Source organism: Stenella coeruleoalba (genome assembly GCF_951394435.1).
Source record: "Stenella coeruleoalba genome assembly, chromosome: 14".
In the NCBI taxonomy this organism is placed as follows: Eukaryota; Metazoa; Chordata; class Mammalia; order Artiodactyla; family Delphinidae; genus Stenella; species Stenella coeruleoalba.
The window spans coordinates 59,711,766-60,000,123 of record NC_137160.1 but is presented as its reverse complement, the minus strand read 5'-3'; the positions used below and the strand labels follow the sequence as shown (position 1 = coordinate 60,000,123).

Here is a 288,358-nt window from a genome sequence, read left to right as displayed (position 1 = left end):
TTAAAGACAAACAAGTGTTATATAAATCATGTATAGTCTCAGAAATATGGAAACTAACCCAAATGTTTTTCAGGTTCACCTGATGTAGGATAGTCTTCAGTAAATAAAAGCTAGTTTTAAGTTTGTTGGTTTAATTAAAACAGGCATGTCTTTAGAGTTATCGGCATGAACTATAATATTAATACTTTTACTCTACCTAGGTTTATGAAAAATCAAATAAGCTTATGTTATCTCTGTTACAGAATTTGTCAGCAAGAAGGATAACTTAAGATGATTAGCTGTTTAATGTCTCATGAAATTTTCATGACTAAACATTAATGTTAAGAACAAGTGAATTAAATAGATGTAATATAAAAATTTATAAACTTTTCAATAATAATTATACTTTACTTTATGGTATATCCACTTAAAAACAGTTTCCAAAATCTTTTTTGTAACTTGAAACCTTAAAGTTAACTTATCTCTGTATAAATGATGGATATTCATTGAATATCTAGGTCATTTCCAAATAAGATAAAATACTGAAACATTAATTACTGAACAAATGTTGATCTACTTTTGGCTTCCTTTTTATAGAGGAACTAAAGATATTTGGGTCTATTAGCAAACAAGTTTTGTGCCACGTTGGGAAATTTAATGAGGATATGTGCTTCTAGAAATTAGAAAATGTATTTATAAACTTGCCAATCAACAGAATGGTAATGTAACAGTCCACAACTACTTACTTCTTAGTGTTCACTAGGAATTAAGGATTCTAAGGGTTAAGAATTCTAATCACTATAAGTCATTAAAACTACTCAGAAATAATATGGGTGAAAGGAAACTGTATGAAACGTAGTAAGGCAAGTAAAATGATTACTTCAGAATGAGAAAGGAAAAAATCCTAGGACAAAGCCTGAATGGAGAGCAGAAAGCTGTAGAATGTTTGTGGGAAAGGCATCTTGGGAAAGGAATTTTAGATGTCATCAAGCTGGCTATGTGTTTTTTTCAGTTTTTTTCTTAATGTCTTTTTGTTTTGGGGGTTTGTTTTGGATTTTTTTTTTATTCAAACAAAAAGTCACAAAAATTATAATCATCCTCATCAGTACACTCAGTCCCATGTAATTTCTTTTTTCATCTTGATCTTTTGTTGGCACTTTTATGAATTCATCAGTTTTCCATTAGAGTTCTGAAAATGCTTATTCAGTCAGTTCAGCAGTATAGTCAGTTACCAGAAACCTGTACTTGTCAGAGTCTTTTCCATGAATTCCTTGAAGATGAAACCCTTTTATAGGAACATTTTTGCAAAAGCATCAGAGTACACCCAGAACTGTCTGTAAATGACAAAAGACTTGAAAAATGACCACGGTTGAAGATTTGATGAAAGTTCATAATAATGCAATTGACAAGGAAATTGTTATTTCTGAGATATACATTTTAAAGTAATAACTAGAATTATGACTTACAACATTATACCAGAACATATAAGATTTTTAGAAATTTCATGTAATGTCTGAAACATTTATATTAACATATTTCCATACAAATAACCCAAAGAAAGTTTAGTATTAGTTGTTTTGTTTTTTTAAACTGCAGGTCCTTATTAGTCATCAATTTTATACCCATCAGTGTATACATGTCAATCCCAATCGCCCAATTCAGCACACCACCATCCCCACCCCACCGCGGTTTTCCCCCCTTTGGTGTCCATACGTTTGTCCTCTACATCTGGGTCTCAACTTCTGCCCTGCAAACCGGTTCATCTGTACCATTTTTCTAGGTTCCACATACATGCATTAATATACAATATTTGTTTTTCTCTTTCTGACTTACTTCACTCTGTATGACAGTCTTTAGAGCCATCCGTGTCTCAACAAATGACTCAACTTTGTTCCTTTTTATGGATGAGTAATATTCCATTGTATATATGTACCACAATTTCTTTATCCATTTGTCTGTCGATGGGCATTTAGGTTGCTTCCATGACCTGGCTATTGTAAATAGTGTTGCAATGAACATTGGGGTGCATGTGTCTTTTTGAATTAATGGTTTTCTCTGGGTATATGCCCAGTAGTGGGATTGCTGGATCATATGGTAATTCTAGTTTTAGTTTTTTAAGGAACCTCCATACTGTTCTCCACAGTGGCTGTATCAATTTACATTCCCACCAACAGTGCAAGAGGGTTCCCTTTTCTCCACACCCTCTCCAGCATTTGTTGTTTGTAGATTTTCTGATGATGCCCATTCTAACTGGTGTGAGGTGATACCTCGTTGTAGTTTTGATTTGCATTTCTCTAATAATTAGTGATGTTGAGCAGGTTTTCATGTGCTTCTTGGCCATCTGTATGTCTTCTTTGGAGAAATGTCTGTTTAGCTCTTCTGCCCATTTTTGGATTGGGTTGTCTGTTTCTTTAATATTGAGCTGCATGAGCTGTTTATATATTTTGGAGATTAATCCTTTGTCCATTGATTCGTTTGCAAATGTTTTCTCCCATTCTGAGGGTTGTCTTTTTGTCTTGTTTATGGTTTCCTTTGCTGTGCAAAAGCTTCTAAGTTTCATTAGGTCCCATTTGTTTACTTTTGTTTTTATTTCCATTACCCTAGGAGGTGGGTCAAAAAAGATCTTGCTGTGATTTATGTCAAAGAGTGTTCTCCCTATGTTTTCCTCTAAGAGTTTTATAGTGTCTGGTCTTAACACTTAACGTCTCTAATCCATTTTGAGTTTATTTTTGTGTATGGTGTTAGGGAGTGTTCTAATTTCATTCTTTTACATGTAGCTGTCCAGTTTTCCCAGAACCACTTACTGTAGAGGCTGTCTTTTCTCTATTGTATACTCTTCCTTCCTTTATCAAAGATAAGATGACCATATGTGCGTGGGTTTATCTCTGGGCTTTCTATCTTGTTCCACTGATCTATGTTTCTGTTTTTGTGCCAGTACCATATTGTCTTGATTACTGTAGCTTTGTAGTATCGTCTGAAGTCAGGAAGTCTGATTCCTCCAGCTCTGTTTTTTTCCTTCAAGACTGCTTTGGCTATTCGGGGTCTTTTGTGTCTCCATACAAATTCTAAGATTTTTTGTTCTAGTTCTGTAAAGAATGCCATTGGTAATTTGATAGGGATTGCATTGAATCTGTAGATTGCTTTGGGTAGTATAGTCATTTTCACAATATTGATTCTTCCAATCGAAGAACATGGTTTATCTCTCCATCTGTTGGTATCATCTTTAATTTCTTTCATCAGTGTCTTATAGTTTTCTGCATACAGGTCTTTTGTCTCCCTAGGTAGGTTTTTTCCTAGGTATTTTATTCTTTCTGTTGCAATGGTAAATGTGAGTGTTTCCTTAATTTCTCTTTCAGATTTTTAATCATTAGTGTATAGGAATGCAAAATATTTCTGTGCATTAATTTTGTGTCCTGCTACTTTACCAAATTCATTGATTAGCTCTAGTAGTTTTCTGGTGGCATTTTAGGATTTTCTATGTATAGTATGATGTCATCTGCAAACAGTGACAGTTTTACTTCTTTTCCAATTTGTATTCCTTTTATTTCTTTTTCTTCTCTGATTGCCGTGGCTAGGACTTCCAAAACTATGTTGAATAATAGTGGTGAGAGCAGACATCCTTGTCTCGTTGCTGATCTTAGAGGAAATGCTTTCAGTTTTTCACCATTGAGAATGATGTTTGCTGTGGGTTTGTCTTATATGGCCTTTATTATGTTTAGGTATGTTTCCTCTATGCCCACTTTCTAGAGAGTTTTTATCATAAATGGATGTTGAATTTTGTCAAAAGCTTTTTCTGCATCTTTTGAGATGATCATATGGTTTTTATTCTTCAGTTTGTTAATATGGTGTATCACATTGATTGATTTGTGTATAGTGAAGAATCCTTGCATCCCTGGGATAAATCCCACTTGATCATGGTGTATGATCCTTTTAATGTGTTGTTGGATTCTGTCTGCTAGTATTTTGTTGAGGATTTTTGCATCTATATTCATCAGTGATGAATTTTCTTTTTTTGTAGTATCTTTGTAATTTTATTTTTTTGTAGTATCTTTGTAATTTTCTTTTTTTGTAGTATCTTTGTCTGGTTTTGGTATCAGGGTGATGGTGGCCTCATAGAATGAGTTTGGGAGTGTTCCTTCCTCCACAATTTTGTGGAAGAGTTTGAGAAGGATGGTGTTAGATCTTCTCTAAATGTTTGATAGAATTCACCTGCAAAGCCATCAGGTCCTGGGCTTTTGTTTGTTGGAAGATTTTTAATCACAGTTTCAATTACATTACTTGTGATTGGTCTGTTCATATTTTCTGTTTCTTCCTGGTTCAGTCTTGGAAGGTTATACCTTGCTAAGAATTTGTCCATTTCTTCCAGGTTGTCCATTTTATTGGCATAGAGTTGGTTGTAGTCGTCTCTTAGGATGCTTTGTGTTTCTGTGGTGTCTGTTGTAATTTCTCCTTTTTCATTTGTAATTTTATTGATTTGAGTCCTCTTCCTCTTTTTCTTGATGAGTCTGGCTAATGGTTTATCAATTTTGTTTATCTTCTCAGAGAACCAGCTTTTAGTTTTATTGATCTTTGCAACTGTTTTCTTTGTTTCTATTTCATTTATTTCTTCTCTGGTCTTTATGATTTCTTTCCTTCTGCTAACTTTGGGTTTTGTTTGTTCTTCTTTGTCTAGTTCCTTTAGGTGTAAGGTTAGATTGAGATTTTTCTTGTTTCTTGAGGTAGGCTTGTATAGCTATAAATTTCCCTCTTAGAACTGCTTTTGCTGCATCCCATAGGTTTTGGATAGTCATGTTTTTGTTGTCATTTGTCTCTAGGTATTTTTCGATTTCCTCTTTGACTTCTTCAGTGATCTCTTGGTTATTTAGTAACGTATTGTTTAGCCTCCATGTGTTTGTGTTTTTTATGTTTTTTTCCCTGTAATTCATTTCTATTCTCACAGTGTTGTGGTCAGAAAAGATGTTTGATATGATTTCGATTTTCTTAAATTTACTGAGGCTTGATTTGTGACCCAAGATGTGATCTGTCCTGAAGAATGTTCCATGTGCACTTGAGAAGAAAGTGTAATCTGCTGTTTTTGGATGGAATGTCCTATAAATATCAATTAAATCTATCTGGTCTATTGTGTCATTTAAAGCTTCTGTTTCCTTATTTATTTTCATTTTGGGTGATCTGTCCATTGGTGTTAAGTGAGGTGTTAAAGTCCCCCACTATTACTGTGTTACTGTCAATTTCCTCTTTTATAGCTGTTAGCAGTTGCCTTATTTATTGAGGTGTTCCTATGTTGGTTGCATATATATAATTGTTAAATCTTCTTCTTGGATTGATTCCTTGATCATTATGTAGTGTCCTTCCTTGTCTCTTGTAACATTATTTTATTTACTTATTTACTTATTTATTTATTTTGTGGTATGCAGGCCTCTCACCGCCATTGGCCTCTCCCGTTGCGGAGCACAGGCTCCGGACACGCAGGCTCAGCAGCCATGGCTCACGGGCCCAGCCGCTCTGCAGCATGTGGGATCTTCCCGGACGGGGCCACAAACCCATCTCCCCTGCATTGGCAGGCAGACTCTCAACCACTGTGCCACCAGGGAGGCCCCATTCTTTATTTTAAAGTCTATTCTATCTGATATGAGTATTGCTACTGCAGCTTTCTTTTGATTTCCATTTGCATGGAATATCTTTTTCCATCCCCTCCCTTTCATTCTGTATGTGTCCCTAGGTCTGAAGTGGGTCTCTTGTAGACAGCATATATATGGGTCTTGTTTTTATATCTATTCAGCAAGCCTGTGTCTTTTGGTTGGAGCATTTAATCCATTCACGTTTAAGGTAATTATCGATACATATGTTCCTGTGACCACTTTCTTAATTGTTCTGGGTTTGTTTTTGTACGTCCTTTTCTTCTCTTGTGTTTCCCACTTAGAGAAGTTCCTTTAGCGTTTGTTGTAGAGCTGGTTTGGTGGTGCTGAATTCTCTTAGCTTTTGCTTGTCTGTAAAGCTTTTGATTTCTCTGTCAAATCTGAATGAGATCCTTGCTGGGTAGAGTAATCTTGGTTTGGTTGTAGCTTCTTCCCTTTCATCACTTTAAGTATATCATGCCACTCCCTTCTGGCTTGTAGAGTTTCTGCTGAGAAATCAGCTGTTAACCTTATGGGAGTTCCCTTGTATGTTACTTTTCATTTTTCCCTTGCTGCTTTCAGTAATTTTTGTCTTTAATTTTTGCCAATTTGATTACTATGTGTCTCGGCGTGTTTCTCCTTGGGTTTATCCTGTATGGAACACACTGCGCTTCCTGGACTTGGGTGGCTATTTCCTTTCCCATGTTAGAGAAGTTTTTGACTATAATCTCTTCAAATACTTTCTCTGGTCCTTTCTCTCTCTCTTGTCCTTCTCGGACCCCTGTAATGTGAGTGTTACTGCATTTAATGTTGTCCCAGAGGTCTCTTAGGCTGTCTTCATTTCTTTTCATTCTTTTTTCTTTATTCTGTTCCACAGCAGTCAATTCCACCATTCTGTCTTGCAGGTCACTTATCTGTTCTTCTGCCTCAGTTGTTCTGCTATTGATTCCTTCTAGTGTAGTTTTCATTTCAGTTATTGTATTGTTCATCTGTTTGTTTGTTCTTTAATTCTTCTAGGTCTTTGTTAAACATTTCTTGCATCTTCTCAATCTTTGCCTCCAGTCTTTTTCCGAGGTCCTGGATCATTTCACTGTCATTATTCTGAATTCTTTTTCTGGAAGGCAGCCTATCTCCACTTCATTTAGTTGTTTTTCTGGGGTTGTATCTTGTTCCTTCATCTGGTACATAGCCCTCTGCCTTTTCATCTTGTCTATCTTTCTGTGAATGTGTTTTCTTCCCCATAGGCTGCAGGATTTGGCTGTGTTTTTTAAAAAATAAGTTTTATCATCAAGCTACACAAGTGCAAAATTAGAATTTGATTTTTCCCTCTGTTAAAAAGACAAAGTTGTCTTCGATTATTGGTGTGCTCTTTAAAGAACTAGTTGTTTTTTGTGGGTTTTTTTGCGGTACGCGGGACTCTCACCACTGCGGCCCCTCCCATTGCGGAGCACAGGCTCCGGACGCGCAGGCTCAGCGGCCATGGCTCACGGGCCCAGCTGCTCGGCGGCATGTGGGATCCTCCCAGACCGGGGCACGAACCCACATGCCCTGCATCGGCAGGCGGACTCTCAACCACTGCGCCACCAGGGAAGCCCTGTTGTTTGTTTTACCTTTTAATTAACCTGCCTGGACAGCAAAAATTTTGTGCGTTACCAAAATAACTGACTCTGCTTCATGTTGTCTTTATCAGGTCTTTTCTTACTTAACAAAACCCAGTCTTCTCAACATAAGGAGCACTAGCTTTTGTTTACCTTCTCTATTTGCATTTAATATCTGGTACTGTCACTTTGATGCATTATTATATCATAATGATTTGTGATCCTATTTAATCAAATGTTTGATATTTTGACATTCTCTTAAAATCAAATTACTAAATAAGAGTCTTTTTGACCTCATAGTAAACTTTGAGGTTTCCCAGAGGGCTCCTGGAAAATCTCAAAGGATTTGCCTCTCACCTTGTGAAACATAGATATTAGATTACATTTTTAAGTCTTCCGTCATTTACAGACAGTTACTGTTTTACTCAGACGCTTTTGCAAAACTGAGACTCACAGAAAGGACCCTATCGAGGACTCTTGACCACTTACACTGCTGCCAAATTACAAGGTGTTGAACCTTGAGCATTTCACAGCTGAAAAAGACTCTGCCGGGCATCTGGGCCCCTGCAAACGCTGGAGACCTCAAATCAAACCGACCGGGAAGAGGAGCAGCTGACATCAAGGTAGGATGCTTCTTCCCAAGATGTCAGATCAAGAGGATTGAGAACCTTTCTTTCCACATTTCTTTCCATTCCTCCTTCCCTCCCTGGCCATCCTTTTCCTAACTCCTACCCCATGAAGGCCTTTCTGATTCTTTTGTTCACCTTTTGCTTTGCTCTGGCCTGGAAAGAGAATGCCATTGTCTCAGGCCATCGCCAAGGTGGGTGGTAAGACCTCCAAGTAACTGCTGGACTTGCCAAGAGGCTGATGATCAGGTAGTTCTGTCCATCACAAACTTTGCCCTGATTCCCAAAGTGACAGTTTCTATGGAAGAAACTCAGCCTTCTCTCTATCATATCAGGACCCTGGGTCCACTTCCCCACCTCTGGTTAGCAACCCCAAACCCAGAGAATATTGCATCCAGGCTAAAGAAGGGACACGAGACAAGGGTAACCAGAAGAAAACCACCTGTGCAGCCTGCAGATCCTGAAATTTTACTGGCCTCCCTGGCTGTCACCTTTCCACTCCTGAGCCACAGACTCAAGCCAAAATTACCAGAAGGCATTCATGATTCAAAATTCACTTCCCTCAGCAAATCTCCACTTTCCTGGCTAGGAGAAAGTGCAAGTGAGGCTATGATCAGGGACCTCTCCTTAACTCTCCAGGATACTGCAGAATCTGCTGCTAAAGCAAGAGCTGCCCAGCAAAAAATCCCCAGACTCTCTGGCCAAAGTTGTTCTTGATAATAGGATAGCTCGTGGTCACGTTTTAGCTGAGCAATGAGGTTATCTGTGCTGTGGCCAACACCACCTGCTGCACCTGGATTGACACTTCTGGGGACGTGGAAATTCAGCTCCGTAAGATCACTGCACAAGCCACATGGCTTAAGAGAATGATTCCTTCAATAGGCTCTTTCTTTGACTTACTTGACTTTGACTGCTTAGGGCCTTGGCGACCCCAGACATGGGACGATCCTGCTTGGATAATCATAGTAGGCACCCTGGTGCACTGGATTCTCTCAAAAGCGTTCAATGCATGTTTGCAGCCGCTAACCACCGAGCAAATGATCTCCCTAAGACTGGAACATCAGAAAAGAACAAAAAGAACAACCAGCTTAAAGAATGTGAGCCCACACGGACTCAGCAAAAGCTGTGAGAGCTCCAGAGCAGTAGCTGGGAGCAGGGCCAATGCCTGAAATCTTGATCACAATTCTCAGGCTGAGAGTCTGATTAAAAGGGGATAATTGTTAAAAGACAAAACAGTGGGCCCAAAATGGAGTCCCCTAAACCAACAGCCCCCAACGTTTGTGGCACCAGGGACCAGTTTCATGGAAGACAATTCTTCCATGGGGGTGGGGGGGCAGCAGTTTGGGGATGATTCAAAAACATTACATTTCTATTATTACATTGTAAAATATAATGAAATAATTAATTATACAACTCACCATAATGCAGAATCAGTGGGAGCCCTGAGCTTGTTTTCACTTGCCACTCACTGATAGGGTTTCAATATGAGTCTGCAAGCAATTGATTATGCTCTCTGTGCAGTCAAACCTCTCTGCTAACGATAATCTATATTTGCAGCTGCTCCCCAGACCTAGCATCACTGCCTCAGCTCTACCTCAGATCATCAGGCATTAGATTCTCATAAGGAGCCGCACCCTAGATCCCTCGCATGTGCAGTTCACGGTAGGGTTCACGCTCCTATGAGAATCTAATGCCACTGCTGATCTGACAGAAGGTGGAGCTCAGGAGGTAATGCGAGTGATAGGGAGTGGCTGTAAATACAGATGAAGCTTCGCTTGTCCACCGCTCATCTCCTGCTGTGCATCCCAGTTCCTAGGTCTGTGGCCCGGGGTTGGGGACCCCTGCCCTAAACGAAGCCCCCACGTCACCAAACTGAGACTAAATCATACTTTTCACTTCCCCAGAACTGGAACCTGAAACTGTCAACCGGGAGGCGCGTGATCAGCACCAGGACAGTGATCTGCCTGACCCCTGCAGTCCCCTACAGGAAAGTGACCTGGCCGTGACCAACCTTTCTGCCAAATCAGGCCAGCTGACCTGTGCATCGGCTGGAAGGACGGAGCTCACCTCCCACCGGAACCAGGGCATTGCTCACAGAAGCAGCTGCAGATCCAGGCCAGCTCAGCACGAGCCAGTGTGGAGGAGGAGGAGTCGTCCTGATGGCGGCAAAGCCTGCTGACCAGCAAGTGGGCGTTGACTCTGCTGAGGTGAGGGATGCAATGTGAGTTGACACACAAGGTTCTCTGCGCTCCTGGACCTTGAATGAAATCAAACCAACTCCTTGCCAGCTACAGGGCACTCAGTTATTTCAAAGAAAGAACAGCTACGAAAAACGGAATTTTTTTTCCTCAAATGGCTGTTGAATTTATTTGCTTGATCAATAATGGTCCTGGCAAAAATTAGTTAACCAACACTGAGACAACTGTGATGAAATACTAATTTTAAAAATTCATGACACTGTGATAGAAATTAGAGTTTAAACACAAAAGAATCCCTTCAGTATTGCCAGCAAATATAAAATGAATGTAACATGACCGACAGGACGGCAAGAAGGCTTTTATACACTTATATTTGACACCTGACCGTATTTTCAGTCACCGTAATATCTTCTCTCCAGATTTAAAAAAATAGTATGCTGATTTCTATAACAAAGCTTTTTTCGTACAAAAATCAAATAATGGCCAACAAGTCACAACAGTGCAATAGGTAGAGAATAAAAAACAGCATTAAACAGGTGCTGAAAATAAATACTAACCAGGAGGAGAGGACAGAGCCCTCGGGGGCAGGGGGTGTTTCCATCACCTTGAGTGTGTGGGGTTTGTCTTCACAGCCGTGAGAGCTGACAACCTCGTGGAGCCACGTATTCGGACACAGCAGGACTGGACCGAGTGCCTACGAGCCGGCCTCCCAGACACCTCGGGTTGCCAGAGACGTGGTGGGGTCAGGACTACGGCTGACTCCAGAGGAAAGCCATTTCCTATCGCTCAGCCTGGTCAACTGGGCACCCAGCAGCAGTTCACCCGGCCCCTGTGGACACTGACATCTGAAATCTTGTGTAAGAGCATAGCTACCCATCCATATGGCTTTTTCAGGCAAAGAGATGCTTACATTCTAGCCCAAGCAGCAACCCACGACGTTCTGTTCTAGTGGCAGGTTGGAGAAACAAATCCTCTGTGTGGATGCCCCGGGTCCAGGCAGCCGCTCCCACGACCCAGCGACAAGCATCTGCTGATCCCAGGCAGCAGGAGCCGGGTGGCTGTGGTGACCCTGGCCGGCAGGCAGGCTCCGGAGCAGCTGTGTCTGCAGCTGCACAGGCTGCTGTGGTGACTTGGGCCCGGGGTGTGGGGCAGGGAAGGTCACCCCCGTGAGAGCCACTCAGGCCAGTCGGGAAATGTGAGGCGGCTCCCAGGACAGAATCTGCACCACGGAGGCGTGAAGGCACAGGCGAGAATGGCGGGCAGCAGAGACCCTGGAAGGGGACACGGCGCGGGCAGGAGTGAGGCTGCCTTGTTTGGTTCCCCCTTGAACGAGAGAAAAATCCTGATTCTGCCGTAATAAAAAGGAAAGAAAGACGATTTTTGGTTTAAAAAGAAGCCACTCAAGGGTTAAAATAGTTACTTTAACAAAGGAAATTAATCTTCAAAGAAGCTGACACTAGCTGGAAACTCATCTGTGCCCGACAAGCCCGCACCGCGTGCCGCTCTGTCCTCGTGTCACCTGCGGTGAGCACCGCCCGCGTGGAGGAGGCATCTTTACAGTGGGGACAGTGGAGGCGGCGCTGACGGGGCTCCAGGCCACTGCTCCGGACGGGCGGGTGGCGCTCAGATGGGCGTTTCCTTCCTGTCCCTGCCGGGCGAAGGCCGAGGCTGCTCTTTGCCGCTCGGGGGCGGCTCCCTGGCGATGGGCTCGGGCTCAGCCTGGGGCTCAGGCCGGGTGCGCTGCAGCTGGAGCAGGCGGAGCTGCACCCGCAGCTCGATGATGGCCTCACGCTCCTCGTGAATCGCCTGGTTCAGGTGGTTGTTCTTGATCTTGAGGGACAGGGACAACAGTGCTCACATCAGCAAGAAGGCTGCGGACAACAACTCCCGCTGACCACAGAAACCTGGCGCCACACCGGAGCTACCCGCCCTCAGTCCATGAAGTCCAGGTGACGCCCTGCCCCACAGACCTCCCTCCTCCAGCAGGGGCGGCTGCTCAGCCCTGCTCGCTCGGCGCCCTTCCCGGGTCCCATCCCTTCCTTTCCTGCCCACTCCGAACGGCCCTGTGCCGACCTGGTGGGCGGCCAGATGGGGCGGGGGCCCTTGTTCAGACCAGGGGGCTGTTCCCTTCATTGCAGCAGCCTGACCTACAGCCCGAGCGCTGAAGTTCTGGAGGACCGTTTTCCTACTCAGCATGTTCGTATGCTCTGTAAAATGCTGAGCAGGACGAGGTGCTGCCAGCTGGCCCGTCTCCCACGGCCCCCTGGCCTCGGCCCGCGGCTCTGGGGAGAGGACTCCCGAGCTGGGATCCGGCGTGCAGGTCTGTCCTGGCACCTGCCTGAGGGAGGGGAAGCCGCCCACAGCCCTCGGTCTCCTCTGTGAGGAGGGGAGGGCGAGAAGGGAGACTGGTCAGCGTGCTGCCGGCTCCCCACACTGTGTATGCCCTGCACGCTCCCGGTGGGACGCCCCCCAAAGTCCCCCTCCTCGGCCTGCCCGTCGGTTACCGACGGCAAGCAGAACACGTCTGCCGGGAGCCCCGCGCTTGCCATGACTTCAGTGCAGCCTTGGGTCCCCCGCGCCCACCTCCAGCTCCTCGTTCTGCCGCTGCAGGTCCTGCAGGATGAGCTGCAGCTCGTCCTCGTCCTCGCTCTCGCTCTCGCTCTCTGATGAGTACTCCTCGGTCTCGCTGCGGCCGTGCTGCTGGCGGCTGCGCGGGGGCGGGGACAGGGCGGGAAGCGCGTTACCGGCCAGCAGAGACAGGCCCGTCGTCTGCCTCTAGACTGACCAGCTTTCCATGGCTGCACTCGATACTGCACCGTCCTTAAGACTTAATAAAGAAGAAACTGAAGGGTCACTCTGACGCCTCCACACGGAAGGCTGAGCGCTGGCCACCTGTGCTCGCGCCGCAGTCGGCATCCCTGGAAACCAGCCCGCGGCTCTCCCTCACCTCTGGATCTCGGCGATCTCCGCTCGGAGGCGTTCCATCTCTTCTTTCTCCGAGGCGATCTGTCGGCGCAGGAACTGCTCCATGGCCAGGAGCTCCTCCTGTTCAGTCAGGATCTCATTCTCCTAAATAATGACCACTGGTGAACACCTTGAAGAGTCTGAGTCTAGGAAATGTCACTCTTTTGGGGTCTCCTGTCACCCTGAATTGTTTCACCCCATACACTAACACACAAGTTATGGGAAAGCTTGTTGTACTGCACACCCAAAAAATACCCCATTTCCCTAATGTCAAGAAAAGGCTTCTTTGAGAAAAGGTAGACTAAGTTGTTTGGGAGGAATGACTAGATTTTTCTCAAGACATAAAACGCCACTTAGGAATCCTTCTTTTGCAAAGGCTCTGCATGCTGCCAGCACACTGGGCACAAAGCAAAGTTCAAGTGACTCCGTGTGTTTTTGCTTCCCAGTCCTTTCTGAATGCCTTCCCACTGAGAAATCTATTTTAGGGCCACAGTGGGCTTTGACAGTGTCACTAGGAAAGAAGGACCCAGGAGATGAGAAGCTGGTATCAGCATCACCTGAAAGTAGATCTAGTGATGGAAAGATGTTCACAGAAGGAATTTTTCCTCACCACAAGCCACCATCTTCCTCAACCCACATCCCCAGAGATAATATTTAAAAAACAGTAAATATTCTCCTTTAACAGAATACGCATTTCTAAAACTGATTAGCTCACCTAAGGGGATATAAATCCCTATCTGCCCAAGATCTAGCTAGCCCTTTCAACCTACTGAAAAGAACCAAAGCAGACAAAACTTAGGAGGTAACAGAGATGGAAAGCTACAGAAATTAGCTGGAGGCAGCAAAGGTCTACAGCATTTTTTCCCAAACTAACAGGTAGCGAGAGGATAAGAACCTGTGATCAAATGTGAAAGACGCTAGGGTCAAATTCTAAAGTCAACTACCCAAAGCCTCCCATGTGCATAAAGACTCTCTCGGAGATGTGATATCCATATTCCCCGGGTGTTTCCAAATGCAGAGAGGCTCATCCTTTACCTCAGTGCACTTAGGAAAGCTACTGTTCCAAGAAATAACAGACTGAAAACTCTGAAATAAAGACATATTTGGGACTTGATTCTCTCTTCAGGGGAGAAGAGTTATACGTCCCTGGTAGGCAAAACAATGTATTTTCAGAAGTGACAAAAAAGGATTGAAACTTGTAGGGCTTTAGGTATCCCACATACGTGAGTTTCTGGGAGCACTGACTATGCTGTCAGAGCCTAAAACTTCATTCCTTTCTGGTTAAACTCTGGGAATTTCCAGAACAGAATAAGGTTGAGTGAGAAATTCAGAAAGAAAAGAGCTCATCTTTAGCTCTCTGCCTGGAAATACAGTAGAAACTCAAGAGCTCTTTGCCAAATTGATTAATGAATAATCGAACAATTCATCTCCAACAACTGACTTTCACCGGCAAAGAATAAAATATCTAAAAGGTGTTATTAGCAACGACTATCAGCTAAAATCTGTTACATTTCAAGGATCTCAAACTTTGTGACATCAGGAAGAACAAATTTAAAATACTGAAGTCCAATCTCATTAATATGGAACAACTAGACTAATTTGTAAATTAGAGGAAATACCTATAACTCAAGACCTGTGTGTGAGTGAAATGAGATGAAATAAAACAGCTAGAACAGTCTCCAGTAAGAAGCAATCGCTCAGTACAAAAGGTAGTTTCTTCCTCCAGCTGAACATTTACGCAAACACTACATAAAGGTAGGGCCAAATAAATACAACAAGTAAGCCCCTCTAAAACCTCTAAATCTTCTCATAAGTTTGGTTAAAAGATTCATACCTCTGTAGTTGAGCTTCTCAAATTATAATATAAAATGACCATCAGCAGTCTGGCAACACAGTCCTGAACCACCAATGGGTCAACGAAGAAATCAAGTATTATCTTGAGACAAATGCAAATGGAAGCACAACATACCAAAACTTAAGGGATGCAGAAAAAGCAGTTTGAAGAGGGAAGTTTATAGTGCCAAATGCCTACACTAAGAAAAAAGATTTCAAACAGTGTATACCTCAAGGAACTAGAGAAAGAACAAACTAAACCTAAAATTAGCAAAAAGAAGAAAATACTAAAATCAGAGCAAAAATAAATGAAATGGAGAAGAGAAAAGCAATACCAAAGGTCAATGAAATGAAGAATTGGTTTTTTAAAAGATAAGCAAAATTGACAAACCTTTACCTAGATTTAGAGGGGACTTAAATAAAATTATAAATGAAAGGGAAAACATTACAGCTGATACCACAGAAATACAAAGAATTATAAGATACTACTATGATGCCAACAAACTAGATAACCTAGAAAAAATGGGTAAGTTTTTTTTGTTGTTGTTGTTGTTTTGAGTCCCTCTATTTGCCATTTCTTCCTGGGTAAGTTCTTAGAGGCATTAAAACCCACCAAGACTGAATCATGAAGAAATAGAAAATCTGAACAGACCAATAACGAGTAAAAAGATTGACCCAGTAGTCAAAAACCTCCCAACCAAGAAAAGAGCAGAACCAGATAGCTTCATGGGTGAATTCTACCAAACATTTAAAGAAGAATTAACACCAATCCTTCTCAAGCTCTTCTGGACAATTGAAGAGGGAGGAACATTCCCAAACACATTTTACGAGGCCAGCATCACCCTCGTGCCAGAGCCAGATTACACCACAAGAAAAGAAAGAGGCCACTATCCCTGATGCACACACATGCAAAAGTCCTCAAAAAACATGCTAACAAACCAAATTCAACAATACATTTAAAAGATCATACACCACGATCAGGTGGGATTTATCTCTGGGATACAAGGATGGTTCAACATAACACAAACCAATAATGTGATATACCACATTAACAAAATGAGGGATAAAAATAGTATTGTCACAAAAGATTCAAAAAAGCATTTGACAAGATTCAACATCCTTTCATAATAAAAACTCAACAAAGTGAGTACAGAAGGAACATACACAGTGACATGATATGCTCATATGACAGGCCCACAGATAACATTATACCCCAGTGAAAGGCTGAAAGCATTTCTTCTAAGATCAGAAAAAAGACAAGATGCCCATTCTGTTCAATATAGTACTGAAGTCTTAGCCAGAGTAATTAAACAAGACATAAAAGGTATCCAAACTGTAAAGAATTAAAATTGACTGTCTGCAGATGACATGATCTTATACACAGAAAACCATAAAGATTCCACCAAATAAGTGTCAGAACTAATAAATTTAATAAAGTTGCAGAATACAAAATCAACATACAAATATCAGTTGCATTTCTATATGCTAACAACCATCTCAAAAAGAAATTAAGAAAACAATTCCATTTACAATAGCATTAAAAAAAGGCAATAAATTTAGATATCCCACGTTCATGGATTGGAGGAAATAATGTTAAAATTTCCGTACTACCAAAGTGATCTACAGATTCATTGGAATCTCTATCAAAATTCCAATGGAGTTTCTCACAGAAATAGAAAAAACAATCCTATAATTCATACAGAACCACAAAAGACTGTAATAAATAGCCAGAGCAATCTCTCTCTCTCTCTCCCTTTTTTTTTGCCAAAGCAATTAAACGAGATGAACAAAGTTGGAGGCATCATTCTACAATCAAAACAGTGTGGTACTGGCATAAAAAAACAGACGTATACACCAATGGAGCAGAACCGAGTCCAGAAATAAATCCACACATTTGTGGTCAATTGATCTTTGACAACGATGCTACTACACAATGGAGAAAGGACAGGCTCTTTAATAAATGGTGTTGAGAAACTGGTTTTCCGCATGCAAAAGAGTGAAAACGAATCCTTACCTTATCTCACTCCATACACAGTAATCACCTCAAAATGGAGTAAAGACTTAAATATAAGACCTGAAACCATAAAACTATTAGAAGAAAACATAGGGAGAAAGTTTCTTGGCATTGAGTCTGAGCAATAATTTTTTAGATATGACCCCAAAAGCACAAATATACAATAGACAAATGGGACTGCATCAAACTGAAAAGCTTCCACATAGCAAAGGCAACAAAGGAGTGAAGAGACAACCTATGGAATGAGAGAAAATATTTGCAAACCCTACATCTGATAAGGAGTTTACATATATATAAAGAACTCAAACAACTCAATAGTAAGAAAATAAACAACCCAATTAAAAAATGGGCAAAGGACCTAAATAAACATTTCTCAAAAGAAGACATACAAATGGCCAGATATATGAAAAAATGCCCAGTGTCACTGATCATCAGGGAAAAGCAAATCAAAACCACAATGAGATAACACCTTCCACCTGTCAGAATGGCTTTTATCAAAAAACAAAAGATAACAAGTGCTGGCGAGGATGTGGAGCAAGGAAACCCTTGTGCTGTTTTAGTGGGAAGGTAAATTGATGCAGCCACTATGGAAAACAGTATGGAGGTTCCTCCAAAATTACAAAATAGAACTATCACATGATCTAGCAATCCCACTTCTGGATATATACCCAAAGTAAATGAAAACAGGATATTGAAGAAATATCTGCACCCCCATGTTCACTGCATTATTCACAATAGTCAAAATATGAAAACTACCAAATGGTCAATGGATCAATGAATAAAGATGTGAGATATATATATATATTTATAATACACATGTATACACACACACACATATATATATATAAACATATATAAAAAACATAGGGACTTCCCTGGTGGTCCAGTGGTTAAGAATCCATCTCGTAATGTTGGGGATGCCAGTTCGATCCCTGGTTGGGGAATTAAGATCCCACATGCCACAGGGCAACTAAGCCCACGCGCCATAACTAGAGAGAAGCCCGTGCACGCACTGCAACGAAGCGAAGAGCCCAAGTGCCGCAATGAAAAATCCCGCGTGCCACAACTAAGACCCGACACAGCCAAAAAAACAAATAAATATTTAAAAAATAAAACACGTAAACACATATACACACACCATGAATATTAATCAGACATAAGAAGGCAATCCTGCCATTTAATACAGCATAGATCAACCTGGAGGACATTAGGCTAAGTGAAATAAGCCAGACAGAAAAAGACAAATACTGTACGATCTCACTCATTTGTGGAATCTAAGAAAAAGTCGAGTTCATAGAAGCAGAGAGTCGAACAGTGGTTACCAGGGGCTGGAGGGTGGGGAAAATAGGGAGGTATTGGTCAAAAAATACCAAGTTGCACTTAATGTTGAATGACTAAGTCTAGAGATCTAATAATGATGATGATAGTTAATGATACTGTACTGAATACTGGAAATATACTACGAGAGCAGACTTCAGGTGCTCTCATCACAAAAGAAAGGTAACTGTGTGAAAGGATAATGTTAATTAGCTTGATTGCAGTAATCATTTCACTATGTAGAGGTGTATCAAATCATCATGTTGTACACCTTAAATATACACAGTTTTTATTTTTAAAAAAAGAATCTTACAAAATAAAAAGTTTAGCTTACCTGGGCAAGAAGAATATTTATGACTTCCTCATTTTCATTCATTTCTTCTTTGGAAACATCCTCTTTTGAAAGACTGGCTATCTCTTGTGCAATCTTGGTTTCACACTCCTGTCAAGTGAGAGAAATGAAAAGCACTGGTCAGCCTACTGTTAACACATTCAACAAATTCACACCATCACCAGTCCAGAAGTTTCCTTCTCACCTCCTAGAACTGAAAAAATAAGAGTGACACAGTCAGCTGAACCATCTGGACATATGGGCATCTGCTAACTGGGCTTTGAAAATAATGTGTGGATCTCAGTTTGTGGCTGCACTGGAAGAAAAATGTTCAATTTTAATGTGCTCACCATTTCCAGAACGCTCCCACATAAATTACCTTCTGTAATACTTTCTTTTCTTTGGAGGGGGTTGATTTTAAGCATACAGTTCAACTGGTTTTGACGACTGTATACAGTCAAGTAACCACCGTCACAATCACGACACTGAACATCTCCATCACCACCAAGTGCCCTTGGGCTCTTCCACCATATGCTGCCCCTGGCAACCACTAACCTGCTTTCCACTGCTCTGGTTTTGTCTTTTCTTATGTTTCATATAAACTGAATTAATCAGTAAGTAGTCTTTTTTATCTGGCACATTGCTAATTTTGATTCGTCTATTTTGTCGTTTGTATCAGTAGTTTACTGAGTAATATTCCATGATGTGAATGTACCCCAATTTGTTCATCCATTCACCAGCTGATGGACATTTCAGTCCTTTCTAGTTTTGAGCAATTTTAACAAGACCTGTTATGAACACTGTGTATTTGCTTTGTGTGGGTATATGCCTTCTTCTGTTAGATAAATACCTAGAAGTGGGATTGCTGGGTCAGATGGTAACCTCATGCTTAACTTTAAAAGAAAATTCCAACTGTTTTCCAAAATGATTGAACCAAGAGCAATACAGGAGAGTTCCAGCTGCTCCACATTCTTGTCAACACTTGGTATTTTTAATTTTAGTCATTCTGGTTGGTGTGTAGTAGTATCTCGTGATTTTAAGTTGTATTTCCTTAATGACTAATGATGTTCAGCATCTTCACATGTGCTTATTTACCATCCATATATAATCTTCAGTAAAGTGCCTGTTCAAATTTTTGCCTTTTTAGAATTGACTTGTTATTGTAACAAATGTACCACTCTGGCAGGAGATGCTGATAATGAGGGAGGCTAAGCATGAGGGGGGAAGGGGTATATGGGAATTCTCTGTACCTTTCCCTCAATTCTGCTATGAACCTAAAACTGTTCTAAAAAAATAAAGTTTAAAAAAAATTGGTTTGTCTTGAGAGTTTTTTATACATACTAGTTCAAGTCCTTTATCAAGTGTGTTTTTTGCAACTATTCGGTCAGTCTCTGGCTTGCATATTCATCTTCTTAGTATCTTTTGAAGAGCACGTTTTGATGAAATGTAATTTACCAAATTTTTATTTCATAGTTCAAGGACCTTGTGTCCTATTTAAGAAATCACTCAAACAGCTCATACAACTCAGTAACAAAAAAACAAAAAACCCAATCAAAAATGGGCAGAAGGGCTTCACTGGTGGCGCAGTGGTTGAGAGTCCGCCTGCCGATGCAGGGAACATGGGTTCGTGCCCCGGTCCGGGAAGATTCCACATGTTGCGGAGCGGCTAGGCCCGTGAGCCATGGCCGCTGAGCCTGTGCGTCCGGAGCCTGTGCTCTGCAACGGGAGAGGCCACAACAGTGAGAGGCCCGCGTACCGCAAAAGAAAAAATAATGGGCAGAAAACCTAAATAGACATTTCTCCAAGGAAAAAATACAGATGGCCAACAGGCACATGAAAAGATGAAATCATCATCACTAATTATTAGAGAAATGCAAATTAAAACTACAATGAGGTACCACCTCACGCTGGTCAGAATGGCCATCATTAAAAATCTTACAAATAATAAATGTTGGAGAAGGTGTAGAGAGAAGGGAACCCCCCTACACTGTTGGTGGGAATGTAAATTGGTGCAGGTTCCTCAAAACACTGAAAAATAGAGTTGCCATAATGATCCAGTAATCCCACTCCTGGGCAATATCCAGATAAAACTATAATTCGAAAAGATACACCACTATGTTCACAGCAGCACTATGCACAATAGCCAAGACATGGAAACTACCTAAATGTCCATCAACAGATGGATAAAGATGATGTGGTATATATATAAAGGAATATTACTCAGCCATAAAAAAAGCCATTTGCAGCTACATGGATAGACCTAGAGATTATCATACTAAGTGAAGTAAACTAGAAAGAGAAAGACAAATACCATATATATCACTTAGATGTGGAATCTAAAACATGACTCAAACTTATCTACGAAACTGAAACAGACTCACAGACATAAAGAACAGACTTGTGGTTGCCAAGGGGGAGAGGGGTAGGAGAGGGATGATGGATTAGGAGTTTGGGATTAGCCGATGCAAACTAGTATATATATAGGATGGATAAACAACAGGGTCCTACTGTATAGCACAGGGAACTATATTCAATATCCTGTGAAAAACCATATGGAAAAGAATATGAAAAAGAATATATATACTTATAACTGAGGTACTTTGCTGTACAGCAGAAATTAACATAACACTGTAAATCAACCATACTGCAATAAAATTAAAAAAAAAAAAAATCACTGCCTAAGCCAAAGTCAGTAAGATTCTTCTCCTCTGTTTACTTCTGGAAGTTTTTTTAGGTCTTAGTGTATGATTCATTTGGAGCTAATTTTTGTATATGTTGTGTGGAAAGAAGGAAAAAGTCAGCTTCTTCTTTTTTTTTTTGCATATAAATATCCAATTGTTCCAGCACCATTTGTTGAAAAGAAAAAACTTCCCTAGTCAATTGTCTTAGCATCTTTGTTGAAAATTAACTGCCCATACATGTATTGGTCTATTTCTGGACTTTCTTTTCTATGTATCTATCCTTATCCAATACAGACTGTCTTGATTACTATAGCTTTACAGTCTTAGTATCAGGTAGTGTGAGCCCTCCAATGTTGTCCTTTTTCAAAACTGTTTAGGCTATTCTAGGTCATCTGTATTTCCACACAGATTTTAGAAGAGCTTGTTAATTTCTACCAAAATCACCTGTTTAGATTTTGATTGGAATTGAACCCACAGATCAATCTGTAAAAACCTAACATCTTAACAATATTGAAATATAAATATATTTTTAATTTATGTCTATTTTTTTTAGGTTCACTATCCAATAGTTCATTGCGAATATACAGAAATACAACAGACTTGTACATCTGATCCTGTATGCTACAATGTCGCTAAAGTCATTCGATTTTGTACAGACTCCTTAGGATTTTATATAGAGACAATCACATCATCTACGTATAATAAAGACTGATTTCTCTCCAATCCATATGCCTTTTTTTCTTGTTTTAGTGCACTGGCTAGAACGACCTCCAGTACAATGTTGAATAGAAGTGGTAAAAGCAGAAAGCCTTGCTTGTATACCCAATCTTAGAGGAAAGCATTCAGACTTTCACCATTAAGCACAATGTAAATCAGAGGTTTTTTCTGTTAAGTGCCCTTTATCGGGCTGAAAGGCAGTGACTGCGAGTTTCTGTCATGAGTTAAGTGTCAAATTCTGCCAAATGCTTTCTCTGCATCTACTGACATGATATTGTGCTTTCTTTTTCTTTTTTTTTCTTTTTTTTTTGTGGTATGCGGGCCTCTCACCACTGCGGCCTCTCCCGTCGCAGAGCAACAGGCTCCGGACGCGCAGGCCCAGCGGCCATGGCCCACGGGCACAGCCGCTCCGCGGCACGTGGGATCCCCCCGGACCGGGGCACGAACCCGTGTTCCCTGCATCGGCAGGCGGACTCCCAACCACTGCGCCACCAGGGAAGCCCTACTTTCTTATTTTTAGTCTGTTAATATAATGAGTTATATTACTTCTATCTTTAAAAGTCATTTATTCCTCAAAGTTGAAATCAACTTGATGGAACCTTTGGAGCACTTTGTGAATTAATAAGCAGACACGAAAAGACAGCATCAAGAAACTGGCAAAGTAGAGGTAATCCATCCCTTTCTATATTGGCTCTGGTTTGCTATGTCACAATTCCTTTATCCAAGAGAGATGCAGGAACAAGAGAAAGGAAGCCGAGCCCACGTGACCCTCCCTGTCCTGGGTCAGAGACCCTTCATTAAAGGCTGATGGGCAATGCCACATGGTGGACAGTGACCACAGGAGGACTGGTTGGTCTGTCACTAAAACCTGATTCCAGGCCGAATCATGAAGGGAATAATTAATCAAAAACAGGCACTGGAAGCAAAAGATAGATAATCTGGCAAGTGGGGAAAAAGGAAGAAAAATACACAGAGGGTGTCTGCTAGTCCTAGAGTGCAGGTGTAGAAACTCCATCACAGCTTCCTTCCTGACAAAGCTATCCCCACGTAAGTGCAAACTGCTGCCCTCGAAGCAACATGGGTTGTCTTGTCTTTTAGCAAAACCACAACTGCGACCCACCATGGACCATGCTGTCCCACTCGGACAAATGCTAACTCATGTTCCTTGGAAGTGGTCTTTGGACCCTGGCATTGAATCTGCACGTGGGTTGTAAGAGGGTCCAGAGATTTGGGACCTCAGCCTTGGCGTGGCCGGAAACTCAGAGTCCCAGCGCCAAGCAACACACACTAAACTAGAGGGAGACCAACAGTCTGGCTCACGAACCCCAAGCTCATCATGAGGCACACGCCTCCCTGCCTGTTACCAGGTAAAGAAAGCCCCTCTTGATCTTCGGTACCTCCATGTGTTTCTGACTCAAAGCCCTCAAACTCCCCTGCAGTCTTTGAAACATATCACCATCTGACTGCTTCTCACGCCTGGAAAACTGTTTACAGGTACAACCAAGCAAGAAATGACAAAACATCTTTTCGCCAAATAGTCTGTTTAATTAAAAAACTCAACTTTCTAAATTAAATGAAGCATTTCCCTCATACCAAGCTGAAGGATCAATAATCCAGCACTAGAAACATGTGAACAAATCTCCCATCAGGGAACTTCCCCTCAAAAGGTATTTACACTGGGTTGGCCAAAAAGGTCGTTCAGCTTTTTTTTTTTAAACAAAAACCCGAACGAACTTTTCAGCCAACCCAATATAAATTGGGTTGTACTTTAAAAAAATAACTTAAAATGGTATATAAAAGATTCCAGTGCACTCTTTTTACATTTCATTATAAACATGATGTGCCAAAATAATAAATTTACTCACTTGTCTTTTAGCTTCTCTCAGTTTTCTTTTGAGGGCTGTCAAAATTCTTTGTACTTCCCATAATCTTTCCTCTTTAGATAAATCCTTTATCCCACCCTGCAGATCTCGATGTAAACAGTTCAAAAGAAACTCCTAGAAAGTAACACACCACACACTGTATAGGATTCCATGTTTTGTCATTTTAAAATAAAACCACATGCAATTTCTAAAAATGCAGAATCTACTTTTCAATTATCATTAAAAAAATGACATAATGCATGAATTGTTTTTTCAAGGTTATGACTGAAAAATCATCTTTATTTTTTCTGCCTGAGCATTGGGTTCTAATCCATCAATTTACAATGGTTCCCAGTAGTCAATTCACATCCCTTTCCCCAGCACATCAACTACTAAGAAATGGGAGCTCAGAGCAGACAAAAGGGAAGAAAGGCAAGCAGGGATTTGATAACTTGTATGCAAACAAAAGATGTAATAATTATCAAATATAAGTAAACGCCTTAGCCTTGAATTTCTTACTGAGCTTGCCAAACACACACAACCAAATGGCACTGTTTCAGTAGCACAGTGGGAAAACAAAGGATTTGGGGTCAAATCCTGGCTCTTCAGCTTAGTAACCAGGTGACATAGCATAAGTTATTTAACTTCTCCAAATTTCATTATTCTTATCTGTAAAATAAGGCCAATAAAGCAGCCTTGTCCAGATAAGCTAACATTTTTGGACTGCTTACAACATACCTGGCACCATGGTGAACATCTTTAACGCATTATTTCATTTAAGGTAATCTTCACATCAAACCTAGGAGAGGACTCATTTTTAAATGCAATCCCCAAGGCTTAAGGAGGTTAAGTAACATGCCTAATTAGGAGCAGAGCAAGAATTTAAAGCCAGGTCTTTTGATTTCCAAACATGTGCTCTGTCCACTATGATGTTCTGCCTTAACTGGCATGAAATAGTGCCAGATGGGAAGTTCTGGCTTCAGTGTGCCATGAAGAGTGTGCCTGACACAGCTCCAGACACACAGGAAGTGTTCATGGAACAGGAGGCCATCGTTCTCAGCACTGCAGTCTCCCATGGGGTCAGAGCGAGGGCTGGCTCTGGAGGCTGGGAGGGGGGCTGCACACACCTGTCTTCTGATCTCCTCCTTGATGCTCTCCTGGGTCTCGGGCAGTGTGGGCATCGTGGCCATGTTAGACCATCGCAGAGGTTTCGTCACTTGCTTCAGTGTCACATTTCCGAAGAGCTCTTGCACGTGTGTGAAAAACACATATAGGACACGATTGCTAATCTAAAAACAAAAGAAAAGATTTGCAAGAAAAATATTAAAATTATCATTTCATTTCATTTGTGTCTGTTGCCTAAGTGCATCCTCAGTAGTGACTAGACATGTTTTGCTAATCAGTGGCCAATTTAAAGAAGAGAATGAGAAAGTATGAGTTAAGTCATGGACTCAGCACTATGAGGAATTGTGGGGAAAAAGCCAAGAAATGGATGCAGAGGCCGATGATCATCAATCTGTTCTGTTTTAGCACCATAACATTAACTGATTTTTTAAATCTTATGTTCTTTATTTTCAAGTTACTGTGATACATTTTAACACATGCAACTGGATCTACTAAGGAACAAAGGAGCCTGCAGCTGCAGAGCTGGGCTGAGTGTGGTAGCCCCTGCTCCAGAGACGAATGCTTCTGGGCAGACTCCAGAGCCCGTGTTTAAATAGATGCTCCAATGCTAAGAGACCAGGACGTTACGCTGGCTAAAAAGTTAATACAAGAAATTATTTCCTACCTAAAACTTATTCTGACAACACACCTGAATCTTCTGTGACACCAACATCCCTACTACAGTTATATTAAGTAACAATGTAATATTTACCAAATTCTGAAAACTTGACTAATATGAAATTTGAGAAACATGTTGCTTCCAAAATATAATCAACGAGCAATGAAGGAATCTTCAGTGAAAGAAAATACACTCTTACATGTAACAGTGTGTTATAACAGTGACCAATAATAACCTGGTATATTGGCTAAAAAGCTTAAAATAAAAACTATAACCCCATCTCATGTTTTGCCCTTTGTTCTTGGCCTGACTGAAATATCAGTAACTCCAATTAAAGGAAAACACATGCTCTACGCAAGCACCAAGTGAGCAGCAGAAAACGAAGGCCAGGAATTTATGTTGTAAAGAGACACCAACTAACACACCACCCACCTCTCTGAAATGCCTCCTCAGATTAAGATTCTGTAAAATACTCTATATACACCTCTTCATGAAGTCCTCAGGTCAAATCCCTGACCAAATGAATAACGTTAGGGCCCCTTGAGCCTGAGTCTGTATGTGTGTGTGATATGACTAAGCAGTAATGCTATTTGAGGAAGTAACTGAAATCCTTAAAACACTGCAGATGAACTGTAACTGCAGGTACCTCGGGCTCCTCTTCCACTAAGGACAGATCACTGTCATCAGGAACTGCTTACAAACCACACCAAAGACTGGACAATATTCAAATTTCACAGCTGCAGCTAAAAGGCCGACATGCTCATTACCTTACATGCCAACACTGTCCACACTGTGAAATAAAAAGGCCAACATTCAGGCTAACCCCTTACCCACCGTCCCTGGTTCACTGCTTGGTATGTGACTCAGCAACAGGAAACCCTCCCTACATCCCCAGGGCCGGCCGTGTACCTGGACAGTCGGGCTGAGCACTATAGAAATGTTCTGGATGTTCATTTTTGTTTCCAGCTCCTTGGCAATAACGTGGTCCATGTGCATGATCAGCCAGGAGATCAGCAGACGGTTACACTCGGGCAGCTCCTCCAGCAGGCGCTGGAACTCCTGCACCTTCTCGCCCTCTGAGCTCCGCCCACAAGCCTCTTCAAAGCGGGGCAGCAGCTCCTTGGTCAGCAGGTTCTCGGGCAGGTCCCGCAGGTATTGCTTCAGCAAACTGGCCACAGTGTTAGGCTCATACTCTTCCAAGTTTGGAGACTCCTCTCTGTCATAGGCTGCTTTCAGTTCATCCACCTTGGATTTAATTCCTTAGAACATTCGAATTCAAAAGAGAAAGAAAGTATCAAGAAAAAAAAAAAAAATCCAACGCACAGCTTTCTTCCCCACTGTGCCTACCCCTGGGGGAGATCAGAGAAGGGCCATCCTGACCATATGAAGTGTTAATCTGCACACGGTTCATACAATTCCTCCATTAAAGCAGATAAAAGACTACACTTAGAGGACGAATAACCAAAAGCTAAATGATAATGGACAAACTCAATACTCAAAACAAAAGGCATAGTAACCACAGAAACATCAAGCAAATATGCCAATCGATTCAGGGAAAAAAACTTGTTTTTTATTTAAAGATAGGTAGGTAAAAATTCAGGCAAAAATTAAACTACAATCTAAGCATATGCCTTGTTCTACATGAGCGGCCAACTGCTTTTCCTAACTAGTCACAAGACTGACAACATAAAAATACAACTCAGTACATACAAGCACGTTGCAAAAAGTTGTGGGTGACTACTCTTTTATAAGTAAAAATTGTATCATAAATGCAAAAGGTGAGTTCACTATCTAAACAAACTCTTTGAAAATTATTCATTACATAATACCCATCTAATTTCTAAGTTTAAGTTCTTTACATGTTTTCTTAATCTGAAACAGGGTTACAATAAAAGAAAAGTGAAATTTTGGGTTACTAAAATCGAATTGTTTTGCTTTTCTTACTGGACAGAAACACACACAAATGTTTTTCAGACACTAAGTATTTTAGATTTTTAGTCCAATGTGCATTTCAGTGACATAATTCAGTGACACTGATTGCTCATGAGAACACAAGGTAGCTTTCTGTTGTTTTCGATACTTAAAACTTTAGGCCAAGATGTGGTACTATACACAACAGAATACTATTCAGCTATAAAAAAGAATGAAATCCTGCCATTTGCAATAGCATGGATGGACCTAGAGGGTGTTACGCTACGTGAAATAAGTCAGAAAAAGACAAAATACTTCATATGTGGAATCTAAACAAGTAAAACAAACTATACTTTGAATATAACAAAAAAGAAACAGACTCACAGATATAGAGGACAAACTAGTGGTTACCAGAGGGGAAAGGGGAGGGGTGAGGGGCAAGTGAGGGGTAGGGGATTAAGAGGTACAAACTACCATGTATAAAATAAATAAGCTACAAGGATATATTGTACAGCACAGGGAATATAGCCAATATTTTACAACTATAAATGGAGTATAACCTTTAAAAATATTGAATCACTATGTTGTATCCCTGAAAGTTATATAATTTTGTACATCAACTATACTTCAATTTAAAAAAAACTTTAGGCCAATTACTGGAAACAAGCCACAAACTAAGGCTGACAGATTGTAACGGTAAACACAAACACTCGAGAGTCACCTAGTCTGAGCAGCATTTTACAATCAATAGTGCTTACATCTGGGCTCTGACATTCCTTATGTGAAAACCACTTAATGCCATCACAATAAATCAGTAACTTAATCTAGCACTGACAAAATGAAATCAACAACTCCAAACAGGAAAATAATAATATGAATCTTATTTTTGTGTAATCTTTATTTTGAGGCAGAAAAGTTAGAAAATAATTCCTTTTTTTTTTTACTGAGTAAAACATGGTGTGTGATAATTTTCATTGAAATTCTTGACCAAAACCTCCTCTCTCTCTCACATACATTTTATAGATTTGTAATTTTCCCCCAACAGCGCCTGCCCAGAAAATTGCACAAGTGAAAAGTGCACAAATTTCCAGGTACAGAAAGAGCATATGCAAAATCATAGATTAGCTTTAAAACTGGAACTTATATATGGATAAGTGAGAATCAAGAGTTCTCCACCAGAAAATAATACTGTTAGCATTCAAAAAGAAAAGTCACAGCCATAAACTCTGTAGTCCAGAGTGCTGAATGCAGCATTCTGCCAGAGCTTCAAAAATAAATACAGGGGCTTCCCTGGTGGCGCAGTGGTTGAGAGTCTGCCTGCCAATGCGGGGGACACGGGTTCGTGCCCCAGTCTGGGAGGATCCCACATGCCGCGAAGCGGCTGGGCCCGTGAGCCATGGCCGCTGAGCCTGCGCGTCCGGAGCCTGTGCTCCGCAACGGGAGAGGCCACAACAGTGAGAGGGCCGCGTACCGCAAAAAAAAAAAAAAAAAAAATTGATCAAAGCAGAAGCTTGGCCTCCAAGGAGCCAACAACCAGGGGAGCAGCTCAGTTTGAACACTCTGACACGTGAATTCAGAGAAGGAGTCCCACACCTCCGACTCCAAAAGAATGCAAACATCAAAAATAGGTCAAAGACAAAAGAATCCTTTGAACAAAGCTGTAGGAACTCTTCAGAGAAACTTTCACCTAAAACAAAATTTCTTCACACCTATCAAAATCACGTGAGAGAAGCAACTATGTTAGTACTGTGTAGATCTTTAAAAATCCATCATAAATTTTTCTTAAAAGGCAAGTTTCAAATTCATTTAAATGTGTTTATTTTTATGTAACTAAGGACTTATAAATTCAAATTCAGTGCCTAATTCATTTATCTTATTTTCTATAAAATAGTAGCATTTTAGCCAAAACACTCTTAAATGATAACATGTTATCTGTGGGATTATGTAAAGGTCTCCCCAGTTATCAAACATGCTGGCCCTTTCTTAACAAAGCTTAAATATCAAATCCACCCTCTGGAAATGTGCATGAACCAATTAAATGGAAAAAGTAAATCTAGTCTCTTTATTCTAAATGTGTATGATTTAACTCATCATGAAATACGCATGAGCAACAGTGAATATTATAGCCTCAAGGTCCAGGACCAAGACACTGAACCACAGGAACGTGATGACAACAGCACGGATGCCACACAGGTCAGGACTTGCATCCTACACCAACACAAAGCCACCCTGCTCTGTAAGAAATAGAGTCTTCTACTTTAGACAGCATGCATTTTCCTTGATTTTAGACACCCAATATGAATTACTTTCCTGCCAGTATGAAATGTAAGTTTTCATACACACGGAATGTAGAGAAATGGAACCTCAACTTCACTAATGCACATAAGAGCCGCGCCTGGACACAGAGGTATCCACATCTAAACATTTTAGTAAGAACCTAAACATTTAGCAAGAACACTGTGCATCCCTCAGCTGAACTCAGGAAATACTTAAACGACTGTCAGTAACTGTGTCTTGTGGCCAAGAAGCGTCCTGAACCCAGATGTCCTTCCTCCCTGCTGACCACCCTCCAACGCCCAGCCTCACGGAGGCACCCAGGTGAGGGGCACCACACACACACACACACACACACACACAATGAATGAATGAGGTTTAGGACCCGTGTCACAATTTTCCTCACAAGTGAGTATTTGTTCCCTTCCTTTGAAAAGTGGAAGTGAAGCTAACCTTTAAAAACCAGTACATGTGGCGCGAGCCCCATACCTGACACTCTGTAGATGCCTTCACACTTCATGCCATGCTTCTCCACATAATCCACACACTCCCGGAAGACGGCCGGCAGCCGAACGCCGTCGTACATCATGGTCCTCTCCACTGCATCAGCCAGAGGAATCCCAAAGATGGGTTTGAGATTCGGGACATCTATCTGAGGCACCTCTGGCTCCTGAATTGGCTTCTTCTTTTTCTTCTTTTCCTTCCACTGTTTAACCACGTCAGCTGCTGTCAAGTCTTTTGACTTTTTCTCTTTATGTTTTTCCTCTTTGTGTTTTTCTTCTTTATGTTTTTCCTCTTTGGGTTTCTCTTTTATTTTAAAATCCTTCTCTTTCTTTTTAGAAAAGCTGGGCTTCTTGAAAACATGGATCCCCTTGGACCTCTTCATTTTGGAAGGACTTTCGGCTTCATCTCCAGAGCTATCTTCCTGAAAGGCGGCATAGCCTTCAGCTGCCAAAGAAATGCAGGGAGCATGAGTCAGATGTCTGCTGAATGTCAAACTGTCCATTTTCAATGTCTGAAAACAAGACAAAGAAGTGCCACCTGGCCCTAGCTACCTAGCTTTTCACCCCATGGCCAAGCCCTCCTGGTACTCTCAGCAATTCATTCAATGGCTTCCCAGCTAAAATGAGGCGTTGCCGTGACGTCTCCTGACCACAAGAGGGCGACGAGCAGAGAGCCAGTTACCCTTGAAACTGGTTTTATTTTATACACACGTGCAATTGGAATTTCTGCAAACCAAATTATTATAAATAATCATTTATTATCTTAATTTATGTATTATCTACACAGAGGGCTAATGGAGAGAATCCCTATATAATGCACAGCATTCTCTCATCAGCTGAATAAGGCCCTCTAACTTACACTCTACTTAGCTTAGGTTTCTTCATATTTGGTTCCTATAATGTGAAGCAATCTCCAATCATGACACGAAATGCACTACTGTTCAGACGCTCCCGTCATCCCCATCACACTTTGCTCTCCTGTCTCCAGCTGTTAAGTTCTTTCTGCAGATGGCAGCTGGGACTGAAGCCTCATCTGGGGAGAACAGAACCAGGAAACTCCCTAATCTCGGGATGGTGGCCACTTCCCTGCGTCAGAAGCCCTGGTTTCACACTGATAACTGCTTAGTATCAATATTAGAGTTATCCTAGTTTGGTTTCACTGTTCTTTTTTATTTTAACATCTAAAACTCTCCTTTTCTTTAGCCAACTACCTCACAAGCTATTTTATAACAAAAATTAAAGGTATTGCATACATTTCCCTCTAATTAAAGTACCAATACCACAAACCCCACACCAACCAGAATGGCAGAAGTCTTAAGGGCATAATACCATGACAGAAAGCAACTGGAGTTCTCAGACACCACTGGTGGGAATGTCAACTGGTACAAGCACTCTGGAAATTGTTTTGCAGGATCTACAGATACTGAAATGAGCATGGCCTGTGAGCAATTCCACTCCCAGGCACACACACAACAGAAATGCATAAACTTGGACAATGAGGTTCAGAGAAGCACGATTCATAACACACACTGAAGACAACTCAAATGACCAATAACAGTAGAATGGAAAAATAAATTCTAGTATATTAGTGCAAAATCCAGCAATAGAAATGAACAAATTACTGCCATATGGAATAACACAGATGAATCTAACAAACATAACACTGGGCAAAAGAAACTACCCACAAAAGGAAATCTACTTGCATGTACAAAAGTCCAAAATCAGGCAGTGTCCAGATGTGCTGGGCGTCCCCCCTGAAGGGGCAACAGGCAATTTCTAGGATGCTGATGATGCTCTATTTCCAGAGCCTTGTAATTAGCACAGGTGTATCCGTTTGTGATAATTCATCAAGTTGTACACAATTTGTGCATTCTATCCAAATGTTATGCTTCAAATACAAATTAACTTAAAAATACCGTGAAACTAAAATCACACTTACTTAAAATAACTCACCTGATTTGCTTTTAACATGCTAAAAAGCTATGTCTAAATGATTCATCCTTACAGAACAGGAATCATAAATGGAACGCATGGTGGCATTTGCTTAAGAAACCAAATACATACTTTTTTCACCATGTACCCCAACTGGCCTACACAACCTCGCCAAGAGAGTAAGACTGTATAAGGACAAAATTTCAATATTTACTTTTCATACTTTTATTTAAAATTTAAGAAACCTCCACCAGAAAACTTCACCATTTCTGGAAATTCAGTATTTTTATTTGTGAGAATAACACCCTAAAATACAAAAACTGAGATGCAGAAAAATAAAGAAAATATAAAACAAGAGTCTTTGGATATATTTCTACAAGATAGCAGGTACACATAATTAGAGTAGAAATTTATCTAAACTTTAGCTACAGCACAGAGAAAATGGCACTTACTCCTTTTTTCCTTTTTCTTAAATTTTCCTTTTTTCTTCCCATGGTCCTTCTCATCATCAGACACTATATCGGGAGGCTCATGGAGGCTGTCATGGGGAGGCGAGGGCTCGCCCGTGCGGTACAATCCAGGAAACTTAGTGGGGCTGATCTCCTCAGAGCTGGGGGTGCGGGTGAGCCCACTGCCATGCTCCACCCTGCGGTGCTCACCCGGGCTGCTGGTGGGGGGCAGGAAGCACTCGGTCATGCTGCCTCCTTGACGACAGTGAGGAGGGCGTCTGTTACCTGCCCATCACCCCTGCAGAGGGAGAGAGCACATCACAGTCACCCAACGACCACCAAGACATAAGGGCGCCAGACACACACACAAAACAGCAACTAATCTTGCATTTACAAATCAAAAATATTTTTCTTCACAACCCCCCTTTAAAAATAGTTGTTCATTTTGCCATCTCAAGTTACATTCGCGCACCACACATTTCGGTTCTCAAAGAGTTAGTTGAAAGCACTGGATCTTCAAGTGTGAAAAAAATGAACCAAATGAAAGTGGGTTCTCAAAGTAGGACACAGAGTTTCCTCTAAAAAAGAACCCACCATTGTAATGGGCTTCATTTTGGATTGCTATCCAACATAAAATCCTAATTTTTTTTAAGTTATGGCCAAACAACCATGAATAATAAATTAAGAAGACTGTTAATATAACTACACATGAATAGTTCAGTATCAAAATTTATAAACCAATTAAAGTTATATATACAGATCATTAGCCATAGCTCTATACTGCACTGGACAATTCACATGTGGATAACAGCTATTTTATCTTGGACTGGAATTATGTTGAAAGAAACAATGGAACCCTCATTTGCTCAGTCCTAAAATACACACACACTAGTTTCGCTAGAATGGACACTACAAAGAAATGCGGATAAACAACAAGGTCCTACTGTACAGCGCAGGAAACTGTATTCAACATCCTGCGATAAACCATAATGGAAAAGCATACGAAAAAGAATGTATATATATGTATAACTGAGTCACTTTGCTCTACAGCAGAAATTAACACAACATTGTAAATCAACTACACTTCAATAAAAAATAAATTTAAAAAAAGAATAAAAAAACCCAAAGGACAAATGTAAGAAAAGTTCAAGATTTGTTTGCATTTTTTTCTTCATTAGACAGATGGTACACAGTACTGTGTTTAAAAGTTACTTGGATTAGTTCTTATTCCTCTTTAATGCCTTCATGATATTAATTTGAAAAACTATTAGAATCACTTGTTTCTCTTTGCACTCACTTCTAAGGTGATTTTGCAATTTTAAAAATCCACAAACACAAGTGATAAGACTGCTATTTCTGACCATAAACAAAGACAAACAAATGTGTAAAAAGATGTGTAAATTATGAGAGCTAATTTCTCTAAAAAGCAAAGAGTTCTCACAAATCAATGAAAATCTCAACAAATCAAGACACCTACACAAAGAATGTGAAGCAGTTTATAGAAAAATGACTAATATCCACATGAAAATAATGTTCAAGTACAATTACAATTTTAAAAACAAAATAAGTTACCATTTTTCTAACAGCAGACTGGCAAAGAACAAAAAAGGTGATTAATACCAAGTGTTGGTAAGGATGTGATCAAACATTTGGGAGAATATCCACTGATGGCTGAAGTGTAAACCAGCACCATCTTTTTTGAAAACCAATTTGGCAATATCTATCAAAATTTTATTTTTTAATATATTTATTTATTTATTTTTGGCTGTGCTGGGTCTTCGTTGCTGCGTGCGGGCTTTCTCTAGTTGTGGCGAGTGGGGGCTACTCTTTGTTGTGGTGTGTGGGTTTCTCATTGCGGTGGCTTCTCTTGTTGCAGAGCATGGGCTCTACGTGCGTGGGCTCAGTCGTTGTGGCTCGTGGGCTCTAGAGTGTTGTGGCGCACGGGCTTAGTTGCTCCGCGGCATGTGGGATCTTCCCAGACCAGGGCTCGAACCCGTGTCCCCTGAATTGGCAGGTGGATTCTTAACCACTGCGCCACCACGGAAGTCCCTATCAAAATTTTAAATGTGCTCTCTTTGATCCAAGAATTCCTCTTTTTAGGAACCTATCCTTCAGATATACTTTTACAAGAATTCAATGATGTGTACATGAAAATACGCATTTTAGCACTGTGACAGCACAAACAACATAATCTAAATGGCTATCAATGGAAGATCAGTTAAATTATGATTGATCCAAATAATGGAATATAAACTCACACAACATGCAACTTCTGAAATAGTTAAAAACTGTTAACTCTTGGAAGTTGTAAAAGGGGGGGGAGAGAAAGATTTCTTTATTTTATCCTTTCTACATATTTTGAGCCTTACCATGCCCATCTATTACTTGTATTACTATTATTGGGGTTTTTTTTAAACGAACAGGCCACTTTTTTTAGTCTCATAAAAATTGTGTTTTTGACAATATTTAATAGTGTGGGGAAAGCAATTTTATTTATAGCACAATATCAATTTTTAAATAAACATATGCAAAAAACTGTAAGAACAAGGGAACTTTAAAAATAATTATCTGTGAATTATAAGATTATAAGTGATCTTTTTACTCTTCTGCATTTCATAAGTTTTATACCCAGTATACATTACTGCTTGTCTAGTCAGGAAAAACATTAAACAGGAAAAATTCCATCAAAGGAGCTGTAAGCATCACTGTAATTTTTTAGGTTTTCTTCATAGGCCCTGACTGGCTTTTTTTTTTTTTTTTTTTTTTTTTTGCAGTACGCGGGCCTCTCACTGTTGTGGCCTCTCCCGTTGCGGAGCACAGGCTCCAGACGCGCAGGCTCAGCGGCCATGGTTCACGGGCCCAGCCGCTCCACGGCACGTGGGATCCTCCCGGACCGGGGCACGAACCCGTGTCCCCTGCATCGGCAGGCGGACTCCCAACCACTGCGCCACCAGGGAAGTCCTATTATTTTTCAAAAGTACATTTCTATTCTTCCCTTAATTGAAGGGATGGTTTTGACCAGCCCAGGTTTGAGAGTTTAAAGAGAGCCAAGATCCCACCAGCCTATCAGTTACACATCACAGGTGAGGAAACTGAGGTCCAAAGACCCGGGAAGCCAAAGCACAGGTGCGGGGAAGGAGCATAGCTCGACACAGACAGACCACTGACGGGCATCCTGTCCCCACGGACCCATGTCATACGCCTCCCTGCATGCTGTCTTCCTCACGCCCTGGAACCCAGCCCTCCTTCCAGGATCTTTGTAGGGCCAATTCATACTCATCTTTTAACATTAAGCCTGCAGATGGGCACAAGGAATCTTTCTGGAGTGATGAAAACGGTCTAGATTTGACTGTGGTGATGGTTACAAACCGTAAATTGACATTTTAAGTGGGTGAATCTTATGGTATGTAAATTATACCTAAAAAAAATGTTTTAAAAAAAGGATCAAGTACCAGCCACACTTTCTCCAGGAATCCCCCCTCATGCCCACCCCACCCAGTCTAAGCCATGCCCCCTTCCTGTGCCCGCAGAATGCGCGGAGCACACCTCCAGCGCTGCACATGCCTTGCTGGGCTTTAATGACCTGTGAGCACAGGGCCGTCTTGCCCAATAATTCGCGAGTCCTAGCATTTCACACAGCACAGGCTGCACAGGAAGTAGTCAGATGTTTGTTTACTTAACAATCTAATTAGTCTCTTCTATGTTCTCAACAGGCTGTGTCGGCTAATGACACAAAGATGAGAAGAAATGAACCAGCCCTTAGCCTCAACTTTTAATTACAGAAATAAAGAAAGGAAACCCACATTTTATTTGAGTTCCTGTGGCTTCAGGAACTTTCATATACATTAACTAACCTTATATGTCCTGTGAGAAAACTGTTTTTCCATGTTTACAAACTGCAGAACTAAGGCTCAGAGAAGTGAAGTAACTTACCCTATGCCACACAGCAAGAGATAAAACTGGGATCTGCTTGACTCGAAACACACATTCTTTCCAGTAACCTGCCCTCTACACACACACACACACACAAGAGGGCACACATGCCAGGAGGAGCAGGGCATTACAGACACAAGCAGAAATGTGGGGCTTGTTATGAGAACGGCAAGAAGACAAGTTGGACGGGAGCAGTTTCACGAAGAAGCAACACAAAAGACACTGAAAGACAAGGTGGCTCTGAACTGAGAGCCAACTGGAGCCAAGCTGAGGGGCTCAGGCACCACACATGGGTCATCACCAAGTCCAAGGCCAGGAAGTGACAACACTGGGGCTAAGAGGAATGAGGGCAGGACCGCGAACAACAGAATGCCAGGCGGGTTTGGACCATTCCCTGCTCTGTGCTGCTACAGCAGCTGGTGACTTACAGTTCAGTCTCCACACTGAACTGACAAAGAAGAGAGTTTTGTTCATGACGCACTGAACAGATTATCTTGCAAAAACTACTCCAGAGAAATAGCTGTTGACCTGACTCAGCCACAGTTGGGAGGAACAGAAGGGGAGCGGCTATCTGCACACAGGAAGGAGTGAGGCCCGAATAGAGGGCGATTTCAGAGGAAAGAACACACTGGCGCTGGGACTGTTCTGAGCACTGGAGAGCCACAGCGAGCCTGAACCTCGCTGAATAAGAGGGCAGAAGAGGGAGGCCTCGAATGGTCCACAGTAAATTTCAGCATAAATAGCCAAAGGAAAGAAAATAAAACAAATTAAAAAATTAGGAATTCCTACTCCTGAGGCAAAAGGAGAAATGATGTAAATTTGTAAACATTTAAGAAAGAATACGTATCCCTATTCCTCCTGGTGAACACAGCTAAGAGAAGACAACAGACTGACAGGTAGAGCAAGAAGGCAGACAGGCTAGGGACCTCGGGATCCGAGGACCAACACTGGTCCCTGAGTTTTCTTTTTGTCTCTACGTCTCAGACTTAGAGCAAAAGAAGCCAGACAGACGGGCGGGCTCAGATAAAAACAACAACAGAAGCCTGCCCTCTCCAGCTGAACGACCAGAAAGGGACAGCTCTGCCAGACAGAAAACTTTCAGATAATAGTGGTCTACTCCAGCCAAACACCACAGAAAAGTAATCAGGACAGCATGGCACTGGAGCAAGGACAGACAGACAGGTTAGAAGAACAAAACAGAAAATTCACAGGGACTCACATGTACACAGTCAACTGGTTGTCAACAAAGGTTCTAAAGGAATTCGGGGGGAAAGGAAAGTCTTCAACAAGTGGCATGGATAACCATGTGGGGAAGAGAGGTGGTGAGCTCCTCCATCACATCACCCACAAAGTGTAATTCATGATAAATCACAGACACGAGAACTTAACTGCTTAAAAACTGTAGAACTTCTAAAATAAAACATTTTTTTGAGACCTTGGGAGAAGAATATCCCAGACAGGACCAGAAAGCATTAACTATAAAGTTAAAAATTGACAAAGTAGACTTTTTAACAGAAGCAAACACTTCTGCTCATCAAAAGACACTATGGGGCTTCCCTGGTGGCGCAGTGGTTGAGAGTCCGCCTGCCGATGCAGGGGACACGGGTTCGTGCCCCGGTCTGGGAGGACCCCGCATGCTGCGGAGCGGCTGGGCCCGTGAGCCATGGCCGCTGGGCCTGCGCGTCCGGAGCCTGTGCTCCACAACGGGAGAGGCCACAACAGTGAGAGGCCCGCGTACCGCAAAAAAAAAAAAAAAACACTATGAAGAAAATGAATAGTCAAGGCAAAGACGTTGAGAACAATTTACTGTGTGTATGTGTGTGTCCGTCTGTGTGTACGCGCCTCACGAAAGACTAACACCCAGAATATATAAAGAACTCCTACAATTCAACAATAAACAGACAATCCAAAACAAAAATGGGCAAAAGAGTTGAGCAAACAATTTACAAAGGAAAATATATGACTGGTCAATAAGCCCACAAAAAAGCTCCACATCACTAAACATCAAAGAAATGGAAATTAAAACCACAATGAGCTATCAACAGACACCATCTAGAAGGGCTAAGATTCAAACAGAACTACAATTCCTAACATTGGTGAGGATGTGGGGCACTGGAAAGTTAAATATATTGCTGGTGGGAATGTACCATTTAACCACTTTGGAAAAGCATCAATATTTGGCAGCATCTTTTACAGTTGAACCCCTACCATATGACCCAGCAATTCCACTCCTAAGCATTTACCCAAGAGAAATGGAAACATATGTTCATGCACAGACATGATCCAAGTAACTTTATTCATACCAGATAAAAACTAGAAACACCTGCATTTCCAGTAACACTGGATAAACAAACTGTAATATGTTCACACAATGGGATATTAGCGTTTTTTAAAATGAACTACTCATACATAGAAGAGAACATATGAACTTCAAAAGACAGCACACCAGACACGCTAGATTACATAAGGTGCGACTATTTATAGGAAGTTCTGGAACGGGCAAACTCACCTCTGTCAAAAGAATCGAGGCATGTGGTTGTGGGGATGTGGGGGAGAGGCAGGGACTGAGCACGAAGGAGCACGAGAGAACTTTCTGGTTTGATGGCTACGTTCTGTCTCTTGACAGGCATGTGGGCTACATACACGTATACATCTGTTGAAACTTCTTCTATTGAAACACCACTCTTACATTAGCTTCAGGTGTACCAGGGCTTAGACATTTACATCCGTTTGGAAATGAGGACCCTGGTAAGTCTCGTGACCACCTGTCCCCAAAGTCATTTCAATACTATTGACCATATTCCTTATGCTGCATGTTACATCCCTGGAGGTTTTTGTTTTTTTTTTTAATAACAGGGGGTTTGTACCTCTTAATATCCCTTTCACCTATTTCAACCCTCCACCTCCCTCCCTTCTGGCAACCACCCATTTGTTCTCTGTATCTATGAGTCTATTTTCATTTTGTTTTGCTTGTCTTGTTTTTTAGATTCCACATACAAGTGAGATCATACGGTATCTTTCTCTGTCTGACTTATTTCACTTAGCATAATGCCCTCTAGATCCACCCAAGCCGTCACAAAAAAACATTAAACTGTGCATATCACTGAAAATAAATTAATAACATCAATAAAATCCCTCAGATGGGGGGAAAAAAAGCTATGGAAGCTATATAGAGATGATCATGAGCCATTAAAAAATATGAACTCTCCTTCTCAAACGTTGCTACTCCCACCTTTACCTTCAGCATCCCACCTCCCCCCACACCCAAAATCACTACAACAGGAATGTCTACTTCCAGTCTTTCTCAACTGAAAGCCTGTGGCTGGTACCTGTGCGAAATCTCTCTCCAGAGAAAACTGAAGATATAAAAGGTTACTTCTGCAATATCTAACAAAAACTATTAAAAGTATACAGCAAAAACCATACATCTGGAATTTTACTGTAGAACCCCCCAAAATTATAACGTTGAAATGAAATTTTTCACATAAAAAGAACAGTTATGACAGTTATAACTGAGGTAAAGCCAAAAAAAAAAGTGTCATAAAACTAGACTCAAACTTAATAATTGCTTAAAAACATCCACTCCTCCAAAGAACTAGGATATGCATTGTTCTTAAAATAGTCTTTTCTGCTCATGCACCACTATTAATCAGCACACATAATAATAATCACTCACCCATGCAAAGGGACAAAACAATATAAGTAGGAAAGACAGATTGCTAAATTAAAGTCTCCTGAAATGAGCTTTTGAGAATAACTCCAATGATTTATTAAACTTGATAATTCAACACAGAAAAAGGCCTCGTCCAGAAAACCCATAGCTTGCTTAACTAGCTCACAAGTTAAGCAAATCCAGTATTTATAAACTTTCTTTATTAAATACCAGGCTGTAAGTCACTGGAAGCAGCTTTTCCTCATTTTTACGGTTTTTAAAAATAATCTGTAAATTAAGTCTCTAACCCAAATCTCTACAAGGGAATCCAAACACTGATTCATTAGTACCTCACATACTGAATACTAACCAGCATTAACCTACCATCTGGGAATGTCCAACTTTGTAAGCAGTATTTGCACGCCCAGTACGTTCTTATTCTTCAAATTTTCTCAGAATTAAAGGACAAGAGTGTCCAGATCACAAGGGACCGCCCCACACCATACATGAAGAGACCCACGCCAAAGCACATCATGAGGTTTTGGGGTACAGAGGACAGAAGGATGATCCTGAAAGACTCCTGCAGGCAGGGAAGAGGGCAAGCAACTTACATACAAAGGATCACGATCAACTTGTCAACAAGAACACTGGAAACTTAAAGACAATAAAGGAATATCTTCAAACCTCTGACAAGACAGCTAGTTCCAAGAACCATTCAAGTGCACAGGTAGAATAAAGACGTTCCAGACACACAGTGGCAAGGACTGTACTACCCCCGTACACTTGTTCAAGAATCCTGATGCCCTGAAATGAGACCCTGATGGGCAGCAAGGAACCCCATGAAAAGCAGGCCTGTGATCAGCTAGTGACACAGTCCCTGTGACCCAGGGGAAGAAGGACTCCAAGGACAAAGGGAGTCACAGACATCTGACTGCGGAAAAGAAGAGTAAGACCTGGTAAAGAACCGCTGGAGCTTTTGGAATATATCTGTCATGAGAACAGAGTAAAAAGCAAATAAAAATAAGAGATAACCATTAACTCTAAGAAAAAGGAAAAGGTAGATGAGAAAATGAAATTGTAGTCTACTGCCTGGCTCAGGGTTACACAGTATTTGTGTGATCATCACCATGAAAACGATGGGTGCTGACAGAATCAAACACCGTGCAGGGCAGGATGATGCTGGGGGGCTGGGGGCAGGGGGCCCGGCGAAGGTCTGAGACACCCAAATCCTCATCTACCCTAACACCTAGGTTAACACAAGACATCCAAAACTGCTATCTTCAAAAACAGCAGCTTAAGGATATTATTTAGATAAAGGAAATAAACACCAAAAAAAAATAGCTGAAAGGAAAAAACTAAGACCGAGAGGGGTGCAGGAGCGAGGCGGGGAATAGTGCAAGTCTTTAAACTGGGCTGGGGGTCCCCAAGACCACCCGCAGGGTCGGCAATTCTCTAGATGGACTCACATAAGTCAGCACACAGTCATGCTCACGGCTGCGATTTATTACAGAGAAAGAACACAAAGCAAAAAAACAAAGGAAAAGGCACAAGGAACCAGGCACACGCTCCCAGGAGTCCCCGGGCAGTGGAGTCACAGGGACACGTGTGAAGCACCGTGTGCTGGGCAGCTCCTCACTCACAGCCTGAGGTCCCCGTGGAGCCCGGTCACACTGGTGTTCTCCGCCGGACGGGTACCGAAATCCCAGACTGCCAGAAAGACGGCAGGTGTTCCGCGTAAACCACACTGTTTTACAAACCACTGAGGCCCAGTAAGCTGCTCTTCTCATTTAGAGACAGTTTTATATGCTCTAGGGAACAGGTATACAAAGAGAAATCCCCATCAAGGGATTTTTCTTAAAACATGAATATTACTGTCCAAGAAAAAAATGTTAAGTTTATAAACTGAGGTGAGACAAATAATCCTTCAGACGAGGCAGATAAGGTTTAGAGGGTTTCCTATCATTCACGGTGAAATCCTCGCCATGCAAATATGTGCGAGGTTTATGGCGTGTGCCCCGTGATGCAGACCAGTATACACAGTTACAGGACTGAGTAATTTCTCATGCACACTCCCACAGACCAACTGTCAGCCCATTAGGCTGTTACATAATTAGTCCTTTCAAATCTTCCAGCATTTGCTTAGGTCTATACTTCAGTAGAGATTTTACTCTTGGGTTACTGTTTCTTTTCTGTACTCTCCTTATAGATCATCAAATTTAATCTTTATTTTAGTTTCTCCCCTACCCCCAGGGGCTTATCCAAACAAATAAACTTTCAATTAGCACCTCACATGCCACTCACAGAAATTCACTGAATGACATAGTGATTTAATGTTTTCCACTCAACATTCTCAGTGTCACTGATTAAAACAATATGCCTGAGATAAGATATGTGTGTAAAATCAGTTTAAAAGATGTGAAATTCCGAAGTTCATCATAATGAATACGAACGTATGAATGTCTTTTTAAGGCTGACAATAACTTTTACATGACTGATAAGAAAACAGAAAAATTCACAAGTTATTTTAGGACACTGATATAATGCAAAATGTAAAAATCAATGTCCAGATGAAACAGAAATCTAAAGGGCACAGATTATGTCCATTATTTAAGTGAACGTTCAAACTCTGAGGATCAGAATGCCAGGTGCTGGAAAATGAGCAGCCAAAACATACAGGATCTAGCAGCCAGAAATAATCCCACCTTCTGCCTGGGATGAAAGGCTGCAGAGGACACAATCCAGTTCTACATACAGCTCTCCAAATCAAAGAGTATGTATATGTATTAAGTATGGGGAGAAAAGTCCACATTGCCTTTACACAAAATCAAAGGTACTATCATCAGCAGTCACTCTAATTCAGAGGACAAAAAAAAAGTTTTCTTATAAAAAAAACAATAAATATCATTTGGTATTATCAGTAAAACAGCACATTTTTAAAGTAATGATATATCCTTTGGCTGGGGGGGAGGGTGGTGTCTTTCCTGCCACATTTCATAATCACAAAATCTATTCTCAAGTAAATAGTAAATTAGAAGTTAACTTGGGGCCGGGGGAGACCAACAAACGTTATTTAATAATTTTTAAAATGCACACCATTGGTTACAACAGAAACTGGGTAAAAGTATCTAGTCCATGGTTCCCAGTGTGCGGAGGCACCCAGAGCACTGTAAGCAAACTCATCCTGGCCACGGGGAGCTTACATTTGAAGGAAACAGAGCGGTATTCAACATCTGCCAGACACTGTACAAACTACCAGCTAAAAGAAGTTCAGTTTCAACATTAGACTGTGCACATTCCTTTCAACAGCATACCTCTGTGAAGCTGGGTTTTCTGGGGTAGCTATGATTTAAAGAAAAAAAAAATGGGGGACTTCCTTGGTGGCGCAGTGGTTAAGAATCCACGGGTTCGAGCCCTGGTCTGGGAAGATCCCCACATGCCACAAAGCAACTAAGCCCGTGCACCACAACTACTGAGCCTGCACTCTAAAGCCCAAGGGCCACAACTACTGAGCCCGTGTGCCACAATTACTGAAGCCCACGCGCCTAGAGCCTGTGCTCTGCAACGAGAAGCCACCGCAATGAGAAGCCCACGCACCACAACAAAGAGTAGCCCCCGCTTACCACAACTAGAGAAAGCCCACATGCAGCAACGAAGACACAATGCAGCCAAAAATAAATAAATAAATTTATTTTTTTAAAAAATCAACATGGAACAAGAAATAAGGGGTGGTGCTGTCCAATCTGATTGCAAAGTATTATAAGCTGTGTGGTGTCCAATAGGCACACACAGACCACTAATTTTAGTTATTTAAGAGTGAAATAATTTATTTTCTCTTTCAGCTATCGTGTACTATTTTTTCAAATGGTTACTAAATTGCCAAGCCATAAATACGAATTTAGTTGTGTGGGCCTAACAACATAATTCAGCATACTATTAAGCATTTCCATTAGGCTGACACCAGGTCTAAGAACAAGATATGTATAAGATGAGGCTGAAATATCGTGTCACAAAAGAAAGACGTTATGAAAGATGCTTGGAATCAAGACAAAAGGACTCAGAAGTCAACTAGAAGAAGCTTCCACTGGCCAAAGATGGGACTATATTAGTGCCAATAAAATTAATAACTGCCATGAAATAAAGTATCAAGTATATTTAAATCCATGAGTTCATAATGATACTCAAAAATAAAATTCAGGCTTCCCTGGTGGCACAGTGGTTGAGAGTCCGCCTGCCGATGCAGGGGACACGGGTTCGTGCCCCAGTCTGGGAAGATCCCACATGCTGCGGAGCGGCTGGGCCTGTGAGCCATGGCCGCTGAGCCTGCGCGTCCGGAGCCTGTGCTCCGCAACGGGAGATGCCACAACAGTGAGAGGCCCACTTACCACAAAAAAAAAAAACTAAAATAAAATAAAATAAAATTCATTGGTCACTTTGGAGGATGCTAGAGAACCATGTAATTATTTGGAATAACTGGTAAATGGGGGGGGAAGCATTTATTTTATCCTGAATCTGCTATACAAAGTGTTGTTCAGTGAAGTTTCTTTCTATCAAAATCTTCCATCTAATAAAGAAAGAAATAAAAGACTGTCACCACTTAATAAGCAATTTAAAAATAGATACTGGCAATGATCAATGACTGCTAATAACACAGACAAAAAAGAGAGAAAATCACACCAGCCTCGCAAAAATAAACTAATGAAAACTTAATCTGATTAAGCCTCAAAATCTGGGGATATGCAATTTAGTTTCTTTAGTTAATACCAAAGAAAAAGAGAGGGGAAGGAGGAAGAGTGGGGGGATGAACTTAAAACTTAAGAGACTTAAGACCAAAAATGAGAAGACAAGCCACAGACTGTGAGAAAATATTTGTAAAAGATATACCTGATACAGGACTATTACCCAAAATGCACAAAGAACTCTTATAACTCAACAATAAGAAAACAAGCTAATTGAAGACACCTCACCAAAAAAAGATATACAAATGACAAATACACATATGAAAAGATGCTCCATATCATATATCACTGGGGAATTACAAACTAAAACAACAATGAACGTGACTAAAATAAATCTAGATTTTTAAAAAATTGTTAAAAAAAATTTTTTTGTAACTATGTGTGGTGACAGATGTTAACTAGGCTTATTGTGGTGATCATTTCACAATATATACAAATATCAAATAATTATGTTGCACACCTGAAACTAATATAATGTTACATGTCAATTATACCTCAAATTTTTTAAAAAATGACCTTAAGAAAGAAATAAGATACCACTATAGATCTACTGGAATGGCCAAAATTCAAAACGCTGACAACAGCAAGCACTGGCGAGGATGTGGCGCAACAGGAACTCTTATCAGTGCTGGTGGGAATGCAGAACGGTGCAGTCACTTAGGAAGACAGTTTGGCAGTTTCTTACAAAACTAAATATACTCCTTCCATACAATTCAGCAATCATGTCCTTGGTATTTGCCCAAGGAGTTGAGAACTTATGTCCTTACAAAAACCTGCACATGGATGTTGACAGCAGCTAACTTACAGAAGTATGTTTATTCATAACTGCCAAAACTTGGAAGCAACCGAGATGTCCTTTGGTAGGTAAATGGATAAATAAATAAAACTGTGCTAGAAGCCAAACAATGGAATATTATTCCGCACTAAAAAGAAATGAGCTCTCGAGCCATGAAAAGACATGGAGGAAACTTAAATGCCTATCACTAAGTAAAAGAAGCCAGTCTGAAAAGACTCCATAACAGATGATTCCAATTGCATGACATTCTGGAAAAAGCAAAACTATGGAGAGAACAAAAACATCAATGGTTGCTAAGGGGTGGGGGAGGAGGGGGAGAGAAGGATGAACAGGCAGAGCACAGAAGATTTTTAGGGCAGTGAAAATACTGTATGATACCACAGTGATGGATACATGTTGTTATAAATCTGTCCAAACCCATAGAGTGTACACCAAGAGTGAACTGTAATGTAAACTATGGCCTTTGGGTGGCAATGCATGTCAATGTCAGGTCCTCACTTGTAACAAACGTCCCATCTGGTGGGGGATGCTGATAACGGGAGAGGCTGTGCACGTGTGAGGCTGGGGGCATATGGGAAATCTCTGTACCTTCCTCTTAATTTTGCTGTGACCCCAAAACTGCTCTAAAAAAATAAAGTCTGAATTTAAAAAAAAAGTAACCTGAGGAAGCAAAATCTGATGTCATAATATGCTCATTTTCTTAAAATGCTAAGTTTAGTTGAAAAATGTAGCATGGTATCTGCTGCTTTTTAATTGCTTGTTACCATTCTAGGGGGATAACAAAATGGACTTCAGTGAGCTTTTTCTTCATTTTTATATTCACACTTTCTTCTCCCATAGTTTTCCACAGAAAGTCAAAGTTCTTTTTTTTTTTTTGGCCATGCCACGCGGCTTGCGAGTCTCAGTTCCCCCACCAGGGACTGAACCCGGGCCATGGCAGTGAGAGCCTGGAATCCTAACCACTAGGCCACCAGGAAACTCCCTAGAAAGTCAAAGTTCTTGATTCGCTATTTCTACTTTGGAAGGAACAACTGAAAATTGCTAACATCTTAAAATTACAGCTTCAATTTATGAGTTTTCCTTTAAAAGCTTTCTTCCCAGTGGGGGGGGGGAGGGGAGCTTTCTTCCCTCATCTCCCTCTCCCTCCTTTTTCTCAAGAGTAGTTACTTATCCAAATATATTTATCTAAAGGCACCTATCACTGGCAGGTTGGCGAAAGAGCTTATTCATAAAAAGATTAAGGAGAAAGTCCCAATCACACAAAAACACTGTTTTTATAACTGAAAAACATACCTCATTTTTAAACAATGGCAATGGCATGCACTTTTATTCTCAACCTGTCACAATATCTGGCTTTCAATTTGTAGTGCTTTTGAATTAATTTAACCTTCAATTGAGAATGAAGGGTCATGCTTCATTACATCAAGGTATCAGCTCTGAAGCAATTCCAAATGAGTTCTACTAGCATTTTTGTTTTTAGTTACCTTTTAGGCAAAAGCTTCATATTTAAATATCTGTACAACGTTTCAAGGTGATCAGTTTGAAGTTTGAAGGGCTTCACTCAAACTGATCAAATGTAAAGAAACAGGCCTAGTGCCTGGTAGATAGTAAGCACTCAACAAATAAATGCCTTGTTCCACAATTTACATCATGACTGTTTAGAAGAGAATGTATACATGTTTACACATTCTTTGCCTGTATGTGTATAAAACACCTCTGGAAGAATATACAAGAAAATATTAAGGTGTGGTCTCTTCAGTGGTATCTTTAATGGCTGAGGAAAACACAATCATATTATTTCCATCTCACCCAGGCCCCCATTCCTCAGTAAAGAAACTGGGAGATACCCTGATGGAGAGAGAATACAGTAAACAGGAAGTAATACAGCACAGTCGTAGGCTTGAGTAAGTACCATCACCCTTCATAAGCTGGGCTTCCTTATCTGTAAATACTGACATCTACCTGGCATGGCACTGCCAAGACTAAACAAAATGGTATTCCTGGTACTCAGTAAGTAGCAATAATAATTATTAATCAATATTTAACTTTGCTATTAACTATACAAAACATTATAAAAATATCTGGACAAAACTTGAGATTTTATAAACTATATCCTCCCCCACCCCATAAAAGTGTGAAAAAGGAAGAGTTTTACTGCTTTTTCCTTCCTTGACCCCCATTTTAAAAGACCTTCGCAAAATCGTAAGCACATTTTAAAAAACACCATAAACAAATGTAAGAAGCCAAGAAGAAACTTAGAGAAAAAATACTGGCACTAGACATGACAAATAGTTTTCAAAATTAATTTTTAAAAAAGAAAAACGGTTGAGGATTTGAACATGAAGCACACAAATACTTTTAAAATGAAAAAACAGGGAATTTAAAAGATGCTCTTTTTTACCCACCAATTTTCTAAAGATGAACAAGTTTGATACCCAACAATGGGAGGGTGTGAAGAAAGAGACACGTTCACACGCTACTGGTAAAAGTGTAAACTGTTACATTTAGAAGGACAATTTAGCAACACCTACCAAAAATTAATATTCTGACCTAGCAATTCACTGTTAAAACCTTAGCTCCCCTTCCCTGGTGGCGCAGTGGTTGAGAGTCTGCCTGCCAGTGCAGGGGACACAGGTTCGAGCCCTGGTCTGGGAGGATGCCACATGCTGCAGAGCAACTGGGCCCGTGAGCCACAACTACTGAGCCTGTGCTCCGCAACAAGAGAGGCCGCGACAGTGAGAGGCCGGCGCACCGCGATGAAGAGTGGCCCCCGCTCGCCGCAACTAAAGAAAACCCTCACACAGAAACGAAGACCCAACACAGCCAAAAATAAATAAATAAATAAAATTTTTTAAAAAAACCTTAGCCCCCAAATACACAAAAGTAAGCAAAGCACTGATTATGATAGCCAAAAAACCTTTATTATGTTACATCTCTACAAGCACCTCAAAGTCCTTAGGAAAAAAGCAAAGAACACAGAAAGAGAAAATACTAACCCAACTATATGCTGTCCACAAAAAATTCACTTGAACTATAGTGACAGAGGCAGCCTAAAAATAAATGGAGTACTAAATAAACAGATGGAGTTATGTAAAACGACAGCTTAAGAACTCCAAAAGTTCACCCCTCCATAAAAGCACCTAAACTTGGTCAGAATCAACTTTTTCACAACACTGGAAACTAAGCAAAAGCTTGCAGCAATCCAGGGAGCACTTATTCAAGAAAAACAGCTGAATCTTCCTTAAGAACATAGAACTTTGTGGTATTTAACTTTCTCTAGTCCTATCCTGGGCTTCCCAGATCAGTGGCACCCTTGAAACTAACAGCCCACATTCTCAGCACTGGTTCAGCAGAACAAACCTCATTTGCAAACAAACTGAAATTATTATTCCAGGCTCCCTGGAAGACCTACCTGCTGAAAAGGCTTGCTTTATCTCACCTAAATGCTGCTAACTCAGAACCACCACCACCACCACCACCACCACCCCCGGGGTAAGGCCACTAGGGGGCTGGCAGAGGTTTTAGCTGCTACCACCTGAAGCATCAGGTAACAGCTGGGGCAAACACTAGGACCAAAACCTTGAGAGGTGTTTTGGGGAACAAGGACCTTGAAAAGCTTCAACAAATTCCTGGAAATCTAGGAGAAACGTGTGCGCGCAGGGCTATGTACATGCTCAGGAGTTTTGCCAGACGAAGAATTCTTGGTTAGCAGTTTTTTCCTTTCAATACCTTGACTATGTTATCCCACTGCCTTCTGGCTTCTACCGTTTCTCATGAGAGGGCAGCTGATAATGATATTGAGAATCCCCTGTATGTGATGAGTCATTTCTCTCTTGCTACTTTGAAAATTCTCTCCTTGTCTTTGTCCTTAAACTAGTTGATGTGTCTCCGGTGGATCTCACTGAGTTTATCCTACCTGAGAAAGCCCTCCACCCTCACCTCTGGATGACCTTGACCTCTGTACAAACAGGAAATGAAAGCTAAGACAGAGTTGTAACGTGGTTGAGTACTGAAGGTACACCCCCAAGAGATGCACAGCACCCCTCTGAAAATATCGGGAGATGTTTTTGGTACTAAATGTTTAAGGAAATCTCTGTCCAATCATTAGCTGAAGCCTCTGTTCTGTTAGCTTACTGGTCAGCTAACGACTGGTCATTAGCTGCCAAAAGAATAAAACAGGAATAAATGTAACGAAGGAGGTGAAAGAGGCATACACTGCTAACTACAAAACACTGCTGAGAGAAATTAAAGTAGACCTAAATAAACCCCTTTTTAACAGATTGAAAGATTCAGTATCATTAAGACAACAATGTATTGCTGTAACTCAAAGTGATCTATAGATTCACGGCAAAATTTCAACAGCCTTTTTTGCAGAAATGGAAATCTGATCCTCAGTTTAATATGGAATTGCAACAGGCCCTGAATAGCCACAAAAAAATAACGAAGGAGAACAAAGTTAGAAGACTCATACTTCCTGATTTCAAAAGGTACTACAAAACTAGCATAACCAAAGCAACGTGGTACTGGCATTAGGATAAATATATTGACCTATACAGTCGATCTGAAGAGTCTAGAAATAAACCCAAACATCTACGGTCCATTGATTTTCAACAAGGGTGTCAAGACTATTCAATGGGGAAAGAATGGTCACTTCAACAGATGGGAATGGGATAATTAGATTTCCACACACAAAAAATGGACCCAATCTCAGACCATATACAAAAATTCACTCAAAATGAATCAACATCGAAATATAAGAACTAAAACCTAAACTAAGGTTTTAGAACTAAGAACTAAATATAAGAATAAAACTCCTAGAAGAAAGCATAGTGTAAATCTGCAAGCCCTTGGATCTGGCAATGGATTCTTAGATATGATAACAAAATCATGAGTAACAAAAAAAATAAATTGTACTTCATCAAAATTTAAAACCTTTGCCTTGGGCATTAACAAGAAAGTAAAAAGACTACCCAGAGAATGGAAGAAAGTATTTGCATATCATATATACTGATAAGGGTCCAGCATCCAGGATATGTAAAGGAACATTTACAACTCAACAACAAGAAGATGAACAACAAATGTTAAAATAGGCAAAGGACTTGAATAACTATTTCTCCAAAGAAGATATACAAATGGCCAATAAGCACATGAAAAGATATTCAACACCATCAGCCACCAGGGAAACTCAGATCAAACCCACAATGAGATACCAATTCACACCTACCAGTATAGCTAAAATTTTAAAAACCAGAAAATAACAAGTGTTGGTGAGGATATGGAGAAATCAGAGTCCTTACTCTGGACAGTGAAATGGTGCAGCTGCTTTGGGAAACAGTTTGGCAGTTCCTCATACTGTTCAATATAAAAGTCACCACATGACCCGGCAATTCTACTCCTCGGTATATACCCAGGAACAATGAAAACATATTTCTACACGAAAACTTGCACATTCACACTAGGAATATTCATAATAGCCACAAAGTAAATAACAACTTAAATGTTCATCAATGGATGAACAGATAAACAAAATGTGGTATGACCAAGACAGTGGAATATTACTCAGCAATAAAAAGGCATGGAGTACTGACACCTGCTACAATATAGACGGACCTTGAAAACATGATGCTGAGTAAAGAAAGTCGGTCACAAATGATTACATACATGATTCCATGTACATGAAATGTCCAGAATAGGCAAAACCACAGAAACAGAAAGTAGATAACTGGTTGCTAGTGAGTGGAAGCAGGGGGAATGGTGAATGGCTGACAATGAAGAAGAGGGGTAATGAAAAGGTTCTAAAACTGATCGTAGAGGTGGTTGCACAACTCTGAACACACGAAAAACCACTGAATTGTTGTGCACTTTAAAAGGATCAATTTTATGTTATATGAATATCTCAATAAAGCTGTTATAAGAAAAGCAGGCTCAAGTCTTTGCCAAGTTAAAACTCCCTTCTTAACCCTTTATTACCCTCTGCTAACACTTCTTTCTATTCTTCCCTTCACAGCTAAGATTTGTTTATTCTTGAAATAACCTACATTTGCTTTCTCCACTCTCTGACCTCCCATTAACTCAACTCAAACTTAGCTCCCTCCCCAAATGGTAGCATTAAGTAGGATGCTAAGAAACTGCTCTCACTTAGTTATCAAATTCAACAGACTCCTAAAAATCCATGTTTCACTCGAGTTCTCAAAGCATTTGAAATACAGCTTCCTTTATTCTTATTTTTTCTGGAGAGGCAGTTGTGAAGTATAGCTTCCTTTTGAAATGATCCCATTTGGGCTTCTACAACATCTCCTCATGATTTCTCAGCGTTTCTCAACACATAGGAATTTCCCTTTCCAGTTCTTCTCTCTGGCTTCAAATGCTATTGCCCTCCATCGCCTATTTCCAGGACCATTCTCCATCAGTAAACTCTTCCTATGCCGTGTTACCTAAATCAAAGGCTTCAGGAACCACCTATAAGATAGCTTGATGACTCTCCTATCAAGACCTTTCTCTTGTGCTCCAAACCCACACACAAGCACTTCTACCTGGATGTTTTACAGATAACTCCTATGCAGTGTATCCAAAAGCTAAAATACTGTTCCTCCCCAGATTTGCTCCTCTTCCTGAATTCCCTGTCTCAGCATACTTTACCGTTTGTTGTCTATTCAATCACCTAAGTTAAAATCCAAGTCATCTTATCCTACTATTTCTCTCTCACTCCCCAAATCCAAGTGTCACTGAACTCTATTAATTCGGCCTCCTAAATATTTGTGCTATTAACTTATTCCTCTGCATCTCCACTGATTCTACCTTAGTTTAGGCCCTTACCTGTCACCTCAATTATTACAAAAACTCCTCACCAGTCTTCCTGCATCCTCCTTGTTGTCCCTCCATCCCTTCTGAAATCTATACTCTACAATAACCAGCATGGTCTTTCTAAAATGAAAACCTTATCATGACTCTTTCCTGGTGAAAATCCATAAGCTCTCTTATTATCTAAAGGAAAAGCCCTCGAGAATCCTCAGAATAGCACAAAGTACTTGAGGACTGATCTGTGCACCCTTATCGTATGCTACTTACCCTGTAAGCCCAATCCTACAGCTGCAGAGAACAACTTCCCGTTCTTGCGATGCTCTCTCTCCTCCTGTCCAACTTTCCCTTGGCCTTCCTTTCCTTTCCCAAGATTTCTGCCTCAGTCATGCCTAAACCTTCTTCGGGTTCAAGGACATAAAGTATAAAGCACCTAATACAATGCTTGACACACAGCAAGGAGTTACAATGGGTTGAGAGGCTTAGACCTCTTCTTCATCCTGTCTCAGTGACTCTTGTCTGCTTCGAGGTTAGGCTGACTTACATCACCTGTCTACAAGACTACTCCTAATTTGGTCTCTGCCTACGTCCCCAGTTTCACATCTTGCCACCACCCTCGGCCCTCATCAGCCGCACCTGCAGATCCTACAACTCACTCTGTTCGGACTCCCGCGCTCTTCTCACACTGCTCCTCCCGCCTAAATGCCCATCCTTTCTAAGCCTGTATACTCACTGCTCTCATCCTCTCCCATACGCTTTTCCTGACCACTGCCCCTTGCTCAGTCTCTCCTCCTCTTCCCTCAAGACACAGACCACTGCCTCCTTTGAACACCCACTGCACTCTCCGTCCTTCCTCCGCTCAAAGCAACCTTAAAAACATATTGTACTTGCGGAAGTTCAAGTAAGTGAGAAAGTCTTACCACCCTGAAGGCAGGGGCACTGCCTCATGCATCTGTAAGTCTCCACAGTACCTGCTGCACAGAAATTACACTAAATGACCTGCATTTTCCCTTTTTCCCTCTACATATACTAACCTAAGTTCCTATCAGACATTTTCGTTCAAAAAAGAAAGAACATACTTTTGCGTTACATTCTGGGCCCAACCTCTCCTTGCCAAGCAAACACCTGTACAAATTAAAGTTAATATGCACTTTCTGATACCACTTCTGTTTTTTCTAAAGTAGGGGAGAAATGGTCCCTGGAAGATCTAAAATGAGAAATACTATTTTAAAGAGACAGTAAATTATGTCGCATAGCTTCAAGATACTCTGTTTAAAAGAATTATTTCCCAACGGTCACTGTTAAACTAGCCCACCTCGCTTACATCTATGGGTCACTTTGAAAAGTGGAAACCCTTCTACTAACTTCCTTCCTACCTCTACTACTTGCCAATACAGTTTACAGCAATCACTCATTCTCAGGAAGATACTCAGAAAGGAATTATCAAGTCACCAAGATAATTCGGAAGGCAGAAAGTGAAGTTACCTTTCTCATTCCCAGACCCACTTATTCATTTAGAAGCGCTGCCTCCGTGGCCAGCAAACCACAGGTGGGCCTGTTCCTCATCATCGCTACTTGAATATTCTGTGAACTACCGCCCAGCATGATGGACTGCCACCCAAAGTACTGCAGCGCGGGGACAAGCCCGCTCCACCCAACTTGAGTGAAAGCTCTCCTAATGAGGCTCGTCGGTGTGTTAACTCAGCGTCCAAACGACGGTATTTGCACCTGCACGTTCAAAACTCGAGTTAACATTTTAATTATTTTCAAGCATTCGATCAGGCCTTAGAGGAAAGATGCTCTGCTTGCTCAAGACGGAGGCTCTGGAGTCATGAATCCCCAAACCTGAAGCAGCATAAGGACTTCAGGTAAGGCTGAGGTGTGGGATATCTGGCGAAACCTGTTTCACTCTCACAACGATAAACACACACACACACGCACCCAGCTGACCTCCATAAGAGCCTTTGGGCGCCAGCCCGCTTGACAAGGAGTTGTGAAAAGAATTCCCAACTCGGCTCTGCCGATGCCCTCGCAGCACCCAGGAGCCCTGCCGCTTCCACGAGCCCTCCCTCCTCACCGGGCGCGCACCGGAGACCCGTCAGCATCCCGGCCGCGATTATGTAAAAGACCGAGTCCCTCTCCCCCGTCCGAGGCCCGGGCCCCGGGTAGGGCCCGGCTCCCCACCCTCCCCGCCCAGACCCAAGAGCCGCGACCAGCGAGCAGGAGAAACGGGCAGGGCGGGCCGGAGCCGTGGACAAGCCGCCAGAACCAGCCGCCCCCGGCAGCCACGCCCCCGCCCAGCCGCCCCGCGAGAGCCCGGCCCCGCAACCGCCTGACAGACGCCACGAGAAGGCGCGCGGACGGCTTCGGACAGCGGGGCCCCGCCGCGACCCCCACCCGCCCCGCCGCCCGCCACTGACCTGCGCCGCCGCCTCGCGACCGCCCGCCGCCGCGGCCGCCTTCTGCGCTGCGCCCCCGGCCGGCCTCGGGCGCCCCATTCCCACCCCGCCCCAGCCTCCGCCTGTTTACAATGATTGGGACAGAACCGGGCGAGCCGGCCCAGAGCGCACGCGCACTCCCTCCTCCCGCTGCACCCTGCTTCCCGGGTCCTCCTCTCGGCGCTGACGGCCGGGGCCGTCCAGGGCCGGCGCCCTGTGCCCCCGCGCGGGGCATGCTGGGATGGGTAGTCCTCGGAAACCCAGCGCCCAGTCCGCAGGCGGCCCTCCGCCGGGAGCCGCACTACAACACCCAGGAAGCATGGCGCCTGCCCGGCCGAGGGGCCAACTGGGGAGACCCGGGAGCGCGCGAGAGAACGCGCCGCGCCAGAGCTCCGCCGGCGCCTGCGCAGTTTCTGGGGGCCGGGAGGACGCGCGCTTACCCGCGCGAGCTCCGCGAGGACCGTTGGGGGCAGAGGCGGTCGAGGTCCGGAGAAGGGCAGACGTAGTCCTGTCCACGCTTCGGGCAGCCTGTTCCCCAGCTACGGAGGCGCAGACCTTCTGCACCGCGGGCTTCAGCCCTAACCAGTTAAACCGGCCCGGAGGCCGGCCCAGCCGCCGCTGGGTGGGGCTCTCCGTGGCCCGGGCTGGGAGGGGAGTCTGGCTTGGGGTGGGGACTTTTGCTGGGGGCTTGGATGCAGGAAGCGCCGTGGGCTTCCGAGGAGAAACTTGTCTAGAACTCTGTATCGGGACTGGCCTCAGCGTTCCTAAAATGGGTGTCGACGAGGACCTCCCTTGGTCCTTGCGGCGCAGCGGGGTCCCCACCATGTACCGAGGAGGTCCTGAATCAGAGCCGCCCTCTGCACGGTCAGCTTGCAGACAGAATTGGATCTAGAGGAAGATGGAAATGACCGCATTTCCTCCGGAAATCCTTCACAAAGGCTTCAAGAATTGTCCTGCTAATGCATGGCTGGAAATCAGGGATCTTTTTACGTGTCTTGTCTCATAAAGTTTGGCAGTTTTATTAGGGGGATGATAAGACTGGGGATGGATGGGCCTTCCCAATCACTTCCATTCCTGCGTGCGATACTCTCTTTACAACTTCATTACATGTTTAGACTGACCTCTACTCCATCCTGCCCAGTTCCTCCCAAAGCAGCCTGCCTCCAGTCTGACAATAGATCTCTCCCTTGTACCCTGCATTTCTTACTCGGTCAAGTTCAGCCCCCTCTGCCTGACATTCAAGAAGAGCCCATAATTAGGTACCAAGATGGTCTGTGTGTGGTAGCCATTGTTTTCTGACTTTTTGAAAAGTTTTCTTATTGCCCCTCTGGCAACAGAACGGTGTCCTCTGACCACTGGGATGGGCATGTTACCTTGCCAGGTACAATACCCTGCCTCTGGCAACAATGATTGGGCCAAGGGATGGGCACTGACCCATGTTGGGCACTATTGAGCCCTTGCTGGAAATTGCTACATGGACACAGAAAAGGGAGAGAAGATAGCGTTTTACTGTGGTAACTGCTGATGGCCATGTTATTCACAACGTAAAGAGGGCTTTCTGCAGCAGCAATGAATGAGGCCAAAACGGGAGTGTGGGGTTGGGGAAAGGAGGGGGAGAGAATCCGGGAGTTGGCAGCATGAAGACTGGCTTCAGCCTCAGAGGCCATGGTTTGTATAGCTCTTTTAAAGTGCTTTGAGGATGTGAACCTAGCTGGGTAAGCCAATGCAATTATTTATTATTTAGGGCTAATTTGTGTTGCCTAACACAAATTTGTTGGTTGCCTCCTGAGGTTCATTCCTCCCATTTAAGCTATGCAGCATAATCGTTCCCTCTGGTGGCTGAGCCTTTCCGGGATGGTCCTGTAACCCAATCAGAACCAATGAGACCCACCGAGACTTGGGTTGGGCCTTCTAGTAAACTGCAGCATCCTTGCTCTTCTGGTATGGTGTAAATTTATGAGGTCTGGAAAGGTGGCAACTGTTTTGCTCCTACAAGAAGAAAGCCTGAACAGACAGGGTTTAGGAGAAAGGCACCAAAAGAGGCTGAAGACGAAGTCAGTACTGTCAAATGTGCACTAAGAAGAAGAACCTTGCGTTTGTTGCATCATTAGAGCTGCACTGTCAAACCTCACCTGTCTGACCTGTCCTGTAGACGATCCTATAGACTGTTTAGAATTGTGAGCCATAAATTTCCTGTATTGTTTAAATAAGTTTTATTGGGGGGTTTTCTGTATCTCAAAATTCTAAAAGTCATAACTAATTCAGTTGGATTTCTTTTACTAAATGTTGAAAGGTCCTGACTAATACAGGTTCCTACTTAAAGAGAAACTGTGGAAAAGACTTTCAGCGCTGGTTATATGACACAGTCAACAATTCCTCTGCACACAAAGATAGTATAAATAAAATTGGACAAAATTGTCAAACACAACCGATTGTTTCAGGGCATTGGAAGTCAAACACAATTTGAGAAACATCTATTCTTGAAAACTGCTAAAAATTCTAGTAGGAACTGTAGATGTCTGTGAACTTCTCGCCTGAGGCTGCTTCTTTCCTGCCCTGTTGCCCCAGAACTATAGTTTTACTAGTGTAGTTTTAACTAGTGTAGGTGGGGCTAGCCAAGAAAACGAGTAGCTTTGCTGCTGGAGGGGGTGGACTTGATTTGTGGTGGGAGGTCAAACACCATGGCTTTGACAGCTGAAGGGAATATTATAATAGTGCATCTGCTATGGAAGACAGCATGGTGGTTCCTCAAAATATTAAACACAGAATTACCATTTGCTCCAGCAATTCCCCTTCTGAGTATATACTCAACTGAAATCAGAGACTCAGAGATATTTGTACATCCATGTTTATAGCAGCATTATTTGCAATAGCCTAAAGGTGGAAGCAACCCAAGTATCCATTGATGGATGATTGGGTAAATAAAACGTACTATATACATACAATGGAATATTATATAGCCTTTTAAAAGAAAGAATTTCTAACACATGTAAAACAAATCATGAGAATAGAAAGGAGAAAATGACAGTTGCAATTGGAGATTTAAAATTCCTCTTAGCAATTGATAGAACAAGACAAAGTCAACAAGGGTATAGAAAACCTGAATTACACTAGCAACCAACTTGAAATATTTGACAACTATAGAAAACCATCCAACAACATCAGAATACACATTCTTTTCAAGCACAAATGAAACATTGTCCAGAATAGATCATATGGTAGGCCACAAAACAAGTGTCTGAAAATTTTAAAAGGATTGAGAACATACAAAATATGTCTCCTACAATGGAATTAAATTAGACATCAACGACAGAAAGAAATCTGAGAAATTCCCAAATATTTGGAAATTAACACATTTTTAAATAACCGATGGGCCAAAGAAGAAATCCCAGGGAAAATTAGAAAATATCTAAAACTGAATGAAAAGAAAAATGTCAGATTTAAGGGAGGCAGCTAAAGCCGTGCTTAGAAGGAAATTAATGTCATTTTAAAAACTTACACTAGAAGGAAGACAATCTAAACTTCCAACTTACATTCCCACAAAAGCTTGCTCAAGAAAGTAGCAAAAGAGGAGTGAATCAAACCTAAATTAAGTAGAAGTAAGGAAATAGTGACGATCAGAATAGAAATCAATGAGTTAAAAAAAAAGAAAAGAGAGGGACTTTCCTGGTGGCACAGGGGTTAAGAATCCACCTGCCAGTGCAGGGTACACAGGTTTGAGCCCTGCTCCAGGAAGATCCCACATGCTGCAGAGCAACTAAGCCCATGTGCCACAACTACTGAGCCTCAATATTAAAGAAACAAGCAACCCAATCCAAAAATGGGCAGAAGACCTAAACAGACATTTCTCCAAAGAAGATATACAGGTTGCCAACAAACACATGAAAAGATGCTCAACAGCACTAATCATTAGAGAAATGCAAGTCAAAACTACAATGAGGTATCACCTCACACCAGTCAGAATGGCCATCATCAAAAAATCTACAAACAGTAAATGCTGGAGAGGGTGTGGAGAAAAGGGAACCCTCCTACACCATTGGTGGGAATGTAAATTGGTGCAGCCACTATAGAAAACAGTATGGAGGTTCCTTAAAAAACTAAAAGTAGAGTTGCCATATGATCTACCAATCCCACTCCTGGGCATACATCTAGACAAAACTATAATTCAAAAAGATACATGCACCCCTATTTCACAGCAGCACTATTTACAATAGCCAAGACATGGAAACAACCTAAATGTCCATCAACAGATGAATGGATAAAGAAGATGTGGTGTATATATACAGTGGAATACTACTCAGCCATAAAAAAGAATGAAATAATGCCATTTGCAGCTACATGAATGGACTTAGAGATTATCATACTAAGTAAATCAGAAGGTCAAATACTGGGACTTCCCTGGTGGCGCAGTGGTTAAGAATCCGCCTGCCAATGCAGGTGACACGGATTCAAGCCCTGGTCCAGGAAGATCCCACATGCCACGGAGCAACTAAGCTTGTGCACCACAACTACTGAGCCTGTGCTCTAGAGCCTGCAAGCCACAACTACTGAGCCTGCGCACCACAACTACTGAAGCCCGCATGCCTAGAGCCTGTGCTCCGCAACAAGAGAAGCCACCGCAATGAGAAGCTCAAGCACCGCAACTAAGAGTAGACCCCGCTCACTGCAACTATCTTCTAACAGACTGAATCCCTGCAACCCTCAGTTGGGAAGCGCTGCCCTGCGGCAATGAATCTGGTTTGTTAAGTCGCTGCTGTGACGTCATCCAGGACTCAGCCAGGAGTGGGAGGTGCTCTAGAATTTTCAGGTCTCCCTCTTCCTCCAGTCAGTTCCTCCATCTCAGACTCCATGGGCTGAGCCATTCACGTGGGTCCTTTGTTACCCCCACGTGGGTGAGAATCTGGAAATACAATTTTACAATTTAAAAATGACATCGGTATTTTTTGTCAATCGAACTACACTTGGTGAAATCCCTTCTGCACTAACTTGAGGAAGAATCAGACCTCGAGTCCGCATTTCCGGCTCATGGGTCTCCCCTGGTGTCTCAGCAGTTGTTAGAGCGATGAAAGCTGAGGTGCGGGGGTGGGGGGATGGGGGGATAGGGGGAGCGGGCAGAGCTGCCCCGGAGAAGCTCCAAGCCAGAGGCAGGACCTCAGATGCACATCCGCTCCGGCCCTGCCTGACCCCACCCACATTTGTCGTGTTGTCCATTTTAGTAACTTACACCAGCTAACTAGGAAGGAGATTCTGTGCCGTTCTTATGAAAAACAAACCACCAGTTAGCATTACATTTGAGGTTGTTTGAAAGTTCTGTGAAAGAAAAGCCCAACCGTGATCTTGGGACAATTAATTTTAAGACACGTGATTTCAAAGGCTATAATTATATTTCAAGAATATTGCTGATCACCAACATTTGAAATATGCTTTTGCTCCCCCTTTCACAAAGATCATTTTGACATGTTTGCATCTGGGAATTTCTTTCTTGGCAACACTTGTAAAAGCATTGAACTGGGTAAAACTGACATTCTAAACATTCTAAGTCTGTCCTTGATTCTTTCAGAAAAGAGAATAAGGAATAAAAGGGAAGGGAAGGCCATTTAACATCATTAAAACGTCGTCAAAGGTTTGACAGGCTTGTGCTATGGAAAACCTAAAACAAAACGGAAGTAGTTTCAAAAGGATGAATTTGGGGATTTTCCATAACTTTCCCCACCTCCTTTGCAGAGATGTAGAAGCTGAGGCCAAGTGATATTAGGGGACCCCGTCCAACCCCAGGACACAGCCTGGTTAATAGCAATGCTCCTTCTGGACAGGTCACCACACATCCAGTCCAGGTAGGAGGCCCCACCAGTCTCTCTGCAGATCATTTTCATCACCTGCCTCCTAATTCTAAATCATCACCATTTAGATCATCACTATCATCTAAATCAGCAGCAGCAGCAGCAACAGAAAGAGCACAAACAGCCACCTTCTAATTTTAAAAGTATGTTTGTTGGGCTTCCCTGGTGGCACAGTGGTTGAGAATCCACCTGCCAATGCAGTGGACATTGGTTTGATCCCTGGTCCGGGAAGATCCCACATGCCGTGGAGCAACTAAGCCCGTGAGCTACGACTATGGAGACTGCGCTGTAGAACCCATGAGCCACAACTACTGAGCCTGCGTGCCACAACTACTGAAGGCATGCGCCTAGAGCCCATGCTCCGCAACAAGAGAAGCCACCACGAGAATCCCACGCAACACGAGAGTAGCCCCCATTCACTGCAACTAGAGAAAGCCCGCACGCAGCAATGAAGACCCAACTCAGCCAAAAATAAATAAATAAAATAAATTTATAAAAATAAATAAATAAAAGTATGTTTGTTAAAAAGAGTGAGACGGCTCTACATATGCTGACATGGAATACTGTAATGTATTCAGTGCAAAAAGCAAGCCACAGAGAAGTAAATTCAATATGAGTCCATTCTTTTTTTAAAAAAGATGTGTGTGTATATGCATGGTTTAAAAAAAATAAATGGAATCTCACACACACAAATGTCAGCTTATAAAAACAACAGGCCCAAAATGGAGTCACTTATGCTAAGCCCCATGTCACCAAACCAAGACATAACTTAATTAAAGGATTGACTCTCCCAGGAATGGAATCTTAATATATAAATAGACACTATACATTGCATGTTTACTCCTATTTTCAAAAAGAAAAAGTGAATAAAAATGATTTAAAAAAATCAGGGGGGCTTCCCTGGTGGCGCAGTGGTTGAGAGTCCGCCTGCCGATGCAGGGGATACGGGTTCATGCCCCGGTCCGGGAAGATCCCACATGCCGCGGAGCGGCTGGGCCCGTGAGCCATGGCCGCTGAGCCTGCGCGTCCGGAGCCTGTGCTCCGCAACGGGAGAGGCCACAACAGTTAGAGGCCCACGTACCGCAAAAAAAAAAAAAAAAAATCAGGGGACTTCCCTGGTGGCGCAGTGGTTAAGAATCCGCCTGCCAATGCAGTGGACACAGGTTCGAGCCCTGGTCCAGGAAGATCCCACAAGCCATGGAGCAACTAAGCCCGTGCGTCACAACTACTTAGCCTGCGCTCGAGAGCCCGTGCTCCGCAACCAGAAGCCACCACAATGAGAAGCCAGTGCACTGCAACGAAGAGTAGCCCCTGCTCGCTGCAGCTAGAGAAAGCCCGCGCGCAGCAACAAAGACCCAACACAGCCAAAAATAAATAAATAAATAGATAGCTAGTGGGAAGCAGCCGCACAGCACAGGGAGATTAGCTCGGTGCTTTGTGACCACCTAGAGGGGTGGGATAGGGAGGGTGGGAGGGAAGGAGACGCAAGAGGGAAGAGATATGGGAGCGTATGTATATGTATGGCTGATTCACTTTGTTGTGGAGCAGAGACTAACACACCATTGTAGGGCAACTGTGCTCCAATGTAGATGTTAAAAAAAAAATAATAATAATGACCTATATGGGAAAAGAATCTGAAAAAGAGTGGATATATGTATATGTATAACTGATTCACTTTGCTGTACACCTGAAACTAACACAACATTATTAATCAACTATACTCCAATAAAAATAAAAATAAATAAATTTATTTTTAAAAAAATCAGGAATGGCTTAGGTAGGTGGGTGACCTGCCTTGTAGACCCCTGCCATCTGTCACCTAAGGGAAAGTGATCAACCCACTTTCGCACCATGGATAACCTCCTTGTCCTGCTCCCTTCTGCCTCGAAAAGTCTCTCATTTTTTACAGCTCCTCGGAACTCCTTTGTATCTGCTAGATTCAGGAATCGTTGAATAAAGCCAACAGATCTTTCAAATTTACTCAAATGCACTTTGGTTTTTAACCAAATCCACAGAGGACTTCGTGGAGGGTGCCTTCCTCCCTCCCTCCATCCAGGGGAGCTCAGGCCCCATGCTGCCCTCCACTCTGTGAGGTCCTCCCTGAGCCCCCAAGGCTGCCCTGGGGCTGCCATGGAGCCGCCTGCAGGCCCAGTGAGGGGGGCCCCTGGGGATCTCCCCAGCCCACCACCCATGGGGGGTGTAGGATGGACACAATCAGAGGAGGAAGTTAGACACAAATTCCCCTGAATTTGAAAAGGCTGATCCCAATGAGGGGGCTGTTCTCTGGGAGGACCATAGGTGCCCCCAACTTCGTCTAAGGGGACACCCCTCAGATGCTCCTCACCTGCCCCAAAGTTTCCATCTTCCGGCCCCTCCACTAGAACCGCATCCCCATTGCCTGCCTTCTCTGAACTGCCCCTCCACTGCTCAGCAGGGCTGAGGTCCCCCTTCTCTTCCTGAGGGTCTACCGGACCCCTTTCCTTTGTAAAATCGCACCTCCTTCTCCACTCTGGGAAGTGCTCCAGAATCAAATTCTTTTGGGTTTTGTGATCTTGGTGAGTGAGGAGGGGGAAGGCAGGACCAGTCTTCCTAGGAGTGGAGGGGGTACTGGGGGGTCCTGTCTGTCAAATGTACAAATACTCTGAGAGACTCGGGATGTAAGGGAGGGAGTGGGAGGGGGTAAGAGCGTGCGAAGGGCTTTAACTTTTCACTCCGTGTGTTTCCATATTGTTGCTTTTTTTTTTAAACAACGAACATGAATTCATGTTTCACTTGCGTAATTACAAAGATGAAACAGAGGGGCTTCCCTGGTGGCGCAGTGGTTGAGAGTCCACCTGCCGATGCAGGGGATACGGGTTCGTGCCCCGGTCCGGGAAGATCCCACATGCCGCGGAGCGGCTGGGCCCGTGAGCCATGGCCGCTGAGCCTGCGCGTCCGGAGCCTGTGCTCCGCAATGGAAGAGGCCACAACAGTGAGAGGCCTGCATACCAGAAAAAAAAAAAAAAAAAGATGAAACAGAGGTTCAGCCTGTCCTCGACAGTGTGCCCTGCTGATCCTCAGGCATTGATTTTTCCAAGTTTGAGGAAAAAACTTTTAAGTTTTAGGTAGCACCGAGAGACTGTACACATTTTATCAAATCTAATTCTGTCACCACTTGAGCATTTTCAAGACTGCAGTGATACTTGGTCTTAAGGAAGGGTTTCCCATAGAACATCAAACAAGGGCTCAATCGGAGCTTGCTTTTAAGGGGCTGATCTGACCCTCAGCAGAGCAGCTGGTCAGTCCGTATCCCAAGTTATGTTGGTTTCTTGGTCCACTTTGGTGACTATCTTTTTCAAGGTATGATCCATTGCTGCAGTCTTTCCTGTAGACTGAGGTCTCCAGGAAGCATGAGCTTCCACTGATTTCCGAGGGCCCGAGACACGCCTTGAGTCACCTTGGCTTTGAAAGCTCCTCTGCTGTCACTTTGAATTGAAAGAGGCAACCCAAAACAAGGGGTCATTTCTCTGAGTAAGGCCTTTGTTCCCTAGGAAGGTTTCTCTGTCCTGCGTGGAGAAGCTTCACCCCATCCTGTGAAGGTATCACAAACACCAGCAAATATCTACAATGTCCCCCGGCCCCTGGTATAACAGTGAAGTCTATTTACCAATCGTCTCCTGGTTCTGTCTCTCAGGTTTGCACCTCTTTTATCATCGGGGGTGGCCCGGTTTTAAGATTGTTTCTGGTGCAGATCAGGCAATTTTGTGTTACCTTTTGGATGGTCCTTTGCATTTGTGGAGCAATAATAAACTTGCACAGCTCATGAGCGGTTGCATTCCTCCCATGTTGGGTTCCTTGATGCAGACCCCTAGTAATTCTTTCCCTTAAATGCTTGGGCCTCTGTGGTTGTTCGGTACTGATGACCATCTAAATCTCATGAAGTTAGAGTCAGCATGAAACCCCCCTGCGTCTGCTCTCTCTGGATGCTAAGCCTTAAACAGGGAGAGGTCCACACCTGAGATGAGTGCTAGGGCCTGAGGATCTGGGTTTTGGGTTCTGGCCGCCTGTTTTGCGGCCTGATAGTTACATAGTAAAGGAAATAATTTGGCTGTTCAGTCTTTTGGTGGCCCCGGCAATGTCCTGTGGCTATTCTTCCCACACTGTAACAGAGTCTAGTAAGGCCAGTATCCCCTCTGTGTGTTTAGTTTCTTTCCTTCCTGATGTTAGTAGACCTCTCTTTCCATCTGGCCCCATGTGCATGCACGACAGAGAATGCAAACTTAGAATCAGTATAAAAACCTTTTTCTTTGCTCCAAGCTGCAGGGCTCTGTGGGGGCCTCTGAGCTCGGCCTTCTGGGCAGATGTACCTGGAGGGGGTTCTGCTCCTAGGCCTTCCTGATGAGCTACGATTGCACAGCCCCGTCCATGAAGCTGCTCCATCTGTAACCGTTTCCACATCTGAATTTTCTAATCTGATCAGTCAGGTCAGCTCTGTTAGAACACACTTCAATTATCTGTATGGTAGGGAATGCCTTAGAGCTTTCCTCAGTCCAGCTGAATGACTCACTGTCATTTCCTTTAAGAGCTTCATATAGGGATTTGGCCATGAGTCCAAAGTTAGGAATCCAAGTATGACAAAACCCAGCCATTCCCAGCATCCTCCTGGTTGCCTTCTGGTGGTGGGTACAGCCACCCTAGCCCATGCTTCCCTTCGGTCTGGCAATAAGTCTCTTTGTCCTCTTGATAACTCAAATCCTAGATATTTTACAGTTGGTGCAGACATTTGTGCTTGTCCCTTGGAGACTTTCCATCTCCAGTCTGCCAGAAAGTTTAAAGTAAGGATTGTATTTGGTCTGAAACTGCCTTAGTTTTACTAGCAATGAGTATATCATCCACATATTAGAATAAGACTCCCTCATATAATTGGAGATCCCTTAAGTCCTGGGCTAAGGCTTCCCTGAAGATGGTGGGGGCCTGCTTCCATCCTTGTGGGAGGCCCATTCAACAATTTTGTTCTTTTATATTAGTGTCTGTATCGTCCCATTCAAAGGCAAATAGTTACAGGAATTCGGGACTTAGGGGTCTGTAGTAAAAGGCATCTGTTAAGTGCAGCAGAAGTCCAGATAAAAGTCTCCAGATAAAGTTGTAAGCAAAGTATAAGGATTTGGCACCACCGCATGTGTATCCTCTACACATTAACGGCCCTTAAAACCTGTATAAACCAGTCATCTCTGGTCCCAGGTTCTTGTACCAGCGGGATGGGAGTGTTATATGGGATTGACAAGGTCCGATTAATTGGCATTTAAGAAAGCTGCTTATCAGAGGCTTTATCCCTTCCTTTGCGTCCCTCTTTAAAGGGTGTTGCTTTAAATTTGGAGCCTGGGCACCTGGATGGAGTTTTACTACTGTTGGGTCAGACATCCAGGCTCTTCCCGGCCTCCTACCAGCCCAAACATATGCTCTTACCTTTTGTAGAATTTCTTCAGGGGCTCCTGGGTGAGGCTTGTTTCCCCGGAGTAATAGTGCAGCTTGAAGGGCGGAAGCCTGATCTGAGAATACTTTAATGTCTATTTTTTCTGGTGAGGAAATCATTTAATTTTGTTAGTAGATCCCAGAAGGGATCTCCCAGAAGGAGATCCTACTCCCAGAAGGAACTAGGGCATTGAGGCATATACAGAAAGCTGTGCTTTAAATACGTTTTCCCCAATTATATAGATCAGAGGTAGGAAGGGGGGAGGGTGCACACATACAAAACCCCTGGTTGACCTTGATCCTCTGGACCTGCAGGAACTCGTCTCCACGGATATGGCCCTGCCTGAAGCAGAGGACCCCTGGGTCGAATTGAATACCCTGGTGGGTTCAGGGAGGGGAGACCGATCCCCTTGACTGTCTGGTAAGGAAGGTGCAGGGCTGGGGCAGGACCTGAGACCCCCGGAGGACTTTTGGTGGAAGCCTGGACTCCGCGGGCAGGGATCCCCCTTCTCACAGTGTGGGGGCTGCAGGAGGCGCGAGAGGAGGAGCCAGATGTAGTAAGTCGAGGTCATTAGGCTCTGGCTCAGGCAAGACAGGCTTTTTCTGAGGGTCTTCCCTCCGCCGCTGATGAAAAATGTACAAAATAACCTAGAAAAACCAGTTGAGGTCAAATGTCAGGAGCCCAGGACTTGTACCTGTTACACTTGATCCGAGGGGAGTTGACCATCGATGGTGGGATAGCCCCGTGGTCTCCACCGGGGAGTCCATCCTCTGAAGGCCCACTGGGTTCCTCCACTGTGGTGCTCGATACAATTTACTTCTGGGCAGCAAAACCACAGAAGAGCCTGGAACAACCGTCTTTAACAAACACCTGCCGCCTCTGCCCGGCCTCTGTGGATTGCGCCCGACGTTGACCAGAGTCTCATCAGAAACTCCAGGTCTGCGTGATGCTGCAGCATTGGCTGCACCTGGGAAACCCTTGTGTTCATGGGAGACGGAGGGAAGCACCAGGTTTGCCCATCTGCGGCTCAGAGCACGCTTTGCTCCTTGTGGGGGAGCACCTGGGCACACCCGGGCCTGCCCCTCCACCCCTCTACCCTCAGCGCTGGTTCTGAGGGCTGAGCGAGCCCCTCCAAGGATGGCCATTTAGAGAGAGAGAGAGAGAGAGAGGGAGAGCGAGAGAGAGAGAGCAAGCAAGCAAGCAGCCCCTAGGTTAAGGCTTCATCGATACCCCGGTTTCAAACAGTCTGTGGACTTCAAATCTCTGGAAAATGGCCTTCCCTCACTCCCCACAAAAGCAGAGGGGAAACAAGAACCTTAGGATTTAGGAACCAATTCTGTCTCCTACTTTGGTTTCTGGAAAGAAGCAGGCAAATGTGGTGGTATCTATCCACAGCTTGGCCGTGAGAATTCCCGGGACAAGAGACTGGGGAACGGTCGTCCCAACGATGAGCAGCTCTGACGAGGCTCACCGAGGGGACAGTGGAAAGCTTTCCCCTAGAGGAGAGTGTCCAGAGCTGTGGCCTAGAGGTCTGTCTGTCCGGCAGCTCCAGGACTGCAGCCGATACGGTCACAGCCTAATAGTTCCCCCGTGTGCTGAGTGCAGGCTTGCCTGTTGCAGAGGAGCCTCGGGGAGTCCAGGCTCCACGTCACTCACCACCTTGGACGGTGAGGAGGGCGGGAGAGGTGACGGTATCACCCTGAAGAAAGTGAGGGGCTCTCTTAGACCCAAAGTTGAACTTGAGAGAGGAACTCAGGAAGATACAGGGTAAAATACTCAAGCCCTCACTTCCTTTCTGAGCATGTACGGGTATAATCTTCCTGGTAGATGACCAAAATAGTTTACCTCCCCAGCAGAGATCACAGACAAGATAATCTAGACATCTGGGCAATTTCCAGGTAGAATACACTCAGCCCAAGGTCTCCATTGAGCCCTTGGCCTCTGGTACCATTGCCAATGTTTGTTCCTCCCAGCAAACTTTCCTTTTAAACATACGCATATATATACACACTTAAGCAGTTCAATTTTAACTCCCTCAATTTTGTATGAGTTTGGCTCATACAAAAGAATGTTAAAATTGTCAGTGAAGATAAGAAACAAGGTCCTATTGTACAGCACACGGAACTATATTCAGTGTCCTGTGATGAACCATAATGGAAAAGAACATGAAAAAGAATATATATATAATATACCTGTCATTTTGCGGTATAGCAGAAATTAACAACATTGTAAATCAACTATACTTTAATAAAATTAAAAAAAAAATTTTCAGTCAGGAAAACCCAAAATGTGTCCAATTGTATAAAGGCTCGTCCCTTGTAAGAAATGGGGATAAAGCTGATTTCACCTGATTTCTCCTCTCTTTTGCAAAACAAGTGTAATTGTAAAATAGTATTATAATTCAAAGACACATTCTTGGGCCATTTTTTCCCCCGACTCCAGCTGATATTGGGGCCAGGCAATACTACAAAAGAAAATAATTTTCTTTTTCAAAACTCCAGTATACCATCTACAGTAGGAAGTCATACAGAACAAGAACATAGCATGTTAAAATTTACAGAATAAAAGCACATAGCAAAAAGAACCGTATTGTTACCAGAAAGGACAGGTACAAACAGAGCAAAGCACTGAACTTGCTGATAGAGTTCCATACACACATGCTTCTTAGACATTACCTGCATTAGAAACATTGTCTCCAGCTTCAAGATACTTCAGCCTTCTCAGGCCACCCTCTAGACCTCTTTACCATTTAAAAGCTATTTTCAACAACCCCTCTAAAATTTTTCTTAACAAGTTTTGTTTGTGTTTGGAAGATTTTTTTGCTTGTTTGTTTTACACTTGGCTAAATGTAGGCCAAGTATGACTACTGTATTTTTTATTGAAACTGAAAGTAATTATATAAAATCCTTGTTTGTTTTGTTACTGCCTTTACAATCTCAACCTTCCTTAAATGTCTAATAACATTGCCCCACCTGTTTTGTTTCTCTTTCATCTCTGCCTTTCCTTAAGTCACTAAAGACACACAGCTGTGCTTTTTTTTTTTTTTTTTTTTTTTTTTTTTGCGGTACGTGGGCCTCTCACTGTTGTGGCCTCTCCCATTGCGGAGCACAGGCTCCAGATGCGCAGGCTCAGCAGCCATGGCTCACGGGCCCAGCCGCTCCGCGGCATGTGGGATCTTCCCGGACCGGGGCACGAACCCGCGTCCCCTGCATCGGCAGGCAGACTCTCAACCACTGCGCCACCAGGGAAGCCCCAGCTGTGCTTTTTAATCCGTGCTGACCACCCACTCAGAAATAGACGATTTCTCCTAGCTCCCATTTCTCCTTTACCTTCTCACCCCAACAAGGTAATCAGGTCTGGTTCCATTAATAATACACACCTGTATCAATACCACCAGACAATCATATTAGGCACAGGTGAAAATCCGACACCTCCATAAGGCAATGTTTCTAGACAGGAGCAAGGTCTTATCTCCTGAGTCAGGGGACTCATTACTGTCAGGTTTAATAAAGTTTTGCTAAAGTCATCCAAGAGCCAACCCCTATTGGCCAATCCGAGCAATAAAACAGTCAGACATAGGCAAACATAGACAAACGCAGAAACCCAAAACCCCGGGACTCTGACCCAGGATTCGGGACTCTAATCAGATCCTCTGAGTACCTCAGTGGCTGTGACCTATTATATAATCTCTCCAGGGTGGGACTCCACAAGCCTGACAAGGTTATTAGACAATTTAGGCACAGGTGCATTTTCACAAGGTTACTCACCCTGAAGACATCTGATATAGGAGCTGTTTCTTCTCAAAAGTGCGAGAAGCTCTGAGGAGACTGGAGCACTGTGGTGGGGAAGCAGGAACCCGACAGCTCACCCTCTAGGCAAATTCAGTCTAGGTGGCCCAGCCACTCAGGGTCAGTGGCAAGGGCCCACAACCCACTCGGTGAATAAAATAAATTTAGTAAAAGAAAAAAAAAAAAGAGCCTGAATCAGTGATTTACAATGTAGCCAGTTTAATATTGTCATGAATTGTATCAGATGTTCAGATGTTGCACACACAAAAAAAAAGGACTGTCTGATTATATGCCACTTACATGGAGAGATTTAAGAGTAAAGAGACCTGACACGATGTGCCATTTTAAAGGTGTATCAGGGGCTTCCCTGGTGGCGCAATGGTTGGGAGTCCGCCTACCAATGCAGGGTACATGGGTTCACCCCTGGTCCGGGAGGATCCCGCATGCCGTGGAGCGGCTGGGCCAGTGAGCCATGGCCGCTGAGCCTGCGCGTCCGGAGCCTGTGCTCTGCAACGGGAGAGGCCACAACAGTGAGAGGCCCGCGTACCGCAAAAAAAAAAAACAAACAAGATATATCAACCGTACAGCCCTGGCTTCACGCTTCTCACAGTGGTCCACGGGGTTGTCATAGGGATGGCCAAGTTCCCTGGGCTAAGAATGCAACATGTGCACAACGTATTTAGGGGTAGAAGCATTTAAAAAGGAAGACTTGCTTACTTGGGGTTGTTCACCATCTTGCCATTGGCCCCATTTGCTTTAAGCACCCACACTGTTCTGCATTCTTGGGTTTTCATCAAGTGTCAGGGACCAGCCTTTGTTTAGAGCAATATTCCAGCATTTGTTATGCAGATGTGGTTTTGCTTGATTTCCATGTGTTTGCTGCTTTACAGATGCTCTGATTGTTCATTATGCAAACCTAGTTTTGGGGACCTCATAAATTCCGAGGTGGCTCATGCTGTTAATCAAGGAAGCTGGTCAAAATTTGTTTTGTCCTCTTACTTCAAACAGTTTTTCTTTCTCTCTTTTTTTTTGTTTGCCATGTGCCAATGTTCAAGTTTTCAGTAATTTTCCAGCTGTTGAATGGAGCTTCCTTTTTTTGCCCCACAAATACGCAGTTTGAAAGGATGCTTGACCCAAGAGCATTGCCCTGGTTGGAGAGTGGTGTTGGATCATAACAATTTGCCTCCCACCCTCCCATATTTTGGTACCATGATAACCAGAGTCACTGTTCCGTGTGTGTCTTTTATTTGACACACAAAAAGTACAGGTCCTGCCTGGAGACATGTGGAGTCCTTTTGAGGGAGTAAAATTTTCCCAAAGCACTGAATTCAGACTCATTGAATTCAAAGGAAGCCTTGGCATTCCAAACCACGCAACTGTGTGTGGGCCACAGAAACACCTGAGTGTGGATAGGCAAACTCAGCCTTGACCACCCACCTGGACGGAAGCAGCTCATCCCTGCTCGATTCTTGTCATCCACAACACATTGGTATCAGTCATGTTAGATTAAAAATAACCAGCAAACAATAAATGCACCCAGGCAATCGTGCACTGTAGGGAGTGGCCCCCACTGGCCTAGGCTTGTGTCCATTTGTGATTTATACTGTCACAGCCTGATCTGCATTTTTACAAATTTCTCTCCTAAATAAATCTGACAGATCTCATTCCAGAAAGAAACTCTCGTTCCCCTGGTTGAGGATCACTGCTTCAGGGAGAAGCAAAGGGATGCTGAAGCTTCTGGAGAGGAGAGGGAAAAGAGGAGGACGAGGAGTCCCAGGATGTGGATTTCCTTCTTTCTCAAACGTGTCAAATCCTGAAGGACATGGTCTTCCAAAAGAAAACCAATATTAGAGTCAAACCCACTGTTTTCAAATAAGCCATCTGAGCTTGTGAGGCTGGAGTGAGGCACATTGAAGGTGAGGAAGGGGCTGTGAGCCCCCAGGAACACAGGCGGACCCTGGAAACTGAAAAAGGCAAGAAAAGGGATTCTCAGACTCCAGAAGGAGCCTCCCCTGCTGGTACTTTGACCTTGGCCCGTTGACATGGATTTTGAACTTCTGACCTTCAGAACTGGAAAAGAACAAATTTATGCCGTTTTAAGCCCTGAGTTTGTGGTGTAATTTTTAACAACAGCAGTGGAAAACTGCTCCAAGTGGTATCGAAGCCCAGGTTTTCCAGTGGTTCCCCCAATGCCAGAAACCCTTGTTTATATGTACACTCCTTCACTCACTGTCAGATAATCAGAAAACAGAAGCTTTTGCTCAGGTGTGTGGTTATAAAAGCCATTTTCTCAATTCAGAGAGGAGAACACCCTTCATGGTGCTTGTCTGACCCCTCTTTACTGTCCTTGTGTGGTCAGTGGCCTGACCTCTTCCACGTTTCCCTAAAGGAAGAGTCAGTGAGACAGGAAAAGTGCCCCCAAACGAAGGTGCTTTGCTCAGTCAGTAACACAGGGGTCCTGGTGTCTGAGGACATGCTCAGACTGACACAGTGTCTACCTTGGCACAGACCAGGTTGTGGGAGGGTAGCTCGTGTCCCAAAGTGACCGTCTAACCTGCTCTGCCACTCAGCAGGGATTAGGGGCTGCTGCAACAAAGTACACGGAGCAGGCGGCTATAAACGACAGACTCATTTCTCATGGTTCTGGAGGCTGGAAGTCCAAGATCCAGGTGACTGCAGATTTGGTGCCTCCTGGCTCACAGATGGCTGTCTTCTCGCTGTGTCCCCCACATGGTGGTCAGGGTGGGGGAGCTCTCTGGGGCCTCTTTTACAAGGGCACTAACCCCATTCATGAGGGTCCCACCCTCATGACCTAATCAGCTCCCAAAGCACTCCCTCCAGCACCATCAAGTCGGGGGTTAGGATTTCAACATATATATTTGGGGGGGATGCAAAATTTCATCTACAGTGGGGGCTGGCCTCTGACTCTAGTCTCATCCCTGGTTTGTCACTCTAATTCCTCATGGAATAATTTAACTGATTCATTACAAGGAATTTTTTGTGTGTTTTTATTACAATAACAAAATTTTCAAGGAAAAGGTGAAATAATGCAAAATCTTGCAGTTTATGACATTAGTGTGCTTTTCAACAAATTGAAATGTTTACTATTTAAAATTTTCATTACGGGGCATTTCAAACATACCCAAAGGTAGAGAGAACAGTATAAGGAACTCCCCGAGTAGCCATCACCCACCCAATAGTTCTCCATACATGGCTGGTCCCATTTCATCCCCCCCACCCTGCAAGTCCCGAATACAGAGTCACTTCATCAGTAACTACTTATGTGACTATTGTAAAGAACCACTGGTATAAACAGAAAACACAAAATTCAGAAGGTAGAAAGCAAAGTCCGGAAGATCTGACATGATGCTTCCCTGTCCCCCTCCAGTCAAGCCCCATTCCCCAGAGGCAATGACTGTAACTGTTTCTAACTAATTCCTTTTAAACGGAGGACCTCTTAGTCCTACGAAAAGGAGATTTCACCTAAGAAGTCAGCATACGAACTGGTAGACTGAGCTCAGTATATTTCATTGATGGTGAGAATGGCCAGATTGGACTATAATTGTAGATCAGTTAATATTTGTGGCTCGATTGATCCTGGAGTCACCTAAAGATAGATGCTAATCAAAACTCAGTTCTAAAGCACCCATTTTGCACCTTTACCTCGGCCACACACAGAATGTAAGAACTAGAAGGGCCCTTAGCACTAGTTTTGTGGAGCCCTGGGAGGTGAGGGAATTGAGACCAGGAGGTCGAGCTGGTGACAGAGGAGGGCTCAGAATCTGGTTCTCTTGTGTCCAGCGCTCTGTCCACCGTGTGCCCTAAATTTTTCCCACAGCCTGTCTATGCTGGAGCACACTGTGTCTGTGTGATGGGCATTACCATGACCCATAATTGGGGGCAGACGCTCCAGGTTCTGAAATATGCCCTTGGAGAAGGAATCCTTACGGCGTTTGATGGAGCAGCCAGTAGAGTGTTTCACGTGCCAGAGCCAGCCATAGACAATTCTTCCCAGGATTCTCGAACAGAACCCATCTGACAAAACGTCACTAAGGCCCCACTGTGGGCTCTGCTCCTGCCCCGTGCTCACGGCAGGCAGCTCGCCTTAAGCTGCCATTTGTGCGTCTCTGAAAAGTTTATAGAGTTCGCTGCATCCAACAGTTCATGGGTTCCTCCTCCTTTACAGCGGGTGCTTGTAACCCTGGTTTTACATAAAAGGGAATGAGATTCAGACCTGCTCAGTGACTCGAGCAGGACGTGCATTCGGTCAAGGGTAAAGCTGGGGCTTAAACCACGGCCTGAGACCCCCGCCTGGGGCACCATCTTCACATCACATCTGGCTCACAGGTGAAACTGGGTACCTGTCCTGATTTAAGGTGAAAATATAAAACCTGACTGCTGTTTTGGAAGCCCATAAGCACAGTGTGTGTTTCTCCTGGCACCAATTCTAATTTGGTGGTTTTGGAAAGGGCATATCCGGCAGGAGGCAAGCAGGGCATGTGGGAAATTGGAAGCAGTTTAGTTTCTGGAGCACAAAATGGGAGCCAGGCAGGGGTGAGAGCAGAGGCTAGCAAGGTGGGCAAGTGCCACTCACGGAGGTGGGTGGTGCACCGTTAGGAGCTTGGATGTTATCCTCTAGGGAGCAGATGAGACGTGACTGTGGATTTTAAGCCAGGAGAAGTTTGGAAATATTTCCATTTTACAAAGGTCCTGGGGTGCGCCATGAGGAGGATGGGTTGAAGGTGTGAGGAGCAGAGGTGGAAGGAGCAGCCGGCGGGCTGCACGTTAGCCAAGTGAGAGATGGGAGAGGCGGGATGGGACACAGGGCCCGACGGCCGACTCAGGGAGCCCGGGGAAAGGCTGATTTATTTGCCTCCTCTCCTAACATTATTAGGCAGGATATTATGTGGCGCTACTCTCTGGTTTCACTTTTTTATTGAAAAAATTTAAGATATAATGAAGACAGCCACACGCACAGGAGTTCAGTGTTCAGCAGGATGAGTTTTTCTTGGTTTGTTTTTTTTTGTTGTTGTTTTGGGATGAGTTTTGACAGTTGTGTGACCCGTGTGAGCACCAGGATGCTGTGCAGATGCAGACAGTGGGGAGTGAGCAACTCTTCTTTTTCTCCTGCCGTGTCCCTAAGACACACAGCCGAGGACAAAGCCAGCACGACAGCCTTGAGGTTTCTTTGTTTTCTCCAATCTTCTGGATGACCCTAGAGAGATCCCAGAGGGACAAGGGTCAGGAACAAACACGGATGAGCGCCAGTGCCGGTGGTGACGGTATCTTGGCATTTAGTGTGCCGGTGGTGATGGTATCTTGGCATTTAGCGATGCTGGCCGCAACCCACAAGTGCAGGGATCAGGACGGAACTCGGCCCAGGTCAATGGTGGCCGGGGAAGAGGCCACCACACAGCTTGTGCTGAGGGCTCGAGGGACAGACAGGGCCGCCAGGCGGAGTCTGAGGGGGCCCTGGGGCGCCCTGCATTAGGGTCCTTGGGTCCCAGGCTTCAGGGACACCAAGGCACCTGGGAGGTGCAGCTGCCACCAAAGGTGCTACAGAAGCAGATGTTCAAAGGCCCTGGGGCAGGAGAGGCATAGGCAGAGGGTGACCGCCTGTTGTTTGAAAGACCCATGTCACTTGACAGCCCACTGAGATGGTTTGGCTTTAGGGCCATCTTCACCATGTGAAGCACCTGATACCAAAGTGCTCGGCTTCCGTTTCAGTTTTTTACCTTGATGACAGATTTGCTCTTTTTAAAATGTCACAGAACAAGTAGAACTGTTTAAGTTATGCTTCATGCTTTTCTGTGGCTCATTTCATGTTCTTTTTTTTTTTCCATTTCATGTTCTTTTGACAGTTCCAATATGTTTCTGCTCTTGAAAAATTGGTTTTGGCCAGAGACAGTGAGAACTGTTGCTAGAAGTCTCGGAGGCCTGGGGAAGGCGGGCCAGGCGTGGCCAGGACCGGGGCTGGATGGGCTCGGGGGGGCCAACTTCACCCAACTGGGTGCTGGGTTTCTGTGGCAGACGCTTTCCAGTAGGAGGGCAGCAGACCGGACTTCGCTGTGTGATGACAGCTATTCAGAAGTCTGGGTACCTGGTGAGGAAATTCTACGACGTTTTAGTGATATTTATGAGAATTCTCACAATATATTGTCAAGTTTAAAGAGACAGCATTTCACTGATCCGGTTTTGTAAGAAAAAGTACACAGGTACATCTGGGTAGAGAAAAAATACTAGGAGAACACTGGATTACTTGGGATTTGGGGCTGTGAAGAACAGAGACTCACTGAAATTTCTCAAGAAAATTGGTTCGTTGCAAGGAAACACCCACACAAGGATACAGGAAAAGCCAAAAACATGGGGCTGAGATCATTCTGGATTCAGGCAGTCCCAGAGCCTGTGCCATGGAGGCTTTGCTATGCCTTCGGACTGGCCAGCCTGCGACACCCTTTTCTGTCCCTTCACAATTCCGGCGTGCACAGGACCCATCGGGCCATGCTGGTCCTCCTGACGTCATTCTGTCGGTCAGGCCCCACCGCGAGCCACCGTTCTTTGAGCAGCTCCTGGTCCCCACACCCGGGAGAGAAGAGCCGAGGTCCACATCATGAGGTCCACCTCACCATCAGACCGGCTGCTGGGAAGCAGGCTGCTTTGGGACACCCGTGCTCCCTGGTCCAGCCAGCAAGGGACCCAGGTCCCGAGGTTACTGTGACTTGGCCTCTGAGCGCTGTGACCGGTGGGGCAATTCCAGGTGTGCTCAGATAATGCACACACGTTAACCTAACTATAACATGGATGATGGGGGGGGGGCGCAACTCCTCATGGTGCCGTGGCACCACCCCCGGAGGGCAGTCATCACCTGCAGGCTCCAGACCTGGCAGGTAGATGCCCCCTCACGCACCAAAGAGGCCAGCAGAGCGTGCTGTGAGGCCAGCTTCCTGCCGCTGCCTTGCTCTGCATTTAGCTTGGCCTTGAAAGCATCCAGAAGAGCCCCAGCCCTGACTGCCAGGCCTGTCTGCTCAGTGCACCCATTTCTCAAGAGAAATATATGAATTTGAGAAATGATCGAATCATGGTTTTTTTTCCCCATCCATTTTGCGAATCCATTATTATCAGGAAAATCAAGCAGTAAATGCATAATAGTTTTCTCCTTTCCCCTATTTTCAGTGGATGTTTGTTTTTCTTTTCATCTAGAAATCAAAGAGAGAAAAAGAATGGGAGAGCCTTGGGCACAAAGACAGGGCTGTAGGTGACCTGCATGGCGGACAGGGCCCCCAGCAGCCCACATCCCTGGGCAGCGGAGGGGAAGGCAGGGGCTCTGCAGTTTGAATTTCGTCTCCAGAGTTGCCGAACACCTGCACCTCTTCAACTTCATTCAAGATTCCTGATCAATAAGAGAATGTGTTCCTTCAAGGGGTCTGATCCATTTCTGGAGCCTGGAGCAGGAGCCTGCCTGGCCTTCTGCCAGGGCCCAGGAATCCCTTGAGAGTCTGTGCTCCAGGGCCTTCTGGAACGAGCTCTATGTTCCGAGGTCTGCACTCGTGTCAGAAGGTCCCTGGGAGGAAATCGGGTAGGTCGACTCAGACAACTCACAAAAGGAGGGCTGTAGACACTCTGAGAGGCACGGTTTGCTTTAATAAATTAACAATTACCTTAGAACGATCATACTCTGGTGCTTCCTCCTCCCCCGGGTCACCGGGTCCTGCCAAGTGTACTGAACTCTTTATAAACTGGCACGAGCAAAGACATTCCAACTCAAGAATGTCATGGAGGCCCCACCATCAGGGCAGGAGGAACAGGGAATGGAGAAAAGCCCCGAAGGCAGTAGTTTCACAGACGGTAAACGTGGCAGCGGAGGCCAGTCCTAGGTCAGTGTGCTTTACTCAATCACAAATACATTCTTCTTCAAGAGCATTCTCATGGGATTTTAAAGTCGAGGTTTGGAGTTTCTTGCTGATGTTTTCGTTGGTTCTGATTAGTTTAAGGAAGTTGAGACGTGGCTGTTTAAATGAATACTGTGGCCTCACTTTACACTCTTCAAGTCCTTTATAAGGACAAAGAAGTAAATCCCAGGTAGGAAAAGACACAGAGTCGCAGGACTATCTGTCCTAAAATCTTATCGCTCAAATCTTAGATCCTGTTTGGAAGAAATTTATTAGAATTTGAGAACTGAATATATGTCATTGTCCGTCCATCAAAAAATGCGACTAGATCAACAGTTTGGGGGTTTTCAGTTACTATCACGACTCCCCGTGGCACACAATTTTGTCTCCGTCATATGTTAGTTAGCATGTTTACCAGAGACTGGGTAGCTAGTCACTGAGAGGGACCCAGCTTTGGGGTGCTACAAAATTGACTTTTTAAGGAAAAATACTTCTGTTCGTGTCTTTTTTGAAACTGAAGTTTTAGTTATGTATTTTTTGAAAAGGTAAACTCATGCTCATGGCTCACAGTTCAGGTGATGACACGGTCTCCTTCCCACGCTGTCCTTCAGCCTCTCGTTTGCCCGCCCAGAGGCAGCCAAGGTTTTCACCTTCCTGTGAATCCCTCCAGGTATTGTATTTGTCTACAAGCAAATGTGAACATAAACTTTTACTGTGTTAAGCACATTGTAGAATATCATACATAGTTCTAGGGCTTCTCGGTTGGTAGCCCCCTGGAGCAGCTGCAGAAGCAAACGAAAATCTCCCCAGCAACCCAGGTCTCCTGGGAATGCACACAAGCTTTTCCTCCAAAAGGACAAAACGTAGGTGGAAATGGGCCACCACGAGTGAACCAGACGTAAAAAGTTCAACCGCTGGAATTAAATGCATTGGAACGCTCCTCTGGCAAAATCTTTGGCTACTACAACCACCTGTGGTATCACCGCTGCCTTACTGACCGCCGATGTCCTTGACCGTCCGACTCATACACACGCTGAGGGGCCCTCAGAATAAAGTCCTTGGCGAAAACACTCAGAAACGCTGCTGCTTCCTGTCAGCGAGGGTCTGTGCCCCAGACCAGCTCAGCCATCAATTCTACCAGTACGTGCTTTATTCCCCAAATACCCATAGGCATGAGTTTCAAAAGTTTAATTACCAATACTCCAATTTATTTTCTTAAAAAAACCCCAAACCTGAAGAATCTACTAGCAGTATCTGGAAGAAGATCTCCAGATACAATCTAGGGGGAAAGGCCACTTAAACAAGAGGCAAACCCAAAATCGTTAAGAGAAATATAGAACATGATCCTGAATTTTGTCCAAAGGCAGGGAATACAAGATCAGACTCAGAAGGAACATTCAACATAGGTGCTTGTACTTGACACCGAGGACGTAAAAATAAATAACCTGTTTTCCTGAGTTCCCTGCAGCCAAAGTATTGGATCTAACAAAGTTCTTAAATTTTTTGGCTGCCCACATTTAGCACCTACTATCTATCTGGATACAGGAAATTAAAAATTATAACAAATTATTACTGCATTACCCTTTTGTGAATTATGAATAAGCTTAAAATAACAGACAGTACAACATACAGCAATTGAGGAATAAGTCCTTGTTGATGAATGTTTATAATGCCCTTTATTAAAACTCAAAGCACATCTTTTTATCCTCAGAAAATATATCACGTGCTTGAGAGTCAAATCGGCTTTCAGAAAAGTTCTTTTCATACTTTGGCTAAAAGACTATTTCTTGACTGATTTACTAAATTACATTAGTAAGAACTTTTCCCATGTCAGGCAAGTACAGAATATTAACTGCCTGACCTCAAATGAAAAATTGCAGGTACTTAAATGTTTTAGCGTGCAGATTTTCTGTTGTTTCAGGGTGAGATGAGGAGGCCTGAGGCGGGCCTGGTGGGGTGAGCAGGACCAGACTGCGGGCCTGAGAGCCTGCTGAGGAGCTGGGCCTTTATCTGAGTCCAACGGGGAGCCACCGTTTCAAGCAGAAATCTGATAGGATCTGCTGAGTTCATTCATGCATAACACAGTCTGTGCTGCCCTCCAGGGTGCAGGGGACTGTGTTTAGGGCGGCAATGAACAGAGAAATAAGGCCCCTCCCTCATGAGCTTCCAACGCTAGTTGAGGAGAAGAGATGATTAACAAGAGGCTGGTAGACCCTTTGGGGGGTCACCGCCTATTGAAAAACTGGAACAGGATGGGGGTCACAGGCAGGGGCTGCTGCTTTAGAAACGGTGGTGGAGATGGTATCTGAGCTGAGACCTGAGTCAGAACAAGGAACCGAAATCTGCACAAAGAGCTGGTGCAGCAGAGGAAACAGCTCCTGCAAAACCCAAGGATGGAGTGAACCTGTTGTGCTGCTGAGGGGGCAGGGCCAGCGGTGGGGGTGGGCGGTTGGAGGAAGGAGAGAAGGTAGTGTGAGCAGCGAGGCTGCCAGGGCTGTGGCTGAGAGGCCATAAATCCGGGGCACCACGTGTCACGTCTCCTTACTTCTTTAAATCAAAGTCTGACTCTGAGCCCCAGAGCATCCAACGTTTGCCTGAGAGGCGGTCACCTGTCCTGCATCTCACAGAGCCCTAGGGGCCAGTGTGGGTGCCCTGGACAACCAGGGCTGGGCTGCTCACATCCCTAAGCTGAAACCTCGAGAAAGAGGCATCTGCAGGCTCAGGAGCCCGGCCCCCTGTGTGAGCTGCGGGCCCGCCCAGGGCTCCAGCCTCGTCCAGGGAGAGTGGAGGCTGGCACAGCCCCGCGGCCAGGGAGGTCCAGGCCTCTTCCGAGGCCCTCTCTTCACTCTCAGGCTGCCAAGGCGCTCACTCTCTCCCCTTCCCCCAGCAGAATCCCTGGGAGCAGGTAAGGCTTCTGGAAAACAAAAGCAGGTTGTCTGTGTGCCTACCTCCTACTGGGCAACTCAACCCTCTGGGGCAAAGGAGCACAGAGGCCTTGCTATCCGCCCGGCACAGGACCACCCCGACTTCAGTGTGAAGCAGTAAGCGGAGAGGGCAGGAAATATAATCCTTTCTGCTGTAAAGATACTGCAGTGGTGACTGTGTCTAACTTTTGTGCTACCTTCAGTCAAATGAGGGCATTTCTGCATTTTCCCAGCTTCCTTCTGCGAGTCACAGCACGCCCGGGGGAGGGCAGAGGTCTCTTCTGTCTTTGCTTCTGCACTGAGGGTTCTCATCTCACAAGCCAGACCTTGCAGCTGTTGCTGCCTCCATCCTTCCAGCACAGACTTCAAAATAAAAAGATGTAAAATGAATTTATTTTCTGTTGGTTAGGAAAAATCTCTAAGGGCTCAAAGCCGTAACTCCTAAACCACAGGCTGCAGGCGTGCCCACCGGCTCCATAGACTAAAACGCCGGGGGCGGAGCTGACGGGCATGGGCACCAGCCTGCCCACGGTCTGGCCCCTGCTCACTCCTCAAGCTCAGAGACACCCTCCACCCCCAACTCTGACCCTCTCTCCCCTCGGCTCCACACGACTGCCCGCCATTCGGAAAGAACATCTTTCCGAATCAAATGAACTATCGTTCTTGAAACTAATCTACCCCTCAGGTCCATCATCCCTGAAATCACTCAGGCGGGGAACCTGTCCTCTTGAATTTTCCCCTCTCCAGATCCCCCCTCCACTAGGCTGTCAAAACATTCTGTGAAATAACACTGATTTCACGAGTGTACAGCTGAGGGCTTTCAATTCCAGTAACACTGCCCTTTGAGAGTCAGTGCGGAACGGCCGGGAGTCTCTTCCCACCTTGTTCTCTCAGTGACTCCTTCCACCACCAGGAAGTTCTCGTGAGGCTGGCTGGCATCACAAGGCCCACAGAGCAAGCAAGGAGAAGGTATGTATTTCATTTCAAAGGTTTCCCCATATTGGAATAAAGCCCATGAAAAAACAGAGAGCAAACTGTGAAAGATCCTTTGTTTCAGCAGACTCTGTAGGGACGTCCAGAGAGGAGGCATGCCTGGGCTGATCCCTTGAACAATAACCTCACTAGACAGAAACGGCAAACTTATTTTGGTTTGTTATGCCGAAGTTAACAAAAACATGGCACACTCATTTTAATTTTTTATTAAAATACTTTTTTGTTTATAGGAACAACCAAAGAAAAAAATACATAATTTTATATATTGTAGATCATGTAAAATACAATAAACATAAAGTCTTGGGAATGCAGAATAGATTAAAAAATCTTCAACGAAGATTTTATTAGAAACAAACTTTAAATATGTGGCTTATTTATATTTACCTCATTTTTCAGAAGTCTTAGTTCCTTTTCTCCGTTTTGATGTTATTCTGATTTATAAATAGTTATTCAAATATTCTAACATTTTATCAATTTTGTTTTCTGAAACTTTAGAAATCATATTTCTAAATGAAGGCCTCTCTTTTATAGCATCTCTGTAAACAAAGACATTGCATTTGAATTATCATTTGATTTGGTGCCACTGTTATGAGTACAGTTTCAGTAATAATTAGATGTTATGGGGGAGACAGGAAAACCAACAAGCAAGGACATGTCTTACTAGAGGAAAGAACCTTTTGTATATGGCTTTTATAATACCTACAGACTTAAGATTTAATGTTTTGGATCCAGTTATAAGAAAGGTAACCTAACTTTTGATTAATTTTTTTTTTTTTTTAAATCAGAGCTTCAGTATAGAAGTGAATTGTGCTTGGAATGGTAATAGAAGGTCTAAATTTTAGTGGGGCTATCAGTTTCCCAAATGTTATACTTTTAATTTGTAAAAATATTGTTATTCAAAACCTGAAGTACATTATAGAACTGGAAATGGAATCGTCTAGGCAAACACTTTCTTTTAACCCCTTCATAAGACAAAAAATTAAGTAAAATTTGAATATACAACTTACCATTATATTTAGGGATAATTTCTATTTGGAGAAATAGAGGAAAGAAAAATCAGTTAAAACATAACATGGTTCAAGAAATTATTCTCCCAACAAGAGATATTACATTTTAAAATTTAATAATGAATACCTAAAAAGGAAGATAAATGCAGTTTTAAAAAGTTTGTTGACATATTTATGGAAACATTAAGTATGTTGTCAATAAACACAAAAGCATTCCTCTATTCCTAAGTATAAATGAGTCTGAAAAACAGCAAAGTTGAAATGAAGCAGCTGGCTGCAGACTTCTTAAAATTATTTCGTAAGTTCAAGAAAACCTTCAGTTTTATAGGTATTAATGAAGAAACGGAGCTAATGTTTGTTTTCAAGGCACTCATAAAAAAAGGCATTCTAGGTAAAAGAAAAGGACATCCCAATGTTTTCCCATCCAAAAAATACATCCATGAGCTAAATTTCAACTTTTTAAAATGCTAAAGTACCTTGAGTGTTCATTAGAGTTATCTGAAAGAGCAGAAAAGGTGTCAAGTCTTTACATTTTATGATAATCATAATATTACATATGATCTTGTAACTAACCATTGTCCAGATAATGAATACAAAGAGCATTATTCATTTTTATATACTACAGTATTTAGATATACAAAGAGGTATTCCTAAAAGTTACTTAGAGTTCAAATACATACTATTTGAGAAATTAGTAATTCTGTAAAGCTAAGAGTCTCTGAATATAAATATGTACGTTTCAGGTTCATGCTCGAAGATGGAGATTTTATTACCACGAAGGCACATACTATTTAAACTTATCTTCATTGAAACATTATATAAAAAGCTGCCCAAATGTTCTGAAGTGTGTTTAGAGTTAATGTCATCTTGAACAGGGAATTTTGTGGGGGTGGGTGGCAGTTCACAGTCTTAACCTCCTACTGTGTGATAACCCTTGTTTAACAAGAACACCTGATCTATATACAAACCTAAAGGAAAGATTACAAAATAACAACGTAATGAATGTAAGTAGTTTTAAGTTTTGCTTCCACTAGAATACCGGGCATTTTCAACCCTCCCCGTTCATTCCTGGAACTCTCTGCTTTATCCCCTCCAACCACCCGTCCACTGGAGAACGTGGCGCGAAGCCTGAGCAGCCTCATCCCCACTGTCCAGCTAGCCACAGCCCTGCCATTTCCATAAAATTTCCCTGGAGTCCGGTTGGCAGTGGTTTCCCTTTCCTGGAGCTATTTAAGCTGGTACCTTAAGTCAGAGGAAAGCTCTCCCTTCTTATATACCCTAGCAGTGTATTTCACAGAGCCTCATAGGTGTGCCCTGCAATTCTTGGTAAAGATACTTCATCACTACCTACAGCAGTACTTTGGGCCGGGGATGGAGGAGGAGGAGAAACTTTCCCTACAGCTTTGTCGGTATGTGTAGCGTAGGCTGGATTCGGCTATGGAAGTGTTTTAAATTGTAAAATACTGTAAGCATTTACCTTCTAAAACCAACATAAAGAGGTCTGAAATTAAGCTTTTTATGGTGATTTTTTGGTGAGAACACAGGGTGATATATTTGGATATCTACCCTACTTATAGAACAGGTAAATAATACCAGGCACAGTGAAAAATGGCAAACAACTCTAAAAACCCAGTGTCCTAGGAGTAGTACAATGAAGAAATCATAACCTATGTTAACATGCTGTAAACCTTCGACACAAAAGGCTTCTGGAATGTGACAAGAAAATGACACCAGGCTTTGTGTTAGAAACCTCTCCTCTCTCAAGGTGTTCTCTACGCACTTGCTTCTCACGTGATCAAAGCTGTACATGTGTTTAGAAGAAAGGGTTTATCGCTACCAGCGGGCAGTAAGATCAATAAGAGCAGTTATAAACATAATTTAACACAATCCCGGATTTGTCATACTTTAGAAGTAACTCAATCCAAACTCTTCACATCTTCCCAACCTGCTGGCATTCGGGTGCAACCAGTAGACATCACTGAATAGCTTTTCATACCCTTGACTAAATTGCTTTGGTGTGCCTACCATTTCCTTCTCTAAAACATGCAGTTCATACATTTGACAGTTTTACTACCATAGTCGATACACTCTGGACCAATGCACTCACAGCAGGCGTTATGGAACCAGCGATATTTGGATGCCCCCATGGACTCGCAGGATATTTTACACTGATGTATGGACATGCAGTCATCAAAATAAACCACAGTACACATGTGTTCTGAAAAATAAAAGATTAAGATTTTAGCACAATAAGTAGGAAAAGCAGGAAAGGCTTTAACACTTAGCTGAATATTATTAACAGTTATTTATCTTAGCTCTCTTGCTGCTAGTCTGCCCAGGACAACAGGTGAGGTGTGGGGAAAAAAGATCACATCTGTTAATCACATTGAGAAGGGAGTTTCCCACTCCAGCTCGGACACAAAGGGCTTCCTTCACCACTTCCTCAGATGTCAGACTTGGATCTGGGCATTTCTGATAAGATTTCCATAAGGAGAGAATTCTCCAGCTAAAACAAGTTTGAAAAACACTGTTCTAAATTTATACTGAGAATTTACAATAAAATAATTCAAATGATGCAATGTGATTAGCAATGTGGCACAATTCAGCATTAGCTATTAGAAATTATCCTGGGTGGTGTTTCTAGGAATTAGCTTCCTGCTTATTAGATCATGAATTTGAATAACCTTTGAGAAAAATTTATGAATTATTTAATATCTAGCATGTTGATTATTTACATTTTAATAACGGGAAAGTGGTAGCAAACACATTTCGGTACATTTCTGATGTTTCCCAAGATTTATAATTTGTCTTATAAAGTACTTTAACCTGAGAGGAAATAAGGATTCTTATTCTTTATCAACAAAAGCTGTTTTGCTTTTACTATTGATGGCCAAAGTTCATACGACTTTATAGACAGGGTTGTAATGGAGGGCACAACAAGAAAGCCAAATAAAAAAGCACAAATTATACTGTTTATATATAACTCATCTCATATTTTAAGAAATAACTGCAATATTCATAATTGTCTTATTCTTCCACAGTGAAATTGTGTGGAGCCTTTAATTTGAAAACATCACAGACATTATGAAAATTACATGCCTTTTACATTCCAAAGTTAAGGTATGACCTGTGTTCACTAATAAATGTTCCTTAACATGCTTCTCCAAGTTGTACACGTCACTCTCTCATTCAGTGTCCCTTCTGACCAACAGCACTCATTTGCAGAGCACTGCCTGGGGTAAGGCTACACTTGGAAATGAGGTGAATGTAATACCAACTTGCTCATTAACAAATTCAGCTGATGACCTGGCAGCATTCGTGGCACTAATGCTATTATAGAAACCTTACCTCCTAGGACACTCTGGATGTTACCTGACGATGAACAACTCTGCATAAGGTAAGCAGCCTTGTTGCTATCTCATGAAAAGAACAATGAAAGCATAATGCAAATAAATATCAAAATTAGAACCTGGTTATCTATTTTCCAACAGAACTTCTATCACCAGAAGTCTGAAGGAGTTGTGAGAACAACTCCTCCTTGTTTACTCAGGGATTGGGGTTATTAAAGTCCAGAACTTACTTAAGACCATACACACTCAAAACCAAAAAGCTGCTCTAAAAGATAGTGTTAATATAGGCTTCACAGACCACAGAGAAAGTGAGGGGGGCAAGAGAGAAAAAGCCAACTTTGGCAGTTACCTTTGTCACTGGAATAAGGTGCATGAACATTATTGCTGGGAACAGACACATTTTGGTGGTGTGGCTGGTTCACAGTTTCTAAAAATGAAACAAGATTCTCATGATGTGAAAGTTCTTCTGCAACAGGGAAGGAAACAATGTTCCAGTTCAACTGAGTGTCTCCTTCTGTGAGTGCCCGGAAGAGAGAAGGGATGGGTTCATGAAGCTCCTCCACTGTGCTCTTTGAAGTTGGAGGCGTGTCACTGTAGTTTCGAGGATTACACATACCTGGGGGGGGGAGGTGGCGAGGAAGGCAAAGAGAATAAAATTTCTTTTCCTCACTGACTGTCATGAGATATTCTTAGGTACTGCCTTGCAATCCAAGCTCCAACATATTAAAATCAGGTGCCTTCTAACACTGTACATAGATACCTTCCTAGGTTTTTTGCTGAGAGGGCCTAGAGGCACTGACACCCTAGTAGCACTGAGCACACCAAGTGCCCAGATCTTGTTTTCTAAATACCTATCCTTGGCTAAGAGGAACAGAGCTCCTTGGGGGAAAGACTGACTCCAGGGCTGGGTTAGGGAACGTCTGAAATGACCCTGGAACACCTTTCTGTGCCAGAAAGTAAGGAAGTGATCAATGAATGATGGAACACATCAAAACAACACAGGAGGCAACCTGAAGGGGCTCCCACTGGCCAAACTGACAATTTTAACATTAAAATAAATAGTGATAGTAATGGATTACCACCCTATGAATAAAATAGGGATTGATGAGTCCTTATATTATAAATAAAAGAATAAAAAAATGGAAGAGAAGGGAAAGCTCTTCCTTTTAGCAGAGTGCCAAAGGATAAATGTAGACGAAATGAAGGAAAGAGTAAAGCACCATTTGGCAATCATCATAGAGGTGTTTGATCAGATGGGAGTTGTCAATGGATGCTAAGGCTGGTGGGTAGAGGTTGGATGAGGAGCATACTGATGTACTCTTGGAAAACTCTACAAAATACTAATCAATTACAAAGGGGTTAATGGTGACTTTAATATGGAAAAATCTGGCAGACACCAATGTGCCCAGATCAAGGTTGTTTAGCAGTGATGGGACATTGTGTGTAAAGCTTGCTTTTATTCTAAAGTTTCAAAAAAAGAGTTTCATGGGAGTGTGTGCCCATGAGTGTGCGAGTGTGTGTGTGTGTTGGGCAGGGGGGAGGGAGAGGGCGAGAGCCAGAGGTACCAAGCAACGGAGCAAATGCAATAAAATGTTAATAACTGGGGAGTCTTTTTACCCTTTTGGCAAATTTTCTCTACATTTGAAGTTGTTTCAAAATGAATTATTAAAAAAAATTATTTTTAAAAGAGAAAATAGCAGAAGAGAATTAGTCACTACAGAAAACTTTTCCAAGGAGTTTTTCTATAAAGGAGAGAGCTGTGGAAATGTTTAATGAGCCCCAGCCTTTGAGCTGTCCCGGTTGACACTGCGGGGAGCAGAAAGGAGCGACCCCAAAGAACCTCGCCCAAAATGCAGTTCTGTGAGCTAACTAAATGATTGCTACTGTGTTAAACCACTATGTTTTGGGGTAGGTTGTTTACTAGCAATAATAACTGAAACAGAACCCTCTGGATTTCCTTTTGTGAACGTTTCACTTTTAAAAGCTAAATTATGTTTCATTTTTGTTTAGCAACTACTAGGTCTAATATGAAGTTTTTCCTTTTCCTCACATTAAGAGTTTGAAAAGTTATACCAAATTTATAAATTCCTGTACTTTATAAATTTAGGGAAAAGGAAAAACTCTCTCATGTGTGTTCCACATTTTGTTAGTTTAAGGAACAAGGCAAGAGCTGAGGATAACAGGTTGTGCATACCATTTGTAATATCTTTCAATATACCTCAACTTTTATGATTTAGATTGTGTGACAGAATCACAGATTCAATGGTCAAATCGGACTCCTTTACTCACAAAAGAGGAAAAAGGTCCAGATAAGTTAAATAATTTGTCCAATGTTATATAATCTAGGATTAGAGACAAGATTATGATTCAGCCTGATTTTGTGTCCACTGCTCTAATAATCACATTCTAGAAATAATCTTTAAGTGCCACTGAAAAGCAAATAATACTTAGAATACTTATTTTATGCAAACATACATAATATATTCTTCTGCCAGACTCTATAATGAATAAGAACTAGTAATTAGAGAGGAAAGGGCGAAGAAACGAGTCCAACTGTTAGAAGAGCTAAACTCAACATCTACTGAGGCTTTGAAAAAACTTCAGTGCTCATATCCTGGGATTCCATTACATAAAAAAAAAAAAAAACAACAAACTTTTTTGGAGTTTTGTGCATTTATCAAACTTAGGCCAAAAGCATTTTTCATTTAAATCTCAATACACTGCATTAAAACCAGGAAGCCTGAAGTAAACAGTTGCTAGGTAATATGTTTCCATGGTATCATTATAAAATTTTTATCTATCTTCTCTTTTTAATTAGGCTCTTGTCCAGAGGTCATCACTAGAGGTTCTCCTAGGCAAGCGGATTCTGTTTCTATTTCCACACTAAAGCACTCTTCAGGTTCTGCATTCTTTCAAGGGTGGTGAACCATGGAATCTGCTCTTCGAATGAAGTGTGGAAGTTATCCTGCTCAGTAAAAGTAACCTTGTCAATTTTGTGGAAATTCTTTAGTTGCCCATTTTCACTATGTAAAATGGATCACTTTCTGGTTGGAGTTACTAACCACCCATAATTTAAACCTTTCTGGGAAGCATCTCACCACTGCCCTGAAGCTTATCATTGTTAGGGAGCTTTTGTTTAGTTGACTATAAAGTTTATTTTGGAAGCTCTCACTTCTCTTCATTATCATTTTCTTGAGAAAGTTTGTTCCTTTGTGGCATTGTTTCACTACCAAAATTTACATACTAATTATATTAAAATTTTTCAAGAAATTGGCTCTGCACATGACAGCCTGGGAGGCCAAAAACCAGGAAACAAATGGCAACAACTGAAAAGGCAAGCATCTCAAATCCTTTAAGCGCCCAGAATCCCGATGCGACTTCTTTCAGTGAGCCAGAATTCATGACTATTGTGTTCTTGGTCTACAACAACTAAATACGAAGGGGTTTTAAAATCTGTGCTTAATTCTTTTATAAATCTGACCTGTTTCATCATACATTTGAAAACTAAGGATATGTCAAGTTAGAATTTACTCAATGAAACCACATTTTAAGGGTAGAAATTAAGACTAAGGGGAAAAAGAGTTATTCCTTTCTTTTAGTGTGCTGGTTAGACAGCAACAACAGAGTCCAGAGGAGCTTACAATGAAAAGAGCATTCCTTTCCCCTCCTCCCACCCGAAACTGCACTCCCCATACACAGCTACTTTTAAAGCCTGTTCTAAGTTTCTCTGGTGGTTACTGCTAAAAGAATTTAAGTAAAAATGATTAATGTATAACTAGCAGTAAAAACAACCATAGACATTGCCTATTAATCTTCTTACATGAAAAATGAAGATTAAGTTCATTTATACTAACCCCATCTCTCTCCCATATTTCTAATAATTATATTATTCTAATACTATTATTTGTTTCTTTTGTAATCTTAAATACACTTAAACTTCTCACTTTTATTCCACGTTGCTTCATTCCCTCATTTGCAGATAAGGATACTGTTGCCCTTTCCACGTTCCCTACCCAACTTCTCCTGTGACATCAACAAATTTTATAACTATTACACATTCTGTTGCCTACGCATAATGAAATCTTCTTGTCTTATTAAACACTGATTCTGAACGTTGAAAACCAGCAAACAGCAGCTATCTTCACATGACCCCATGAACACTGCTGACTGCAGAACAGATACTGTGATAGAATTTCCTTGTCCAATGTCACACAACCAAAGGAAAATATTTCTAATTTCAAGATGAAATGAACTTTTCTTTGAACTCCATAAAATATTGAAAACCATTACCTATGAGGTCTTCTTGGCAAAAAATGATTAAACCTGAATCTAACCAAACTTTCATAATTAGCTCCAAATTACTGGAAATACGGTTAAATGGTATCTCAAGGAAGCAAACAGTCAAATCCTGAATGTGGGATATTCTACAGGAAAACTGATACTATTTCTTCAGTATGTCAAATGGCATGAGAAAAAAAAGAGGGGGCCAGTCTGGATTAAAGGAGGACTCAGACGCAGCAACCAGATATAACACAAGGACCTTGTCTGGATCCACTTGAACAAATTAATTATACACACACTTTTGAGAAATCAGGAGAAACGTGATCATGAACTGAATTTTAGACTAAACAAAGAAATTATTGTTAATTTTGTTAGGTGTCATAAGGCATTATGATTAAAAAGGCAAGTGTCTGTATTTACTTTAGAGATTGATATTGAAAAATGCAGGAGTAAAAATTATTTACTGTTTCTAACTTGCTTTTTTTTTTTTTTGTGGTACGCGGGCCTCTCACTGCTGTGGCCTCTCCCGTTGCGGAGCACAGGCTCCGGACGCGCAGGCCCAGTGGCCATGGCTCACGGGCCCAGCCGCTCCGCGGCATGTGGGATCTTCCCGGACCGAGGCACGAACCCGCGTCCCCTGCATCGGCAAGCGGACTCCCAACCACTGCGCCACCAGGGAAGCCCCTACCTTGCTTTTTTTGTCAAATTAATTTTTATTGGAGTATGGTTGTTTTACAATGTTGTGTTAGCCTCCATTGCACAACAAAATGAATCAGCCATACACATATGGATATCCCCTTCCTTTTGGACTCTCCTCCCATTTAGGTTACCACAATGTTACTTGCTTTTTAAACACTTTCACACAAAGAAAGAGAAAGGAATGAAAAAGGATAGATGAAACAAAGGTGGCATATTCTTGACAACTGCTGAAGTAGGTGACAGGTATATAGGAATCATCATGCTATTCTCTCCACTTCTGTGTATGTGTGAAAATTTTCATAATAGAAAACGAACTGCTATATTTAATTCCTTTATGGACTAATATTTTCTTGTTGAACTTTTGTTTTTTCTTGGAATTTCTATGCTTGGAAGTTTCTTTTCTTGAGGACCATACATAAACTTTCAGCATATCTTGAAAAATCATTCTGCTTCTCAAGTACATGCTTGATATCCTGTGGAACTCAGTTCCTTCTCAGAGGTAAGCTCCTCAGAACCCTCACTTCTTGCTTTGGTCAGGCTAGTTGTCTCCTAGGTCTCTGTATCATTGATGCTTTAAATCTTCTGTATAATACAGAAAAAGCCTTTCTGGTGGGAGAGAGCCTGCCCCTCCTGGGGTAGGCAATTCTTGGATCCAGCAAGCTAACCAATGCAGAGCCAGACCTCCTCTCTCTGGCCAGTACATCCCGGGAGGCAATATATTCCTCTGCCTTCACCATCCTGGGGCCATGTACCAGACAACTAGGGACCACCCCTACAGCTTAGAGTCCACCAAAATTATTCAGACTAGCCACTTCTACACTGCTTGCCCTGCCCCACCCTGCCTTTCCTGCAGAAACCCCAAAAGAAGACTGCCAACACTTTCCTCTGCTCCTGTCTTTCCCACTTGACCAAAACCTGGCGCTTCCCCTGGGACCCTGCGTGGCATGCAGTGATCCCTCCCTGAGACCTGGGAGCATGACGAAAGCTGTTTCCTCAGCTTCTCCTGTGTCTCCTCTATGGCTGCACCTGACTGACCATCATATGAAAGAACAGTTATCATTCTACAACCATCCTTAACTCCTGGTTAAAGCTATTGTTTCCTTCAACCCATGTTTTCCTCTTTCTTGGTCTTCTGCCCTATCTTGTTTGATCAATCCCCTATTACATCTTTAAAATGTGCCTCTCACACATCATATTTTAAAAGTGCAACAGAGGATCGTTTGGTTTGAACTGGATGTTGGATGTGAGGAAAGAGGGGAATTAAGCACCAACCTATGGGTTGGGTAAATGACGGTGGGGTGGATTTAAAAACCATCATCACTAAGGAGGCCTAGGAACAAAAGGCCAGGGTGGATCTTCAATGCACACATTGGAACCGTCGAAAGGGGCAAGTGGGTCTAGTGGTGGAAGTGAGACGTTGATTCAGGTACTGAAGCTATTAATAAATGAGGGGGAAGTGACTGAGGATACAAAGATAACAGGCAAAGGGACGGATAAGAGATGGAAAAATCCAATAAAATGTGTTTTAAAGGAGTTGGAGTTTCTGAAGGAGAGTGGAAGAAGTTCAAAATCCATCAAAATACAGTGTTTCCAAGTCCAGTCAAAATCTGCTGGAGAATTGGTTTAGGGTGATACCGCTGGAGATGAAGAGATGTGCCTCATTGGTGGGAATGCAAATGATAAACCCCTTTGGAAGGAGAATTTGACAACATCTAGCAATATTAAACAGAACTGACTATCTATACGAGGTTATTCATCATACTATTATTTGTAATGGTACAAGACTGGAAGCAACTACATGTCCACCTAGGGATGAATGAGTATATAAAGTGTTACTGCCGACAACAGGGCTTTAGGTAGCTACCAAAAAATGATATTAATGTGGAAGAAATTCCAGAACATTCAATTAAGAAAAAAGAAAAAACAAGATGCATTAATGTTTTATGTAACAAGTGAATGTTTTGTACAACAGATATAAATGTATAAGATGTATATGATGTATATTTATAAGATGAGCCCGGGACAGCCTGTTTGAAACCAACAAAGATGACAGAAGTCATGTCAAAAAGACTCAAGAGCCAAGTTGAAGAGGCTCCTACTAACCAAAGATGGGACAATTTGAGCAAAAAATAATAATAATGACAACAACTGATTAAAACGCCAAATATATATAAAAAAGCCATGGGTGGAACCACTGGGTGGAAGACTGGTGGGGACTCACCATGAAGTCGTCAAACCTTCACCATCTGAACCCACCCACCAATTTTAGCAACACTGAAAGCGGGATGACAAGATATTATTAATGGGGACACAGTACACTGCACCCCACCTCCCAAAACTAAACCTGAGTCCGATCAGCCTTTAGACCTACAGGAGACAGAGAGGACAGGGTAACAAGTTAAATAACCACAGGAAGCAATCACGCAAATCCAGAAAGTGGCATGTTTTCCATCACAACTCACTAGTTCCTACAACAAGTCAATGGAATTTTAAAAGGTGATGAGGGGGGCTTCCCTGGTGGCGCAGTGGTTGAGAGTCCACCTGCCGATGCAGGGGACACGGGTTCGTGCCCTGGTCCAGGAAGATCCCACATGCCGCAGAGCGGCTAGGCCCATAAGCCATGGCCGCTGAGCCAGCATGTCCGGAGCCTGCGCTCCGCAACGAGAGAGGCCACGACAGTGAGAGGCCCACATAACGCAAAAAAAAAAAAAAAAAAAAAAGGTGATGAGGGGAGGAGGAACAATAAAAGAAATCTAACAATTAAATATACTAAGTGGACTCTGTTGGATCTTGCTTTGACTAAAACAACTATAAACAACCTTTAGGCAGCTAGGGCAATCTGAGTAGGACCGGGTATTAGATGCTGAGGAAGTATTGTTAATCATGTTAATCATGTGGTACTGACACTGTGTTATGTAAGGAAATTTACTCTTTTTTTGAGATGAATAACTAAAGTAGTTATTGGAGTTGTAGTAAAACTATTTATTTACTTTATAGTCATCCAACCAAAAAAGGCAGGGACAGACACATAGATGACGGGTGGAACAGGTATGGCCTTGATGCTGGGGCGCAGGTACATAGTAGTTCACTGTGCTCTCTATTTTTGTGTACATCTGGAAAAGTAAAAACAAAACAAACACACACATACCCAAAACAAAGCCTGAGGGTAGAGATCGAGATCTAAAAACCGCAGGATTTGAGGAATATGCTGGACAGCAAAGATGAATGAGCTACGGCTGTTACTCTTAAGAGAAAATCAGAAAAGAGAAACAGATTCTCTTTATAGCACAGAGGATCCTATCTCAGTCAAATGAGGAAGGATTCCGAGAAAAGGGGACAGCTGAACTGCAGTTTTAAAGGGTTAAAGAGTTAACTGGTCAGAGAGAGGATGAGTGTTTCTCCCAGCAACAGTCTGTCCACGTAAATTTTCTTTCCAAAACGCAAACGATAGCATTCTATAAACATACTCTTGCACCTTGCTTTTTTTTTTTACGTAATACATCTTAGAGACTGTTCCTCAGAAAGCCCTTAAAACAGCTTTTGGTTTCTCAAGAATCTTTGTAATGAAGTCGTATATAAATGAAGATAGTCTAGTTTTATTATGCTAAGTACCTATTTTTACTTGTGACAATACCACATACTTCTTATAAAAAAATATCAACAGGGGATTTCCCTGGCAGTCCAGTGGTTAAGACTCCACGCTTCCACTGCAGGGGGCACGGGTTCAACCCCTGGTTGGGGACTAAGATCCCACATGTGCAGACAAAAGAAAAACAAACAAACAAACAAACAAACAACTCTGCTCTCTGCCAAGCCCGACTCCCCCCGAAACCACCCCCGCCCTGACCCCTCTCATTAAAAAAAATAAATTAATCTAATTTAATTTGCATGGCTTTTAAAAACATACATATATCAACAGTATAAAAATGAAAAAGTAAAAAAACCCTGTTTGTTCCTCCACTCCTACTTCCCAAGAATAAGAGCTTTTAATTTCCTCCCAGACCTTTTCTATAAAAATACATATATATGTAAATACTATTAAAGACAAGCAAATGCAATAATATATTGTTCTATACACCTACAGTATCTTATAAAAAACCTAGTCTAGGCACAAAAAATACATTTATATTATTTAAAGTCTGTTAAAGTAAAGGATTCTGTGATGTGAAATATTAAGAAACTTTACTGTATGTCAACTTACCAACACAGTCACAGCACTCATCCCAAAGCGTCCCAAGACACAGCATACACTCCTTACAGCAGGAACAATTTCCTTCTCCAGGTCGGCACTGGCAGAGCTCCTAGAAATGAGACAGATGTTCAAATTTTAAATTCCAAATAACTATATTTAAAATTGTTAATTTTCTGCAGCATAAAAACTCCATAATATTTACGTTTATAGTAATTTACTCTTGGCACAATTTTTTTATTCAACATCATTAACTATTTGTAGGAACATAAATATCTACAAGGTAGATAGATTTACATTTACGTACTACTAGATCTAAGTAGATTTAGATTTTCTTTTGGACACATTCAGAAAACACATTTTGGATCCTTTTATCTTATTTTGAAACAAAATGAAAACATTTTACTTTATAACCCATAACTTTACCCCCCATACTACCTCAACAAATAATTCAGCATAAGAACAAAACTTACTTTCCAGCTATTAGATTCACTGTCCAAATTAATCTAAATGCATGGCCAGCCGACCTGTAGTGGGAGTTGTGGTTTCTCAATATGTAAAGTGTGAATAAAAGCATGTTTTAAAAACTATTTTCATTGATCTACAATATATTGAAACAGTGTGCTTGGCGTGGCAGTCTGTTTACAAAGAAGGCAGTGATTCTTCCCCTCCCCATGTCACCCTCTTTGCAGCTCCTCTGATCAAGAGACAGGGTCTATTTCCAGACCCCTTGAATGGAAGGGATCATGAAACTTGCTCTGACCAACAGAATCTGGTGGAAGTGGTTTAGTGTCAGTTCTGAGTCTGGGCCTCAAGAGGTCTGGAGTGTTTCCACTTGTTCTCTTAGAACTTTGCCCAGCTGCCATGTGAAGCTAGGGAGAGGGCCACATGGATAAGTCCGTCCATCTTGAAGCCATCCCAGTTCGGCCAGCCTCCAACCAACTCAGCAGCTGACAACAGACACAAGAATGAGTCCAGAAAACCCACCCAGCTGATAGAGGCCAAATTGCTGACCCACAGAAACAAGAGCAAAATAAACAGTTATTGTTTCAAGTCAGGAAGCTTTGGGATGGTTTGTTACTGCACGAAAACTAATTAACATGGCTTGCTTTGTACATGAAGCTTCAAGGTAATTCCTTTAGCCTTCCCTCTGCCCCTCCCCTGGCCACCAGAGAGTCACTGCTAAACAAACCCAACCTAAAGGGAAATTCCGTGGCCACACGGCTCAGTTGGCTTTCCCTGGTTGATGAGATATTATATATTTTTTTAAAAAGTTAAACATGCACATAATATTTATCCCTATTAAATTCATCTTATTATGTTTCTAGACGACTGGAGATAATCAATCATTCTAATATGACATAATTTTTTGCAAACTGATATTTTTCCAGTTTTAGTGAGAAATAATTGACATACATCACTGTCTAAGGTGTACAGCATGATGGTTTGATTTACATTTATTGTGAAATGATTACAATAGGTTTAGTTAACATCCATCATCTCATATAGATAAAATAAAAAGAAAAGAAAAAATATTTCTCCTTGTGATGAGAACTCTTAGGGTCTACTCTCTTAACAACGTTCCTATACATCATATAGCAGTAGTAACTGCAGTCATCATGTGGTACATTACAGCCCTAGTACTTATCTTATAACTGCAAGTTTGTACCTGCTGACCGCCTTCCTCCAATTCCCCCTCCCCATGACCCCATTTCTGGTAACCACAAGTATGATTTCCTTTTCCATGAGTTTGTTGGGGATTTTTTGCTTTTATTTCACTTAGCATAGTTCCTTCAAGGTCCATCCATGTTGTTGCAAATGGTAGGATTTCCTCATTTTTTATGGCTGAAGAGTATTCCATTATATACATATACCACAACTTCTTCATCCATTTATCCACCAATGGAAACTTAGGTTGTTTCCATATTTTGGCTATTGTAAGTAATGCTGCTATGATCATGGGGGTGCAGATACCTTTTGGAGTTAGGTTTTTGCTTCCTTTGAATATATCCCCAGAAGTGGAATTGCCAGATCATGTGATGGTTCTATTTTTGATTTTTTGAGGAACCTCCAAAATGTCTTCCACAATGGCTACACCAATTTACATTCCCATCAACAGTGCACAAGGGTTCCCTTCTGTCTACACCCCTACCCACACTTGCTATCTCTTATCTTTTTAATGATGGCCATCATGGCCATTCCAACAGGTGTGATGTGATAGCACATTGTAGTTTTGATTTGCACTTTCCTGATGATTAATGATATTGAGCATCTTTTCATGTACCTGTTAGCCATTCATATATCTTCTTTGAAAAAATGTCTATTTAGGTCCTTTGCCCATTTTTAAATTGGATTCTATTTTTTTTTGCTATTGAGTTGTATGAGTTCTTTATATTTTTTGGATATTAACCCCTTATCAGATATAGCAACACTGACATTTAATTCCTTTTCTCAAAAAGTCCCCTAGCTATTACACAATTACACAGCACTTTCAAGAATCAACACTTGCTGGGAATTCCCTGGTGGTCCAGTGGTTAAGACGCCACAATCCACTGCAGGGGGCCCAGGTTTGATCACTGGTCAGGGAACTAAAATCCCGCAAGCTGTGTGGCATGGCCAAAAAAAAAAAAAACACTTGTGCTATGCTCTAATTCATTAGTTTGATGTCAGTATATAGCTGTGACCTAATATATGTAAATTATAATATTTTAGTACATGGAATTCTATACTTGGGCCACATGCATGTAATGCACACCTTGAGTAACCTTGCTAGGCCTGATGGAAAGAGAGGGACTAAAAGGGCACGGCCTTCCTGAGAAGTACAGGTGCTTCATCATAAAACTGGTGATGCCTGATTCACACCAACTCAAACTTACTTGGAAATTTAGAAAAACAGAGCTGCCAAAGCTGTATGTTGTGACTTGTTGCTCCATAAAAACCTGTCTGTCGTCTTTGGAGTGAGAGAACATTTTCTTAGTACACATTTTTTTTTTTTTTTTTGGCAGTATGCAGGCCTCTCACTGTTGTGGCCTCTTCCGTTGCGGAGCACAGGCTCTGGACGTGCAGGCTCAGCGGCCATGGCTCACAGGCCCAGCCGCTCCGCGGCATGTGGGATCTTTCCGGACCGGGGCACGAACCCGTGTCCCCTGCATCGGCAGGCGGACTCTCAACCACTGCGCCACCAGGGAAGCCCTGTTCTTAAGTTTTAAAAAGGTTGCAACTCAGTCACAAGAAATAAAGTTTTTTTAAAATTTTAATTTACATTATCCATAGAAAATATTCCTTTACTATCTTGTGTAAATTTACATTATCTACATAGCTCAGGAGAAACATATTAGGAAAGTAACAAACTTATTCAAATTCAAGTCTCTCCTTTTTCCTATCACAGCTTTCAAATGGTAGCCTGTTAAATGAATTACTGTATATTATGCTAAATAATTTTAAAATGAATGTCGATTTAATGGACATTAGAGAAATCTGAGTCTTTAAAGCATTCATTCTACCTTTAGTGTCAAGTTTTTGTGAGGTGTTTTAAACTGGAATGAAAGGGTGGACGATAACATCAGATGACTGCTAACTAATGGAAGGTTAAAACTCAGACTATTAAAAGGTACTTGAACTTGCCTTATCTACCCCTTAAGATTAAATGTATTTCACACCCTCTTAATAGATGCCTATCCTGTACTTTTACATGTCAGTGTGACAGAACAATGCACTGAAGTAACATGCTTAATGACTTTTAATTTACTGATAGAATACAAAGTGAGAAGCTCTAGGAAGCCGAGACATGGGAGAAATGACCGAAACACAGGCTTTATTACTATACCATTAAACAGACAAAAATCCAGGTTAAGACTTCATTGGTAAAAATTACTGCTAAAACTGGTTGAATGCTAACTAATATTTTCTTTCCATCTTACTACAAAATAGAATGAAAAATCTGTCTTAATAAAGTCAATTTGATTTCATAAATTATGAGATTTCAGAGAGTAAATAAGCTTCAAAATGTACCAAACAGGGCTTCCCTGGTGGCGCAGTGGTTGAGAGTCCGCCTGCCGATGAGGGGGACAGGGGTTCGTGCCCCGGTGCGGGAGGATCCCACGTGCTGCGGAGCGGCTGGGTCCGTGAGCCATGGCCGCTGGGTCTGCGCGTCCGGAGCCTGTGCTCCACGGCGGGAGAGGCCACAGCAGTGAGAGGCCCGCGTACCGCAAAAAAAAAAAAAAAAAAAATGTACCGAACAATCTGTATTCTTCAAAACTCACGCAAGCATTCTTTCCAGGAGATTGGAAAATAATGAAAACGAGCTCCTCAAACAAACTTTTTAGCCAGTATTACACATTTAACTTCTCAATTTCCAGGAGAAAAATAATACACAGGCAAAGTTAACATATGGCATTTTGGATCTCAAAAACCTCACTGCAAATCTAAAGAGAAAAAATTTGTGGAAATGATTTGTTTTGTTTCTATGTTCTCAAGTCAAAAAAGGAAAGGAAACAATGAATTTCTATGTGTAAATAATTATGAATAACAAACGTGTAGCTCATCAAGAAATCTATTATTTTCTATTCACTTTATGTGTACTTCAGAATCACACTATTAAATAAGTTTGGTCATAAACACATTTGGAAATACATTTTAATTTTTTTGACAGCTAGCAAACTATGGTTGGGAAGAATGTTTCTAAATATAAAAAAAAATTTTTAAGGTGCTTTGAAGTCACATACTGGAAATACAAAAGAAAAAAAACACACCAAAACGTAACTATGAAGAATCAAGGATCACAGAAAAACAGAAAAAATTACTCCATTTAAATTAAGTAGAATCTTTTCTTCAGGACACTTAAAAAGAAATCTTTACTTCAGTTGTTTTATTTATGAGAACATAAATGAATCTTCTATAACTAGAAAGGCTTTGCTAAAGAGGCTAGAGTCAAGATAAAAGGAATGCTTTAAATTTTTAAGAGTTTTTTTTTTAAATCATAAAAGACTGAAAAAAATCTACCAGAGTAGAAGGAAAAAGCACCCAAGTTCCTCCCACTTCGGTAAATTCCTATGCGTTTCTAACAAAATAATGATGGCGCACTCTCCTAATTTAAAAAGTATTTCCCTATTGTATCAATAAAAATCTGTCAACATAACGGCTCCATGATGGAACATATTATGTACCAAAGTTCAGAAGCAGGCCTTAAATACTTCATCTCTTTCACAGCTTGTCCATGTTCTCATTCTGTATCACCGCCTTCAGAAACGTCATTATTATATTCCATGTCACTATTACTTCAAAGTCTTCCGTATTAACTAGAAAGAGGGTTGTGCTGAGATGTGGGATCCCTGTGTGGACTGGCTATTTACGTAATTCACTAACCTTCCTATGATTAACCTTGAGCACTGCTCAGTCAGCTGAACGTGGGATCCCAAGCAAACACAGCGTTCACAGAAGAAAGGTGGATCCAGTGTCTCCACTTATTTGCTGCCACAGCCTCCCCCAAAGTTCCTAAGTGGGTTTTATGTAACATTAACAGGCACTGTGCTAAGTGTTTTATATGCATTATCTTGGAGCTCATAAAGCCTTTAGCAAGGTATTATTCACCTTCATTTTCATATAAGGTGATGAATTTGTACATCATTCAATTAGTAAGTGGCTGAGATTTGACCCCAGTTTTGGATAGCTATTGCTGCTTTTTAAACAATGAGATGAGAAATATAAAGCTTCTTTCTTATTAATTTAGCATCTCAATAATTATAGTTATTACTTTCTTAGAGAGAATGAGCCCATAATTAAACTTAGCTAACCCTTCAGGTTGTTTAATCAAAGGCACTATTATATCTTTCACTCTCAGTACCTGAATACAATTACAAGTGCTACTGCCAAAGTTTAATCATTGTTTGTAAAGGTAAAATAAGTATCAATGGCAAGAGTTGCAAAACCAGTGTGTTGGGATTTAATACTTAATTCTTTTTTTTGCTTGGGCCAGTTAATGATCGCATCATCTGCCTCCCTGGTCTGGAAGTCCCAGGGAAAGTATGGGCGCTGCTCCTGGTACAGATGAAAGGCTGGAAGGGATGGGTCAGTGATCCAGCCCAACTGGGCTCCGACGTCAGATCTTCTGCCACAGGGCTGCTCCTGCCACCACTGCTTCCGCCTGTCAGAGCCAGAGTGACGTGGATCGTGAAGTACCACGCTAGATGTTCTTAAAGTGTAATCACACCGTTCAATACATTTATGGTGGAAAAAATTATAATATTATACTAAATAGAAAACAGAAATTTACACATTTGAGCTATCCTAAGTTGACCAGAATGAGTATTTAGAGATAATTTGGCAATTTGCTTTAAAAACTTATATGAAGGGACTTCCCTGGTGGCACAGTGGTTAAGAATCCGCCTGCCAATGCAGGGGACACGGGTTCGAACACTGCTCCAGGAAGACCCCACATGTCGCGGAGCAACTAAGCCCGCGCACCACAACTACTGAGCCTGTGCTCTAGAGACTGCGAGCCACAACTACTGAGCCCGAGTGGCACAACTACTGAAGCCTGTGCGCCTAGAGCCCACGCTCCACAACAAGAAAAGCCACCGCGATGAGAAGCCCGCGCACCGCAACAAAGAGTAGCCCCCGCTTGCTGCAACTAGAGAAAGCCCATGTGCAGCAAAGACCCAACACAGCCAAAAATAAATAAAAAAAAAAGTATTTTACATTTGTATTATTGAAAATCTTGAATATGACAAAGAATTTCAATTTTTTTATGCCAGAAGACAGATTTTATATAATTATTAAATCAACTTTAATGGAAAATCTTGTTCTCTATACATCTAAGGTTCTGGTGAGATCTTAATCCATGCAAAATAAATGGGGGGGGGTAATTATTCATCTAAGACTAAGCCTAGATTTAAGAGTTAAAATTTATTTTATTAACTTCCAAATTTCCAGGTCAGAGATGGAAACTAATAACTTGAGGGAAATTTTTATTTATATTCTGACGTAAAGTTGCTGATAAATATCTCCATTCTTTAACTGTTGCCAAAATCTGAGAGATTTGTTAGCAATGTTGTTAAAACAGGGAAATATCACCACTGAAAACAACATTATAGTCTAGCAGACAGCAAATGACTTGGATTTACAGAATCTGGATTCAAGTCCTGGCCCGTAAACTGCAGCATGTAACACCAAATCTCAGCTTTTCAGATGCTTTGTGATCCAGCAATCCTACTCCTAGGTATTTAATCAAGAGAAATGAAAACATACATCCACACAAAGACCTATACATGGAAGTAAATAACTTCATTCATAATCACCAAAAACTGGAAACAAGCCACATCCATCAGCTAGTGAATGGATGAAGAAATGGGGTACATCTACACAACAGACTACTACTCAGCAAGACCAAGGAAAGGAGACCCTGAGACACGCAGCCACATGGGTCAATCTCAAAAGCATTATAACTGAAAGAAGTCAGCCAGGCACAAAAGGTTACACAACGTACGATTCTAAGACATTCTGGACAAGGTGAAATTATAGGGACAAAAATCAATCAGTGGTGGAGAAGTACTGAGGCTGGGGAGGAAGCTAGTCTTGACTCCCTAGGTGCACGAAGGGACGTTTAAGGGTGATGAAAATATTCCCTATCTTGATTGTGGTAGTGGTTACATGAGCATACATTTATCAAAAATCATAGAAATGTACACCTAAAAAGAGTGAAATATACTGTATGTGAATTATACCTCAATAAATCTGACCCCAAAAATGCTTTGGGAGATTAGGGAATACCTCATCTCATCTCTGAAGGACCAGTATGGTACACTGTGGTCCATAAATTTATTATTTTAACAAATCTGAACGGAAAAACATAAAGCATTATATAAATGTTAACTGTTATTAAAGAAAGCAGTGCAGAAGATAGTTCAGAAAATATATTTCTCTATTTTACTTTCAAGCTAAAACTAAACTAAACTAACATACTTTTTTTAAAAACAAAGAAACATAAAACAATGCTGGTGAAAAATGCAAAATGTGAAAGCTGTATATATAATATACAACCTTTTTTCTATACTTAGGTGTTAAAAATCACCTAAACATAGAATAAAAACCTAAAAAGGACTATATCAAATATTAAGAGAAGTCTGTGTTTAGAAAACAGGACTATAAATGATTTAGTTTCCTTTTTCTACTTCTATGTATTTTGTGGATTCCTTTGAGAACAAAATATTTTTATAATGGCAAGTAAACATTTTAAATTTAAGTAGTAGGACTTCTGAAGATCCAGTTTAATTTCATACAATTAAAAAAAACACACTCAAAAACAGATTAATTTTCTTAAATATTAAATCAAACAAACTATAAGTGTTTATAATATCTTGACCTAAAACCCCCAGGAATGTAAGAACAAAGGTAATTATGAAAATGAACACCGTATAAGCATCGGTAACCGACAAGACTGTACCTGTGCTGATACTATTTTCACAACCCTTACATAGGTCAAATGGGTATTTAAAAACCAATATATAAACAACACACCCTCGAACAATTAGCCTTTATTCAAAACAATAAACATAATTATAATTACGTTACAACAAATCTGTTTTGACAAATTAATACTCTTTAAGGAGGCCATCAGACAGACTTTCAAACTCGGAACAGAAGTATCTAAACCAAATCTTATCACCATGTTCTTTATAAATTCAAACGTTTGCCTTGAAAATAATTTAAACAAGTGAAATACAGAAAACAGAATTTATCCTTTTGGCTAAATAAATCAGCATACAAGTTCATGTACATACATGATCTACCAAAATATATCAAACGACACCCATTTCTTATATAAATCTTGTAACAAAATTTAATCCTACTTACTACAAAAGTACCCCAAAGCATTTCTTTAAAATCATCCAGGTGAGGTGAAATAGGGGCAGGTACAGATGAGACTGGACCAGCCATATGCTGACCACTGGTGAAGCTAAGTGACGGGTAAATAGGGACTTTACTATTCTCCCTATTAAAATTGTATTTGAAAACTTCCAAGTGTCCCAATGAAATCCTCATCTTTGGTCTTCTTTTTTTTGGGGGGAAGGGCATGGCACATGACTTGTGGGATCTTAGTTCCCCAACCAGGGATCGAACCAGTGCCCCCTGCAGTGGAAGCACAGAGTCTTCACCACTGGACTGCTAGGAAAGTCCCCCTCATCTCTGGCTTTTTAAAATAAATTTATTTATTTATTTGTTTTTATTTTTGGCTGTGTTGGGTCTTCGTTGCTGCGCGCGGGCTTTCTCTAGTTGTGGTGAGCGGGGACTACTCTTCCTTGTGTTGCACGGGCTTCTCATTGTGGTGACTTCTCTTGTTGAGGAGCACGGGCTCACAGGGTCTAGAGCACAGGCTCAGTAGTTGCGGTGCACAGGCTTAGTTGCTCTGTGGCATGTGGGATCTTCCCGGACTAGGGCTCAAACCCGTGTCCCCTGCAATGGCAGGCGGATTTTTAACCACTGCACCACCAGGGAAGCCCTCATCTTTGTTTTCTTTCTTTTTTTTTTTCCTGTTAACTTTATTTATTTATTTTTGGCTGCGCTGGGTTTTGTTGCTGCGCGGGCTTTCTCTAGTTGCGGTGTGCGGGCTTCTCAATGCGGTGCCTTCTCTTGTTGCAGAGCACAGGCTCTAGGCATGCAGGCTTCAGTAGTTGCGGCATGCAGGCTCAGTAGTTGTGGCTCGTGGGCTCTAGAGCGCAGGCTCAGTAGTTGTGGCCTATTGGCTTAGTTGCTCTGCGGCATGTGGGATCTTCCCAGACCAGGGCTTGAGCCCATGTCCCCTGCCTTGGCAGGTGGATTCTTAACCACTGTACCACCAGGGACGTCCCCTTCATCTTTGTTTTAATGTAATAATTCAACAGGTGAAACAGCCAGTGAAAATAAATTTTAGTCTCCACTTATAAACTTTATCAGCTATTCTGACTGCTAACGTTTGAAGGGAAACAAAACTTACTCCTCCCTTAAATTACATCAGGTCTAACTCATTTTTTTTTTTAAGGTTTATTTATTTACTTATTTCGGCTACACCAGGTCTTAGCTGCAGCACGCAGGATCTTTGTTGCAGCATGTGGGCTCTTAGTTGCAGCATGCAGCCTTCTTAGTTGCAGCATGAATGCCGAATACAGTTCCCTGACCAGGGATCAAACCCCAGCCCCCTGCATTGGGAGCGTGGAGTCTTACCCACTGGACCACCAGGGATGTCCCTAACTCATTACTTTGGCATATTAATTTCAGAGATTTTCATGAGGTATTAACTGAAGCAAAACAGGACAAAAATAAGTTAGAGTCACAACTTTTAAGAGCAGGGAAGCAGAAAAAAGAGAGGATACACTATAGGAAAATAAGGTAGTGTTTATAAAAGGAAAGAGGGAACATTGTATACTATATGCCAAAATATTACTAGTAGAGTAACAAATCAAGATAACTGTATGGGCTTCCCTGGTGGCCCAGTGGTTGAGAGTCCGCCTGCCAATGCAGGGGACACGGGTTCGTGCCCCGGTCTGGGAAGATCCCTCATGCTGCGGAGCAGCTGGGCCCGTGAGCCATGGCCGCTGAGCCTGCGCGTCCGGAAGCCTGTGCTCTGCAATGGGAGAGGCCACAACAGCAAGAGGCCCACGTACCACAAAAAAAAAAAAAAAAGATAACTGTAGCAAAAAAACTAATATGGAATTTAATTAGCACTCATTAAGGAAAAAGGAAGAGAAAGTTAATTTTTTAGTTTGCTGTGATTAAGAAATTCCTGATGTTACCTGAACTATTTATATTTTTAACTTAAAACAAAATACATTAAAAAAACTAGAATTATTAATGAGAAACTACTTTGAAATCCCAACTTATTTCAGATAATCTAAGATTTCTTTAGTAGTTAAATCAATTTTTAGAATAGAAAAAAAGCAGACTGTTGATTTAGTATATAAAAGCGCTAAATAAATATTCAGAAAACCAGTAAAGTGCTAAAAGAATGCATCAGTGATCTCTGAACCTAAGTTTGAATATCTTCATGAAATATAAAGTTTACATCATCCTAAATATGACCATAAATATTAGCTAAAAGTACTCACGAATCAGTAAGGAGTTTTTCAGTTTTTGTTTTTTAATAATTTTTTTAAATTTATTTATTTTTGGCTGCATTGGGTCTTCATTGCTGCACGCGGGCTTTCTCTAGTTGTGGTGAGTGGGGGCTACTCTTCGTTGCAGTGCACGGGCTTCTCATTGTGGTGGCTTCTCTTGTTGCGTGCAGAGCATGGGCCCTAGGTGTGCGGGCTTCAGTAGTTGTGGCACACGGGGCTCAGTAGTTGTGGCTCGTGGGCTCTAGAGTACAGGCTCAGTAGTTGTGGCGCACGGGCTTAGCTGCTCCGCAGAATGTGGGATCTTCCTGGACCAGGGCTTGAACCCATGTCCCCTGCATTGGCAGGTGGATTCTTAACCACTGTGCCACCAGGGCAGCCCTGGTTTTTCAGTTCTTAATACAAAATGGGTCTTGAGATTTCTGGTGTAGAAGCATAATATTGATTCAAATTTTAAATGCTCTTTTCACAAAAGCAGAAGAAAAAACAAGTAAAGATCTTATTAAAAGCAAAATCCTGTTTTACCATTTTTCCCCTGAAAGAAGACAGCTCAACCACTCATTATATGAGCAAAGAACACACCAAGATGACAATATTACTTTCCTGATGTTAAAATTACATTTCCTTCCTGTCAGAAGCACAAAATAAATATTTACGTAGGGACCACCCTTCTGCGTAGCAACTTGTAGGAGAGGCAGGAATGACTGTGCTGGTAAAAAACATTTACACAAGCCTGAGCTTCCAGGGAAAATGTTTTATATTTAGTTACTTCATGAGTTGTGGAGGGCTCAACATAAACAAATGTTCTAACTTATCCTCACAGTACAGCATTTCAACACTACAGATGTTGTTCAAACCAAATAACTAAAAGAAAAGCTAAACTCCCTCTTAGGAGGGAAGTTTCTTTACACTTCTATAGCATGGACTTTCTTAAAGTTCTTATCTCCCACCTTCATTTCTGTGCATGTTTTTCTCTAAGTTTAAGGAGAAAAGCTATCATTGCCATCTAAAATGTCAACGTGCCTTGTACTTTGTTGAATGTGAAAGTGGAATTTTAATAACTTAGTAGTGTGATGGCAAACAAAGCCCCAGCAATTCTTCACCTTTTCAGGGCAATCAACCACTTTGAGAACCTCCTGAAAGCTATGGACTTTTCTCCTAGAAAACAGTACATTTGCAAATTTGAATATAATTCTGGGGATCCCCTTTAAGAGAAGCACTAAAGAGGCCTAAGGACACCAGCTTACAGTTCTTGGCACATGAAACGCCAATAGCCAATCTATTCCTCAACTGAAGAGAACAGGAATAAAAGAGGGCACTAAAGTTCAAGTTTCTATCAGACCACAGAGGCAACCCCCAACACTAGGGCACAAAGACAAGAACCAAGCATCTACCAACCAACCACCACCCAGACCACAGCAAGAACACCAGCCATTCAAAACAAACCAACCAAAAACTTCTCTGCAGGAAAATGATCAGCCTCAGAGCAGAAAACACACTCCAGCATCGAGGGCTTCCCTGTCCCTCAGGCGATACCCTCCAGTCTGTGTATGTCAGCCCTCCCCACAAACACAGTCTCCCAATCAGGCTTTTTTTTTTTTGCAGTACGCGGGCCTCTCACTGTTGTGGCCTCTCCCATTGCGGAGCACAGGCTCTGGACACGCAAGCTCAGCAGCCATGGCTCACGGGCCCAGCCGCTCCGCGGCATGTGGGATCTTCCCGGACCGGGGCACGAACCCGTGTCCCCTGCATTGGCAGGCGGATTCTCAACCACTGCGTCACCAGGGAGGCCCCCAATCAAGCTTTTATGCTTCATTCCTAACTATAATGGACAACTAAGGAACACTATACATTTGAGGAAAGCCTCCTGCATGAAAGAGATATAAATTGAAAGAAAAAAATAATCTTGGAAGAAAGAGAAATCCACGTAACAGAATGGGGAGGTGAGGGGTGGAGACACACCTCCATCTCCATCAATAAAACTTCCAGTAAGTATTCTCAGGATATCTGAGAAAACAGTGCATTCAAATACAAGTAAAAGTGTTAAAAGAAAAATTAACAAGCAGAAAATAAGAAGTAAAATTTTAAAGTTATTGCTAAAATTTAAAAATTCAATAGAAAGGGTTCAAAGGTAAAGTCAAGGAACTCTCCCAAAAAGCAGAATGAGGTGAAAACAGATTTAAGATTTACGACACTACATACAAGCAACGAACAACCTGAAAATGAAATTAAGAAAACAGTTCCATTTACAACAACATCAAAAAGAATAAAATACCTATGAATAAACCTAACAAAAGAAGTATAAGACCTGTACGCTGAAAACTACAAAATACAGTTGAAAGAAATGAAAGAAAAATTTAAACAAAAGGAAAGACACTCCTTGCTCATGAATCAGAAGACTTAATACTGTTAACATGGCAATAATTCCCAAATTGATCTACAGAGTCAATGTAAACCCAATCAAAATCATAGCTGCCAATACCAAAGGCACAATCCATGAAAGGAAAAAATGGGTAATTTGGACTTTTAAAATTTAAAACCTCTGCTCTGCAAAAGACACTGTCAAGAGATTAAGAAGACAAGCCAGGGGACTTGCTGGGAGGTCCAGTGGTTAAGACTTCGCCTTCCAGTGCAGGGGGTGTGAAGTTTGATCCCTGGTTGGGGAGCTAAGATCCCACGTGTCTTGCAGCCAAAAAAACATTAACATAAAAATACAGAAGCAATACTGTAACAAATTCAATAAAGACTTTAAAAATGGTCCACATCAAAAAAAAATCTTAAGAAAAAGAAAACAAGAAGACAAGCCACAGACAGGGAGAAAATATTTGCAAGAGACACATCCGATAAAGGACTGTTAATCCAAAAGATACAAAGAACTCTTAAAACTCAACAGGAAGAAAATGAACAACTCAATTTAAAAATGGGCAAAAGACATAAAGACACCTCACCAAAGAGGATATACAGATGGCAAATAAAGCATATAAAAAAAGCTCAACATGTCATTAGGAAATTGCAAATTAAAACAACGAGATACCAATATACACCAATTAGAACAGCTAATATTCAAAACACTGACAGCAGCAAATGCTGGTGCGGATGTGGAGCAACAGGAACTCTCACTCACTGCTGGTGGGAATGCAAAACCGTATAGCCACTTTAGAAGACAGTCTGGCAGTTTCTTACAAAAGTAAACATACTCCCAGCATATGATCCAGCTATTGTGCTCCTTGGTATTTACTCAAATGAGTTGAAATTTTATGTCCACACAAAAACCTGCACATGGATGTTTGTAGCAGCTTTATTCTTAATTGCAAAACTTGGAAGTAATCAAGATGTCCCTCAATGAGTGAACAGAAAACAAACTGTGATACACCCATAAAATGGAATATAAATAAATAAGCTATCAAGCCACAGAAAAACATGCAGGAACCATAAATGCATACTGCTAAATGAAAGAAGCCAGCCTGGAAGGGCTACATACTGTATAACTCCAACTGTATAACATATTGAAACAGCAGAATTATATAGACAGTAAAATGCGGTGGGGGATGCAGAGGCCATGTGGAAGCACAGGGGATTTTTAGGGCAACAAAACAATTCTGTGTCACACTGTAATGGCAGATATATGACATTATACATTTGTCAAATCCATAGAACTGTCGAACACAAAGCATGAACCCTAATGTAATGTAATGTGGACCTTAGTTAATAATAGTATGTCAATATTGGTCCATCAATTGTAACAAATGTACAAACTAATGCAAGATGTTAATAGTAGGGGAAACAGTGGGTATGTGTAGGGGAAAGGAGTATATGGGATCCTTCTGCACTTTCTGCTCAATTTTGCTGTAAACCAAAAACTACTCCAATTAATAAAGTCAAATATATTTATATATAAAAATCCTAGCTGGCTTTATTACAGAAATCAACAAGCTGACCCTAAAATTTATATGGTAATGCAAGGGCCCAAAGTATTAAAAACAAATCTTGAAAAACAACAAAATTAGAAAATTCATACTTTGTGATTGTAAAACATACCACAAAGCTACAGTAATCAAGACAGTGTGGTACTGGCAAAAAGATAGATATATAAATCAATGGAATACAACTGAGAGTCCAAAAATAAACTCTTACATTTATGGTCAAATAATTCTCAACAAGAGTGTCAAGATAATTCAACAGAGAAAAAAATAATATTTTCAACAAATGATGCTGAGACAACTAGATATCCATACACAAAAGAATAAATTTGGACCCCTACCTAACACCATATACAAAAATCAACTCAAAATAAATTGCAGACCTAAATATAAGAGCTAAAACTACAAAATTCGTAGAAGAAAATAGACAAGTATATTTATAACCCTGAGTTAGGCAATGGTTTCTTAGTTACAACACCAAATGCAAAAGCAACAATAAATAAATAAAAAAGACTGCATGAAAATTTAAAACTTTTGTGTTGCAAATAATACCATCAAGAAAGTGAAAAGACAACCCACAAAATGGGAGAAATTATTTGCAAGTCATATATCTGATAATGGACTTGTACCCAGAATATATAAATAACTCTTATAACCTAACAATAAAAGGACAATAAGCCAATTAAAAAATGGGCATTGGTTCTGAATAGACACTTCTCCAAGGAAGATATATGAATGCCAATAAGCACATGAAAAGATGCTCAATATCATTAGTCGTTAGAGAAATGCAAATCAAAACCACTTCACACCCACTAAGATGCCTATAACAAGTGCTGGTGAGGATGCAGAAAAATTGGAACCTGCATACACAGTGGTGGAAATGTATACAGCCACTTTGGAAAATACTTTAGTGGTTCCTCAAAATGTTAAACATAGAAAATATGACCCAGCAACTCTACTCCTAGGTATATACCCAAAAGAAATGAAAACAGATACCCACATAAAAACTTATACACAAATATCCACAGCTCCATTACTTGCATAGCCAAAAGGTGGAAACAATCTAAACATTCATCAACTGATGAATGGATAAATTAAATGTGGCATATCCATACAGTACAATATTATTTGACCATAAAACAACAAAGTACTGATACATACTGTAATACAGATGAATTGTGAAAGCATTATGCTCAATAAAAGAAGACAGGCATAAAAGACAACATATTGTATGATTCCATTCATATTAAATGTCCAGAATAGGCATATAGAGATACTCTGATTAAAAAAATATATATTTAACACATAATAATAGTTGGTTGCTTTCTCTAGAAATATGTAGAATTAGAAGGAAACTCTGAGATCACCCAGCCGGTCAAGTCACAGTGAAGATGTGACAGATTGTATTTTCCAAACATGGCCACGTCATTCACCCCATCCACTAAGCTCTCCTTAGTGTTACACTCATGCTCCTCCATCAGAGGCGGGGCCTATGTACCCTCCTCTTAAATCCCGGAGGCGGGGCCTGTGTACCCTCCTCTTAAATCCCGGAGGCGGGGCCTATGTACCCTCCTCTTAAATCCCGGTGGGCCTACCACCATGATGGAAGTAACAACATAACCTCAATGGTGTGGCCATAAAAGGCAATACAGCTTCCCCTGCTGTGTTTCGTGAGACACATGGTCTTGGAAGCCCTGAGCCAACATATAAGGAATCTGGCTAGTCTTAAGCCAGCATGCTGGAGAAGTCATACAAAGAGACTACTGACAGGGAGGGAGGAAAGGAGGGGAGACAGAAAGGGGGCCAGGGGGGTGAGAGAGAGAGAGAACGAAGAATCTTCCTAGCCCAGCTTTGTGATATCCAATACAGCAGTCACTAGCCACATGCAGCTGTTTAAATTTAAATTAATTAAAATGATTAAATTTAAAAATCTGCTTTTCAGCCACACTAGTCATATTTCAAGTGCTTAACAACCACGTGACTAGTTTCTACTGTACCTGACAGGGCTGATGTAGACCATTTCTATCATCATAGAAAGTTCTAGTGGACAGCGCTGCCTCAGGTAATTTCAGCTGCCAGCCTTCAGGCCGCCCCAGCTAATAATGCTGTGTGGTGCAGATGAACTATCCTACCAAGCAGCACACAGGATGCAAATTCATGCTCAAAATAAATGTTGTTGTTGCTTCCAGCCACTGACCTTTGGGGTGGTTTGTCACACAGCCACAGTGAGGGAATGCAAGGAGAGTAAAGGGCAGGATGTGAAATAATCAGTGGAGTCCATAAAACCAGGTAAATGGTAGAACCAATCACATTTCACTGCAATGTCCAGTAAGTGCTTAGCACAATGTCATAAGTGCTTAGGAATAAATGAACAAGAAAACCCTCAATACTCAAGGCCTCTATCATTTTAACCCCAAGCACCCTGCCACTATGCACCAGAAGCACTGTCTCTACTACCAGAAAAAGATTTGATGATTCCTAGTTTTGAAGGAACAGGAATCAGAAATGTTTGCATCGGTGAATTAGTGGTTTAAAAAAAAAAAAAAAGAGTCCTACCTTCTTTCCAATGAGTTTACTAAAATCACCATTTAACAAGCAGGTGAAGCTTCACCTGACTTTCCAGTTTTTACACGTAATTTTTACTCTACTTTTTGAAGCATTTTGTAAGTATTACAGAATTTTAAACTGAAAAGCAAAACAAACAAAAACTTTTGAGAGTTTTTATCAATAGCAACCAAACGCTTTCTTCTTTAAATACTGCCTTACCAAGCAAGGTCTTTCAAATAAAATCCAATTTTTAATTATTTGAATAATGGAAATTACAGACTTGGAGAGTCAAAAAATAATTTGAGATTTAAGTAAATTTCTACCTAAACATGAATATAGCAATTGTTATGAGACTTTATTTCCAATAATGAATAATGAAGATACATTGAAACAACGTGGGAAGTGGCACAGATTCACCTCTGACCACAGCACAAAGCTGGACTTCATGAGAAAACTACCAAATTTTCAGCCAGCACAAGCCTAAGCAGACGTGCCATATCAAAACTTCCATGTAGGGACTTCCCTGGTGGCGCAGTGGTTAGGAATCCGCCTGCCAGTGCAGGGGACATGGGTTTGAGCCCTGGTCCGGGAAGACCCCACATGCCGCGGAGCAACTAAGCCCGTGCGCCACAACTACTGAGCCCGCGCGCCTAGAGCCCGAGCTCCGCAACAAGAGAGGCCACCACGAGGAGCCTGCGCACCGCAACGAAGACTAGCCCCCGTCTGCCACAACTAGAGAAAGACTGCAGGCAGCAATGAAGACCCAATGCAGCCAAAAAAAAATTAAATTAAAAAAAACTTCCAGGTATAAAACTACGTGATATTAAAGAATTATTGTTAATTTTTAAAGTGCTAATAGCTATGTTTTCAAGAGTTCTTATCTTCAGAGATAGACAATACATTTATGATAAAATAATATCAGGGGTCTGACTGACACTAAACAGAGCTATAGGGTGAACAGTGCAGGGGAACAGAGATGAAGCAAGGGTAGCCCCGAGTGAATGATGGCTGTAACTGCTGATTATTACTGCTGTTCATTATACTCTTCCCTCTTCTATTTATGCTTAAAAACATCCATAGTGAAAACCCTAACCCTAACCAACCAACCTCTCTAGTTAAATGTTTTGGTTAAAATGCAAAGTGAGGGTACAGAGTATGAGATGGTGACCACCACACTCACATAAAGGCCAGGCTTCCCAAAATTTTAACTATTAATGAGGACCAAAATGTCACAAATCAGCACATAATGCCTCTCATCTATAAAAATCATTACCACTTCTAGTACCTACAAATGCTCTCATGTCAGGATCACAGCTAAGAGGTAGCTGAGTCGTACTTTATACAGAATTCTAATATGTGTGGTTACTGAATTTCTTAGCCAACAGCTGGAAGAGAGGCTAATAAATACAGACCCAAGACTGCTGACGGTCTAACAGGATGAGAAAAGAGAGAACAGCTGTGTAAGACATGAAGTTCACCACTAATTAATGCAACTTTAAGAACAGTAATAACCAGTATGTGTATGGAAAGGCCACAGGCTTCGGGTTCAAACACAGGCCACCTTCCACAGCCACTTAATAGCTCTGTAAACTAAGCCATTACTTAACCTCACTTTTCTCTTCAGAAAGGCCTGCCTTGATGGCTGAGAGAGAGATCACTGTCAATCATCTTGGAAGCACATTCTCCAACATCTGCAACCTTGAGAAACCCTGACCCTGAATACCCCAGCTCAGCTGCTCCTAGGTTCCCAACCCTCAGCAACTGCATAAATAATAAATGTTTACTGCATTAAGTTGCTGTTTGGGGTAACTTGTTACTTAGAACAGACAATTAGTGTATTATATTTAGGGAACAGTTTGTCTATGATTTGACTAGCTAAATTTTTTTTCTAAATATAGTGAGTCTTTTTGCTATGTAAACTAGATTATACAAGGGAACCCTTTAATTCATCTGAATAGGCTACTCATCACCTTGTAACAGCACGTTTACAAAGCTGGATATCATTTTCCGTACTGAACTCCTTGAGTCTGACATTGCTTGTATGCAAGAGAAGTATGGGGGCAAAACCCCAGACCAGTGTCATGGTTCATTACCTCAGACCTTACACTCTCTATCTGTATATATGTGCTCTGTGTCTGCTCTACAGTATATTTTAATAGTAAAAAAGTACTCTTAGTCCTACCTGAATGAGGCATTTGCTCACATCACTAGCACAGAGTGCTTTGTTACAACTCAGTGACATGGGGACCCATGTCAGGAACACCAGGATGGCTACAGTAAGCATAACAACAGAGCGTGACTTCATGTTTCTTCAAAGACAATCACCAACTCCCAGGAAGCTAAACAAACAAACAAAAAGAAAAAAAAACAACAAAAACTTTAATTCAAAGGCAAATGCTAGGGTAAAAACAAATACAAAAATGAAAATCAAATAAATAAACCAAGACTCATTGTGTTAAAAGACTTTTGAGTGACTGTTTAAAGATTATTCTCAATGAAAGATTACTTAAACACTCAAAAAAAAGCTACAATATACAGTAATATCTTGTTAGCCATCTTCAGAGATATAGAATTCTGAAATTCCTCAGAGTACCCAGAAATGGTGACTGTGAAAATTAAAGTGCATATGTGTGTGTGTGTGTGTGTGTGTGTGTGTGTGTATACATACCATCAGTAACCTGAAAGTATCAATATATGAAGCAAATAAGTAGTTTCAATGCTGCACTGCTTTGCAAAACAAAAAAACCTATTAATATTGTATTATAATTTAAAAAACATTTATCAATATTTTAATTCTTAGAATTAAGACAAATTTTAAAAATGCAAATTATTCTAGTGTCTACTTGTTACTATCTCATTTTGTCTCTTAACATAATTAGCCAAAATGAAGCAGCTCAGCGGAAGGAGTGGACAGTTGCTCCTTAAATAATTTAGCGAATAACAAAGGGAATAGTAAATTATTAACTGCATTAAGAACTCTAACTTACCAAAATGTCAAGATATTCTTTTAATTCTCTACCTTAGGTACCAGTGATTCTTCAAAGATATTGAAGAAAATATTACAGTCCAAAAAGAAAAAGGAAAGAAAGACCAGCACAAATTCTGACAGTGGCTGAACAACCAACAGTCATTAAACTTTTAAAAATGAGAAGATAAAACTTCTTGGGGTTTAAAACACACACCCCAAACAGAATCAATTAAATAAACGACTAGTGATGTAAGACGGATAAAAGGTGCGTTTATGGGCCTTTATGATTGCTGTAAACCTGTATTCTAAGTGTTAGCAAGAACAATAAAGCAAAGGCAAGAAGAAGGTGAAGAGTACCGGGCTCTGTGCCCGTGTGGCTCGGTTCTGTAGGAGAAAGCCCCAGGGGCCGAGGCCGGGGGTACCCTCCTGGGACCGTCAGGACCCACCGCCCGCTTTACTGAACCTCACGCCCAAGTCCGGTGACTCCGGAGCCACCGGCACGTATTCGTGGAGGCCAAAGAAGGCATCGGAAAACGGATTCTTCCAGAGCTAGTTTTCTCCCCACAGCAACTGAAAATGGGATATTTTCCCCCACCTCATGGCCGTCTGCGTCCCGCTCCCCGAACCTCCCCAGAACAGGCGTCCAGGTGAACGAGGCACGCAGAGGCAGGTAACCGAGCTCCTCCTAGGGGAGCGGCTCCCTCCTGGGCCTTGGGAACAAAGCGCAGCAGCCGAGCGGGAGGCGCTGACAGCGGCCCCGGCCGCCGACGGAGGAGCCACGCCCCACGCCCGCCCCGCCTCGTAGCCGCGGAGGCCGCCCAGGCCGCGCGGGCCCGGTCCTCCCGCTCCTCCCGCCCGGCCGCGGCCTCCAGTCCCAGAGCGGCACGAGCCACCCCCGCCCGCTCACCGTGCGCCGCGGCGCCGCGAAGCAGCCTGGCTCTCGTTCCCCGCGGGTCGGCCGAGCGGGCGCGCCACTCTATGAAGGGAGGCAGGCCGCGCCTCCACTCAGTCCTCCGCGCAGCGCCCGCGAGCCTCGGCCGTAACACAGGGAGAGACCAGCCCGTCGCCGTCTCGCCCCCGCCCCCCGCTTCCCTCCGCCCCCCTCGGCTCCCGCCGCCGCCGCCAGCTCCCGCCAGGAGGCGTCTCTCACTCCCCCCGGCGCTCCTGTCCGCTCGCGACCCGGCCCCGCCCAGGCCACGCTCCCCGCGGGCCCAGCGCGCCCAGGGTCCCACCCCCTACCCGGCCCCGCCCCGACCGCGACCGCGGCCGCGCCCACCCGACCCACGCGCGCTGTCCCCCTTCCTCTTCACCGTCCCCGTCTTCGGCGCCTTGCCGCCCGGCCCCTTCTCCGGGCTCACCCTGCCCTGGTCCCGGAGCTGGGACGTGATGTGCAGGAGCTGCTCGTCTTCTCACAGCCACCCTAGGAGCTGGTTTCGGCCCCGTTATGGGGATGCCGGACTGACTGATGCACCCCGCTGGTACCCAGTGCAGCTCATACCTGAATCCCGTCACTGACGTCGGAGACAGGATTTATTAAAAACGCAGGCTTCCGGGGTCTGCCCCAGACCCACTGAATAAGGGTCTCCAAGAGTAGAGCCTTCGTCCCGCAGTGCACTTATATGCCGAACCCTTCGTGGGCGCCCGGCTTTGTGCTCAGCGCTAGAAGAGGGCAGGGGCGCCGTGGGTGCTGGTCCAGAAGGTCGCAGACCAGGGGAGAGGACGGATGGACACCTGGACAGATGGCAGGAGACGCCTGCCCAAGCATGTGTGACCAACAGTTAGCTTGTAGATAAAGGCGACTGAGAATGGCACCCAGTTCTTTCCCACAACCCTGGGAATTTGCTTTTTTAAAAGTTTCCAGAGTTATTAAGTTGGAGCCCATTGTACTTTTCCTTTGGAAATGGTACTAGACCATTTTAGACCTAGTACTAAAGTCTTAAGCTGGTAGGATCTTAAATGCCCACATTCCCCTTGGTTGATGAAGAAAACAGAAAGAATGGAAAGAGTTGATTGGCTGACGGGGTGGACTGCATTCTTGCTGTTAGTCCATTTTTGTACAGTAAGTTAAGTATACATTTCAAAAACCATCCCTGAAAATTATCCGAAAGAAATAATTGAGTGTACACAAATTTAACTTTAAGGATCTTATTCTTAGCATTACTTACTGGTTAAATGAACTATGATACACTGCAATGGGCTAAATCAGATATTAAAAACTAATATTGTATATCAGAGGTTCTCAAACTTTGTAGTCTCAGGACCCCTTTACACTGTTGAAAATTATTGAGGGCTCCAAAGAGGTTTTGTTTATGTGTGCTACATCTATCAAAACTTTTGAAGTTAAAACGGAAATTTAAGAAATAATTTATCTCATTTAAAAATAATAGACTCTGTTATATGGTAACATGAATACATATTTTATGAAAAGTAAGTATATAGGGCTTTCCTGGTGGCGCAGTGGTTGAGAGTCCGCCTGCCGACAGGGGACACGGGTTCGTGCCCCGGTCCGGGAAGATCCCACATGCCGCGGAGCGGCTGGGCCCGTGAGCCATGGCCGCTGAGCCTGCGCGTCCGGAGCCTGTGCTCCGCAACGGGAGAGGCCACAACAGTGAGAGGCCCGCGTACCGCAGAAAAAAAAAAAAAAAAGTATATATTCCAAGACCAAAAAAAAAAAAAATAGTGAGAAGAGTGGCATTGTCTTACATTTGTGCTATTTAATGTCAAACTTAATAGAAGGCAGCTGGATTTTCATATCTGCTTTTGCATTCAAACTGTTGTAATATATATTATATCCTCTAAAAAAACTACAGTGTGAGAGGAGACTGAAAAGGCAAATAATGCATTAGAATTAAAATAAGAATAGTTTTGAGCTCATGAACTACCTGAAAATGTCCTGGGACCCCCAGGGTCTCCAGATCACACTTGGAGAACTGGTGTTGCAGAGAAATACCATTGGCATGGAAAGATATTCATGATATATCAACTTTTAAAGCAGTGTGTGTATTTTTAGAATGAAGATTATGAGCGATTTGTGTTGATGTTTTTTCTTTGTGCTTGTCTGCATTTTCTCATATCTTTGCCTGTATTACGTTGGTAATAAGATAAAAAATAGTTATTTTTAAAGATCCTCTTTGATAAGCTCTAGAAGATCAAATGTCAGTTGAGCCTCCAGGTGGCTATCAAGTTTTTCTGAATGGGTTTGGGAATTTGAGAGCTGCAGGGGTTATTGTAGTGGCTATTTTATTTTACCAGAAGCCTTTATGATCAATGCGATAAAGCCTCTTAGTAGGGTTTGATGAAAGGGTCAAATGTCACTGATTCACGTAAGATTCAATCACCTGATACAGACGCATCAGTGGTTGACCGTCAGCCAACTACAGTGTAGAGGTGACTCGTTTCCTATTGCTGCTAACAAATTACTGTAAATTTACTGCCATAAAACAACAATTAATTTTCTTACCTCCTGAGCTCCTCCTCCTGTCAGATCAGCGGTGGCATTAGATTCTCATAGGAGCGTGAACCCTACCATGAACTGCACATGTGAGGGATCTAGGGTGCGGCTCCTTATGAGAATCTAATGCCTGATGATCTGAGGTAGAGCTGAGGCAGTGATGCTAGATCTGGGGAGCGGCTGCAAATATAGATTATCATTAGCAGAAAGATTTGACCATAATAAATCAATTGCTTGCAGACTTATATCAAAACCCTATCAGTAAGTGGCAAGTGAAAACAAGCTCAGGGCTCACACTGATTAAGTGTAATGCACTTGAATCATCCCGAAACCATCCTCCCCTCCTCCCGCGCCCCATCTGTGGAAAAACTGTCTTCCACAAAACTGGTTCCTGGTGCCAAAAAGCTTGGGGACCGCTGGGGTAGAGGGAGTGAAGCTAGGGGAGGGGGTGTTATCCTGCCCAGCATAGAGAGATAAGAAGGACAATTGTAGTTTGTGAACTCACTCTTGTAGGTGGTACTTCTACACTCTCACCTCTGGGCCTCCCCTCACCCCAGCCAATTCACCCCAGAAGACAGGGAGCAAAATGGGAGCCCGAGACACAAGTGTTGGGTGCCCCTGCTAAGCACTCCAGTTTGGTCTGATTCTCCACTTCTGAGCTTCCTTACAGGAGTACGGGCAGAGCCCCTGGCCCTGCCGGAGGTGGGACTGGATGGGGGGAGGGCGAAGGGGGGGATTGCTCAGGCCTGCCTGGAGGAGGCGTCCAGCCTGTGCGCCTTTCAGCTGGTGGAGACAGGAAGACTATTCTGTGTCCCAAGGAACCGGCTGACTGCGGCAGGCTGGGGATTATGGTTTGGAATCCACTGTCCCATTCTTAATGCTTTCCATCCGAGAGACTCAGCTGAATTAGCTGATTTGATTTACAGATTTGAACCAAAGGAGCCACATCTAACAGCCTGGCAGCCTGTGGTGTGGAAGGAAAGATCTAGGGATGGAAGGCCCTTTGGGAAGAAACCTCCTTCCTCCACCCTTTCCCCCACCTCTTCCCTCCCTGCTTTGTTGTGGGAATTACCGCAAAGCTCTCAAAAGAATGGGGAAAGGAAAACGCTTACTTCCAAAGGCCTCTCAACTCTTCCTGTTTTAAACAAGAAGAAATGTAGAAAATCTTGAGGCTATTTTTGTTTTGTTTTGTTCCATTCTGGGTTCATAAAATACTTATAATTCCTTCTGCAATGAACGGTTGTGAATCCACCAGGCAAAAGGAACGCCCAAGCAAGCTTTTCCGAGGCTCAGGTCCCTAGGGCTACAGGAGGCCTAGCAAACCTCTGGGGAAACTGCCGACCCCGCCTGCTAGGAGAAAATGCTGTTTTGGCAGATGTTTGCAAAGGGCTATCAAGGGCTATTGAGAGATTCACAACTCTCAAAAGCTCTTAAGGCTTCTCAAAATCCACTATTTACTCATGGCTCACTCTTGCCTACCAAATTAGGTCCCAACTCTGTAGCTTACTGATTTAGAATATTTCTTAATTTATATTCATTTCAACTTTTTCCTTTTTTTCTGATTACAGAGAATTTAAATATTTTGGGACTTCATGTGCGACCCTGGCCATTTTAGTCCCTGGAGATTGCACCTAGCTTCCTATATATTCCTTCAGTCTTTTTTAAGTCACATGTATTAACATATGTTTGCAAAAAATGAAATTATGCTAAGAATACTTCACTGCAACTTGCTTTTTCCCATTTGGCATATCCAGAACGTCTTTTCATGCTAGTAAATGTGGATCTTTTCTGATGTTACACAAATCCTCTCCATAGAGCCAAGGTGGTCTATTTGCATGCTTCATACTTCCCCACTCCCGTATTCTGCATTTTTTTTTGCTTGGGACATGATTCTTTTTTCTTTTTCCTGGCTACATAAACACTATCCACTCTTTTTTAAAAAATTTTATTTTATTGAAGTATAGTTGATTTACAATGTTGTGTTATTTTCAGGTGTACAGCAAAGTGAATCAGTTTTTATATATATATGTGTGTGTATATATATACTTTTTCAGATTTTCTATTATAGGTTATTACAAGATATTGAATATAGTTCCCTGTGCTATACAGTAGGACCTTGTTGATTATCCATCCTACATATACTAGGTTTGCATTTGCTAATCCCAGACTCCCAATCCCTCCCTCCTCCACCCCTCGGCAACCACAAGTCTGTTCTCTACTTCTTACGTCTGTGTGTCTGTTTAGTAGATCAGTTCATTTGTGTCGTATTTTAGATTCCACATATAAATGGTATCTTATGATATCTTATGGTATTTTTTTTTCTGACTTACCTCACTTAGTATGAGCAGTCTTCAGTGGCTGGAAACCTTGTTTCCACTCTGAAACTCATGGGGGTGCACTGAGGTGAGAGGCTCCAGGGCAGGTAAGAGGGGACACGGGACTGCGTCACAGCTGTGCAGTTTTATCCCACGGAGACAGAGCAATTCTGAGGCAAGAGTTCTTTCAGGATTGTGTTGGGGAGGGTTAAACATAACAAAACAACAAGCAAACGGAAAGACAAAGAAACCCACACACCAAACCCCCACAAGAAGGCAGCTGGTCTCCTGCTCTTCACCTGCTTGCCAGCATCGGCCTGTTCACTCCCTCTGAATTAGTGATGTCTTTGGACTGGATTTTTGTCTGCCTCCATGTTGAGCATACACTTTTGCTCAGTGAATGTTTCCTCGTGAAACTTCCACCATAGTGCTAACTTATGTCAGAAAGCCAGAGCTTCTAGATGCCTCTAAAGGACAAACTGCTCCTTCTCACCACCTCCAGCCTTCGTTGTCATTAATTCAGGGACTCAGATGGCTTCAACAGGGCTTCCATCTGTAGTATTCCTGATTAGACTGTACCTGTCCAGGTTTTCTATTCTTTTTCCCTTAATCAGTGACTTCAGCTTTTTGCCTTTAAGCCGGTCAGACTTACAAGTCGAGGTTTTTCTTTCTTCCCTTCATGCTTTTTAAAATATGGATGTGACATTCATCTTTTTCTTTTTTTTTTTTTTTTTTTTGCGGTACGCAGGCCTCTCACTGTTGTGGCCTCTCCCGTTGCGGAGCACAGGCTCCGGACGCTCAGGCTCAGTGGCCATGGCTCACGGGCCCAGCCGCTCTGCGGCATGTGGGATCCTCCCGGACCGGGGCACGAACCCGCATCCCCTGCATCGGCAGGCGGACTCTCAACCACTGCGCCACCAGGGAAGCCCCATCTTTTTCATTTTTAAGTACCACTCCCATTTCACAAAGCATGTTGCTGTGATTCTCTTTCCCTTTTAGGAAAACAGAATTTTTGTATTCTCCAAATATTCCAATTGGGACAGTTACACAAGTAGTTTAATTAAAGCATTCTGAGGGACTTCCCTGGCGGCGCAGTGGCTAAGAATCCGCCTGCCAATGCAGGGAACACAGGTTCGAGCCCTGGTCTGGAAAGATCCCACACGCCGCGGAGCAACAAAGCCTATGCGCCACAAATACTGAGCCTGCGCTCTAGAGCCCGTGAGCCACAACTACTGAAGTCCGTGCGCCTAGAGCCGGTGCTCTGCAACAAGAGAAGCCACCGCAATGAGAAGCCCACTCACCTCAACTAGAGAATGCCTGCGCGCAACAACGAAGGCCCAACGCAGCCAAAACTAATAAATAAAATTTAAAAAGAAAAAAGCATTCTGAGATAGACGGTTGAAAATATAGTACTATGATTTTAGCAAACACTGCTTACATTAAGAATGTTTGCAATGACAGAATTTTTTGCCTCGAATCCTTGCCACTAAAACCTAAATGCATGGATATGCATACATTCCTTAAATTCTTATGGACGTTAATAAAGACATACCTGACAAAGGGCTTGTGTGCAGAATAAGGACTTCCTACAAATCAATAATAAAAAGACCAACACAATGAAAAATGAGCAAAACACTTGAGGACAGTTCACAAAATAAAATGTACAAATGGCTGTTAAACATATTAAAAGATATGTTCAACCTCTTGAGTCATCAGAGAAATGCAAGTTAAAAGCACAGTAAGATACCACTACATATCCACCAAAACTGCTAAAATTGAAGACTGACAACACCAAAGATTGATGAGGATTCAGAGCAACTGGGCCTCTGATAGTTGGCAGTAGGAGGATAAAACGGTACAACCCCTTTGAAGAACTGTCAGTTTCTGATGAAGTTAGACATACATCTATGCCCTATGACCTGGTGACTGTACTCCAAGGTATGGGCCCAAGCAATGAAAGAACGTGTTCACAAAAAAAGATTAGCATGTTTAGAGCAGTTTTATTCAGCCCCCAACTGGGAACAATCCAAATGTCTACCAACAAGAGTGAATAAACAGGCTTGTACAATATACTTCCACTCAGTAAGAAAAAGGAACAGATGACTGACACATGCAACATGAATTTCAAAACCTTATGTTGAAAGAAGGCAGACGCAAAACAAGTGTATACTGTTTGATTCCATATACATGAAGCTCGAGAACAAGTACAGGTAATCATGGCGCCGGCAGTCATCAAGCGGTGGCCTCCGGGGTGAAGTACTCTGCAAGGGGGCAGGAGGGAACTGCGGGGGGAATGGAAATGTTTTGTATGCATCTGTCAGGACTTATCAAACTGCCTAATTAAGATGTGGGTATTTTTATTGGATACAAATTACACAATTAAAAAAAACTGAGGAAAAAGGTACCGCTCTTAAGCTGAGTGATGGGCACACAGGTGGTGTTTTTTACTCTATAGACATACGCTATATATGCCTCATTCTCTATATCAACAGAAAAATTTTCTTTAAACGTCAATCTTTCCAGGGACTTCCCTGGCGGTCCAGTGGTTAAGGCTCCAAGCTTCCACTGCAGGGAGCACAGGATCAATTCCTGGTTGGGGGAACTAAGTTCCTGCATGCCTCGCAGCATGGCCAAAAAAAAAAAAGAGGTCAATCTTTCCACATGTACTTTTCACTGTTTAAATTATAATACTTATAATTCTAACCTTTTGAGCCATTTGATTAATTAGGAATTATTTAAACTTTAAGGCTTGAAAAAGGATTAAAAAAAATTGTGGAAATGCTTCGTTTAAAATACAAGACATGGCTACCTCATGAGTTTTAAAAAGTCAATTTCCCCTACATAAAATTTTTGGGTTTTATGTGTCAGAATATCAGAGATAGAATAAAAAATATTGCTAACTTTTTGGATAACTAAGAAAAACACATATTTAGCATTGCTCAATTTCTAGAATAACTCTATAATTCCTCAGTCTGTTAAAATGAGCTTCAGGGGATCTTTGCTTGAGATTTTTTTTTTTTGCGGTAAGCGGGCCTCTCACTGTTGTGGCGTCTCCCGTTGTGGAGCACGGGCTCCGGACGCGCAGGCCCAGCGGCCATGCCTCACGGGCCCAGCCGCTCCGCAGCATGTGGGATCTTCCCGGACCGGGCACGAACCCGTGTCCCCTGCATCGGCAGGCAGACTCTCAACCACTGCGCCACCAGGGAAGCCCTGCTTGAGATTTTTATAGTTAAGTCTGCAGCATGTCTAATACTTAAAATTCATTTTCGAGACCTCATTTCCTGAATAGACTTGAGCTCAAAAGGCTAATTCTTCAGAGGTTGTTTCCCCAAAATGAGTATTTTGCAATTTTGCCTGCTGCCCAAGTAAACACTGGTGTTGGGCTTGGAGTCACGTGGGAGTGGAAAATAAAAAAAAAAACAAACACTTAACACATTTCACTCTTATTTTTTCTATAAAAATATAACTCTTTATTAAATAACATGCACAAATATCTAGTCATTTATTAAACAGATATGATTTAGAACAAGATTTAAAGAAATACAAATCCTCAGGTACAATTTAGTATCTTGTTCATGATATTTGAATAGTTAAAAAAAAATCACTGATTAAACTAACCATCCTTTATTTCTCTTTCAGAATCCTATATCTTTTTAGGCATATACCCCATTCCAAGTTTTTTTTCTAGCATTTTAGAGCTTCAGAATAATGTTTAATATCAAGAGCCCTTAACTTACTTACTTAAGTATAAATTCCCATGGAGAAGGCATTCACTTTTTTTTTTTTTTTAAGCTATACCGATTAGCTTTGAATGAGTCACTTTACAAAGGGAATCTGCAGAAGCAGCATCATGGCAGACAGGCTCCAGCAACTTGAGGTACCACTGAACAGGGTGAGAACTGTGGTTAGTACTAAAAAGCTGGGATGACTAAAATATGCCAGATTTCTGCTTGCTTGGTTTTTCTCTTCTGCAGCTTGTTCTGTTTGGCCAAACAGTGATTTTTTTTCCGCACCCCCTTCTCTGGTTGAACCATCAGAACAAACTGCTGTATAAACTTACCCTTCTCATATTTTCTATGATTTCAATGCTCAATAATCTGTTTTTTTATTTTTAGGCAAAAGTATAAACAAAATTTGCATTAAGTTTTTCATATTAAAAAGTATTGCTTTTATAAATTAGTTTTTAATGTTCCCAGCCTTAATAAACTTAACTTCAACAAAACCAGTGCTTCAAAATCTACCCTGCCTTTCTTGGCCCCATTTATCCAATAAAAAAGGCCAAAATCTTTCATCTAAATTTCTAAAGACTACTACATCCAATCTTTATAATAAAGTCCTTGCACTGTGTATTTTTCACACGTGCTGCTTTATTGCGCATGCCAAGTACAGTATCAATTAAAATATAAACTGATGTAAAAATTCAAAAATCCCTAAGCTTAATATATACCTTTGCACTCAAAAACTTCAATTTTACATTCTTTCCCGCTAGCTGGGATTTCCAACTTGCAAGCTGAATTTAAATAACTTTATTCCTCATAGATTCTTTTCACTTTTCTCAATCAGAATAAAAAACACCTATTATTTTATAATTCAAGAAAGTATTGTGGAAAGTTCTGTAAATCTTATCTCATATACTTATGATCAATTTTACACATAACCTATCTTCTTTCCAAAAATGTTTAGTAAGTTTAACAGCAGGTTTCAGATCTGAAATATTCCTGAATATTTAATTTAACATCATGTTACAGGAGAAACTGGACTTTTTCTAAGTATACTGCTAATTATTTTATTAAAAACAGCATACTAAATCTTATTTTAATTATAAAATTTTGAAAATTATATGTTTTGCATCTTGACACAAGGAAGAAATACAACATATTAATCAATATTTCATAAACATTGCAGAGATCGATCAGAATATGCCCATTTCTTTTACCTATTTTGACTACCAAATATCTCTTTTTTGAGTACTCAGTTGTTATTTTAAAAGTGCAAAGGTTATTAAGCTTAGAACATTATATTTAAGCAATGTAAAAAAGTTTTACAATGATTTAACATGACCAATAAAATTTATTAAACATATTTACATATATTCACAGATTCTTTCATATTTGAGTATTAAAATAGACATTTACAATTTCAGAATTTTCATTCAAAGGCATTTTTTGGGGGAAGAGGAGAATAGGCTCTATCGTGAGATGAAAAAAGAGCTGTTTCTTTGCATGACTAATTCTAAATAAAATGTCCAACATAGTAAGTCATAGGTACTATCCTGGGAGACTGGTATGAAACACCTTACACTACCGTCAGGTATCGCTATGGAGAGAATTAAATTATAGGAAGCATGCAGTATGGCTAAGTCACAGTCTCTACAGTTCTGTGATGGAAACAAGCTAACTCAGACACGCATGCCTTATTTAAAAGTCCTGCTACCTCAACACACTATCACTACACTCCATACCATACAAACTACAACTTTGGTCCTTAAACATCAGACAAAACAGTTTTACAATTATTTCTTTGTATATGTTTTGACTACCAATCCCTTTGTATACATTTTGACCATTAATTACAAGATTTACATCTGCACAATATGTATAAAATAAGTTATTAAAAAGGAAGACAATATTAAAACTTTCAAAAAGAAAGCTGTACAATTAACTTACAGATATAATAAACTGAAGAAATTTTGTGCCAAGTTTTCCTTCCACATTAGAAACTATTTGGTAGGAATTGAGCCTTTTAGTTTGCTGATCTGTTTTAGTAGAACTTGACAGAACCTCAACACCCGTGGTCACCTCGTACGTAGAGCACTAACAGCTTCCAGCGCCATTAGCAGATCCTCAGCTCCCTAAACATCTACCTCATCTGCCAACGTGCTCCAACGCGATAGTCACCTTCCAGCAATATAAATAATAGTTTTCAGTTAGAAACTGCTTGGATCTAAGATCCAAAATAATTCTTTTCATTTTTAATAAAATGACAGTGTTTACTACATCACCAACTTTAGTTGAACTTTACTAATAGCTGTGAAGGCATAATATCATATTTTTGTCAAAAGGCAGTATTCCATAGTATAATACTCTTAAGCCTCACTCATTTAAAACACCACCACCAGGAAGTCACGGCTGCTATATAGGAGTCAATTCAAAGTCATCATTCACATCAACAAGGGGCACGTAAAACTCCTGGATTTCATAAATGCTGATAGATTTATAGGTGGCAGGATCGAGTTCCTGGAGTTTGAGCTGCCATTCTAACCTCTGGACGGCATTTAAAGCTGCAGCTTCATGTTGTTGCCTCATTAAAAGACAGGTCTATTTAAAAGAAGAGAAGAATTCAGTGATTATTTATTACAATTGCTTTGTTTAAAAATTAATCTCATGCATCGTTTCTTTAGGGGGTAAGATGGATATACTAGGGTATGTGAAGCTTCTGAGTTACACGTCCATTTCTGGTTTACCCTGTCTGTATCCATACACCAAATACTTATGGACCCACAACTTCACACTCATCTAACAGACTTTAATTTGAAACTGCTCTTTCAAGCAATAAAATTTCAAATTATCAGAAGAATCAAGAAAATCTAAGGAAAAGTGATTTTTGAAATGATTCAAACCAAATAATTTTCATTACAGATTACTTGCAAAATACATTTCTTCTCTTCTTGTTATCCCCTCTTTCACATGCTGGAACTATAACCAGACTCATACACTGGATAACAAATATGAAGATCTCCATTAGAAACTGCTTTTTCTCTGGTAGCTGCACCATGTATATGAAATTGGACCCGAAAAACCGGGGGGGGGGGGGTCTTTATCTTCCTTTATCTTCCGAAGTGCGATCTCATGAGGATTCACCATTAACTGGTCTTTCCTTTCCTAACCACTCCTCTCTAACACAGCTACAGTTTCTGTTTATGAAGGGGAAGTATCCAGTTAAAGTGAACTTCTAAACATACATACCTTTAATTTGTCAAATTTATCGTCCACATCTTGTAACCAAGACATGAATTGTCTTGCATTAAAACGATCCCTCACAGAAGTTTTACTGTCATCAGACTGAAAGAAAACATTAAAATTGTTGGATATTATAAAATAAAATAACCTACTTTAAAATCTATATGCCATTTTATCTTTTTATGGTATATTTTACTTTTAAAGGAATGATGAAAAGTATACTTCGAAGAAAGATAACATAATCTGAATTTTAAAAATCTGATAACGTATTTCCATACTGAGATTAGTTATTAGAATTATTAGGATGCTGGGTTTAGTTATTAATTAAATAGAATCCTACCGATCTGTGTGTCAAAAATGTCTCAGAAAGGCATGTCATATGAAGTGACATGCCTGTGACTTCTTATTAAAGCACAATTGATTAAGAAATTAATTTTAATGTTATCGTTTACCACATGTAGGGAGAAAAAAATGTTAAGGTGGGAGACAGGCCTTTGGGGCTGACATTTCTTCCAGGACCAGTCCTTTGGAGTGCTCACAAAGAAATTCTATACCAACTCTTAAGAATACCAGTTTTGGTATTCTTTTAAGATAGGCTATATTCAAACGTCAGCTTTGTATCTTACTGTGTAATCTCAAACTAATTACATACTCTTTCAATTTTCTGTTCTGTGAAATTGGGTAAAAGCACCTCTTTTAATCTTGTTTGAGAATTGAGAGTCACTAAGCCCTTGTTCTAACGCTTGGGCAATGGGAAGCACTGGGTCTGACAAACAACTGCTGCCGTTACTGCCGCCAAAGCTCTGACCACCAACCAGCACCATCGAGGTGGCATCCAGGCAACACAATCACACTACTCACATTCTTGGCTGTTACCACTTCCTCCTTGGTCTTCAGGTAAGACCTTTAGACTGTTTTAAATTTTATTATTGAACCTTTTTTATTATTACAAGTTTATTTTGAAAAGGAAGAGGTCTGATATGAGAATGGCTAAAGGATGGCCCAAGCCCCTACCCAAGGAAGCGGACTTGTTCCTTAGTCCCTCAGCAGCTATGCTCACCTGAACAAGCCTGCTCCTCAGTGGAGAGACCGTCTACCAACTGTAAAGCCAGCCGTACAAGGGTGGGTAACAGGCCCACAGTCATCCTCAAGACGATGACTAAGTTCTTCTGCCCTTCAACTATTAGGTGGCTTGTGGCCTGATCCTTTTTAGTCTCTGATTTGGGGATCATTCTGAGGGTTTACTGGGAAAATTCACTTCTTTTCAGAAATTCTCTTTATAACCCATCTGGGACTCCTGTTTTTTTTTTTTTTTTTCCAGGTGAGAAAAATAAAGTCCAGAGAGAACTAAGTAACTTTCTCTGTAATATACTGCATATACTTTGTATCTCTATAGTTTGTCTGATTTAAAACAGTATTTTCTAGTCTTTTTTGGTGATAATCCTTCACTGTCTGTGTTTATACTTTTATATTCTGTCTTATGACCAAAGAATTTCATTCTGGTTTATGAAGCACAAAAAAATTCTGAACAACTGATGTCTAGTTCTGAATTCACGTAATTTACATGTGGCAGTAAACTCTTTTCAAGCCGTAGCTACAGTTTTCCACAGTTGTGTTAATTTGTCCCAACAACATCCAAGATCCAAACAAAGCCTGGCCCTCTCTCAGCACTAGCTCGACCTGAGCTCCACCTGTTGCCCTTTCTAGCTTCCAGCAGCTTCCACTTTAGAAGCAACTTACAAGTTATCTATAAAAAGCACTTTAGTGTGCAAGAGTTGTTTTCTCCTTTGAGCTTTAGTGATTGTTGAATTCATGTTTCTTCTGAGGACCCAGATTACCAAAGGTGGCTGCTATCCTAAGAGCACTAAAGGACATGGCTAGTCCTTTACCTGGGCGTCCAGGGGCACGCTGTACACTTCTGCATCCAGGAGAACAGTGCATGCGCTGAACGGCAGTGTCTGATTTGCCAGTGTTCTTGCAGCTCTGTAATGAACCCGAAGAACTTCCTGTTCATTGGATACAATGAGTTTTTCCTAGTTGAACAAAGAATTAAAAAAACAACAATTCTTCAACCACTTGTTCTTCAAATAAAAATAAAATCACTTAGGGCTTCCCTGGTGGTGCAGTGGTTAGGAATCCGCCTGCCAACGCAGGGGACACAGGTTCGAGCCCTGCTCCGGGAGGATCCCACATGCCGTGGAGCAACCAAGCCCATGCACCACAACTGCTGAGCCCGTGCTCTGGAGCCTGCGAGCCACAAATGCTGAGCCCGAGTGCCACAACTACTGAAGCCCACGCGCCTGGAGCCCGTGCTCTGCAGCAAGAGAGGCCACCCAATGAGAAGCCCGCACACCGCAACAAAGAGTAGTCCCCGCTCGCCGCAACTAGAGAGAAGCCCACGCACAGCAACAAAGGCCCAACACAGCCAAAAATAAAAATAAATAAATTTAAGAAAATAAATAAATAAAATAAAATCACTTAAAGTGCTAAAGAACTTCAATCTCAGAGCAGTTTTTCTTTCACAGTAAGCTTGAGAAATTTGAGAACTCCAAGGGTTCCAAAAGTATAAGCAAATTTCCTTTCCAAAATCAGCAGTCTCTTTTTAAAAATCATCTTAAAATGTACAATGATGGCTTTTAGTATACAGTTATCCCTTGGTATCTGCGGGGGATTGGTTCCAGGACCCCCCCAGATACCAAAATCCATGGATGCTCAAGTCCCTTATATAAAACGGCATAATATATGCATATAACCTACACACATGCTCCCGTGTACTTTCAATCTTCTCTAGATCACTTATGATACCTAATACAAGGTAAATGCTGTGTAAATTTGCCAGTGTGTGGCAAATTCAAGTTTCGCTTTTTGGAACTTTCTGGAATAATTTTTCTTGAGTATTCTGATCTGCGGTTAGTTGAAACCATGGATGCAGAACCTGCAGATATGGAGGGCCAGCTGAACTCACCAAGATGTTCAACCATCACCACTAATTCCAGAACTTTTTCATCACCCCAAGAAGAAACCCCATGCCCATCAGCAGTCACTCTGCATTCCCCTACTTCCCCTGACAACAGCGACTCTACCTTCTGTTTCTATGGATTTACTTATGAACACTTCACACAGATGGAATCACATGGTAACCTGGTCTTTTGTGACTGGCTTCTTTCACATCACATGTTTTCAAGGTTCATCTGTGTTGTAGCATGTATCAGTACCTCATTCTTTTTTTTTTTTCCCCCCTCATTCCTTTTTACCACATTTTTTTTATCCATTCATCAGTTGATGGTCTTTTGGGCTGTTTCTTCCTTTGGGCTATCATGAATGAAGCTGCTACGAACACTCATGCTCCATTTTTGTTTGAATGTATATGTTTATTTCTCCTGGGTAAATAACTAGGAGTGGGACTGCTGGCTTATAATGGTAGTTTTATGCTTAACTTGCTGACAAACTGCCAAAATGTTTTCGACAGCAATTGTATCATTTTATGTTCTCCCCAGCAATGTATAGGGTTCCAGTGTTTTCACACCCTTGCCCATATATGTTTTTGTCTGTCTTTTTTATTATATCCATTCTAACTGTTCTGACGTGATACACCATTGTGGTGGCAGCTTCTCTTTTAGAATGAATATTTCATAGCAACAAACTCACTGTACTCTAATGCTAACTACAGTTGCCCCTTGAACAACGTGGGTTTGAACCGAGCAGGTCCACTTATACATGGGTACGTACGACAGTCCTACACAATCCATGGCTGGTTGAATCCATGGATGCAGAAATGTGGATACGGAGGGCTGACTCTAAAGTTATAAGTTAATTTTTGACTATGCGAGGGGCTGGTGCCCCTAACCCTCATGTTGTGCAAGAGTCAACTGTACTTGTAAACCTCTGACAATCACAGTACAATCCTGCCTTAAAGTGTTAAGTGGGATCCAAAACTTCCACTTATGTAATACACAGTCACTCTTTTGTAAGGTTAATGCCAATATAGGCAATCCTCGCATTTAGCAGATGGGAATTCCTGAGGTCCAGCTGCAGACCTTAGCCTGTCTGGAAGGCTGGGCTGGGAGAAGACTAAACATGTGGCTGGTCTTGTCCCCACCATGTTGCCTATTCACCCCTCAACTGACAAGAAATTTATCCTTCCCCCATTGGAGAATGCAGGCCACATTATATCCAAATATGCATTACTGTAGAGTTTTTCTGTATTTATAATTTAGTGAAAAGCTAAATAGACAGTCCTATTTTTTTTTTTTTTTTTTTTGCGTTACGCGGGCCTCTCACCGTTGTGGCCTCTCCCGCTGCGGAGCACAGACTCCGGATGCACAGGCTCAGCGGCCATGGCTTATGGGCCCAGCCGCTCCGTGGCATGTGGGATCTTCCCGGACCGGGGCACGAATCCATGTCCCCTGCATCGGCAGGCAGACTCCCAACCACTGTGCCACCAGGGAAGCCCTGACAGTCCTATTTAATCTGCTATAAATTGTTATGTGATAAATGACACTCAAAAGAGAAGAGTTGAGTCCAATACTTGTAATTTGTGAATTTAAGTGCAAGTTTAAGGTGGGACTTTAAGTGATAAATATCCAAACACGTGGTCAGATACTAAGAAAAAAATAGCTAGAAGAAAAAATACTTTCTAAAAAGTTGGCTGGGGACTTCCCTGGTGGCACAGTGGTTATGAATCGCCTGCCAATGCAGGGGACACAGGTTCGAGCCCTGGTCCAGGAATATCCCACATGCCGTGGACCAACTAAGCCCGGGTGCCACAACTACTGAGCCTGCATGCCACAACTACTGAGCCCACGTGCCACAATTACTGAAGCCCGTGCGCCTGCATGCCTAGAGCCCGTGCTCCACAATAAGAGAAGCCACCGTAATGAGAAGCCCGTACACCGCAAGGAAGAGTAGCCCCTGCTCGCTGCAACTAGAGAAAGCCTGCGCGCAGCAACAAAGACCCAACACAGCCCCCCAAAAAAAAAAAAAAAAAAAAAAATTTGGTTGTAGTCCTGCAGCGATAAAGAGCAATAACCAAAAATCTTTTTCACCATACAAGAAAGAAATACATTAAAAAAAAATCCATTTAGTTTATTTATTTTTGGCTGCACTGGGTCTTTGTTGCTGTGCGCAGGCTTTCTCTAGTTGCGGTGAGCGGGGGCTACTCTTCGTTGCATTGCGTGGGCTTCTCACTGCAGTGGCTTCTCTTGTTGAGGAGCACAGGCTCTAGGAGCACGGGCTTCAGTAGTTGTGGCACACGGGCTCAGTAGTTGTGGCTCGCAGGCTCCAAAGTGCAGGCTCAGTAGTTGTGGCACATGGGCTTAGCTGCTCTGAGGCATGTGGGATCTTCCCAGACCAGGGATCAAACCCGTGTCGTGTCCCCTGCATTACCAGGTGGATTCTTAACCACTGCGCCACCAGGGAAGTCCCAGATATACATTTGTTAAGTCAGACCCCCTCCCCTAAGATAATTAACAGAGATATGTGGCTTAACTGATAGCCTACATATTCCACTTTAGATCATCATTCTTAATGCTGTGTCTTTGAACTTCTAGAGCAGAGCCTCTCAAACAATGTCTTCTGAGAATGGGCTATGCCTCTCCCAAAGTACTGCCTTCCTCTTAGTTCCTGGGGAGGCAGGTAGGATGCGAGGTGGCTCTGAAGTCAGGGGCTCTTGGGGAGGCAGGTAAGGGGCCAGGGGCTCTGGCTGCAAGATGTGTTCATTCATTTAGCACAGTATTCAAATGTTATCATATTCTATGGGAAAAATGCCCTCAGAACAGAGGTTCTTAGCCTTCGGTCCTCATACTCCTAAGAAGCCTCTGGACAGAATGAGGGGAAGGTCATCTGTGAACCTGAATGGGAAAAATTACGTCTTTATTTTTGCTCACCTCCAACTGGCATTTCTTTCAATTATCAATGTAGGCCACAAACCACAGTGATGCCAGAAGTATCTGCAACTTTGTCATCCACAGAAATCACAACTATTTTCAATTCCTGTTACAGTTGTTGCAAGTATTGCCCCCAAGTTTTTATACTAATTTCTTCTTTGAAATTCCAATAGTCATTAGACCTGCTACGGTATGACATGTGATGGCAGCTCTTCCATGTAGAGACACCTGTGCTACACTACACAGCTGGCCAACTACCAACTAGTTCTTCCCACTGTAGAACCAAATGGCAGAGTTGTTTGTCCTCACACTGGTCAGACTTCTAAGTTGCTTTCTAGTTTTCTGTAATTCTAAATTGTTTGCTGGTGGATAAGTGGAAGGATGCGAGTCATTTTCACTATTAAAGTTCTGCAAATTACACAGTTCAAACGAGAATTCTAAACTGTCTGTAAGGCAGCACAGCTTTTGAAACATGGTTAGATGCACAGATGAATATATACCAGGTGACTTCACACATGCCTGATGGCTGAAACAGCTACTGATGTGGGTTATATGACCTAACTTCTTACTGCTAACACATCGCACCGACGTGGGTCAGGCACAATGTTGTAAGTTCTGTTTCAGTGCTTCTTTTTTTTACTGCTTTTCTCTCTGTAATGCTATAAATTAATTTTCTTCATTTAAAAACATTATTCTGAGGAAAGGTTTTATATTTACCAGATTGTTACAGGAATCCATGGCACAAAAAAGGTTAAGAACCTCTACCCTAGGAAATCAATCATGTATGAAGGAATTGCATACAAGGTTTTGCTTGTATACGAATATGTGTGTATGTCTGTAAAGAAAGATCATAGCTTACATCACATTTGCAGAAAGTCCCTGACTCTCCCACAAAAAATTAAGGTGTCATTATTTTTGTCAATCCAAGTTACTTTCATGATTTCTATAAATAATTAGATAGGTTTTTCCTCCTGTCATTTCATGCCAAAACTAACCACCAGAAACTGGAATACTAAAGCAGAACCTAAAAGGACCAATGAGCACAACCTTGGTAAGAGTCTGTACTACAGTAGCTGGTACCAAGCAACAACTCCAAAGCTTTAGAAATAGGAATTCACTGCTACAGTTCTGCAAATGTGGCAAATGATAAGGAATTATTAGAGATTCTTATATCAATGTATCAAATATATACTGAACATGAATTGTAACATGGGAGCAGCTATCCTAAATCAGGCTTAAAAATTCTCCATCTTATTGCATAAGCACGAGATAAAATCAAACCATTTCCCAAAATGGCTTTAAATAAGGAAGAGTCACTAATAAAAAACTGTAGGCAATTATAATCTATTGTTAAAATACAGTTATCTTTGACATAAATGTAAACTTAAATATTTCTTACCCTTTCAATACTGTGTTGCAAACGAAGTTTCATCCTTACAACTTCCTGTTGTCGAAAAAGCTCTTTAAGCGGATCTGACAGGGAAGGTGGTGGTGTAATCTAATTAAAAAAAAAAAAAGTTGAAAACATTAGATTTTATTTACACTAATCAGCTATTCCTATGAAATTAAAACTTTTTAGTGTATAACTTAATGAAAACAAATTCGATTGTTCTTTGAATTAAATAATATAGTAACAATTACACAACTGGTTGTGACTTCTCAATTTCAACTCTTTGAAACAAAGCAGAGCATTCCAGAAAACTCAGATGTTTTAATTCTGAGGCCACAGCAAATTCCAAAGAGCACATTAGGACTAAGGCAGTTATTTGCCATACAGAGACACATTTTAGAGCATCAGTAAGTGATAGTTCAAAGACAGGGAGGAAGGAGTAACAAAAACACACAAAACACCAAGCAAACAGTCCTAAAGATGACAGCAGTCTGAGGGTATAGTAAGTGAAATCTCTCTGTAGACATGATAAACTCCAAACACTAAAGTGCTGAATTTTACATTTAGTGAATTAACTCTTTTATAAAAATACATGAAATTGTCTTTAATACAGTTGTCGTTTTCAAACTTTATTATATGTGGTAACTCACTTTGTCTATCCATGCTCCAAAAAGCTTATGTTTAGTTCATCTCTAAATTGATCATTATAGTGAACTGTGCTTTCTGGTAGATGCTGGAGGTTAAGAAAGCTGACTCAGGGACTCCTCTGGTGGTCCAGTGGTAAAGAATCCGCCTTCCAATGTGGGTTCGAGCCCTGGTCGGGGAGCTAAGATCCCACATGCCACGGGGCAACTAAGCCCGTGCACCGCAAACTACAGAGCCCACGCGCTCTGGAACCCGCGTGCCACAACTAGAAGCCCGTGTACCGCAACGAAAGATCCCGCATGCCTCTGCAAAGATCCTGCGTGCTGCAACTGAAACTCAATGCAACCAAAAACAAAAAAACAAAACAAAAAAAAAGAAAGCTGACTCAGTCTATGCATACACTCAAGCGTTAATATAAAGAGACATCCAAGTATGGCAGTAACTGTCTGTGATCCCTGAATATTCTCCCTTTACCTCTTGGAGTATCTATATCCCCCCCAAGGTTTTAATTACTGTCAGCATATTAGAGTGAAGTAACAAAGGTTATCTCAGCACATTTTGGCACAGTTTAATAACTCTGGGGACTCTTCTGAAGGGGGAACAAGCAGATACTGTGTGCTTCCTGATGTGGTGCTACAGGGATTATGCAGTACTATACAGGAAATACTCTTGCCAAAGACACAAACCTGGATCCAATCAAGACTCTATTTATAAACAGTAAACGGTTTATAGAAATCATGGGGAATTAAAAACATGTCAAATAACAATCAGTTGAATCAATGCAGAAAATTCTACAATACCAATAACTTACTGGGGCTGATCATTTTTCAGTTCTCTAATTGCAGTAATGCATTTGATTTCTGTGTCTGTAAACTTCTTTAAATTTCTTAAGAGGCAAGAGTAGAGTTTGGTGCTATTATTTTAGTTTTGCGAAGTCCTACGGGCATCCTTCAAGCAGCTCAGAGGACAAATATCTACTCCTTTGAGACCGGAGTGTCAAGAGAAAGCTTCTTTGAGAGGGTTATGCCTGAGCTCTATCTTAAAGGAAGAGCCACAGCAAAGAGTTAAGAGAAATGAGTTGTGGGGAAGAAAGAAAGGGAAAGAAGGGAGGGAGATAATTCACACACGAGAGGACAGTACAATCACCTGCATGAGAACACTCTGGTATCAGGAGGCACCTGTAGGCTGTCCTGAGTTCCTGGAACATCAATGTGAGGGCAGGAAGGGTGGGATACAAGGGTGGAGAGGGCAGCAGGGCCCAGTAATAAAGCTTGTAGTCTGTTCTGGAAACAGCGTTTCTTCAAGCATGACCCACAGAACACTAGGTGCATAGAGACGATTTACTGGAAACGGTTCCAAGAACAAGTAAGTTTGGGAAACACTGTATATATGTACTTATTTAGGTATCTTGTAATTAGCAAATTAAATTTTAATAGTTCTCAGAAGTCCTACAGTGAAGAAATCTATTTATTTTTAGATAAATGGTGTTTCCCAAACTTATTTGATCATGGAAAACACCCCTCTCTCCCTACTGGAGAAGGTATTTAATTAACATACTGTGGAACACGTATTATTTGTAACACATTAGGGTAAATTTTGTATGTAATGGGGAACCAGTGGAAGGTCTTAATAGCTCACTGCTATATTTGGAGAAAAGATATTAGGGGGACAACACTGTAGGCAAAGAATTAAGGAAACACATCACTGTTACACTGGTGTTAAATGAGGAGGGAGTGGAAGAGATGGAGGTCTAAAACTGCGGGTAACTGACTGATTTAGGATAAAAAAGAGGGAGCAGGGCTTCCCTGGTGGCGCAGTGGTTGAGAGTCCACCTGCCGATGCAGGGGACACGGGTTCATGCCCTGGTCCAGGAAGATCCCACATGCCGCAGAGCAGCTGGGCCCGTGAGCCATGGTCGCTGAGCCTGCACGTCCGGAGCCTGTGCTCCGCAACGGGAGAGGCCACAACAGTGAGAGGCCCGCGTACCACAAAAAAAAAAAAAAAAAAGGGAGCAGCTGAGGACCTGTAGGTCCTTAGCACGAGGACTAGATGGCTAGTAATAGAGACCACAGGAGGGTACACAAGGAAAGAGAAGCAGGTTTGGGGGCAAGTTCAGTGCTGAAATGTTGAGTCTGTGGAGCTATCCAGTTAGCAAAAAAGAAGCCGAGGAGAGAGGTTTGGGCAAAATATATAAATTTGGGAATTCTCAACATATATCAATCTATAGAGAAGTCTCTATATGGAGACTTTTGAGGAAACTTTCCTTTTGCTGTTTTCCTCATCTACCTGTAAGTAAATCAGGCATGGAGATTTTGTCTTTTTTAGCATCTGTGAGTCCCAGGAGTCTCTAGAACAGAAGCTCTCTTGACAGCTTCTTCGGGATACCCTTTCTTCTCATCCCCCACACCTCCACCCCTCTGTAGGGTTTCTGTGTATACCAGCTTGTGACAAGTCTTTTTCTTTTCTTCCTCCCCCTGTTCATTTGAGTTTTGGGAACCTGACCTAAAGTTTTATTTTTCTTCCCTTTATTTCCTCTGGAAAAACAGCAGCATTCTGGCTGAATTTTAAGAAAAGCATGTGATAGAAGAATGAACATGTAAGTGGACTCTGGAGACAACGTACCACGTTTATTAACAGGTTCTATAATCAGATTACATAGACAAAGTGAAGAAACCACTTTGACAAAAAGGCAATTAGCAGACTGAAAAGAAACAAATGGATAAAATATTGGTAAATACGGAAAGTAATGTAAAAAACCAATTTTTGTTATTCTGGTCTTTATTATTTTTCAAAAACTAAGTTTCAAATAAACTAGTTTTAGTCCAATAAACTCAAAAGTACAGCTTTTTATGAGCAAAAGGTGGAGGGTTCGCATATTAGCTCTAGTAAATGTGACCCTTAAAGTAATTTTGAGCTGGGTAAAATAATGGCAACCTCTTAAATCTGTACAATGTTTTAAAGTTTTCGATGGGTTGTGGCATATACTATTTCAACCTGCTTTGAGGTGGGGTAGACATTATTGTTTTACAGATATCAAAACTAAGGATCAGAGAAGTGAAGCGAATTCTTCAAGATCACACAGGTGGTTTGCAGCAAAATCTAGACAAACTCATGCATGCTACTTGAAAATCTACTAGTTTTTCTACTACATTGTACTGTGTGTTTCTCTACTTTAGTAATTCTCACTAAAAACAAAGAAAAAATTCCCTACTACATCCAGAAACAATTCTAAGTTCTGTTTATAACCCCTTTTGAAACAACACTTGATTATGACTAAATTCTAATTTAATTAAAGTTATATCCCCAGAACTGCTGCAAGGGGATTAACCTTGTATCACATCACCTTTGCAGGAATAAGCAAAGCTGATAGTAAACACAGGCATGCATAACATATACACAAATATGCATCACGCTATATACACGTGTATACATACATATACGTATCAGCAGGCAGACAGTGCTAAAAGGGCAACCTAACACGGTTTATTAGAAATTGTTTTTAGTGAAACAGTTTGTAAAAATTTCTAATTTAAATGTGTTCTTTATAGCATTATCTATATTTCAACCCTATGATACAAACATAGTTTAGTTCAAAGTTCTTATCCTTTAAGAAGAAATAAAGGAAAAAAGGAAATTATTAGCTTTCTATTTTTTGAATCATTAACAAATTATCTTGCTGACAATTTGAAAGAATGACAAATTTATTTACAACTCTATTCTTTTAAATCTACTACTGTTTACTATTAGTAGAGTAACATCAAAATCTCTGTCCAAGATTTAAAAGGCACTAGCATCAGGTACATTCTGTGAAAGCAGGAATAAAGAATCACCATTCCTCTGTCTGATCTCCTCTGAGCTGGGCTTGGAAAGACGGAACATGTGCAAAGGCAGGCTGTGAACCGGCAGGGAATGGCCTGGGGACCACCGAGTACAGCAGGGTAGTAGCCACAGCCAAGCCTGCATGGGAGGACCATGTATGCAGGAGTGGGGACTTAGCTTATAGAAAACTGAGTCTTCTTTAGATGTTTAACCAGGTAGTCATGAATCAGATCTGAGTTTCAAATAAGGAATCCAGACAATAAGTAGACTGACTAGCCTAGAAGAGACTGGACTAGAACCTATGGCAGCTGCTCAGAACGTCTGTTTTGCTCATTTCTGATATCCAGTTAGCACTATGCTTAGCACAGCTATGAATTACATGCATATGCAATTTTTGAATATCTGATTACGCTATATTCACATGTGTGATAATGAAGTAGTCTAAGGAGGTCATGAGGTCCCTGCATGACAGTGGTTAAGAAAGAAGAGGGGAAAGGAAGTGAGATGAATCAACAGGACTTAGTGACTGATGTGACAGGAAGGAAGAGGGGAGGGTTGAGTTTTGGGTTCCCAGCCTGGGAAGTGAGATAACAGATAATGATGGTAACTGAAGCAGATGGAGCAAAAAGAGCACTTCTGAGATAAGATAAGCGTGTTTGGTATCGGACATAATGATTTTAAGGATATTGTGGGACATTCAGGAGATGTCCAGAAGCAGCTAGACACATGGTTATGGAAATCAGTAGTGTATTCCGGGCTGAAGATAGATGTAAGACTCATTCTACAAGAGATCAAAAGTGTCGTAACCCTTAATCGGATTATAGCTCAGAGGGAGAAGCAGACATGTAAACAGTTAACTGCAACATAACAGGGGAGATATAAGGAAGACACAAGCAATTCTGCTTTGACAAGACCTTGCACAGAGGTGATATCACAGTGGGTACAACCGATGGAAGAGGAGAGAAAAGCAGGCCCGGCGAAAACGACATTTCGCATAGAGGGAAGAGCACTGCCAAAGAACCCAAGTAGTGAAACAAGAGATTCCAAAGAAGAGTGAGTTCAGTTTGGCTGAAACACTAGGTGATTTGGATGAGTGGTGAGAAGATGAAGCAGGAGGGGTAGACTGGGGTCAGACTGTGAATGAATGATTACGCTGGGCTTAGATATGGGTTTTATGTTGTGGGCAATGGGAAGCCAACTAATCACAGCTGAGATACTTCAATAAGGAAACAGCTTTTATTGCTTTTGAAGGGACATAAATTTAACAACAAGAGAGAATGCTCCAATAGAAAGAAACTAGGAGAAAAAAGAAGTGAAAAACTTGCTGCGACGTTGAGAGTGAGATAAAATGACGAGGGCCCTAAATGAAGGCAGTGGTAGAAGGTACAGATTCTGGAAGGTAGAATGGTCAGAATTTGGTTTCTACTGTGGGTGTCCTCACTAATAAATACAAATTTGTTTTTAAGGGAGCGGGTGGTAACTCATTCCCTTTTGGTCTGTGTGAGGTCTGAAGTGGGAGTGGGCGCGTGGTTCGACCCTCCCCCAAAGAACACGGGGAGCCCAAGGTCACATTCCTTCCCTGAGGGCAGACTCCCCGTTAGCAGCTCCCGCAGGTGCCCTGAGTCACTGTTGCACCTGCATTTATTTCAGTTCACCAGCTTGCTCTATCCGCTTCCGATTCCCTCACAGACAAGGATTGCTCACCGTCTCAGAGTCAGCTTCCTGGGGAAGCAAGCCCATTACAGGTGCCTCAGGTCGTTTAGGTGATGATGCCCAGGACACACCTATATTTGAGTCTAGAGATCAACAGAGATGATATGGCTCAACAGAATTTTTTGGGACTAACTGGTGTGTGGAAGGCTGCTGAAACCACAGAAAGAGACAGGACCTCACTGAATGAAAGGTGACTGAAAGTTTAATTCCTGGAGAACTCTGATGTTTAAGGAGTGGGTAGAGGAGCCATGAAAAGATAGAAAAAGATTAGTGAGGCAAGAGGACCAGAAGAGTGCACCATCATGAAAGACCGGGGAGTGGGGGGAGTTTTAAGAACAAGATGGTCACGATATCAAATATGACAGAGATCAAGTAGAAAGAAAAAGGGAGAGGCCAAACAATCAGGCAATTACAAGCTCACTGGTGAGCTTTGTCAGTGCACATAACGGTGACGGGAGGAACAGGAAGTGACAGAGAGGAGACGTCAGGCACACACCACTCTCCAAGCTGTGGCAGTGAGAGGCTGAGCTAGACAAACTGTGACAGGCAAGGGGCAACTTTTTTCTCCCTGGGATGAAGGAGACCCAAATATGTTCACAGTGGGTGGATAAAGGCCAGTGGAGAGAGAAAATTTTAAAATATATTAGCAAGAAGTGTTTTCATAGAGGAAGGTTCCAGAGAAGACTGGAGGGAATGGGATCAAAAGCACATGGAAAGGAATTACTCTTCAGAGAAATAAAAGTATAACTCCTTAGGGTTGAAAGAAAAAGCAGGTAAGGAACAAAATACCATGGACCAGTGCTGTTCAGTAAGGTAGCACAGCCTACACACGGCTACTGAGCACAGACTGACACGTGGTTGGTCTGAACTGAGACATACTGCTAGCCCACCGGATTCCAAATACTCAGCACCGAAAAAAAATAAAAAGATTACAGACTATCTCCGTAACTTTTCTATATTGATTCTATTTTGACACTGAAATAGTAAAACTAATTTTGCCCGTTCCCTTTTACTTTTTAAAATGTGGCTACTAGAAAATTTAAAACTATACATGACTTTCATCACATTCCTAGTGAACGGGTTGCAGGTGTGTATCAAGTGAGGTTACTTACTGTGGGGATGCAGATCTTGCTTAAAGGGTTTCCATCCAGGAGATACGATCCATTAAATGTCACATATTCATCGTAATACTGAGGTGCTTGAGGGATAACACTACACAACAATTTGCGTTTTTCTTCGATTTTTTTCCTTATGTGCAAGTATTCAAAATATGGATTTGCTCTCTCTGAACTGTACGGCTGGATCTCGTCTAGTTTCAGAGAGTCCACGATGGCTGCCAGAGACTGCTGAGTTTTCTCTTTTGCTTGCAGTAAAGAGGGACTTGCTTGCACAGGCTGAGGCACACGTGACACTTTCCTTTTCCGTGGGTGGTGAATCTGAGGATCATCCTCCTCAGTTAATCTTATTCTTCCTCGAGGAGATGAAGACTCAGTATCTTTGTCTGCTAACAGTGTACAGGTGGCAAGAATCTGTTTGCTTTGATTTGCTATTGTATTTGCTTTGTTTCTAGTCATCCTTTGAGGAATTTGGTTTTCAGTTTTATCATCTTCAGCACTTTCTTCTAATTCTACTTTAACTAAGTGTCCATATCTGTGCATTTCTGGTTGACCTGGTTGTTGTGAATGGTTTTCCAGACTCGATAAAGTACTCTGTTGTGATTCTTCATCTTCTATGGAAAGCAAACACTTTTCACTTTCAGGACAGTGTTTTGGATTATCCTGTTCATTCAGGTTTCCTTTTGGCATCCCTGCATTCATTTCACATAAATCAGAATCACACTTATCATTCAAATGAGTCAAAACCAAACTCTCCAGTTTGTTTTCTTTTTCATGTGAAATAACCTGAATATCAGAAGTGCTATTTTCAGCCTCATGGCCACTGGAAGACTTATACATCAGTTTGCTAAATGCATAATGTGTATTTGGCTGGGAAGAGGCATCACTTCCATTAAAGTCCTTTTCTGATGGTAATACAGGCAAAGTATTAGCTTTCTCAAAATTCGGTGCTGTTTCTTGAACAGTGCTTTCAGAGAACACTGGGACAAAGGCATCTGTCTTCTGAACATCTGTTAGGATAAAAGTATTCTCCATATCTTTTGTAGATTCATTATCAGTATCTAAAACAGAATTGATAATTTGAATTGCATTTTTCTGTTGTAAAATACCTGGCTCTTGATTGGCAACATATGACAAAGATCTATGCTTAGAAATAGATTCAGCATCTGAAAGTGATTGGCTGTGAAAAGAGCAAGGTTGCTGTGAAGGGAGAAAGGATGCTGGATCCTGAGCACAAGTGTTTCCTGGCAATTCAGTCTGGTGCAAGGATACAAAATCAATATTCTGTTCTTTCAATATTTTGTGTTCAGAGTTACAAAAACCCTGAACAGAGGAATCTTGATCAGATGTAGTAGAATTTGGGCAGATGAAGTCACTGGCGCTTAATGACTCCCGTCTATCAACAGGTATTTCCCATGATTTACTTTGGATCACACCAACCTGATTAGACGGCTCTAGATACACAGGACTGTCCATCAAAGTGCCCACTGCAGCAGTGCTCTTGATACCATTTGTATCAGCAGAAGTGTATTTGCTGTTTATAGATCTAGTTGGAGAGGCTGCAAAACTGGAATGTGTGTTAGACGCACTTGAAAGTTCTCTTTCAGGCACATCCGAGGGTACCTCAGGTTTGGGAGAAGGACAAGCATCTCTTGGCACAACTAAGCCATCTTGACCGCTTTCTTCTGATATTGTTTGGAAGTGTTTTGTATGTTCGCAAATGACAGATGGCATGCTACATCTTCGAACTTCTGCAGTTGGTCTCCCCTCATTTATAACTAGTTTAGCATCTTCTACCGAGGACCGGAGATGGGCTGTTGGAAGTCTGCTCGTATAAGATGCTTTAATCCGCTCTGGTAGTTCAGTCAGGCTATCCGACTCCCTTTCATGAAGGGCAGGAGATTTGGCAATTGACAAAAACGGTGACTGGGAAAAGGACATTTGGGAATCTGAACCCTCTAACATAAAGTCTGAGTCATACTCCACTGGAAGCCTTGGGGTTGTCACTGTAGTATGGCAAGAATCTTCTGAGCTAGCCACCGAAATCATGGATACGGACCTGGAGCTGAGACCTGGCTTTTCACTTTCTGATCTAGGAGATCTGTTTAAGCTATTATCTGAAACAAAGGATGACTTGCCTAAATTCACTGTATTTTTGGTGTCGACAGATTGTGACCTGTTACTTACAGCATCTTTGCAACGTTTCTCCTTGGTATAAGCATCAGTCAACTCTGAACTCTTCGACCTAGTAAGTTCTTTATTTTTGGACTCAGCTGGTACATGCTTTGTTTTTTCTTTATCTTTTACTTTAAGTTCTAAACAATTACGATTTCTCAACCGCTCCTTTTCTTTTTGCTTAATCTTTTCCTTGTGTTTTCTGTGCCACTGCTCTATTTCTAGGTCTTTAAGGCTTAGCATCCGCTCAAAGCTGGTCTGCATTAAGTCATCATTCACTAGCCTCTTTTCTTTGGGTCGAGTATCTTTTGATGCTGGTGATGACTTAGGTTTAGGCTTATCTGCTTCGGGTTTTACTTTGAGTGAACTACTTAGTTGAACTTTATCCTTGTGTTTGTCTCGTTCTTTGTATCTGTCTATATCTTTATCTTTTTTGTCTTTTTCTTTTCCATCAGGAGTTCTCAAAGGCTCATCTTTTGTTTTTTCTTTAAGAGAGAAAGTTTTTTCATGTTGTGCTTTATTGCTATCTGCTATACTTGACCTCCTCTCTTCCTGGAACTGTTTGGAGTTAGTTATATTTACATTATCTCTAGATTTTTCCTTTTTATCTACCTCCCTATCTTTTTCTTTATTTTTGCTTTTTTCTGATTTATTATACTCAGTATTATCTGATTGTTTTTTTTTTTCCATCAAGTGCTTCTCTTTGCTCTCTGCAGGATGTCTCTCTTTTTCAAATTTTTCTTTGTCATGTTTCCTATCTATCTTTTCTCTACTTTTCTCTCTGTCATCAGTTTTTTTAACAGTAGTAATGTTTTTTATCTTCTCACCTTCTTTATGGCATTTTTCTGTGTGATGTGAATATAGCTTGTCTTTTTCTTTTATTCTGTCAACACATTCACTAGGATCTAACCTGTCTTTCTCTGACTTATGCTCATGTTTTACCTTCTTCTCTTTTTCAGAATTTTTTCTTTCAGCCTTCTCAACGTCCTTTTCTTTACTCTGAAACCGTTTCTCAGATTTTTCCTTACTTTCTTTCATATGCTTTTCTTGTTTTTCAATTTCTATTTCCTTTTCCACTGAATGTAACCCTATAGACTCTTCACTGGCACTTATACCTAAAGAACTGAATTCTGTTTCTTTATCAGTTGGTACATTCTCTCTCTCATCTTTCAAATCTCTTATTTTTTCCTCCCTAAAAGATTTCTCGCTTTCCTTTTTAATCTTTTCTCGTTCTTCTTTAAAGTTCCTCTCTTTGGAGACATGCTTTTCCTTGGTTGATTTATCATCTTTTATGTTTTTCTCCAGCTTTGATTTTTTTTCTAATGTTAGGGACTCATGTTCCATACTTAAAAATAGATCTTCAGTTTCATCACTTTTAAAAAAATTCTCTTTCCAAAATTCTCTATCAAATTCCACACTCCGCTGCAGCTCTTTAGCACCATCCCTATTTTTGTATTTTTCCTTTTCACCTTCAATTTCTTTTTTATGCTTTTCTTTTTCCCTTTCTTTATGTTTTAATTTATGCTTTTTTAATGTTTTACCCTCTTTATCCATTTTTTTCAGCGTGCAATCTGAGTTTTCAAATGTTGGACTGTGATCTTCATCCTTTATTTTGGCATTTGACTTTTCACCAAATTCTAAGTGGAAATCTTTCTGATGTTTGTTTTTTTCCTTATGCTTACAAGATTTTACACTTGAACTTTCTGGCAAGAATTCAGATTCTATATTATCATACCGAACAAGATCAGGCTGTAATGACATTTCAGAACTTCCTGGTGATAAACATGTCTTAGAATGTTCTTGTTTTAGTGGTGTTGACTGCTTTTCACTGAGTCCACAAGAATGTTTGGGAGATTTACCAGTGGAAATATGAAATAAATGTAATGAAGTATCATCTTTTGGGCTAAAAGATTTCCTAAAATTCCCCTCCTCTCTGGTCTTTTCTGAACAATCTAGTGCAGTATTAACTGTCAAGTTTGTTACTCTGGTATTTTCTTTCCCCTCTTTTTCTTGCTTCAGCTCTTGGTTCTCTTTATTTTTGTTCTGGTTCTTTAATTTTCTTTTAACTTTGCCTTTCTGTTTGTGTTCATTTGAAACTCCATATTCCTTTCTGGTCTGTACATCAGAATTCGATGTTTCAGGGACAGAACATGGAGCAGAACACTTTTTGTTCTGAAGAATTTCTTCATCTGAACTTTCAGAACTTGAATACAAAACCCTAGATGGCTTTTGTTTTTTACTTTTAAATGATTTAGGATAGAACGCTTTCTCCTGTTTTGCAAATAAGCTACTCTTTTCTACTTGAGTCTCGTTCTCTCTTCTCAGCTCTTTCCTAAGAATGCGCCTGCCATCGATCATCTTGTTTACTGCTTCCTCCTCGTCATCTTTGAACTCATACTCATCAAGGGCACATGGAAGAGCTGCTTTACTGGGAACTATTTGTTTACTTTCACAGATGAGAGAGTCTTTCTCTGTCTCAGAGTCAATATTTTCATCAACACTGGAAGGATTTACAGACCGAGCCTCTTCAGAATCTAGAATAAGAAAGGAAAATCTGCTGTTAGTCAAGAGACAACTGTCAGAAAAGTAAGACTGAGAGAAAAATATAGCATATACATCAAATATTTCGAACAATTCAGAGAAAAAAATCATATTTATATGTAAATAATACAACAGCAATATGTAAGAACTCTGCTACAGTTTTGTGGAAAAGCCTGACAGAGAATCTGCTTCAGGATGACACCCCGTGACACTTCTAAAAGCACACAATACACTGGATTTACAACAGATACCAAAAAGACGTATCCAATATTAAAATGTATGTATAATATAATGAAGAGGTTCATAACTCAGGGGACTGGATTCAGGAAAACACTGGCTACTAATGTTATGTAAAAAAAAATTTTTTTTTTGGCTGTGCCATGCGGCATGTGGGATCTTAGTTCCCTGACCAGGGATGGAACCTGCCCGCATCCCCTGAAGTGGAAGCACGGAGTCTTAATCACTGGACCACCAGGGAAGTCCCCTATAAAATTTTACATATATGTACATTTTCTTTTTTCCTGGAGAGAGAATATTTAAGTAGAATTCTTTGATGCAAAGAAGACTAACAATCACTAACTTAAAGGGTTTATAATTAAGTAAACATCACAGATCGTTTTATATGCTTCAGAATTTTATTAGTAAAAGCATAAAAGAGCAAATGATTCCCATAAAGGATAGAACTTGAATAAAGGTGAATGGTTTTAACTATACAAGATACATGACTATCTGCTTTACTATCCGTTAGAAAAAAAAAAGAAGAAATATATCCCCCAATTACACAGTCAAGATTATAACAGATAAATTGAATAGATACATAATTAGAAAAAAGCTATTTTATTCTTTAGTTTATTTATTTATAGTTTATTTTCTTCCTAGTTGGGCATCTTTTCTTAGCTGAAATGTACATTGCATACATGGGGCCTCCAGCTGAAAAGAAAACCCAGAACTCTAATTAAAAGAAAACTGAGGCCTCTGACCAAAAGAGGAAAAAACCAAACTCATTATAAAAAGTAACTAAACACTTTTTTGGCTGAGTATTTAATAATATTAAAGTTATAAATTTATTTTAATACATGAAGCTTCCTCTAAAGTGATCTAACTCCCAAATATTCTCTTTACATGGAAATTCAAATTCCAGAAGCATTGTAGAGTGTCTATAAGGTTTTGAGCACTGTATAGGAGCTATGGAGAGATCACAATCTTATTTTCGCAGAGGATGTGGTAATATTCTAAGACAATACTATTATTAAGTGCCAATGAGTGACACGGTTATATTGACATGAGGTATAAAAAAGAATATTTTTGGAATTACAACTGCTTGTAAGCATAACTCCATTCCCAGTTACCAATACTGCAATACAGAGTATCAAGCCATAGAACTTTTTGCTGCAAAAAAGGAACAGCTGTTTTGGAAGTAGCATTTATTCTGCTCCTTGATTAAATAAATACAAGAATATGTACTGATATGACAGGTATTATTTTGTCTTATTGGTGCCTTGTTTACAATTTGTTCTTGAGGACTGTTCTCCCCTTGCCGTTTTTAGGAACTTGACTTTTTAGGGTTTATATGTAAGTATTCTATTTATATTATTTCTCATTAGGTAAGTTTTACTGGAAATTGGGAATGGTTTTTTCCTTTGTATATCCCACAAAACCTTAATTCGACACTTAGAATCAATCTTAAGTAAATATTTATTATGCTCCTCCAGGCACAGAGTGCTAGGTGCTACAGGTGACATGATGAAAAGAACACAGTCCTGCGCTGTAACAGTTACACAACCTGAAAATTGCTAAAATGGCAGTGGGCACTAGGTCCAAAGGGTGCACTTGGGAAAGAGTCAGTATACTGGGAGAAGTGAAGGGAAGCAGGCTTCTCAAAGCAACAGCACTGAACCGAGGCAGGAAGGATGTATAGGAAGTTCAGGTAGGCTTTAACGGCATGAAAACAACTATTATGAAAATAAGGAGCTCAAACCACAGTATGTCCCATTTAATATATGGCTTTTTTTCATTGAACAGTCGTAGATATTTTCTTTTGAAGTTGCATTTTCTTTATTACTGTTTTTAAGGGCTGTATATTACATGGAGTTAATGTGTAATCATTTAAACGGATCCTCCTGAGGGGACATTCAGGTTGTCCTAATTATTTGATATTATACTTAATAATTTAGAAAAAACTTTTGTATAGCTTATCAGTTGAAAATAGCAGTATATAAATTTGTCTGTGTGTGTGTATGTAGGGAAAAAGAAATGAGAGAAATACATCAAAATAGTATCCATATTAAACTCTGGCCAGAGGAATTATGCCTTTTTATTTTTTTTCAAGTTTTGCTGTATTTTCCAAATTCCTAGCCTAACACATGTATTAGTTTTAACATCAGAAAAAATATTTTTAAAAACTACACTAATAGGTATAAAATGGTACCACTATTTGTTCGATTTTTTGATTACAGGTGTGGCTCATTTTTCCATGTGTTTGTATTTCTCCTGTGTTAACATCACTTTATAATTTCTTCATCCTATTTTCTTCTGGTCTTCTTTGCCTATGCATATTAATATATTACTTAAATTATACTACACACATACTCCTGTGTATGTTTCAATCACTATATCATAGTGCTTACCATTCTGAATATACATATTAAAGGTCAAATGCACATTCTCTGAGTTACACACATACGTGTACCTGAGAGATGTAAGGTTGTCATCTGTGCTCCTGATTCATCAACTGAAGGTAATTAAGCAATGCTCTCCAACACAGATATGTTTTTTCCCCCACGGTTCTTTTAAAGAGACTCCTACTTTTTTAAAAGGGAAAAACATAAGTTCTAAAGTGAATAAGTTAGCCTCATGGTACATGATATGTCCGTGATGAAGAGTGTGGAATTACCCCAGGGAAGGATAGCAGCCTGGCTCTGGTCACTGAGTTGCACCTGCCCAACAGGCTCACTCCTCTCTGCACGTGATTCTCAGCACCAGCAGCAACGACCCTGCATGGTTCTCATGAAGCTGGCTAGTCTGTGACCCCAGCAAAGATACTACAATTCTGTGATGCCATTTCACTGTCAGACCAGGCTGAAACCCTTTTCTTCCCTAAGCAGTCCAAACCTTTTTGATTTACTTTACCCAGGACTATAGATCAAGCTGGTCTTGGAATTCTAGTGCAGTAGTAGCTTTAAAAAAATGTTTGCTCTGCCTCCCTTAGGAGATGATTGCTTAGAGTAAGAAATTCACCTAGAATCCAAATCCTCAAATCCTTGTTCTCAAAATGGCCATGGTTATCATTATACTGCATTATTTTCTAATCTGTTGCAATCTTTTTAGTCTTTAATATCTATTTAGTCACTAAATTTGAACTCGTATTTAAAACATTTTACCAAATTATTTCTGATAAAAAGCTCCTTTAAAAAATGTTTATGTTTAGCATCTCAACAATTTTATTTGGGAAACTAGGAAGAAAAGTGAGAAATAAGCAATCATTAAAACATTAAATTTTTATTAAAACATTTTTCTTCTCCATGCAAAAATGCTAAATAACAAAATGAAACTTAATTGTTAAAAAACAAACACATTTGGAAGTTGCTCTGTACCTCTCAAGGCACTCTAAGATATTTGCAACTAACACTAGTGACATTTAAAGAATAGCTAAATGTTACTTGAGATCACAATTATCCTTAGGCTTGACTTTTCCCCTACTGAGGCTACCATAAATTTCCATCTTATCTTGTATGGAATCCAAAAGGAACAGATGTGACCAATGCAGGAAGATGACAGTATATAAAGTAAATCCCTCCTCCTTCAAAATCTCTCCAAAATAACCAGCATGCATTTGACGAAGCAATTATATTTCACATGCCTAATAAGAAAATCAACAGATTCTGGGCTTTTAAAATAGTCTGATTATATTAATGATTACACATCTTCAGGAAACATAACTATATTCTACTAAAGTCACATATACTTCGGGAGTGGGTGATGACAAAACAAAACTAAATATACCATGACCCTAAACTTAAAGAACTTATAGGCAAGTCCAAGTCTCTACTTTTCCTCTGAGATTCAACTGCCTAACCTGGAACTTCTTGGACTCCTTTCAACCACCCTAATTCAAGACTGAACACATTCAACTCATTACTTTCTCTCCCACAACTGCTTCCTCTTGCTGCTAAAAGCCAATGTTTTCCCACCTCTGGCATGACAACAACCCACTTATGCAAAATAAAAACCTCAGAGTCTTTTGCAACTCTCTCAATTCCTCAGCTTCCAAATTCAACCATTCAAGTGTCACTCTCTGGACTATCTCTTACATTCATCTTCTCTCGATCCCCATGGCCACTGTCCCAGCTCAGGTCCTCACCAGTGCTTGCCTAGATCAGTTATCACCTGAAATCACAATGTGGCCAGCATTACAGATCATATCATGTTTCTTCTCATCTGAGGGTTCCTGCCTCTAGGATAAAAGACTTCCCCAAATCTGAAGCACTATCTCTACTACTACTACCATCAACTATTAATACCATCAATTATTATCCCCATTTAAGAGACATGTAAACAGAGTAAGAGCTAATAAGTAGCTTGTCCAAGGTCACCTCACCATGAAGGGCTATATCCTGGGGTGTCTTCATCCGCCTTCAGAGTGTGTTCTACACATAATCTCCCATCTTTCATTCCTTCTTGCTACACACATTTGCCATACCAGTGTATTACTTCCTATTCCCCAAACTTCTATGCACATTTATGTAGATTCTCATCAGTTACTTTTTTAAAAAAACTGAAGTATAGTTGATTTACAATATTGTGTTAGTTTCAGGTAACTCAGTTTTATATACATATGTATATATTTTTTTCCATCTTTTCCATTATAGGTAGTTATAAGATATTGAATATAGTTCTGTGTATAAATCCTTGTTGTTTATCTATTTTGAATATAGTAGTGTGTATCTGTTAATCTCAACCTCTAATCTACCCCACCCCCACTTTCCCCTTTGGTAACCATAAATTTGTGTTCTATGTCTGTGAGTCCGTTTCTGTGTTGTAAATAAGCTCATTTGTATCATTTATTTTAGATTCCAAAGATTAAATATCATATATTTGTCTTTACTCAGTTACTCTTTATTATTTTCCAACTACTTAACTATAAGATATTTTAGATTATTGGTCAAGGAGAGGTGCAGTTCAAGAATTTATATTTTAGGAAGGGCATAGGGGTAGGAATCTGTTGTGGGGAGGAGGCTGGGTAGGGGACTTACTTGTCTTGAGGCTACGTTTGCATTGGTATTTACTTATATGTTTATTTGGATTGATCTGGAAGGAGGTAAAGTTAACTTCTCAGTTACCCCTGGGAACATCACTGGTTTGAAACCATTCCAAAAGATGTGTGTATTTTATTGCTGCTATTCTGATCACTGGGATTTGGGAGGTCAAAGATCGTTTCCCAGGAAAGTCAAGGGGCAAAGAGAAGACTATCTGTTCTACAATATCCCCTATGCATTCCACCTATTCTAGATGAATACGTGCTTAAATACATGCACGCGCATGCACGCACACTTCAGCTTCTTGTAAACTTATAAAAGTATACTACTTTATTAATAAGCACTGTGTAAATTATAACACCTGGAGAATGAAAAAATTAGGTATTATCTATTTGTGGGACGGATGATGGTAGGGATAGTAGTGCATTTACTGAGAATAAAAAGGCCTGTTGATGGAATTTGGGAGTTCTTTGTGGGAAGATAACCTCCAGTGAGGTAACTCTACTGTTCTGTTTTTCACTTACCCAACAGATACTTCAAATACAAGTCTGTGACTTATACTTAGGGACTTTTGTAATACCTCGCATGTGCAGATACTTAATAAATGTAGAATGAGTATACAACTAGAGGATTTCAGAACTGGATTAAGACGTCAAGAAATCAAGTCGGGGTGCTTATACTGGACAGACAGGAGGACTGTAGAAAGGAACAGAAACATGTAACACAAGTAGAAACTAACACACTACTGTAAAGCAATTATGCTCCACTGAAGACGTTAAAAAAAAAGCCATGTAACACAAATTTATCCACTTTACAATTTTGTTTAACGTCCAAGTGCCATTGACTACTACTACTACTGTCTGACTCATTCATTGCTGACGTCTTCTTAAAGTCAGCACTTTGAAGAGGTGGCAACCACTTCACCCACACGGTATCAGTTCCCACAGCACTGGTCACGTGGAGATTAGGTCTGTCACTTGAACGGCTTTCAGCCACCCTTAGATTTTGTATAGCCTGCACTTTCACACCTTATGCACTAACACTTCCAATATTCTTCCTATACTGAGCGCATGCTTTTATACATCAGCTGCTGAACGTTTTTGAGTCAGCCAGAAATTTACTTTTAAACAATGGCACCATCTTTATATAGTGTGGTGCCTGTACAATTATTTGAGTACATACGTATTTTGTACTTTATGAAAATGGAAAAATTAGCCCCCTTCAGAAGCTGAAATAAAGACTGTTCAATTGTGAAGAAAAGGAAAATTAGAGAACCCATATAAATACTAGATATATATTAGAGTGTGTCACATTTTGAAAAGCAGTGATGAAAAATAAGGTTTAAAATTACAGGCAATATCAGCATGTAAAATATTTAGATAATGTATACAGAGCTTATGCCAATACTAAGTGCTAGAAATTAGTTTCAAAAGGAGCCTAATGTTCACCTCTGTCTTGACAAAAATTAAGAAAATTGATCAGAACCATTAAAATAATCTCCTGCTCAACCTGTGGCTAAATCCCTTTGTAATCACCACAAGCAACTCTTCCTTTCCAGTATTAAAGTCAGGTTACCACTAAACTCATTGTAGGTTAACAAAGAAAATGTGAAATTGAGATAAGAAAAATACTTGGAAAATAGTTTTCCTTAACTAAAATCATGGAGATGCAATGAGCAAAATCCAGACTTTGGGAAAAACTGCCAGGCACATGATTTTTTCAACAACAGAAGAATACAAGAACGTAAGAATGGAAGGGAATATTTACAGATTAAAAGATACTCAAACATCTCACCCAACTGCAATATATGGACTTCATTTGGATTCAGACTTTGAAAAAGTTGAAAAAAACTTATGATTTTATGAGGCAATGAGAACTTGGAACAATAACCAAATATTTACTAGGAATCCAGTTTAGTTAGCTTAGGTATGATACTGATATTATGTTTTTTTTTAATTCCTATCTTTTAAGAGGTACCTACTAAAACATTTTCTAATAAAATGACTTCAAAGATGGGATAGGGAAGAATGGATAGAACAAAATAAGATTGGCCATAAGGTGGTAATGATTAAAAGTGGGTAATAAGTATACATGGGTTCGTAATACTACTCCTCTTTCTGCTCTGTACTTTCACTATAGAGATTAAAAATTAAAAATTTCTATATTGGGCTTCCCTGGTGGCGCAGTGGTTGAGAGTTCGCCTGCCAATGCAGGGGACACGGGTTCGTGTCCCGGTCTGGGAAGACCCCACGTGCCGCGGAGCAGCTAGGCCCGTGAGCCACGGCCGCTGAGCCTGCGCGTCCGGAGCCTGTGCTCCGCAACGCGAGAGGCCACAACAGTGAGAGGCCTGCGTACCGCAAAAAAAAAAAATTCTATATTGAAACAAAAAACATTAATTTGCATACAATTAATCTATTTTAAAATGTTATCAACAATGAATATATCATGCAATGTACAGAATTAACCCCCCCACCATAACATATATACTATACTTAGGGAGTTTTAAAATAAATAATTTTCTGAGTATAAAATCAGGTAATATGTAAGCACATTTTCAGGAATACATATGAAAAGATACTCTTTCATTAAAGACAGTAAATTAAAAAAAAAAGACAAAAAAAAAAAAAGACAGTAAATTAGGTAACTGTAGGCTCTATGGCAAAAAACAAAAAAATCATACCAGCAAGGTGACTACAGTTAACAATACTGTATTGTATACCTGAAAGTTGCTAAGGGTAGATTTTAAACGTTCTTACAACACACACACACACACACACACACACACACAAAATTGTAATCAGGTTAGGTGGTGGATGTGTCAACTAACCTTACTGTGGTAATCACTTTGCAATATATACATATATCAAATAATTACACTTACACCTTAAACTTACACAATGTTATATGTCAATTATCTCAATAAAGCTAGAAAAAAAATAAAGGAAAAAAGCCATCTTGACTACTTTAAATGATTATATAAACCAGTGAACTTGATTAGAGTTTTCATCTTTACGATGGTAAATAAAAATGACATTTTAAAGATTATAAGACTGCAATATCATATAAAGGATGGTCCTGAATGTTTCATTTTAAATAACTGGACATGACTAATATGATAACTTTATTTCAGGTTTTCACTGTTTTTAAAGGAAACATTTATCAAGTGCTTACTCTGTGCCAGTCAACAGTCTATGTGTCTTTGTATATTAACTCATTTAACCTTTATTTACCACACCACCATAAGTACTGTATGTACTCAGGAACTGTATGTACTGTAATTCCTATTTTACAGATGTGGAACGTAAGCATGTACAGGTTAACTAACTTGCCCACAACTTGAGATCCAGGGCTGAAACCTAGATAATAGTATAGGAGCACTAAAACACAAGCTCTTACGATTAAATTAATACAGCACTCCAAACAGTGGGGAAAAAATGATGGTTTTGGCTTGATTTCCATTGCCAAAAAGTCTACAATGTGTTGAAAGCCTTTTTTTTTTTTTTTTTTTTGGTGTAACGTACTCAATCAGAATGATGAATTCTTTTAACAGGAATAGTACTTTAAAAAAAAAATTGGAATTGTGTTTATATATATCATTTTTATTCAGAGATGCACTAATGCATAAAAAAGTCCTAACATAAACTTCTTTAGTGATCTTCATTTATTAACATTGTTTTTGTTTCATTTTCAAATAGTATTTATTATTCTTTTATTACAAAAGTAAAAAACAGTTAATGTTAGAAAACCAGGAGAATATAGAGATGGGTAAAGAAAAGCCAACCATAATATAGCCCCATCACTCAAGAGAATCATCCTTCATAACTTAAAGTATTACATTTGATTTTATTTGAATTTAACTAACTTAGAAATAATAAAGTGAACAGAATTTCTGAACCTCAAGTCTGTCCTCTTGGCTCTTCTAAATTCCCTGACCAAGGCGGTTTACTATTGTCATTTCAGAAAGCACGCTTATACTCCATGAGCACCTCCAACTCAGACCACATTTTAGCTTGCTTTCTGTCAATATTTAGCCTGTGACTTGTATATATAGTTTATTTTCCCTTGAGGTTTTGCCTTCTGTCTTGTTCATCTTCATATTATCAATATCATGACACAGTGAATTCTCAGAATCTAATTAACACACTATGTATATTGTAATCTACTCTTTTCTTGATAACATTTTTCACAAAGCTCTCTGACATTTTGTCCTAAAATAAGCCAGTTGCTCATTGCTGTCACTTGCAAATTTTTCATCAAAATCCGTAGTTAGTCTTCATATTTTCCTCTTAGACTTGTATTCTGTGTCACTGAAAAGTAATATATTTGAATAATTTTTTCAGAAAGAGAATAGAAAGTATGCCTAATGATGTTTTTCTTTAGCCCTTGCACTTGAGTGACAGGTTGGGAATAGAATTCTAGGTTCAAAATAATTTTCACAGAACGTTGTGACTGTAGCTACACAGTCTTCTCACAACATCTTTAAGAACAAGAAATCGGATTCCCTCTCCTTCTGTAGGTAACATGTTTACCTCTGAGTCCAGGTGTTTATAAGATTTTAAATAATCTTTATCCTTGAAGTCATGATGTATCTAGATGTGGATACATCTAGATACATGTAAATGTATCCTTTCCTTGCTTTTTGTTTTGCTTTTGTTTTTAAGTAAAATTACCCTCTTTCTTCAGTTAAGGGACATCTTCTTCCATTAAAAAATTACTTTCTCCCAACATTTGCACTTTTTTGTAAAATGAATACTACCTATCCTGGGTATGTTTGTACCATTTTTCTTATATTTCCAATGTATTTTTTTAATGTTTTATATGTTGTCCTTCTCATAGATCTCAAATTAAATCTGCAGCGATGTCCAGTCTATTCTTTAGTCCTATATGGAATATTTACTTTCAGTAACAATAAACATTTTGAATTTCAAGGACTTCACTTGTCGACTTTTTCAGGGTGGACTTTTGTTATGGTTAGTGGATCGACTGCCCCCCACCCCCAGTGTCTCCACGCATACTGAGAAGAACTTACCCTTCTGCTTCCTATGTAATTTACATTCTCCAAATCAGCTGTTGTGCTTGTTCATTTTGGCCCTTCTTGTTTTCATTCAGTTGATTTTCCTCAAATCTCTGGATTTCTTTTCATACTGATAAAGGGGAAAACTTGTTTCTTCAGCAGTTTTGTGGAGGACCTCTACAGCAGGTGTACCCCTGCAGGAGTGGTCCATGGTCCTCTCTAACTGCAGTCTTCTCTGAGTTTCAGAGTCTCCGGGGCTCCACTGACAGGGGTAGTTCACAACTGAGGCAGGCTTCTCTTATGCCTATTTGGGTTGTTCCTCTGCTTTGCAATAGTCCACTAACCACAACTAATATATTTAAGAATTGATTATATAACTTATTTATGTTACCTAGCTAAGGAAGTAACATTAGAAAAAAACACCTGCATTTTAGGAAACAAATCTTTACAGCTTTTATATCCCTAAATTGACTGAGAAATGCAGCTTAAGAAACAGGAAAATAAAATATTGGGTAACTGTATACAGTTTCTTCTAAATTTCCATTTCTAAACCTCAATTTTCCTAAGTAAAGGTTAGGTATTTTAATTCTACTATACAGGAGAAAAGTAGTCATACATTTATTTGGAAGTAAGTATGCCATATGAGAACATATTTTCACTGTATTTCTAAAGTAACAGATATAGATAAGAGAGTTATAGCTAAGAATTTAGGGGTGAGCTGGAGAGGGAAGAGAATATAATCAATAATTGAAAATACTATGTCTAAAAGCAAAATTTACATAAAAAGTAAAATCAAGTATCACACCATTCTTTACACTCCCTCTATTAGTTACGCATGGCCTTTCTACCAACATGTCAGTAACACAGAAACGAATTCTATAAAGTATAAGTTAATCAAGATTTTCCCCCTCTGAAAAATATGATCGGTATCACTACAAAAATTTTGATGTCACTATAGGAAACTGACAAAAATCACCCAGTCTCAGCTATTCCATCTATATATATATATATATATAGACAGATAGACAGATAAATAGATATTTATCTCTCTCTCTCTCTCTCTCTGTATATATATATATATATACACACACACATACATACATATATATATATTACATGGAGGTCCTTCAAACCATGACTAGATAAAACAGGATGATGATAACTAAGGCTAAACTCATTTAACTGTATGCATATATATTTTAAAGTCAAAGGTCTTTTTTTAAGGGTTCTGCCCAAATGTACCCTTCACAGAGCTTTAAGTCTTAAATATTCAGCAATATCTCAAGGACCATAATTATGTGACAGACTCACTTTAAGTTGCTAGGCACTGGTACAAATTCAGTTTTTAAGGAAAACCACCAAGCTAAAATATTTTTAACAAAAAATCTATTCGTTTTGGTATTTGCAATAAGCCAATTTTACATATTTTGGGCAAATACACTAAAAATTTCTTGACTACTATATTTACATAAAATTCAAAGAGAGATATTTAGAAGACTATTATTTTGTGTAACATAAAAATTTAAAGACATATTCATTTGCATCCAAAGAGCATCCCAGCTGCAGTCACAATTTCCCATTTATTTTTCTGATACATGAACAAGGAAAAAATATAGAACTATGTAATTTTTATAGACACTACTAAAGAATAAATGCTTATAGTACGGTAATTTAGGTATTCATAATTTCTTTCCCTTTTTCTCTACTTAACAAAATTTGACATATAAAATTTTCTTAAAAAAAACACTCAACTTTGAATTTAAAATTCTTAAGCTTTAGAATTAGGTTGATATAATGAATCCACATAAAACACATGATAAAATCTGTATTGATTTTAAAGTACTGATTTTCAAATAAGAGAACTGTAGGGGTTTTGGTTGTTTAAGTTTCAGGTAGAAGTAGCTGGTGATATTTAGAAAAAAGTTTGAAAAAGTAAAATCAGAACTCTGTGTATAAAGTGCACCATATATGTCACAAAGCAGAGGAGAAAAAGCAGAGTATGCAAAACACAGTGATAGAATTTCTTTTTTTTTTTTTTTTAAACTTATTCATTTGGTTGTACCGGGTCTTAGTTGCAGCTCGCAGGCTCCTTAGTTGTGGCATGTGAACTCTTAGTTGTGGCATGAATGTGGGATCTAGTTCCCTGACCAGGGATCGAACCTGGGCCCCCTGCATTGGGAGTGTGGAGTCTTAACCACTGCGCCACCAGGGAAGTCCCAGAATTTCTTTTAATTGATCATTAAATTAAAGAATATCTCATTGCTTATCATGCTATATGCTCAGCCCTCTGCACATCATGGATATTTAAGTGCCTTTTCATTTCTTGTAAGCAACAATACTACAGTGACATACATGTGCAAAATAAAGGGTGCTGACACCAAATATGGTGCTTACGCTATGTAATTTCTACCTGTAGTGTTTATGCTTCCAAGGTTAAAAAGTTTGCTTTAAAACTTCCAAAGGTGATGCTTCTTCCTACTTATAGTTAAACTGTTAACATCACATAATCCATTTAATAAAAATTTCTGGTATATTTTGACTTAAATAATTGTTTTTCGTACCTCTTGATTTATTAACTGTTATAATTCCATATGTGCATGTATCAACAGTCATATTTTCATAGCTCCTGAAATATAAAACTGAGGATATGAGTTTACCAAATATGACAATATATTTAGAATAGTTACAATCTACTGTTTTACCATTAAGAAAGTAAGACTTCAAAATACTGGTCATTTTGTGTATTTTATGACACAGAAATGCACTCAGTAAACACTAGAGGGTAACAACATATCACGGTCTTTTAAAAAGTTTCCTAATCTGTCTTATGGTAGACTCTAAATGTAGCTTGTCTATTTATTATGATGGAGCATTTCCTTGCTTAAGCTGAAGCATACAAGTGAGGAAAGTGTATAGCAGCTGCTTAATAAACATGGCCAGATTATTGGCAGTCAAAGTAAGATAAGAAAAGGATGAATAATTATTTTAACAATGCCTGCATTTTCAACTGTGCCCACTGGGCATGTGTTTAAGTAATAAAACCAGGGTCTGCAAACTTGCAGCAGAATCTCTACTTTGGCAATTAAGGAGTGTCAGAAAGCATCGGGGTAGGCACTGTGTGACACCTCTGTTACCATAATTATGGTGTATAAGCATGGTCTGGCTCTCTGAATATGACTGAGTTTTCAGAAGGGTAGCAAGAAGCAATTATTTGTAGCAAACACTGTTATTAGATAGAATTCTGTCAGGAAGGTAATGTGGAATAAGGGCAGAGGTTGGGGGAAAACAACTAAAGAATTATGCAAATTTAAAAGTGCCACACATTTGTATACAAATAAGCTGTAGTAACCAGGACATGTATTTCCTGCAACAATATCATAAACGTCTGATATGCACAACATAAAATGGCTACTCAGTTGTGGTCCATGAACTTAAGGCCACTCTGCCAACTGTTTATTACAAATCTGTGATGAAACGATGAAATAACGGGCTTGTGCCAGAGACGGAAATCAGTTATGTCACGAGCACACTTAGTTCAGCTGACATCTTTGTCACAGCACTTTTTCCTCTATGATGAAGGAAGCAGTGCACTGATGTACATTCTGGCACAAGCTCTGTATCCTGAGGAATAGTAACAGTTTGTAGAACAGCTACTCTCAGTAGCACTGTCACAAAGCACAATGACTAATGGAATAAACCGTATTTCAAAATGTTACATGTATAGTACCTTTTTATCTACTCCAAATTTATTAAGTTCTGAAATCCATAGTCAGTTATATTCTCTAACTTTGCAACACTTAAAGTGTATCTGTCACATGGATGACATAACATACAAGATGGGTAACAATGCTATCAGGCTTTATATGTACAAATGTCTATGGGCAGTAAAATGAATACCTGATTAAATATTAACACATTCTGAATTTAGATTAGATGACGTTAAGTCTAACAAGGACCTCATGTAAATTAAGCAATAAATTTGGGTATTTTTATCAGTCTTTTTCAGCAACTTCAAAATCTTTGTATGATACTTACGGATGATTTTTACTGATGATTTTTGAATCATTCCTTGAGGGATTTTGATCAAGCAATAATTCAGGCACATTCACCATGAGGAAAATAAGTATGCTGAAAAATCAATACATAGCTGATGAACACATGAAACAATATCAGTGATAATCAAAAAAGATTCTAAAAGATGTGTTTCACTCTAATGAAACATGTAAGTTCAAATAAGATACCTAACTTCTTCCATGGGAAAAACTTACTGCAGTGCTGCTTTCTCATAGAAAGATTTTTAACCAAAGCTGCTTTTCACAGCTACTGTTTTCTGAAGAGACCAAGATTGCAGAGTTTGTAGCCATAATAAACGGGAGTATTAACGTACCATATGAAATGTTCCTATTTTTCAAATCTTATTTTCTTACTTTCTTGAGGAAGCCTATGTAATTCAGCTATTATAATCCTGATTTCACATAGCACAAAGATGTTCAAATGACTTTCAGCTTGCAACTGGTAGATTGATTTACAAATATTTTGAAAGTAAGAAGTGACAAGGGTTAGGGGATGATTATGTTAGTATCTCCACTTTCTTAATCAGCTAGATCTCCAGTGCTTAAACAATGCCTAACACATCATGGGTGCACAAACACAGTTGTAGACTAATTGACCTGAAGAAAAAGGAAGAAGACGAATTTAGGATGACTATCAAGTTTAGGACATACATATAGCTGAATGATGAGACAGGAAAAACAAGAAGAGGAGTGTAAATGGGAAAAAAGTAGTTCATTCCAGGTACACTGATTTCTGTGGTAATTCTAAGTGGTAACATCCGGAGAGCAGTTAAATATATACGCATGAAGCGTAAGCGAAAGGTATGGAATAAAGAGATATTTAAAAGGCTTCACAACATAGATGGTAGTTAAAGCTGTAAGTGTGGGTGAACTTTATTTGGGAGATTATCTGGTATGAGAAGAGGGTTCCAGAAAGTAAATCTTTGGAAAAATAAACACAGGGGTGTACGGAAAGAGAATGAGGAAGAAACGAAGAGATGACATCTGGAAGGAACCTGAGAAGGAACAGTCTGAGAAGCTGGAAGAGAATTATCTTCCAGGAGAAAAAGCCAGGAGAGAACTGCCTCTCTGAAACCAGGACCAGAGAATTTTGGGAAGAACACAGTCAACAATGTCAAATCCCACAGAGAGACCAAAAAGACAGCTAAGGGGTCTGTTGTTGGAAGATCATGTGCGATGTTAGTAAACATAGATTGGATGGAAGGTACTTCAAGTGCACCACAATGCACTTTAAGAAACTTAGTTGTGAAGGGAACGGAATTGGGATTAAATAAACAGTGGTGCAGGGCAAGAGATTTTGTAGAGTCCTGTATATTTTATGTGTACAAAAATATTATCACATGACTGTGTCCAGCTCTACCTCCTTTCCCTCCACCCAAGTTATCCCTTCCTCTGCCACCTGACCCCCAACACATGCCTCATTAGCAACCTAAGATACATCCTTCCAGATTTTACTCCATGTTTATAAAATTTTACACAAATATATGTGCATATACATATAGATTTTTAAAACATTGTTCATTTTACAAAAATGAGATATTATGAGCCTTCATCTTGACTGTTCTGACTCAACAATATCTTATGAAAATGTCTCCAAGTGACTGGTACAGTGTTAAGATACACCTTTTCATGGCTGTACAATAGTCTGTGGTGTGGCTGTACACCTTGATTTATGCAACTGATCCCCTGTATGACTACACACTTTTTCTTTTGCCACTGAAAACACTGCTGTAATAAACATGGGATATTCCCATAAGTATGACTACTATATTAAGGAGCATAAGTATTTTTAAAACTGTGTTTATAATGGTAAAATTTGACTTTATACAAAAGTAGACAGAATGTTATACTGATCCCCCATGTATTCATCACTCAGCTCCAATAGCCATCAATCTCTGGCCAACCCATACCTCTATTCATCCTACTCCTGTATCATTTTGAAGCACATCCCATTCATGGTATCATTTCATCCAGAAATATTTCAGTATATTTCTCTAAAAGGTAAGAGCCCTTGTATTTTGTTAGCTGTTGCCAGGCTGTTTTTCAAAAAGACTAACAATTCACATGTCTTTCTTTTAACCCCTTCTCCTATTAGGTAACCACTTTTATAGGTTGTTGATTTATTCTTCCATAACTTCTTTTTTTAAAAAGTAAGAAAATACATTGATATAGCTTTTAAACCCCTAAATTATCTTTCCTTTACCCTAACAGGTGAACAATACCTTGGCCAGGTACATAATTCTTATGCTGCAGTTCTTTTCTCTCAGTAGTCTATCTTCCACTGTTGTAAGTTAGAAGTCCAATGCCAATGCGACTGTATTTCCTTGTAACTTGCTACACTCAGAATTTACAAGGAATTTGATCAAAATATGTCTAGGGGTATGTGTACATGCTTCTTCCATCAATCCACCTGGAGCTTTATAATTGATAAATTATATATTATATCCACCTGGAGCTTTATAATTGATAGACTTGGGCTTGCTTCAGCTCAGGAACATTTTTTTCTATTTGTATAATTATGGACTATTCTCCACCTGTTTCTTTTTTTCCCTTTTAAATTCCCATAACTAGCTATTATTCATATGCTAAATCTGTTAGAGCTCCTACTATAGCCAGGACATGGAAGCAACCTAAATGTCCATCAACAGAGGAATGGATAAAGATGTGGTACATATACACAATGGAATATTACTCAACCATAAAAAATAATGAAATAGTGCCATTTGCAGAGATGTGGATGGACCTACAGATTGTCATACAAAGTGAAGTAAGTCAGAAAGAAAACAACAAATGTATAATATTGCTTGCATGTGGAATCTAGAAAAATGGTACAGATGAACTTATCTGCAAAGCAGAAATAGAGTCACAGGTGTAGAGAACAAACTTACAGTTACCAAGCAGGGAAGCGGGGGTAGGATGAATTGGGAGATTAGGATTGGCATACATACACTACTATGTATAAAACAGATAACTAACGAGAACCTACTGTATAGCACAGGGAACTTACTCAGTGCTCTGTGGTGACCTAAATGGGAAGGAAATCTAAAGAAGAGTGGATATGTACACATATGACTGATTCACTTTGCTGCACAGCAGAACTAATACAACATTGTAAAACAACTATATTCCAATTAAGAAAAAAAAAGATCTGCTAGAGCTCCTAGATCTATTACCTAAGTCTTTTATCTTATCTCTTCTTTCAGGATTCTTTCTTTTTGTATTTTTGCTGTGTTGTGAGGATTTGTTTTACTTCATTTTATAGCCTAATCATTTAAGTCCCACTTCAGCTCATCTACTGTGTTGTCTGATTATATAATCATGTTTTTTATTAGCTCCAAAAAGCCTTTGCGCTGTCCTTGAATTTTCTTAAGTACTCCTTTTGTTGTCGCTGTTGAAGTAGTCCAAGAGGCAGTTCTTTGCAAGCAGTGGAAGGGAAAGTGGGCTCCCCCAGGACTGCCAGTCAGCACTGAAGCACCAGGAGGAGACCTCCCTGTTGCTGGACTAGGTCTTTCCCAACTTCCCCAGTCTCAGTAATGGACAAACTGAGCCCAGCTACTCCTTGGATCTGTGGGGGATGGAGGATTCTAGCATAATCCCTTAGGGCCAGTTACCTCTCCCCCACAATTCAACAAATATTTATTAAGCAATGTCTACGTACCAAACACTTTAGTTTACATTTATTGGAGGCTGAAGGAGTGAAAATACATACTAAAAGGAAAGCTGCCACCTTTACAATTTTGCCTATAGCTCCATCATTACCATTCCTACTACAATATACTGCTTATCAACCCTTTAACCAACATTACATTTTTCTCTCTTTATTCCCCTCTCCCCCCCGAGTACTGGCTCTAGGCGTGCAGGCTTCAGTAGTTGGGACACGCCGATTCAGTAATTGTGGCTCGCGGGCTCTAGAGCGCAGGCTCAGTAGTTGTGGCGTACGGGCTTAGTTGCTCTGCGGCATGAGGGATCTTCCTGGACCAGGGCTCGAACACGTGCGCCCTGCACTGGCAGGCAGATTCTTAACCACTGCACCATCAGGCAAGCCCTTAACTGAGTTTTATACAAAACTCCCCTGAAGTATAAATTACCTGTTAAATACATGCTTAATATTTTAGTCTTGCCCATTTTTGAAATATGCCACTTAAGTAATTTTTATTATTTTCTACAGGTTCTTATTTTCGTACAATTTATCTGTTGGGAAACGATGCTGCTGTTGGGGTTTCCTATGGTCTGAATGTTGCTTGGTGCAGCTCAGCATGCTCCTCTGTCTGGGTATTTCCTGCAAATGGCAGCTGGGTCCTGAGGACTGGGGAGTGGAGGACAGGGGCATTCCAGCAAGGGCAGGCAATGCCTTCTTTCTTTTTTTAATTTAATATTAGCAACTGTTGATCCTCAATGCTCCCATACATTAACTAACAGGGGGTTGCAAAATGGTCAGTCTTTCTTTTCACTCTTTTAGCTGGATTAATCTAATAAAAAACATTTCTCCTCACCCATAATGAGGTTACCCAGTGACAAGAGTTCATATACGAATATGAAGGTGAAATAAATGACTGATTATTTTCCCTCTTTTTTTTTTTTTTGTGGTACGCGGGCCTCTCACTGTTGTGGCCTCTCCCGTTGCGGAGCACAGGCTCCGGATGCGCAGGCTCAGCGGCCATGGCTCACGGGTCCAGCCGCTCCGCAGCATGTGGGATCTTCCCGGACCGGGGCACGAACCCGTGTCCCCTGAATCGGCAGGAGGACTCTCAACCACTGCGCCACCAGGGAAGCCCCTTTTTTGCCTAATTTTTAAGATAACAAATTGGTTCTCTGATGACCATGGTAAATTTAAAAATTTATCATCATAGACTCATGGGTTTAAACATATTTGATGGGTTTCAAATCTTTGCAATTAACACCCTTAATGAAACTCAAACTATTGCATTTTTGGCCAGTGGGGAACTGTTCAAGTTATCTCCTAAGGCCTCTGACAAGACCTGAAATCTAAAATGACAAGATGTTCCAAGCTTATCTTACATATTTCCTGCCCTAGACTTAGCATCACCCATTTTTTCCAAGAAACCTTGGTTTTCTTTTAGGAGAAATTATTTCCTGATTATAATCTGGGTATCAAGAAAGATTACTGTTACTGTCTTAGTCAGTTTTAGATCTTTTCAATGGACAAAGCAAAAAAACTTTATGTATTTGTATATTTTAGATTTTATTTGGAAATAATTTCAAACTCACAAAAAGTTAGAAAAATAAAAAATAATGAACACTATATATCCTTTACCCAGGCTTTCCTCCTGTTAACGTTTTGCTCTCTTGTGTTATAATTTACTTTCTCTCTATATATACACGTGTATAAATACATTTGTTTCCCTGAACTATATGAGGGTAAATTACAAATATCATGGCTCTTTATCCCTATATACTTTAGTATTTCCCAAGACATACAGATATTCTGTTACCACAGCACAGCTGTCGACTTCATAGACTTACACTGATACAACACTAACCTACTGTCCATATTCCTTGCTAAATGATCTAATAATATCTTTTATAATCTTTCCCCCCCCCAGGACAGAAAACAGTCGTGGAGCAGGTATTGCCTTTAATTATTACCTCTTTGGATAGCCTGGAACATTTCTATCGCCTTTACTGGTTCATGACACTGACATTTCTTAATCTTTGGTGGCAGTGGCTTTTAAAAAGCAGAACATTCCTCATGATTATACATTCTCAGCCAGAATGCTATAAGTGATGTTCTATCCTTCTCAGGGTACCACATGTGGAGGCACATGATATGCATCTGTCTCTCCTTTGATGATGTTAATTTTGATCACTCAGTCCAGGTGGTGCTGGATTTCTCTACCATATAATCATTGTTCTTTTTTCCTCCTCTCTTGTAATGTGAAAAGGTCATGTAAATATCTGCTTTTATAAGAAAAGAATTCTCCCTAGATTTACCAGCCTTTAGTGATTCTTGTCTAGTCATCTTTACCATGAGGGTTGTAAATGATCAGGTAGGGGTGGGCACTGACTAGGAAGGGGCATAAGGAACTTCCTGGAGTATTGGAGATATGCTGTGTCTTGATAAGGTTGGATTATACAAGGTCTATGCATATCTTAAAAGCTCATAGAATGTTTTATTAAAGAATTATTAATTTCACAAATGTAAATATTACCTAAAAATCATATACAAGAACTGAACTCTAGTTATAATGAAATGCATGTTAAATTATTTACAGATGTCCACCACTTATTCTGAAATGCAGCAAAAAATAAGCATTGATGGGTAGATCAATAGATATGTGATAATGTAATTAACAGTTAACAACTGCAAAACATAGCTAGTGGGTACAGGGGGTTCACTGTACAATTCTCCAAATTTTGCTGTGTGTTTGAATATTTTCATAATAAAATACTGAGATTTTAACTTCTGCACAGCAAAGAAAATCATCAACAAAATGAAAATTCAGTAGGCAACCTACTGAATGGGAGGAAATCTTTGCAAATCATGTATCTGATAAGGGGTTAATATTCAAACTACATAAAAAACTGGTATCATACAACTCAAAGCAAACAAACAATCCAATTTAAAAACTGGGCAGAGGATCTGAATAAACATTTTCCCAAAGAAGACGTATAGATGGCCAACAAACACATGAAAAGATGCTCAACATCACTAATCATCAGGGAAATGGAAATCAAAACCACAATGCAATATCACCTCATACCTGTCAGAACACCTATCATCAAAAAGACAAGAAATTTTAAGTGTTGGCTTGAGGATGTGGAGAAAAAGGAACCCTTGTGCACCATTGGTGGGAATGTAAATTGGTGTAGCCACTATAAAAAAATAGGATGGAGGTTCCTCAAAAAATGAAAAATAGAACTGCCATGTAATCCACCAATTCCACCTCTGGTTATTTATCCAAAGAAAATGAAAACACCAATTCGAAAAACTATATGCACTTCCACGATCACTGCAGCATTATTTCCAATAGCCAAGATATGGAAACAACCTAAGTGTCCATCAATGGATAAATGGATAAAGAAGATGTGGTACATATACACAATGAAATATTATTCAGCCATAAAAAAGAGCACAATATTGTCATTTGAGACAATATGGATGGACCTTGAGGGCATTATGCTAAGTGAAATAAGTCAGACAGGGAAAGACAAATACTCTATGATCTCACATGTGTAGTCTATAAAACAAACAAAAACCAAGCTCATCAATACAGAGAACAGACTGGTGGTTGTCAGAGATGAGGGGGTGGGTTAAATGGGTGAAGGGGGTCACAAGGTACAAACTTCCAGTTATAAAATAAATAAGTCATGAGGATGTACTGTACATGGTGACTGTACTTAATACCGCATTGCACATTTGAAAGCTGCTAAGAGAGTAGATCTTAAAAGTCCTCATTACAAGAAAGAAAGAAAAAACTTTGTAACTACGTATGGTGACCATTACTAACTAGAATTACTGTAGTGACCATGTTTCAGTGTATACAAATCATTATGCTGTACATGTGAAACTAATACAATATGTCAATTATACCTCAATAAAAAAAAAAGTAAATGGTAGACCTTTCTCTTTTAAAGTACAGATGTTGTCCTATTGCCCTCTGGCAATGGCTGAGATTAAATGAGTATGGTTTCATTTCATTTATAAATAATATAAAACTAGTATTATTACCTAATTGCTTATAGGAATTGTTTATAATTTTGTAAAGATATGGCCAGTTATGAGACTTATTGAATTGTTTTCCATTGATTTTTGCCTGAAACATGGTGAAACCTTCCAATCTGTAAACAAAAGACTTTCTTCAATACAGGAAAGTTTTTCTCTGTTATTTTTTTTAATTGTTTATGTTTATTTTTTTAAACTCTGAGTATGCCAAAAGTTTTATGAAATATCCTTTTCGGGTCTTTCCTTTTTAAAACTGTGACTGTAAAATTGTGCCTATATTTTATAACAATGACCAGAGTTCAACAACCTAAATTGCAAAAATAAAAATGCAAAGATGACTCATTAATGCCAGGAAGAGTTCGGTTAGTGGTGTTCTAATTTATAGAAGAATTAAAAGAACTCAAGATGTGGGATAGCTAGTGGTAGTGTATAGCAGTGGTGGTAGCTATTAATGGGGAGAGAGGCTGCAATAGGCTTGAATGTAACATCAGCAATCTGTGGGGAAAAGAAATCACAGAAATAGGGTGAGAGCATTATGACTCCATTTACACAGAGGACATGTAGCAAACACCTAAATTTAGGTTACTAAATTCACCATTCTTAATAGCTAGATAGCATTACCTAAGGTACTCAACATTTTAGGTATTATAAAGCAGAAGTAGAATATTCTACTAAATATCGTGTCAAACAGGTGAATGCAGATTATGTGGAACAAACCTGTGTAACTCTCATCATCATCAGATAAAGGCACCTCTCTTTTTAGCAGCAATTCCAACTCCTCTGTTTCTGCTACATCCACTGGACGCTCCCCATGTTTATTAGCTTGAAATGGATTTCCACCATGACGAAGTAGCAGTTTCACTATCTGCAACATTAAACAGTAGGAAGACTCAGTCCTTTCATAGACTGCATTATTTCAACCATTTTCCTCTTGATCACACTCATAATATCCTCCTGCTTCATCTCCTCTGCCTCCATTCCTCAGTGTTTATACTAAATCATAATTACTCTCAAGTTCCATTTTCATCGCCATCCCCCTTCTGATCGTATCTACTACAAAGAAATTCGCTCCTGGGCTGTTTTAGCACTGAATCTCATTATTTTTCTCCCTGTTTCATCATACACTTGACAAATATTTACTGAGTACCTATTGACAAGCACTGCTCCAAGTCCTTCAGATAAATCAGTGAACAAGAGTATAAAGCTCCCTGGCCTCCTGGAATGTACAGGCTACAGGAAGTCTCAAAAGAAGTATCTCCCCTGTTTAAGGCTACCATCGCTACCAAGGCTCTTAATCACCTGTTCCCCATCACTCTGGGATTTAAACTATCGCTAACTGACATGGGTTTACTTAAAACTACTAAAGCTTAAACTTCAAGGCATCTCATTTTCATGGTCCCCTTACATGGCCCTATATCTAATTTTTTATTCATTTCTTAAAGAACCCTGCCCTCACAAATTTCAAAAGCTTTGGGCTCCACAAACCAAGATGCGACTGGTTAGTCATTTCATTTGTTTGTTGCTCCTTATTCCTCTTCCTTTCTATATTTCTTACCTCTTTTTCGATTGGCTCCTTTCTAGAAGCCAATCTTTCCAGTTCATGTCTCTTTTGCCTTAGAACAATAATGGCAATAAAGAAATGAAACACAGGTTAAAAAAAAGCAACTGCTCAAACCTATACTCTCCTCCTCTAGCTAAATCTCTCTTCTTTCCTTTACAGTCAAGTTCCTGAAAAGATGTTTACCCTTGGGGCCTTGACTACTTTATTCTTATTGGCCCTTTACTCTTCTACCCACAATTATGTTACCATCAGTCCAATGAAATGTCTCCTAAGATCTGTAAATATCTGAGCCATACATTGTTTCCCTAGGGCTCTGTCCTTGATTCACTTGATTCATGCTCTGGTCTACATCATCTCCCTGGAGAGCTCACCCACTCTGAATGCGATGACGATTATGCAATCCACTCATTCATTTTCATTCTCGCGTTTGCTCTTTCTCAGCCTTCTTCTTGACCTTCAAAATCAAATACCCAAATATTCTTTGGATATACTGTATTTCAATACAAAAGCTGAAACCAGTAGGTCCCAGAGTTCATTAAACGTGCACCCTTATCTTTTGTTTCCATTCTCAGTGACTGGCACCAAAGTATACCCAGTCACTGAAACCAGAAAGTGGGGAGTCATCACATTCTCGTTTTTCACTCATACTCTACCGTCAAGTAGGTGGCCAAGTATTATTAATTCTGCTTCCCTAACATCTCCTCTTGTTTTGAGATTCTACTTCCAGTGACATGAGTGTGTTCTATCATAGGTAAATCTATACTATAATTTATTAACACATTTCTCCCCTTGTCCTAGACCATAAACTTCATGTGAGATCTTTATTCGTCTCTGTATTCCTAACACATAACTATGGTGTTTTCTGGTACTGAGGAAATGTATCATGTCTTTTTAAAGAAGCAATATTAAACAGTATGCTATAAATTAGGAACTTCTAACAAATGAAAGTATTTAAGAATAATAAAGATTCACAGTGAATTAAATAATGAAAAATCTTTTCTAGACTATTGAAGAATAAACCATCAACACAGAATACTTGAAATGTAAGAATGTATAAAGAAAACAAATTATGCATGATCTCAACTGTTAATATTTAATTTCCCTTTTTGTTTACTAATTTTTATCAAATTACATGTTTATGATTTTAAAAGATCAAACGGCTTTTCAAGGCTGCTGGTGAAGAACAAAATCGTCCCTGACATTTATGTCCATATACTTAAGTAACAGCGTGCTGCTTCCGTATTTTTCGGGTTTAGGCACTGCCTATTGTCTTACAATGGAAAACACAATTCAGCTCTCTTTTACCAACTCCATCCCTCTCCCATACACATCCACTTCCCCCTCCTCCTAACTTTCCAAGATAGACATATTATTTTTTGTGTCATTATGATTAATGTAAATGTTGAACCAAGTAGTACACCATGAGAAAATTTCCATTCTTACACAAGTTTATTTTATCCCAGAGATTTAATTATCTTGACTTTTCACTTACTCGGTTTTCTACATACTCATCTTTAATTCATCCCCCGTTCTGCTACAACTACAGATCTCTTCAATTCAATATACCACCATTTTTTTGTTAAACTTTCTCCAAGCCTTCTAACTTGCTCTAAAATGAACTGGTTGCTGTCTAGATTTGCTTCCCAGTTGTCATCTTGACATATCCGTTTATCCTATCATCCTAGAAATGGCCTTCCCTCAATTCTGTGGATTCTTTAGACCTTTTATCTTCTTTTTTGGTTCACTCTCTCATTTTGTTGAAACACCACCTCCAGGAGATTTCTAAGAAACAGTAAATATTCTGAGATTTTTCCATGTCAGAAAACACCTCTATTCTATCCTCACTTGATTAATATTTACTCTTGATATAGAATAATTTTCCCCCCAGTTTTGAAGGCATCATCATTATCTTCTAGATTCTAGTGTTGTTATTGAAGTCTGATGCCATTCTGATTTTTTACCTTTGTATGGAACTTGCTTTTTCTCTCTGTAAGCTTGAGGACATTCTTTGCCTCTATTGTTCTGAAATCCCAGGATAATGAATTTTGATCTTGGTCTTTTAACATCCATTGTGCTGATGAGCATTCAACTGCTCTTTCAATCTGAAGATCCACGTTCCTTCAGTTCTGAGAAAATTCCTGGATTTATTTATTTGATAATGTCCTATGTTTTCACTGTTCTGTCTTCTAAGAACTCTTGTTAAGATAATACTGGATCTCCTGAATTAATCTTCTTTTTTCTCATTTCCCCTCCTCCACCTTCGTCTTTTGTTTCCTAGTCTCTGGGAGATTTCCTCAACTTTATCTTTAACTCTCCATACTCCACTTTTCATTTCTGCTACCATATTATTAATTTCCAAGAGCTTTTTTTGTTTTTATTTTTAAATTTGTTAACTGTTCCTTATTTAGCAATCCTTCAGTTTTTGTTTCATGGTTACAAGAAACTCTCATCTCTTTGGGGAAGGTAATGTGTTTCTTTCATTTTTTTTTTTTTTTGAAGTTTCTCTTGGCCTTATCATGTCCTCCACGTTTCTACTTTTCTATTTGCTTGTTCTGCTCTTTGCCTTCCATATTAGAGACCTTTCTCAAAGGTCAGGTGATCACTGGCTGTCCATATTTAAGAGTAAGGTACTAGGGACTTCCCTGGTGGCACAGTGGTTGGGAGTTTGCCTGCCAATGCAGGGGACACGGGTTCGAGCCCTGGTCCGGGAAGATCCGACATGCCGCGAAACAGCTAAGCCTGTGTGCCACAAGTACTGAGACTGCGCTCTAGAACACATGAGCCACAAGTACTGAGCCCGTGCGCCTAGAGCCCGTGCTCCACAACAAAGAAGCCACCGCAATGAGAAGCCCACTCACCGCAATGAAGAGTAGTCCCCACTCGCTGCAACTAGAGAAAGCCCATGTGCAGCAATGAAGACCCAACGCAGCCAAAAAATAAATTAAAAAAAAAAAAAGAGTAAGGCACTAAAAGACTTGCTGAAAGTTTTTTAGGCATAGGTAGGATCTATTGACAGATGGACCTTGTGCTAGTGTGATATGACTAGGCCATTTCATCAGAACCCCCTCTTGGCTAGTTCACTTTTCTATTGAGAAATCTTTCCATTCCTGCCCTAGAACCATAAGCCTTACTGTCAGCATTCTGGTTGACTGAGGTCTTAATGTTCAGTATGTTTTACTTAATTAGCTTACATTTAATCCTTACTCCCAACTATTCTTGTGGTATGTCAGTCCAGACAATATGGTTTATACTTGTCAGGAAATAAACCTCCAATCATCTGCCAGAGAAATGTGCCGTCATCTAGTTGTGAAGGGTTAGGAAGGGAATATGAGGGTAAAAAACCAGTTTGATTCAATCCTCTTATTTTCAGTCTTATTCAATGGGCACCTCCAGATGAACCCAGCCATCAATTGCTGAGCTTCAGTTTTTCTGGGATTCTGTGTTGAAATGGCTTTGGTTTCAATTTTCTTGGATTTTTAAAATCAGGAGCTGGTAAATTTGGTCTGTAGGCCAGATCTGGCCTGCTGACTAAGAATAGTTTTTATATTCTTACAAAATACTTTAAAAAGAATTGATAAAGGAGAAATACATAGGAGGAAACAGAAGCAGAGAGAGAGGGAGAAGGGAGGAGGGTCAGTGGAGGTGGCATGTGGTTGCAAAGCCCACAATATTTACTATCTGGCCCTCTACAGAAAGTTTGCCAAATCCTGTTCTATGTAGTCACCACTCATTCCTCAAATTTCTATCTCCCAAAATACTGGTTTTCTTGTTTCTTCTGTTCTTTATCCTTGTGGGACTGTGTCCTTTAAAATCTCCCCTTTTAGGGGTTTGAGAAGGTAACTGAAGTTAAAAACTTTTAGTTATTATAAATAATGCTATAGTGAACACCTTTATAAGTTGAAAATTTTTCCCCCATTTTTAGGCTTATTTCCTTCAGTTAGAGTCTTAGAATGAGAAAACAGAAGGATCTTGATACTACTGAACGCTTTCTATACCTGTCAGGAAATAATAAAAAAAAAATTTATTCCTGGGACTTCCCTGGTGGTCCAGTTAAGAAGGTTAAGAATCCGCCTTCCAATGCAGGGGGCGAGGGTTCAATCCCTGGTCGGGGAACTAAGATCCCATATGCCACAGGGCAACTAAGCCTGCATGCTGCAACAGAGCCCATATGCTCTGGAGCCCACACGCCACAACTAGAGAGCCCGTGTGCCGCAACTACTGAGCCCGCATGCCACAACTAGAGAGAAGCCCACGCGCCACAATGAAAGATCCCGTGTGCTGCAACTAAGACCCGATGCAGCCAAAAATAAATAAATAAATATTAAAAAAAATTTATTCCTGACTATGATTAGACAGTTCATTCATTCAAACATGCTACAATAACCCTAACCTAAATAACCAATACTTTACAGATCATTCTCATATGCAAAAAATTATTTATTCTAAAAAGAATTTAAAGTAACTTAAAGTTGCTTAAAACGAGCAGGCAGGAAGACTTCCCTGGTGGTCCAGTGGGTAAGACTCCGTGCTCCCAGTGCAGGGGGTCTGGGTTCAATCCCTGGTCAGGGAAATAGACCCCACATGCATGCCACAACTACGAGTTCGTATGCCTCAACTAAGTCCTCATGCCACAACTAAAGATCCCACATGACGCAACTAAACATGCCGCAATGAAGATCCTGCGTGCCTCAACTAAGACCCGGCACAGTCAAAATAAATAAATAAAAAAATTTAAAAAAAAAAACCCAAAACATAGCAAATTAGAAGTGAGTAAAAATGATGAGACAAGAAGAAAATAAACATAGGTAGTATCTAAAATAGAACTAAGAATAGGGCTATTATAAGAATGTATATTATGAAGTAATACACATTTGTGAAAGGTAGGCCAAAGATTAGGTTCTTAGTAAGCTATGTTAATCCTCTCTTACTTGAAACAATTTAGAACAGAACTTTTTCTCCTACCTTAGAAATGTTTTATGGATGGTTGAAGTTGTCATGAGTGTTACTGAGTGAAAGAAATCTAATTCTTTGGAGGAGACTCATAATATATGGTACAAATATATACCAATGGGTTTTGGTATATCTCATTTCCCTCCTCCTCCTTGGGGACAAGTAAAAGAACAAGGAGAAAATAACCCTCAACAGCTCTGAATTGTGACTCCTACTATCCTAGGCATGTTGGTAGGAGGAAAAGCAAAGATCTCTTGAAAATAGCATGTCAGTCTCCTTCTGGAAGGAGACTGGAAATAGTGTTTGAGTCTTTGTAAGTACATGAGCTCAAAGGTCAGCTTCTGGAAATATTTTGCAGCAATGTGCATATTTAGAAACTTGTATTCATAGAAACATGTCTTACTCATAAGGCACAGTTCTTTAACATTACATTTAGAAATCAGGAAATCTTTTTATGCAACATTTAAAGAAAAACTATTCATGCTTGATAAACTATCAATAATGCTTTTAAAAAAAGGGCAGTAAGTACAGTATTTAAAATAGCACAGCCAGAACATAAATCAGGTATGCATGGGACTCAAAATTCAATGAAGAAAACAGACATGCACATGAGTAAAAAATAATATAGTAAGTGCTATCACATAGGTATGTATGAATTGTCAAGGGAGCAAAAAAGACTGGAACGATGGTAAGCAAGGATCAGTTTAGGAGAAATAATGTTACAGGCTACATTTTTCTTCAAAATTATAACTTGAGAATTATGAAAAATACCTTATAGGAAGATTTAAATGAGAAAAATGGCATCTTTAATTTCCGAAATATCTGAGTATATTTGAAAAATAGCAATATAAAAGTTGCCTTTTAATCTTTGACCTCTGACATTTCTATAACATTTTAGATTTCAAGGTACGTTTATGTGCACAGCGTCGTTTTTTTCCTTCAAAATATCCCTTTTAGACAGGTATTATTTATTATGTGATTTAAAGATGAGAAAATGGAAGTTGAGAGGAAGAAAGTAACTTGTTTGAGATCACTCATTTGGGAAACTGGCCAGGCCAGAATTGAATTCATATCTATCTTCACTCCAAATTCCATTTTTTTTCTCAACTAAAGTGGCTTTTAAAAAACAGGCACCACGACACTGAAATTTTTGTGTCAAAAAAGAAAATAAGGCAGAGAATGTTTGCTGCTAACAAGAGAAAAAAAAGGGACTTTTCCAGCACAAAGGTATGAGATGACCAAAATCCTTTTACGTTATTCACTAGAGAGGAGAGACAGTGTACTGAATAACAACTCTTCCAGATTAATGAATTATTACCTCACTTTGTCTTAAAAAAAACACTGATATTTATCCTTTTTAGTCCCTTAATTTGAACTCATATCAGTTTAATAAACTTGGGAGTATCTTAGACCAGTGCGTCTTTGTCTTTGTGTCTCCTGTGTCTTTGTTTCTCCATGTTCTGGGAGAAGCTGAGGGTACTGGAATGCAATGGGTCATACAGTTTCAACAAGAAACACCAGAAGGTTATTCATTTACTGCGATGATTAAAATAATACTGGGACTTCCCTGGTGGTCCAGTGGGTAAGACTCTGTGCTCCCAGTGTAGGGGGCCTGGGTTCAATCCCTGGTGGGGGAACTAGATCCTGCATGCATGCCACAACTAATATGAATTCTCATGCCACAACTAAGAAGCCCACATGCCGCAACTAAGAAGCCCGCATGCTGCAACTAAGAGTCTGCATGTCACAACTAAGAAGTCCACATGCCACAACGAAGATCTCCCATGCTGCAACAAAGATCCTGCGTGCCGCAACTAAGACCCAGCACAGCCAACATAAATAAATAAATATTTTTTTAAATTAATACGTATAAAGAAAGCATTTACAACACTTCTTATCCCATAATGAAAACACACAAATATTGCTGTGAGAAGTTAATGTAATGTGGTTCACAACCACTCCTGCCAGAGACTGGAAATCTCATGAAGAGACTGAGAATCTCACATGAAATTAATGGCAAAAACAAATCCCTAGACAGCATCTATGCTACAGATCTAGAGAGAAGCTAGTCCCAATTAAAGCAGGATACAAGATATCTTGTATACAAGGATATTCTCGAACATAATAAATTGATCAATGTGTTTGATCTTATTCAGGGGCATTTTAGAGTTACGTCAGAGAGAGTAAGGAAGTACAGAAATAGATACATGGAAAACTAAATAAGAAAAATCAGAACAAGGCAGTGTAGTAACCAAGGTAATAAACAAAAATCCAAGAGAAAATACAATTATATTAAATTTGTGCATCTCTGAGCAGCAATATATATTAAAACCCTTTGCAGGGGGTCAATAACTAGTGACTAAAAAAAATAAAAAGCAAAATAGCTTCCATCTTGTTAGAAATAAAGAGATAACTACTAGAAGAAACACCTACAAGAGCTGCTTTTGGCTAAAGGTACTGGGAAGTGCGGAGGGATGGGAGGGAGCAGGTAGTTATCTTTATAAGCTAAGTAGTACTTTTCAACTTTCTAAGCTATGTACAAGTATTCTTTGATAGAAGTTAAAATTAAGTGAAAGAGAAAAACTACTTATGTGATAAACAAAATCCTACTTTAGAACCATTGCTAATAGTGCCCCAGGTTGATCTGCTCTGGCTATAAGCAGGTTATAGTAATGGAGCTAAGCATTAAGCACAATTAAAACATAAGGTACATTACAACAAAGACTGATTAGGCTTTGACGTCAGCATGCCAGAGATTGAAAATGAAAATGGAATTTAAAACCCAGCATGGTTCATAATATTACATCAAAGCAAATTAAACATGTCATTAAATTTGCAAGCATATATAATCATGTTTGTTTAAATCATGTCTTCTTATATACATAAGCATCTGAATAATAATGTCAGCTAAAATTCAGCAACAGATGTTATATATAGAGGAATCATTAATAAGTCTTAAAAAAAGGCATCATGACAATGTAAAATTTTATTTTAAGTACAATCTGCTTTAACCGCTGCATCTAATTATCTGACAGTAGAATGGCCTTTTAACTAAATATTTGCCAAGTTGTTTAATTACCAAGTTAAAGAGGTTTTATGAAAAGAAAATGCTAAATCTATGATAGGAATTAGCAATTAGAAGGTAGAAAAAATACAATATAGATGAGCTGATCATGCAATGAGTGAAATATGACATAAGATCGTATGACTAAGAAACGAATTAAATGACTGGATTAAATTTATATTTTGAAGACGTATATTACTGCTCCTTCCATCATACTCACATCTCTGTGCCCACTACTAGCAGAATCATGGAGTGGAGTGTCGTCATCCAATCCTTGTGTGTTAACATCTGCTCCAGCTGCTATAAGTATCTTAGCAACATCATAATATCCAACATTGCAAGCTTCATGCAGTGGTGTCCAACCTAAAGTTACAATATTAATTGAACATATGGTTCACTTCTACTAATTCAACACATATGCTTTTTAGATACATAACCATGTGTGACATACTGATTCTACATGCACACAGTACAGAAGGAAAAAGGAGTGATGAACAAGTTACTGAAAATAAGTACCTAAGAAAACCACCAATTTTACAGAAGGTTCATCCACAATCATATTATTTCCATTGGGACTAAATTATTTGACAAAAGTACTAAACATTTAAGCTTATCCAATAACTTGCTATAATTTAGAACAATCATCTCAACTATGGAAAAAGTAGAAAAAGGCAAAATAAGCTTGTTAGGGTCTTTCAATATTACAAGATATTGAATATAGTTTCCTGTGCTATACAGTAGGTCCTTGTTGTTTACCTATTTTATATATAGTAATGTGTATATGTTAATCCCAAACTCCTAATTTATCTCTTCCCCCCACCCAAGGCTCTTTCATATACTCTTGATCGGAGTGTAAATTGATAAAAGATTTTTTGGAGGGTCATTTGCCTGATTTTCAAAAAATTTTAAATATGCGTCTCCTCTGATTTAGCAGTTTCCTTTCTACTGAAATATCATCCTTCCATAACTATACACAAATATATTTCTACAAGAGGGTTACTGAAGTACTGTCCACGGAATCTATTCTATACACTATTATGTGGCTGTTGAAATGAATGAAGTAGAACCACCTACATGTACCGACAGAAATATCTGTACGACACTAGTAAAAAGGAGAGATTGCAGAACTACAGGCTGACACAGATAGAGTGATTTGATTTTTTAAAAAAAGTCTCTATATAACTGAATGTTCATTGTATATATGATCCTGCAAGTGCACAGAAAGGACAGCCTCCAAATTGTTAACCACAGTTCTGTGAAAAAGAAAGAACCTGGGGGATGGGAGGGTAGGGTACTGTAGTATGTGAAACTAAAGGGAATTTCTACATTGTTCCCCAATACTTTTACTGTGTGAAACAACACTGCCACTCTCTTGTAGTCCTTGTGCTCAAGCTAATAAACGGTCTAAACATTATTTAACTGTGGTTCACCTAGAACCTAAATTGGATAAAAAATTACATGGTAATATGCCAAATAAAATGCACATTTAAGTATTTGAGTAATTACTGACAATGAATTGTAGCAGAGATCAGGGTTTTAGGTATACACTCCAAAATAGTTTTATATTAAATTATACTTTTAGAACTCTTTCATTTCAGAAAGAGGAATGAAGAGTATAGATTAAATTGTAACCAGCATCTGTTTAGATGATAAACTCAGAATTTTAGTTCCTGAGTATTCGTCTTTAACTACAAGTCTTACCTGCAAAATCTTTCACATTCACATTTGCCCCTAAACTTATTAATTCTTTGACCTGTTTTACATCTCCTCGAATAGCTGCCATGTGTAAAGGAGTTTCACCACGTTCATTTCTTTTATTAACTTTATCTTTCTGTCGAGATGAAGAACTGGGAGTTTTCTTTTGGGCTGGTGTTGTTTGTGATGGATGATTTGGTGTGGAATCTATAAGAAAGAGAAAAGTTAACAAAAGTTCTAGACTAAATATTTTGTATATTCATTTAAAGGTTTTTATAGGTAACGTGCTAACAGGGGGAATATCTTCTCACCCAAACAACCTGAAACTTGACTTGGATGATACACTAATAATTTGACCCAATTACATGTAGTAGATCTTCCTTTAGGGTTATCAAATATTGCAGGAGCCAATTAAGAAAAAAATGTTTCATTCTGTCAATTTATAGAATTGGTTTAAAATGATAATAAAATATCAAGTATGCACCCTGAAAGTGTTTGCTTAATGAATAATTTGATAAACTGCAAAAAAACATGTTCTTCATGGCATGTTATGATACTATTTCAAGAACTAGATGAAATGACATTGAAGGCTAGAGTTTACACCTCTGACTCAAACTACTGGAGTTCTATTCTGTTATTAGGTGCAAATCAAGGTCATAGATGATTTTAGTATGAAATGAAGCTTAATATCTATGAGAAATAAGGACAGTCTAGAAAAAGGCCTTTAAAAAGTGGGTGATAAAAGAGGGGGAAAAAAGTGCTTTGCTTTGATTCCTATCTTTTGATTTTTGTTCCAGTTTCTTTCTCAAAAACAAGAAAGTTAAACTGGATGACACCCAAAGTCCTCTACTCCCCATTTCAGAACTGGGAAAAAAACAAAACAAAAAACTAGTTTCTTAATCAATTAAGGATTCAAGACATATGTACAGTGTTAATAATTAACTCTGAAAATTTACAACTATTTAAAAGAAACAACAGCTCTAAGAGAAAAAAGTCTATGGAAAATCATTTTCTGACATCATATAATAATTTCCCTGCAAACTGACATGATTAGAGCACTAAAGCATTATCATCCTTTTCTCAATAAGAAAAAGTTTAAAATTTACCTTAAAGTACATTCAGTTAGTAACAGTTTCCTATCTATGGATTTCTATAATGTATACTCCAGAAGAGTATGAACCTTGTCTAATCATCACTGTATCTCGGCTGCTTAGAAGACTTCTTGGTACATAGTGTACTCATGCAATATTTGTTGAATGAATACATGATTCTTATTATAATATTTATAGTCAAGTTATTTATTTAGAAAATTAGTGGTTGAACTTCTTAAAAACAAAAGGACATTTTTAAATTCAAACAACTTGAAAGGAATTAATTCATATAAAATTTTCTTAGCCATTCCAAAATAATATACACACAGACAAAATAACAGTAGTACTATCCATAATGGCAATCAGAATAAACAAAAACATGGAAAACGAATTATGTAATGGATAAAACAATGAACCCTAAATTCCAAGCACATCTATAAGATGGCAAACAGGTTATTTCAAAAGCTCTCCACTCTAGTCTACATATATTAATAAAGATGACTGATGTACCCTTTAAATGAAAAGAACCAGCTGCAGAACAGTATTATAGTATTAATCTTATTTATATTTAAAAATGAACAGCAACAAAAGATATATGTTTGCATGTTTATATCTAGAAATTTTCTAGAAAATAAACTGTTAATAGTGCTCGCCTCTCAAGGGGGGAGACCATTGGAAATGAGGGAGGACTTTAGCTTTTTTGCCTTACTGTATTAATTCTTTAATTTACTCTATGGATAGAGGTTCATAGTATTAAAAAAACAGTTTTAAAAAATAAGTCTTCCCATCTAACTATTAAGTCTGACTCAAAGTCAACATTTTACAGAAACATTTAAAGTTTAACACTGTAAACAACTTTAATTTGGCCACACTGTTTCCCGAGTTGTGGGTGGAAAGGCAGAAGAATAACCAAAACAATATGCCCTACTTAAAAAAGCAGAAAGCCCTAACGTGTTTTTATTAGTGAAAGATATAGATACACTCATGTTTAATGAAACTATGATATATAGAAACTCTAAGAATTTTACCAAGTTGTTCCACTTTTTAAAAAAAGAGCTAACACTGGAAAAGTTCACTAGAAAAACTGTGTCTTTTTCAATGCATTTCAACAGGCTGTTATGTTACCCAAAGTCTTATATAAAAAGACGCCTTGAAGTCAGAGCCAAAACAAAAAATTTTTTTTCTCTAGAGAAAAGTGATTTACTTTCTTCTTGTATTGGTCAATGAGAACTATACAACTTAAAATTTTTGTGTTGTGAGCTACCAGAATGCATAGCTAAATTCAATGCTCAGTAGTAATAACTATCTCAGTCCAGCTATCTGGGCTTTATCTACTTTTTAAACCCCTTTTAATAAGTTAGCAAGTTGGTTTGTTCCTTCTTCGTTTTCATCCTGCTGGTGAGCCATCTTTAATCATTTCTGGAGGGCAAACTACTTGAATAAACACACACACACAAGTAGCACAACACCTTAACTGGAAGTGTGAAATGAAATATGAAATAAATTTACATAGTATACTGCAGATATTCCTTTTAAAATAAATTTTAGCAGATCTTAAACACTAAAACATGAATTACACTCTTCTAAAAGTATGTGATAAGATGACCAGCTTACAGCAGTGTGCTAATGAACTGAAAAGTAAGCTATAAACCCAGAAGCAGCTTTACAGAAACTGGGGTAAAAATGTCTGCAGTAAGGTAAAAGCACACACAGTTCTGCAACAGATTTCTCATGTTGACTGACCCAATTCTAAATTACAGCTGACCCCAGAACAACTCGGGGATTAGGGGCACCCACCCTCCTCACATTTGAAAATCCGTGTGCAACCTACAGTTGGGCCCTCCATATCCACGGTTCTGCATGTGCAAATTCAACCAACCACGGATTGTGCAGTAGTACAGTATTTACTATTGAAAAAAATCTGCATATATGTGGACCCACTCAGTTCAAACCTCTGTTGTTCAGGTGTCAACTGTACTCATTTTAGTTGACAAATATTCACTGAATGTCCACTAAGTGCAAAGGTCCCTGCCTGTGTATAGCTTTTCATCTAGTGGATGATACAGGCATAAACAATTGTCACACAAATAAATGTAAAATTGCAAACTTATGTTATAAGAAACTGATTAAATCCAAAAAAGGATAAACATTTAAAGTAGGTAAAAATTATTGTCAAGGACTTCCCTGGTGGCGCAGTGGTTAAGAATCCGCCTGCCAATGCAGGGGACACGGGTTCGATCCCTGGTCGGGGAAGATCCCACATGCCGTGGGAGCAACTAAGCCCATGTGCCACAACTACTGAGCCTGCACTCTAGAGCCCGTGAGCCACAACTACTGAAGCCCGCGTGCGTAGAGCCCGTGCTCTGTAGCAAGATAAGCCACCACAATGAGAAGGCCGCACATCACAATGAAGAGCAGCCTCCACTCGCTGCAACTAGAGAAAGCCTGCACACAGCAATGAAGACCCAACACAGCCAAAAATAAATAAATAAATAAAGTAAAAATAAGTCCAAAGACAGTCATTATAAAAAAAAAATTGTCAAGACAAAGCTACAGTGTGAGGAAAACTATGAACACACAAGAACTCGATGATGGTAAGTGTCACCTGGACTGTTGTCTCTTGCTGTCATCTGCATAAGAAGTGCCATCTGCTTTCGCTCTGAGAGTGGATAACCAAAAAGAATGCTAACTGGAGTGGACTTCTTATTTCCAGCTTCCTTTTTTGTTTTCTTCTTTTCTGGACCTTCTTTCTCTGGAATTATTAATAAATATGTAAGAATCTGAAACAAATGTAAGCACTCAAAAGTAAAACATAAGGAGACTTCTTAAAAATAGATGATACATGTTTATGAGAAACAAGGGTCACAGAGGAACTTGCAATAGGCAGACAAAAGGGCACTAGGCCTTTATTATATAAGCAATTTTCTTCCTGAATGCTTTGAAAAAAAATAGTCTTGTGTAATTTTCAGAAAATTAATAACATTCGGAAATTTAGTACTAGTAAAATTTTTAATGATTTGTTCTATTAAATAACACTTCAAACATTCCTTAGTTTTACATCTTTGAAATGCCTCTTTCATTCATTATAATTTTATTCTATTGTTGATAAGTTTATATAGCAACGTTCCTTCATATTACCTCCCTAATTCCACTAATAATCTGTACAATCTTCTAAGGAGGTATTTAACACAAAGCACATCACACGGAGTAATTATTGGGAAAAAAACGCCAAATCACTTTATTTCAGTCATAGGACAGCTGAACATGGAACAGTATTAATCAAAGCTAAAACTGAGCAAATTAAAGATTCTATATGTGTGTGGTAAGGGGCCGGGGATGGTTAATAGAGATCCTGAAAAGATTCAAAAATGTCTAAGATTTTTCAAAGAGATTTGATCCATCATAAAGTCAGCTCTCAGATTTAGCTATTTGGCAAATCTCTGGCAATGGAGCCAGCATTCCCCATTAAGTGACAGAAAATTCAGATGGAACTGGATTCCATAGGTCAAAGAAATACAGGTGTCTGTTCCTTCCTTCCTTCCTTTAGGACTTTTCTGGGAATTAATTCAAGTGGCCCTGTGAGATGAGCTGCCTATTAACTGTCTAGGCATTTATTTCTTGGGAAACCCTGTACCAATATCTGGGATTTACTGATCCAGGTTTGTGGTATAAAGAGGGGCTACAAAATTAAATAAATTAGTAAAAATGTTAAGTAAATGTAAAACAGCAAAACTGAGTGGAAGAAGAGAAGGCTTAGTAGTCAATATTGTGGTTTTTCTCAGGCAGATGTGGTCGGCAGCTAGACTACTCCAGGAGATAAGCATTTATTGATCTGGTAAAATTTTCAAGAAACTAATAAAATTTGATATTATTTAAATATTACCGTACTATAATTTAAGACATAAAACTTGCAGTGTACCACTTAGTTAATTAGGATAAACTGGCATCCTAATGACCTAGAAAAATTATAGAGGTCCTAATGTTTAAACTCTGCTGCCCACAAATCACTCAAAATTCAACAGCTCCTAAAATGTCCGTTTTGTTGATATTTGCAAAATTTTACATAACAGAAACAAAAAATTTCAAGATTTTTAATGTCAGCTTTTATTAATAGTTCTAATAGATTATTTTCTTATTTCTCATTTCATTGTCATTAATGATCCAATTAGTATAAAGCCAGTTTCAGCACAGTGTTTCACCCAATGTACTAAATGTATTATAAAGCCCTAAATATGTCTTTTGGAGAAGGCTGTTTTTTTCTGAAACATATACTTTCTCCTAATAACATTCTGTATGCTTTGGTTCTCTGATTTAATGAGAAACCACAATTGTTATTTTAATAGTTTTCCAACTGAATAACAAATCTTTAAATATAATGAATGTACTTCTCATCCAAAATTAAAATATTTAACAGTGTGAAAATTTTAAAGAAAGTAGAAAAGTTGTTTTAAGGAAAAAAAGTAGTTCAGTAACTGGAAGAAGTAAAATTAAAAATACACAGTATCTATCCTTAAAATACTTCCTAAAATTTTGGAAAAATTTTGTCTTTTATTTTCTCATTTGCAAAACTATTGATTTTTGATATTAACTGGATTTTAATACAATCTTTTAAGAAGAATATGCTCTAGGACTTCCCTGGCGGTCCAGTGGTTAAGACTCTGCACTTCCACTGCAGGGGGTGCGGGCTGGATACCTGGTCAGAGAACTAAGATCCTGCATGCTGCGCAGGAGCAGCCAAAAAATTAAAAAAAAAAAAAAAAAAAAGGAAATTCAGTGAGATTAAGATTAAAAGCAAAAATCAGTTGTGTTCCTCTACACCTGTAATGACCTCCTAAAAAAAAGAATATGCTCTAAAGTGATATACACTCAGTTTACAGAAGAAAGTGAGACACTTATGAATTCATTATTAAAATTCCATGCTGCCAAATGAGCAAACATATAATTACTACATTTTGGAAAAGAACAAACAAATTGGATATACTCCAAATATTCAAGCAAAAATTCAAATTAGGTACTAGCATTCAATATGAACTCTATTTTTTCTGAGTTACCTTAGCTATTTGTCTGAGTTCATGCTTTACATGAGACTGGAAAAGAAGGTAACTGAACAGGAGCTGGTGCAAGATAGCTAGGTTAGAGATAACTATATACCATTCTTCAAAATCATAAATCTTAGATTAGTATGTCCAAAAGTGTGAGTGGACAGCATTCAAATCTGACTATCTGGGATCTATCCTGTGAAGAACTTGTTTCCTCTGACCTGTCATAAGTAAAAAACGATCATATACAATAATATTAGAAAAAGGTAGGTACTTTTTCAAATTTCAGTATCTGAAATACGTACTTATTTGTTTGAATGACAGATCAGAATTTTAAAATTTAAACACAGGAATACTGACACATATACTCAATCTATACTAATAGATTTGAAATTCCACTCAGCCACCTTAAGAGATTTTTAAAGAAAAATCCAGGTGATTCACTTAAGACTAAAGAAAAACAGATATGGACTTTTCAACAATCCAATATTCTTTATTTCACGGTTCAGAGGATCTTTAGAATTATAGAGATGTCTCAGTCTTATAATCCTGAAAATCAGTGCTTTCTTTCCAGGTCTTGTCAGAATAAACAGAAAGCTCAACATTGTCACATCCCAATTAAGTATATTAAGGAGAAGAGACAAAACTGTTTTTCTTGGGGAACTAGCTCATAAGCCTATTTGTGTCTCAAAAACTAAATACGACATTTTCCCACAAAGCAGTCACTGTACAAGGCATGAAAGAATGGAACCTACGATTCAAATACAGATGAACATAATTAAATCAATCAGATTTAGAATGTATATATACTTCAATTCTGAGGAAAAACGTTGCCAATTACTCTCTGGTTGTGAAGTATCTACACAATCTTTGACAGGGGGGTGCTTATATCTTCTGATTTCCAGCAGAGATCCTCAGACCATGGATGGCTTCATTACATACAGCTCTTTTAGGTGCACCTTGGTACTTAGGAGCCCCACTTTAGAAAAGTACACCTAACTCCACAGAAAGTGTAGGTCTGTTCAATTTAAGGCAGATTGTAAACTTGCCTCCCACCCCAAAATTTTGATAACTAAGTATTACTGACTCATCAGCTCAATTAACAGCTTTCAGCATAATTTTAAGAATAATTATTTGGTTCTATACCAACCCCACAAATTTTTTAAATGAATACAAGGTATATCAGAAACAGAAATTTTATTTCAGCTTTTAGAGTTAAATGTCATATGGTAAAAACTGGACATTCAGGGACTGAACAATATTTTACATTTAAAAAGTTCAGACATAAGAATGTAAGCTCATTAAAAACTAAAAAAAAAGATAATCAAAACACTTAACTAATTTAGTTTTCACATACTAGGGGATACATTTACTCTTTAATGGCATTTCTCCAGGAAACCTGGTGTTTTAATCTACTTTTAAATTCAACAGGGGCAGCAAAGTCAATACACTAAAGAGGTCAACTGAAAATTTTTAGATGTGTTTTTAAAAAAAGAAGAGTAAGATGACACTGTCTATCAAAATCACTACACATGGTAATACTGTGTGACGGGCATACAGCTAAGACACTAAGGGCCCTGGGCACCTTCCCACAGGCGTTGCTGCACCGCACAACTCCAAGGGGGTGACTTTCACACTTTTCTACATGAATGGTGCCCCCAGGTTGCGTTGCACACCTGAGTGGCTGTGTGCAGGAGTCCTGCTTGTAACGTTCACACAGAGTATGTCTTGGACATGATGCACTGGAGATCTCAAATGAAGACTGGAAAATCTTGTGTCACTCATATAGTTCACTTATTCAACCACAGATACCTATATACTGGTTTGAAAATAAGTTACTTATAGTACAATAGTTAATTATAAATGTGACAGAAACCACTGGCTAAACAGGAGCCCCTGATAATCTAATTACCTGAGTATGTCCTGTAAGAAGACATAAGTCTCTCCCCCCAATTTTCACTTGTATGTCCTGGATCTGAATCTACAGAATAAGAAGAGACAGGAGAAAAGAAAAAAGCATACGAAGGGAAATGCAGAATTCAACAAACCAACATTTTTCAAAAGACCACAATGATGTATCATTGTTTTTCCAAAAGATAATTTTTAAGGTAAAGCCAAAAGTACATTTCAAACACAGATTTGGCCAATACCTAAGATTTCAGTTTCTTTGATCTTAAAGTTGAAAAAGTCAACCACGTAGTTTGCAATAATAGTTATTACTGAGGCTGCTTATTAAAACATATCATCTCTTTTGAGGATATATTTTTTCAATCTCTGAATAATGATAAAAGAGGCAGTACTCTTATCACGTTTTTCTGTTTAGAATTTGTCTTCAGAAAACTTGAATAGTGGACTTGCATCATTCTTTTTGTTCTATGAGTGCCAAAACTATTCAGAAGACAATAGAACATTTCGGACTACAGTATCATTCTAGACCACGGACCTTTCTATAATTTATAAACATTTCAAATAACATGAATTATTACTGACCACTACAAAAGACATCTTAGAAAGAAAGTAGCCTAAATCAAAACAAAGTTTATCAGCTAAGAATATGGAATGCTGCCTAACAACTCAATAAATTAGAGAACTGACTTCTGGCAGTATGGCCAGAGCAAATAATTTTACTTACAAACAATATGCTGTTTTAACTCAACATAATGTTATTCTGATCTTCACATTCTCAATTTATTGGCATATGGTCTTCTTTCCAGGATGATCATTATAGACATTATTCATGAGTTGTTAGGTGTAAGGAAACAAAAGTGTTGGAAAAAAAACCAATTTAGAGAACAAGTAACTCCTAAACACAGTATTTGAAAAATTTAGAGATAAGCCTAAAAGTTTAGTGATGAGAAGGCTTACTCAATCAAAGGGGAAATCATTAATAAAATAATATTTAGACCAATTCTAGAGCAAGTGGGTAAATGGACTGAATTACAAGCCTTTCAATAATAAACACTTATATTTCAAAATTTAACCCATTAAGTTAGCAACTAGAAGAATTCTATGAAGAATATTTGTCATTTCATTTAAAGATAAGCAAAAATTTTAAAAGGCCTCCATAGGTTGCAAAGCAAAGAAAAAGGGGCAACTAATAAGTTGCACCAACAAATCGAATTAAATGGATTATTGAAAGCAGATCATATGACTGTGACAGATGAAAGAATAGTGGATAAAATAAACTTTCAATTATATTCATTAATATAAGGAAGTAGTTTCTCCAAACCTTCCTTTGGAAGTAATTAATCCATCCAGACTCCACACACCCTTTTGGCTTTTACTCAAATAAGTATGTTTATTTTGGGGGCGTTTGCATGTATATTCTTATAAAGATTTAATTAAGGAGCTAGAAAATTAAAAGCTTCCATATCCTGTCCTTTTACTCAACTACTTCTTCCTTCAGTGCTATACTGAGACTAGACCATAATGAGACTATTGTTACCTATGAGGTTTTTGTAAAACACTGAGTGCTAAGCAGAGCAATTCTCTCTCCCTGATATGTTCTTTGCAGCAAGGCAAGACAAGCAATACCTATATTTTAAAAGCCATCTTTTTTGTTTTCAATTGAAGTATAGTTGATTTACAATACTGTGTTGGTTTCAGGTATACAGCAAAGTGATTCATTATATATATATGTATTTTTCAGATTATTTCCATTATAGGTTATTATAAGATATTGAATATAGTTCCTGTACTATAAAGTAAATCCTTGTTGTACAAGCCATCTTTTTAAGTTAATATTCTGTTCTGAATTGCAAGAGAATAAGAAAAATATCACGTATGATTTTAAGAGTGTGCACTACGTCTGAAAATTTTTATAATAAAATATCAGGGAAAGGGACAGAGTAAATCTATAATAAATAATCACCACGAAGAGCACCAAAAGAGGACTATCCTTATTAAGCAAAGCACTAATTTTATCTGCTACTTTAACACAGTTACCAGAAAAATTACATGTGTTTTCTTTTTTTAAAAAAGTTTTCCTCTCCAAATTTGCTTGTGTCATTAAATAGGGTAAATCCTTTAATGGCATCCAAAGCCTCGGGAAAGTAGGCCTTCTACGGCTGGCTGGCAGAGATTTAGTTCAAAACATTTGAACATACTCTACAACTGCGACCACGGACTTTGGGAACAGATCATATTGTGTCTCTTTACATTTTCTCCTACCACATTTATTTACATATTACTTAATGCCACAAGAAAAAAAATCAGTAAGGAAATAAATAATGCCTATTAAGAAGAAACAAGTATTTTTTAAAAAGTAAAGAATGTTGTATTTTTTTTACTTATCTAAACATGCAAACTAAAATGAAGTACTACTGGTTTATCCCTATAGATACTTAGAGCTATCAAACCTAAAGAAAAACAAGTGCCATGATGTTATTTGAGATTAAAGAACATAAATATACTGCTGGAGCCTTTATAAGTATGTATAACTATTTTGAAGAAACGTTATAGAAATGTTTTACCCTTTTAACCCTGTAAACCTACTCTTGGGAATGAATAAGACAGAAAAAATTCAGAGTATAATAAAAATACAATCTGCAAAGACGCTCTATGGCATTACTCACAACAAAATAATTGCAAATTTACTTTGGAGGCTAAGAAGAGATTCACTCATGTGTAGCCTCAAGATAACTGCTCAGTACTTTCAAGTTAAGGGATTGTCATGGCATCCTTTGGATGCCATTAGTCTTGGAAAGAAAGTAAGTACGATTTTATGACGGATAGTGTAGGAAAAAAGTTCCCTTAGGTAGAAACATTAATAACTTAAAGATAATAGCAGTTATCAGTTATTAATTACTATGTCAAAAATTTTATATACAGTAACAGTATTATAAGGTGCCTACTCAATATTCATTCTCCCCTTACTAGGCATACTCCAATTTTGATCAGGGTGACAATATGTCCAGCTCAAAAATATTTGACTTTTCAGACTCCCCAGCAACTAGGGGAGCCTAACCAGTTGAGGTGCAGGCAAAAGTTTCTAGGGAGGTTGTTTCATGAGTAAAAAGGCAAAAGTCTCTCTGGGAGAAAGACACCTCTGTCTTTGGTCCTTCCTCTCCTCTTTTCTGCCCAGGAAGGATATATCCTGTGACTATAAGGCAAAATGCTTAAGGACAAAGGCTACGTATGAGCTAAGGGTAGCAGAGCAGAAAGATGAAAACAGCTCAGTCCCTGACGGTGTTACTGAACTGCTATACCAACTCTGGACTGCCTATGCCTGGTCTTACCGCATTAGATGAAAAAAATCTCCATTTAAGCCAGTATTAGTTTTCTGTTTTAATTAATGTATCGTAAACTGATTTTACATGATATGTCACTTAGAGGTCACAATTTTCTGAAGTTGGTATTATATGCACTTTTATAGATGAGAAAATTGGGACTTACAAGGAACTCAACTAATTTGGCCAGGGCTAGTAGGTGGCTGAGCAAGGACTCAACAATGGTCTGTCAGACTTCAAAGCTTCTGATGATAAACACTATGCTATGATTTCCCTCTGTTATAACTACAATAACTTATCTGGTCAGGATTCTAGACTAGGAAAGATTAAAAGTAAAAGCTAAAAGTAGGTGATAAAGCAAGCTGATGCAGTAGCTGTAAGAAATAATTTGTCTTCTAGATAAGAAGTAGTTGCTTCCATAGGTTCAATGAGTCATTGTACAGATTGGCCTCAACATTTCGTGGGACAAGATTTATAGGAATTCTCTAATAGGATAGGACAATGTGGGATTGATACTGGAATGATATAAGTAGATATACTGGAGATTTGCTGAAATGAACAGTATTATGATACAGCTATAAGAACTCACTGGCATGACTTTGAATTACGCTGTAATTTTCCTCAAAACTTTATCTGAATTTCTTTTCTAGAAAGTGTTATCTTTTAAAAAATTAATAAACAGTAAATAATTGAGAATTTGGAAAGTTTAAGACACACTAGGGTATCTCAAAACGAAGACTAGGAATGACTCAGCCGGTTGATGGCATTACTGCTGATTTTGAGGACCACTGAATCTTCCTTGGACAATATGAATGTCTTAAAAAAAAATAATGACCGTGTTTTATAAAAATAATGTATGTTTATTATTTTAAAAATTCAAGGCATATAAAGAATACAAAGAAGAAAGTAACAAATCATCCCAAATCCTGGAAACAAAATGTTAACATCTCATGAGCATCATGCCAAGCATCCTTCTAAATGTATATAAAGACAGAGGAACTAGGAGAGAGAGAGAGAGAGAGAGAGAGAGAGAGAGAGAGATCAACTTATGTAAGAATAAGAAAATATCATACATATGTGCTATATTTAAATAAAAATCTGAAAGATTAACTTTAGTTTAACCCAACATAAAAAGAAAATAAACTAAAGGGATTGCTCTTCTCTATAAGAGATACCATATACTAAAGTATAAACACACACATATATAAACATATAGGTAAAATTTTAAATGAAAGATTAAAAGTTTTAAAGGTTAAAAATATATTTCAGTTTCAGACAATTTCAGTTAATCCCTTGCTATGAGAGATGATGAGTTGAGTAGCACTCTTAGCATTTTCTCCTTATTCCCCACTCCCTATTCTTTTATTTTTCACCTAAGTCAGGGCTTATAATATTTACATTTTTGTTCAGGACCTTTAATAAACCCACTAGGTTTAGGCTTAGTTCTACAATGAAACAGTCTCTATATTTAAACAATCTTATCTTTCTGTATGTGTGTTAATGTATGTCCTGTGTGCATATGCATACAAATATAAAGAATATGACATAATGCAAACAGTACATATTATTTCATAACCTACATTTTTACTTTGTATACTGTGAACATATTTCCATACAGTTTATTCCTCTACAATTGTTATTTTTAAGGGTAAAAGATCATATTTCTTCATTGGATTTACCATAATTTACCAAATCCTATATTTCTTGACAATCTTTTCCTGTTTTGTTTTTTCTATTATAAAGAAAGCTGAGAGAAATATACTTGAAGATAATTTTTACTCTCATCAATAATTATTTATATAGAATAAATGACGAAACAAAGAATAAATCAAATGTTAACAAACTTAGTTTTTAACATATGCTGTTATATCTACCTTCAACAAGGTAGTTCCATAATTCAGACAAACTAAAGCAAGTTCCTATTTCAAACCAGTGACCAGTTTGTATGATTTAAGCCAATGACAGTTTTGCCAATCATTGTAAACTCTATTTCTCTGAGTACTATTAATACATTTCATATATTTCTTCACCAACCGTAATTCTGTTGTTCTGAACTACTTGCTTCTATCTTTTGTCCATTCTCCCATTTCTGTATTTTTCTCTTCACATTTAAGAGAACTTTAATTACTAATTATATTAAGATAAGGGTTGTCATATATGTTATAAATATTTCTCCCTTTTATAGTTTATTCTGTATAGTTTCAGCTAATGATTTAAAATTTTAAAAAGATCAATGTCAAATACGGGGTTTGGTGCTATAACTATCTTTCATATGGAAAATACCAGTTAATGGTACTCTGAACTCTTCTTTTAAAATTATGAAAATAAGACGTTTTGCCTTGGGCCTGGGGAAATTCTTCTTAATGCTTTGGATGTGTGTGTATGTGTGTGCATGCAAAACTAAAGCCTTCATCTGTTATTTACTAAAATTTATAAATTCAGCCTACCAAAAATATAGATACACATGTTTAAGTCCATCAAAATCTCATTTAATGTTAGCCATGTAACCTTCTCAAAAAAAAAAATAAAGTAAGAGTCTGTTTTATGAAACAGTCTTAGAGAGAGCTGCAATGTCCCACTAAATTCAAATAGTGGAAAGACTGTAGCAGGGGATAAGCATATAATCCAATCAATAAAATATGAATTAGACTATGTTTATTCAGTGCCTAAAGTTCATGTCTTCCTAAGTCTTTTATTTTACACCGAATAAAAGACAAATAACCCACTGGATCTAATAACAAAGGTTCTCATGGGAAGTGTATTATTTTGAAACCTTATTTCTAAGTCCCTTCTTCAAACTACTAGTAGGATTATCACTGTCACTGGAAAACAAAACCTGGTTAATGTAAGTACTTTAAAAATGACTAGCAAAAGTTTTCTAAGGAGAGAGTATGAGACAAGTTAAATCTTGTATATTCGAAGGCACAGAAGCACCTTCTTCTCAGCTAAGTGACCTAGTAATACCTTGAGAACAATTTGTAAAAATAAGGAGAGTCAAGGGCTTCCCTGCTGGCGCAGTGGTTGAGAGTCCGCCTGCCGATGCAGGGGACATGGGTTCGTGCCCCGGTCTGGGAGGCTTGTGAGCCGTGGCCGCTGAGCCTGTGCGTCCGGAGCCTGTGCTCCGCAACAGGAGAGGCCACAACAGTGAGAGGCCCGCGTACCGCAAAAAAAAAAAAAAAAAAAAAAAAAAGGAGAGTCAAGCTTCAAAAAAAAAAAGAAAGATTCTGAACCTCTAGAAGAAGACAGTGTAACTTAAAATGAACAAAGCACATAATTTCTTAATCACTCAATAAAAGAGCAATTTTCAAAGTTTAAAACTGTCATAAGCGTTTAAGAAAAATTTTTAGTTCAAGCTAAGAGAAACAGCCAAACATACAAAAGGAAATCTACTTACTAACGGTGTATACTAAAATTAAGTATTTTCTAAAGATTAGCACAAGGAGTTTCAAAAGTCTAGTCTTTTGAAAATAGTCTTTCTAAAAGTCTATTTTCACAGATTCTGGAGTCAAGGTCATTCCCATACTGATGATTAAGATGGCTAGAAAGATAAAAGTAGGATATGATCTCTGTACATAAATTTAGCATGTAACACTGATTTTCTTTGAGTGAAACTAAAACATTCTTAAGAACAGTTCATTACCAATACTTCATTCAGGGGCTAAAACAATTATGATAAATAACGAACATTCAAGTTTATATTAGTTTCAAGAAACGATTAGTTCAGGGCTAAAATACAACCTAGTAATTTATCAGATAGTGGTAATAAGGTTTTAATCTATTACAAATAACTGGGATTTACTGATGTCAAGTATCATTCCTGACATAGCAAAAGTTTTGAGGAAAAAAGTACTATGAACTGGGCTTAGGAAGCCTCAATATTTTTCTTCTTTTTTTTGAAAGGGACATATTTCTGATTCATTTCTGAATCTAAAATGCCTAACTTTTTTTCTTTGGTGGGTTCAATAATTTGTTCACAAAAACCCAACAGCTTTTTCTCAAATCTACCGTATCAATGCTCCATATTACTAAGTAAATTTTCATCACTGAAATGCTCCTCAAGAAATTAAGTTCTTAAAGTGGTAAGAAATTTGTAATAAACACTGAGACTGAGAAAAAAAGCTAATTGCTTTTATCTATGATAGAAATCAAATTTGGGTGAGGAATATATGAATTTCTGCCCCAATGATAAACCTGAAATTCTAAAATACAAATATTTCTCTCTAAAATGCAGTGAACAAGGAATGAGAAAGAAAATCACAGTAAAAGAAGGATTATGATTTTACCAGAAAACAACAAAATTTCCTACCTGTGTCTGAATCTCGTTCTTCATTTCTTGATGGGCTGATGGTAAAAGGAAGTTTACGTTTCATGGACGATTTCTCTTTCATCTCCTTGCCCACATCACTCCGATCAATTTTTGGAGTTTTGCTATAGGATGCAATCTTGTCTTTACTCTATTAAAAAATTAAATATGAATAAACTTATAACAATATTAGCTGAGCAATACAGTATTAAAAAAATACTTTATATAAAGTAGAAAGAGTATTACTACAAACCATCGTTGTCCTCAATGTCCTTAAGGCCCACTTTCAACAATCATAATGTGTTTTCTAACTTATTTCATATTCCCTTTTACTTAGTAATATAATTTTAAAATAACAATAAAACGAAATATCTTGAATATAATGGAACTCTATGTCTAAGATAGACATCATCACCAATAAACAAATATATAAATCAGAAAAAGCAGTCTAGATTGAATTAAGCAGATTGTATTTTATTAATTCCATGTGTCCACTCATTTAGATAAAGTATCCTACCCTCATGCCTACAGCAATTACCAAGTTCACTCTTATGATCCAACATCTGAATTGGTACATACAGCACATCTAACTGGGCTATGAAAACTCCTTTGGAAAAACATGCTAGATACTAAGAACTAAGCCACATCACCTAGCAGGTGAGCATAAAACTATGATAATAAATGATAGATATCCTAACCATAGAGATTTTCAGAAGAAAATGAGTAGACTCAGACTGCAGAAGACATGAGCTTTCGACCCAAGCCAGAAAATAAAGGAAGGAAGAGTGGGAAGAAGGGGCATAAAAAAAAATACTGAATTTTTTTAAAAAGTAGAATTTATCAACGAAAAGATGATTCAAAAAGAGCAAAATAGGGCTTCCCTGGTGGCGCAGTGGTTGAGAGTCCACCTGCCGATGCAGTGGACATGGATTTGTGCCCCGGTCTGGGAGGATCCCACATGCCGCGGAGCGGCTGGGCCCGTGAGCCTGTGCTCCGCAACGGGTGAGGCCACAACAGTGAGAGGCCCGTGTACCACACACACAAAAAAGAGCAATATAATAAAGCTTTTAGTGAGTCTAATCATGAAAATATGAAGAGGGAAAAAAAAAACAGGAAAAAAAAAAAAAAGACTGGGATTGAGACCTAAAATACAATTCCAGAGGGGATATTAAAAAGTTACAAAAGAGGGCTTCCCTGGTGGCGCAGTGGTTGAGAGTCCGTCTGCTGATGCAGGGGACACGGGTTCGTGCCCCGGTCCGGGAAGATCCCACATGCCGCAGAGCGGCTGGGCCCGTGAGCCATGGCTGCTGAGCCTGCGCGTCTGGAGCCTGTGCTCCGCAACGGGAGAGGCCACAACAGTGAGAGGCCCACGTACCGCAAAAAAAAAAAAAAGTTACAAAAGAATACTGTATTCATTTTTATACAATTATAATTTTAAGGACTGGAAAAATGGATTATTTTCTTGGAAAACATGTATTACCAAACACTGGCTCATGAAAGAAACAGAAAACCTGAATAGACCAATGATCATAGAAAACAATAAATCTATAGCCAAAGATTTTACATCTAAAAAGGGTACCTATTCCAGAAGATTTTATGAGAGGTTTTAAATTAAAAATTCAGGGAAAATATATTTCCCATTTCATATAAACAATACTACAACACAGAAATAAGATTAGAAGATACCCAATCCATTTTACAAGTGTGAAATAAAACTAATACCTAAGAAGGGTTCAAGATAGAAATTATACCTAAATTGCTTATGAAATAAATGAAACAATAAACTATCCTAAATAAACTGTCCAATCAAAGTTAGTGCCTTAGAAAGATAATATATCATAATCAAGCAGGATTCACCCAAAGAATATAAGAATAGTTCATTATTAGAAAACCTCAAGACAATTCATTATATCAAAAGGAAAAATCTTATTATGATGTTAATAGGTGACAATAACATCTAAATAGACCCTACATTCATTCTTGATAAACCTACTAGCAAATTAGGAAGAGAATGTGACTTCCTTATATCTTAACTGGTAAAGATTAGTGAAGAATAAAAGTATTTCCCAGGTGTAAAGGAAAATCCTCTTAAGCTGTTTTCTTCTGCTAATGAAATGGAGCTTCACAGGCATGCCTTTTGCTTATAAGGTTGTTTTAAAACGTCGATTTTATTATTATTCTGGTATAGTGAGGCCAACAGATCAAGAGATCGCTGCCACTGAAAAGAGAGTTTGTTACTCACAGCTCCCAAGAAGAGGAGGCATGCCGCACCATGAGGTGCCACCGGGGGAAGCACCTAGGAGGTTCAGGAAGCAGAGAGAGGGGAAGGAAATGTGAGTCAAAGCTTTTATTGCGGTTTCCACAGGAAGAAAAAGGCAAGGCAGAGCAAGCAGGTTTAGGGTTGGCTAGTTTGCATAATTTCAGCAGACTCTAGGGTATAGGTGTTGTTTCTCTAGCTGTCTGGTACCTAGTTCTGGGGTGACTGTTATTAGGGCAGGGGGATAGTGGCCCAGAGTGTGAGAGCTGGATATAGTTGGTGGTTGGGGATGGACTCTGGATTGGTTGGTTTGCATATGAAAGGTGTGGTCACACATAAATTGTTTACTATCTCTGGGAACTGAGTAGCCCTGGGAAGGGCAGTCTCCCCAGGGTCACTGAGGTCCCAGATGTCAAAGAATCAGAAACAAAAAGGCATGATTAGTAAAATGGTTAGCCAACAAAGTTCTAGAGATTTTCCTTAGAAATACAAATCTTTGTTATTAAAAAAAGAATTAAGAAAAACATTAGAATGTCCCTTCTCCCTTGCACTTGTGTGAGTAAAGATACTGTTCTGTGCCATAAAACAAGAGAAACCAATTTAATATGTTAAATGAAAAATGTTCACAACAATTTATCAATCATACTCTCCTGAGCAATATGGTGATTAGTGTGAATATTCATTCCTGCTACCAACTTATTCTGTTCTCTGTAAAATAAAATTGTCCTTAAAAGTGTTACTTGAACAAAGTGTTTTTGTGAGAATCTTAACAATAAAAATTATTTTCAGATATGGGGAAAGTAACTTTCAAAAGAAATAGCTATGGAAAAGGGGGAGAAAAAAAAAGAAATAACTACTTCTGATTGTCTTAAAATTTCTATATCATCAAATGGTATAAATACTCTTGACAATTCAGGAGAGAATCACTGGCACATTCTTCTTTCATATCCATGACCTAATAAAACTAAGAGTCAGACTTTTTTTATTTTAAAATAATTTAAGTCTTTTTCATTTATATTAATGATTTTCTTTCAATAACCTACAACAGCTATCATACATAGCAGTGAAAGTATTAATGGCAAGACAAGAATGATCCTCTATCACTGCTGATATTAAACAATGTGCTGGTAGCCTTTACCAACTCAAGACAGAAAAAAATAAGAGGTAAAAATTTACCTAGAAAAAAAGAAAAAAAACAAAAACCGCTTGAAGTATATAAACCAAAATGTTAATGGCTATCTGTGGGTAATGGCATTACAGGTGTGCTGGGAGACAATTTTCTATAGCTCTCTTGCATTTCTGCATATCTTGCAAGCAGAAGCACTAAATCCCTTTATTCTATCTTTCCAAGGATATCTGTATAGAGAATAGCCTTGGAAGACAGAGAAAGTTTCTCCCTCTGGAGCAAAGGGTAGATCAGACCTGTTCACTGTTCAGTATAATAAATAATTTCTCCCTTTAGGGCAAAGGTCAGGTAAATTTATTGCCCATTAAAAAGATTTGGGATTCCTCTCCTATAATACAATCCACTGTATATGTAGTTGTCACCTGGCCTTCTTTGCATCCCTTTGTGAGAAACAGGGCTCAGAGAACAGGCACAAATGGTGATATATGGCTACAGCGATTGCTATGAGAAAAAATGCTTGCCTCTCTATCTGACCCAGGAGTCTCATGTCTTCTGCCATAATCCATGAAACTAATTAGCTTGCAAGTAGGGTAAAACCTCAGATGCTTCATCTCAGACAAGGCAATTTCTATTTTCATTATTCTTATATACATTTTCTAATTCCTCTGTAACGAACATTATTACATTACTTGAATAATAAAAGAAAAGTTCTCAGTTATCATGGGGATAGGAGATAATGAAGGTCTGAACTATACTGATGATGAAAAGGATAGGGCAGAGCTATTTAGAAAGGCAGACGATTAACATCCACTCTCTCACACTTTATGAATTTAACCCGGGTTTTAGCTTATCAGAAAAGGATTGATGAAAGATTTTGTTTTGCAAATTATAGCTAATTTATAGCTAAAAATGTCAGTGGAAAAAATTTTAAACTAAAACCAATGGGGAAAAAAATCCCACAGATTAGCAGTGAAAGGATAAAATATTTGAAGAATTTTGAGGAGACATTTTTGATGAACCCCTGACTATTGTAATATCTAACACGGTAATAAAAGCACTTTATATAAAAAGCATATTGCTATAGAATGGGATTATTTAAAATTATTGTCTATTTAAATGCATTTAAAAATTAAACTTTGGTTCAGGTTATTTTTAAATTTAGAATCTTATAACAGCAATGTCTGTGTCATATTAAGCTGTAAATACGGTCTATATTTACATAAGAGAACAGCTATATAATATTCATTTCTAAAAATTTTATGGAAGGAAAAACTCAGCAGAAGCTAGAGGCTGGTTTCAAGGCCAATCACTCACCAAGAAAAGACAATCCTAAGAATACGCTTTACAAATAAATAAGTGAATAAGATGGTCATGCCGCCTTCTCTCCTTCCCTCTCTTCTAACTTTATTTTGTCCTAAGAAGCAGTAGTAACATGGTCTATAAGCAAGAAATTTGGAATGGAAGTTATGGCCCTTCCTCTCTTAAGGTGCAAATAAACAGTTCAAATATCTATTTAAAACTAAAGAAAATTACTTCTAACAACAGCTTTGGATGTCAAGCTGCTCAGAAATCCCAACGCATGGCAGTAAGCACCTCGCATACTGCCTCAGAAGGGCTTTTGACCATTACCCAAACACACATGTGGTCTTGAAAAAAAACACTGAATGATTCAACTGAGACTGAGAACAGTTAAATATAGCCCTTTAGGTAAGCCAACTGTTAATAATTAAGGAATTTAATAGTTTGTGTTTATTCTTCCTATTTATCTTATAAATCTAATGATTAATAAGTATTCTTAACTTACCTAAGCAATATTTTTAATAGAAATACATTAGTAAAAAAGTGTTTGATTTTTGCTTGCCTCTATAGTTTTAAGAAATCACACTGTTATGAAGGCAATGGTCAGGACTACTGCATATTTAGTGGCAATCTTCAAAAAATAATACGAAGTACCTAGAAGAATAAAAGCTTCAACAACTTTAGCCTTATAAATTCAAATCCAAAAACCAAGTAGCTCACACGTAATTTCACAAATGCAACCTTTGTGGGACTCGAGGGACATTGTTCCAGCTAATGATTAAGAACTCTCCAGACAATAGGGGCTTCTTAGACAATGGGTGAATTTCCAGGATGTCCGGCCCCCTTCCGAGAAGGAGGGAGATAAACAAAATGTAAAAAAGGTATCTGTCAAAGACCAATCAGGAAGCTGGGGACAAGTTCCCTCTCTGGTCCGAGCCTAAGCCCGGACCAATCAGCAGGAAAACACAACCAAATCTATAATTTACATACGGGGAAGTGGGAACCTATAAAACTGACATATTCGCGCCCAAAAAGGGTTCCTTCTTCGACCTCCTGCGTGAGGACCAAGGAACCCCGGTGCACCGGCCTTCAATAAACCTCTTGCGTTTTGCATCGACTTCCGACTCTTGTTGTTTCCTGGGCGAGTCGAAACTCCTAGCAGACCGCGCAGGTCTAACACCTTCACTATATTTAAGCATTTAGAAATAAAAGTTATAATTCTTTCCTCAAATCTCACATTGTACTCTGTCCCCACAACTCTACTGAGGTCACCTTTACCCAGGTCACTGTAAGGTATCTCTACTGACAATGGCCTGGTCTTTCCTATTAACTGTTGCGGCATTTGTCATACAGACCCCCTCGCCACTCTTTGCCGTGTAACTTCTGCTTCTCTCTCTGTCCTCCTTGCTCCCCCTCTCCTGACTCCTAAAATATCTGAATTCCTCAGGGTATGCTCTCCTCCATTCTTGCCCCACTCTCTTTAGGTGACATCTCGATACCTATAGATCACTTTTCCACAAATCCTCATACATTTATTTCCAGTCTAGCTGTTCTTACCTCTAGACGCATATCTAACTAATACTATCTAACTGATACTTCTATTGGATGCTCCGATGATGAACTAAATTCAACAAGTACAAACCAAACATTCTTCTTCAAACAACCTGTCCCTTTTCCTGAGTGCCCTCTCCGGGAATAGTCCAATCAACTTCAGAGTGGACCCAGACAACTTTTTCTATACATACACAAGTTTCAGTAATTCAATATCTTTTAGATCTGCCACTTCTATCCCCACAGCCACTGCCCACACTGCCTTCTGCTTGGATTTTTAAATAATACTCTAACTGGTTTCTGCCATGGCCCTTCCCTTCTGGCTCACTGGCTACAGGATAAATTTCAAGATCTTTAGCAAGGAACACAAGGCCATAATGAACTGGCCCCTGTCTAATGCTTATCTCCTACCCTCCACCCTTCACAGGCTACATCCTAACTCTGTATGCATTACTTTAACAGATTCTTGTCTTTTTTACATCTCCTGCTTAAGTCTACTCTTTACTCTCATTTTCCTGCTAGTCACATGCTTGAGAATCCAGATTAGGTATCTTTTCCACTGTGAGACCACCCCTGAACACCCTAGAACTGACTGCTTCTCTCCTTTGCCCCATCATTGTACACTCAAATACTTTCATTAGTGTGAACAAAGTATGGTCCCTGAGACCATTTCAGGGGAAATGCGAAGTCAGAAATATGCTCACAATAACACTAAGATGTTAGTGTATCTTTCTCTCTCATTCTCTAAAGAATGTGTATTTGAGCCTTGAGATTATGTGACAAGAGATATCTGAACATCCGGATTGCAGAAGCAGATGAGCATCTGGCTATCTTCCTGTTAAGCCACACATTAAAGATATTTGCAAAACCAATGACACTCTTCTCACCGATACTGTCTTGGAATATACAGTTGTGTTTCATAAAAATATATTATTAACATGTAACAGTTATACTGTTTTTTTAAACCAATTAATAAATTTAAATTTTTTCTCAGTTTTAATTTCTGATTGTGTAAATGTCAACAGACATACCCACATACAGAAAAGCCCTTTAGCCTCCTCAGTTATGCTAAAAAGTATCAAGGGGTCCTGAGAGCAAAACACTTCAGACACAGAGATAGAGCAATTACTTAAGAGTCTTCATAAAGATTTAGACCAAGCCTTAACCACTGTTTTTTTTTTTTTTTTCACCGCACAGCGCAGCATGCGGGATCTTAGTTCCCCAACCAGGGATTATACACATGCCCCCTGAAGTGGAAGCGCAGAGTCTTAACCACTGGACCACCAGGGAAGTCCCACCAATCACTGTTTTATTTCAAGGGTCATAGGAGAGGCACACAACACAATAAGCATCCCATGTAAGGTTTGTTGAATAAAATGAATAAATTAGTGAACTCACGCTCCTTAAGATTTGGCACATTAAAATATATTTTGGGAAACTTTTGTCTATAGTAGAATGAAGATACTGGCAACTTATCTCTCCAAGGAATAACTATAAACCTGGACAAACTGTCGAAAACCACCATTTCAAGGCTCTAGAAATCGAACAAAAACAACAAATTGAGAAGCATTTTCAATAAGAAAAACTGCTGAACTACGGATAAGAAGAGTGATTGTCTTCGGCATTCTTGCCTGGGGTTGTTCTCATTTCCTGGCTAATGCTTAGTTTGCATGAAGTAGTTCCAGGGTGGGGCTGGCAATGAAAACCAGCATCTTTGCTGCCAAAGAGTCAACTTGAATTGACACAGAAGGCCAAAACCCCACCACCCAGTCACTCCGTTGATAAAAATAGCAAGCAGGGTAGGAAAGGAATGGAGTGGAAAAAAACCCCATAGTTCTATTAGCCTACGGCTGTGGTCCCACTGTGGGGGAGCAGCAGCCAGTAGACAAGCCAGAAATTTAACAGGGAGATTGCAGAAATCAGAGAGCCATGGGGGCACTAGATAAGACAGCCACTCATCCCTGGCACTCATCCCTGGCAGACAGGGTAAGTATGTGGGGAAGACCTGAGAAGGGCTAAGCTCTGCACAGACCCCTCACTCACTCAGGGAGACTGTGTGCACACACTGGGGAGGTCTACAAGGGTCCAAGCTCTCTACACCATCCTTAGTCAACAAGGAGCCTGCACACATGAGGGAACTCCTGGGTGAGCCCGACAGAAAGTAACTGCTAGGGCTTACCTGAAAAATGCCTTAACATTGAGCACACTCCCCAACACACATGTATATCTATCAGTGGAAGGTGGAAGCCCTACTGGCTCACGTTTGAGCACAACGCCTGACCAACCAATGGTTGCTAACTAATCCACGTACGTATGGGGCAACCCCTAGAAAAGCAAGACTAAACAAACAAACAAACCCCCCAAAAACCTAGACACCAGTGGTTGTGACAAAGTAACAAACACTGCAAAACCTGACATTTTACTAAAAGCAAACAAAAAACTAGCAACAGTTACAACTGTTAGGTGGGAAATAATGAGAATCCAGAGCTGCTATAATATATGACCTAAACTGTCCAGTTTTCAATAAAAATTACGGCAGCTGGGAAAGCAAGGAAAAAAGTATTCAAGAGAAACTTCTCTGAGTGGGCCAAGATAGGTTTGGCAAAGTCTATAAAGAGGAAGGAAGGGAGGGGAGAGAGGGAGGAAGAAAACAGTGTTTAAAGAATTAAAGTATGACAACAATGACTTAAACAGAGAATATGAATAAAGAACAATTAAAAAAAATACTGGATTTGAAAAGTAAAGTGACTGAAAATGTATTAGGTATGTTCAACAGCAGATGTGAGATGGCAAAAACAAACAAAAAAATCAGTAAATTCAACACCCCAAATTTCATGAAAACCATTAATCTACAGATCCAAGCAACTCAAAAAACCCCAGGTAGAATAATTGCAAAGGGATCCTAAACACATTACAAACAAAAGAGAAAACAGCAACGAAAAAAAAAAATTAATCACAATTAACGGCTGACTTCTCATCAGAAACACTTAAAGCAAGAAAGAAGTGGGATGACAATCTACTAAAAGGAAAAGTCAAATAAGAATTCTATACCCAACAAAATAAAGGTAAACAGTCATGAACGACCACATACTGTAGAATTTCATTTATATGAAATATCCAGAATAGGAAAATCTATAGAGACAAAAAGTAGATTTATTTGCTATCTAGGGCTGTGGGGTTTAGGGACAGAATGGGGAGTAACTGCTAATGGGTACATAGTGCTTCTTTTTCATGTGAAAATGTCCTAAAATTGACAGAGGTAGTGATTGCACAACTCTGTAAATATACTAAAAACTACTGAATTTTACATTTTAAATGAGTAAATTGTATGGTATGTGAATTATATCTCAAAAAACCTGTTTTTTAAAAATGGCAAAATCAAGATATTCTTAGATCAATGAACACAGAGAAGTCACAGCTGAAGACCCGTCTTACAGTAAATACTAAGGAAAATTCTTATAGACTGTAAGGAAATGACACTAGACAGTAACCTGAATTCACAGGAAGAAATTAAGAGTGCCAAAATTGGTAAATTTCTAGGTTAAAAACAAAGAACTGTATAAATATATATTTCTCTTTAATTCTCTTATTTCTTTAAAAATAAGACTGTATAAAACGATAATTGTAACATTCTGTTGTTGAGTTAATAACAAATGTAGATATAATCTATACTACACAGAGAACACAAAGGAAGGGAAGGTAACGGAGCTATACTGGAGCAAAGTTGCTGTATTACACTGGATTTAAGTCAATATTAACCTGTAGTAATTAGCATGCACATTATAATCCCTAGATCAACATTTTAAGAATATAATTTAAGAAACATAGTTTTAAAAAATCATAGAAATTTAAATAGTACACTGAAAAATAGTTTTTAAAAAAAGGCAGCAAAGACGAGAGAGAAAAAAAGACCTGAAACATAAGAACAAAGTGCAAAATGGCAGATATAAATCTAACCTTATCAATAATTACATGAAATGTGAGTGGATTAAACACTGCAATCAAAAGCAAAGACTGCCAGTGCAATCAGGCAAGAAAAGGAAATAAAAGTATTCATACTGGAAAAGAAGTTAAATTATGTCTATAAGCAGATGACATAATCCCATATGTAGAAAATCCTAAGGAATCCACAAACTTTTAGAATAAATGAGTTCTGTAAGGTCACAGGATATAAGATCAGTATACAAAAATATCTGCATTTCTATATACCAGCAGTGAAAAATCCTAAATGAAATTATCTATAATAGCATCAGAAAGAATATTAATAATTTAACAATAAAAGTACAAGATTTGTACACTGAAAACTACAAAGCATTGGTCAGGGAAATTGAAAATCTAAATAAATGGAGAGATATTCTGTGGTGATGGACTGGAAGACATGTTAAGATAACATACTATTCAAAGTGATCTACGGATTCAATAAAATCCCTATAAAAATTTCAGCAGGCTTTTTTTTTGTGGAAACTGACAAGCTAATCCCAACATTTATATGGAAATGCAAACGACCCTTAATAGCCAAAAGAATTTTTGAAAAGAACAAAGTTAAAAACTTACGTGTTGATTTTGAAAGCAGATTTGGGGTTGCTGGGACTTTGGGGTGGGAACAGGGACACACTGCAAATGGGCATAAGGATCTTTTAACAATGATGGAAATGGTCTATCTAAACTGTATTGTGATGATGGTTGCACAACTCTATAAACTTACTAAAATCCCTGAATTCTACACTAAGTGGGTGAATTTTATGGTATACAAATTGCACCTCAATAAAGCTGTTCAAAAAAGATCCTACATGAATGTTCAGACTCTTTATTCATATTAGCCAAAAGCAGGAAACATTTCAGATGTCCTTCAACAAGAAAATGGCTTATAGGAAGAAAAGAACTTAAAAGAAAAAAAAGAAAAATCCAAAGAAAGAAAAATTCAAAGATAATGCGTAAAACTAACTAGATAAAGCAGAGACTAGGGATAGTGAAACCACTTAGGAGACAACTACAGAAGTCTAAATAAAGGTTTTGAGGGTCTAAATTAAATAGTAATGAAGAAGGATAGATGTAAAAGGGCAGAATCATGGGTCATTGGCAATGACTAATAATAAACAACAAAAATGGCTAACATTTATTGAGCACTTACTATATACCAAGCATTGTATTAAGTATAATACTTAAGTCATTTCACTGTCACAATTCTATAAAGTACTGTTGTCCTCTATTACAGAGAGATATACTGAGTTTGGAAAAGTTATGTAAATTTATCCAAAGTTATAGACATGGAAAAGTGAACGGCTACTGTGTATGTGTGTTTCAGTACCAGGGGTCAGGGGGAAGAAATGACAAATGATTGTGAGGTCTTGGATCCCCAGCCTCATGATCATTTCTCAAGTAACTGTGTGATCTTGGTAATTTTGTTATTTTAGGGAATGAAAAACAATCTCACTCCCAGGATCTGGCATCGATACGGCTTTTTATTTTATGAGCAGTTACTAAAAATATGAAATCATGGGAATTCCCTGGTGGTCTAGTGGTTAGGACTCTGAATGTTCACTGCCGAGGGCCAGGTTCAATCCCTGGTCAGGGAACTAAGATCCCACAGCCACTGGGTGTTGATAAAATAAAATAAAATAAAATAAAATAAAATAAAGTAAAACAAAATAAATAAAAGTTACAATTAGAAAAGTTTTTAATAAATAAATAAAAATACTAACTCAGGAGTCTTTTTCACAATTTCCAAAGAGTCAACAAATCTTTAGCATAATCATATACCTTTCTTCCATATGGTTTTTCTACCATATTGCTGTCACTGTCAGAATTTTCACTCTGCACTGGTTTTGTGAACCCAGATTTGGGCATCTTATAGCTGTTCAACTAGCTTCTTCTTTTATCAGTCTTCTCATCCTGGATCTGCAAAGAATGGATATATAAGGATTATTTGTACACGTATGCAATAAAATCTACTTAAAGTTTATGCACCACAATTAGTGCAATTTGGTTTCTTCCATGTCTCTATAAGATAATTTATTTTCTCAGAGAGGCTATCCTAGCCCAAAGTAAGTTTTCATTTAACAATTTGAGCTTCTAATTAAAGTTCTCTTGCTCAAGTCCATTCAGTTTGTCACTGAAAAGAGAACTGCTTTTATATTTCTTCCCATCTTCTCTAGACTAGTACCTAACCTCCAGCTTTCTGGGTAACCAGCAGTAGTCCAAGTGGAGGCAAAGTGTTTGTCACCCCACCCAGCATGGCTCCAGTGGCAGGAGCTCCTAACAGATTCTCTGGTAGTTCTGCATTGGTCTGGAAATTATTCCTAAAGACTCAACCAAGAACTTGATAGGTGTGATCAGTAATTTTACAACGAATTCTATTTTAAGTTAAATTAAGCCCTTACTACTTAAAATCCCCAGAGTGGTTTATTTTCATTCACTGAACCCCCAGACATCCCCAGGTATTCCGTCACTTTATCACCTATTCACTGATTTAATCCTTATCATACTATACTGTAATTATCACTTTACATATCTTTTTCTTTCCAACTTGTTTAGCCTTCTGTCTCCTCCTCTACAAGCTGATTTAATAGGTCAAAGAGCCTCTTACAAGCTCTTTTTTTTCTCTTAGAAGTTTTTGCTTGAGAGATCCAGAAAAAATTCCAAAATGTGGGTTTTATATATAAAAGGGGTAGCCATGAGGCTAGACCTGTGTTGCTGTCTGATGACCTATTAGTCACACATGGTTGTTGAAAGTTAAATTAATTAAAGTTGGTACCACACTACATAGTGCATCTGTGTAGTCTGCACTATTATCTACTCTATGACCACAGGAAGCTCTACTGCACAGCACTGGGCTAGACAGGCTGCTGGCCAACAGGAACAGGACCAGGGCCACAACAAGAAGCACAATGACTGACAAGCCTAATTTTAACTACTTCATGCTATAAATTTCCTATAAATGGGTATCATAGATATAAGTAAGCTACATTCTAGGACCTATATGAATTATTAAAACTCAGACATCCTGAACAGAAAATCAGTAAAATCTATATTCTTCAAATTGTTCTACTGGTGCTTTAAAATCTGTTTGGTTTCAATAGAAACAAAACCAAAAAACCCTTAAATGAATTGAGATAATTGATAAATTATTAAAACTAGTTTATATTAATCTGAATGTAGCCAAATTAGAGTATACTGCAACACAAAAAAAACTGCCACAGTTCAAATAGTTCAAATCTTTCATTTTATAGAGGAGGAAACAAACTTGAAGAAACAAAGGAAAAATTTTGACACTACACAGAAGAGGCAAAGTTTCCCTTGGGGTCATTTAACTGTTTCTACTATTACCATATAAACAGATTCATTTAAACTTAGTACTGTCCTCAAAGCCAGCCCTATGCAAAGCTTACAGAGTTAGAGTTACAAGTCATATATAAAGAGAAAAATTCTGACTCAGAAGCAAAACCGAGGTGCATAATATCTACAGGCATTAACCTAGGTGACACTATGAAGATGAAGCAGTTATCTCCTTTTGTAGACCAAGCAAAACAAGTCACTGGTGAATGAAGAACTGTCATGAATATTTTTAGAGAAAATTAAACGTGGCAATAATATTATATTAATAGACTGTATGTTTAAAAAGCTTGTATTATTTTTCAATAACTGTACTTGGGGCTTCCCTGGTGGTGCAGTGGTTTAGAATCCGCCTGCCAATGCAGGGGACACGGGTTTGAGCCCTGGTCTGGGAAGATCCCACATGCTGTGGAGCAGCTAAGCCTGTGGGCCACAACTACTGAGCCTACGCTCTAGAGACCACGAGCCACAACTACTGAGCCTGCGTGTCTAGAGACTGTGCTCCGCAACAAGAGAAGCCACTGCAGTGGGAAGCCTGTGCACCGCAAGAAAGAGTAGCCGTGGCTCGCGGCAACTAAAGAAAGCCTACATGCAGCAACAAAGACCCAACGCAGCCATAAATAAATAAATTAATTAATTAATTAAAAAAATAATAACTGTACTTGGAAAATTTTAGCACTAACAAAACTCACAAATGGATTTTTAAAATATCACTTCATTCAACAACGTATTTAATAAATAATTCGGTTCTGGGCCCAAGATATATACTGTAATCCTTAGAACAATCAATGCACAAAGAGATGATCAAAATCACATTGGTTAAATTAAACTTGAATATTTAAAAATGTACAAATAACCCAACAGAAGGCAGAAAAAGAGATACTGAGGAATGAAAAACAGAAGGAACAAACAAAACAATAATAAAATGATAGACCTAATCCAAACATAGCAATAATTATATAAAATGCAAATGTTAAACACACCAATTAAAAGACAGATTGTCAGAGGAGAGAAAAAAAATGACCAAACTATACACTAACAAGAAATTCACTTCAAATATAATGGTATGAGTAGGTTAAAAGTAAAAGAATGGAAAAAGATATGCCATGCAAGCATAATCAAAGGAAAGCTGGAGTAACTGTATTAATATCAGACAAAACAGATCTCAAAGCAAAGAGGGACATTACATATTTATATACTGATAAAAGGCCCAGTTCACTAAACAGGTATGTAACTAGCAACAGAGTTTCAAAGTACAGGAAGCAGAAACCAACAAAACTGACAGAAGAAATAAACAAATTGATAGTTACAGCTGGAGACTTCAACTACTCTCTCAGTAAGACAGAAAATCAACAAGGATATAAAAGAACTAAAAAAATGCCATCAATTTGAATTGACTGGATCTAATTGACATTTACAGGAAAATCTGCACAACAAACAGAATACTCATTCTTTTCAAGGACACACATAATATTCACCAGGCTAGGCCACATCATGGATCATAAACAAACATTAATAAATTTAAAATTAAAATCATACAAAGTTTGTTCTCACACAACAAAGAAATTAAACCAGAATCAGGGCTTCCCTGGTGGCGCAGTGGTTGAGAGTCCGCCTGCCGATGCAGGGGACGCGGGTTTGTGCCCCGGTCCGGGAGGATCCCACATGCCGCAGAGCGGCTGCGCCCGTGAGCCATGGACGCTGAGCCTGCACGTCCGGAGCCTGTGCTCCGCAGCGGGAGAGGCCGCGGCGGTGAGAGGCCCGCGTACCGCAAAAAAAAAAACCAAAACAGAATCAATTATAGAAAGATAATAATATATCCAAATTAAAAAACAAAGAAAAATCAATGAGGCTAAAAACTGGTTTTCTAAAAAGAAAAAATCAATAAAATTTATAAACCTCTTAGCCACACCTATTAGAAATAAGACAGAACACATTACAAACTTTATACAAATAAATTCAACGAATTAAATGAAACAAATTCCTTGAAAGGCACACACTACCAAAGCTCACTGAAGAAAACAATCTCAATAACTCAATACTTATTAAAGAACTTGATTTCATATTTAGAAACCAAGAAAACCCAGATGGCATCAATGGTGAATTCTACGAAACACATATGTGGAAGAAATATTACGAATTCTACACAAACTCTCCTGAAAAGGAAAGAGAACATATTTTATGAGGCCATCAACACCCTGATAGCAAAACAGAATAGTCTTTTACAAGAAAACTACAGACCAATATACCTCATAATCATAACAAAATCGTCAACAAAATATTAGTAAATCAAATCCATCTTTATAAAAAAGGATAATACATCATGACCAAGTGGGATTTATACCAGAAACTTGAGGTCAGTGTAATGTTTGAAAATCAATCTATGTAATTCACTGTATTAACAGACTAAGAGACATAACCATTTCAACAGATATAGAAAAGGCATTTGATAAAATTTAATACCCGTTAATGACAAAACCCTCAGCAAACTAGTACTAGAACAGAATGTGAATGCTTTCTTTCTCTCCTAAGGTCAACAATGAGGCAAGGATGTTCGCTCTCATCACTCCCCGCCCCCAGCTTTACTGAGGTATAACTGACAAACAAAAATTGTATATAGTTAAGGTGTACAATATGCCAATTTGATAAATGGATACATTGTGAAAGGGTTATTAGTACAATCAAGTTAAGTACCATCTCCTCACATAGTTAGCATTTTGTGTGTGTTGAGACCGCTTAAAATCTACTCTCAGCAAATTTAAAGTATATAATACAGTATTATTACCCACAGTCACCATGCCGTACACTAGGTCCCCAGAACTTACTCGTCTTATAACTGAAAGTTCATACCCTTTTACAGTGTCTCCGCATTTCCCCTACTCCCAAGGCTCTGGCAACCACCACTCTACTCCCTGCTTCTGTGAATTCAACATTTTTAGATTTCACATCTAAGTGAGATCACACAGTATTTATCTTTCCGTCTGGCTTATTTCACTTATTTAGCATGTCCTCCAGGTTCAACCCTGTTGTGACAAATGGCAGGATATTCTTTTTTTTTAATGGTTAATATCCCACTGTAAATGTATATACAGTTGACCATTGAACAACACAGGTTTGAACTGTGAGGGTCCATTTGTATGTGGATTTTTTTTTCTTTTTAAATTTATTTTTTGGCCACACTGTGGGGCTTGTGGGATCTTAGTTCCCCGAACAGGGATTCAACCCAAGCGCCCTACAGTGAAAGCGCCCGAGTCCTAACCACTGGACTGCCAGGGACTTCCCAAGGATTTTTCTTTTTTTTTTCAATAAATACATACTACATTACTACATGATTTGTAGTTGGTTGAATCCGAGGACGTGGAACTGCAGACACAGCAGGCCAAATGTAAAGTTATACGCAGATTTTTGATGGCACACAGGATTGGCGTCCCTAACACCCATATTGTTCAAGGGTCAACATTTTCTTTAATCATTCATCCATCAACAGACACTGAGGTCGATACTATACATTGGCTATTGCAAACAATGGTGCAATGAACATGGGAGTACAGCTAATTATAATTTTATTTCCTTTGGAGATATACCTGAAAGTGGGATTGTTGGGTCAGATGGCAGTTCTTTTAATTTTCTGAGGAACCTCCATACTGTTTTCCATAGTGGCTGCACCAATTTACATTCTTACCAACGGTGTGCAAGGGACCCTTTCTGCCACACCCTTACCAACTCTTACTATCGCTTTTTTTTTTTTTTGCAGTACGCGGGCCTCTCACTGCTGTGGCCTCTTCCCGTTGCGGAGCACAGACTCCAGACGCAAAACCTCAGCGGCCATGGCTCACGGGCCCAGCTGCTCCGCGGCATGTGGGATCTTCCCGGACCGCGGCACGAACCCGCGTCCCCGGCATCGGCAGGCGGACTCTCGACCACTGCGCCACCAAGGAAGCCCTCGCCTGTCTTTTTGGTAACAGCCATCTTAAGAGGCATGAGGCATATCTCACTGTGGTTTTGACTTGCATTTCCCTTGTGATTAGTGATGTTGTACAACCTTTGAATATACTTAGCCCTCTGTATGTCTTCTTTGGAAAAACGTTCAGGTCTTTTGCCCATTTTTTAGTCCTTTTTTCTTTTTTTTTTTGCCATTGACATGTATGGGCTCCATATATTTTTTGGATATTACCCCCTTATCAGATGTATGTTTTGCAAATATTTTTCTCCCATTCCACAGGTTGCTTTTCATTTTGTTTCCTTTGCTGTGCAAAATATTTTTTATTTGAAGCAGTCCCACTTGTTTATTTTTGTTGCCTGTGCTTTTGGTGTCATATCCATAAAATCACTGTTAAGACCAATGTCAAGGAGCTTTTCCCGATTTTTTTGGTAGGAATTTTATGGTTTCAAGCCTTGCATTTAAGTTTTTAATCTATTTCAAGTCAACTTTTGTGTATGATACGAGTCCAATTTCATTCTTTTGCATGTGGATATACACTTTTCCCAGCACCAATTACTGAAAAAACTATCCTTTCCCCATTTTGAGTTCTTGTCAAAGATTAGTTGACTGTATTACGCATGGGTTTATTTCTGGGTTCTTTATTCTGTTCCACTGATCTCTCTTTTTATGCCAGTACCATACTGTTTTGATTACCATTGCTTTGTAGTTTGAAACCTGGAAGAGTGATGCCTCTAGCTTTGCTATTGTTTCTCAAGACTGCTTTGGCTATTCAAAGTCTTTTGTGGGGCTTCCCTGGTGGCGCAGTGGTTGAGAGTCCGCCTGCCGATGCAGGGGACACGGGTTCGTGCCCCGGTCCGGGAAGATCCCACATGCCGCGGAGCGGCTGGGCCCGTGAGCCATGGCTGCTGAGCCTGCGCGTCCGGAGCCTGTGCTCCACAACGGGAGAGGCCACAACAGTGAGAGGCCTGCGTACCGCAAAGAAAAGTCTTTTGTGGTTCCACATGAATTTTAGGATTATTTTTCCTACTTCTGTGAAAAATACCATGAGAATTTTGATAGAGATTGCATTGAATCTGTAGACTGTAGTATGGACATTTAATAATATTAACCCTTCCCGATCAATGAACACATTGGATTTCTATTTATTCATGTCTTTAATTTCTTTCATCAACATCTCATACTTTTCAGTGTACAAATCTTCTACCTCCTTGGTTAAATTTATTCCTAGGTATTTTATTCTTTTTGATGCTATTATAAATGGGATTTTTCCCTTAATTTCTTTTTCATAAAGTTCACTGTTAGTGTATATAAATGCAATTGCTTTTCATATGTTGATTTTATATCTGGCAACTTTGCTGAATTTATTATTAGCTCAATAATTTTTTTGGTGGAGTCTTCATGGCTTTTTATCATGTTATTTACAGAGACAATTTAACTTCTTCCATTTTGATTTGGATGTCTTTTCGTTTTCTCGCCTAACTGCTCTGGCTAGGACTTACAGTACTATATACTGAATAGAAGTGGTGAGAGTGGACAAGCTTGTATTGTTCCTGATTTTAGAGGAAAAGCTAAGTTTCTCCCTGTTGACTGTGATGTTACCTGTGGGTCTGTTATATATGGCCTTTATTATATTACATTCCTTCTATACCCTAACTTGTTAGGAGTTTTTATCATGAAAGGATGTTGAACTTTGTCAAAAACCTTTTCTGCATCTATTGAGGTGACTGCACCACTTCTATTCAAAACTGTACTTACTGATGGCCCTAACTAGTTCAATAAGGCAAGAAATAAAAGGTATGTAGCTTAGAAAGGAAGAAGTAAAGCAGGTTTTATTTCTGGATGACATGATCATCAATGGAGACAAACGCAAGGTATCTATAAAGAGGCTACTAAAACTTATAAGTAAGTATAGAAAGGACAAAGGATACACAGTTGATACATGAAAATTTTGTTTCTATATACTAGCAACAAAAAGTCGGATACTGGGCTTCCTTGGTGGCACAGTGGTTGAAAGTCTGCCTGCCGATACAGGGGACACGCGTTCGTGCCGCGATCCAGGAAGATCCCACATGCCGCAGAGCGGCTGGGCCCGTGAGCCATGGCCGCTGAGCCTGCGCGTCCGGAGCCTGTGCTCCGCAATGGGAGAAGCCACAACAGTGAGAGGCCCGCGTACCGCAAAAAAAAAAAAGTTGGATACTGAAATTAAAATATAACTCACAATAGTATCAAAAATAATAAATTTTTAGGGATAAATATAACAAAATTTAAGACTACATAGTGACAAAAAACACTGCTGAAAGAAATTAAAGACCTAAATAAATGGATATACTATGTTTATATGGATTAGAAGACTCAATAAGAGATCAGTTCTCCCCAAATCGATTTATAAATTCAATGCGATCCTAGTCAAAATCTCAGTATGCTTTTTTTTTTTTTTTATGGTACGCGGGCCTCTCACTGCTGTGGCCTCTCCCGTTGCAGAGTCCAGGCTCCGCATGTGCAGGCTCAGCGGCCATGGCCTACGGGCCCAGCTGCTCCGCGGCATGTGGGATCCTCCCGGACCAGTGCACAAACCCGTGTCCCCTGCATCAGCAGGCGGACTCTCAACCACTGCGCCACTAGGGAAGCCCCTCAGGATGATTTTTTAATAGAAACTGACAAACTGTTTCTAGAATGTATATGAAAATGCTAAGGACCTAAAAAAGTCCAAATAATTTTTGGAAAAAAACAAATTCATGGACTTACATTACTTGATTTCACTATAAAGATACAGTAAGCAAGACAGTGTTTACTGGTATAAAGATAGATTTACAGATTAATGGGACAGAAGGCAAAGTCTAGTCTAGAAATAGACTTGTACATGTGTCCAACTAAGTTTCAAAAGTGCTGCCCATGCAGTTCACTGAGGAAATTCCTTTCAACAAATGGTGTTGGTACAACCGTATCTCCGTATGCAGAAAAAAACAAAAAACCAAAACTTTGACTCTTACCTCACTCCATAGAGAAATATTACCTCAAAATGCATCATATACCTGAATGTATAAAGTGAAGTTATATGTTTTCTAGCAGAAAACATGGGAGAATATTTTAGTGATCTTGGGTTAGACAAAGATTTCTTAAATAGGCTATGAAAAACAGAAACTATAAAGGAAAAATATGGATAAGTGGGACTTCACAATGCAAACTCTTGCTCTTTAAATGACATTGTTAAGCAAATGAAAATCAAGTCATACAGGGAGAAAATACTTGCAAATTATGGCTTTATAAAGGACTTATATCCAGAATATATAAATAAATCTTACAAATCAGTAAGAGGATAATCCAATTTTAAAAGGAACAAAAGATTTAAACAGTTCATCAAAGAATATTTAATTAATGGCAAATAAGCACAGAGAAAGATGCTCAACCTCCTTAGTCATCAGGAAAATAATGAGATGCCACTATACATCCATGAGAATGGCTTCTCTTAAAGAGAAGGAAGACCAAGTGTTGTTGAAGGTGTAGAGGAACTGGAACTCTCATATATTGCCAAGGGTTAGGAGGAAAGACAAAGTAGCACAGCCGCTTTACAAGTGAGAATAGTTGGTGGTATCTTCCCATGGCTAAGAAGAATTATTCTTTTCTTCCATCCTTTGTATGATAGTCTTGGTGACTACTACACTGCTTGTTTTTCAACCTCCTTGCCCTAAGACTGCACAGAGGCACCAATACTTGTTAAGGGCCAACCATCTGCAAGCTCTATGACAGACTTTGCTATCTAACAGCTAAAGGAAACAGTTAAAAGCTTTGATTCTGCCTTTTCAAAGGTGTTTCTTCCTTTACAATAAATATTCTTGCTCCTTACAGATCAAGGACTCTATGTATTCATCTAACAGCAGCTCACTTCCAGGTTTGACAGTCCATGAATGTATGCTATTACATTCAAGGGTTTTTCACTCTTATTTAGCCACAGCAGTAAAATATATCTTCTTCTAAAACGAAGTAACCCAGCAATCTCTTGGTTTTTTTGTTTTAAATGGCATTCCTGTTTGTGACCATTCAAGGGATACTAAAAAAAAATATCTTTAATAGTATTGCTATCTGAATAATTTTGTTTGTAATGAAGGTAAAATATTCTAGTTGCTATTCAGAGGTACCAAGTTAGCATACACAGGTACATCAAAAACTCTAGTGTATACCACATGTAAAGTAGATAGCTAAGGGGAAGCAGCTGCATAGCACAGGGAGATCAGCTCGGTGCTTTGTGTCCACCTAGAGGGGTGGGATAGGGAGGGTGGGAGGGAGACGCAAGAGGCAGGAGATATGGGGATATATGTATATGTATAGCTGATTCACTTTGTTATACAACAGAAACTAACAAGCAATTATACTCCAATAAAGATGTTAAAAAAAAAACTCTAGTGTAAACTGAACATCATGTGGATAAAGAAGTTACATATATGCCATTTATATTTTTAGTATAAGCACGTTAAGAATTAAGAACCAAGGTGTCTTTTTTTTTTTAAATGTCAGTTCATTGGTTTATTTATTTTTGGTTATGTTGGGTCTTCGTTTCTGTGCGAGGGCTTTCTCCAGTTGCGGCGAGCGGGGGCCACTCTTCATCGCGGTGCACAGGCCTCTCACTATCGTGGCCTCTCTTGTTGCGGAGCACAGGCTCCAGACGCGCAGGCTCAGTAGTTGTGGCTCACGGGCCTAGTTGCTCCACAGCATGTGGGATCTTCCCAGACCAGGGCTCGAATCCGTGTCCCCTGCATCAACAGGCAGATTCTCAACCACTGTGCCACCAGGGAAGCCCAAGGTGTCTTTTTAAACTCAGTCAAAATTACACCAAAAACTTACTAAATTTCTTTCACAGTGGGGAGTAACGGATGGGTGAATACTTCTGGCTGGTTAATATCATTATCTTAAACCATCTATATATTCAGTGTCGTTTTCCACTGTTCCTCCTTCCTACGTGCATGCTACTCTCAAAAACACACTTAGAAATTTCACAGCTCTCTAATGGTCACAGAATCTGTACTTAATACTGGTTAACTCACATCATTTGATTATTAGTCAAAAAAATCGAACCCATAACAACTTAAACTTATCAAGCAAATAAACGCTAGTGGCCCCAGAAGTCCTCGATGATAAAAATTTTCCCACAGTGCTACACATTTAGTAGGCCTGAAACAGACTCAAGAATCTGTACTTTCAATAAATAGCCCAGTGGTCTATATCATTAGAAAAGCTTGAAAAACAAATTAAATGAGGGAGCAATTTTTTTTTTTTTTTTTTTTTTTGCGGCACGCGGGCCTCTCACTGCTGTGGCCTCTCCCGTTGCGGAGCACAGGCTCCGGACGCGCAGGCTCAGTGGCCATGGCTCACGGGCCCAGCCGCTCCGTGGCATGTGGGATCTTCCAGGACTGGGGCACGAACCTGTGTCCCCTGAATCGGCAGGCGGACTCTCAACCAGTGCGCCACCAGGGAAGCCCTCACACATTATTGATGGCGATGAAACTGGGATAACCTCTTTGGAGAAGAATCTGGCAAAACTATTAAAATACAAATGCACAGACTTTTGTCCTGATAATTCAATTTTAGTATTTGCCCTACAGGTGTACTATACAAATATGCAAAGATAATATACAAAGGCATCCACTAAAACGTTACGTGTATCCAAATCACTGGAGAAAAAATCTAAATATTCATTTGTAAAAATGTGGCTAAACAAAGTATAGTACCTTTTTACAGTAAAAGTTATGCAAAAATCCTTTTTTCTTGACCTCTCCTCTTCTGCAGAAACTCTAAATGTTGCGAGTATCAGGACTTGATCCTGGATCCCTTTCTACTCTCTAACACACTCCCTAAATAACCTAATCCCATGGTTTTAAATACCATTGAAGTGCTACTCACTTCCAAATCCATAACTCTCGTCCTCATTTAAAACTCTGTATTTGTATATCCAACTGCCTACTTGACATCTTCACATGGATGTCTAATAGGCATACCAAACCAAAATAATACTATAGAGAATTGTTAATTTTCTGTCAAACTTCCTCACCTACCCATCTTCTCCATTTCAAATGGCACCACCCTCCATCCATCACTTAAGCCAAAAATTCAGAAATGCTGACTCCATCTCTAAAGCATATCTCAAATTCAATCCATGTCTTTCCACATCAACTGCTACCCACCCCAAGCTACCAAGATCACTTGAATAGGCTAGTGCAAAAACTCTGCAAATTATCTCCCTGCTTCCATTCTTACCCTACTCCTCCCTTCCTCCTTCTCTTAAACACACACACACACACACACACCCACACACACACACACACCCCTTCTACAAGCAGTGATCAGATCTCTTAAAACTAAAAACCAGATGCTACCACTGACCTGCTTAATTTTTTTGTTGGTTTCCCACTGAAAAAAATCTCAACTCAAACTAAACCATCTATACTATATGAAGCTGAATTAATGGAACAGATGTCTGAAGAAATTTTTAAACCATTTAAAATCCTCAAAGAAATAAGAGAAGACTGATAATATGCAGAAAGACTAAACAGAACCAAGAAGAAATACAGAGTATGAAAGTACAATGATTGAAATAAACAACTCTACAGGTTACATAAATAATAGAAAGAAAAACCCGAAGAATGAGTAAGTGAGCTAGAAGATCAGGCAGAGGATAGTTGCAGAAGGCATCAGAGAGGGATTTTTTTTTTAAAGGAAAATATTAAAGAAGAGACGTTAGAAGTAACAGAATCCATATAATAGAATTCCCAGAAGAAAAAAAAAATGAAGAAAAGATATTTGAAAAAATTACCAATAATTTTCCAGAACTGAGGAAAGATCAAAGATCTCAGATTAAAGTGTGTGGAATACAACCTGGCACACAGTGGACTTCCAATAAATATTTGCTGAATGAAAGAATGAATCAGTGAATATGAATTCAAGGGCCAAACAAGACAGGAAAGGAACTACACTCAGACACACTATAAACTAAAAAAGATAAACAAAAATTTCAAAATCTTCTAGAGGGGAACTGCAGGTCACACACCCAGGAAATCAAACTGACATCAGAAGTTACGAAAAGCAACATCAGAGGCAAGACAACAATGCAGTAACATTTCAAAATGTTAAGGGAAAAAATTTCAAACCAAAAATCTTTAATCACACTAAGCTATCATTTAAAAGTGAGAGTTCAATAAAGATGTTAAAAAAATAATAAAAATTAAAAAAAATAAAAGTGAGGTTAATGAATGATATTTTCAGGCATAAAAAGGCCTTATAATGTATATATACAAACACCCTGCTTGAAAATTGCTTTTAAGTAGGCACTCAAAAAATAACTGAAATAAATCTATGAGAACTACTGTGTGATGTATGGGAATCAGAGTAAATAACCTAATAAACCTAATATTTCATACAAAAACAAAAATGACAGACGGATGGATGCTTGAAGAATACCCCGAACAATCCAGAAATAAAATTCTACAAAACGTCAACATGGCTGCTGGGACGTTGTTGGGTAGGAGGTGGGGTGGAGGAGACTAGAGGAAGTGAGAAAGTGTTTACAGTACTTCTCGTCTGGAGGAAAGAAAACATATATATTTAAAAATATATTTTAAAATATATTTATAAGATTAAGAAACTGTGGAAGATGAATAAAGATAGTCAATAAAATGTAAATAATTTCCAATATTTGTGTTATTACAATAAATTTATTACATTTATTACAATAAATGAAAATGGATTAAACTCATTAATTAAAAGATATGAGTCTCTGGGCTTCCCTGGTGGCGCAGCGGCTGAGAGTCCACCTGCCGATGCAGGGGACACAGGTTCGTGCTCCGGTTCAGGAGGATCCCACATGCCGCAGAGTGGCTGGGCCTGTGAGCCATGGCCGCTGAGCCTGCGCTCCGCAACGGGAGAGGCCACAGCAGTGAGAGGCCCGCGTACCGCAAAAAAAAAAAAAAAAAAAAAAGATACGAGTCTCTGAGATTGGATAAAAATAAGATTCAGCAACATACTTTGTAAAAGAGACCAAAAAAGGATACTAAAATGGTTGACGATAAAAGGATAAGAAGACACACCAGGAAATATAACCCTAGGCTGGTAGACTTTTCTTTAGGCCCCATTCATAAATAATTCAGACCCTTCCTGGTCTGGGCGCAGCTCCCTGCCACTCCTGGGCCTGTGGGTTCCAGGGCTGCATTAAAGCTCACACACTAAAAAGGTATCTGTCTATTTTCTTTATAGGACAGGGCTTCAATTTCTGCTTCCTATTATGACTTTGAGGTTTTTTTTCCATTTCAGGCACCTGCAGATTCCTCTTTCTTGCTTTCAAGCTCAGCTGTGTTTTTTAAATATTTTATTTTTAATCTAGCTTTCCGTATACATTACTAAAATGGAAGGGAGTATCCCCAGTCTGCCTCATAGTCCAGAAGTCCCCAGAAGATGCACTTAATTTCTTAATCTTTTTATTTTATTTTTACTTTTAAATTTTTAATCTTAATTTCTTCATCTATATTATGAAATGGTAATGCTCAAATAATAAGGCTATGAGAAGTAAATAAAATATCTTAGCATACATAGTCCTTGGTGCATATAAAATATTCAAATGCTGCCCTCTAAATTTACCAGCAATTTTACATCCTACCTAAAGAAAGTAAAGCTAGAGCCATAAGCATGGAATGGAAATTGCTAACTTTTTTCCTGCTCCAGCTTCCACTGGGCTGCAGCTATGCTGAGGGTAAAAATGCTTCCTCCAAAATTTTTTTGAAAAAAAAAAAAGGTAACCAGTAAAGGACCAGCAACAGAATTCAATGACCCTTAAGAGTCATTCAGTAGGGACTTTCCTGGTGGTCCAGTGGTTAAGACTCCGCACTTCCACAGCAGGGGTCATGGGTTCGATCCCTCGCTGAGGAACTACGATCCCGCATGCGGCACAGTGCAGCCAAAATAAAATGGTTACTTTAAAAAACAATAAATAAATAAAGGTCATGGAGCTCATCCTTTAAAAAAGAAAAAAAAAAAAGAGTCATTCAGTTAGGAAAGTGACTATTATTTTCTCTGATTTGATCTGGGAGCCTGAAGTCCAAGATTCTATGCTGAGATCTACCACTGACTTTTTGGTTGACCTTCATCACTTCTCAGTATTTGTTTCTTCTTGAAAGTTAGGCTAGATAACATTGAAGATCTCCTATTTTTCCAAAATTCTGATTCCAGAATAAGATGTTTAGAACAATTTCACTCCATTCTATTTTTCTATGAATACAAAAATGATAGCTTAAAGTACTAAACAATGACATCCTTATTGCTGTGTTCCCCCATGCAAAAAAAGTAAACCATTAGACATAAATACTAAACATTTCCTACTTGCACAAAGACCAAAAGCTTAATTCCCTCACACTTAAAAAGTGGTCTTAAAAAATAATGGAAAAGGCCTCATGGTAAATGGTCATGCTTCTGGGATATTAACTGTACCTCCCTAACACCTCAACTACTTAAACAATTCAAGTGAGAATTCAGTCTATGAAAAGGGTTTGTGCTTGCTTTATCATACCTTCCCAAAGTAAGGCATGGTTGATTTTCACCACGATGTTTTCTGGCAGCTATTCCATAACACAAGAATAATATGGCTGTATTCCAGACCAAGAAATTAGTATCATCAAAATCACAAATTTAACCAACAGCATGAAAAAGATGAAAACATCCACATCCTTTAAAATAAACTGTCCTCAACACTGCCCTTAAGACAATATTTTTTAAAGTCCTTAAGGAATGTTTATTGTCTATTTTATACAGTTCTATATTAAATTTTTTAAAAATAAATTTTTTAATTTTTATTTTTGGTTGTGTTGAGTCTTCGTTGCTGCGCGCAAGCTTTCTCTAGTTGTGGCGAGCGGGGGCTACTCTTCGTTTTGTTGCGCAAGCTTTTCACTGTGGTGCCTTCTCTTGTTGCGGAGCATAGGCTCTAGGCGTGCGGGCTTCAGTAGTTGCAGCACGCAGGCTCAGTAGCTGTGGCTTGCGGGCTCTAGAGCGCAGGCTCAGTAGTTGTGGCCCACGGGCTTAGTTGCTCCGTGGCATGTGGGATCTTCCCGGACCAGGGCTTGAACCCGTGTCCCCTGCATTGGCAGGCGGATTCTTAACCACTGCATCACCAGGGAAGCCCTATACAGTTCTATATTAACTTTTATAATGAGCATGTACTCCTTGTATAATCTACAAATAAAAATTTTAAAAATAATAAAATAGGTCGACTTACACTTGGTTTGCTCTGGAGAACTACAGTGTTCTGGTTAGAACCCAAGGGGAAAAAATAATGAGATGGCAGGTGAGAGAACTACTTTAGAGAGAAGAAGAGGGAAAGAGGTAAAAGGTACTTTCATGTGTTTTATGTTTTCTAACCCAGCCATCAGAATAGGAAAGGAAGCAAAAGATTCAGGACAGAAGCTCAATCCAGTAAATATAGGCTGCACTTTGGGTTGGTGTTGCTATATATTATCTCCTTCGGAAAGCTGAGCATGGCAGTTAATTTAGAAGACTATACCAAGTAAATGCACTGTAAATAGTCTATTTGGTTTAGCTCTATGTGTGTATTACCTTCAAAATTCCACAAAGGTAAACCAACAGTATAAAATAGAGTAACATTTAGGCAGCCAAACTGCTTGAAATGTAAACAACCAAGGGTTCATGCTTGCTATATCATACCTTCCCAAAGTAAGCCATGGTTGATTTTTAGCACAATGTTTTCTGGCAGCTATTCCATAACATTTTCCCACAAGAAAATGATGATTGTATTCCAGACCAAGAAATTACACACGCCCACGCAAGACAGCAGACCACACTGAAGGGACAGCAAAAACTGAAACACGATAGGGTAGAAAATGAGGCTAAAGAGGAGGAAGGGAGCAACATGAAGCACCTCGTCATTGTGTTGTTTGATCTTTATGATGACAAAAGCAATTTAAGGCTTTAAAAAAAGGCAGTGACACAATTCAAGCAGCATGTTTAAAAAGGTGCCATGGGGGGAAAAAAAGTGCCATTGGTGAAACTCTGGAAGACACACTAAAGAGGAATTACAGGAGAGACACGGAGACCACTTCAATTGTAACGACCAGATTGTGAGGTGGGAAGGAATAGTCAGCAAGAGCAAGGAGGCTAGAATGACATCAGCAACAAGAAGTAAAAATGCTTTGAAAATAATTTAAAAGAAACAATTAGCATTTATCTGTTATATTTATCTTCCAATAGTAATGACTAAACAATACCTCAAATTTTTTAAAAATAAAATTCTCATTACTTCATTAGATAATATTTACAAAAGAGATTAGTGGTAAAAAGATTTTTTTGGCACTGTCAAACAGTGGACCATAAAGGATCACGTTCTAACAATGTATTTAGAATTTTTAAAGAAAGTAATACAGGCAGCTGGGTTTACAATGATCTATTTGCCCTCGGTATGTACGTATATTTATATATACATTCATTTCCAGATGTAAAGGTCGACATATAAAATACTCATCTGCAATGGGGAGTTGACATAAATGACTTCTAAGGTTCTAAGATTCTAAAAATGAGTTGCTGGGTTTACTGACCTCTTTCTAGCCCTACAGGGCTCTAAATGTGCAACTTCCGTAGACCAGCAGAGGGCTGCAACAGCCCAGAGAAAATGGTGAGGCAGCTTGACTTGCATCTCTGGCACTGGGCGGTGGAAAAATTACAATACTGAAAGTAGAGAACTAACAACCACTACGTATTCACTTCACTGTCAACAGATTCTTAAAGGGGGCAAGAGCAAACCCCAAAGCCTGAAAACTAGAAGCACTCATAATTAAGCATTTTGCCACCAGCTCCTTTCTCTTCCTGCAAAATAGCAGTGTTTGGAAGCAAAACAAAATCTCACTAACATAGGGTAATTAGAAGGGAAAAAAAGCCAGACAAAATGAGTTAGCAACTCACACTTCCTTTCAGACCACTGCTCCACACCGCTGCTACCAGACTAATCTTCCTAAAATGATAATTTCATTAGGTTACTCGCACATCTACTTTGCCAATCTGTTCTGTATATAGTGCAGTGAAGTCTTTACTTTGCCTAGATTTTAAGGTACATTTCTACCTCATGTATACAAATCTTATTTTCAACTCCTCTAGTGAGACTGCTCTTACTGTTATACACAATATGCAACAGAGAGACTTCCCTGGTGGTCCTGGTGGTCCAGTGGTCCCCTTCCAATGCAGGGGATGCGGGTTTGATCCCTGGTCGGGGAACTAAGACTCCACATGCCGTGGGGCAACTGAGCCCTCACACCACAACTACTGAGCCCACGCACCTGAACTAGAGAGCCTGCGTGCCGCAAACTACACAGCCCACACGCTCTGGAGCCCGCACGCCACAACTAGAGAGAAGCCTGAGCGCCGCAACAAAAGATCCCGTGTGCCGCAACTAAGACCCGACTCAGCCAAAAATATAAATTAATGAATACATAAATAAGTACATAAATAAATAAAAATGGGCAGGGAATGAAAAAATATGTAATAGAATTGAAACGGAAAAGGTCACTGTGGTGAACTTTCCATAAAGAAACAAATCTACATAAGTCTAGGGAAAGGGCAGATCCACTGTTGGGAAAAGTTTGTGCAAAGAGGGAGATAGGAATTTGCCTGGGGAAGTGAGGAAATGGCTCAAGGAAAGGTATACAGAGGGGTTCAACTGAATTGTAATTCTTAAGGTTGGTGATAGGTAGAAGGTTCTCACTATGCTATCTTCTGTACCTTTTAAATTATTTGAACTATTTCAAAATTTAAAAAAGTTTTTGGTATTTTACTTTGCCCCTCAAAAGACAAGCAGCCCAGCTACTCAACAGATCATACGCCTGGTGGCATTCTCAGTACTACTCACACTTTAATCCCAAATAATGCCCTCATTTTTACGGCTTTCTATTTTTTAAAATATTTATTTATTTATTTTTGGCTGCACTGGGTCTTCGTTGCTGTGCACAGGCTTTCTCTAGTTGCGGCAAGCGGGGGTTACTCTTTGTTGTGGTGCGCAGGCTTCTCATTGCGGTGGCTTCTCTTGCTGTGGAGCACGGGCTCTAGGCTCGCGGTCTCTAGAGCACAGGCTCAGTAATTGTGGCGCACGGCTTAGTTGATCCGCGGCGTGTGGGATCTTCCTGGACCAGGGCTCAAACCTGTGTCCCCTGCATTGGCAGGCAGATTCTTAACCACTGCGCCACCAGGAAAGTCCCAATGGCTTTCTTTATAAATGACAGGTACATACTTCAGCCTTAAATGAAAGGAAAAGACTTCTAATTGCTTAGATAATTGGGTGCAGTTTGAATAGTGGCACATTAAAAAAAGAGAGATTTGAGATAAAGGATATGGCATAAAAAACCAGAATCGTTTATGATAATCATGGCTTCTGCAATGTAAGTCTGAGATCCTGAAAATCATCTTTATCTACACCCAAACTCTCTATGCAGTTAGAGGTACTAAAATCAGTACCCCGCCCAAGAGAGCAAAACTTACGGAAGTATTAAGTTATTGCTAATCCACATACCACATCATTCCCACCCTGACCCAACAATAAGGTGGGTTATTAGCACTACTTCAACTATAGCCAAAGTTGTAGCTTCCATACAACTTCACACCAGGGCTGAACTGTCTGGGCCTTTAGTCCTGACCTGCTATCTCTGTCTTCTGCACACTCTCCAACATAAACCCACCTGCTATACTCCGCACAAGAATTCAGGACAACTGCCAAATTTAAATGAAGCATAATCTACAAAGATACTGAATCACTATGCTGTACACCTGAAACTAATATGATTGATATTGTAAATCAACCAGACCTCAATAAAAAAAAGAATTCAGGATAACTGCATATAGGGCATTTAAAAGAAAACATGCTCTAAACTGACTTAGGGTAGTAGTATTATTGGTTGCTCTTTTAGTCAGGGCAATTTAGGATTATAAACTGTTTCCCTGCCAAAGTATGCTGAGGAGAATAATAAGAAATATGGTACCGAGGGACCAAAGCATAGTAAATTCACTGTATTTTAACAGCTGTATAAGTAAGTAACAAGAAAAGTGTGGTACTATGGAAACTCCAACCCCAGTGACAAACAGTATGTATTTGATTTTTAAAATAAAACATTTCCTGAAATATAATCATGTAAATGTTATGAACTGTGGATAAAAAAGACAAATCTCACTTATGATGCTGATATTAAACAACTTTATCTATGAAAAGAAATATACTATAAAAAATAAATGCCTAAAAACACAAATTAGGACTATTTAAGAATGTAACAGTTCTACATCAAAAATTCAACTTAAATTTCCAAGTCAGTGATTCTTAGTCTTTTTTGCACAGACCCATGTCAGGGCCTGAAAGCCATAGGTTCTTTCACTAAAAAATTTGCAGGGTAACTTCCAAATGTTTACAGAACCTCTCTGTAATTATGGATCCTTGTTTTAAGTAATTATCTCTTGCAGCTAGATTTTAAGCTCCATACAAGAAGTCTTCTTCAGATATGTGCTTAGCATTGGCACCTAAAACCTTAAAACCTAAGCACCTTTTCAATGATCTCTTTGTCTCCTATATGAATTCTATACAACCTCGAATTATTTTCTAAGAAAATCTGTATTACATTACTCCCCATATTGGAAATTAATTTTTATTAAGCTCTTCTTCCTAGCAATCATGGCCTTTTTCATCTGCTACCCATCTTTTCTCCCTTAGTCCCAGTTCATCTCTTCTGCCAGTCAGACCATCCTCCTGTCATTAGCATCAGGGTGATCCTTTACACTGTGATGGAATCTACGGTACAACAATGAACAAGACAGACATGATCCATGTCCTCGAGGGCTCACCATGTTCCTTTCTACACCAACTAGAAAGCAATTTGAATGACTAAACAATAATACTGTCCGCCTATTCCACATGTCTGTGTTTTGTTCATTGAGTGTAAATCCTTTAAAAAAAAACAACCTATGATATTGTCTTCGCTTATATTTTTCTAAACTCCTGTCTCAACGCTAAATGCAATAGCGTTCATAGAAACATTTAAAATTTGTTAACTAAACATGCAGTGTTTAAAACCTTCTTGATTATATCCATAATACTAGCTCACTGTGGCAAAACTTGAAAATACAGAAAAATAAAAGAAATTCTGGTTACTTTCATATTCAATATCCAGAGATAATCTGTCACACTGTCAGACTGGATCATTCAAGAACTTTCACTCCTTGTAAAAATCCATAATGCAAAACAATTATTTTCCCCATAAAGGCTCATATTTTATCTATCATTTTACCTTTTTTTCTCTTAATAATATCAGCTTCTTTGAATGTGCAGTTTTGTAAAGGAGCAATACAGACACTGATTTAAACTCATCTGTATAATGGCAACAAGATAAACTTCACAAGGTAATGGTAAAGAGTGAACGAAAAGTTATGTGGAGAATCCATTATCAATCACAGGACATTTGTAATTATGCCTCTGACCAAAAGATATGAAGTATCAATTCACAGAAGAGAAAATGCAAATGATTATTTCTCCATGTATTAGCTAATGATCCAAATTCCTGTAGCTAAAATCAAACCCTTCATACCGCAATTAAAGATGAAAGCCTTGGATGTAAAATGACAGCAGTAATATAACTTAAATGTAATGACACAAATTTTAATTGGTGACCAACAATTGTTTACTTTCAACAGCATGAGCACAAACAGAAGGTAAAGAGGTATTTTTTTGTTCTGTTGGACTGCAGCTTAAAGAGAACACTCATCTTCATTCTTGGGATGTTTTTATGAATTCTGGAAGACAGGGATAATTTCTGAAGGTTGAAGAACCACTACTGGGTGATCACCTCAGCTATCAATCTACAAACGAAGTTGGTTGATCTTAAGAAAAAATTTTTCTCAAAGTAATAAAATTACATTTATATAACACAAATTTTAAGTTAGTTCTTGAGTAATAGCACCTAGAGTTGGAGACATTCCAGTAACAACTTTTTGAAGTTTCTCCATAACTAGATATGTAAAATATCTATTCTCATCATATATTAAAATAACACATATGTAAGTATCTAACAGTACCTAGAATACTAATGCTCAATAAAAGGTCTTTTCTTTGATCACCAAGTAACTTCCAAATAGTTAAAATTAAACTCTGGTAAAAAGAACTTATTTTAACTCAGAGGTTGCAAGACTTTAGTACATAATATTAAAATATAAGCCAAGGCTTTATTCCTAGTTACAATATTTTTGTGCAAATTATGGTAGGAAACATTCTGTAAATTTTAAATTTTCTCATCTAAGTGACATCATTAAACACCAGCACTAAGTAGTAAAGTGGTATAAAGAATGTTTTTAGTATTTACTCCTACCCTGCTTGTTAAAGTTTCAGAAGTGGTAGAACAGAATGGAAGAAAGCTGTGTACAATGCGGCTTTGGTGGAAGAGAGAATAAAAGTAGGTGTTTCTTTCCTCTTCCTTCAGATTTGCTAATGCTTCTCTTTCACGAGTGCATTTCAAAGGAGTCTAGCATTACTCCAGAGAATTTTAACCTGGATCCTATCCATGGTTCAATATCATTAGATTAGCGGATTTTTTGCTGATCTCAGAGTAGCTGTGAAATTCAAGAGATCGGATATAAAATGTACTTCATGAACTACAGAACATCGTAATTTTTTACATACTATTATCTTTTATCGTGAGTTACTACAGCTATTTCTAGAAAGAGAGAGCCACACACACATGGTTTTTGTTCTCTATTAGAAGTCAGAATGCCAAAAAAACTCCTATGTAGGAAGAACAACAATCTGAAATGTAAGAAGCTACAGGACTCTCCCAACTCTTTCAAGCAATAAGGTAGTTTAACAACATAGCATTTATCACAAGTATTTGTGGTATCTCCCCCAACTGTGGCCCAAATACAAACTGATAAACAGAAATGTAAACTACTACATATTTTGAAACAACTTTAGTGCAATAAACAAATATTAAGGGACTGGCCAAAAAAAGACACAATTTTTAAAAGCCGAAGAAAAATGATTTTGCAACTTGCAGCTTCATAATTTACCTCTTCTATTTACCTCAATTTGGAAGCATTTCTGTATTTAAACCTAATTCTCTAAGAACTTAAATTTGAATTTCTTAGAATTGTGGAAGGTTCCACTAATCAGAAAACCTAGTTTTGGTTGCTATTTTCTAACCTGGACAAACTCATATTTACTCTTGCTGGATCTATTCCTTTATAAAAGTCCCAAATGAATTTGGTTAGTTTTCTTTCTCCTTCAGTCACTGTTTAAAGTATGTTTCCTTAGAACAATGAACATAATATCAAGGTGGAGTCTGTTAGAACAGCCTCTTAGTACTAACAACTGTAGTCCTTCTGTTGCTGGCGAGACTAATTTGCTTCTGACAACATAAAAAAACCCAACTACATCAGCATCTCATTAAAAGGCTTGCTGGACTGTTTTCCACAATTCTCGTAAGGTATTTTCTTTTCTTTTTGTTTTTTAACCAACATAGTAGAAGGTAGAATGCTGCCCCCCACCCCACCAAATTTTTCACAAAGTCAGAAACTTAAAAACTGCCCTAAAACTTCTCAAAATCAGCTGAACACTCTTAGAGGTAGAATACAGAGAAATGGTTAAGAATGGGGACGGCAGAGTCTGTCACTTTTTTAGGTCTGTGAATATCTGTACACCACGTAACAGTTCAAAGCCTCATTCTCCTCAGCCACAGTATCTGTTTTACAGGGTTATTATGAAAATTATCTGAAATATTTCACTTAAAACTTTGAACACAGATACGTGCAGATTCTACATGCTCAACAAATGCTTATCATAACCTTTAGCTTCAAGGTTACAAATAATCCATGTATGTAACACTACAATACTACAATTATGTTCCCAGTATTATCGATTTAAAGCGCTGAAAGAAAAAGGTCTTTAAACCTAACAGCAAAAGTCAACAGTGTCTTAACATTTCTGCACTTATATTTTAGATCTACAAGATAACCTTAACATGAACTACTCAAAAGCTGAGTTTATAAAGGAAATTACCTCCTGTTATTGCCATTATCTAGAAACTAGCAACAAATTAACATTTTTACTAAGATACTTTCACTATTACTTTTAAAAAGCCACTGCCTGTTAAAGAAACAGATTATGCATGCATGAGTGTATATGAGAATGTTTTCAAATGCTATATGAAGAAACTTCATATTCTCCAGAGGAAGTCAGGCTCTAACAACCGCAATATTTAAAATGTTCATAAGAGGCTTTACTAAGATTAGAACTAAGTAGGGATCAGAAAATGTATCTACAGGGAGTTATAATCTATAAAACAGCAGGTGCTCAAAACAATGAAGCTAAGGCTAAGCAAAAACCTAGGGATCTAGACACCTTAGATAATACAATAGAAAACTGTATTTATTTTAAAAATAATGTCACCACTTTTTACACAGATAAAAGCTTATAGTATATAATGTGCTTTCCATATGTAATCACATTTGTTCCATCAAACAATCCTGTAAATTGTGTAGGAAAATTATTTTTTGCAGATTACAAAGGCAAGGTTCTGAAAGTATGATTTGTCAAAAACCACAGTTAGGAAGTGACAAATCAAGAATGTAAACCCTGGCCTTCTCACTTTTATTTGCCTGTTCTTTCCACTACTCCATAAAGCTACTTCTTAAAGAAGCAAATTAGCATCTTCAGAAAAAAAAATCTCTAGGCCAAACCACAGACTGTTTTAATTAGCTGTGCTGACTTGGGTAAGTCATTCCCCCTTACCAGGCCTTCATTTTCTCATCTGTAAAATGAGAGAAACGGATTGGAAAATCTGAGGTCTCTTCCAGTTCTAAGGATAAATCTCTAAACTACAATCTTTACAGAGTGCAAGCATTTTACAAATACATGTTGATGTCAGCTTCCGCAACAGGTTCCAAGTCAGAAAGTGGTGTCATTAGCTATTAAGCAACCTACTGCAATTACTGGATAAATTCTTCATGTCTATCTGATAGATGTTGCTTCAGTAGCATCAAGTTTATATACAGAAAGCTGTCTAAACCTTTTATGGACTACGATGGACATGATTAATCTCACTAGTCATTCTCCTTTTAGCCTGAAACAATGCTCTTAAAACATAAGAATGGCTTACAGAAAATTTAACTACTCATCAACTCATACCAAGAAACTGAACATTTTTACTATTATTTTTATTCTATAGAATAAAAACGTCTTTTCCAATGATGAGTTTTCCAAATATCCCTATTTCTCCAGTCTACCTCGAAGATGATCAGTTACCTTTTACAGCAACTTCCATAGCAAAAAAAAAAAAAGTAACACAAACAATTTGATAAAAACATCTTCCTTTTAAATTCATTCCACCAGTTGGGCGCTCGTCTCCAAACAAAATTCAAGCTTTTTTCCCCCTTCCTGGTATTAAAGAACTAAAATCAAAGACCGCACAATGTATTTCCACCTACTAAGTTCTTTCCTCATCTGAATACTTTATTTTCTTTACTCTGCCTCAAATAGTCTTCATGGAATACACACCCAGAGATTTCCACTTTCCCAGCTCTGCTTGTTCATAAAACCATCCTAACAACAACTATGGAAACCAGAGAGATTAAGAACATTACAGGCATCCTGCTCTTTTCCTTCCATGAATACTACTTAAGTTTTACTTCATTTTAACACCTTGCCTGTCCCTAAAATAGAACACATACCCCGAATAGTTAGGCTTGACCTTACTCAGTCAACCGTCTGCAGACCTTTAGAAATTTGGTTACTGCTTGTGTCGACTATAAAAGATCTTTTAGTAAAGCCTTCCCCCCCCTTGCCTATGAAACATTTCGAATGTTTACATGTTTTTGCGTTTAGCCCAAATTAAAGACTTTTCCCAACAAGCTTAGCTAATATAACGACTTGATCTTACACAGTCGACACTATCTCATTTTGTTTTTTAAGCCACTTGGCACCAATATAGCACATGTTCTGCCAGTTCTGAGCTAATCTCCAGGAAAGCCTTTGTATAACGACTGAAGAAACTGAAACAGATCAGTGCCCAAGATTTTTAAGAGCCTATATAAGCATATGTTTTTAATCAACAGTCAATTTATTTTAAAATAGCTATTTCACCAGTTCGCCTTCTTTTATAATTTACATAAACCGTTTTAAAATAAAAAAGGACACATGACTGAGAACTCAGGTTCACTTCAACTTCAGGATTAGAGCCGATTCCGAAGTGTTAAGGATCTCTGGGTCTGCGACCCTTTTCACTGCGTCCGCAGGGTGTAAATTACACTCTCGACCGCTAACACCGCTTAAACTGTTTCCTACGGTTTCTACGGGTGCAAGAGTGTCAACTTCCCGTCCTAAACTGTTTCTTACTGTTATTATTAAAACAGCTGTCAGCTGGGCTTCGGTGACCTCTTTGTACAACCGTTTATTCAACGCTTTGGGAACCTCGAGGCTGCGTCACACCGTGTTACCCTCGAACTAGCTCCAAGAACCCGGCGGCCCAAGGGTCCGAGAACGCCGGGGCCCGGCTCGTCCGCGCCGCGAAGCTGCCTACCCGCGGCCCCGGGCTGGGGGCGCCCCGCCCCCACCCCGCCCGGCTCCCGGCGGCGCCCCCCCAGCCGCGCACGCTCGCTCCCTCATTCCCTCGCACGCACACGCGCCGCGGCCCCGCCATGTTCCGGGAGCGGCGCGGCCGCCCGCGGAGCCCCCGCCCCCCGCTCGGGCAGCTGCCGCCGCGCCGCGACCACTGCGCTCCCGGCGGGGCAGCCGTACTGTCAGCGCGGCGCCGCAGGGCGGGGCGAGTCCCTACCTCGCTCGGGGGAGGGGACGGGAGCCGGCGCGACTGAGGGGCTCCTCCCGGGCTCCGGGGCCGGGGCTTGAAACCGCGCCCCTCCTTCCTCCTCGCCTGTCGCCACGCCCCCCTCGCCCGCACGGACCCGAGGCACGGCCGGCGCGGGAGGGTCTATCCCTGGAACGAGGGCCTCGGCGCCGCCGTCGCTGTCGTGGTCTTCGCCGCCGCCGCGAACGCCGCCAAGGCCGGGCTCGAAAACATCTCCGGTCTCCGCCGCCCCTCACCACAGCCTGCTCGCTCCCAGGACGGCGCCGTCCGGCGATTGGCCGCGGCGCGGGCACGTGACGCGCCGGGCACGGGACGGGCGGCGTGAGCGCTCCGCCCCCGGCCCCGCCGCCCCTTCCGCCCGCCTCCCCGCGCCGCGGCCCGCCGCTCTGCCTGGGCCGGGAGAAGCTTCCCGAGCCGGGGGCGGGGGTCGGGGCGTACCAAGTGGACGCGGGGGTGCGGACCCCACCCGCCTCGCCGCCTCCCCTCCGCCGGCACCAGCCCCAGAAGGGAGGGGCCTAGGGGAGCGAGGGAGCCGCGCAGGCGCCGCCGACGTGCCGGGCCGGCGGGTGCCGCTTCGCGCTCTGCGGCGACCATGGCCGTGGCAGTGACTGGAAACTTCTGGAAATGGCGGCAGCGAGGAAGAGGAGGCTCTGTCTACGTTGGGTATTCACATGTTATTTTTGCGGGGGCGGGCGGACGAGTTTGCGAGCTGGGACCCGGGAGAACAACGCTGCTGCCCCGGCTGGCGGCGGAGGCGGGTGTCCGCCCCGGCTCGCGGTGGACTGCGGGCCAGGGGCGTTGGGAAAGGCGGTGCGGCCGGGTCCGCGCACTGCGCCTGCGCGCCGACGGCCGCACCTGCGGAAGCACGGGGCTGGCCAGGCCGCAACGCGCCCCTCACCTGAGCCATGTGGGCCCCGGGCCCATCCCTAAAGCACGTTCGCGTGCACCTGTCGCGGGGACTACACGGACTCTGCAATACGCCCTCTCACAGCCATACCTTCGGATGACCTTTTCAGACAAATTCAAGTGCTTTTCCCCCATCCGAGATAGTACTTCTCAGGGCACTGCCAGCTGGAGGACCGTGCAGGAGGGAAATTTACCGCCTCGGCTGTCCAGCTGCTGGCACTCTAACTTCCTCTGGAGGGTTATCCGCGACAGTTTGTACTTGCCCTTATTTAACCACCAAAGGGATTACATAATCGGAGGGAAACCATTTTATTGAGTTCCTTTTGGACGCTTTTTATTTACATTGAGGTTAATCCGCGACAATTTGTGCATGCCTTTATTTAACCATAAAAGAGCTTGCGTAATTGGAGGGAAACCATCTTCCTCCTCATCGTTGTGTCCTCCAAACTACAGCACGCATTTGTGACTTAATGAGTGAAGTTACGAATTTATGTCATTAATCAGATGATATATTTCAGACTTCACAGAGAAAGCTAAATCCCAGCATTTAACCATACAAAGCATAAACTTGCATTAAACATCACTATTTTTTACTTTCCTAGGTTCCTGATTTCTCCTACCTTTAAAAATATTAGGTTCAATATGAATTGTAAGAGAGCACCTTGTGGCTAGAAGTGGATCAGTGTTACGTATAATTTGGATATTTATGGCGTGAAATACAAAGAAAAATCCACTAAAAATTTAACCAACTCTTGTCTGACTTCAAGTCGTTGAGTTGGTTCTCATTTAGCTCGCTGTCATAAGGAGAATGGATGGTAGTGGCAATAGCTATTTCTACAGCAGTACGAGCCTCAGTTCAAAACTGAAAGGTAGCTAATCTTGAATTTGCTGAAATCAATTAACCATAATTCATGCCATAATTATCTGCACAATCTTATTACTTAAAAGTCACTGAATACATGAAAGACTCAAGGCAATTGTGATCCAAGGCACTGTACTGACTACACTTGAATAGGACACTATCTGTAAAAGAAAAGTTCATTGTAGAATCAGTCAAGTTGCAAAAAAAATTTTATTGAAGCTCCTATTAAGATTATACACGACAAATTATAAGTCAGCCACAGTTTGTTATTGGAAAGTTTCAAAATCAAGGGAAGAGGAGCTAATTTTCCTTTTCAGTGTGAAACTAGAAGTATAAATCAAGAAGTTAATTCTTATTATGGACAGAGACCTCAAAAGAAGCTGGAGCTAGTAGATTAGTAAGTTGCTAAGGCTGTTAATTATAGAGCCCTGTCTTTCATTGGCTCAAATCCTGGAATCCATCTTCAGCAAGTGGGCAAAATATGTTTTCTTAATAGTACCAGGAGATCAAGGAACCCAAGCATTAAACATCACTCTTAGCCAAGGTTAAGTTTTATTACATTTATTTAGGGTGATTACTAGCAGACACTTAAAATGTGTGTATTTGATATCTAGAAGCCATCTGCAAAATTTACTTTCTTTCCAACTTCTTACCTTTAGAATCAACTACTGTTACGTTTTGCTACATGATGTACAGTTAGATCATTCAAAAAATCCTGCCATATTTCAGGAAGGTGAATATAATAAAATAAAAATACAATCTCAATCATGGCTTATCATATGACAGTCTATACAGATGTAATGCTTTAATACTCTTATGACTATCATCATGTTGTAGGACTTATTAGGGCAATGGCTCCATCCAGTCACAGCAAGTAATTCTGAGGAATTGGTAGCTTTCCCTAGCTACACTCAGTAGCCGCTCCAAAAACCACCAAAAAAGCCAGACATTAGATTCTTTGCCCAGTAGGAAAAATGACAAGTTGATTTGTTGGTTCATTTTTGTAATAAAAAAATTTAAATAGCAATAAGAACATTTCCTCCCTAAATATCTTTTTTTGTAAAAAACAGCACAGAGCTAGGAACTGAGAAGAGGAAATGAGGGAGCAAGTGGTGTTAGACACATCAACACTGCCAACTTCTCCTTACGGGTTTCAAAAATAGGCTGGGATATAGCTTCATCTCAGGCAACCGAAAACTGGCAAGAAAATTTTAATCAGTGTGTTCATATACATTTGGAACCATCTTGGATTACTGTAATGAAATTTTACTTGCCAGGTGTTTTTAAAAGCCTATCTGTAGTTATTAAAACTAGTGCTCTTGTGTTAAAAATTGATAGGATTTTCAAGAAAAATGGACAAAAAGATTAAGCAAGATTCAACTCAAAATACTAGTATGTACTACTGCAGTACAATGTAAGTGATGATCTAAGAACTATAGAATATATTTTGATAATGATATAACAGTATGCCTATAATTATAACGACCTAAAATCAATATTCTGCTTCTAAAGTAGTACATAAGTTAATCAGTGCATATCCTTAATACATGACTTGTTTTTTCACCCAGTATCTGAAACCTTCCCACTCCTAACATTTCGTCTAGTGGGAAAAAAAAAATTATGTCAAAGTGTAAGGCATTTTTTACAATAGTAACTTTAATTTAAAGGAATACCTGTAATTTTTCATAATTTTAAATAAAAAGCTTAACAGCTAACAGAAGATAGACTATTTTTTTTTTTAAGAGGTAAAAATAATAGTAAAAGTAGTTGCCTATGGGAAGAAGGTCTGAGGGCTCTAGGGTAGAAGGGAGCATTTTCATTGTGTTACTTTTTTGTGCCACTTGAAAAATTACTGTTGTTGTTACCATCCTAGGTAAAAAACAAAAACTAGTTTGTTTTTTTAACATCTTTATTGGAGTATAATTGCTTTACAGTGTTGTGTTAGTTTCTGCTGTATAACAAAGTGAATCAGCTATATGTATACATATATCCCCATATCCCCTCCCTCTTGCATCTCCCTCCCACCCTCCTTATCCCATCCCTCTAGGTGTTCACAAAGCACTGGGCTGATCTCCCTGTGCCATGCAGCTGCTTCCCACTAACTATCTTTTACATCTGGTAGTGTATATATGTCAATACCACTCTCTCACTTCGTCCCAGCTTACCCTTCCCCCTCCCCATGTCCTCAAGTCCATTCTCTACATCTCTACGTCTGTGTCTTTATTCCTGTCCTAGGTTCATCAGAACCATTTTTCTTTAAGATTCCATATATGTGTGTTAACATACGGTATTTGTTTTTCTGACTTGCTTCACTCTGTATGACAGACTCTAGGTCCGTCCACCTCAGTAAAAGTAACTCAATTTCATTTCTCAAAAACTCATTTTAAAGACAGTCTTAAAAATAATCATATTTATAAGCATCATAGTTATTAGTCTGTCATAAGATCAAGGCCAAACAGTGACTTTGAGAAATCCTGAAACTGGATTAGTTTAGATCTATCCCTGAATTTAAAGCTGGCTATTAATTTTTTATTCCAGCTTGCAAAACTCATAGCTAGTTTCTTGAACTGGATATTATATACAAAGGGTTTTATTCTTTCTTCCAAGTTGTAATATGCATTCAGCTGAGGAGTATATTTCCCATATCCACTGAACCTTCCAACTCAAGTTACACTTCCAGTTTCTTCCCCCACTTAGTTTTTGTATACTTGCAGGGTCAGAATAGCCCAGGATAATATCAAAGTGTTTTGTACTTTCCTTTTTTAAAAATGATAAATAGTACTTCTAGAGACAACGACCCTGTCCTCATTACACCTACAGTCGCTTGATATGTCACTTACCAGTTGAAATTACAGTAACAATGGTGTGCTGTAAATATAAAAATGTTTAAAGAGAATACTGACGAAGTTTATAGAAAGATCATATTAACTTAAGACTTGGCTATGGTTAAAGATGGGAGAGCAAAATGTATTTGAAATTTGACAGAATTTTTACTTCACAATAACCTAATATTACTGATAAAAGTGAAGGGGCAGTTGAAAATGGGTAATGTTGAAATAACTGTTAATTAGCTTATGGAATAATGTGTTCATAGTTAGCCAAAGACAGCAGATGACCAAAATGGTGCTCTTAAGTTCTGACATGGCACTTACTGTTGCAAGTTGCTAGGTTACAAGCAAGGTGTACACAGATGGAAATGAACAAATAATATAAAAAGTCTATGTAGATAGACAGGAGATTCATATTTTATTTCTCCAGTGACATATTTACAGTTGAATATAAATTAAAGGCCTGCTTGCACACCAAAGCCAGGTCCGTTAGGTGGTTCAGTCAAAGAGGTAAGACCTCCAGCTGGCTCACATGAGAAGCGTCCACTCCTGAAAGGAAAAGTAACATTAAATTGACTGCTAATGGTTACCATTTATAACTGTTACCTCACAAGAGCTCAGTTAAGTAACTATTTCTCCTCAGAAAACTAGCATGGATTATTTAATCCAAACATGACAACTGCCGCAAGATTTTCTCTTCCTAAGTTTAAATATAAAAACTGACATAAAAATATGAAATATGAAAAATATAAAAATAATACTAATACTAGTTCCCACTTACTGAGCAGTGTACATACATCACTGGCTCATTAAATCTTTACAACAATACCATGAGACAAGGGACACTGGCCAAAATATTTTACAGATACAGAAACCAAGGCTTGGGATGATGCAGCATCTGCCTAAAGATCATAGCTAAGAACTACAGCAAAATAACCTAGCCCCAGAGGACATTTTTAAAAAGCATGTTTTAATAAACTAGAGCACTACATTTATTCTTTTTATATTTGAATTTTGACTGAGATCCACTGTCGCAGGGAATACACAGTTACACACTGTATTTGGAAACAAAAACTGGATTCCTTGAGAGATCTGAAGATTTGGGAGGATGTCCCTTAGAAGCAGTAAAGACAAAATCCGTTTGTATTTTTGTTTTTAAAGGCTAAATTATTCATATTAATTTTTCAAAAACAGGTTCCAGATCAGGGTGGCTACCATAGCCACAGAGAAAACATGAACAGGTCCTCCTATAGTTCTATGAAGGGAGGCAGTGCAGAGGTAAATGAACCTGTCTTTTCACCACCACACATACTTCCCAGGTAATCGTTCAGGCTCAACCTCTGCCCTGTCTGACCTCTGTTGCTAGAGCCTAGCTCAGCACCTATTCCTGTTTCACTCTTCTATTCCCTGGCTTTGCTCATTTACCTTGTTCCTGCCACAGATTTCAGCTGAAGAACTTATTCAATTAAATCATTTTATTCCCTCTGGCTTTGCCCTTCACATTCTGTCATCAATCTTATAAGTCTATTTTTAGAGCCCTAGAAAATCATTCGTTGAGGGGACAGGAAAATGACACCACATAGTCATTTATAAGATCTTTTAAGCTATTACATTACAAAATCCAAGTAACTAAGTAGTGTATTATAATAAAGAATACCTACAAAGTCAGAAATTAGTTAATATATTTGCATTATAGGTTCCCTATGAAAACCAGGTAAAAAAGCAGTTACTGTACTGTTACAGCCTAAAATTAAAGTTTTAGGGTAAGTAGCAAAATGATATTTAGCTTTAATAAACAGTATTTCGCTTTGTAATTTTTTTTTTATGTCAACTGGCAGCACAGGTACCCTTGCTACTCTTTGACTACCACTGAAATAATGAAATTCATCAATTTTGGAGGACCTTTCTTCTCCTTTACTCTTGTGGTTTAAGCTCAGCTACCCTCTTTATCAACACAAAGGATCAACTTAGGAAGATTAAAAAACTGAAGTTTCTGGAACAGTAAATAGAATTAATCATGTATACTGCATGAGCTTTTCACATGCAGATTATGGAATTTCATATGAGAAAGGAACTTTAAGAATAATCTGGTCCAGTTTCCTAAAGTTTGTTCCACGAAATTACCATCCCATAACATGCTTTAGGGGAAAAAAAGGGGTTCCAGTCCTCTGTTATGCCTGCCTGCAAACTTTCCCCTGCCCCCACCCACATTAAAATACTACAAAGACTGTAAAATACTCCAGTAAAGCCTACAAACTTGGTTTAATCTACTAATCATGTAACTTTCCCCCTCACTTTATCTATAAACATGCTTCAGAACCCTAGAGAGCCCATGATCTAGCCCCACCCATTCACCCGACAGCCACAATTTACACCCAGATTTTCACGTAATAAAAAACAAAAAATGATTTCCCCGATATGCTTAAAATACCATCTATTAATTACTTTGTTCTCTTCATTACAATTCAAAAGGTAAGTCTGGTTTTTTAGCCATTCCAACACTACTTGCACAGTAATCATTTTAACTCATTTGCATTCTAGAAAACTTGGCCTTTCTGTACATTTTTTATGGCTTAAAAAAAGTACTTCTTGGACTTCCTTGGTGGCACAGTAGTTGAGAATCTGCCTGCCAATGCAGGGGACATGGGTTCGAGCCCTGTTCTGGGAAGATCCCACATGCCGCGGAGCAACTAGGTCCGTGAGCCACACCTACTGAGCCTGCGCTCTAGAGCCCACGTGCCCTAGAGCCCGTGCTCTGCAACAAGAGAAGCCACGGCAATGAGAAGCCCGTGCACCGCAATGAAGAGCAGCCCCAGCTATGAAGAGCAGCCCCAGCTTGTGCAACTAGAGAAAGCCCACACATAGCAACGAAGACCCCACGCAGCCAAAAATAAATTTAAAAAAAGAATCTCTAGCACACAAATATTTATAAATGTCAAAAGAAAGAATGTTGTCTTACCATCAGTTTTTTTCTTTCTAGCCATCATTTACCAAAATAATAAAGCAGTTTTGAACCACAAAGAGAGATCTTTACCAATTTTGGCCAGAGTACACCTGATAGTGGTACTCAAATCAGTTACCACTGAACCAGTTTAATTTCTCTAATTACTCAAAGACTCACAACTAGCACCTCTTTCAAATATTTAAGCAGAGGGCTTTATTATAAAAATACTAATAAAAAAGCAGTAGTCAGCTTTGGTTAATTTAAAGAACAGCTATAACTATTTTGGTTACTGCTGTCATCACAGTCTCTCTCAATAGCCAAGAAATTAACTTGGGGAAGTTCTTATTTTCATATGCTGGGAAGACATTCTGAATTACCATGTCCAGATACACTCTTTACATATACCACTGATGGATGCTCTGCAATTACTGAAAACTAAATAGATTTATCTCGGCTATTTATTTATTAAAAAAAATTTCTTTTTGGCTGCACCGCATGGCAAGCAGGATCTTAGTCCCCTGACCACCTGTGCCCCATGCAGTGGAAGCGCAGAGTCCTAACCACTGAACTACCAGGGAATTCCCTATATTAGCTTTTTAAATAAGAGGTGTACGTAGGAAATAAAAATAGGTTGAGAAACCAGTAATTCTTTTTTTTTTTTTTTTTTTTGCGGTACGCGGGCCTCTCACTGTTGGGGCCTCTCCCGTTGCGGAGCACAGGCTCCGGACGCGCATGCTCAGCACGCGCAGGCTCAGCAGCCATGGCTCACGGGCCCAGCCACTCCAAGGCACGTGGGCTCTTCCTGCACCGGGGCACGAACCTGTGTCCCCTGCATCGGCAGGCGGACTCTCAACCACTGCACCACCAGGGAAGCCCCGAGAAACCAGTAATTCTTAAAGTCTTTGGCTCAAATCTAGAACACCGTCAAAAAAATCACCAATATTGAAGAACTATTTACAGTTACTGATAAAGCACCATCCCTATTATTATTAGATGTCGAAAGTGCTTTACTGTGGTACTTAGTTCCTGTTTATTAATGTTAAAATACAATGTTATAGTATCTCCTGTACTGAAAACAACAACAAACTCTTAATTTCACCCCTGGTAATCTCATCCAGACATGGCTTTAAATACCATCTATAATAACTAATGAATCCCCAATTCATATTTCCAGCCCTAATGTATTCCCTAAATCCCAAGCTCGTATCTAAACTTCCAGCACTCTACCATGGATGTCTAAGTAGGCATCTCAAACATGCTAAGTAGCATGTCCAAAACAAAGTGACTTTTCTTCCCCAAACTTGCCCTACCCCAAATCTTCTTCATTTTAGTTAAAGGAATCACTGACGTGCTCAGACTAAAAAGCTAGAAATCATTCGTAATTCCTCTGTCCTACAACATCCACTAAATTTTAAACTATTCTTTCCACAGCAACTACGACAATAATTTTAAAAAGATCACGCATATCATTCCCTACTGAAAACACTCCAACAGCTTTTTATACTTAGGATTCAACCCAAATTGCTTACCTGGGCCTCTACCTACCTCTCCGACCTCTTCACCACTTTCCTCCTTGATCACTCACTTCAACCATACTGTCATCTTACTTTTCCTCCAGGAACTTAATACCTCCTCTTTCCTCTCCCTCTGCAACACTGTTCCTCCAGCTCTTTACATGGTTCCTTTGGGCTTATCATTCAAGTCATTAATTCACCACCTCAGAAAGGCCTCACCTGACTACATTTACCTCCAGTCATCCTCCATCCCCTAACCTGTTTATTTTCCTCCTAGCATTTATTATTCAGGTATTGCACTAGTTGTCTCTCTCCATCACTAGAATATAAAATATATGACAACTTTACCTTGTTCATAATTTGTATGCACAACCTAAAACAGTGACTGGCACACAGCACACATCCAGAAACATTTGTGAAACAAATGAATGCTGAGGGAATACAATAAAGTAGACAAAGCAACTATCTGTCTGTTTGTGTGGCAGGAGATTTAATGCTGGATTAATGTTGTCATCGATAGATCACAAAGTTCACAAGAAAGGACGGAGGAGGGTCTAAAGCTCCAAAAGTATGACTACAGAATTACAAACAATACCTATTGAGAAAAAAAGGGGACATTTAAAGAAACCAAGTGGATTTCACAAGGAAATGGGCACCTGAGATATTAAAACAAAGTACCCCAAAGTTGAAAGAAGTATTATGGGTTTAAGTACAAACAAAAGAGTAGCACGAACTTATTTTAAAACATCTGAGTCCTAAAAACAAGCTAAAGTTTGTGAAAAATATTATGAACTTTTGTTTCTGGGCAAGGGGTGGCTACAGTTGAAGCAAGGATAAGTAAGGGACAGGACCAGTGGCTAAGAGAAATATTGTAATGTTAAATGACAAAAGGTTTCACTTCCGTAGCCTCCATAAAGGAGACTAATTCTTCACAGTGGAAATGTTTTATTCCTAAAAAAATGTTTTCAGTGTAGCCCAAGTAAGTGAGGAACTAGGAAGAGAATGCCAAACCTCTTTAAGCAAATTCAAGTGTTGAAAGAATTGTATGTTTTTTAGGGACCAACTTGCCTTTACTAAACTTAAGTTATCCTGAACTGACCTCTTTTTCTTATTAGGTAGGGTTATTAGTCGGCCAGAACAATGAGGGAGTAATTCTCAGTACTTCTTGCAGACTACAGAACCGTGCATACCCTCTTGACCTAGTAATTCAACCTCAGGGAATCGTTTGTAACAAAAAGAAGGAAAATATATTTTAAAACAGGGTAATAAAGAGCACATCATAGTTCTCGCAATACATTAGAATACTATATGGCCTTTAAAACCTATATATATATTGAGACAAGGAAAATTTTATATAACATAAGCAGAAAAAATACAAAGGGACTATAACTGTATAAAACCATGCAAACATTGCTAGTATTAAGAGAGAATTTTAAGTAATGTGAACACTTAGATAAGGAATAGGGGTTTGTTTAGCAGCAAAAGTTCAGGTTCATAACTGAATGAGGAGTAATTAGTAGTTATTAATTACTGCAGTTAGTAACATAACTGCAGCATCGGAGTAGCCTGGATAAAACAATGTTTAAGTTGAAAAAAGATCTAGGCATTCTAACTGACTGTAAGTACAATTTAATGGTGTAATGTATCTGAAGTAAGAATTGATGTAATTAGGCTGCATTATTATAAGCATGATGTCTGGAATAAAGAAGACAGTCCCACAATGCCCCACATGCTAAGTACATATCTCAAATACTGTGATTAGTTTAAGTGTCACATTAAGAAACTCATTTCCAACCAGAAGACCTGCCAAGGAGGGAGACCAAAACTATGTCATATAAGGAAAAACAATGAAACAACTGTGAATATTAAATCTGAGAAAAGATATGGGGAAGATGAGATAGCTATTTCAAGTAACTAAAGAGCTGGCATTTGGAAGAGATATAAAAATTATCTTGTGTTTGTTCAAAGGACAGAACCTTTGGACCTTTAGGTGAAAATCAGAGGGAAGACAGACTTTGGGTCAAATCCTGGCAGTATGAACTTTTAAACAATGAAATAGATTTCTATTTGCAGTACATTTCCCTTCTTTATAACATCCAGATGGATGATTATCTGATAGGGTTTTAGATGATTATCTGATAGGGTATAGGGTTTTAGATGGGGGAAAAAATCATTGCTTTAAATGATAAGTTGATTTAGATAGTATTCAAGGCTCCTGAAAACTCCTGTGGACTTAGGTTTTAAAATTTTAAAATTAAGTCTACATGAAAGACTAATGTAGGTTAAGCCATTAAAATTTATTAAAAAGAAATAAAAGGATACCTTGGCCCAGGTTTTGGGATTTTGCCAGCCTTGAGTTCATCAATAATTTCTTCAATATCCTTAGGTGTCAGATCCTCCTAGAAAAAAAAGTAAAATAGTCAAATATTAAAATTACATCCTACCTCAAAATCAGTGTAAATCCCTAATAACAGTTTACTGTCTGTCTCAGCTCACAAGTTAGTTACCAAGGCAGCAACAACTGAGTAACTCCTATACATAGTCTGTCCTGCTAAATGCAATAGCAATAGGAGCTGCAGCTGAAGAGGCAGCACAGAGCAGCGCTTTGAAGGGAGATAGTTCTGCATTTGAGCTGAAGTCCCAACACTTACTAGCCAGCAATCTGAGAGAAATTACTCGGCTTCCCCAAATTTGTTTCTTCATTCATAAACTGACTTCAGAGCGTTTTGAGGATTAAAAGAGAAAATAAATAAAATAGAACACTGCCATGCAGATGCTCAACAAATGCTATGTCCTTGAAGAATCAGTGAGATGCAAATAGTAATTAGCACCAGCAGTCATAAAAAGTAGATGCCTAATATCTGTCCCTAAGCTAATGATCTAGTACCCTAGTGATATCTTCTTTATTTCCCAGGTGAAATTCATCCTGTTGCAAACTTCACTTAATTTTCAAAGGAAAAAGTAAAAAACTTATTTTGGACACATTTATTTTAATAAATCCTGACCCTCCAATCCCCGTTTCAACCAGAACAGCTTTGTATTTTGTACACTATGCACCTGTGTAAAATTCTTACCTCAAGGGTTCTGTTATTTAAAATAACAAATACAATTAAAACACATAGACACACTCCTACCCCTGGCTGCACCCTAGGTTTAGTCAAAAGACAGTCAAAACAGAATGGGGCAAGATTAAACTAATAAAAGTGCCTAAACTACATTATATCCCCTCTACCCCTCCCAAACTGTTACGTACTTAAGAAAATGTTTTTAGGACCCTGGTACTATGCTAGAGAAATCATGATTCAGTACTGTATATTCAATGCCTGGCCTCATAGAAGCCCTTTAATATAGAATAAACATTTATAAAAATAAGAACTGCTTAGGGTGCAACAGATGCTCAGAACCTCAAAACTAGAAGCAATCTTTAAACTCACCTAATGATTTTATCTCCCCCAACTCTTTATTATGAAAATTTGAAAAGTATACATGAATAACCATATTCCTTACCATATCTGAATTATGTACACATATGCCTTTTGGTTTTGTTTTGTTTGTGTTTTTTTTTTGGCTGTACATTTAAAAGCAAGTTGCAGACATCATGACACTTCACCCCTAATAAACACAGCGGGCGGGCATCTCCTAAGAACTTTTTTTTTTTTTTGGCCTCACTGCACAGCTTGTGGGATCTTAGTTCCCTGACCAGGGACTGTACCCAGGCCACAACAGTAAAAGCCCAGAGTCCTGACCACTGGACCGCCAGGGAACTCCCAGAACATTTTTAAATGTTCTTAAGTAACACAATGTCATTACCACACCCAATTAACTAACAATAATTCCTTAATAAAATCAAATGTCAAGACCATATTCAAAGCTACCCAACCATCCTCAAAATGTATTTAATATTTCTCTCTAATCGGTATCCAATCACAGTTTATGTGACTATTTCATTTTATCCACTGGTCAGCTGAGATCCATAAAAGTTAACTGCCTCAGGCTTCCCAGGTGGCGCAGTGGTTAAGAATCCGCCTGCCAAGATTGGCAGGGAACACCGGTTCGAGCCCTGGTCCGGGAACATGCCACATGCCACAGAGCAACTAACCCCGTGGGCCACGACTACTGAGCCCGTGCTCTAGAGCCCATGTGCCACAACTACCGAAGCCCACATGCCTAGAGCCCGTGGTCCACAAGAGAAGCTACCGCAGTGAGAAGCCCACACACCGCAACGAAGAGTAGTCCCCACTCGATGCAACTAAGGAAAGCCCGCGTGCAGCAACGAAGACCCAAGGCAGCCAAAAATAAATAAATAATAATAAAACAGTTAACTGCCTCACCAAAGACCATACCACTACTCACTGAATCTCTTGCATAAATCCACAGTCTACTATATTTAGACTTACAGTGCTTCATATAAAGCCTTGACTGTCTACTTCCTGATTAAATTAAGATCCTCACGATTATGAGTAAATTGCAGAAGTGTGGGAAAAGGGTAAGTTATTGCCATATTTTTAAAGGATTTTTTTTTTTTTAAGTATGAGAAAGAGAAGGTAAGAAATTTGAATCACCATCATTAAAATGAAGAAAACCCCTATAGGTAATAAAAACATCCTAGAAATGTAAAATGCCAAAGAAGTCCAATTTCACCTTCATTAAAAAAAAAAAAATTGTAGATTTCCATTACAGGCATTATGGCAGTCCAGCTATCCTGACTGAATGTCCTATTGTAACAACTAACAATGCTGGATAAAATTTTTTTAAAAACTTTAAAATTTTATCAATATCAAGGCACTGACAAGAAAAAAATACCCAGAGGCCAAAAACTCAATGAAAACTTAGGGAGACAGTGGAACAGCAAAAAACCGTGGCTTCAGAGTTTCATAGCCTAGAGGGGCAAGGGACAAATCTCCAGGACACAGGAGGTCATCCAAACCACATAAAGCTGAGACCCCCCAAAAACTCTACCCTCAATATAAGGGAAAACTAGAAATTAAAACTGTCCCCCAAAACAACCCTGCTACTCTGGAACTTACACTTTAGGGGAAGAAGAAGGGAGGATTTAAGAAGAGGGGATTTCTTTTGGGCCAGTAGTATTTCCAGGAGCAAGAGAGAAGCAAAGTCAATCCCTTCTTGAAGTATCTACCTTTGACACAGGTCTTAAAAGAATTTCCATAAACAAACTTCTAAGAATTATGAACTAACAAGATATTATGAATGACAGCCATGATATAATTAGGGTAGCAAGCAATTAAAAAAAGATAACTAGAAAACTCCGTACACTTGGATATTAAGAACACTTCTCAAAAACACAGGTCAAAGAAGAAATCAAAATGCAAATTTAAAAATATTTAGAACTAAATGATAAAAATATTACTTACCAAAACTTGTAATGGGACTTCCCTGGTGGTCCAGTGGTTAAGAATACACCTTCCAATGTGGGGGACACAGGTTCGATCCCTGGTTGGGGAACTAAGATCTCACATGGTGCAAGGCAACTAAGCCTGTGCGCCACAACTACAGAGCCCACACACTCTGGAGCCCATGCCACTAGAGAGCCCCTGCGCTGCAACTACTGAGCCCACTAGCTCTGGAGCCTGTGCGCCACAACTAGAGAGAAGCCCACACACCACAACAAAAGATCCCACAGGCCATAACCAAGACCCAACACAGCCAAAAATAAATAAATAAATAAATATTTAAAAAAAAAAAAAAGAACTTGTGAGGGGCTTCCCTGGTGGCTCAGTGGTTAAGAAGCCGCCTGCCAATGCAAGAGACACAGGTTCGAGCCCTGGTCTGGGAAGATCCCACATGCCGCGGAGCAACTAGGCCCATGCGCCACAACTATGAGCCTGTGCTCTAGAGCCCACGAGCCACAACTACTGAGCCCGTGCACATAGAGCCCGTGCTCCACGACAAGAGAAACCACCGCAATGAGAAGCCCACACACCGCAACAAAGAGTAGCCCCTACTCAACAAAACTAGAGAAAGCCCGCACAGCAACGAAGACCCAACATACCCATAAATAAATAAACAAACAAAATAACTTCCTTTAAAAAAAAAAAACTTCTGAGATCTGGCTAAAGCAGTTCTTAGAGGTATGATACAATCTCTGTCAAATTTTTAAAACACAATATAGTATTATTAGCAAGCCTAGATACATACATTTTGAAAGTTTAAAAAACATGTACAGGAAAAACACACTAAATTTATGATAGTGGTTATCTCTGGGAATGAAAGGAAAAGAACAGGATTTTGAATGGGGGTGGGGGAGGTTTACCCTCACCTATAGTTGATTTCTGCATATAATAATGATAAAAACTATAATACCTAAAGCAAGTGTGGCAAAATATTATTATCTATTAAGCCTTGGTGGTTATTTTTTGTATTTATATGTAAATTATTAAATTTTTCATTATTTAAAAGATTTTTAAAAATTTATTTATTTACTTTTGGCCACGTTGGGTCTTTCTTGCTGTGTGCAGGCTTTCTCTAGTTGTGGTGAGCAGGGTCTACTCTTCGTTGCGATGCGCAGACTTCTCACTGCAGTGGCCTCTCTTGTTGTGAAGCACGGGCTCTAGGCGCACGGGCTTCAGTAGTTGTGGCTCGCAGCCTCAGCAGTTGTGGTGCACAGGCTTAGTTGCTCCACGACACGTGGGATCTTCCCAGACCAGGGCTTGAACCTGTGTCCCCTGCACTGGCAGGCAGATTCTTAACCACTGCTCCACCAGGGAAGCCCTAATGATAATAATTTTTTTAAAACATTCTGGTGGACAACAATGTGGAAGCTAAAACTGACATATTTTATGTAAAGTTTTTCTATTCTTTGATTTTTAATAAAGTTTGGAAACCAGGAAAAAAGAAACCTTCTAGATATTTATGCCAACAGTTTCTTCTAAATGAATAATTCAGAAACCAACATCCACATGACAAGAAACCAAATGTTTAAAATATTTTAAATATAACATCATACAACTTTATATTAAGTAAATACTCACATAGTAGTTGTCATTTATTTGAACCATTGGTGCGTTTACACAGGCCCCTAAACATTCCACTTCTATAAGAGTGAAAAGTTTGTCAGGTGTAGTCTCTCCAACCTTTATTCCTAAAATATAAATAAGCACTGGTAAGGACCAGGTTATATTTTAATTGCAATATAGTTTAAGAACCAAAAAAAACCAACATAAAAAGCATATATATATGAAGTATTTACAGAGGCATATAAAAAGTATTCAAGAGCATTAAATTTCTTAAATTAAACTCTATAGTTATTATAGAACATTAAAGGATTTAAGTGGACTTGTTCCTTTAAAAACAAATTTCAGAGGACTCATCTCCAGTGTTTGTTGTTACATAACAGTGCATCAGACCCTATTATCTTCATTTTGATCATGATAATTAACCTACTAAAATCAGTCATACTATAACACGGGTAAAGACTCAGAAAACAGCTAATGTCAAAGATTAAGAATGTAAGGAATATAGGTACTCTCATATCTTTAGGGAAGGCATTTTAGCAAAATATAGTAAAATCTGACCCAGCAATTCTACTTCTTGTAAACAACCTCCGTGTATAATTGGACAAGTATGCAAAGACATGTTGTACACATGAAAGTAACTGCAGAATAATTTAACTTATAATAGAAAAATGAGGCACACATATTATTATAGCCAAAATCAAGTGCAAAAAGCAAACAGACATATTACATTTATGTATTTAATAATGAAAATAATTAAAACAACATAAAATCTAAAACTAATATACCTAACTGTTATCAGAATTTGTACCTCGGAGATGGGGGGTGGGTAGGATTTTGAGCAGACTTCACACTTCTGTCTTACATACTTCTATACCCTCCAACTATTTTTACAACATACAAGTAACAACAAAATTAAGAGACACCTCCTTTTACTTCATTTGATATGTAGAGTGATAAATGCAGCAATGGCAGTTTTTTATAGTAAAATGCCCTTTTAATTCTGTGAATGCTACTGTAATAACATCTTTCTTTTTTAAACATCTTTATTGGAGTATAATTGTAATAACATCTTATTCCAAATTTCCCTTCCTGGAGCATTCTTCCTATTCTAGTATCATTTTTGTTTTTAAAATAAATTTATTTATTTATTTTTGGCTGCATTGGCCTTCGTTGCTGCATGCGGGCTTTCTCTAGCTGCCGTGAGTGGGGGCTACTCTTCGTTGTGGTGCTCAGGCTTCTCATTGCGGTGGCTTCTCTTGCTGTGGAGCACAGGCTCTAGGCACGCGGGCTCCAGTAGTTGTGGCACTCAGGCTTCAGCAGTTGTGGCTTACAGGCTCTTAAGCACAGGCTCAGTAGTTGTGGTGCATGGCTTAGTTGCTCTGCGGCATGTGGGATCTTCCCAGACCAGGACTCGAACCTTGTCCCCTGCGCTGGCAGGCGGATTCTTAACCAATGCGCCACCAGGGAAGTCCTATTCTCATATCTTATTTGTTCCAAGTCTTGTTTGGAAGGATACAAGGATGATATAGTCACTTCTTTATGTGCCACATGCTATCACACAACAAGTGAAACTTAATTTTCTAAACAATGAAACTTTAAAACTTTGAGAAGCTTTTAAAACATACTCAATGGTTAAGGAAGAAAACATGAAAACTCAGCTTTGAGGAGGAGAACTAAAGAATACAAAATAGGAAGCAATAATGGTGGGCAAACACAGTAAGACAAAAATTTACTCGTGAAGTACAGATCCAGTAAGATGGTAAAAGTTTGAAAATAAAGGTAAGAAATAGGTCAAATCTCGAAATACAACTCTATTTTTTCATAAAATTTATAAATATACTGTGTCCCATACCAAGCTTTTTCTGAATGGCCTCCAGTATGCTGTCGGAGTTACGAAGCATGCAAGGCGTAGTAGTGCAGACTTGAACATGATACTTTCCAACTGGCTTTCGATTATACATTGTATAAAAAGTTGCTACTTCATATACCCTCATTGGAGGTACCTGTAAAACTTCTGCAACCTAAAATATTTTAAAATAATATGATTACAATATTTATTAATTGAGCATATTACTTCAATTTGGTAAAAACCAAAAAAGTTCTTCAAAAGCAGAAACTATATCTGTATCTGATATCTGCGAGGCTAAGTCCTTCAATTTTGACACTTAAAAATTATACATATATCCAGGTTTTGACATGAAAAAGGAACTCATTAAATGGCATTTCAAATGACAAATATATTAAACTTTCTCTTATCAGGGATTCTAAAAGAAATTTATTCTCAAAAGACGTCTAATCCTGGCTCACTTGTGCAAGGTTAAAGTAGGTATGCTAAATTTAATTTAGTGATACTAAACCAGGCTTATACGTCTGAATATTTCTCTCAAAATACACACACTGGGGCCTGACCAATGGAATTTTAAGGCCCTGGTGTTTAATTGAAAAAGCTCCCCCAAGCTGCTGCTGTGCACCTCCCTACGCCTTAGTGATGGTTAAGGAAATGATGCATGTGCCTCTGGATTTTGTTTTTGTTGTAAGGTTGGGCTTTCTTTGGGGGGGGGGGGGAGGGGGACAGTAACATTAAAAATCTCAAAGTGGAAAGAATCTTGATTCTATTCTCTATATGCTATTTCTTGCCTCTCACACATATATAACCAATTCTAAATAGAACAGGACAATATTTTTGAAATGTTCTCACATTAGTTTCTCATTTTTTTTTTTTTTTTTTTTTTTTTACGGTACGCGGGCCTCTCACTGTTGCGGCCTCTCCCGTTGCGGAGCACAGACTCCGGACGCGCAGGCTCAGTGGCCATGGCTCATGGGCCTAGCCGCTCTGCGGCATGTGGGATCTTCCTGGACCGGGGCACGAACCCGTGTCCCCTGCATCGTTAGGTGGACTCTCAACCACTGCGCCACCAGGGAAGCCCTCTCATTTATTTTATTTTGCTCTGCTAAGCCTGACACTCAGCAAGACTTCCAACAAGCTTACCATTATTAAAAACATAAATTAAAAAAAAAAGTATTTATGATTAGAAACGTATCTAAATCATTATTGAGGAAGTTGGCTATTATAAAAATAATGTAAGGAATTTAGAAAACCCCCAAACATATATGTGATTTACTGGAAAAAAAAGAAAAATAAGCACTTATGTTTACTAAGTATAGTACCAACCAAACTTGCTTTATAACATTTTTCATAGTAAGAAAACAAAAAACTAAAGGTCCACAACAGTGTTAGAGTACTGTACAAAGTAAATAAGAGATCAATGAGCTATATCTAAAATTTGCATCCGGGATTCCATTAGATAAACTGAGGACATTCCTATACTCCAAGAATAGTCTAACCTAATAGTTAGACTTTAGAAAGTGAAAAGGAGAATGAAGTATAGCAGAATCTCTGCAATATTCAGTCAAGTAAAAAAGGCATAGAATTATAAATGATTCAGTCCCAGCTCTATCACTTAGAAATCATAATATAATAATTGGAAGAGCTCTACCTAGTTCAAAATCATCACTGCAGATGAGGAAATCCAGAGAAAAATCAGATCTCTTAGTTCAAAGTAAAATATGTTTTCCATTATATCACATTGGCTTATTAGTCATGTGATTCTCACAAAAATCAAATAATAATGTAAGGTTTTATATGGCACTTTACTGTAACATAATACCATACAAATGTAGTTGTATTAATAGGATATGAATAAACTTGAAATCTGGATTACTGCTGAAAACACTATTAGGAAAAAATGAATCCTAAAACATGCATGAATATATTAACCATATTTAAATGGGTCACCCATAAGATTTCTGTAGGTTGTGGATTCCAAGCTGCCATAATCAAGTGTCGTAGATACCATGTATTATATGTATTTTTGTTAACACCTATAGCCAAAGATGCAAAATATTAAAAAGATTCACATTAGCTGTGAGCAGATCCTTTTCTCTGCAATTCTAGTGTTTAAGCAGTATATTCATTTTCAGAATATCTTGACAGCAAATTATACACATTTGGGATCTTTTATTATTATTGCCGTTTCTCTCAAAGACAGAAAAAAAGAAAGCCTCTTTCACTATAATGCCTTTACTACTTCTTGCAAGGATAAAAAGCTCTACCCTTTCAGTTCTCTGCATTATTAAGGGAACCAACAAAAACATAAATGTAATTTGAGTTATGAAACATATAAATGATTAAAGGGCTTCCAACTCCTGGACTGATATCAATGAATGTCAGAGAAATTTCTACATAAGGAAGTTACTATACACAATCTCTCCTCTTTTTGAACTAACACAAAAATGAAGTACCTTGTTCATAGCAGAGATGGGCAGCCATCCATTCTGTCTTTGGGCTAAATCCAGGACTGGAAGCACAGCTGCTGCTTTATGCCCTTCTGGGTAGTTTTTTACAATTGCCTCTATCCTCTGTATCAAAGAAAAAGCACTTGTTTTTATACATCTGGAAGATACTAAATATTTTGTAAATTAATTAAGTCATACCTTATAGTTTTCCGGTGTGAAATCAAATGGAGTATCTGGGTTATTCTCAGGAGTATCTCTGTGCTACACAAAGGAAAAAAAATGTTTTCCAAAATTATCAAAATTGCCTCAAAAGTGTGAATAACTTTGTACTTTACTACTACTGTTCGTGTAATCTCTTTACTTTAATTCGAACATGATATATACATCAACCTATCCTTGCATCAAGAAGAATGGCTAAACTAATTATGAAATATAGATCTGATGAGTATGATTACCAAAATATTAGCAGAATTCAAAAATTTAGAAGTTTTCAAAATCATCCTTTATAGGTTATGAGAAGTAGCTTTAGGATCAAAACCCAAAAAAAGCATTATCCAACTTGATTAGAGAATAGGATCTTCTAATGTAATCTAATTACAAAAAATTACCAATTATTGGAAGCCTAATGAAATTAAGACATAAAAAATTTTTTTTTAATTTATTTATTTGGCTGTGCATGCGGGATCTTCGTTGTGGCATGTGGGATTTTTTTTAAAATTATTATTTATTTATTTATTTGGTTGCATCGGGTCCATTGAGAAAGGCGGGCTCCTTAGTTGCAGCAGGTGGGCTCCTTAGTTGTGGCATGCATGTGGGATCTAGTGCCTGGACCAGGGATCGAACCTGGGCCCCCTGTACTGGGAGTGTGGAGGCTTAACCACTGAGCCACCAGGGAAGTCCTGGCATGTGGGATCTTTAGTTGCGGCATGCAAACTCTTACTTGCAGCATGTGGGATCTAGTTCCCAGACCAGGGATGGAACCCGGGCCCCCTGCACTGGGAGTGCAGAGCCTTAGCCACTGGACCACAACGGAAGTCCCTAAGACACAAAATACTGAGTATGAAAATATGTGCATTTTTCCAAAAGAGAGTGTACCAGATTGTCAAAGGGACCTACCTCCTACAACAAAAGCACCATTTCTTCCCCACACAACAGAAACTAGCCAACAGCTAGTTTTCTGTAACAGATACTAGCCAACAGCTAGTTTTCTGTAACAGAAACTAGCCAACAGCTAGTTTTCTGTAACAGAAACTAGCCAACAGCAAGCTTTGTTTCTTCTCCAAAAGAGCAGGCCCTCTTCAAACACTGACAAGAAATGGCATGTCAACAGGAAATCAAATGAGTCACACTGAGATTAACACTTACATCAATTAATGTTTTGTATGTATGGTGAACACAGAACTGAATCCCTTAGTAAGTTAACTCTCAGAGTTCTGTTTTTTCAAGGACATAGAAGAGAAAAAAAGCGGAAACTTTGGACAATGATCTCTAATGTTTTTAGACAAAGATGACAAAATACAAAGCAGGACTCTACTTATTAATAGTATAGCTAACTCATTTATTAAGAGTCAGCCTAAAAATAATTCATTTTCCAAAATGATACCACTAACTCTAAATCAACATACAAGTCCACTAAATTGCCTTTAAACACTAGATTGATTCCTAAAAAATGTACCTTGTCACAGAAAGGGGATACATATCTTAGCCTTTCTGAATTGTGCAACCAAGCTAGGGAATTCATCGACCTCTACCTGTAGTGAAACCCTGGACATGAAAAACATAAAGGCCAACTGCCAATGTGTTCGCCGTATTACTAAAATCTATGAGTTTCAAGCTAGTGCCATTTTGGGATTCCCCAAGTTGCAGCCTCAGAATCTTCACTAGCCAACATGAATGATTTTTAAGAACCTAAAGTGTGACAAGAAATCAGGTTAGGTTCACAGTTACTTCACCAAGGAATAATCTAAATTCTTCTTCCCAGAGTTGCGCTGGTATCAATTTAAATTTGAGAGGTTTAGCTGGAACTACACCTCTTGAAATGTAGTGAATTCAATTAGCTATGTTTAAATTCCCACAATGGCCAGCAAATACCAAAGATATGTTGTGTTGTATCCACCCAAATTTCCAACTCCTTCCATTCTGAAGAAATCTAAGTAATTACTTACCACAAATAAGGCTCCTCCAGCTCCATTCTGCACAGCTGTCTTATGCAAATTCCTTACATGTCTTCCCTAAAATTTTAAGAGAGTTTAGTAAATCAAAAGCCTTATGAAATTTTAAGAGCCATAATTTAAAATAATAGAATCAACTGATAGAAGTAGAATATCTTAAGAGATATGGCCTACCACACTACACCATGCCCACCTCTATTGCAGGAGAGATATAAGGAAATGGAGATTCAAAGGTAAGGTTACTGGGCTTCCCTGGTGGTGCAGTGGTTGAGCGTCCGCCTGCCGATGCAGGGGATACGGGTTCGTGCCCAGGTCCGGGAGGATCCCACGTGCCGCAGAGCGGCTGGGCCCGTGGGCCGTGGGCCGTGGGCCGTGGCCGCTAAGCCTGCGCGTCCGGAGCCTGTGCTCCGCAACGGAAGGGGCCGCAGCAGTGAGAGGCCCGCGTACCGCAAAAAAAAAAACAAACAAAAAAAAAACGTAAGGTTACTAACTTGCCTGAGGTAACACGTGAGTCAGTGGAAGAACCAGAATGACAACCTAATCTCCTGAGTCGCATATCCTTTCTCCTACATTCTTTTGGCATGCAATTGCAGAGTTAATGTACCATTAACTTACTGCCTTTCACTTTTGTCTGAATCAAGTTGGATAGCTTTCATTTCATAAACATGTTTTCATTCTGTAAAAATGAGTTGACTGTACACCCCCTTTTCAATTCTTTACTACATTAGTTTAGAAACTCCAGCCATAAAAGTAGTTTCAGAAAGCTTCTTATAACGCTATGCAGATTGACCATACTCAATTGCTTTGGAAGGAATCCATTTGATTACTCTCTATGTTGCATTTCATTTCTCTTTGCCTTATTGCTTCTCCCCCACTTCTACCTTCTCTACCCTCTCCCTGAAAAGCAATTCTACAGTTGTTCAGAAATCCTCCAACTTCTGAGTTCTACTAACCACAGTTGGTAGAACACTGTATTAAACAAAGCATGGAACTGGCAAAGAGCTGGACAATTCAAAGGCAAACATTAACAGACAAGGAAGCAAAAGCAGTGACATAACACAATCACAGATTTAACTCTTCCCTAGATCCAAATAATATTTCAGTTCAAGAAACAAGTTTACACAGAACACTTGCTTTAATTAACAAGAAAAGACCCAGGTACAGAATGTGAAACATAGGTATAAAATATGGGAGTGATAAATATATTCAGGATAATGGGGGGAGGAGGGGAGAATCTGATCAGCTGTGGTACACAAAGGGGCTTCAACTGTGTTGGCTTTGCTTTCTTTCTTAGGCAGCAAGTGGATGGATACACAATGTTTATTATATTCTTTTTGCTTTTTGGTGTCTGAGATATATGATAAAAACTTCCTTTACAATAAATGCAACACACACAACACACACATATTATACATTACATATTATGTAGATAAGAAAAATATTTCTTAAAAATAATGACATAGGGCTTCCCTGGTGGCGCAGTGGTTGAAAGTCCGCCTGCCGATGCAGAGGACACGGGTTTGTGCCCCAGTCCAGGAAGATCCCACATGCCGCGGAGCGGCTAGGCCCGTGAGCCATGGCTGCTGAGCCTGCGCATCCAGAGCCTGTGCTCCGCAACGGGAGAGGCCACAACAGTGAGAGGCCCGCGTACCGCAAAAAAAAAAAAAAAAAAAAGACATAGAAAGAGGTGTTTGTGGCACAATCATAACTGGAAAATATCAAGGTTAAACAAAACAAACAGAAAAGCATAAACTACCATCCCAATATATTCAATATAGACATTAATGAAAATACTAGATGGCCTTAACAATTAAAAGTGCTTATCTGTTATTATGATAACAAGATTACAAGGGACTCTTATTTTATATTTTGTTTCTTATATTTTTCTCTATTTTCTAGGTTTCTTTTAGCATGAATTGACAAATTGGAAAAAAAATTCTTATTTAAAACAAAACGTTCATCAAGTACAAAATGAAACATCTACTGTTAATTCTCTTTCCAATTTCCCAGTATATCAAAATAAACACCACCAATCTCTAAGTTAGAACAGCTTCAGTTTTGATCCTTTCCTCATTATTCCAGGATATGTCACATACCTTACTTAAAAATATACAGATAATCTTGAAAATTGGTCTTGAGCCCTTGCATACTGGAAAATCTATCACTCTCTGGCTGACCTGTAACTCTGCATATGCACGTGAATTTACACACACACATATTCTCTCTCTCTCCCCAAAATAGAGTGTTTTAAAGTCCAAATCCTTGAAGACAGACTACATACTGATTGAGAACAGTCAGGAAAAAGTAGTTAAGTTACAGAAAGAAAAGCTGGAGTTTCAGATGATGATGACGACTTTTTTTAATGGAAGATTTGGGTTTAGATCACCATGCTGCCACTTGCTAACGTGTAACCTTCCACAAGTCACTTAAATTTTAAAAAGATGTTGGGGGTAGGAGTTCATTAATTAATTTATTTATTTTTGCTGTGTTGGGTCTTCGTTTCTGTGCGAGGGCTTTCTCTAGTTGTGGCAAGCGGGGGCCACTCTTCATCGCAGTGCGCAGGCCTCTCACTATTGCGGCCTCTCCTGTTGTGGAGCACAGGCTGCAGACACGCAGGCTCAGTAGTTGTGGTTCACAGGCCTAGTTGCTCAGCGGCACGTGGGATCCTCCCACACCAGGGCTCGAACCCGTGTCCCCTGCATTAGCAGGCAGATTCTCAATCACTGCGCCACCAGGGAAGCACCACTTAATTTTTTTGTGTCAATTTCTGTATCTGTAAAAACAGGGATATATACTTATTCAAGTATTTTGAGGTTCAAATAGTCAGGTACTATATAACCTTATCTCTGAAGATACTATAAACCTGTTAAAGCGTTACTACATCTGCCTAGCTGATATGGGGATAAAACATTTAATAGCTGAACAATGGAAGATTTAAACTGCATTTTGAGAACTGTGCTGTGTTAGCTAACTAACACAGAGTCACTGTCACTACTTGCCTGCTGTAAGTCTTCTCCCTTCCTTCTTAAACCCTGAAAAAGCTAGAATTGAAACCCACTATTAATTCTTCACTATCAAATTATATTCTTGTTTATGAAAAAAAAGTTTCTTGAATTTTCATTTGGAGTTCAGTGAATTCAACTGGAATTCACTGAAGTATAGACATTTTTAGAGTCTAATGAGAAACTATAGACTCCAGTCTAGTGAAAAGCCTAGACTCTAGTCTAAGGAGGGGGGAAAATTCAGCTTACTCTTCAAATCAGTCCCGCCTAATTAAGTTGTTCTTTTCCAGTTCTAAGACGATTTCGTCCTAGAATGCTTCTTTCTTCTAAAAGTGAAACTGAATTCAAATGGCCCATTAAGTAGGGAAAAGACTACTTATAATTCAAATTTTTTTTAAATTTAAGTCTAGTTGATTTACAATATTATGTTTCAGGTGCACAACATAGTGATTCACTATATATATATATATATACACACACATATATATATTTTTTTTTCCGGTACGGCCATGGTTCACAGGCTTAGCCGCTCCGCGGCATGTGGGATCTTCCTGGACCGGGGCACAAACCCGTGTCCCATATATCGGCAGGCGGACTCTCAATCACTGCGCCACCAGGGAATCCCTATATTTTTAAAGTTATAAAATATTGGCTATATTCCCTATGCTGTACAATAATATATCCTTGCAGCCTATTTATTTTATATATAGTAGTTGTAACTCTTAATCCCCTACCTCCATCTTGCCCCTCCCCTCTATAATTCAAACTTTTAATATCTTATTTATTCCTTTATTGAAAATGCCTGATGTGGATATTATAATGAATGTAGTAAAATAGGTGAAGTTCCTAAAGATATCAAAAAACAGGGCAGCTTTGAAAACGGCCACGTGATAACTTGCTATGAATGAGTAATAGTGTATGCCCAGCTGAAAAACAAATGAGGGCTAATATTTATCAGTTTACCTTCATTATTTTGCTTGCTTTTGTTTTATAAACAAATTGAGCCCTTTCTCTACTATTTTGAAGAAATCACCTTTGACATTAAGTTGCTAAAATTCTGTGTTAATGTATATATATTTAGGTTTTCCGTAAGAACAGAAGAGCTGCATTTACTGTTTTTAAAAAAAAAACACATAGCATATATAGGGAGACAGATTAGAAATGAAAAGGCCTGCCTCCCTTGGCTCACAAAATCCCCACATAGGTATTATCATCATCCCTTGTTTTACAGATATGGAAACTAAGGCTCAAAGAAGGAAAGAAAAGAACTTTCACTAGATCACACAGCTAAATCCATGAAAAGTCAAACACAGGTTTTTCTGACTTGAGGACATGCCGTCTAAACTAAACCACTAAACCACTAAACCTAAGTTTTGTAATATTTTCAAATATACATAGGAGAATTTTACAAATGTTCTCCAAATAAACTTGCATCAATAGTTTAACTAAAAATGTTAATTTGGATTAAAGAAATATAAGTGATTTTACTAGCATTGTGAGAGAATTATCAAGTAAAATTTGGCCAAATTTTATATTATAGAAAAGCTAAAACGAACAACTCAGGTATTAAAGGAGCATTACAGATTAAGATAACCATATTAATGGTCACAATATTCGTGATTACTTTCAGCCATCTTGCCCATAAATTAAACAAAGCATTCTTTACATATCTAAAATCCAGTATGGATACCAATAACTCTCCAATGTCCTAAGAAGAAGAATACTTCATAGAAATGAAATGTCCAAACATCATTTCAGTCAGTCTCACCTTCACCAATTACTATAACCTTAGGGAGGCTGCTCTGCTTCTCAGCACCTCTCACTGTTGTGGCCTCTCCTGTTGCGGAGCACAGGCTCCGGCGCGCAGGCCCAGCGGCCATGGCTCACGGGCCCAGCCGCTCCGCGGCATGTGGGATCTTCCCGGACCGGGGCACGAACCCGTGTCCCCTGCATCGGCAGGCGGACTCTCAACCACTGCGCCACCAGGGAAGCCCTAGCATACTATTTTTATCCTTACACTGGAGACTGAGTTCACATCTCCAATATAAAGATCTGAGTTTGTAGTGTGCAATAGTGACCTACTGAACCTCCGTGTTTAAACTTAAAATGTGTTCATTTTCTCTTTCCCCTAAACTGTTTACGGCTGTGGCAGGCAAGAATAATGGTGCCCCAAAGATACCCACATCCTGATCCTGGGAAGCTGTGAATGTTAGTATACACAGCAAAAGAGGACTACAGTTGCAGATGGAATTAACGTTGCTAATCAGTTGATCCAAAAATAGGGAGATTTTCTGGATTATCAGGGTGGGCCCAAGGGCTCTTAAAACAGCAGAGGAGTGAGCAAAGTTAGAGCAGGGTCAGAATGGTATGTGAGAGCTTGACCTGCCCTTGCTGGCTTTGAAGATGGAAGGGGGCTATGGACCAACAAAGAAGGGCACCTTCTAGAAGCTAGAAAAGCCAAGGAAACAGGTTCTCCCCTAGAATCTCCAGAAAAGAAGGTAGCTCTACCAACACCCTGGTTTTAGCCGAGTAAGACCCATGTCAGACTTTTAATCTACACAATCATAAGATAATAAATTGGTGTATGTCACCAAATTTGTGGTAACTTGTTACAGGAGCAATAAAAAACTAATAATAAATGCCCTCTAATCTCACTTTTCCTCCTCCCTCCCTCCCTTCCTTCCTCCCTCTCTTTCTTTCTAAAGAACTGGGTTAATGTCCTAGAGCCAAAATGTAGATACTGCAAAATAAATGGAATCTCTAATGGAATGGGAAAACATTTCATTCTACAAACCTTAAAATTTAGGAAGAAAAATGCCACCAAAGAACATTCTACTTCTAGTACGGCTGAGTAGATTATTATCAGGCCAAACCACTGGGTAACAACTATAAACTCTGGACAAAATATTTTTTAAAAAATTAAAAACCAAAAATCTTTCTGAAGGCACTGAAGAACAACCAAATGCAGGCAGACACATGAAGGGAGTCTAGACTTAGAAGAAGCCAATAAGGGTTCTTTTTTTTTTTTCTTTACATCTTTTACTGTGAAGGCAGGCCCCAGTCTATCCCATGCTGGGCAGCTAAAACTCCAAGAGAAAACCTGCAGCCCTAATGTCTTGAAGTACCACAGGAGAGGCTGGGACAACCACAGGAGAGGCATAGGCAAGTGGGAAATCCCAGAAAAGGAAAAGCCAGAGTGGAGAAGCCCCCAATTCTGTGGCTAACTCCAAACATGCATGCACACAGGGCAGACTCCAAACAGCCCAGCTAAAAGAACTGAACCAATATTTGAGCCGCTGTCCACAACGGAGCCAGACTGCAGTTCAAGTTAATTGCCTGCATGCAACAACTACAACAAAATACTCTTTGGAGGAATTTAAAAAATCTAGAGCCTCTATGACATCATTCACAATGTCCAGGATACAATCCAGAATCACTCAACATAGAACAACAAAAAAGGAAAACAACCCATTTTCAAGAAAAAAGACAATGGAGATTACCAAACAATAATTTCAAAACTGCTACAACAGTGCTTAAGGACAGAAAGAAAAAAATCTTCAGTAAGTGAAAAGATAGAAATAGAAACTATAAAAAAGGAACCAAATTAAAATTCTAAAACTGAAAACACAATCCTTGAAAATGCCACCACAACTCTCTCACCCCTACGAAACTAATTAGTGGCTTGGGAGAGAGGCATGATGAGTTGTAAAATGGTGTCAACATTACAGAAAACTTTGGGCAATTACTAAAGGAAAGATGGAAATAAACTTATTTTGAGTAGCTATTGCTCCATATTTCATAATTTTTAGGCAATTCTTGACAATCGGTCAATAAGGTATTACTGCACTTTACAGGAAAAAAAATAGAGCTCAAGGAGATTAAGAAATATAGCTCAAGGTCACACAATTAGTGTCTTCCCCTAGACACAGTACTAAATTCTGGATATTTTTAAAGCAATGACGAGCTGAATAAAATCCTGTGGCTGAAGAAATTGGCAGCTGGCTAATAAAGCAGCAATTATAACAAAATAAGCAATTTCTTTGAAAATGTAAATGATTTCCTCAAAGGTTTCTCTTTTAGGAAAGGAACTTTATTGGTGAGACCACTTTACTCACATCTTTCCTGACTTTTGCTAGATCATTCTGATATCCCACTATTTGTAAAAGGCTAGAAGGGCCTGGTTAGAAGGGCAGTCACGGAATGTCACCTGTCATTATTATTATCCACATTGTTACCTGGAGCCCAGCAGGTAACAGTAGAACCTCAAGCGTTTATTGAAGACCAAACTCTGCAAATTGGAATACTCCCACTTGACAGCCGAGGACACCAGGTGAGAACAATAAGAGCCCAAAAGTGGAAAGACGGTGCACCCACCATCCAAACTCAGGTCTCCTTGCAAGGCCCTGAGCTCATCCTCCGCTACTGCGCGCCACCGCCCTCCCTTCTACCGAGAACTGATTCAACCTTTCTATGTTACTGCTGGGGGAAAGGCTGCTTTCCTTCCGGTAAATGCCCCGCCGTCATCCTCGTCATTTCTGGAACACGCTCTGTTAAGTTAGTGCGAACGGGTGTTTCACCCCGATTGTAAACGTCCTTTCTAGAGACGGGCTTGGATGTCAGGAGCGCGAGAGGCCCCGACGTCCTCCGGGTGCTGGACGCGGTGACGCCATCACTCGGCCAACTTCCCCACCTGCCAAGGGCAGTGCTGCTAGGGGACCCTGGGGCCGCCCCGCGCAGAGACTCGGCCTGCTAGGCGGGCGGGGGTCCCGGCACCGCCCTCCCGCCTCCCGTCCAGAAGGAGGCCTCGCGCCCGCCGCAGCCGCACCGCCGACCCCCTCGCTCCACGGCGACGCGGCCTCCCTGAGGAGTGCGAAGGCCGCGGTGTCCTTGCCGCCGCCCGGGGTCCCGTCCGGGGCCCTGGGCTCCCGCGTGCCCGCTGCAACAGGAGGCACGGAGAGAGGGGGAGGGCGGCGGCGGCGCCCGCGCTCATTCGAGCCTCCTTACCCACTGGGCGGCGAAGCCGGCCGCACGGGCCCGAAGCGCCGCGGAGAGGAACATGGCAGGCCTAACTGCGGGCCTTTGGGCCGCGCCAGGTACAGTCCCGAGCGCCCGGCACGCAGAGCGTGCGCGCCCCCGAGCCCACCCCGCGCGCCCAGGGCGGCAGGGGCGTGCGGGGGCGGCTGGGGCCAATGGGCAGAGACTTCCGGGGCAGGGGCGGTGCCAGGGCCCGCCGGCGCCCTAGAAGGCGGGTTCCGCGGGCTGCGCCCGGGGCCTGCGCCTTGAAAGGAGATGTCCACGGGCAGCGCCTTGAGCTCTGCCGACCCAGGTTTTTGGGGTGAGCCTCCCTCCTGGAGCCTTAGGAGGATTTAACCGCCTCCTTTTTGATTGTGGTTGCCTAAAAAGAATTTCCGTTCCGTTCCCCTATAAATCGTATGTTACGAATTGCAGTATTGAAGATACAGGGGCTGCCCCCCAGTGAGCTGGGCATAGACACCAAATGCCTTGGTTCCCGTTGTTTTGCTTTAGAGGTGCGTGCCTACGTATTTAGGGACGAAATAATATGATGTCTGGAATTTGCTCCAGAGTAACGGGCCGTGAGTGACGACTGCCTGAAGCTGCGGGGTAGTGCTCGTTACTATTCTCGGCTCTTCGTGTTAGAAATTTTCCATAATAAAACTTTCCAAAGAGAAAAAAGCCACTTCCTTCTTGATGTTTGTTTGGTAATCTCTGGAAATTCCAGCAAGTATTTATTCGGTAATAGCTCTGATCTGCAGAGCGCCACTTCCTGTTGTGGGGAGTTGACCACGCACTTCCCTCTTGATTTCTCCCTTGACTGCCTTTCCTTGTACGTCCTGAACTCACTCACTTCCTTTTAGGCCCATTTTCTTTGCTATAATAAACTTGTGAATGATTTCTGGAACTTTCATATCAGTACAGGGAGTTTTTAAAAACTTATCCCTCATTAATTTAAAAACTCTAAAATATTCAGTTGCAACTCCTTATGAGTCATATTTTACAAATTAGGGAATTGGAGTCACAGAGGGCTGCCAGCCAGTAGCTAGGAATAGACACCAAATGCCTTGGTTCCCATTCCTTTGCTTCATCTTTTGAATTAGTGTGCTTCCTCTAAATTGGCTTCAGTAGTTCCTTTTAAAAGGGAAAAGCATTCTGGGCCTCAGTGTTGATTTAAGCTATTTTATTATAACATTACCTAAATATAGACACACCTAACACATATTATAGATACACATATATAGATACACCTAACACTATTCTTACAGTTCTTACATAACTAAAACCAAAACATATCACAAATACATAGAAACTTAGAAATGTTGATTGATATGGCATGGGTCTTTAAATCTGGAATGCATGCTTTTACTGGACTCTGTTAGGGCCTTCTCTAGCCTCCAGGCCTAGTCTTCATGATACCTTCCCTAAGTACACCTGGCTCCACTTTCATTACCACATTTACCACATTCTCCACCAAAGGTGCAGAATCCTGCCCTCCCCAACCCATTTGGTTCAACAACCTGTACTGTGCCTGGCATGTGGGAGGAATTCAATATTTCTTGACCATGAAAATCTTAACCACAGTGCAAATATATTTGACCTCTCTGAAAGGGCCGTATGTCTGCATGGATTTAGACTTACATGCATGTGTATCAGTGAGAGTGCTTTTCCATACAAGTAACAGGAAACCTAACTGAAGTAGATTAAACAGTACTGGGTTCATGATCTCCCATGAAAAGAATTCCAGAGGTAGAGAAGTTCCAATATTAGATAATTCAGTTACTCAAGGATGTCCTTAAAAACTTGAGTGCCTTCCATCTTTTACTCCTCCATCCTCAGCTAGGACTCCTATGATTGTTACAAGATGGCTGCAGCAGTTCCAAGGACTGTATGCAGATGACAACACTCCTAGGAGAGAAAGGTCTTACCTTTTAAGGAAGGGTCCCAGATGTTCCTCCAGCAGACATTATGAAACACCTGTAAAAATGACATGAAGTACCTTTGAAATGCTTTTAAAAGTACCTAGCTTAGGGGCTTCCCTGGTGGCGCAGTGGTTGAGAGTCCACCTGCCGGTGCAGGGGACACGGGTTCGTGCCCTGGTCCGGGAGGATCCCACATGCCGCGGAGCGGCTGGGCCCGTGAGCCGTGGCCCCTGGGCCTGCGCGTCCAGAGCCTGTGCTCTGCAGCGGGAGGGGCCACAGCAGTGAGAAGCCCGCGTACCGCAAAAAAAAAAAAAAAAAAAAAGTACCTAGCTTAGAGTAGGTGTTAGCATGGGGTCTTCCACGGTAGAGCAGTCTCTTTGGAGGTGACAATCTGTAGAGAACGTGTATATTTCATTGGTGTCTAACAGTAAGCAAGGATTTAGCAGGTGTCCCTAATTTCTGTTACTTAGGAGTAAAACCAAAGAGTGCAAAGAGTCATGCTTAAAATATTAAGGATCAGGGTTAAGGGACTGTCTAGCCTGTTAAAACTTTTTCAACAATGATACAGAAAGTAAAATGCTTTTAGTTCAACATTCAACTGCCAGTAAGTGTGACACCACTCTGTTCAGCAGTCCAAAAGATTTGTTAATGCCCAGGGTGACTCTGACTTATCGTTAACCCAAATAATTCTCAAGTGCAAATGTCAGGATTAATATCTCTTACACCCAGTAATGTGAGTTCATTTCTAGAGCCATCCCACTGCACAATCAACTATTCTTCCCAAAGTCCTTAGTTTAGAATTGTGGGGACTCTTTGAAAAATCCCTGCTCTTCCTCCCGCTTTTTTTCTTTTTTCTTTTTTTTTGATGTGGACCATTTTTAACGTCTTTATTGAATTTGTTACAATGTTGCTTCTGTTTTATGTTTTGGTTTTTGGGCCGGGAGGCATGTGGGATCTTAGCTCCCCAACCAGGGATCGAACCCATACCTCCTGCATTGGAAGGCAAAGTCTTAACCACTGGACCGCCAAGGGTGTCCCCCTCCCACTTTCAAAGTCATTGTTTCTGAGCACAGACCCACATGGACATCAGTGATTTCAAATGTTAGTGACCTAACCCTGTAGGCTTGATTGAAGCTGGCTTGATTACATACATGTAATGGACATTATGGCTGCCTGGTTAGGCTATATTCCACTATTCTAAGTTAGAGCTATTGCCATAAGCCCAGGGAAGTTGGCCCTAACTATAGTGGCCAACCCTTTAATTAAAGAATGCATGTGTTTGGGACTTCCCTGGTGGTCCAATGGGTAAGACTCTGCGCTCCCAAAGCAGGGGGCTTGGGTTTGATCCCTGGTCGGGGAACTAGATCCCGCATGCCGCAACTAAGAAGTCCACATGCTGCAACTAAAAGATTCTGCGTGCTGCAACTAAGACCCGGCACAGCCTAAATAAATAAATAAATAAATAAAATATTTTAAAAAAAAGAATGCATGTATTTGGGGGGTGGGAGATGGGGCTTTGGGCACCAGGGGAGCTAGAATAAAGTTGGGGGGAATGACCAAATGTGGGCACTTTGGCTCTGCAAACCCTATGACTTCTCCATTTGAAGCATCACAAATTGGGGCTACTGAGGACATGGATCATGGAAACCATGAGCTTTGTCATCAGAGGGACTTGGATTTGAATTCTGACCTCATCACTTACTAGATTCTGTGAAGGTTTGGTCCTCAATTTCTGAAAGTATAATTGGAACATTAAACCATTCAGTTTATGGAAAATGATTAAGGTGGTTCCTGGCAAAAAGTTCTTTCTAGTATCTAACAGGTGGTTCGCCTCATCCATGGAAACTTTTAGTCAGAAATTCTAAATTGCAAAGATCTCCTAGGTCACATCCTACTTACTAAGGCAGCCTCCGGCAGATCACTGTGTACGCTGCCGGCTAATAATGCCAACCGGCCTGCCTCGCCTGGTTTTCTAATGAATAATGTGAAATGCAGGCCCAGTCCCGCTTTAAGGGAAGAGGAGCAACTGACAGCCAGTTGTTATGAAGTCAAAACTCAAAGGAAGGAAAAAAAGGGATGAGGTTACTGCTGGGTGAGTAAGAGAGAGTTTTAGGAGGCAGGGTTGGGGGTGTTCTTCAAGCAGGAAATTTGAAGATGCAAAGAAGAGTCACTGGTCACAGTGGTACACTGAAGTGCTCAGCTGTTTCATGCTGTTTTACACCTGGGTGAGGGGGGATAAGGGCAGTGAATCATTTCTTCATGGTCCTTCCAACTTCTCCTCGAGTTAACTGTGGATGTGTAGGACCAAACAGGAATGAAAATCAGAACAGCCAGTAACTTAAAGACAAGGACTTCAAGAGCAGACTGTTTAAAAAAAATAATAAGCCGGGACTTCCCTGGTGGTCCAGGGGTAAAGAATCCGCCTTCCAACGCAGGGGATGCGGGTTCGAGCCCTGGTCTGGGAAGATCCCACGTGCCGCAGAGCAACTCAGCGGGCAAGCCTCAACAAGAGAGCCCGCGTGCCGCAAATTACAGAGCCCACGTGCCCTGGAGCCTGCGCACCACAACTAGAGAGAGAAAATGTGTATGCCACAACTAGAGAGAAGCCCGCGGGCAGCAATGAAAGTTCCCGGATGCCACGATTAATATCCCACGTGCCGCACCTAAGACCCAGTGCAGCCAAGAATAAAATTAATTAATTAAAAATAAAAATAGAAATAGAAAAAATAGTAAGCAGAATGTCACCTAAGCCATTAACATATTCAGGTGACTTGTTACTTCCCTAATGTGAGACTGAACCTAGTGGCTTCCATTGCTTAAGTGAAATTTTTTCTCAGAATTTGATCAGTGCTTCCTGGTCAAGTAATCAAAGTAATTAAACAACAATGAATATAGGGCTTCCCTGGTGGCACAGTGGTTGAGAGTCCGCCTGCCGATGCAGGGGACACGGGTTCGTGCCCCGGTCCAGGAAGATCCCACATGCCACGGAGCAGCTGGGCCCGTGAGCCATGGCCGCTGAGCCCGCGCGTCCGGAACCTGTGCTTCGCAACGGGAGAGGCCACAACAGTGAGAGGCCCGCGTACTGCAAAAAAAAAAAAAAAGAAAAAGAAAAACAATGAATACAATATTTGCCTAACAGATTGGCAAAACTTTAAGACTGCTAATTGCTGGTATGGGTAATGTGTGGAGCAACAACCTCTCATCCTGTGGTGGTAGCAATGTAAATAAGACCAGCCTCTCCAGAGAGTAATTTGGCAATATGTACTCAGTTTCTTTTTATTTTAAAAGATTTTTTTGACGTGGACCATTTTTAAAGACTTCATTGAATTTGTTACAGTATTGCCTCCGTTCTACATCTTGGCCTTTTGGCCGCGAGGCACGCGGGACCCCAGCTCCCAGACCAGGGATCGAACCCGCACCAACCCCCAACCCCACCCCTGATCCCCGCCGGCCGCATTGGAAGGCAAAGTCCCAACCACTGGACTGTCAGGGAAGTCCACTGTACTCAGTTTCTTAATATGCAAATCTTTTACCCAGCAATTTTACCTCTGTTAATTTATTCTAAGGAAATAACTGGAAAAGTCTATGAAGTTGTATGTACCTCACAGTATTATTCATAATACTGAAATCCTAGCAGCCATGTAAATGATCGTCATCAATAGAGAACCGATTAAACAAATTACAGTGCAGCCATACAATGGCTACAGATTTAAAAATAATAATAAAGATCGGTATTTATCATAAAGGAAAAATGCCCATGATAGATTAAGTTTAATTTTAAAAATTTTACAGAGTGTTATGTATAACATGATCACCCTTTTTGTATGTGCATGGAAAAAAATGCAGAAAGGTACATATCAAAATGTTAAATCTCTCTGGGTGATGGGATTAAAGATAATTTTCATTTTTTTCTTTATACCCTTTGTACTGTCTGAATTTATTTCAATTAACGTGTTATTTTCATTACATGAAAAATAAAGCTGTGTTCGTTTTGAGAAACAGTCTAAGAAAAAAGTTAAAAATGAATAATATTCTTTTTTTCTAAATAGTTTTCTTTTATACTCACTTCTTTTTAGTGGATGAAAACCTTCAGAACTGCTTCTTTACCTGTTACTGATTTTTGTTCAGGTCTTCATTTAGGGCTGAGAAGAGGGAGATTGACCATTTCTTAGGCTCTTTGGGGAGTTTTAATTCTAGGCAGAAGCAGCAGCTCTAGACTCCTTAAAATCGCTGTGCGTATCTGAATTCATGTCTTCCTTGACCAGTTACAAAAGTATTCATAGAAAATCTGTTTAAACAGCCAATGCTCCTTGCTTATATAAAATATTCCTTGACTAAGAAAAATGATCTTGCATCTCTTTACTTCATTTGCTTCATATTCTTGTGTGGTTGGTATAAATAGCCTAAGCTGCATAGTGAAAGAGTGGTCAGAGCAGAGTGAAATGGGTCAGGAGAGACTTTCATTCATTCATGTGCTGTACAAATGTATTTTCAGCCCCTATTAATGGGCTAGGCTCCAGGGCTCTGAAGATGGAGATGCGGAAGATCGTAGTCCCTTCTTGGTAAGACCTTACACACTGCAGGGAAATGATTATAAAATAAAGTGTATGTGCAGGATGAATGGGAACTTAGAGGGAGGGTGCCAAGTCTTAACTGGGGGAGTTCATGTCCACCGACACCTGAAGGCTTTGTAGGGGTTTGCCTTAAATAGGGTTTCTTGGGGACAAGTTTTCACCTCAAAGAGGTGAAAGGTAATTGTTGTTAGAGAGCAGCTAAAAGGTCCAGGTGGCAAATAACTAACCTCCTAAACTGATTCTGCTAATAAAAAAGGTTAGAGGAGGGCTTCCCTGGTGGCGCAGTGGTTGGGGGTCCGCCTGCCGATGCAGGGGGCGCGGGTTCGTGCCCCGGTCCGGGAGGATCCCACGTGCCGCGGAGCGGCTGGGCCCGTGGGCCGTGGCCGCTGGGCCTGCGCGTCCGGGGCCTGTGCTCCACAGCGGGAGGGGCCGCAATAGTGAGAGGCCCGCGTACAGCGAAAAAAAAAAAAAAAATGTTAGAGGAGATGTATCCCCACTTCCTCTGGGGCCCACTTCCTACTGGGTAATACCAGGGCACAGTAACAAAGGCACTTGATCCCCGTGCTGGGCCTTCATGGTCCTTCATGGAAGGGGGGTGCTTTTGGCACGACTTGCACACTGTGTGCCACTTGTGTGTGTTAATGTCAAGACAAGGAGCTGTGGTTCCAGGGCGGTGGAAGGACAGGAATGGTAGTACAGATTCGGAGACAGCTGATTTGATGAGTCCTGGCATCAGCATTTCAGAGCAGGAAAGACTGGAAAAGATCTGGTCCAATCTCCTCACTTTAAAAAAAGAAAAATTACTGAGATGGCCAAGCTCTTAACAACTGCCCTATTCTTTAAGAATAAATTATTAAATGTAATGTTCTGTGAAATGGTGCTCTAGTATACTCTGTAAAACTTAACGAAAAGACTCATTTTGTTCATCTGGGGAGCAGAGTGGTAATGCTGTTTCCTAGCTGGAGCCCAATGCGATTCTTGTGTTTATATAGTCAAAGGTCAAAAGCTGACTAAGAACAGATGAGCCCTTTCCTTTTGCATCACTTTTCAACTTTTCAAAGAACTTAAAATGAATTAGCATTTTCCATTATTTACTTAAGGGATTTGTTTTGCAGAATTTGTAGCTCTTGGGAATCCCCTGTCATTCTTACGAAGCACACAGTCTGATTCTTCCTCACCTGTCAGCATCTAGGAATGCGAGTATCACTACGCATGGTGTAAATCACCCAAAACAGAATAAGAGGGCTGAATTGTCCAGTAATGTGTGTGACTTTCCACAAATATCTGATGTATTTGTAGGGGTTTGCCTTAAATAGGGTTTCTTGGGGACAAGTTTTCACCTGAAAGAGGTGAAAGATAAGTGTTGTTACAGAGCAGCTAAAAGATCCAGGTGGCAAATAACTAACCTCCTAAACTGATCCTGCTAATAAAAAAGGTTGGAGGAGACGTATCCCCACTTCAGGAAAGAGTCAGGAAACCACTCTTCTCTGAGATAGAGGAAATGATAGAAATGGAGATAGAGAGAAACGGGGGTGGGGGTGGGGAGACAGAGAGAAATGGGAGAAGGTGTATCAGGCCAAGGATTAATTTCCCTGAATAAGAGAACCTTCTTTTCTAACCAGCATTTCATCTGAGGTAAACAAAGGCACATTCTTAAAACCCACTGCAACCCTAGACTTCCAAGGGCTTACAAAAATGTATAGCTTGCATTGTGTAGAAAAGGGTTTGCAGTAATTTCCACATGGATTCACTCTTCTGCTAAACTCCAACTCAAAATCTCTGTGACATGCCACACCTCAGAGTACATGCCAGTGACCCTTTCTAGATAAACCTAGATTCTAAATTCTATTTGCCCAGTGACTGTGCTATAAAGATCAAGCTGATGGTAACAGCAAGTGCAGATTTTACTGGATACCCTTTCTGTTTGTCCACGTTATAGGTTTTCTCAGATTAGCATTTTGAAAGGTATTGAATAATGAATACACCAGAGCCAATGTGGGGATCGCCTGGCTGACATTCATTCAATCAAGTATTTGTTTAGGTTGCTACAATAGTAAACTTCCTCTTTCCATGACTACTTTCTAAATTGGCATAATATTTTGTTAACTCTGTAACCCATGTGGAAAATGTCCTAAGAGGGACAGGATTTGTTATTCACTAAACCAGCGGCTCCCCAACATTTTTAGCACCAGGGACTGGTTTCATGGAAGGCAATCTTTCCTCGGACAGGAGGCGGGGTGGGGAGTGGGGGTGGGGAGGGTGGGGGGGGAGGGTTCAGGCGGTAATGCAAGCGATGGGGAGGGATGGGGAGCTGCAGATGAGGCTTCGCGTGCACACCCGCCGCTTACCTCCTGCTGTGCGGCCCGGTTCCTAACAGGCCCGAGACTGGTACTGGTCCACACTACACCATTCCTCAATCCATTCAGTGTTTGCCAACTTCCTCTCGTGAGTCAAGGAAGGGGCAATAGGTGTTGACGATGTCGAGATTAAGGACAAAGTCCTGCCTTCAGGGAGCTCACATTCCAGCTACTAGTACATGACTGGGTTCTTAGGTGGATTTGTCCACTGAATAGAATGGAATGTACGTCACCAAACTCTCCTACTACATGGTCAGCCCCCTTTAAAATCTAATGTTCTTTTGCTGTGATGCAGTTTTGCAACTTGTCTTGTTGTTTTAGGAATAATAAACATGCAAAACAACAGACATTATTGAGCACCTAGTATAACCAGGTGGTAAGGACACCATGACAGGCCCCCAATTATCCCCACTTCCTTGTATTCATGGCCTTAAATAATCTCCTCCTCTTAAGTGCGGTCTGTATCTGGTGACTTGCTCCTAACCTATAGAATATGGCAAAGGTGATGGATGTCACTTCTACGATTAGCTTAGGAAAGACTATGGCTTCTCTCTCTGTTGCCTTCTTGGTTTCCATGCTTTGGTGATGCAAACTGCCGTATTGGAGAGGCCCACCTGGCAAGGATCTGAGGGTGGCCTCCAGCCAACAGCCATCTCAGAACTGAGACCCTCAGTTTACCAGTCCATGAGGAACTTAATGCTGCCAACAACCATGTGAACTTGGAAGCAGATCCTTGCCCAGTCAAGCCTTCAGATGAGACTCAAGCCTTGGATGACATCTTGATTTCAGCTTGTGAAGGACCCTGAGAAAGAGGACCTGGGAAGGCTGTGTCCAGATTCCTGACTCATAGAAACTGTGACGTAATACATACATCTTGTAAGCTGGTAAGTTTTAGTGTAATTTGTTATGCAGCAATAGATGTGTAATATGGAAACTATCCCTGTTGTTAAGAGTTGGTAGGATACATGGAGTCAGACAGAACAGTAACTATATAGCACAATGTGAAAAGAAGTACCATCTTTAGTAACTTGGCAGAGGTTGAAGTCAGGGACTCAATTCTGTGATTCTGGTATTTCAATTCTAGTCTCAGGCTAACTTGATTTCTGTTCTTATAGATTTTTCAGCTGGAAAGGCTCATAAGCAACCCCATCCCTTTGGTTCTTACCCTGTATCCCCCCTGAAAAGAAGAATAATGGTACATATTGGAATTGCCCAACTTGATGGCGTGTTCCTTCAGGGTAGGAAGAGTGTTTTACACTTAGCGCTCTTTTAAGCATCTAGTTCCTGCCGTTTTGTATGAGGGGAGGGCTCGCAAAATATGAATGACATTCACAGTTAGTAAAAGAGCGAAAAACACATGAAAGACCTTTGAATTCCCTGAATGACCTGGTGCATGTACTGGAGATAGGGTGGAGGTGGGGAGCTGCCAGAGCAGTCCTATACAGGACTATGATGACAGTTCATAAGCCAAACATAAGAAACCTCGGAAGACTTCCGCAGGTAATACTTAGTGTGACGCTGCATACTTCCTCCAGAAGCTTTCCAGAATCACTAAAACGGCAGCTCTGAGAGTTATTTTAACTGACTGTAGTGGATGCCGCCTGTGTTCTGCTTATACCCCCTGGGTACGCACCATCACAGTATATTATTTATCTTTTTAAATTTTATTTATTTATTTTTGGCTGTGTTGGGTCTTCATTGCTGCACGCGGGCTTTCTCTAGTTGCGGCGAGCGGGGGCTACTCTTCGTTGCAGTGCATGGGCTTCTCACTGCGTTGGCTTCTCTGGTTGAGGAGCACGGGCTCTAGGCGCATGGGTTTCAGTAGTTGTGGCTCGTGGGCTCTAGAGTGCAGGCTCAGTAGCTGTGGTGTGCGGGCTTAGTTGCTCCACGGCATGTGGGATCTTCCCGGACCAGGGCTCGAACCCATGTGCCCTGCATTGGCAGGCGGATTCTTAACCACTGCGCCACCAGGAAAGACCCCTCACAGTATGTTTTAGAACAACCTTACTGCAAGCGCCCACTGCTCTCCCTGTGAGGGCTGCAGCCAGAAGTGCAGTGCAGCCCTCAGCCCATGACCGTGTGACCGGGAGGAATCCCCAAGTGTCCTCGCCCTCCTTCGGTGGGAGGACTCTGAGCTGTGTTCTACACTCTCATCCACAGCTCCCCAGCGGCACTGAACCCTGGGGCCACCCAGGGGTAACCACTCAATAACACTTCCTTGGGTCACCCCTCAAATCAACTACTTGGTCTCAAATTTTCATCTCAAAGTTGGCTTCTGGGGAAACCCAACTGAAGACGCTAGTAAACAAATAAAGACTGGAGACAAAAGTCAGAGTCTAGTTGCATTAGTCCCGCTGAAGCTGTCTTGCTCAGGAACTAGACATAACTTGAAGAAGGATCCAGTGAAGAATGCTGGGTGGGGGTGTGCACGACTTCTAAGCTGACTTGCTCCATGGGGTGGGTGGGATGAACAGGAGGGCTCAGATCCAGCTGCTGGTGCTGAGAGAAAATTGGGCTCCAGGGCTGTAAAGGGTGTGGCAACAGGACACTGCATTTTATGTCAGCAGCTGGCTGCAGAGACTGCCTGCAGGAGTCCAGTCCCCTATCAGACAGGAGAGCACAGTGATGGTGAGTTCAAGTGGTGTTTGGACGTTTAGGCAGACAGCAGTGATGGGGAACATTGTCGGGGGAGCTGGACTCCAGCATTGAGTCAGGGTCCAGGGCAGGGGGCTTCCCTTCTCCGAGGAGGAGCTGCGTTACAAAGCAGCCCCAGTCCTAGAGAGAGTGTGGTGCTGACCATGAAATAACACATGAACTCAGGCTACAGAACAAAATAGAAGTGAGTCTAAAACCAGGGCCTTGGGGACAGTGACAAAGGGCTCTGGAACCAGAGACTCTCTGGTTTGGAGCCAGGTCCCAGCTTTCCAGAAGGGTGACTTGTTCAGCTTTTCTGAGCTCAGTTTCCTCATCAGTAGAATGACGATAACAGTTCCTCCCTCACGAAGTTGTGGAAGGGTTTTAGCAATAAAATGTGAAGTGGGAGCACGAGGTAAGTGTGTTCTTTCTCTGCCTGAGTAAGCTGGGGCAGCCTGGAGAGGCCACGCAGCCCCCCTGGAAACAGAACTTGCTTTGAACACAGAAAGAAGGTAAGGGTGTTCTCAGAAACATGGATGGTCAAGGAACCCCATCCCATCCTTTCTTAGCCACGCTGCTTCCTTGTACCAGCCAACTGCTTCTGCTGAAATGATGCATCCCAGGCAGAGGAGGGAGGAAGCAGCAGGGCTGAAGTCATGACTGGGATGTTCAGCAGGCCGGCACACCTGAGAACAGGTGTGCGCGTGCGTGCATGCACCAGACAGGTGGGGCAGAGAGAGGCGGTGGGGAAGGGGAGCCGCAGAGGTTGGCAGGGTGTCAGCTCGCGTACCCCCACTAGAGGTTCAGCACTGAAGGCAGGGTGATGAGGATCGAGGTCTAGATACTTCCTGCCTAAAGTCGGATTTGTCCTGGAGACTGGCTGAGGTCAAGGCTGGCGACAAGGACCAGATTGCTCCAGCAATGGGGAGAAGAGGGCTGGAGAAACAGTGGACTTGGAAGGGCTCTACCAGATTTCAGCACTGAGACAGTAAATCTGCCAAGACCCGTGATCAGGGGCCATAATGACCTTCAAGGCACAGTGTTGAACTCAGGTACACAGTGAGGTTCAGGTACTAAATGATCAAGGTGGACCATGGCCAGTGTGCAGAGTGGATGTCAGTGCCTGCTAATTATCAGCCCTGTGTCCAGGGATCTGTCAAAGGACTTCGTAAGTACATAACTGTGGGTGCTTCAGGTAATGATTAATACATAGGACTTGTGGAATGTTCCATTTCCAAGACACACTTATCAAGCTAAATTTGTATTAAGCCTGTTAGACAGGAGGGGAGGTTACAAAAACCAGAGGAATCTTCTGAGAAAGGTAGCTATTTAATCACAACACTTATGATGCTTGACTTGAACATACTTAAACTGACCTAGACATCTAGAGAGGAAAAATACAAGCTGTATTTCTCTTACATACACCTTTGCCTTATCTTTGAGTTGAGAGATGATTTTTTAAAAATGATTTAGAGTTCTCAATAAATTTTTAGAATATTGACAAATAAAACAGTTGCTAACACCTATGAATCAACACAGAGCCTGGTTTCCTTCAGCAAAGCTGGGAGAAGATTTCAGTCACCCAACCAAGCCCCACCTGTGCCCCAAGCAAGGTCCCAGGAGGGGTGGGTATGCTCTTGTTTTGGCCTCTTGACCTCTTGAGCTCTCCCAGCTCTCCAACAGCAAAAGCCCCAAATAGGGTCACTTCCACTCCTGCAGCTGACTCCAGGCATTATCACCCAAACCAAGACTGAAAGGTCCCCAGTAACACGGCGGGAGTACAAATATTTATTTTTAAATAAATTACTTTTTTCTGGCTTAATCAAAAAGCTTTTATAAGGTTTGATTTTAAACCACATGCAAATACAGTAATCTCTGACGGATTTGGCAAAGATTTATTTATTTTCTTCAATTTCTAGTTTTTTAAATGTAGACACAGATTTGCTTAGATTAACATTGATTCTCAGAGCCCCCAAAAGCTCAGCACAAAGGACGAGGTTAACTGATGAGGGGCCTGAAACAGATTGAGCAGATGTCTCTGACAGAATGCTGACACGTCCCTGTCGCCCATCCGTTGGAAGTTGAAGCCATTACACTGTGAAAGCAAACACATTTTGGCATCTAAACTCTACTGTGGAGTTTGATTTGCACCTTGGTTTTCTAGTTCCTGCTTCGCAAAGAATAAATAGCAGAGTTCGGTGTAGCCTTTAGTAGACAATCTCCACCGTGTGCAACAGCCAGAGTCCAAGTCTCCATCAAAAGACACTGGTGGCCAGATGCTTTCCAATACGATCCCCAAGCCACTGGCCAGTGATGTGAGAGCAGCAGAGATGGAAGGAAAACGCTTAGAAATTCTGCTGAGAAAATGCCCCCTTTCTTCCTAAGACACACACTCCTCCTGCCGAGAGAGGCTGTGTGCTTTGTTTGGTGTTTAAAGATGTTTAAAGGCAGTTTTTTGGAGGCGGGGGTGGGGGGGATGTTTTCAGACCGACTTGTCCAATCTGAGTTTTTCTTCAAAAGGCTTTCAATTTCTTCTCTTGATATAATCTTCGGGCTGAGGGCTGTTTTTCCTCCAACACTGTGGGTGTCTAGTTCAGAAACTACTAGTATCTTGTGGGTCATCACAGTGGACACTGGGGGTGACATCATCTAGGTTCATGCTGGGCGTCCAGTAGAATTTGATCCACATCATAAGTGCAAACAGAAATTGAGGCTGCCTGGGCATATACCCAGAAAATGTGAAAACTCTAATTCAAAAAGATAAATGCACCCCAGTGTTCACAGCAGCACTGTTTACAATAGCCAAGACATGGAAGCAACCTAAGTGTCCATCAACAGATGAATGGATAAAGAAGATGTGGTACATATGTACAATGGAATATTACTCAGCCAGAAGAAAGAATGAAATAATGCCATTTGCAGCAACATGGATGGACCTAGAGATTATCATACTAAGTGAAGTAAGTCAGACAGAGAAAGGCAAATATCACATGATATCACTTATATGTGGAATCTAAAAAAATGATACAAATGAACTTATTTACAAAACAGAAAGAGACTCACAGACATAGAAAACAAACTTATGGTTACCAAAGTGGGAAGAGGGGAGAGGGATAAATTAGGAGTTTGGGATTAACAGATACAAACTATTGTACTATACATAAAATAGATAAACAATAAGGACCTACTGTATAGCACAGTGAACTATAATAACCTATAATAGAAAAGAATATGAAGAAGAATATATATACTTGTATAACTGAATCACTTTGCTGTGCACCTGAAACACTGTAAATCATCTATATTTCAATACCAAAAAACTTTAAAAACTAAAATTAAAAAAAAACAAGAAATTGAGGCTGGAGCTGTGCTCCGTTCCCATTACTGAGGTGCAGCTTCACCCAAGGGCCCTGCAGGTTCTCTTCCTGGAACCCCGGGATACCTGAGACTCTGGTGAGCTGGTCAGGCTCTGTGACAAGCAGGAATGAGACTTTGAGTTCATTACTTTTATCTTTTGCAATATACTTTATAAGTATTTTTAATAAAGGTAATATAGGGCTTCCCTGGTGGCACAGTGAGTTGAGAGTCCGCCTGCCGATGCAGGGGACATGGGTTTGTGCCCCGGTCCGGGAAGATCCCACATGCCGCGGAGCTGCTGGGCCCGTGAGCCATGGCCGCTGAGCCTGCGCATCCGGAGTCTGTGCTCCGCAACGGGAGAGGCCACAACAGTGAGAGGTCCACGTACAGAAAAAATAAATAAATAAAAATAAATAAATAAATAAAAATAAAGGTAATATAATATTGAAATAAAATTCAAGTCCAATTTGCTTCCCTCCTCCTTTGCCTTCTTTCACTTTTTTCCCCAGAGACAACCCCATGGAGTGTCCTCCAGTACACCGCTCTAAGCGTATATGTATCCATTGGCAATATATAGCGGTTTTTAAATTTTAAATAATTTGTATCATACTGTTTAAATTTTCTACAACCTGTTTCTTTTTCCTTCTCAGTGGTATGTTTTAGTGACCTATGTTTATAAGGTTAACACACAGAGACCTAGTTCATTTTTTAAATTGCTATTTTAATGTTCTTGGGCATATAAACTTTATTTTTTATTTCTCTCTGATGGGTTTTAGATTGTTCTTTTGGTAGCTGTCTCTTAGCACTTACCTGCAAGTTTCTCTAGAGGAGGACTTTCTAGGTCACAAGGGATGTAAATTTTCAGCTTTACTGGATATTGGTAATTTGACATCAAAACAATTGTATTCATTTTCACTCCCATTAGTAGAATATGCAAGTTCCTCTTCTCCACTTCCTTTCCAACGTCTCATATTGTCCGGTTTGACGTTTTGTAGACAATCAGAGGGATATAATGTGGCATCTAATTTAATTTGTGTTTCTCTTAGTGAGGAGGAGGACATTTTGTGAATTTTGGTGATTTTGTTTGCCTTTTCTCCTTCCTCTTCATATTTTTTGTCCATTCTTAAAAACTGGGGGTTTTGTTTTGCTGCTTTTTATTTCCTTGTGTTTCTTAGATACTTTGCAATACATGTTACAAATATCTTCTCCTAGTTTGTGGCTTGTTTTTTCAATCAAATCTTTAAGCTAAACTTTAATTTTGGCATCACTGAAAAATTACATGCAAATTTCTAAGTCTTTTCCTTTACGATTCATACTTTCTGGCTTAAGAAATTCTGCTTAACTCAACGTCATGAAGATAATCTGTACATTTCCTTCTAATCATATAAAAGTTGTGCTTCACATATTTTGGTCTTTATTCTTTCTGGAACTTATCTGTGAAAAGAGTGTTCAATAAGGTTCTAATTTTATTTATTTACAGATAACTTTCTGATTGTGCAAACAATTCAGGCTCACTGTTAAAATTCAACTAATCATTTAACATATGAAGAAAGACATTAAAAGTCACCTGAAATCCTACTGCCCCAAGGGAGTCACCACTGATATTTTCAATATCATTTGTCAATAGTCCCCTCTTCCCCCCTTGATTATGATCCTGCAGCTGTCACACAGGGAGGGGACTTTCCTAGCATTCAAGTAAACTTAAAGAATTAATACTAGAGCATCACTACTCATCAGGGAAATGCAAATCAAAACCACAATGAGATATCACCTCACACCTGTCAGAATGACCATCAACAGGAAGACCACAAATAACAAATGTTGGCGAGAATGTGGAGAAAAGAGAACGCTCTCTGGTGTAGCTACTGTGGAAAACAGTATGGAGGTTTCTCAAAAAACTAAAAATAAAACTACCATACGACCCAGCAATTCCACTCCTGGGTATAAAGCTGAAAAAAACCAAAACACTAATTCAAAAAGATACATGTACCCAGTGTTCATAGCAGCATTATTTACAATTGCCAAGATATGGAAACAACCTAAGTGTACATCAACAGATGAATGGATAAAGAGGTTATGGCATATATATAAATGGAATACATATAAATGGAATACTACTCAGCCATAAAAAAACAATGAAATTTTGCCATTTGCAGCAACCTGGATGGACCTGGAGGGCATTATGCTAAGTGAAATAGGTCAGACAGAAAAAGACAAATACTGTAGAATATCACTTATATGTGTAATCTAAAAAATACAATAAACTAGTGAATATCACAAAAAAGAAGCAGGCCCACAGATACAGAGAACAAACTAGTGGTGACCAGCGGGGAGGGGGAGGGGCAATACCAGGGTGGGGGAGTGGGAGGTACAGACTGTTCGGTGTAAGATAGGCTCAAGAGAAATGCAAACCAAAACTACAATGAGGTATCACCTCACACTAGTTAGAATGGGTATCATCAGAAAATCTACAAACAACAAATGCTGGAGAGGGTGTGGAGAAAAGGGAACCCTCTTGCACTGTTGGTGGGAACGTAAATTGATACAGCCACTATGGAGAACAGTATGGAGGTTCCTTAAAAAACTAAAACTAGAATTACCATATGATCCAGCAATCCCACTACTGGGCATATATCCAGAGAAAACCATAGTTCAAAGAGACGCATGCACCCCAATGTTCATTGCAGCACTATTCACAATAGCCATGTCATGAAAGCAACCTAAATGCCCATCAACAGACTAATGGATAAAGAAGTTGTGGTACATATATACAATGGAATATTACTCAGCCATAAAAAGGAACGAAATTGGGTCATTTGTTGAGACTTGGATGGATCTAGAGACTGTCATACAGAGTGAAGTAAGTCAGAAATAGAAAAACAAGTATGGTATGTTAACGCATGTATGTGGAACCTAGAAAAATGGTTCAGACGAACTGGTTGGCAGGGCAGAAGTTGAGACACAGATGCAGAGAACCAACGTAGGGACACCAAGGGGGGACAGCCGCGGGAGTGTGGGGATGGTGGTGTGATGAACTGGGAGATTGGGATTGACATGTATACACTGATATGTATAAAATTGATGAGTAATAAGAACCTGCTGTATAAAAAAATAAAATAAAATTCAAAAAAAAAAAAGAGTCATGTACTGCAATGTTCATTGCAGCACTATTTACAATAGCCAGGACATGAAAGCAACCTAAGTGTCCATCAACAGATGAATGGATAAAGAAGATGTGGCACATATATACAATGGAATATTACTCAGCCATAAAAGGAAACGAAATTGAGTTATTTGTAGTGAGGTGGATGGACCTAGAGTCTGTCATACAGAGTGAAGTAAGTCAGAAAGAGAAAAACAAATACCGTATGCTAACACATATATATGGAATCTAAAAAAAAAAAAAAAAAAGGGTTCTGAAGAACCTAGGGGCAGGACAGGAATGAAGACGCAGACATAGAGAATGGACTTGAGGACACGGGGAGAGGGAAGGGTAAACTGGGACAAAGTCAGAGAGTGGCATGGACATATATACACTACCAAACGTAAGGTAGATAGCTAGTGGGAAGCAGCCACATAGCACAGGGAGATCAGCTCGGTGCTTTGTGACCACCTAGAGGGGTGGGATAGGGAGGGTGGGAGGGAGGGAGACACAAGAGGGAGGAGATATGGGGACATATGTATATGTATAGCTGATTCACTTTGTTATACAGCAGAAACTAACACAATATTGTAAAGCAATTATACTCCAATAAAGATGTTTAAAAAAAAAGATAGGCTCAGGGATGTATTGTACAACACAGGGAATATAGCTAATATTTTGTATTTACTGTAAATGGAATGTAACCTTTAAAATTATATTTAAAAAATTTTTTTAAAAACAGAATACTAGCTTTCTTTCTGCGTCAGTCAGACAAGGGTCCATACGGCATTGTTCTGGATTCCCATCATAACTTAAAGGGAAACTTTCACAATGTCTGGAGCCCTTTATGTCCTGCAAAAGAAGGAGGAGGATGTCCTCAAATTTCTTGCAGCAGGAACCCACTTAGGTGGCACCAACCTAGACTTCCAAATGGAACAGTACATCTACAAAAGGAAAGGTGATGGCATCTACCTAGTAAATCTGAAGAGAACCTGGGAGAAGCTTCTGTTGGCAGCTCATGCCATTGTTGCCATTGAAAACCCAGCTGATGTCAGTGTCATATCCTCCAGGAATACTGGCCAGCGCGCTGCTGCCACTGGAGCCACTCCTATTGCTGGCCACTTCACTCCTGGAACCTTCACTAACCAAAGCCAGGCAGCCGTCCAGAGCCAAGACTTCCGGTGGTTACTGATCCCAGGGCTGCCCACCAGCCTCTCACAGAGGCCTCTTATGTTAACCTGCCTACCATTGCTCTGTGTAACACAGACTCTCCTCTGCATTATGTGGACATTGCCATCCCATGCAACAACAAGGGAGCTCACTCAGTGGGTCTGATGTGGTGGATGCTTGCCCGGGAAGTTCTGCGCATGCGTGGCACCATCTCCCGTGAACACCCATGGGAGGTCATGCCTGATGTCTACTTCTACAGAGATCCTGAAGAGACTGAAAAGGAACAGCAGGCGGCAGCTGAGAAGGCTGTGACCAAGGAGGAATTTCAGGGTGAATGGACCGCCCCACCTCCTGAGTTCACTGCTCCTCAGCCTGAGGTGGCGGACTGGTCCGAAGGTGTGCAGGTGCCCTCTGTGCCCCACTGAAGGCTGGTCTGCACCTCCCACTGCTCAGGCCACTGAGTGGGTAGGAACAACCACTGGGTGGTCTTAAGCTGTTCTTCCACAAACTCTTTTTTTTTTTTTTTTTTTTGCGGTACGCAGGCCTCTCACTGTTGTGGTCTCTCCCGTTGCGGAGCACAGGCTCCGACGCGCAGCCTCAGCGGCCATGGCGCACGGGCCCAGCCGCTCCGCGGCATGTGGGATCCTCCCAGACCGGGCACGAACCCGTGTCCCCTGCATCGGCAGGCGGACTCTCAACCACTGCACCACCAGGGAAGCCCTGGACCACAAACTCTTAAAATGGAAATAAGCTGACGGAAAGTAAACGGTTTCTAAAAACAAAAAACAAACAAAAATACTAGATCTGGATATAATTTATAGAATTTGAAGTATCAGCTTACAGGATTTTCAAGTTAGAGTACATCATGTGATTGCCTCATTTCATTAAGCAATGTAAATAAGTAAAAAGAATAAAAAGGAGCATCGTGTGAGAAGTTAGGGTTTCCCAGGAAAAGCCACTTCCCTATGGTTTGGGAAAGTATAGCACTAAGAACTGCCGGTTTTTGAAACCAGAGCACAAGTTCTCCTAGTCTCACATCCAGCATGCTAGGTTCATCTTGCTAAATGTTTTCCAATTAAGACAATTGATAGTGCTTCTAACAGATAACTTACCTTTAATTTTGTCACAGAAGTACGTAAGTAAAAACAGAGCCAGTTCCTAGAAAAGCTCTAATTTGATAAAATGTGAGTACCTGCATCACTCTATTTCGGAGATTCTGTGGAAAGAAGTCATTTATCAAATTTCATTACCATCAAGAAACAGGCCATCATCTTTCCTCTGCATACACGAATATCACTTGCTGTTCTTCATGAACTCATATGTAAATTCCTCTGTGGGTACATTAAAAATACATTTGATATTTGAATTTAAAAAATTATCGGGCTTCCCTGGTGGTGCAGTGGTTGGGGGTCTGCCTGCCGATGCGGGGGACGCGGGTTCGTGGCCAGGTTCGGGAGGATCCCGCATGCCGCGGAGCGGATGGGCCCGTGAGCCATGGCCGCTGGGCCTGCGCGTCCAGAGCCTGTGCTCCGCAGCGGGAGAGGCCGCATCGGTGAGAGGCCCGCGTACCGCAAAAAAAAAAAAAAAAAAAATTATCAAACCCATATATAGATCACGTTTATCAGCATGCGGGATGAGAGTTAGCCTTTATGTAGACGTTTTACAATATACAAAGCATGGATATTTGCAAATGTATCCGGTCGTTACTAATTTCTGTGCCAAAGTGGTGTGAAAACGTTTTAAATGACTAGAATATTCAGTGCAGAGTTCAGTTAAAAATTGCAGAACTATATGAGGAGATTTGGAAGAGCTACATAAGGATTAAGTCCCTCATCCCGAATGTAGCCATGGAGCTGAATTCGGAATGAACCCAGGCTGCTAGACTGCATCACTGGTCCACCCACTCAGATCTGGAAAGCTGTTTTCCTTGAGGACACTGCTAAGGAGAAAAGAGGAAATTGTCTCTATATGTGTTTCTGAGATGACTTCAAGGGGTTTTTAGTGGGCAAAAAATTTCCAGCGTGCGGGTTTTTTTTTTGTTTTGTTTTTTTGTCTCATTTGAAAGTGTGGTTTTCAACTAGCTTGGTGCTGTCACTACAGTCGTTTTACCTGACCTCTTTTTTTCAACAGGCGTAAGGCAAGGCTGAGCTCATACTTTCATGAAAGCCACTCTGCCATCTAAGCAGAACGAACGCTGTTAGAAGAGCACAAATTATAATTAAACAAAAATCCAGCAGCCAGCAGTTTCTTTTGACCACAGTGGTTTTTTCCTCCTGCTCATTCTGCTGAAACAGCAGCGCTGCTGTACACTGCAAGTCTCTACTTTCTGCTCGAATTTGCTGTTCCTCTGATGAGAATTGTGCGTGTGAGGACGTTTTGTTTTGGGTGTGCTAAGGGTTGCACATGCAGCTGGATTTCAAGTTTCTAAAGACGTGGGTCTCTCCCTCATTTCCATATCTTCTCTATAGGGTCCAACCTGGGGCTGTCGTAGGTGCTGGATTATTGTCTGTTGAGTGAATGTGAGATTGAATAAATGAGTGACTGAGCAGATATTTCCAGTCCCCTGTTTTGTAAACTAAACAGTGCAAGCTGGATGGGATCTGTTTCAATTACAGAGCAGGATCCGTGCAATGCAGAAATAAAAAGATGAGAACAAGACTCCAACAAGATGAGGCAGGAGCTGGAGTTCACCAATTCCTTAGCGATGGTGGTTTAGATCTGTGTAGACGTGTGTCATAGGGTATGTACGTGTGTGTATGTACAGATAGTATGTGTTATGTATGTAATTATACACACATTCATGTAATTATTTCTATAGTTCTATGTGTTGTGTACTATGTATACATGTAGGACATATATAAGCATATATGTATTATGTATGTGTGTATATACATGTGTGTATGTATGTGTAGATGTGTACAAATATATATACGTATATATATTTCAAAGAATTTGCAGCAGAGTTCCTCTTGACAACTATCTTTGCTTAGAAAAATACCTTGATTATCCACTTGTGGGTGGAAAGGAAGTAAAGTCATAGCTAAACAAATCTGAATCTAAACATCTAGAGGAATCTGGGAGTCAAGAGAGTAGAAGGGAAAGAGGTTGAAGAGGGAGGTAAGATTCTGCAACGCTTTGCTTGGGAAAGTTGTCTGGGGGGAAAGCAAAGAAAAGAGGCTGAATTCCAGGTCTGGGTTGGTCCAAAGCAGAAAAAAGATGCCGACAGTGGAAGTGGGCCCCAAGAGAGATGTGAGCTCAGTCAGAGCAGGATTTCGTAACTGAAAGTGAATACCAGTCTATAAAACCTCAAGAATTAATAAGTAAATCTGGGGCAATCGTTAGACCTCTCACTGACTTGGGAAGAAGAGGCTCAAACAAATTTTCATTAAATCTGAGAAGTCGCTGGCACTTCAACTTACGTCTCTGGGTTCCTTAAATCCAGCGTAGGGTGAGGATTGAGAAACCCTCTCTTCATTCCAACAAATCA

The 288,358-nt window shown here is 40.0% G+C and overlaps 4 protein-coding genes and 1 pseudogene across 11 annotated transcripts; 1 reads left to right on the top strand and 4 right to left on the bottom strand.

Annotated features, from left to right (window-relative positions):
- Window positions 1-7,418: 7,418 nt before the first annotated feature.
- RALBP1 (ralA binding protein 1) lies at window positions 7,419-55,076 on the bottom strand. Of its 4 annotated transcripts, none has more exons than XR_013831392.1 (12): window positions 54,923-55,076; window positions 32,591-32,885; window positions 30,193-30,651; window positions 26,428-26,777; window positions 24,863-25,024; window positions 23,739-23,870; window positions 18,479-18,586; window positions 12,964-13,085; window positions 12,600-12,723; window positions 12,090-12,392; window positions 10,574-11,846; window positions 7,419-10,020 (listed from the first exon to the last, which is right to left on the bottom strand). XR_013831392.1 is itself a non-coding variant. In XM_079943126.1 (11 exons), exons 2-11 carry the CDS (start codon window positions 32,832-32,834, stop codon window positions 11,640-11,642), a joined length of 2,211 nt encoding a protein of 736 aa, XP_079799252.1. In that variant the 5' UTR covers window positions 32,835-32,885; window positions 54,923-55,076; the 3' UTR covers window positions 10,116-11,639. The 4 variants fall into 4 exon arrangements, 2 of the variants coding, with proteins under 2 accessions (XP_079799252.1, XP_079799253.1); XR_013831393.1 differs by having other exon boundaries at window positions 7,419-10,017; XM_079943126.1 differs by lacking the exon at window positions 7,419-10,020 and having other exon boundaries at window positions 10,116-11,846.
- A 26,573-nt stretch (window positions 55,077-81,649) lies between these two features.
- Window positions 81,650-116,931, bottom strand: TWSG1 (twisted gastrulation BMP signaling modulator 1). The gene is made up of 5 exons (XM_079942694.1): window positions 116,779-116,931; window positions 115,086-115,242; window positions 95,365-95,464; window positions 86,533-86,799; window positions 81,650-85,051 (listed from the first exon to the last, which is right to left on the bottom strand). Exons 2-5 carry the CDS (start codon window positions 115,206-115,208, stop codon window positions 84,870-84,872), a joined length of 672 nt encoding a protein of 223 aa, XP_079798820.1. The 5' UTR covers window positions 115,209-115,242; window positions 116,779-116,931; the 3' UTR covers window positions 81,650-84,869.
- Window positions 116,932-124,590: 7,659 nt separating this feature from the next.
- On the bottom strand, window positions 124,591-238,418 carry ANKRD12 (ankyrin repeat domain 12). 4 transcript variants are annotated; one of them, XM_079943366.1, is made up of 13 exons: window positions 235,303-238,418; window positions 208,830-208,967; window positions 196,840-196,987; window positions 189,218-189,286; window positions 184,872-185,018; window positions 181,182-181,382; window positions 179,701-179,843; window positions 170,623-170,770; window positions 143,161-147,872; window positions 135,881-135,979; window positions 130,486-130,629; window positions 128,603-128,698; window positions 124,592-127,954 (listed from the first exon to the last, which is right to left on the bottom strand). In XM_079943366.1, exons 2-13 carry the CDS (start codon window positions 208,914-208,916, stop codon window positions 127,769-127,771), a joined length of 6,180 nt encoding a protein of 2,059 aa, XP_079799492.1. In that variant the 5' UTR covers window positions 208,917-208,967; window positions 235,303-238,418; the 3' UTR covers window positions 124,592-127,768. The 4 variants fall into 4 exon arrangements, with proteins under 4 accessions (XP_079799494.1, XP_079799492.1, XP_079799491.1 ...); XM_079943365.1 differs by having other exon boundaries at window positions 235,176-238,417; XM_079943367.1 differs by lacking the exon at window positions 189,218-189,286 and having other exon boundaries at window positions 235,176-238,417.
- Window positions 238,419-240,196: 1,778 nt separating this feature from the next.
- NDUFV2 (NADH:ubiquinone oxidoreductase core subunit V2) lies at window positions 240,197-265,884 on the bottom strand. Its single transcript, XM_079942375.1, has 8 exons — window positions 265,707-265,884; window positions 257,695-257,760; window positions 255,728-255,790; window positions 255,536-255,652; window positions 253,086-253,254; window positions 251,249-251,358; window positions 246,582-246,658; window positions 240,197-240,350 (listed from the first exon to the last, which is right to left on the bottom strand). Exons 1-8 carry the CDS (start codon window positions 265,758-265,760, stop codon window positions 240,257-240,259), a joined length of 750 nt encoding a protein of 249 aa, XP_079798501.1. The 5' UTR covers window positions 265,761-265,884; the 3' UTR covers window positions 240,197-240,256.
- Window positions 265,885-284,532: 18,648 nt separating this feature from the next.
- Window positions 284,533-285,363, top strand: LOC307197154 (small ribosomal subunit protein uS2-like; annotated as a pseudogene). The gene has a single exon. The product of its transcript is annotated as a small ribosomal subunit protein uS2-like (transcript).
- Window positions 285,364-288,358: the final 2,995 nt, after the last annotated feature.

What these genes read in the sequence shown, in the direction of transcription:
- TWSG1 (XM_079942694.1), bottom strand. Translation starts at nt 115,208, where the DNA reads ATGAAGTCACGCTCTGTTGTTATGCTTACTGTAGCCATCCTGGTGTTC. An exon ending in TGAGCAAATGCCTCATTCAG is followed by an intron (nt 95,465 to 115,085) that starts GTAGGACTAAGA and finishes TCTCATTTCTAG; the next exon opens with GAGCTCTGCCAGTGCCGACC. An exon ending in ACCTTATTCCAGTGACAAAG is followed by an intron (nt 85,052 to 86,532) that starts GTAACTGCCAAA and finishes TTTATTTTTCAG; the next exon opens with AACACATGTGTACTGTGGTT.
- RALBP1 (XM_079943126.1), bottom strand. Translation starts at nt 32,834, where the DNA reads ATGACCGAGTGCTTCCTGCCCCCCACCAGCAGCCCGGGTGAGCACCGC. An exon ending in TGCTCAGCCCGACTGTCCAG is followed by an intron (nt 25,025 to 26,427) that starts GTACACGGCCGG and finishes TTTTGTTTTTAG; the next exon opens with ATTAGCAATCGTGTCCTATA. An exon ending in TAAATATTCTTCTTGCCCAG is followed by an intron (nt 13,086 to 18,478) that starts GTAAGCTAAACT and finishes GTCATTATTTAG; the next exon opens with GAGAATGAGATCCTGACTGA.
- NDUFV2 (XM_079942375.1), bottom strand. Translation starts at nt 265,760, where the DNA reads ATGTTCCTCTCCGCGGCGCTTCGGGCCCGTGCGGCCGGCTTCGCCGCC. An exon ending in CCGGCTTCGCCGCCCAGTGG is followed by an intron (nt 257,761 to 265,706) that starts GTAAGGAGGCTC and finishes TTAAAATTTTAG; the next exon opens with GGAAGACATGTAAGGAATTT. An exon ending in CTGGAGGAGCCTTATTTGTG is followed by an intron (nt 255,791 to 257,694) that starts GTAAGTAATTAC and finishes TCCTTTGTGTAG; the next exon opens with CACAGAGATACTCCTGAGAA.
- ANKRD12 (XM_079943366.1), bottom strand. Translation starts at nt 208,916, where the DNA reads ATGCCCAAATCTGGGTTCACAAAACCAGTGCAGAGTGAAAATTCTGAC. An exon ending in TTCTTACAGGACATACTCAG is followed by an intron (nt 185,019 to 189,217) that starts GTAATTAGATTA and finishes TAATAATTCCAG; the next exon opens with AGAAAGAAGGTCCAGAAAAG. An exon ending in TGATGATGAGAGTTACACAG is followed by an intron (nt 147,873 to 170,622) that starts GTTTGTTCCACA and finishes TTCTTATTCTAG; the next exon opens with ATTCTGAAGAGGCTCGGTCT.